General features: G+C 36.6%; 3 protein-coding genes across 5 annotated transcripts; all 3 read right to left on the bottom strand.

Annotated features, from left to right (window-relative positions):
• Positions 1-995: 995 nt before the first annotated feature.
• On the bottom strand, positions 996-9,192 carry tnfsf13b (TNF superfamily member 13b). 2 transcript variants are annotated; one of them, XM_051119169.1, is made up of 7 exons: positions 7,151-9,192; positions 6,781-7,062; positions 4,723-4,810; positions 4,272-4,328; positions 3,684-3,808; positions 3,421-3,571; positions 996-1,725 (listed from the first exon to the last, which is right to left on the bottom strand). In XM_051119169.1, the coding sequence occupies exons 2-7, from the start codon at positions 7,048-7,050 to the stop codon at positions 1,613-1,615; spliced, it is 804 nt and encodes a 267-aa protein (XP_050975126.1). In that variant the 5' UTR covers positions 7,051-7,062; positions 7,151-9,192; the 3' UTR covers positions 996-1,612. The 2 variants fall into 2 exon arrangements, with proteins under 2 accessions (XP_050975126.1, XP_050975125.1); XM_051119168.1 differs by having other exon boundaries at positions 3,421-3,586.
• Positions 9,193-9,339: 147 nt separating this feature from the next.
• Positions 9,340-20,529, bottom strand: abhd13 (abhydrolase domain containing 13). 2 transcript variants are annotated; one of them, XM_051119167.1, is made up of 3 exons: positions 20,380-20,529; positions 19,507-19,544; positions 9,340-12,560 (listed from the first exon to the last, which is right to left on the bottom strand). In XM_051119167.1, the coding sequence occupies exon 3, from the start codon at positions 12,513-12,515 to the stop codon at positions 11,502-11,504; it is 1,014 nt and encodes a 337-aa protein (XP_050975124.1). In that variant the 5' UTR covers positions 12,516-12,560; positions 19,507-19,544; positions 20,380-20,529; the 3' UTR covers positions 9,340-11,501. The 2 variants fall into 2 exon arrangements, with proteins under 2 accessions (XP_050975124.1, XP_050975123.1); XM_051119166.1 differs by lacking the exon at positions 19,507-19,544.
• A 5,178-nt stretch (positions 20,530-25,707) lies between these two features.
• On the bottom strand, positions 25,708-175,020 carry LOC127171339 (NALCN channel auxiliary factor 1). The gene is made up of 3 exons (XM_051119919.1): positions 173,106-175,020; positions 30,817-30,988; positions 25,708-27,749 (listed from the first exon to the last, which is right to left on the bottom strand). Exons 1-3 carry the CDS (start codon positions 173,742-173,744, stop codon positions 27,472-27,474), a joined length of 1,089 nt encoding a protein of 362 aa, XP_050975876.1. The 5' UTR covers positions 173,745-175,020; the 3' UTR covers positions 25,708-27,471.
• Between the last annotated feature and the right edge of the window lie 109,924 nt (positions 175,021-284,944).

Genomic DNA, 284,944 nt, shown 5'->3' on the forward strand with positions numbered 1-284,944 from the left:
AGGCTACATGTTCATGCATATACGGATGCATGAAAGCCAGTGTTGGGCATGTTACTTTAAAAAAATAATTAGTTATAGTTACTTGTTACTTCTGACAAATAGTAGCTAGAAGTCAGTAACTGAGTTACATCATTATAAAAATAACTAATCACCAGGGAAAGTAACTATTGTGTTACTTTAAAAAAAAAAAAAAAACAATGTTCAAATGTCAAATAACTTGGAAGCCCCCAATATTAAATATGTTGAATGAAATTTAAACGAAATGAATAACATTTTTTTCCAGAATAATATTAAATCTGATATCCTGTATGTGTATAAAGCTTTATGGCACAGATTTTTAAATATCTGAAAGTACATTTAGCATCAAAGCATTATATAATATGATATTACGATAATTTAGCATTAAACTTTAGTAATTAGAACTTCAGTAATTAGAATAACCATTCTGACTGATCTTAAGACTGGTGGTGGTGCTAAAGATACTGTTTGTAATTTAGTTTCTGTAAAAAAAAAAAAAGGGGGGGAGGGAGGAAATATAAAACTGATAAGATAAAACTACTACGAATTCTAGTACTAATAACAACATAAAACAGACTAAGAAATAATGAGCTGCTGGGTTTATGAATATTAATCATGTTGTCTGCGTTCGCTCAAACTGATTTGCTGAAATCAAAGAGGGACGATAATAGGTGAGCGCCAGCCAATGAGATTGCCGTTTGAGCATTAGTTCCGCCTAGACGGACTCTTCACACTAGTTTACAGCTCGTCAAATACAGGTAATGTTACGCTGATAAATTGAAAAATAAAAGTATAATAATATTATAACGTTAATAGATTTTAGTATTGCATTGAGGAAACAGTAATTCGTTTGATTACTCGTTACTGAAAAAAAAAAAATAAATAAATAAAAATAATAATAATAATACTGCTGTTAGTAACACCGTTATTCCCATCACTGATGAAAGCAAACAATCATGCTAAAATGGTCAAAGTACTTGGTTAAAATTATATTTTATTAACCAAAGCACATACTGAGGTATTATTCCATAACAGATATTCTGAATAATATTAAACAGAAGTGTGCCTGTCCACAAAGACAAGCAAAGATGTTAAAATCGACTTGAAATGGTGTTTACAAATCATTTTAGAGTAAAATAGGAAAATACTGAATGGGATATGATGTAATCCACCCGAAACTGAGTGGATTGTGAAAAAGGGGTGTTACATACCTACATGAGTCAGGCGGTTAGAGATAAGTGGAAAACAAAGAGGGCTTGGCCTTCGCTAAGATAAAAGCAATTTCCCAGACGTTACATGTTATAACATTTTCATAAAAGATTATTTAGACTTATGAATTGGGACATGGAGGAACATCAGTTTGTGGTAAACAAAGTCAATTTTGTGCATGTCTGATGAAACACTGAAGTGTGAACCAAAGCAAGTGCAAAAATAGTTCCATGAAGACTTTTTCAAGAATACTCCACAGCATAAAGTAGCTCTTGTATTCATAAAGTCCAGTGAATGTCAATATTTATCCAGATGAATAATTATATATGTTGCACCAAGCTTATCCAGTCTCATTCAGTGTCTGATCCAAAGCCCATTTCCTCACTCAGGCCAGTTTTATTGCTCCTAAGAAGGTGGAATCCCCATCTAGAGAGATATTTGCGTGGGTACGAGGTATCAGAAGCTCCAGTCTGTCTCCAGAGTCCAGCTTCACTACGCCTGCACATCACATGTTCAGTTACATTCATGTCTAATAATAGGTACAATATATATTTATCCTTACTGTACAGCATTGCCCTTTCTGTATGAGACATTTTCATCAATACTATTATTCTCAGTATGTCATGATACACAATTTGAAAGAAAAAAAAAAAAAGACATTGCCCTGCACATTTTCTTGTCTGTGCTATTTCTGGACTCTCGGACTGTGTGAAAACAAATGTGGTCTAGTTTCTGTAACATGTCTGAGTCATAGTTCAACCCAAAACCACAAGAAAAAAAAAAAAATATATATATATATATATATATATATATATATATACAAACACACACACACACACACATATATATATAGCTTAAACAAATAACCTGGGAATTTGTCTGTATTTTTTTTTTTCCAGGGTGTTTTCTGCATTTTTTCTAGATAGGACAGTGAAGATTGACAGGAAACTAGTGGGATAGAGAGAGACGGGGGTGGGATCGGGAAAGGTCCACGAGGCGGGATTCGAACGCGGGACGAAATTGCGCCATATGTCAGCGAGCTGCTCACAAGGCTTTCGCCTTCGACTTGTCTGTCATTCTTAAAAAAGTACTGACAATACACTACCAGTCAGAAGTTTTTTAACAGTAAGATTTTTAATGTTTTTTTTAAAACAGTCTCTTCTGCTCACCAAGCCTGCAGTTAATTGATAGGAAGTACAGCAAAAACAGTATAATTTTGAAATATTTGTATTATTTAAAATAACTGCTTTCTATTTTAATATATTTTAAAATGTAATTTATATCTGTGATCAGTCAAAGCTAGATTTTCAACATTATTATTCCAGTCTTCAGTGTCACATGATCCTTTAGAAATCATTCTAATATGCTGATTTGCTGTTCAAGAAACATTTTTTATCATTGTTTTTATCAAAATTGAAAACAGTTGAGTAGTTTTTCTTTTCAGGATTCTTTGATAAATAGAAAGATCCAAAGATCAGCATTTATCGGAAATAAAAAGCTTTTGTAACAGTATACACTATACCATTATGCAAATTAATACTTTAATTTAGAAAGGATGCTTCAAATTGTTCAAAAATGCTTTAAAATGTTACAAAAGATTTTCAGATATTTGCTGTTCTTCTGAACTTTCTATTCATCAAAGAAACCTGAAAATTTTTTACTCAGATGTTTTCAACAAAATAATAAAAAAATGTTTTTTTGAGCAGCAAATCATAATATTATAATGATTTCTGAAGGATCATGTGACTGGAGTAATGATGCTAAAAATTCAGCACTGGAGTAATGATGCTAAAAATTCAGCTTTGAAATCACATGAATAAATTATTTTTTAAAATATATTCAAACAGAAAACAGTTATTTTAAATAGTACAAAAACTGCAAACTGTTTTTGCTGTGCAGGCTTGGTGAGTAGAAGATTCTTGTTTGAAAAACATTAAAAATATTTTCATCAAAAACATTTGACTGGTAGTGTATATATACATTATTTCAGAGTATTTATAATTTAAATATATATTTAAAATAATGTAGTCAGCATTGCTGATATACTGGCATGTATAAATACTCTGAAATTTAAAAATTAAAAAATGAGGAATTGTGATACATTGTCAGGCTAATAATGTCTCAATGCAAAACAAATCTTTTGTGAGATTCACATAACTGCAGTAATAAAGTAGCAGGACTTTTCACGCTCACCTCCAGTGTAGCAAGTGTTGAAGTGGTTGACTCGATTCATGCTCTGAATACAGCGGAACAGAACGACATGCTGACTCTCGTCTCCCACAACGTTCTTCTTTATACGAATCACAATGTGGCCCATGGCGAACGTGGAGTCTGTGTAGTAAACCTGGGAAAAGGAGAGCTTGAAATAATGAGGGAAAAACACTGAGCACGGTGTTGGGATGTTTCAAAGATCATTTATGAGTCATACATATGCCATACATTGAGAATTGATATACCTGACTATAGATAAAGAAGAATCCTTCCTCTTTGACTAAAATGGTGCCCTGCTCTTCCTCCAGAGCCGAGCCACGCTTCAGCCCGACTTGCCATGGGATGGCTGTGCATATTTCCAAAGCAAACTCTGACAAAAAAAAGAAAAAAAGAATCACATTGTATAAATTAATAAGAAATTGCCACATATATATAATGCTATTTTAACACTGGGATTTCTCTGATGGATATGCAAAGTAGTAGGTGCTACATTTATGCAGCTTTCCTGTTTTATACCTCACCATGCCAAGATTCTGGACAGACATCATAATAAATGAAATGTTGATTGATTTATCATTGTGATGCAACAAAGTTGCAGATGTTCAGAACATGTCATTGCAGGCCAGTAATTACAAATGCTCTGTTTGGACTGGGAGTTCACTTTTGAGTTCTGAAAGTTACAGTGTGTTTTCATAGTACAATGAACGCTTTCATGGCACTAGCAAAAGCAAGGTCATAACTAATAAGAGGAATAGCTTGAAAGTAATTTAACTTAAGTCTATGCCAAATGTCATGGTATAAAAACACTACAAATGTACACACTCCTCCAGTACCTTTCTGGAAAGTTTTCTTCTTGTTGTTTGCCATCATCTGTAAGCAGGGCTGGGATTCTGTGGAAAGATGTTTTCATAGGAGAAAACAAGAAAAACAAACAAACATGTAATCAATTTATTGTGAGCATAAATGTGTTCTTATTACACAATTAAATGTATTGTCTGTAAGAGATGACAATGATTATGGCGGTGCAACTATAATAATAATAAAATAAGGGTTTCACATTCAGTGACTCATAAAGCGACAGGATATGCAAATGTCTAATGGTGCGCTTTTGCACATTGTGCATGTTTTTATTTATTGAGTGGTTTTAATCTTACACCATCTGTGCAATGCATCATTCCTGTCAGTAGTATACACAAAAAAAAAAAACCACAGCTCTTCTCAGTTAACACTCTAAAAAGAAAAGACAAGACAAGCATCACGGAATAAGCAGAAGTGTGGGCTTGCCTGCTTTGTTTGACGTGTGACCCAGGCTCCTTTTTGACAGGACAGTATGCTCTGTTACAGTATCATCCATCTCAGTCTTTTGCAGATACTGTATATAGACAACCAGAAATCCTGCTGAATATAACAGCTCAAACATTTTATACAAGCTTAAGTTTCAAGACGGTCTGTTATTGGAACGGAACTGACAAAGCTGGTTATTGTGTGTGGTAGATTATAATGGCCACTTTGACCAGTATAAAAGTGCCAAAAATATAAAGTCCAACCAAAAATTATTCATACACTGACCTGACCATGTCTTAAGTGTTTTTTTCTTTAATGGACTACTTGCACAACTACTTCCGCGTTCTACTTTGCGGTTCGGGAGTTTCCGGTTACCGTTAAGCGCACCTACATACAGACAGTTTCTCATGAGAACGCAGATTATTACTACATTTTAGGGCTGGCATTTCTTTAAAAAAAACAATTAATCATATTCTTTGCGTTAACATGAATCATATGAACGTGCCGCATTCTCAAACAAGTATTTTTCTTTTACTGACCATATTTCATACCTGATGAATGTACAGTTTTAAATGAGTTTGAAATTGAAAATGAGTATTAAATTAAATTACGAAAATTAACCATGCTTTTACAATAGTAAAAGTGCAATGTTTTTTTCTATTTTTACCATTTGTATAACAACACTTTTACTACAAATAGCCTACCATCGTTAAACTATGGACAGTGTAGTAAAACCCGAGTTAATTTGTGTTTATATGGTTTAACTTCAATTGCAATTTTTGGTTTTATTTGTATAAAACCACGGCTAATTTGTTTGTGTGCGTTGGTGCTTATTCCGAGCCCCTACTGCTTTCTCCATTGTTTAAAATGGCTGAATGAATGTGCGGTAACTGCCTTATTTAACAAAGTTAAACATTTAAATAATTTTTAACAGCAACACGCTGACTATGAATATTCAAATTTTGGCATTTGGCTACATACAGTGAAATGATGATAGAATATGACAGAATAGTGACTAACATATTTAATACAGATAAATAAAGGTTCATTATGATCTTATTTATCAGATCTCACAAAGTGCAGGGTCGTGATTAGGCCACTATAGAGCACTGAAACCCTATGGTTCATGTTCCGTTGAGTTTGGAAAATTCTGTACTCAATAATCATCAGAATATGTCTTCTCCTGTCTCTGAAAATTTCAAAATTAAAAACTCTCATTTTGCGAACTCTCATTATATTAGGTGTTTAAATCAACTAGATTATTACAGCGCATTGAAAATGTACATAACCGGAAATAACTGAGCCGTAAGATTTTAAAATGGAAGTGCGTCACAATTCTCAGTAGTCTATTGCTAATGCGACCTCTTTATATATCACAGACTGAAGAAACTTAAGCATTTCTTGGTAATTGGTCAACAAAGTATTGATAGTCGCGTAAATATTGTCATATTAATAGTCTCAATTTTTGGTTGATCGTAATCCATTGCATACCTTTCTATCAAAGTTATCTGACATTATCAAGATGAATTTGTTCTGACACAATTTAACTCTTGAGTTCTTGTCATATTTTATTACCAGTTTCCAAACTATAGTGAACAAACTGATAATGTAAGAAATGTTAAAGGTGTCTGAACAAAACTTTGGTTTGACTGTACATATAATCAGTTACTAACCAGCTTTGTTGATGATGAACTTAGTCAATGTTACTAAACTGAACTACATTAACACTGAGCTGAATACAGATATTATTAGTTTCATAACTGATGAACTGCAACATTAACACTGTTAATTTCCTGTTTAGAGGACATGCGTTCTCCAACAAGCATTTGGACTCTTGACCCCAAACTTAAATTAAATTTAATGAGATACAACCCTTCAGGAAATTTCCCCAAGTGACAACTAACTGTATTCTGACTACTTTTTAGATTAGAACTTGTTTTAAACGTACCATATTGACATATTGATCATAAAATGTATTTGTGACAATTAAGTTCTATCAAATTGAAACCACACAACATTTTAGAAGAACATTTGATGTACATGCATTGTGGTTCAAACCTCAATTCTCTCTTTGTTCTCTTCTTCTTCCTGCTCATGGGTTTGTTTTTCTGCTCCACTCATAGGTTCTTCTAGTTTCCCGCTTTGCTCCTCTCTCTTGCGGACCACCTCGGCTCTCAACCCCTCCACCTCGGCCTGCAGGGCCAGCACATGGTACAAGGAGATCACAGACAGGGAAGAGGAGGTGATGGCAGCAATGACCAGCACTAGAAACAGCCAGGGTAACCTTCTCCGTTCCCCCCGACCTGGACCAACATCTTCAGCAGGCATGGTGGAAACAAACTTTTAGAAAATACAGTTGTTAGTGAATAAATGTAGCATGAATGACATACAAACAGATTCTGAAGAAGCTTTAAAGATCGGAACCCACCTCAAAACATGACTGGATCTATACAGTGAGAGGTTTCTACTCAGAAAGAAGCTTGTCTGGAGTTTTTCATTATGCCTGCTGAATCCAGTTCATCTTCATATGGCATGAACGTTCCCCTAAAGCTCTTAGCACACATTTCTTTCAGACAAATCCTAGATCAGACTCTTATTTGTAACTACCCTTCCTCTTTAAGCTGATATTTGTTGATGTGGAAAAGAGGAACACTCCTGGAATCCACAGTTGTAGTCAAACTAAGTACAAAAGCAGCTCTGCTCAACAAATACGTCCTGTCTGGTACAATTCTCCAGCTAACAGTCTGGTTTTTGTGTCCCTTTCCTGCCAAGCTGTCCACACCCACCGTATTTAACTGCACTGCAACCGAAAGTTGCTTTGTCACCACTTACTTTGTGGCTGTTCCGACAAACTGCGTCAAATGTGCAAAGATACACAGCAGATAAATGAAAATGTCAGATTTGTTCATCATAAATCAACAGCACATAAGAAAGTATATAAATGATGGGGACAAGCAAAACGAAAGCTATTCTTGGTATAAAATCTAAAAGAACAAACAAAAACACATCAGTTTCGTTCTTTTTAAAGTGGAGTTTCCACAGTGAAAACCAGAAACAGGAACCAGTGTCTTGAAAGTACAAAAAGACTCTTGCAGCCAAATTATCAGAAGGGTTTGATTTCTTTATTGCATGTCACCACACAGAAAATAGAAAGTGTGATTCAATCGTATGTACATGAACAAATGATTCGAATAGAAAATCCATAGCTCAAAACACGAATGTCAAAAGAATAGGAAAACCCTCCTTGCACATTCAGAACTGAATCTTTCCGCTCTGCTATTTACTGTAAAAAGCAAATATAAAACATGAGCAGCACTTTATATTATTTCATATATTCAGTTTATGAACAAGATGAAATGAGATTTCAACATACAAACTAGCCCCAGAGAATGGCCAGAACATGCCAACGGTGTGTGTTAGTCAAATCTAGTAAACTCTAAAGTAGTATTTTGATTATTTGATCATTTTTCAGCATCTTTGTTTCAAGGTTTACACTCAACCACACAGACATTCAATAAGGTATCATGGCACGTCACTTTGAGTTCAACTAAATGAGACATTGCAAATTTGAAAATATTTCTTATAAGGTTTAGAGGCAGTTCTTCTTATGAATTAGGCCTATATGATCGATAATGACCATTACGAATATTTCTTTTAAAATCAAAAGCTCAACAAACTGACATACAAAAGCATCTCGTGTATTGAAACCATCCAAAAGCCAACTTCCCGGGAACTTCTTCCACTTCTCACTCAATTACAACAGTCCTGTTACTACGTTACTACTAACCAAAAATAATACAAGACATAACTGAAGACAACTAGAGCTCAGCTGTGCTACTATACAATCTTTTAATTACCCTTGAGAACGTCAAATCCCGAAAGGTGGACTTTGAAAGCCTGACTTAACCTCTGGTTTGAAGATAGCAATATTTGCATGCAAACTGACATAGGATCACTCTGCCGTGAAATCTGTCATCTTAAAATTCACAGGCAGTTTTCACGCACTACAACAGACGTGAGCGTAAAAGTGCATCAGAGCTAAACGAAATGTGCTGAGCATCTAAAGCATGCATTAATTACAGACTTGGATGTGCATCGATCCAACACTACATAATGGGTCAGGTTTGCAAAGTCCACCGTTAACCTTTTAACGGGTGCTTGACGGTCAACCACCAATGTGAGACTACAGAAACACAAACCTCATGTCTTTACCCCCAATTCAATACATTAAGTAGTTGAAAGAATGAACATTTTGCCAGCATTTACTCTTCTTTCTTCTGTGGAACACAAAAGGAGACGTTTCAAAGAATGTGCTGGCTGCTCTTCAAGTGCAATGGAAGAGGACAGAATCTATATTCCAATTTCTTTCTGAAATTTTATTTGTTCTTCACTGAATCATCATGAGAGAACATTCTGGATGAATCTGTTGAACTATGTTGCAAAGATTTCAGAATTCTGACAGATTCAACGCACTGAGTCTCCAGTCAGTTTAACCTGTCAGAATCTTTGCATAATTTTTAGTGAACAGCAAAACTTCTCAGCTGTCTTTCACTGTGTGACCTCAAAATAAAAGTCATATGGCCAAATTGTAAGATATTTAGACCTGCAACTGCATGGGAAAAGTGACTCAAGTACTCTTCGAAATGTCTCCTTTCACTGAAGAAAAAGTAAATGATGGCAATTTTTTTTTTTGTTAATTAATCCTTACATTGTTGCGAATGTTTTTGCTTTTGAGGGGAGCTGCAAGAAAATGGATGTGTGACACAGTGCAACAGTCACCAATGGGCAGGTTTTCCAACATGATCCAAACAAAACAGGTCATTTGTAAAGATGACGTTAAGCACTTGACCGTATTAAAAGAAGGGAAAGATCTTATTTACAAGTTGTGCAAATGGACTGTGCTTGGAACACTGTCAAGCAGCTGCTATGTGCGATTGCGCTCTTACTTTCAGAAGATCACTAAGCCTGAGAGAGAGTAAACATACTTTAGGCTTGTGGTGTTGGAATTTTCATACAGTGCTCACAGTGAACTGCAGCCTACATGAAAATCAGTATAGAAATCTATACTTCTCACACACAGCTCCATATGCAAATCCAAAACATGGGATCAAACCACAATGAGCCGATTTCCTGAGTGGATTTTTAGCCTTCCGTAAAAAAAGAAGGCAGTGTGATAAATAAAGCTCCAACACGTTACAGCCGGACACAGAAGATTGAATGCATGAAATGCCATAGACGAAGATGTGTGAACTAGGATCAGTTGCCCCTGGTCCATTTAACTGTATTCACTGGATATTAAAAGGCAAAAAATAATTTTAATGAGCCCTCTGTTTTGTTTCAAAAAGAAAAAGAAAAAGAAAAAGTTTGTATATATTACATATAAACAAAATAAATAAAAATAGAGATTCTCTGTTTGTTTAGTAGTTTGTTTGAGTTATTTTAGTAGTCTTGAAACCTAGGAGTTTTTGTATGGAAGCCCGTTTCCGCCACTGAAAAAAAAAAAAAAAAAACACTGCAACTTTTTATCTGGCAATTCGGACTCTGCAAGTTTTTTTCAGAAAAAAAAGTTTACAAAGATGTAAACTTTTCAGAATTGTGACATAAACTCGCATTTCTGAACAATTAAGTCAGAATTGTGTGATATAAACTCACACCTGTGACTTTTTTCCTATATAAACTCGCATTTCTGAGAAATTAAGTTAAAATTGTATGATATAAACATGCAATTGCAAGTTATGAAGACAGAATTGCAAGACAAACTCACAATTCTGAGAAATGAAGTCAGAATTGCAGATAATTGCAGAATGTCAATTATATCTCACAATTGTGACTTGTTTCATGCAACTGCAAGTTAAGTCAGAATTGTGAGATATGAACTCGCAATTCTGAGAACATATCAATCTTGTTTTTCAATTGTGAGTTTATATTTTACAATTCTGAGGAAAAAAAAGTCAGAATTGCAACATATAAACTCACAACTACAAGAAAAAAAGTGTAAGAAGTCAGAAATGTGGGTTTTTATTCTGCAATGATGAGAAAAAAATTTGAACTGTGAGATAAAAAAAAAGTCCTTTTAATTTTTTTTTAATTCATTGTTGGAAAATGGGCTTCCATATTCTTGCAATAGTAGTTTGTCATTCATGAGTAAAATAAAATTTGTGGTTAACAAATTACATACAGTCATACTTCAAATGTGATTTTTTAATCAGTTTTGTATTTTAAATGTGTAAGTGTCAAATTAAAGTATTTTTTAGCAACTTTAACATTACTGTTACCAACTTATGTATGTAATATAAGTGGTGAAACAAACGTGACAGTCTCCTCACATAATGGTAACCACAGACATTATTTTACTCATGCATTTTAAACCACTATTCTAAAAACGTCTAGACTGGAGAATTCAAGCTAAGACGGAAGTTCTGACCATTGTGATTAGGCAAATAACTATTTCCAATTACGTTTAGATGTGGTGGGGCTTTCAATATACTTTTGAAGTTAGGAATGGTCAGTAAATAAAAAAGAACTGAGAGGGCATTAAATCTGAGGCAGGTGCATTCATACTTGATATAAAAACTGACAAAAAATATTCTGAAGGCTTAAAAAATTCAGCCTTCTCTATTAAATAAACGAAACTGCAAATAATGAATTCTTGGTGTGTGATCAATGGAAAGAAAGACCTTAGGAAGTTGGGGAGAAGAGAAATAATAAAAAAGAGAGAATAAATTGTACATTCTATCTGAGAGGGTCCAGATTTAGAGCAGTCAACAATAGTTACTGTTCTAGATTATGGTGACGTTAGCCGTCCCCTGGGCCGTCTCTTCTCGGGCATGGCTTTTAAGAAGCTCTTTCATAAACTGCTCTAGGGCGGCAAAATAACCCTGGCACTGCCAGGTGTCATTGTGCGTCCCCTCGGGAAAAATGGCGAGGCGTTTAGTCCGAGACGGCGACAGCTCGTACAGCTGTTTCATCATCACCGGAGGGATGAGTTGGTCTGATAAGCCCGAAATGAAGAGAGACGGCATACGGCACAGCGCCACATGTCTATAGGACAGAAACTTGTTCTTGTAGCACCAGAGCGGTAGGTAACGCATGGGGAAGAAAGAGAACAGCGTGGCCGCCATGTGCGGGATGCTCAAGAAAGTGTTCTCCACCATGATGGCGGCCACTCGATGCGGGTTACACGATGCCAGACGGATGGCCACGGCGCCACCCAACGAGCGGCCGAATAGCACCACCTTGGTCTTGTCGATGTCCGGCCGGGTCATGATGTAATCCAAGGTGGCCTCGGCGTCCTGGTACAGGCCCTCTTCGCTAGGTTCTCCTTCGCTCTTTCCGTAGCCTCTGTAGTCCAGCAGTACCACGTTGGTCTTCAGGTTGACTAGCATGAGCAGTGCGTTCGGGACGCGGTGGCCGATGTTCCCCGCATTGCCGTGGAAATATAAAATGGTGGGAGCAGCGGCAGGGTTTTCACCGGTGTAGCGGAGCAGGATGAGGTTGAGCCGCACACCGTCTTTGGTGCGGATGTACACGTTTTCGTGGGGAATTCCCGTCGGCATGGGGACGTAAAGCCGCGAGGATGAGGGCTGGTCGGGAAAGTAGAGCAGCACGTCCTGGAACTTGTACAGGATGCCGGCCACAGAGGCCAGGATGAGTCCTAGCAGGATGAAGCCTCCGTACAAGTGGAAGGTCAGAATGAGGGCCAGCAGGGAGACACGGCAGACTCCCCAGGACCAGGCGCACATGGTCAGCAAACACGCCTCCAATGCCCCCCATAACCTCCATGGCTTCTCCATGACAACCGGGATGACAAGAGTCTCCGAACTCACTGCAGGCGTAATCTGGGGAAACACAGGAGTTAGGTTTGCAGGGTTGCGCTGTATTATTATTAGACTTTACTATAACGTTTAGAATTTTTTTCTAAGAATGCCACTGTATTTGTACTTGTTGCATTATTTTTAAATTATATTATTTTAAAATGTAATAAAAAAGATATGCCTCAATGGCACGTGTGTCTTCCTATTTTCACCCCCTTCTTACGGTAAGATATGGCAGTATCACGCCGGCGCACACAAACACAAAACATATCAGTTCCAGGCTTCTAGCATTGCTAATTTGACAGCACAGTTAGTACTTTATTCGTTGTAAGGCCTCATGCACTAAACCGAGATGCCCGTACTGTGACGGTTGGGTACGAATACATGTATCGTTACACCCCTAGAACACACCCTAACTTATCCATTGGAAACTGATTGGATCATGAAAAGTGGCCGATCACTAGAAAGTTACAAGCCCGTGAGTTTGATTAAGGTTGGAGCTAAACTCTGCAGGAATGTGGACCTTGAGGGCCAGATCCCTTGCCCTAGACCTTCGCAATCAGGGAAGAGACATAAGGGATAATAGAGGATTAATGGGGGCTAGTGCTTTCGAGTGCACTGCCGCATCACTTTGCTGGCCAAAAGAGGTTTGGTCTCTTCTATTATGATGTAGACTGATTGGAAAGGCACAAGAAGTTTTTTTTTTTTTTTACACACTTTCATTAGAAGGCAGTTTGAAGTATTAAAGCATTAGTTTGACAATATTTTGTGCTTACAAACTGATTCCAGAGGCGTATCAACAAAGATTCTGAACCCATAAAACGAAGCCTAGCCAGACATTCGTGGAGCCTGCGCGAGAGAAGAGCAACCTGTTCGATAAACATTGTACTGTGAGCAAAGTTGATGATTTTAGTTCACTTGGAGACGTAAACAGCAGTCCCAGCCTCCTAAAAGTGTCACCTTGTAAAACACAATTCAGACTTTTGAATTACCAAATTCCCCAGACGAGTCTTTCGTTATGACAGGGCTGGTTTCTCTATCTCAGGGTCCTGGAGGGTCGGTGTCCTGCAGAGTTTAGCTCCAACCCTAATTAAACACACCTGAATCAGCTAATGAAGGTCTAACTAGGCATACTAGAAATTTCTAGGCAGGCAGCCAGAAACCTCTGCTTTATCAGGTAAGATAAATAATCAAAGAGTTCTTCTCATTTTGTGAGACACAAGGGTCATGCAGTCATTTATGGTCTCTGATGTTTTGCCATTTTCTAATGAATCATATTGCAGCTCAAGCATTTTAGTCTGTGGTATTGAAATGCAGGTGGTGTCAGTTCCTTTGCACCATGTACACTTGGACTATACACTAGTTTTGGGTTTTGTAAAGGTTGGTATTTATAACTGGTTTCTGTTAAAGCTATGCAATTAATTCAAATACAGTCTCTATTTCGATTTCAGCAGATTATGAAAATACAATAATTGTGATAAAACGACTATTACGCGCCATTCCGTCCCCTTTCTAGCAATGCCCTTTTGCTTCTCCATAAAAGCCTAATTTCCTTGATTTATTGACGTTGATTAGACTTCATTGGTGCCCCGATTTTGAACTTCCAAAATGTAGTTTAAATGCAGCTTCAAAGGGCTCTAAACGATCCCAGCCGAGGAAGAAGGGTCTTATCTAGCAAAACGATCTGTCATATTTTCGGAAAATAAAAATTTGTATACTTTTTAAGCACAAAAGCTTGTGTAGCACAGGCTCTGGGATGTGCGTTCACGTACTATTGAATCAGAAATCTAAAGTATTTTCTGCATGTGCACTTTACGCCCGCTCAGTTAGCGCAGAAAACAAATGATGTCTTGCTGAATGAGTCCTTTTTAGGAGACTATGGGGATGCTTGAATCCTACACAAAATCCTGTTCTGAAAAGCTCAGAAAGTGCAGTGGACACTTAGAATTCTCTAGAAATACCCTTTCCCCATTCTATAATGATTGACGCACAGAAAGAAGACATCTTTGTGGAAATGTTTCTCGGCTGTTGTTAGTCTGGATGCTACCAAAACCAAACACTTCACACACTGCTGATGCGAAGATGATGTTCTAGGGTAGTGATAATCCAGACTAAAATGTTGTATAGCAGGTTGTCATATCAGATATTTATCGTTGTCAGGTACTCTGTTTAGCACAACTGGGTGTGGCCAACTGGGTGTATCTAAAATAGGGCTGTCACTAACAATTATTTTGGTAATTGAGTAATCTATCGATTATTCTGACGATTAATCGAGTAATCAGATAATTATATATATTTTAGACCTAAGTGAACAATAGCCTTTAAAACGTAAAATACATGTATTATAATCAACAGATCTAATGCACATTACGCATTATAACAAATGCCTGCAGAGGGCTCCATTGGCCTGATGATTGTTTTTTTACACTTTACTACACAAACTAGTGTGTTTAATATTGACTCAACAACATTTAATTCAAATGTACACTTAATCTTTAATACTTGGCAATTTCTTTATGATAGCAAAGCTACAGCCACTGTAATTTCTTGAATAACTGTGTTCCCAGATGAACGTTATAATAAACCCAAAGGCTCCACACAATAACAGTTTGCGTAGCAGTTGGTGCAAGTACATAACCTACATGCATGTAAATAATTAAAGCGCACGTATTAAACCTGCATCACCTATATTTATTTAATCGTAGTGTTTGTGAATTCTTAATAGCATTATGCTTTATTATGATTTTAAATGGGTTTAATAATATGTGGAATGCGCCACTTCCAGTGTTTTGCCGATTACTCAAGACTGGCAAAATGCAATCAAGTCTTTTTTTTTTTTTTTTCCTGGGTACTCGAATAGAATCAAGGAATTGTACAGCCCTAATCTAAAACATATGATTGCATCCTCCACTTTGTCCACGGTGTTGGATGAAGCATTTGAAGTGCTGGTTGATTATTTTGGACATCTATCAAAGACAAAGTCAGGTAATCAGTATCTATGCACTATTATCTGTAGAGCGATAAGATTGCTTGAAGCCATACTATTGCACAAAATAACGGCTCCTGTCAATTTGAAAATGCTGACAAAATTCTTTTCCACATTTGGCTTTCCCAAAGTCATTTAGACAGATTATGGATCCAACTTTTTGTCATGTGTTTTTGTTTAAACACTTTATCCATGGCATACATAGTGTTAAGTGCATTACTTTAAAAGCAATGCTTCAAAATCACTCCAGGCCTGCTGAGCTGATGCTCAGGCATACTGTTCGAGGTCTGCTCAAAATTCTTAAAGACAGGAAATGTAAAATGCGCATTTGTCATGTTAACGTTAATCATGTCTGGGAAAATGTACAACATGGAAACTGCCGTTGCACCTGCTGCGGTATGGTGTGAATTGTCTGTTACAGATAATAGAGTAGAGGCAGCTGTAGATGAAGACGGTCTGGTGCTAAGGAATTCTCCAACAATTTACGAGGTTAGAGAATTCAGGCATCTTAAAGAATTTGCCTTCTCATCTTTCTCATCTCTCATTTGCCCGATGAACATATGCAGGAGGTAGTGAACATTATTACTAAATTCCCAGCCTTATTTTCAGATGTTCAGACTCAAACCAACTCAAAACAACATGCATATCAGCTCAATCAGCTCAAAGCGCAAACTGCGCTTCTGTTGATGAATGGATTGGCTAGGCGTAGCTGTAGTCTGTGGAACTCTCCACGCCTTTTAGCAAACAAACCTGATGGATCATTTCTGTGCTGTGACCATGCATGATCGTTATCTTCTTCCCAGGATGGAAGATTGTGTTGACAACATAGGACCTGCTGAATTTGTCAGCAAACTTGACTCAGACAAGGATTACCAGCAAGTGTGGACAATCCTGTTTTCTATTTTTCCCATAAATACACCAGACATTTAAAGGAATCATTCTACAATTGAGAAAGAAACCTTGGTATTGTTACTCGCATTGCAATTTAAATTTTATCAGGCTCTTCTAATTTTCTGGGGCATTCTGATTGCTACATGCCACTGTCAGTCATCATCAGGGGCTGGGTCCAGTGTGCTGACGTCAGCTTATAAAGAGGGCATGTCCTTTTTTGTATATATGTGATATACATATTGCTGAATAAATAAGCTTTACATTGATGCACTGTTTGTTAGGAAAGGACAATATTTGGCTGAAATACAACTATTTGAAAATCAGAAAACTGAGGGAAAATCGCCTTTAAAGTTGAGCAAATAAAGTTCTTAGCAATGCATATTGTTAATCAAAAAGTTTTGATATATTTACGGTAGGAAATTTACAAAATATCTTTATGGAGCATGATCTTTACTTAATATCCTAATGATTTTTGGCATAAAAGAAAAATCGATAATTTTTGACCCATACAATGTATTTTTGGCTATTGCTAAAAAATATACCCGTGCTACTTAAGACTACAGGGTCACATATTTATTTCTTACCGTGCTGTATATCGTCCAATATTATGCAAAGCACCATCCAGGGGCACCTAAATGAATGTATTAAGTGATGGAAAATTACGTGTATTGCATAAAATAAATGATTTTATTTATAAATATACAGAATATAAATACTTTGGATGTTAAAATATGTCCTCAGAGCTGTTAATGTTTGTTTATGGGCAGGTTATGCAAGTTTTGATGTGCAATACAGGGCGGTGGTCAGTTCCCCATCTAACACGATTCCAGTTTGGGCACAAGAACCACAAGTGCCGTTACGGTGAAAACAGGAAAACAGAGGCTGGTCGAGTACACTTGAAATACTTCTGTTTAATGTTTCATTTTTACTTTTATTACTAATGTTTGTTAAATGAGTTTAAATATATGCAATACGTATGTTCTTCATATTAAAAATTATATAAAATATGCTATGCTATAAATGTTATAAATAAGGGAAGTTTTCACGCAAAACAGTAGTTGTGTGGAGTATTTTACAAAAGTTTAGAGGATTTAAGTTAAACTACTAAGGTAAATATTAATTAATGTATGAAGTAAAAAAAATAAGACAGTATAATAGTAAAAATGAATCAACCCATCAGCTGGGTTAAATCAACCCAATAAGCTGGGTTAACAACCCAATTTGCTGAGTAAAATGAACCCAAAATGTGTTCTGTCCTATATTTACCCAGCCCTTAGGTGAAAAATAACCCAAATTGGGTTGTTTTTAACACAGTGTTTTTTAGAGTGTGTGTTTTGTTTTATGGTGGACTAATGTTGCTTCTTCCATTCCCTAAACCTTCGCAAGCAGTGAAGGAACATACACTTGTAAAAGTGGAAATGCATTTTAGTTGTTTGTGGTTGCCAAGAAACATTACAACATAGAACATTAAAGAAACCGTTCACCCAAAAATAAACATTTTGTCATTTACCCTCCCAAACCTGAATGACTTAAGAAACGTCTTTTTTCTCTATTTAGTGAAAATCCATGGTGATCAAAAATTGGTCGATATGATATGATACGACATGAGGGTGAGTAAATGAAGACACAATTGTAATTTTTGTGCATATATATATATATATATATATATATAGTACTGTGCAAAAGTCTTAGGCCACTAGTATTTTCACCCGCTAAAAAATGGTTTAAAACAAGTTATTTCTATCTTTTGCTGTAGTGTGTCAGTAAAAAATATCGGTTTACTTTTCCAAACATTCCGTTTGCCATTAATTGTAATAATCTAGTGAGATTTTTGTTTGCACAAGGAGCCTGACAACAGCCAGTGCTCCACACAGACATCTGATCTCACCATCATCCAGTCTGTCTCTGGAATGACATGAAGAAACAGAAAACTGAGACAGACTAAATCCAGAAGAACTGTGGCAACATCTCCAAGATGTTTCAAGTAACCTACCTGCAAAGCTACCTGAAAAACTATGTGCACATAGGGCAAAAGCTGCTTTAAACGCAAAGGATGGTCACATCAAATGCTTATTTATTTTAGTTAATAGAAGTTCTTTGATAAAGAAAATCTATTTATGACATTGTTTTTGACAGCATCCTCATTTTCTGTGCCTAACTGCCTAAAAATTTTAACAGTACTGTAGCTTTGTAGGTATAGGACTCTTAAAGCATCTTGGAGATGTTGCCACACTTCTGGATTTAGTCTGTCTCCGTTTTTTCTGTTTCTTACGACAGACTGGATTGAATGATGGAGAGACCAGATTTCTGTTTGCACAAGGAGTCTGACAACAGCCTGTGCTCCATACAAAAATCTCACTGGATTATTATAATTAATGGCAAAATGAATGTTTAGAAACGTAAACTGATATTTCCTACTGACACACTACAGCAAAAGACCGACTTTAACTAACTTTAAACCATTTTTTAGCTGATGAAAATACTAGTGGCCTAAGACTTTTGCACAGTACTGTATATATATATATATATATATATATAATGATGGAGTACCTGAACACTATTACTGTGCTATTGCCCTAATCAAAACTTCCCTGAGTGGCACCTAGGCCTAGTCTCCCCATCCCAAGTGTATTTTGTAACATATTTATGCATGTGTTCAAAAAAGGTAAGCCTAAATAAAATAAATTTCCTGATAGCACATCTGATAATGTAATGCATATATATATATATATATATATATATATGTGTGTGTGTGTGTGTGTGTGCGTGTGTGAGAAGAGTTCAGACGCAAAAGCCTCTCAATCCATCTGACGTTTTTCTTTAAAATTAGCATTTCTTTCTGGCTACTTTGTATAGGTTTCTATGTAAGTACTGGTACTTCTGACTGGGCTGAGGCTGGAATTTAGGAAGTTTGAAGTAAAAGTATTTGATGGACGTATAATATGTGTCAGGAGCATTCACTCAGTATCATTATCTCATTTTTGACTGAGATGGCTTTTAGCTGGTTTTGCATCTGAACTCTTCATATATATATATATATATATATATATACATACACACAATTAAACTTTATACATTTTGAATATAACTTACTTATTTTACAACAACTTTGAATGTGGCACATCCACTCTCTAAATAAAAAGAGAAAATATCAAATTAAATAAAGTGCTTTTCATCTGTAAAGTGCTTCATTCACTGGATTACCCCAAAACAGGCATTAACACATGGTTAGGTAAAAAAAAAAGAAAAAAAAAGAAAAGAAAAGAAAGTTAACTGTAATGTAATGCAGAGTTGCAAATATTACATAATATAATATAATATAATATAAATTTACTTACTGAGATATAGGATTTCGCTCACACCTCACCCTACCACAACTTTTACTGAAATACCATGGTGTTACCCTCTGATACCATCACTTTGCAAAAGAGAGTGGGTGCACATATACATTGTATCTAACACAGAGAAAAATTCTTCACAGTAGGCTATTATCTGATGACACAACACTGTGCTGTCTAAACCCCTCAAGGTGTTTAGGGACCAAGTCCAGCCTTGACCAATCAATTACACTGGAATGCAGATGAGGATCAGTATTCACTCATTCATCTAAGTTATACTGCACACAGATCAAGCTGTTTACCCAGATCAACATTACATTCGCCATGCAACGTCATAAAAAAAGAAGCTGTACCACGATCTGACCCCAATATGAAATCATACAGTCAAACACTGTCAGCAGATCCGCACTAAACCCCGCGCGTTTTGTTTTTCATCCCGCTGTTGACATCGTGAGAGAGAAAACACCCTGAAGTCCAAAACCAGCTGACACGAATCATAAACGTACGGATGACAGATTGATGTTGACAGCAGCTTTTTCCCCTCTGGACTTCATGTACTGCACAGCTAATACAGCTGCTAGCAATGTCTACCACACATCTGCTGACAGTCTGACACAAAACTACTCACATCTATCGCATTCTTCAGCGGCACATCTTCAGAGAGCTGAGCTTACGAGCAGGTGAAATGGTCATCTATACGAACATCCCGTAAAATATCAGCTGATCCTCTCTGGCTAGCAGCAAATCTAGCCGGACTGCTGCTGTACACTGGTGTCGCTTCTAGGAAGTTCCGGGCGGAAACAGCGGAACCTTCTGCTGGAGTACAATATGCGAGTTCAACATGTTTACTAGTGTTTATTATTAACAAATGGCGTATGTATCCAATAACATTGCTATTAACAAACCGTATAGCATTTATACACTGAAATGTATTTCGCTATGTTGAAATGACCTGACCCATTGTGTTTCACTAACCGTCATAAAGCAGAGGAGCAAACTTTTTAATACGAGGGACCAAAAATCATACTTGATTGACATTTTTTCCCTTCCTCTTGTGATATGGCAGCCAAGGGTCATCGGTGGGCCTTGGTTTGGGCATCTCTGTCACAGAGAATCCTCTTGCTCATTGGCTGCTGATCGATGTCGATAGATGGCAGTGCAACTTCTGTGATATCAGTACTGAAAGTACCTGAAAACTATTACTGTGCTATTGCCCTAGTCAAAACTTCCGTAAGTGGCAACTAGGCCTAGTCTCCCCATCCCAAGTGTATTTTGTAACATATTTATGCACGTGTTCAAAAGGTAGGCCTAAATAAAATGAGTTTCCTGATAACACATCTGATAATGGAATGCATTTCCTGAAAATACATCATAATAAGTTACAACTGGTAACTTACTGTGATATAATTTACTTTTACTGTGATATAACTTACTTTTATAATTTGCATGTTTATTTTTCCTCGTGCACAATCACAATACAATAGTATAGTAGTCAAAATGATACTTTGAATACACAAGTACACTGCTCTTCTCAGTCAGAACTGTCTTTATAAATAAACAGATATTTAGTTTTATATTACACTGTGATTACTAGAGATACCGTTGCTCTTTCTTGCATATTTGGTTTAAGAATTTTATAGGTAACTATCTGTGCAAATCTATGCTCAAACAGGCATAACATGTGAGATCCACTTTAAGACTGTTGGCTTTATTTTTGTCCTGCTCTTTGTTACTTCTGTTAACCCTCAGGTGCACCAGTCCGGTTGTTCAGGTTTAACCTGTAAGCCTTTATAAGCTAATAGGTCACTTCAGATAGATAAACATGCATACCTCACTTTTATTTCTTAATTATATCATCCTGCATCATATTTGCTGAATGAAGTCCAACACGTTACTCATTTTGGAGTGCATTATGTCACACTTTCTCACAAAATATGATGCTTTTTGTAGCATTTTTGCTTTTGACAACCATTTGTAATGTAAAGAGGTCATGTACTATCCCTTAATCATCATAAAACTGCCATGAAGACATGATTCCTATCTTCCTCTGAGTAAGGTTAGAACTATTCTTTGTTTTATTTTCATGTATGAATGATTCTGAAAACATTACTTTATGTCTAATCTTGATTTCCACTTTTTTTCCCACTTCTTTTGAGACTATAAGTTACGTTTTGTACCTCTTGAATTCTTCCTTTTGTCATTAAAACAATAAAATATATTTTTAAAATAAAAATACAATAGAAATCTTCATTCTCATTTTGTGGTGTGCTGAAAAATGTACACAACCAGTCAAAAGTTTTTGAGCAGTAAGATTTTTAATGTTTTTTAAAGAAGTTTCTTCTGCTCACCAAGCTTGCATTTATTTGATTCAAACTACAGCAAAAAGAGTAAAATTTTGAAATATTTTTATTATTTAAAATAACTGTTTTCTATTTGAATATATAAGCTCCAAGCCTTTGAATAGTAAAGTGTATAATGTTACAAAAGCTTTTTATTTCAGAAAAATCTTTGGATCTTTATATTCATCAAGGAATCCTAAAAAAAAAAAAAAGTAAAAAAGTAAATAAATTACATTTTAAAATATATTCAAATAGAAAGCAGTTATTTAAAAAAGTAAAAATATTTCACAATATTACTGCTTTTGCTGTATTTTGGGTCAAATAAATGCAGGCTTGCTGAGCTGAAGAGACTTCTTTAAACAACAAAAAAAAAGAAAACGTTAAAAATCTTATTGTTCAAAAACTTTTGACTGGTAGTGTTTGTGGTGGAAAGTTTTATCAATTTATCAAACTATACAAAACAACTATATTTTACCATTATATCAAAATATAGTTGTTTTGTTTAGTTATCTAAGCTAAGTACGACCCCAAAAGCTAAATTACCCATAAAATAATGATTTATAACTTCTTTTGACCTAATAAGTCACTTTGTCTGATTGACCACACACTCAAAAGGAAGCACCCAGACACAAATGAACAGACGATATTTGTTATTTCATCAGAACACAACTTTAATCATTTTAGCAGTATAATCATACCTTCGAAAAGATCATAACTTGTGAGATTGTTTTATAAATTATTTCATCAAAGTTGCTTGTAAAAAAATTAAATAGGTTACTGAACTAAATCATCTATAATATTACAATATACCGGTAGTATATAATATTATTTTTTTTTTCAGTAGACATAGTCATAATGTTATCTCTATATGCCTTTAAACCTTTCTCTTTTTTTCTTAAAGTCATTGCTTTGCACATACCATCACACACAGCATCACATCCCGCAGGTGCTGAGGGTTGTGACCAAGAGGACAGTTCTTGTGATGAAACCACTCCGCTCTCAGTATCCATCTCAGCACAAACCAACCAATGATCTCTGACACTTACAAAAGAGGATTTAAAAAAGGACACCAACTCAGAACACAAGGAAACCTCCAAATCAAACAGAGACACACATTGTTTAGCATTCTCGTAACGTATTTACAACAGAAAAAACAACTGAGGTCGAGGGCTGCATAGGTCCACAGGATTCAGAAAAGAAAGTATTTCTGCTTGCTAAGTGATTACGCAGTGTGGAATACTACTTACACAACTGGATCAGTACTTGGAAATGACCATAAAACATGTGCAAGCATAAAATACATCTTATAGTAGGTTTGGTGGTGTTTAGCGATATTAGCAGGCATCTGTTACATTCAATCTCGTTGGTCGCTGAGACAAACTGTGTGGTGATTGAATCCCAACAAACACAGAGAAACATGTTACAAACGTGACAAATCTGAGCAACCGCAATGCCGCTCTCCGTTTAGGAATATGTTTTAGTCGACGCTTTGTTGTGAACGGTGTCGTTTGGTGACCGATTCAACACTTGCATTAGGCCGAATATCTATGAGGCAAACCAAATGTTTATACTGACGTGAGTGTGAGTCGAATCCTTCCTGACTTGTGGAGCGTCACCAAGTATATATACAAAGCATGTATGTGCATGTATTATGATGTAGCAAATGAATAATAGTGCTACGCCACTATCATTAGCCCATCTCATCTCTTATCCGTCTTTCCTACAACGTCAGGCCCAGCTGGAGAGGCTGAATTAGTTTTGTTTGGAGATGAACAGAGGGAATCATTTCTGATCCGTCTGCTGTTCCAGAGCAGGTGGTCCGAGGTGAACGTCCAGGGTTATAAACCAACTAATAAGCTCTCGAGAGGGTATACTGTATCTCTCAGTGCTTTCCTCTAATTATTCATTAGAGAAGCCTACAGCACAGCGCGCCGGACTGCACTTATACATCTCAAACAGGGGTTGTTGCGCCTTATCATGTGGTCTAAATTTCCTGGTCAGGCTATTTATCGTAGCATTGTGTACATATAGCACTAGTTATGGTGTTTCTGGTAACATATTGGATTAATATGAAGTATGTTAATGTACTAATGAAAACGAATGACCAATGTTTTTTGTTTGTTTTTTTCTAGGTAGGAGAAATGACAAAGGCAATGAATCAAAGCTGTAAGGATATTAAAAGTCATTATTAAACCTTATTATCAGATGTTAAATATAGATAAAACTCAGCCCAAAATCACAAACCCCTGAACAGCCAAGAATGATCATTCTGAGTAGTTCAGAAATTATGAAATTTAAAAATAAAAGGAGCTTCTCTCTCAGCATTTGACCGTTTATCAGCTAAACTGAACTGCATTAGCAGTCTATTTCAGAAAACAAGAAATCACTTTGTGCTTCTGACACCTCAAAAGGTCACCGCTAATGGTAGTTTAAACAGCAAAAGGTCAAATGGATCGACTTGTTCTTTTAAAATCAAAGTTATTATATTTGCATCAGAGTCAGTTTTTAGAGTTTAATGGTATTGCATGTGATGGCAATACATTTGAAGTGAAAATCAGCTTTTCAAATGTAGTCTAAAGGTGTGGTCACATTAACGAAACTTCAGCGAAATTTCACAGACAGAGGTCTAATGTCAATAGTGCATTAGGCACATCTTACCCAGACGTCACTCCAAACTCAGCAGGTTAATATTGATAAATGCAATGAATTTGCAATGTTCAATGTTTTAAAAATCTGAATCCAATGTGAAATTTGAATTGAACTTGCATGTTTGAAGTAAATCTGAATACGAGGCAAAATTCAATCCAATGCAAATTTTGTGCGGGAAAATGTTTCCCCTCATGCGGAATTCCAGATTGGGCTAACTGACTACATTTTACCCACAGAATTTCACTGTGTAACATAAATGTGATCGCACCTTAAAGGATTATTTCAGTTTCGGAACAAAAATTTACAGATAATGTACTCACCCCCTTGTCATGCAACATGTTCATGTCTTTCTTTCTTCAGTTGTAAAGGAATTATGTTTTTTGAGGAAAACATTTCAGGATTTCTTTTCATGTAATGGACTTCTACGGTGCCCCCAAATTTGATCTTCCAAAATGCAGTTTAAATGCAGCTTCAAAGTGCTCTGAACGATCCCAACCAAGGAATAAGGGTCTTATCTAGTGAAAAGATCAGTTATTTTCTACACAAAATTATAATTTATATACTTTTTAACCTCAAACGCTTGTCTTGTCTAGCTCTGTGTGAAATGTGAAATGACAGTTAGGGTACGTCTAAAAACTCCCATCTCATTTTCTGCAGAAGTACCAACTCAGATTTTACAAAGTGAACATGCAAAGAAGTTTAAACACCCTTCACAAAAAAAAAAAAAGAGGTAAAAACAGGGATGTAGGACATTTTGAAGTTAGAGGAGAAAATGAGATGGGAGTTTTTAGACGTACCCTAACTGTCATGATCAAAAAAACATAATTTTTCACTAGATAAGACACTTCTTCCTCGGCTGGTATCGTTTAGAGCCCTTTGAAGCAGCATTTAAACTGCACTTTGGAAGTTCAAATTTGGGGGCACCATAGAAGTCCATTACATGGAAAGAAATCCTGAAATGTTTTCCTCAAAAAACATAATTTCTTTACAACCGAAGTAAAAAAGACATGAACATCTTGGATGACAAAGGGGTGAGTATATTATCTCTAAATATTTGTTCTGGAAGTGAACCACTCTTTTAATGCAGACAATCTACAGATATTTACAGGGAGGGAATAAAAGTACATGGAATGTGTGAACGACATTTTATTCCTATGGCATGCATTATGTTAGCCTGCTTTACACAATTGAAATATGGCTAAGAAATACTGTTTTTCTTTTTTAGTTAGCATACTTGCTAGCTGTGACTGATATATGACATATGCATGTATGTGTATCTAACATTAACAACTAGTCATGTCTCATGAGATGGAAACAGAGGTGTGAGGCCTGCCATTTCAACAGGTTCACACTGAGGCTGTCTAGAGAACTTAGTTAAACTCAAGGCTTCGTTTAGTGTTTGTGTCACAGTGACACATCCTCATTAGAGCATACCTGTAGAAAAAAATAAATCAATCAAACATAAAATAAAATATCAGCCCTTAACTTAGCCTCTCCTCCACACAAAGAACCAGATTCCTCAGCCCAGCCACCTGAGACGGGCCTTCGTTCTTCTATGTGTTTCCTGTTGATGTAACTATCTTAAGGTTTGCAACAAATTAACATCGTTATCACTGAGTTATTCATGCCACGTGAATCTCTACATGCAGGAGTGTTCGAATGTGCGTGTGGATGATGGGTAAGCCCTTTACTGTAATAAAGAACGATGGATCCTCTCTGTGCGATTGGGGTAATTTGTCTCGTAAGCTCTGATTGGCTGGGTTCATGCTGCCAGATAGCAATTTGGATGGTACTCGGGAGTGAGAGCTCCTCTTGTTTTCAGATCGTTTGGGTTTAATTCTTCAAAACTTTAGCAGCAAAGTCTAAACTCTGGTTCTAACATGCAATTACAGAATATAGGGTAGAGAATATACTATCTTAATATAATATAGAAAACACTAATGGTGCTAAAACAGATTTGTGGACAGAAGTCTGGATACGGTCCCAACAAAGACCTTTTCAGTCGAGCACTTAAGCGACATTACCGTACCCAGACCTCCAAAGCTACTGACCTGACCTCACAGGAAATGACATCATACCAACAACAAAAAATATCAGGCTACCTTAATAAGGTTACAGGATCTTATTGGGAGAGTTTGAACCTGGGCTTTTTGTCGGGTGTCTTGGTATTTGTCTAGGCAGATTTGTCAGCGGATAAACAGGAATAGAAACCCTCGTAATGAATAGAGCAGCATTCAGAGAGTTTGTGATTACGAAGAGAAACGAGAAGAACATCTAAGTGGACGCACGGATGCAAGCACAGGCACACATGCACACGCTCTCGTCCATTCGTTCACATAGACACACGCTCAGTCTTGAATATTCGCTTGGATACTGTACATTTAACTCATCCGTCTCTCCCAATCCCTCCTGCACAAAGACCCAAATGAAACGGAAAGAAACATGAATTAGATCCTGTAGTCATCTAGTGCAACAGAAATCCAAACCATAGACACAGTGTAAAAAACATGGTGCGAGAGAACTCCGCCCCCTAGAAGCCTCTTTCAACAAAGGCTACGGTGTTGTCCCTTGTTCTTGTTGCTTGATTGGATTCGTCCAGTGTTTGTTTAGCTTCGTCAGTTAGCTTGGTTTGTTTTGATTGCATGTCCACAGTCTCTGTACCAGAGGTCCCAGCGAGTTACCCACGGTCCGTCACGTCGCTGGATGTGGCACCGCGGCGACTGGCTGTTCCGTCATTCCTCGTTGGAGGAGCTGGAGGTGAGGTTGAACCCGGTGGGACTGTGGGATGCTGTGAGAGTGGCAACAGTATGAAGGAGGACGAGGACCAGCAGGCAGAGTTTGAGTCTGCTGTTGCACAGTCTAGAGGCCGCTGACGAGGTCAGGGATGTCCCGTGCTGACACGACGGGTGAGTTCTTTTGAGAGTGCCTTTGGAGCTGTTGTCCGCCCTGCTGTCCCATCGGACATCGCAGCACTCTGTCTCTGCGTCTGAGGGGTTGTCCTCTTGGAGCCCTGGGCCGGCAAAAGACACAAGTTAAGGCCGATGATAAATGTTCACCATTAAGTAAAAATGTTTCAAAATCTAATTCATGTTGCTTTTGTATGGATTGGAAGGGATCTAATATGCTTTACAAAAGTTTGCTTTATAAGTTCTAATAAACAGCCAAAAAGAAAAAAAGATTGTAAATATGTTTGTCAAGTTTTTTTCTTTAGAAATCATGAATGAGGGATAGTTCACTCAAAAATAAAAATTACACCATGATTTATTCCCCCTTAAGCCGTTCCTAGATGTGTACGATTTTCTGCTTTCAGACATTTTGTCCAATAAAGTGCATCCATCCATCATAAAAGTACTCCACACAGCTCAGGGGGCTTAATAAAGTTTTAAATATGGATATTTTTCTTACACAAACGCATCAGTTTACATCAGAAGGCCTTTATTAAGCTCATGGAGCGGGGTGGAGTACTTTTTATGATGGATGGATGCACTTTATTGGACTTCAAAATCTCAACAGCCATTCACTGCCGTTATAAAGCGTGGAAGAGCCAGGAACATTTTTAATATAACTCAGATTGTAATCGTCTGACAGCAGAAAGTGATATAGACCTAGGATGTATATGTGTAAGAAAAATTACAGATTACAGTTTAGTAATTTTTAAATATGGAGATTTTTCTTACACATATGCATTGTTTTGGTTCGGAAGACCTTTATTACCCCCCCCCCCCGCCCCCCATTACTACGATTTAAATTATTGTAAAAATATAAATATATATGATATATTTTTAAATATATAATATACACATAGTAATGTGTCATTTTGGAAAAAAGTTTTAAATATATTTTTAAAGCATTATTTATTTATTTATTTATTTTTGTACAAATAATGAATTATTAATTGTAAATGTACACATCTTGATAATTATTTTTAGAAAAAAAATGTACAAGTATTTTTCACAGCATTTTTTCTTTACAAATCATGAATTATTAATTGTGAGTATACAAATATTAATGTTTAGTTTTCAATTTTGCTTTTTTTCAAATCAAGAGTCATTAATTTTGAGTGTACATATCTTGATTATTTTAGAACAAACAATTTAGAACAAATCATCTTTTTTTTTTTTTTTTTACAAATCATGAATTCTTAATTGTCAGTGTACACATACTAATGTGTAATTTTGGGAAAAGTTTTAAAATCATTTTTAAGATAAAAAGTTTGTTTTCATGAATTATTAATGTAAAAATATCATCAAGAGGTAACATGACATGATATTTTACACTCTAAGCTAACATTATCTTGTCCTAAATAGGTCAAATTATCTGATATTTTATGAGTCTTATTGACCTTGACACACAGTCATGAAGGTGTAAAAGGCTTCTCTTGATATAATGTTGGCAGCACCACATGGCATTTTACAGCCTGACATGCCTTGCCTTTTCACACAAAGGTCAAATGATCTGATATTTTAAGAGACTTTTTGACCTTGACACAAACACGCAGGGGTCCCCTCTATGTTGTTATTGCCAGTGTTGGGTGTAACACATTACAAGTAACATGAGTTACGTAATTAGATGACTAATTTTTAAATTACTTTTAAAAGTAACTTTCCCCAACAGATTATTGCCTTTTGTTTTTTGATTACTCTTTCATACTTCATAATCCACCCAAAAGTTAAAAATCAGCAATCACTTGCACACCTGTGTCTCTGCAAACCCATATGACTTTCATCCTCCTGTGTAACATAAAGAAAGATATTTTGAAGAATGTTAGTAACCAAACAGTTCTGTTTCCATTGACATACAGTGTCTGGAAGCCAACAGGGACCACAGCTGTTTGGTCACCAACATATTTGTTATGTTCAACAGATGAAAGAAGCTCATACATTTTAATTTTGGTGTGAACTGTTCCTTTAGTATAGTCCAATACTTTTCCACTTGACCTTTGCCACACATAAATCATTAATGACAGGTATTTATGGTCATGTTGTGATGATGATTTAGGCATACGGTGGTGTAAAGTTTAGCACTGCGAGACGAGTCTGTGTTAAGTGGGGATACTTAAAGCAATTAAAGGGCAGGTAATTACAGTGTGACCACTCAGCCGGTCTGTGCGCTTCTGCTCTCAATTTCCCATTTATCATCAGTCTGTCTCATTATAGCACAAGCCTGCAGGCCACTGGGAGGCCAAAGCACTCATTCAGATGCACCACTCAGCATGCACCCTCTGGGATTAGAAGAGGAGCATATCCTAACAAACACTATTCGGGGCATTTGAGCACACCACAATTCTTAACATGCAGAGCAGAGAAAGCCTATTCTTTGTATTCACACTCATAATTATGCAAATCAAATGGAGGATAATTTAAAGATAAAGTATTTATTTATCCACTGAGTCAACTCAAATTTTGTGCAAATGTGATATGATCATGCTCATTCAATAAAAGTGTAAAGCAAGAAGAGGAGGGAAGAATTGTAGGCTACTTGCTGTTTCAGCCACAAGGTGGCAGCAGAGACCAAGTGTTTAATCAAATCAGCAACACTAATGGAAAACGTTGCCTACTCAGGCAATAGATGGTCAGAATCCAATGTTTGCATAACATCCTGTCTACTGTGATGCCTTCATTTGGTTGTATCCTTCGCTGTCTATGACATCCCACAATTCTGTATGTGTGGCTGTATGTGTGTTTTAATATTTATTACTCTACGAAACAAGCACTGTAGTCATTATATGTCTCTAAAGTTCACCTGAATTTGTTCTATTCTATCCGACGTGACATTTCAGTGCCGTGTAAGCCGGTCTGAAATCAGTTTTCTTAAAAGGTGACCTCATACCGAAACACTGTCTACTTCGATGATAATGAAAATGCTTGTTGCTGATGCTGCCGTACTCCTATAATCTATCACTTGAAAGTGTGTGCATAAACATTTCTTTTTATAGTTGTTTTTCCTGTTTGATTGCATTGATTGACTGGCCAGTGGAGCAGTTGCCATTGGTTTCGGTCACAGCGAATGATTCAGTCCTCTCAAGCAGAGGAAGCCACTGGTGATTTGTTTGGATGAGAAAAGGTCAAAGTGCCCACCTGTGCATATAAAACTGGGGCTTCCTCCGTAGATGAGCTCATCATTGTCAGGCAATATGAAGGGACACCTCTGCTGGACCTCTAGGCAGTACTTCCTGCAGGGGATCCTGTTGCTGCAGTGCATCTGTGTGGTGTGGAAGAACTGGGCACAGAGCCAGTGTTTGTAGACAGTCTGTGCAGAGAGAAAAGTACAGAAGGAGAGCTGTTAGTGCTTCAGTCTGGGTGTCCATTGCAATTGATTACATCATCAGTACCACTGTAAAAGTCATCGCTTAAGCTCTCCCACCTATGTATCTTGACAACCTTGCAGCCTTCTTCCTCTTCATCATTTTATCTGTCACTCACAGTCTAACATCTACGCTGTTTTATGTTGCATTATGTATAGTTTATGTACAAAGCTCTTATACATATATCAAATTCAACATATCAGTAGGGTACAACGGGTACCCCCTAAAAAAAAGTGCTTTTCACTGCGCCCAAAGTGTATGATTGCAGAAACATTTATGGAGCAACAGACTTTGTGTGAAAATAAATCATACAAGTCGTTTATTTAGTTCAAAAATCTTAGAAATGCATGAGGTGGCAAGGGCTCACCAGCATGGGGTAAAAGGAACACAGTATTGATACAAATACTTTAGCTAAAATAATGTTTTTTTTTTTTTTTTTTTTTTTTTTAAATAATGTCTAAGTTAATACGTGTTCAAAATAAGCACTTCAGCAAAGTTTGTACCATTTTCTATTTAAAACATATTTTAAAATACAGAAACAAAATCATTTTAAAATGTAAAGACTCTAAAAGCATTGAAGGAGATTCCATAATAATTTAATATAGATTTACAGTAGTAACAACAAATGATATTTTATTATATGATATGATTAATAGCATGTTTTTAAATATGATGGTTTCATTCTAAACACAGTGATTATCTCTAAGATGGACACCTAACATAATATATGATATTAACCATCTGAATCTAACCATGTCATGTCAACAAATGGAAAAGTCAGCCTTCTATTAATTATCATGTTAATTATTGTGCCTTTGTTCTTGTTTGCTACTTAAATCTACTAAATTCAAAAAACCATCAAATATTAGATCAAGTAAGCACAGAATCGACTTTGCGCTGCTGCCCATGATTGCATCAAGGATTAGACAAATTTGCATGTGTATGTTGAAAAGTGGATATTTTGGAAAGTGCTACGCCACGTTTTTCTGCCATCTAGTGGTTTAGAGGAAAATAATATCAAAAGTGCCTTTTACCCCAGGGTGCCTTTAGCCTCGTTGTACCCTAATTGTAGGCTCAAAAACTATAATTATTTATAATTCATAGGCTGATTTCCCTGTGTAAATAATTTGTCCCTATGCTGCTATCAAAATATTGCTTTTTATTTTTCGTTAACCCCCCTACAAGTAACTTGCTGCTTAACTAACATAGTGAAACCCTAGTAACTCAATTGTTCAAACCAACTTAGTTGAACAGCAGAACTGTCGTAAATGAAGTAACACAGGTTGTGGAGTAATGACTGCTAATTAACTGTTTCAAGATCGAATTAATGTGAGAATATTGCTATTATTAATTAGGGTTTGTTTAATTTCTAGATTTGATTAAATCAAAGATTCCCTTACAGGTCACACTCCGGGTTCCCCAGCTACAATTTACACATAAAGGATTAGTTCACTCCAAAATTAAAATAATAATGTCTTTCTTCAGTCGAAAAAATAAAGGTTTTTGAGGAAAACATTCCAGGATTTTTCTCAGTATAGTGGACTTCAATGGGGAACAACGGGTTGAAGGTCCAAAATGCAATGTCAGTGCAGCTTCTTATCTAGCGAAACGATCGTCATTTAACCACAAATGCTCGTCTTGCTCTAGCTCTGTGTCCACGACTTCATGCATGGAAAGGTCAAGCATGACATAGGCAGAAGCACCAACCTAGTGTTCACAAAGTGAACATGCACACCCTTTACAAAAAAAAGTAAAACAATAATTGTTGGACGATTTTGAAGTTGGAGGAGAAAATGAGCTGGAGTTTTTCACCCTACCCTACCTTTCTGAACTGAAGTACACAGATGAAGAACTAACCACGTGTAACCTTTCCAACATGATTACTGAATGCATTGAAAAAGTTGTAGACGCACATTGCAGTGCTAATGCAAAATGAGCATTTGCTGTTGTGTATAAACTATTTTTTCTTTAGAAAATGACCAATCATTAGGAATATGGGTGATATCTTATCATTTACGTTATACTGGTAAAAATTCTCCCCACAATAAGAACTAGTCTTTCCGCAATAATAAAGATAGAATCTAGTTGCTGACATATTTCTGTGTGCGACCATATGGAGTCATATGGCAGAAGGCAGATGTGAAATTGAGAAGCAGTATATCGCTAAACGAGGAGCTGACTCTACAATCTGAAACTGGCTTGGTCAGGGCTGTACAGTGTGCCAAAAAAATCGGTCTGTGCCCTGAATAAATGAACTACAGTAGCATGTGTGCAACACAGTTTTACATGGGTATAAGTCTGTTTACAAACCTGTTTTCCAACAAAGATTTCATTTACTGACATGCTTTTTCTCCAGATTAACCAATAACATAGTCGAGTGTTTGAAATAATTTCTTTTTGTGTTTAGACGTGGTTTCATATCACAGAATGAGGCAGAAATCATGCTAGTAATTATTATAACATTTTAGTAAATTATAATAATATTATATACAATGATAAAGGTTATATCAATTAGACAAGCAATATAAATATACTTCATCCTTATAAACATACCCAAGAACACAGATAAACCATATATTGTAGCAATCGTATGTTTATTGTCTTGAAGTTTCCTCATTAAAATTTCTCTAATTTACAGCTCTGACTGGAAACTAATAATGAAATGAACTGTTTTACCTATTAGATTGTGTTTTTTTTAACATCTACACCTACCCCAACCCTAAACTTAGCCCTTATAATACAAAAACAGTACTATTGTTGTACAGTGTGACAAAAATAACGTTAGATTGATGTGCGCATTTCCAGTAGCCAGAGCTGTGTCCCTTCTAGCCTTTACCATTTTATTCAGGTACAGGTTAGGTATGTTAGGTATTTCCTGGAGCCTCAGTACTATTAGTTCTGCTTTGCATATGGGGAGTTTCTGCGCAAGGGCGTCCTCCGGCTTCCAGTATGAATTAAACATTCATTACATTACCTCTGTACTCAGTAATGCTCACAACAAAAAGAAAGATAATATTTTTCTCTAAAGCAACAGGATTCCCTGAATTATCGTCATTGATATTGTTACTGCAATAAATTATCGTGATATATTCTTAAGCCCACATCTTTATCAATCATTTTGCTAAATGAGACGCTTATTCTTTGTATTATTATTGTAGAGCGCTTTGAAGCTGCACTGGAACTGCAATTTGGACCTTCAACCCACTGATCCCCATTGAAGTCCACTATATGGAGAAAATCCTTAAATGTCGTCCTCAAAATCCTGAATTTCTATTCAGCATAAAAAAAAAAAGACATTAACATCTCAGATGATATGAGGGTGAGTAAATTATCAGGAAGTTTTTATTCAGGAGTAAACTAATCCTTAAGTACTTTTCAAAAATTGCTCTTTTATTCTTATGACAAACTAAAAGATAAAACTTGCATACATGTTAAAAGAAATATACAGGTAGTATTGCATGTTAGTTTGCTTGTTTTGCTCAAGAACATGATCTATATAAATTCACATGTGGTTAGAAGCATAGTTTATAGTTAGTAATTACACATAATTTAGCAATTTATGAATGTTTTATGAGTTTGTTCAGAGACATTTGTGTAGACATGTAAGCTTTACATTAAACATAACAGAAGTGAACAATAAAATATTCCTCTGGGATGATGTAGAGCCCTTTTGTAGAGGGTGTGCAACAAGGCTCCGTTTTTGGCCCATTATACTTTTGTAACACCACAGCAGGCATTAAATTGGATAAATAACCATGTAAACAAGAGGTTTTGTTTTGGTTTTAAAACCAAAACCTCTACTTTTTTTCTCACGAACGAACAAAAATGTGCCCAGTCAAACAAGAGGAAGAAAGACATCAAACCAAAGCCATTTGCTTTGACAGTTTCCTTAATGTACAACACAATATCCTACCCACTGTTAAAGGACTGAATGAATGGACCGTAGTGCATTAACGGTGCTTGTATGAAAGACTGAGGAGAGTCTCTGCCAAGTTTTCCAGCAGCCATTAGTTACAGCTGAGCCAACACATGACATCATTTCCTCTCTCCCATCAGGAGTCTAATGGAACGATTCTGTACTCATTTTATTCAAAGAGGGAATGACAAAAACACAGCGAAACAAGTTCAAACAAACATAAACACCTTCTCTCCCGCATCGCATATTAAAACTGTTCTCCGAGCACGCAACAGACCTGTAGCTGGAATCCGTCGCTGTCAGCAGAGAGAAGAGTGCAGGCAGGTCCTCGACTCCATCTACAACAACAGCTCAGGCAATTATGAGTGCAATGAATCACTGTCTTTGCCTTAAGCGCAGCGCCTTGCCCGCACACAGCTGTACATCATGTCACGCCGCCATCCCCAATGAAATATTTATGTGGCGTCACTCGTGTAAACTCTTTAAAAAGCACATTTCCTTCCTCAGCCTTGATCCTCTACCGCTTTGCTTCGTCTGTAAGTGCTTATTAGATTTGCAGAGAGCAAACCTCTCAGCGGGCGTTTGCTAATGCCTGTTCATATAATGAATCCCTCCTGAGACAGAGGTAAAGCAGACGTTTGTGGAGGATGACAGATCACAGAGAGGGGTACGACCGCAGCCTCCTGTCTCCTCCCCGGGCCATTTCAGACAGGCCTGATTGACATGCAAGGAAAATAGCTTTTCTGAGGTGAAATAAGCTTTTGTTGGAGTTATCTGAGGACATTGTGATGCTCTCGAGTCAGCATTAAGTTTGACCAGTAATAAACAGTCAGGTTAGACGCCATATTGAATTTTAATATGCAGATGAAAACAAGGCTGTGAGGGATAGACTTGCAGTCTTTACAATGTCGCACACCGTACAAAGGTCCTAGATCACAATCTGTTTTATGGAGATTTTTTTCTACTGAAAGACATTTCATCATCCAAACAATCTGTATGTTCTTAAACAACAGTACAATCCATTAAACGTACTGTATTTCTATCCCTCACAGCCTTGTTTTCATTCCTGTCAAAAATTAAATATGGCGCTACCCTTGCAAAGGTCTGTAGAGGCGGAACAAAGCAGTGGATGACTGTATTATACAGTACATGCCCATGCTGCATCAGTATTACTTTTGTAGAACCATACAACATGTTTGATTATTAGAGTAAAGATTTTTACTCCAAATACAATACTTTTACATAGTCTTCCATTTCCAAAAAAACATTACCTAGACCTTTGTCTCAAAATATATAGATTCTCATTAGCGTAGAATCAACTTTGCATTGCTGTAAGGACTAGCCTTGGCTCTTCTAAGCTTTATAATGGCAGTAAATTGTGGTTGAGATTTTGAAGAAAATAATGTGCATCCATCCATCATAAAATGTCTTCCACATGGCTCCAGGGGGCTAATAAAGGACTGTTCGTCTTCTGTACAAATTAAGATATTTTTGATGGATTCTGACAGCTCTCTGACCCTCCCATAGACAGCAATGTAATTAACACGATCAACGACCAGAAACGTAGCAAGGAGATCTGTAAAATAATCCATGTGACATCAGGGGTTCAACTGTAATTTTACAAAGCCAGAATTGAAAACAACGTACCTGCGTGACGCAGCTGACGCAGAACAGCATACGCTGTTTGCGTTTAGTGGATACTCTCCAAAATGGCACTAGGGTGACGCAGAGGAGAGAAATTATTGAATAAAAACATTATTTTTGTTTTCTTTGCATACAAATAATATTCTCATAGCTTTGTAAAATTACGGTTGAACCCCTGATGTCACATGGATTATTTTACAGATCTCCTTGCTACATTTCTGGATGCTGATCGTGTTAATTACATTGCTGTCTATGGGAGGGTCAGAGAGCTGTCAGAATGCATCAAAAATATCTTAATTTGTGTTCCGAAGTCAAACAAAGCTTTTATGAGTTTTGAACGACATGGGGGTAAGTAATTAATGACAAATTGAACAAATTGTTCATGAACAACACATCACTAGTTCCCATAGAAACTTTTTTAAATGCTATGTGAGCATAAGAAACAACGATTTCAGAAACAAGCAATTCATTTCAGATTTTGTTGCTGATTTGAAATATGTAATTTATGCAAGTTCAACAAGCCGTTTGTAAGATTTCAGCATTCCCCCATTCATTTACTTAGGACTTGGCCTTGTATGAACTGCCTGGAGGTGTTGCAAATATGGCTGCAGAGTGAACAGACTTTCCTCGAAAGGGACTAAACACCGGTGAGAATTTGATAGTCTCGTGAGAACCAAGTTTTGTTTACAGCAAAGGAAAACCAGTCTCCTCTTAGCTTATATGGAAATCCTCCAACATTTTTCTTTAAAAATCCTCGCTTTGTACTACTAATTCATGACTGGTATTTTGTTTTGTTCTCTCCTCTGCGCTTACGCATTCGTTACTTGTCACTGGAGCTTACGCTACACCTACATCCTACGTCATTTGCTGGAACGCAACTCTCTCGTGAACGCTCGTACAACAGTTAGCGGAAGCAAGAGATTACGGTTTATAAAGTTTTAAATATGGATATTTTATCGCCTCATTTTAGAAGGCCTTTATTAACCCCCAGGAGCTGTGTGGAGGACTTTTTATAATGGATGGATGCACTTTTTTTTCCTTCAAAATCTCGACCACAGTTTACTGCCATTATTAAACTCAGAAGAGCCAGAATCAACACAAAGTTGATTCTACGCTAATGAGAATCGATACATTGGCTAGAAGAAGACCCAAGACATTTTTTTGATTATAACTCTGAAAGTCAAATACACTTAGGATGGCTTGAGAGTTAGTAAATCATGGGGTAATTTTCATTTTTGGGTGAACTATCCCTTTAAGAAAAGCACTAAAGTGAATTGTTGCGCCATCTAGTGGTTTAAAGGGAAAATGAAGTCAAATGCGCCTTTAACCCCATTTTATCCTAAAATTTGTGTTATTAACTTAAATACTGGTTATTTTTATAAGCACAATTTCTCCTGCTTTGGATGGATTCCGTAAAATGCTGCCATTATTACCAATGCTGCTATTTATTTGCAAACTTGCAGGAAATGCAATTGTTTGCCAGAAGTTTGCCACAATGACACTAGTCTTTCTACAGTATTGAGTGCAAACACCTACTCAATTCACAACCTGCACAATGCCTGACTAATATGCAGCTGCTGTTGAAAGCTCCAATCTGTATTAGCACGCATACTCCACGCTGAACGCTAATGCCTTGTTATACTGTAACAGATAAATCCAATCCAATCTTAATTCACTGCATTTCTTTGTTTTTTATTACTGTATACTGTATTTCAATAAACAGTGAGTTCGATTGCACATTTGTTTTTGCTGTGGTATGGAATTTGGTGACAAACTTAGTGCTGAATGACGTGTAAAGTGTTGTGACAGTGACAGACAGTTTTAGAAAAAGTGGAGCAGTGCAGTGTGATGATAGCTTCACACAAATACCTCACCCAGTCACGCTCACTTAAGATGGGCACACACACATTCCCGTGTGCACGTGGAACACATGAGCAAGGCCCTGGAGACTGTGAGCGTGGCGACGTGCTGGTGGCATTTGGAGCTGGCACATGATGACATTAATCCAGAGCTCATTTGCAGTGCTACAGTGTGGCAGGCCAGCTCAGACTGACAGCGAGAGAGAAGCTAATTCCTGTAGATCTGCAGAGACTGGGTGTTTTACACACACGGAGCCTTTAACATGTGAATATCACATCTTTCATCTGGACTTATTTGTCCATTTCCCGTCAAAGTCCATGGTATTGGCCTTATCATATCAATACAACCAAACCAACCAACCAACCACAACACAGTAAGAAGAATAACAAGACATTCATAAGAGATCTCATAAAGAACAACTTATTCCTGTGTAACATTTTCCAGGACAACACCTTTCATATCCTAACCACTGTTGTGTAGAACATTTCCAAAACCTCTCACGGCTGGTGAATATTTTTTATTGCGGCTTGAGTTCAGCATGACCCCGTGAATCTCTGCTGTCCAGCGCTCCATTAGAGATGTGATGAGGGGTGAGTCCTCTCAGATGAGTATAAATGCATTATCGCCGCTAAACACAACCCGAGCGACGGGGTGAGCTGCATCTTGGACGTACAGTCTCTGCTGAATGCCGCTGAAGGACGTTGCACTAAAAGGGCCATTTATGTTTCTAATAGCTGGTTAAATCTGCACCGCCAGCATCTATAAACTTGCGCAGTTGTGACCTGAATACTTGCCTTAATTCACAGCTATCTGAATGGCTAATATGATTAATTTTTTTCTGTATTTTGAAAATTTAATCAGTCAATTAATCTTGATGTCACAGAACTCAGTTATCGGACAGCATAATATGTAATCACTTCCTTCAGTCTTCTATCCATCCATCCATTTGTCTTTTTCATTCATACTGCAGATGTGGCAGGAAGTAGCCAGCAGATGGAGCTAGCATGCTAGGGTGAACCATTGCTGATTCCCTCACTCAGCAGTATCTCATTCACTTTAAGCTATGTAATACTTGAAAAGAGCTACAGTATTTGTTAGCATTTCCATTCATTTCAATGTCCCAAAGTCTGCACTCTAAAAAACCCCAAATGCTGGGTTCAGCCCATTGGGTCATTTTATTGGGTTGTTTTTGATATTTTTACCCAGATGCTGGGTCATTTTATTTGGTTATTTTTTATTTTTTTTTTACCCAGGTGCTGGGTAGTTTTAAGCTGCTGGGTTATTTTTTTCTACCCAACCGCTGAGTTGAGCCTGTCTCTGACAAAACAACCCAGCTGCTGAGTTACAGTCAGGATGCGGGCTTTTTGAGTCCTCTAGGAGAGAGAAGTTCTCAGTGCTGCAGATTTGGTGCACTTCTTCAGTGAAATAAAGGTTTGTATACATTTTATTTTATTTATAAAGTCTTTATTGTGCTGTAAATTGTATTATTTTACGCAACGCAACACAAGGACAAAATGTCAGTCAGCTGTGTCAGTCAGCTGTGTCAGCAGCGATCACTTCGCCTGATGGAAACGCCTTTTTCTTTGCCTAAAACAAATGGATTTTATTCATTATAGTACTGAGTGTAATTTAATTTGATGTTAAAATATGTTCCGTAATATCAGTACTGTTCGTTTATGGGCAGGTTTTAGAGTCAGTCACAGCATTTTCAGCTACGATTGAAATGTGAGGCCACGGTCTGAAGTTCGTACTTCCCCCGGCGAACAGCAGCGCATCATTGGCTCAGATTTCACTGACACCGGCATGAGAATTAGAGCTATTTGGGTAAAAAGTGATTACAGAGAATGGCTGAATACACTAAAATTAAAATTCTACTTTTAAATGTTAAATTTTTTGTCTAAAATGCTTGTTAAAGGAGTTTAAATGTGTGTAATATTGTAAACCGTCTTGTACTTTGTCCATGTGTGTCGCTTAATAATAAATGTTCATTTTTTGATTATTGCTGTTGCTTCTAATAATTCTTTGTGTGTGGGTTTTTATTTTTTTTTTTTTTTTTTTTTTTGTAAGGCCATCAGTCCATTTTAAACCAGCAATTTAATAATTTTTAAACAATAGTTGACTTAAATAAATAACCCAGCATGTTTGGTAAAAACATTTAACCCAACCAGCTGGGTCAAAATAACTCAGCATGTGTTCTGTATTTACCCATCGCTGAGTTGCCAAATAACCCAAGTTGGGTTGTTTTTAATCCCAGCATTTTTGTAAGTGTGAGAAACACCCGGAAGTAGGCTATTTATTGACAGCCAGGTTGTTCTGAGGCCAATCGCCAAAACCTAAATGACATCTAATATTGATAAAATGTTGTAGTTCAGCAGCCAAAACATCTGTGTACAGACGTACTGTATCCTTGACATCCAAAAACCCATTTTTGGGACCACCCTCTGCATTACATGTGCTGAAAATGCTTAGTATCAGCAGTAGTGATTCTGATTCATTCCAGTGACTCAAACCTTTTGATTCTGATCTCCAAAAAAGGTTCAGAATTGTTAACTTATTCATTTGATGACTGTTTCTGTAAGTTACATCATTACAACTGTAGGCGGGGAACAGTGAGTACCTTTTTGTGAGTTATGAAAGAGTTACTGAATCATTTAGTCAACTGATTCATTCAAAAGAATCGATCATGACTGAAAAACTATAAAACATACAGTCTACAGCTCTACTAAGAGCTTCAGAAGTCTCTACATGATCCCAGCCAAGGAATAAGGGTCTTATCTAGCGAAATGATCGATCATTTGCTACTTTTTAACCACAAATGCTCATCTTGCACTAGCTCTGTGATGTTCGCCTACAACTTCAAACATTACGTAATCACGTTGGAATGGTCACATGTGGTTAGTTCTTTGTCTGTTTTTTGGTTCAAAAAGGTAGAGTAGGGTGAAAATCTCCATCTTGTTTTCTTCTCCAGCTTCAGAATCATCCAACGTTGTTTTGCCTTTTTTTTGTAAAGAGCGTTTAACTTTCTTTGCATGTTCGCTTTGTAAACAGTAGGTCGATACTTCTGCCTACGTCATGCGTGACCTTTCCAACGTGACAGCGTAATGCGGGAAGTCGAGCTATTGCAAGACACACTTTTTTTTTTAGGAAATAACCGATTGTTTCTATTTAAGAGCCTTATTCCACAGCTGGGATCGTGTAGAGCCCTTTAAAGCTGCACAGAAACTGCAGCTTGGACCTTCAACTTGATCCCCACTGAAGTCCACTATATGGAGAAAAATCCTGACATGTTTCTCTCAAAAACTTCAATTTCTTTTCGACTGAAAAAGAAAGACATGACATTGTCTGAATAATATCCATCCAGAATCCATCTTGGGTTATATACGGATGAGTAAATTATCAGGAATTTTTTATTCTGGATTTAAATACGCACTAATTTGCATACATCTCTAGAACAGAAATATGAACACTAGATAAAGGTACATTTGAAACTGTTTTATTTTGTTGACATATTAATGGTTTTAATAACGAATCTCTTATCTCATTTTATCACTCGATAAATTACATAATACTGATTTACTCTGTAAAAACCTTCGGAATATGGTTAGAAATAAACTAGAAAGTTTGGTAAAAGCACAAAAAATCATTTTGAGAAAACAGCCTTTAAAAATGTGTCTGTAATTGAAATACACAGACCAAAATAGATAAACTGAAAAAAAAAAAAAGAAAGAAACACTTAAATGGCTTTTTTGGATGTTTTTATTTCATTAGTCTGAAAGCCTATAACGTTATGAAAGCAAAATAATCCAGAATCTCAAATGTAAAAAGTGTATTAAAAAAAGCAATGATTTTGCCTGTAGCATCTTGGCTTAATCACCAAATGTTTTCTAAATTATTGACACTGAAGCAAATCTAATATTTTTTCCTCAGCTTTGTCAGCTGCTGAGCTTGACATTTATCAAGCTATACAGATAACGTCCTTTTGTCATTATGACAGCGTATGTGTCATTATAATTGATATAATAGTTTGTTCACAAACTAATGGGGCGTCTTACTCAAAACACAAGAGCTTGTTCTTCATTCAGTAGATCCAACTTATGATATGCAATCATTCGCTTTGTGAAGGAAAAAATCAGCCAGTGTATTAAAGCGAAAGAGAAGGATTCATTTAGGACCGTGACTAAAAATGCAAGCGCAAACCTCACTTCTAAATCTAGGCGTGATGGGGGAAAACAGGGCAGGGGCGCAGACGGAATCAAGGGCAGTTTCTGATGCAGGCTTCGTCACTTTTTCGCTCTGAAGCTGCAGCAGACAGAGGATGGTGTGATCTCATTAGTATGAAGAGCGGAGGGAGTGTTGGCAGAGGAGCTCTGAGAATCAGCCGGCTGCTATACTGTCTCTGCCCTACTTACCTAAACCCTCAGCTGCCTGCACAGGGACCTGCCTGAACCTGCTACATCTAACACTGCTTCTGCTCACATGATAAATGACCACGATGCCTCAGACGGCACAGCATGTGAGGATGCTCGAGAGAGGAACATTGCCATCTTACATAAGCAGGCTTTGGCCTTCCTTTCCCTACTGTATATTTATCTCGACTACATAAGGGTCCAAAGGTCTGAGACAGGCTAGTGAAAACAAACTTCTGTTTTAACATTTTTATGACTTAACATAAATTCATTTGCACTTAACATCAGCATAAGTGCTGCATAAGTGTGTTAAAACAGTGTTATTATTGTTTAAAATAATTTTCATTAATTAAGATTTAAATATAAATGTTACATAGAAATGAAATCTAAATAGAAATATTACCAAAAAAAAAGTACTAAATCTAAAATTAAATCTTAGATTGAAAAGAAAAAATTACAATTAGAAATGATTGGCACCTAAATAAAATAAAATAACTTAAATTAAATTAAAGCTAAAAAGAAATATTACAAAATAAATAAATAAATGACTAAATTAAAAAAACCAATACATTTTAAAAGAAAATATATATAAAAAAAGAAGAAGAAGAAATGATGCCACAGCAACTGCAATAAAATACGTTTAAGTTCAATTTAATTAAGAGATATAAACTCACAATTCTGACTTTTTTTCTCATAACTGCACAACTGCAAGAAATAAAGTCAGAATTGGGAGATAAAAACTTGCAATGACTTTTTTTCTTGCAAATGCAAGTTTGTATCTCGCAATTCTGACTTTTTTTTCACTCAATTCTGACTTTTTTCTCAGAATTGTGAGATATAAACTCAATTGTGAGAAATAAAGTCAGAATTGGGAGATAAAAACTCACAATTTCTTTTTTTCTCACAAATGAGAGTTTATATCTCACAATTCTGACTTTTTTTCTCAGAATTATCAGATATAAACTCAATTGTGAGTTATAAAGTCAGAATTGCGAGATTTAAACACAATTTGGACTTTTTTTCTCATAATTGTGTGACACAAACTCGAAAATTCAGACTTTTTTTCAGAATTGTGAGATATAAACTTGCATTTGCTAGTTATAAAGTTGCGAGATATAAACTCACAATTCTGACTTTTTCTCACAACTGCATGATATAAACTCACAATTGCAAGAAATAAAGTCAGACTTGCGAGATTAAAACTTGCAGTGACTTTTTTTCTCGCAAATGCAAGTTTATATTTCGCAATTCTGACTTTTTTTCTCAGAATTGTGAGATATAAACTCAATTGCGAGTTATAAAGTCCAGTTTTGAGGGAAAAAAAGACTGATATGTTCTCAGAATTGCAAGTTTATACCTCACAATTCTGTCTTAACTCGGAATTGTGTGTTATAAAGAGAACAAAAGTCAGAATTGCAAATTTTGTATCACACAATTCTGAGAAAAATCAGAATCATGAGATGTAAACTTGCAAGAAATCAGAAAAGTCAGAATTGTGAGATAAAATGTCGCAATTACCGTTTTGAAAAATGTTTTATTCAGTGGGAGAAACAGGATTCCATGAAAATGAAATCCTAAAGTAAATATATAAAAATAAAATGTAATTAATAATATGAATACATAGTAAAATAGAATATAAATAATAATACTTGTGTAAAACCTCCAGCATGATTTGACCTCTCTTTTTTTCTCTATATTTTTCGCCTCCCCCTAATCACTCTTCCTTTTCACTTGTCACTTTTAATCTGACAGTGTGTGTTTAACTTTCCATTCTCGGGCATTAGCCGAGCTGTCCTGGAGGACTGCATTATTCCATTATGAGTGGGCTAATAACATTGTAATTGACGAAAGGCCTTTCTGCAGTCTCAGTATTGGTTTTTAAAAGCCTCCATTGCCCTGTCAGTGCCTTGCCTTTGATGTTTTATTTTCCTGTTCTTCTGAAGCCCTGACCAGAAGACACTGCTCAAACCTCGAGTTAAACTCTCTTCACCTCACTCACTTCCTCTTCTTCAGACAACTATCAGGCCTTCTGTTAAAAACTCTCTGAGTTAAAGCAAAGCTCAGGCAGCTGCAGAGGAACTAACCACAGCGACATGTGTAATAACTATTAGCTTTTCAACACAACTCATGTTTTACTGTGGTGATTTGCTCTCGAAATGACTTGAAATTGAGTCAGAAAATTACAAGATCAATTCTAAGTTGTTTGTAAGACTTGGAATCCTTAAAAAAATACATTCAGGCTGAACCACATGAACCAATTCATTGAAAGTTTCTGCCTTATATGAAAGATTCACAATCATACATCACTACACATGATTATGCCTCATATGTTTCTGCCTCATATGAAAGATTCACAATCATACATCACTACACATGATTGTGCAACGCAGAATATTCATTCTTGGGTGAAATGTTTCTTCAAAAAAGCAAAACTCCAATTACCCCCGTGGAAGCTGCTTAAGTGTTGCTGGTTGGGAATCACCGGCCTATTTAACGACATCTGTGTCATAGTGAAGAGCCGTCATGAGACTACAGTGACTGAATCCTCCAGAGGATATGAAAAGGTCAGAGGTCAGAGGCTACTGGCGTGCCCTGTGACTGAGGGGCTAAACAAAGCAAAGGCAGGTCAAAGAGCAGTGCACACATTTACCGCAGCAGGACTGCATTACAGCACAGCCCAGGTCACAGGTCACTCCGCAATCTTCAGTCCTACATTCAGCCACACACAAAACCACTGCCAGTTTAATCAGTAGGAGTTGGAGGAGAGACAAAATTGAGAAGGAGTGGTGCAAATACACCATTTCAGACTCAGAAATCAATATCCATTTCTAAAGCTGTTTTAAACTTTGTAATCGTGCAACAGCAAAACTATAATTTGTGCTTTTAAAGTGACTTACATTGAATTTAGGATACATTCTACATGTTTAGTAGTTCATACATTCTCTAGGAACTGAACCCATGACCTTATGTTGCTAATGCTCTACTGTTTGAGCGACAGGAAAAAATATGTAGCTCATGGCGTAAGACACTGAAAAAAATGGCGTAACTTATTTATCCTATTACTTTATTTAGTTTTACTTTATTTAGAGGTGCTCAATCCCATGGAAGTTATTTCTACCATTGAAAAAAATAAATAAATAAAATAAATGCATAAATACATAAATAAATAAAATTATTTTAAACATTTTTATCTTTCTGAATCTTTTCTAACAACTCAGACTTTTTATTTATTTATTTATTTTTTTAGAATTGCAAGATATAAACTCTTGAATTCTGACAGAATTCTGACTTTTTTCCTTGAAATTCCAAGTTTACATCTCACAATTCTGACAATTTTTGTCAGAATTCCCGGGCTTACAACTTTTTTTTTTTTTTCTCCACCATAGAATAAAAACCTTACGTTGCTAGCACTCTACTGTTTGAACGACAGGAAAAAATGTGGAGCTCATGGCGTAAGACGCTGAAAACAATTATGTAACTTATTTATTCTAACTTTTCAGAGATGATCAATCCTATGAAAACTTGTTTTCACCATGAAAAAAAAAATCATAAATAGATAAAACTGGTTTTGAAACTTTTTATCTTTAAGACTTTTTTCTCACAACTCTAACAACTTTTTTCTTTTTTTTTTTTGCAAGATATAAATTCAAAATTGCAAAATGTTAACTCAGAATTCTGACTTTTCCCCTTGCAATTCCAAGTATACATCTCACAATTGTTTTTGTTTGTTTTAGAATTGCAAGATATAAAAATGCATAAATAAAAACGTAAATAAATAAAATTGCTTTTCAGACTTTCTTCTCACAACTCAGACTTCTTTTTTTTTTTTTTTGAATTGCAAGTTGTTAATTCACAGTTCAGACTTTTTCCTTACAATTCCAAGCTTGCATCTCACAATTCTGACAATTTTTCTCAGAATTCTGAATACATCTTTCATTTTCCACTATAGAATAAAAAATAAAAAGGTTTAAGTCCCTGGGAATTGAACCCATGACCTTACAATGCTAGTGCTTTACTGTTTGAGCGACAGAAAAAAAGGTGGAGCTCATGGCGTAACACGCTGAAAAATATGATGTAACTTTTTTATTAACTTATTCAATTTTTCAGAGATGCCCAATCCTATGGAAACTTGTTCCACCATGGAAAAGTATTAAATAAATACATAAAATTGCTTTTAAAACTTTTTATCTTTCAGACTGACTTTTTTCTTACAATTCAGACTTTTTTTTTTTTTTAGAATTGCAAGATATAAACTAAGAATTGCAAGATGGTAACAATTCTGACAATTTTAAATGTTTGCATCTTTTTTCCCCCACTATATATATATATATATATATATATAAAAAGTTTGATTCTCCAGGAATTGAGCCCATGCCGTAAGATAAAAAAAGATTTAATTATTAATTCTTATTAATTCTATTATTTATTCAATTTTTTTTTAGAGATGAATCCTATGGAAACTTGTCTCCATAAAATTACTTTAAAACGTTTTATCTTTCATCTTGCAAGATAAAAACTTAGAATTGCAAGATGTTAATTCCCGAATTCTGACTTTTTCCCTTGCAATTTCAAGTTTACATCTCACAACTATGACATTTTTTTCTCAGAATTCTGAGTTTACATCTTTTTTTTCCCCATCATAGAATAAAAAAATATAAAAAAGGTAAGTGGAGCTTTTTATCTCACAATTCTGGCTTTTTGGCACAATTCAGATAGTTATAACTCAGAATTCTGAATTTATATCTGACTTATATCTGACATAAAAAAAAAAAAGTCATGATTATGCCTTCTTATTTTTCCATCTTGTGATGGAAATAAGCTTCCCTACAATCTATAATGGCTCTAAATGTATAGTTGATGTACTCACCCTCATGTCTTTCCAAATCTATGCGACTGACTTTCTTCTGTTTCAGCTGTTTAGTCCATGCAAAGTAAGTCAACAAACACATAGAAATTTCTGCAGCATCCTTTTTTTGTGTTCCACAGAACTAAGTCATACAGGTTTAAAATGAAGTGAGGGTGAGTAAATGATACTTGCACAACAGCAGAACTATAATTTGTGCAGACTAAACCCCTGAGATTTGTGAAATATGAAGCATGTCGCAATTAAACAACTGTTATCACAGTTTAAACATGCATTCATCCTCCTAGTTCTGCTATAAGATTACAAATCACCATAGTCAGCCCAAATAAACAAAGCCTAGTTTCAGTAGAGATACACAAAACAACACAAGCTAATTAGGAGCTCGCAGCACAAAGTACATTTCCGAAACGTCAAACCGAATATCCGCAATAAAACACAAGAGCAATGTTTTTGAACAAACAAACCCAACAAGACAATCGCAGTTCTAGTAGTTATAAAAATTAGCATAACGCAACTACACAGGGGCTATTGCTGAAGTCTTCGCTAACAGTATGTTACGTGTGATGAGTGATAACACATACAGATGTACAGGCTAATAATGGTTGTTATTCAGCCAGCAGAACCGGCGTGCTAAGCAACAGTAATTTTAGACTAAACAAAGCGGGTGGACGCAGGGGTTGGCTAGGCAACCCTCGTTCCTCATTACGGCTCCAGATAACACCCTGCCCTAAACAAACTGCACACGGTAGTAGGTGCAAGGAGAAAGATTAGCTTCGTGTTGCCTTCGCAGTGCACAGCAATAATAGTCAGCTGGGAACTGGGAGGGGGTTGTGGAGATTTGTCGAGTGACTGAAGTCACACAAAGCCAGTTCCTCACCTGCAGTACACGACACGCTGAGGAAACGAGATGATGGAGCCCTTTCTGCTTCCCACAGTCTGTCTGATAATAAATAAAGCCTTTTGATATGGCATGCCCATGCCATGTAAATATCATTATCAACAGGCAGGCCTTATTACACGCTGCACAGCTTATTAAATATTAAAAACGCAGCTCAGACCAAATCACATTCAGCCAGAGCTAAGTGAAGTGGGCACCTCTCTGTATGCTAACGCTACCGAAAGGGAGAACGAGAGACGGAGCAAATGAAAGAGAGATAGATTCACTTAAAAGTTGACTCAGGCGTGAAAACAAGCGTTTATTTCACAAACTACTTCATACATCCCTGCGTTGCCAGATCTCACAAGAACAACCAGCAACCTGATTTAGTAAAAGAAAGCCAAAATTGCCTTAATTGCTATTCGGAAATTACTAATAAAAAGCCTAAAGTGACTGCATTAATTGTTTTTATTATTATTATTACTTTATGTAACGGCTCTAATTCAGAATAGAAAAACTGAATTTAAATGTAAGTGACTCAAATTGGATTCAAACTAAACAGTTCATGCATTGGAAATTGAACACTCATGAGTGTAATAAGTGATGAAATGTTACTTATTTATTCTGTCAGTTTACTAAATTTGCAGATACAACCAATCTGATTTGCTTTACAGGGATAGTTATCATTTTACAAAAGTTAGTTGTACATTTTTAGGCGGACTATCCCTTTAACAAAAAGGGACTCAATTATTTTCTTTTTTTAATTTTCTTTTTTTATTTAATTTACCTTATTTACATAAATATGTAAAACAATGCAACGTATAGCTTCTTGTGTTTTTAGGCAAAAATAACAAACAAATGTTGTTATAATGCATAATAATATGCAGGATATGGCAACACTGCCAACAATACATTGTAGGGGTGAAAATTATTGATTTTTCTTTTATGCCAAAAATCATTAGGATGTTAAATAAAGATTATGTTCCATGAAGACATTTTGTAAAATTCCTACTGTAAATATATCAAAACTTAATCTTTGATTAGTAATATGCATTGGCTATTAACTTCTCAATTTTCTCGAATTTCTCAATATTTCGATTTTTTTTTTTTGCACCTTCAGATTCCAGATTTTCAAATAGTTGTGAATAGTTGCCAAATATTGTCCTAACAAACCATACATCAATGGAAAGCTTATTTATTCACCTTTTAGATGATGTACAAATCTCAATTAAAAAAATAAATAAATAAACAAATAAATACCCTTACAACTGGTTTTGTGGTCCATGGTCACATTTTGTGGTATTCACATCAGAGCAAGAGGTCAGAGCATATGAAAAATTCGAAAAATGCTTAACTTTATGAAAATGAGAGGTAAAAAACTCCATGAAGAAGCCAATCGCTTCTAAAAACAAACAAAAATGTTCTTAAAATGCATAATAATGGAGGATATAGAAACACTGTTGTGATAAATTGCATTAATGAATTGCATTTAACACTACATGCTGTGGGGTTGACAGCAGAGCAGGAGGTCAGAACAATTGAAAATTGTGAAAAATGCTCAACTTTATGGAAATGAGGTTAAAAAAACAAAAAACAAAATGAAGAAGCTAATCGCTCCTATAAGCATTTCAAAGCAAGCATTTTGTGGTTTTCAGTGCTTAAATCATATTATTACATATTACTACACTCAGTCATTCAAATGCAGTGTGCACATTTTCATTGTGGCTAGGCTATGATTGCCTTAACAAAAGTATATTAAATTGCAATTCATTTCTGGTTGCCTGGCTTGTTTGCTCTGGGTTATATTGTGCTAGGTTATCTGTATTAGGTTTATTGTACTAGTAGCACTTGTTTGTATTCATACAGGAAGCACTTCGTTGCAGATTACATGCTCGCCATCTGTTGATCTCTGCTGGTCTCATATGCATGGCTAAAGCACTTTTTTGCGTCGCTCTGGGTAAAAGCATCTGCTAAATGATTTAAATGTGAATGTAATGTAAAATCGGCACCATGTGTATCATTTAGGCATTCGGAAAAGTGCATTTTTCCATCTGTGCATATGTATGATGACTTTACGAGCAATGCTAGACTGTACTGAAAATAACCCCAGTTCTGTATATTTTACAGCACATCTCTAAAGTAGCAGACCTTTGGTGTTTTAGGCTGTATTGAGTGGATTTCTTCCGCACCAGTGCACAGAGAGGGTTAGGAGCTGTCACACAGGAAGTAGACTGAGTGCAAAGGAATAGAAACACAAGCTCACTGAAAAACGCATTTTTGCAAAAACTCCAAAAATCTATATTTACAGTTCACAGCAGTTTCCAGCATAGAATAAGAGTGAAATGACAGTAAAACACACAAATTATGATTACGGGCAGATTTTTAATTAATAAAGACTTATTTTCACAAGGTTCCGTGCACTATGTTAAGACCAGTGTTGGGCAAGTTACTTCCAAAATGTAATACATTATATATTACTAGTTACTGTCTTTTAAAAGTAATTAGTTACATTACAATATTACTTTCTCTGAATTGTAATGTGTTACACTACTTTTAAGTTACTTTTGAGTTACTTTCACCAAAATATCCACATAAGTATGACTAAGCATTATAAAATACCAAAATGTAGTTTATTGCTGCTTATTATAGTGGAGGGTAATGAGGTAGGTCAATATAGCATAAAATTATAAAATCATATTTAGATAGGCTACCGGTATGTAAGTCTACATTAACGCTACTTGTAGTTTAGGTTAAACACAAATGAGCACAAAAGTTATTACATTTATAAATAACGCCGGTAAATAAAGCGAATTGTTATAATGTTCAACAGGGGCGATTCTAGGATTTTCATTTTAGGGGGGCTCAGCCCCCAATGAGGGTATATAACAAAAATTAAACAAATAAATAAATACAATAATAAATGTTTGACTAATAGGGGTGGTATACTATACTTATTGCAATATTCCACTGTTCCACATGATTTGTACACTAATACATTTTTATGTTTGTTTCACATAGCCCGTTTCATATATATATATATAGCTTTTCTGACATAGTAAACTTGCTCGGTAGCGCACCTGGTACAGCACTGCAATTGTGTATGAGTCCCGTAAAACACAAGTCACTATAAAAGAGCTTACATACTTGTAGAAGTAAGCTAAAATGTGATGGTTAATTCAGCAGTTAGGTTCTGTGTAGGTTGTATGTTATTTTTCAAACGTGATTTGACCTTTTAACAAGCATTAAAGGGATAGTTCACCAAAAAAATTTAAATTTTGTCATTAATTACTCACCCTCATGCCGTACCAAACCCAAAAGACTTTTGTTCATCTTCAGAACACAAATTAAGATATTTCTGATGAAATCTAAGAGCTTTCTGACATTTACAGCAATGCAATTATCATGTTCAAGGCCCAGAAAGGTACATAAGTAAGGACATAAATAGTTTTAGCTTCTTTACAAAAGTTCCATAAAAGAAAGTCCCAGGGTGAGTAAATAATGAAACACTGTTCATATTTGGATGAACTATCCCTTTAACAGCCAAAGTGGAACAAAATAGCACATAGTACATGTATTTGACAAATAAACCAGCACTGTTCTTTTTGTCCTTAACCCTGCTTTGACATGTTCCTGCCATCTTTATTAAGAGGCAGGACTGGCCGTGCTGAACACAGATGGGTGTCACCTCAGCCCAAACCCACTCAATAAAGCTATAATATGTCAAGATTATAGTCAGCCCCTTGGCTTGCCTTACAATGAGAATCAATAGCTGGAGAGCCTTTAGAGTGACAAGATAAGAGAAAAACACAGAGAGATGGCCTAGACCAGAATGAATACTGCCTACTAAGAAGACAGAGAGGGTGAGAAAGACGAGGGTGAGAAGACAATGATCGAGAGAGAAAGACAACAGCGTTTTATAAAACTACCCATTGAAGCATGCTACAGGGGGCAGAATGTAGGACAGGGGCATGCACTTTGGACAGGAGCCCATTAGCTGGCAAATCGAGCGCTTGCAAAAAACAAGGAGTGACATAATCCGTGTTTTCGCAGGGTTGTTGGATTCATGGCCTAGTAAGGATTAACTACAATACAAGGAGTGTCATGCACTGGTCAGCTAAAGGTGATGAAGTTTCTTGCACTGCTGCACATGGTGAGAGAGGACAAGAAATATCAGGGGACGATATGAGGTGATAAACTGAACTTTTGCTGTGATTGTGTTTCTGACAAGAAGTTCCTGTTCCATTATGTTGTACAAGGCAGGAGCATTTCACATGAGCAGCCAGAAGAACCGGCACAATCAAATATTAAACATGACATTCGGTTCAGCATAAGCAAGGCTTATGAAAAGCACACAGAGAACAGAAATGAGCTTTTTCTACTGCAGCATCTCTCCTGAATACATGAAAACATTCATAGTCAGCATGAAATGGTATTTGCAATCTAACTTCTGTAATGTTTAATTTCAAATCTAAATTTAATGCAAAATTACAAAAGCAAACAATAATACATACAAATTGTTAAGCCATCTTCCCACTATGTCTTACATTTGCATACAATTTTGCATCTCGTCACCTTGTGGCAGTCATTGCACACTGCAAAAACAAAAAAACAAAAAACAAAACAAAACAAAAAAAAGTCAACTTAAAATAATGCGTTACCCTGGTGCCTTAAAATTTTAAGTTGAAGTCAGTCAAATAAGTTTAGTCAGCTTGAAATGTTAAGTGATAACTTAGATATTTGAGTTGAATAAAGTTTTAAGTTGAATGAACACAAATATCTTAACTGTCACATAGTACAACTTAACATTTCAAGTTGACTAAACTTTTTTGAGTTGACTTAACTTAAAATTTTAAGGCAGCTGGGTAACAAGTTATTTTAAGTTGACTCAACAAATTTTTTTTTTTTTTTTTTTTTTTTTTTTTTTTTACAGTGCATGCAGCTTATTCACCACATAAGCCTGAAAGTGAAATGAATAATGCATGGTGAAATGAATTAATAATGAATGTATGAATATATCCACACAAAATAAATGACAGACAGTACCTTTGATAGAACAAATAATTATTTCAGATTCATAACTGCACATTTCACAGAAATAGTGCATAAAGGTTAATGTTTTGGTGCAAAACTACTGTTAATTCTCACCTCACACTCATAGTTTTCATTAGAATAGGCTACATCACATATGTTTTGCTGTTTTTTTTTATATATATATAGATCTCAGTGCAACCGAAATTCAAATTGGATCCAAAAATTGTCCATGTGCAGCTCCTGTACTACTCTCAATTGAAAACGAATGACTTCAGGTCTGTTTGTTGGAGATATAGCGTATACAAACCCCATATTCACATCATTGGTTAAGCCAATGTCCAGTACCCATTAAATCTGCTGTGTTCTCATTTTCTAGCATTTACAGATGACATTTCAAAACCACTTTTCCACAATGTGTATACAGTCTTTCAATAAACTGCCAAACAGAAATCAGGTTGAGAAGGAGGTAACCTTGCTTTAAGCAATTCTAAATATAAAGTATTGATTATATTCAAGGTGCCTTTGCAATCACAAGCAACATGGCCACTACTGACAAAACCATGCTAGTTTTAGATACAACAATAGACAGATAGAATGATAGAACAACAGAAAGAAATATAGAATGACAGAACGATCGATAGATTATACGTACACCTGTATGAGTCATAAAATGCCATTTTGTAACATTGAAAATATTTTGATAAGTGTCATAGCAATTTCAGACATCTTTAAGTGATAAGGACTGGGTCACAGTTGAGGGAGAGCTCAGAGAATGGAAGACTGAAAGAAAAAGACAGAAATTATGTTTATTAGATTTAGTGCTGCAGAGCGATGATTTGCTTTTCTGCTATCGCCGCTCTCTCTCTCTCTCTCTCTCTCTCTCTCTCTCTCTCTCTCTCTCTCTCTCTCTCTCTTTCTCTTCCTCTCTGCAGTGTGTGCTGCAGCAGACACATGACAAATGGCCTAAGAGCCAAGAACTGTACCACAGCCTCTGGTGCAAGGTTACAACAAACACACACATTTACACACACTGTACAGTGGAGAGCAAAAATAACATGACACAATGCATAGACTAAGACACTCCCATGTATTAACATTGGACAAATGAGTATGTTGCCCATTACCAGGCCAATTCATCCAATATTCAAGTTGTTTGAAATATGGTAACTTTCTCACATGTCTTTGTGTTGCTGTGTGATGGATAGATTTATGTGATGGATGGATTTAGTTATGTGAACTGTTAAAGAAGGAGTGTTGATACAGATCTACTTCTATCTGTGCGAAAGCATTTAAACAGACATACACACCCTGCAGCTGACATTTGGCAGAATAGCCAGTGCTATAAAGTAAGCCAAAATATTCCCAAAAGGGAATCCAGACGATTAACCAAACAGCGAAACATTGGGAACATAGAGCTACCATCTGCTTATGAAGTGTCTCAACAGGTGCTGTTTTTATATCAGATGCACTATATTGCAAAGAAAAGCACATGAGCAAGAGAAGCAGACAGAGAGAATATGGCTGGTAAGATGAATTCATTTAAACACAGATCGCGGCACAGGAAAATAAAATGAATGGTAGAACGAATGATAGAACAATCAACAGAATGATAGAACAGATAGACACATAAAATGAATGAACAATAAAAAGAACAACAGAACAAATAAAGATAGATGGAATGAATGCACAACAGAACAAACAAACAGAATGATAGTATGTACAATAGAACAAACTGAATGATGGCTTGACAGAATGAAGAACAAACGACTGCATCGATTAACAGATTGATGGATGGATGGATGGATGGATAGATAGATAGATAGATAGATAGATAGATAGATAGATAGATAGATAAACAGATAGATAGACAGATAGATAGATAGATAGATAGAATACACATAGAATGATATAATATATATTGACAGATAGAATGATAGATGGATAGATAGATAGATAGAATATAGATAGAATGATAGAATGATAAATAGATAGAACAACAGACACAACGATGCACAGAATAATAGTTAGAATGGGCAATAGAACGATAGATCGATAGATAGATAGACAGATAGAATACAGATAGAATGATAGAACGATAGAACGATAGAATGATAGATAGAATGGACAATAGAACGATAGAACGATAGAACGATAGATAGATAGATAGATAGATAGATAGATAGATAGATAGATAGATAGAATACAGATAGAATGATAGAACGATAGATGGACAGATAGATAGATAGAATGGACAATAGAACGATAGAACGATAGATAGATAGATAGATAGATAGATAGATAGAATACAGATAGAATGATAGAACGATAGATGGACAGATAGATAGATAGAATGGACAATAGAACGATAGAACGATAGAACGATAGATAGATAGATAGATAGATAGATAGATAGATAGATAGATAGATAGATAGAGAGAAAGAACAGTAACGACAGAATGGTGAACAGAACGATAGATGATAGATGATAGAACGATAGATAGAAAGATATATAGATAGAATGATAGATAGATAGATAGATAGATAGATAGATAGATAGATAGATAGATAGATAGATAGATAGATAGAAGAACAGTAACGACAGAATGGTGGACAGAACGATAGATGATAGATGATAGAACGATAGATAGAAGGATATATAGATAGAATGATAGATAGATCGATAGATAGATAGATAGATAGAATATAGATAGAATGATAGAATGATAAATAGATATAACAATAGACAGAACGATGCACAGAATAATAGATAGATAGATAGATAGAATGGACAATAGAACGATAGATAGATAGATGACAGAACGATAGATCGATAAATAGATAGATAGATAGATAGATAGATAGATAGATAGATAGATAGATAGATAGATAGAACAGTAACAACAGAATGGTGGACAGAACGATAGATGATAGATGATAGAACGATAGATAGAAGGATATATAGATAGATAGATAGATAGTATGACAGAATATAGATAGAACGATAGAACGATAGATAGATAGATAGATAGAATATAGATAGAATGATAGAACGATAAATAGATAGAACAATAGACAGAACGATGCACAGAATAATAGATAGATAGATAGATAGATAGATAGATAGATAGAATGATAGAACGATAGATAGAACGATAGAACGATAGATAGATAGATAGATAGATAGATAGATAGATAGATAGATAGATAGATAGATAGATAGATAAAAAATGAACTACAATGACCAATAAATTCATGGATGGATGAGATAAGTTATGCAATGATAATTAAGAGAATTTAATGTGTTTTATGTTGTTTAGATTATGTGCATTCCATTAAAGAAACAGTGATAATCAACAAATGAAGATGGCGTCTCACTGCAGTAATTTTCAAAGGCCATTAAAGAAACACTATGTGCATTAGTTTATGTGTGTGTATGTGAGTCTGTCTGTAACACACCACGGCAGAGCAGAATCAAAGCCACGGGTGGAAGGTAAGTCTCTTCAAAGATGTTTAGTGTGTGCGGCAGGCACGCTGTTTAATTAAAACGTCATTTAGAAAGAAGATCACGGCCTCTTTATCCCACACGCACAGCTTTGGCTCTAACAGGAGGACCAGGAAGCAATCATACTCCATTCCAATTTGTGTTTATCGTGATGCTAATGCCATGTATGGATCAGCCAGAACAGCATTCATAAGGAACATGAGCCAGGGTGCACAACTCGCTTTGGTGTGGACTCATGCATATTCAGTGAGACAGGAACAAGATGGCCAAATAAATACAGAGGGGTGGGGGGGGGGTATTTGTGTAAAGCAGGTTTATTCTTCTACCCACACTGTACTTAACTAATCACACTCGGTGCAACCTCATAAAATACTTCAATCACAAACAGTAAATGATACAGTAGCTTCATTTTAATCCATCAAAATTTCCTTAAGAAGCCGACTGGGCCAGGCTAGAAACAATTCAAACGGATAATACACCCAAAGATGAAAATTCTGTCATTAATTACTCACCCTCATGTCATTCCAAACCCATAATGACATGAACCCGTTGTTCATCTTTAGAACACAAAATAAGATATTTTTGATGAAATCTGAGAGCTTTCTGACCCTGCATAAACAGCAGTGCAACTACCACATTCAAGGCCCAGAAAGGTAGCCTAAAAAAAACCCATAATTTTATGAAGCTACAAAAATACTTTTTGTGTGCAAAGAAAACAAAAATAGTTTCTTTTCCACCACATCAGTTTTGGACACACGTTCACAAGAGTACCGTGACACATGAGTATGCGTATCTGTCAAATAGAGAGATTTTATTACAATGTTGTTTCCGGTGTTATTTTAAGCTAATGCTCTTTGATGCGTTGAGCAGAGCTACCGCACTGGGTTTGTCAGCACTAATATGGCGGTGAAACTGTATTTAACAGCTTAATTGTGACCATGCAGAGTTATGACAGAAAGCATGCTTTCAATCTGCCAGCTCCCCTGTGAACCTATGCAGGAAAAGACGGATTGCTTCTGTCGGTGAACACACAACACGGGGGATGCGTGGCTCCACACATGCTCGCGGACTCGGTGGAAATCAATGCACACTCTGTCTTTAATTACCAGACGAATAACTCTGTAACCGCGCAGGCATATTAATAATAGAAAAAGTCATCCAAACTCTGGAGCCATTAGCGCCTAGTGCGCTGGGGCTAATGCATCTTTTTAATAGGGTGCGGAAGTGTCATTGCTTATGGAGACAGGCATCCTCTAAGACCCTCGGCCCCTCCCTTCTCAAACGCTCTGATCTAGTGGAACAGGCATGAGCAGAATTTCTCCTTTTCCATTTCTTAGACTCTTTTCTAGTGTTAGTGCACACACAGAGTGCACAGGCATTTAGCAGACGCTTTTATCCGAAGACATTTGCAGTACAATTATAATGGACGATTCACTCAGAGAAACCTGGGGTTAAAATGACAGTCCAAAAATGAAAATTTTCTGTCATCGTTTTCTCACCCTCATGTCTTTACAATTCACATTTGATTTTGTGAGAATCACTGGTGTTTGCGATTTTGGATACCATCATTTATATGCCATTTTTGAATCTTATCATCACAAATACAATTGGTATTTCTATGCCAAAGGGAATGTTACAAACTAACCTTAGGTTTTCCGCAGATCGGTACCACATCAGTGCAGGAAGATTCTCTGGGGAGTGAATACTAGTAATTATGAAAAAAACTTTAACTTTCGACTCTCTGTTTAACTTTCTCATCAAAATCATGTTTTTATTATGTTATCATGTTTTTATTGTGTTTTATTGTGTTGGTTAGCTGTATTTTTTTTTTTTTTTACTTATCAATTTTTTATATCAAAATAACCCAACAGCGGTTTGAATACACACTGAAAAAAACATGATTTTTTGAAATTAGTTAAAATTGGAGTCATCTGTTTTTGCAAATGAACTTTTCATATCTTTGCCAAACTCACAACATGTATATAAGACCAAGGCAAAATCTTGGCCACTTGGTCGCACTATAAGAAGGGAAAAACATAAAATGGCCATAACTACGCAATCGTTTGTCCTATTGACATGAAAATCGGTATACATGGTCTTGGTTCAAAGTGCCACAAGTGGCTATTTGTGTATCTCAAAAAAACATGGCAACACAGGCCGAAGAGCACCTATTAGACAAGGTTAATGAAGGTTGATTCGAACAAAACTTGGTGGGCCTCTTTGACTCACGGCCCTAAAGGTCTGTGAGAAATCTGAATCGTAAACGATTGTATATTGCACAGTATTTCACACACGCACTATATTCGCATCACATGATAGACCTCCTCATTTCGAACAGCTTTGCCTCTAGAACCACTGCTGTCAATCAGATAGTTTATTAAATGATTGAGAAAATGTAAAACAACTACTTTTGTGAACTAGGCTTAGGTTTCTTGCTCAATCTGGGGAAAAAACACTGCAGTACAATTCTCTGGACTCTCTAGGTCAATAATTCTCAAAAACATTACCCTGTGGGAAGCTATAATGGGGTAGTTAAAAAAGGGGCCTGTCCAAATATACCCAAAAGACTATAAAGTCTAATTAAAAACTCAAAACTTCACAAAACCTGGTGAGCACATGCGCAGATGATTCTAAATAAGCATGCAAACTTTTAGGGAGATCGAGCCAGAATTGGCGCCATAACAGACATAAAAGTTAAAAAAACATCATATTGGTAAATTACCTGTATATGCCAAAAATGCTTTTTAAAATCATTGATTTAGGTGGTTACAGGCTCGCTAAACAATATGTAGTGTCTTTTTATTTTTTGTTTAAATGCCATGCTTGAACCCCGATAATATCTGCCTGCAGCTATATTTATTTAATTTTTTTTTAACATTTCTTAGAAAATAGTGCACACATTTTATGGACTACTTACAACAAATATTGTGAAATATTACATTTTAACAATTGTTGGTAAAACAATATTTTGGTGAAAACAATTTCTTTGGGTTACTTTAATGAATAGAAAGTTTAAAAGAACAGCATTAATGTAAACAGTTTATTTATTTATTTATTAAATTACATAAATGTGATTTTTAATGCATCCTTGTTAAATAATAGCATCCATTTCTTATAAACGTAACTAATAGTTAGTGCTACAGTACAGATTGAAATAAAACATATAGGTCAGCCCAATCAATATACAGCTATGAAAGCAAACAGAGGAGGCCTACTTTTATAAATATCAACCCTTATTTCTTAAATGACTAATATTTCTTCAACAATACCTTGGTGCATGAATGTAGTGGATACTACTGGCTTTATATAGATGAGAGCTATGTGATGTCTCTTCAGACGACTCTTCAGACCTCTCTTCTGCAAAAAAATAACATGAATTTGGAACAAGACCAAGGGTGGGTATATTGGAGGAACAATTGCTCTTTCTGGAGGTCACATTTTTGATGGCTCTTGAATTAACCTGGTTTTGAACTTATGACCTATCAGTTAGCAATGAGCTTCAACCAGTCCACCACATCACCACTTGCCTGGTATTTACAAGGGAACACAGTTCTAGGAACTAGCTAGCATGGTGGTTCCTAGAGAACCAATTTCCCCCTCTGGCTGTTTTCCTGGTTGCATTTGCACCAACAGCAGGAACTCTGAAGTCACTGACAGCAATGCCTTTATTAGCGGCATTACAAACGTCAACTGGTGAATAGAGGACGCTGTGATCGAAGCTGTTTTTGTTGTGTATTGTGGGTTTTGTGATAACGGAGATGGAATGTAAACACACAGTTTACACAATTAAAAGAGAATGAAAATCTGGCTGTATCTCCTATGACAACTTGCAGTGTTACATATCATCGAAGCTGAGAAAAGACCACAACGCTGCAGACAACAGGTAAATGCTGTTATTGCTGTATATATATAAATATATTTTAGTTCCTGCAGTGCGAACACTCCAAAAAGCGGGAACATCCACCAATATTCTAGAAACTATGAAAAGGTTCCTCCGGTGTGAAAGCCCCTATAGTGCACCTTTAGTAGCATTTTTAGTAGCACCTTTAGTAGTTCATTCCTTTAGTAGTTCATTCTAAACTTTTTGAACACAAACCAACAAATGACATTCTGAAGATAAAATGTTTTCTAAAATGAACTTTCATGAACGCAGGCATAACTCTTTTAAAAACAAACACTTTCTGTTCAAATGAGCATGATGAGATGATAATTGCAAGCTTGGATGCATAAACCTTCCAGCTGAGGTATGAGGCAAGACCTCAGATGAACTGTCCATAATTTGGTTTATCTGCATCCAGGGGTTTGGTGACAAAATTGAAGTGTTGAATTAGCATAGGTATATTCATTTTATTATATTGCCTGTGGCAGACAGAGCCCCCAGTGACACTCACACGTTTCACAAAGCAGTCTGAGGGCGGAGCGGGCGCTCTGACACACTCTCACAGTATGAATATACCTCCTCTGGACACATCATCTGAATTTCACACTCACAGAGGAGTCACTTCCATATTCATCTCTTGCATTCATTTGTTCCACGTGAGAGCATGCAGTTTCTCCCACTGAGGAGCCACCAAGTTTCTCACTGGCTCTGTCTTTGCAGTTCATCATCTTAATAAATGCATTTGTGTGCAAACCGTTATGCACAATGAGGAGAGAGGCAGCGGTCACAGCTACTGGCACCATGCCTGATGACTGATGATCACGTACACCTGCCCAGAAATGCAAAATGCTTGATTCTTCACAGTCCATCCAGCCATCAATCCATGCAAGAATATATATATATATGGTGAGAGATGGTAAGATATCGTAATGTTTTTTGAAAGAAGTCTCTTATGCTCACCAAGGCTACATTTATTTGATCAAATACACAGTCAAACAGTAATATTGTGAAATATTACTACAATTTAAAAAATTATAAAATATTTTAAAATGTAATTTATTCCTGTAAGACAAAACTGAATTTCAGCAGTCCTCATTGTCACATGATCCTTTAGAAATCATTATTATATGCTGATTTGCTGCTTATGAAACATGTATTATTATCAAGCATATACTGTATATACAGTTTTACGTAAAAGTTTGGGAACCCCTTGCAGAATCTGTGAAAATGTGAATAATTTTAACAAAATAAGAAAGATCATACAAAATGCATGTTATTTTTTATTTAGTACTGTCCTGAGTAAGACATTTTACATAAAAGATGTTTACATATAGTCCACAAGACCAAAAAATAGCTGAAATTATTAAAATAACCCCCTGCAAACGTTTGGTTCTTAATACTGTGTGTGGTTACCTGGATGATCTACGACTGTTTTTTTGTTTTGTGGTGGTTGTTCATGAGTCCCGTGTTTGTTCTGAACAGTTAAACTGAGCATTGGTCTTCAGAAAAATCCTCCAGGTCCTGCGGATTCTTCAGTTTTCCAGCATCTTTTGCATATTTGAACCCTTTCCAGCAGCGACTGTATGAATTTTGAGATTCATCTTTTCACACTGAGGACAACTGAGGGACTCAAACACAACTACTAAAACAGGTTCAACCATACACTGATGCTCCAGAAGGGAAACATGATGCATTAAGAGCTGGGGTGAAAACTTTTTGAATTTGAAGATCGAGGTAAATTGTACTTAATTTGCCTTCTGGGGAACATGCAAGTATGTTGCTTCCGAAGAGCAGTACTAAATGGAAAAAAATTATACTTCAACAAAATAAGAAAAAACTGGACATCTTCATCCCGGCTCTTAATGCACTGTGTTTCCTTCTGGAGCATCAGTGAGTGTTTGAACCTCTTTTTAGTAGTTGTGTTTGAGTCCCTCAATTGTCCTCAGTGTGAAAAGATGGATCTCAAAATCATACAGTTACTGCTGGAAAGAGTTCAAATATACAAAAGTTGCTGGAAAACCAAGGGGGTTATTTTAATAATTTCAGCTATTTTTGGTCTTGTGGACTATATGTAAACATCTTTTATGTAAAATGTATTACTTAGGACAGTACTAAATAAAAAATAACATGCATTTTGTATTATCTCTCTTATTTTGTTAAAATTATTCACATTTTCACAGATTCTGCAAGGGGTTCCCGAACTTTTGCATTAAACTGTATATACATACTTAAAAAAATCTAACCAGAATACCTAGCAATATGTTTTTCAATTATGAATTATGATTGTTTTTGTCTTTTTTTGTATATATTTATCATCTTTAACCCCTTGTGTTGATTATTGTGTAAAATGAGACACAATACACTTAATTTACGCAGAAATAAAGTATAAAGTCTACAAGACATAGCACAATTTTCTGCCTTGTAAGCACACATATTTCATAAAATGCTAATCAGATTTTCCATGCTTCTTACAGTCCTTGATATAACATATCACATTCATTTGTATGTTGGTATATTTTCTAGCAGATGATTAAATGCCTCATATTCATCTAATTATAATATCAATGAATTAATTCTGAGGCTAAATAGACTAAATAACCTCAAATCTCATTGAAAGTATAATTAGAGTAATCAAAAAACAGCCTCTACTGTTTACCATATAACATACAAACACAATCAGACCCTGTAACAATACTGTACCACTAATTACACTGTAATGGACAGAAAAACATTCTCCAAGGTACGACATGTTTGGGTGAAGTAGTCATTTAAGGATTTAATTCCAGACCATCTAAAAAGCCTGTATAAGACAAGTACAGATTTAAGGCAACCATATCTACTGAAAAAAATATTTTTTTTTTCCAAAAAAAACAACGACTGGTGAACTTTCTTCGCTGATCTCTGCATAAAGAGAGTGCTTTCATATTTTCAGCCTCAGGGACTTCCAGAGGAATCTGCTTCTGAGATAATGGCATCGAGAATCCGTACAGTAAGAGGGTTTGGATAGACCAGCATTTTAAACACAGGGTGAAAGACAGTGTAAGAGCCCGTCTGCATTAGTGTAGACCCACGTGGCCAACGGAGAAAAATTACTGCATAGCTGGATGAAAATTTCCTTCCAATTATCTATGATAAAACTTATGAGGCGATGTAACCTTGTAAAATATTACTCTCTATTGATCACAAACGATCAAAACATTCTCCCTGCCAGCAGACAGGAGCAAAAAAAGGCCATTAGGAAACTTTACTTCCAGCTCTTAACATACATTATGACTCCTTTAATATTTAATGAGAGACACTGGGGCTAAAGCGTCTTTTTTGTTTTGTTTGTTTTTTTGGCAGCTTTGATTTAAAAAAGCCAAAAATGATTGGCAGTTTGTTTGTCAACCCATTACATTTCCTGTCGGCTCTAGTTTTGTTTGATTTACACACACTCAGTGATTGACCCTGTGTATAGTCTACAGTGCCATGTTGAGGCCAAAGCTGTTTTGAAATGTTTCTTGAGCAGGAAATCAGCATATTAAAATGATTCCTGAGTGATCATGTGACACTGAAGACAGCTGAAAATTCAGCTTTGCATCACAGGAATAAATTGCATTTTAAAATATATTCAAATAGAAGTCAGTTATTTAAAATTGTAATAATATTTCACAATATTACTTTGGTCATGGGGGACCAAAGTCTCCATCAATGATATTTAACCCCAAGGCTAGTTTCTACTCTTATTCATATAAAACAACAAAGTTATTAATAAACTAACAAAGTGCAAATTAGATGAGGTTGTCGCATCAGTAAAAATATCTGCATTCCCAGCTTTCTTTCATCTAGCTGTGACAATATGTTGTATAAAACTGAAAAACTGGAGCGCAGATCTGCAGAGTCACAAATCCCAAATGATTCCATTCGATTTCATTATGCAAATGTGCTGAAGTCTGGGCACGCGTGTCATTGTTTTAGTTTATAAGAAGAAAGCAGAATCTTAAGACAAACTGACAGGCAACCAGACACTGTTTTACAGGGCTTCAGTGACTGCTAGTTCTTATCGACCTAGTATTGACACGTTCATAACTGTTGGCAATGACAGATATGAATATTGATGATGTGTGTTTAATGAAGCTGTAATGACACATGTATGTCTACACATGACGCAATGCTTGCGTCAATGCAAAGGTCGTTGAGTTTCAGATGAGGAAGTAATTGCAGGTGCTGCCTTTCAGAGTGTGTCCCGTCCACCTGGGACCTCTCATGTGGAGGATGGATGTTATGTTAATAGCACGGTACGTGTCAGGTTCATCAAGAAAATTTCATAATAAAAGCAAACAAATGTTACTTAGTTTATTAAATGTATGTTTATGCTGAACTCTTTGATCTAGCACTTTTTTATCTTGACATCAGTCACTCCATATAATAAATAAATATAAAATTGTTTGTGTAATTTAAAAATGCACAAGTGTACTGCTTTTAGATTATACACTAATAATTATAAATCCAGGTTACTGAAAAAATAAATAAATAAATAAATAGTAAAATAAATAAATAAAATAAAATAAAAAAAAATCATGCGATTCTCCATTAGGACCACTATTTGGATCTTTTTTTTTTTATATGTATAAAATAAATTAAATTAAATTAAATTAAATTAAATTAAATTAAATTAAATTAAATTAAATTAAATTAAATAGAATGTATTTAGATGTGTTTTTTTTATATGTGTAAAATAAAAAAAATAAATAAAAATATATAAAATAAAAAATACAATAATAATAATAATAAAAAAAAACAATAAAATAAAATAATATAAAAAAAAATATTTTTAAAATAATTAAATATTTTTAAACAATCCTGTGATTCTCCATTAGGACCATTATTTGGATCTGGTTTTTCATATGTGTAAAATAAATAAATTAATAAAAAAATAAACATATATGTAAAAATATACACTTAAAAAACTAAAATCAATTGTTGTAAATGCTACAAGTGAATTTATGTATCACAATGTATATATAATATACAGCATTAAAAAGTATATTGATATTTGCTAAAGATAAAATTAACACTATTAGTAAGTTATTACTGTTTTAAATGATTAACTTAAGTTAATATGAGAGTTAGATGACGCAGTTAAGTTACGGGAAATGAGCATAACCTATTATATATCCAGTATCAGCTCATAAATCAAAACATAATTCTATAATATTAGCAGACTATCAATATGGTACAGATACTGCATATTGTGAATCCCTAGATTACCTTTCTGGTCATGAGTAAAAGCCTCTTTAGGGAATTTCTGACCCTAAAAACAAAGTATTTTAAATAAGACCATCACCATACAGTTGTTCAAAAGAAAGAGCCTGGACGTCTCATTAACGCTCAGCTAATTAATAGTTTCTTATTTTAGAACAACTAAAAGTAAAACCCTGAGTCCAACTGAATTAACCGTCATGTGCACACAGAAGGTTGATCCAATTCCCCATGCTCTTCCTTTTGTCCAGTAACTACAGGGAGCAGGATGAAGGTAAACACAGCTGAAAATCAAACTCGAGCATTTGAAGAAGAAAGCGCTTTGGTTGCTCAAAAAGGCTGCCGGAGGCAAATAAAGATTACTACAGAGCGGTGGGCTATTTCACATCACCAAACATAGCCATTTCCCATCACCCAAATACAAAACACAGTCTTACAATAGAGGGAGATAGACAGTTAACCAAATTATGATGCATAGTTACCCATCATATGACAAAATCAATGCAGCGCACAGAAAGACATAGCTGACTGGGATCAATAGCTGTCCTCTCTCTCAATTAATCCATCTGTCATTCCACACCATTAGCACGGATCATTCAATACAAGCACAGGAATAGATTTGTTCATGCTCAGTGTTTAGCTAATAATATTTTAGGGGTGAAAGAGGAAAAAAAGAGAACAGAGACAGAGTTGTAGGTCAGTACAGAGTTTGGCAAAAATTTCCCATGTGGTATTGTGTGAGCATGACGTATACAATGTTTTCTACTAATGAACCATTTGATCATCAATATATATTTACAGTTCACTACATTTTATATGTGTATGACATCCTAGACATTTCAACCTCCCATCCCCATTGAAAATTCTCAATGGGCGTTTTATCTATTGGAAACAGCACACTGTCCGTGTAGCCCGCCTCTGTGAACTCTGGGCCTTTAATATAGCTCCCCTCTTAATATGCCGAATTAAAGCTCTTCAACCTTTCATTTCTTTGTAATGCTGGCTCTGAGAGCCTGGGTCTCTGAGGGTTGGGATCGATGTGGAATAGCTAAACGTGCACAGGCACGGGGGAGACGGCAAGAGAAAGAGAGCGAGAGAGGAGTTATTGGTCCTCCACATTATCACACAACACACAAATGGTTGGGTGTGGCACGCTGGGCCAGCGGCCCGGTGAAACGCTCTTTTATTTTCTCCCTCTCAATCAACCTCACTCCTCACTGGCTTTTTTTTCACACTGTCATGGCTGTAAATCAGCGTGTGGAGTAAAACGGAAAGCTGGAGTGCACCCAGAGGATCTATGGGCTCCACAGGGGAGATTTTCATTAGCACTATTGGTTCTTCTATAAACATTATGTCTTTCGACGCTGCCAGTGACTTTAAATACATGTTGGCTCAAAAGCACAATGTGTTATACTTAACTTTAATTGAAGTGAATGCCCTGCCATGCCCTCTTATTTTATAAAAACAGCAGCTAAATGCTTGTCTAACATAGGTGGAGCAATTACATTTTTTTCCCACAGACTACTGCAATTTTGTGTTAGGAGGAAAAGATATACAATATGCGCTAGCAGCATTAGTATGTATTGAAATAAATACAATCATACGGAGATAGCTGCAGCACTTGAAAAAAAATATGCTTATTTTAATATGCTTAAAGACAAACCATGTGCAAATTCATCAGTCAACACAATTGCATTTTCTCCTTAAAACTACAGTGTACCAAAGACAGTCCCAAAAATATGGTTTGAAACTGGCCCTGGCCCTGTCACAAATACGTAACCAATTCTGTCAACTTGTTTTTTATATCATTAGCAAAGTGTTTTTACATAGAATTTTGAATGGTACAGCCCGTTGGGTCATTTCATTGGGTTATTTTTAATATTTTTTACCCAGGTGCTGGGTTATTTTTTTTTACCCAAATGCTGGGTTCAACTTGTTGGGTCATTTTATTAGGTTACTTTTTTTTTTTTTTTTTTTTTTTTTTACCCAGGTGCTGGGTTATTTTTTTAACCAAACTTGTTGGGTCATTTTATTGGATTATTTTTACTATTTTTTACCCAGGTGCTGTTTTTTTTTTTTTTTAACCCAAATGCTGGGTTCAACTTGTTGGGTCATTTTATTAGGTTATTTTTTAAAATATTTTTACCCAGGTGCTGGGTTCATTTTTTTTTTAACCTCAAATGCTGTGTTTAACTTGTTAGGTCATTTTATTGAGGTATTTTTAATATTTTTTACCCAGGTGCTGGGTAGTTGTTCTGCAACTCAGCTGCTGGGTCATTTAACGCTGGGTTATTTTTTTCTACCCAGTTCACCCAAACAAATTCAATTTGTCTTGTATTTTGTCCATGTGTTCTTGCTTAATAATAAATGTTCAACTTTTGATTATTGCTGTTGCCCCTAGTAATACTGTGTGTGTTTTAGTTCCAATCCATTTTTAGCCAGCAATATAATAATTTCTTAACAATAGTTGACTTAAATAAAATAACCCAGCATGTTTGGTAAAAACATTTAACCCAACCAGCTGGGTCAAAATAACCTAGCATGTGTTCTGTCCAATACCCAGCGCTGGGTTGCCAAATAAACCAAGCTGGGCTGTTTTTAACCCAGCGTTTTTAGAGTGTAGCTGTTTGAGATGGATAACAGGAGCATGGTTTGTGTCGCATTATAAACGCATTATTAGCTGTAACGGGTAACGTTGATAACATAGCCAAGCCAAAAGCTAATTCAGTTTCCATTTGTGTACGATTTGTTTATCATTGCCATTATGTGTATGATGTTGTAGAGAGCGATACATAAAATGCATTACCGTTCAGACACATTCCTCCATTACCACGTACCGTTGCATAGCGTTGATTATTTCAGTTAACCGTTTGATAGTAAAACAGGCAGTCTGAGCTGATGTGATTGAGTGGAGGCGGAGACTAATTTACATATTCATGAGGAATATGTCATTTTGATTATCAAATATGAGTTCTAAGGAATGAAATTACCACCTTAAAGTAAAAATATCATTGTAACTATTTAGTAACTGCTAGTTATTTTAAAGTTGAAGTGAAGCAGTAGGCCAAGTTTACATTATTTAGTAAACTGATTTCCACTTTAATTAAAAAAAATAAAATAAAATAACAATCACAATTCATGTAACCATCTTAAAGGAAAAAAAAAGGATGTTTTGTTATAGCTTTTGGAGCAAGGGCACTGCCATCTTGCAGTACCACAATTGGCTAGTAATATAAGCATTTCTTTACTTTTTGAGCACACAAATATTATTGGTTTTCATCATAATTTGGATGAATATCCAACATCAAACTGTCTACCTCACAAAGTTTTGATTATGGTATCCCAAACATTGTTTTCATAATGGGAATGTGATGTATTGTAAATAAACAAAGCTTTAAATATCATTCTTGTGGCAACTTTAGACCTTTCAGATGTATTCTCGTTCACCATAGCATGATGAATTGTTGTGGAAGCTAACTAGCTAGTTATGACTGTTTTCCAAACACGGCCGCATCTCTGTTGTTTGAACCACATTTGTTCAACAATATAGGGACATTGTTAATGATGTCACACGCATGTGGTGGAGTAATAGCTTCCGCTGTTTAACAGATTACAGATCAAGATGCTGCTGTATTGAACATGGCACCTGATGACTAATTTACTTTTTTTGATCCCTGTCATTTTGCTTTATTTTATGTTTGACTCACCACGGAGTCCCTCTTACGTCTTATGCTGCCTTCACGCAATGTCGTAATTACTGTAATTCTGAGATGACAACACATGGCATTTTACTCATAGCTTTCCATGTTGTCGGACTCACAGATAGTGCCTAAGTAGCGCCAAAATGAGCCTGGCGGTGGTCATGTGGTACATCTGTCACTGGTCCAAGTCGTAACTCTCAGAACATTCTGAGTTTACAATTTGTAATTACCAGTTCAGCACGTAAGGGCTTTGGCGTTGATAGTGTTGCCATAGAAGCACATAATTCAGATAAAGTAATGTCACGTGTTTTCATCTCGGAATTACGAGATGGCCTGAATGCAGCTTTACTCTGGGGTGTAAATTTATGACACACGCACTACTGGCATTTATAGAGGAAAAAAAAACACAAAAAAAAAACAGGGATTAAAATGCATTCATATTTAGATAGAATGGAAGATATAGATTGCACTGCATGTTAGCTTGCTTATTGTGGCCAAGAGCAGAATTTATTTAAGCCCAAAATTTATTTATGTCCTACTAACAAGAAACTATGCTTCTAACCACAGGTGGAGAGCTGTAGTTCCAATCACATAAGTTTGCGACGCTGTTTGTGAATGTTCGTTTGAACTATGGTTTCGGGAAACACAGATCATTGAACTATGTTGGTAATGATGGAAATTGCGACCATAGTTGGCTAACGATGCTTTTGGGAAAAACACTCCAGTCCTGCTTTCTCAAGAAAGTTTATCATTCTCACGTGTTTTAAAGCTGCAGTCTGTAACTTTTGACGCTCTAGTGTAACAGAGGTCAGCGGTAGGTGCTGTGCAGAAAACCTCACTCCCCTGATCTCAAGAGGTGCACTAGCAACTGATGCTAGTGCACCCGCCTCCATGCCGGAGACCTGCTCGGAGTGGTGTGCGAGTAGGGCCCAGGGAAAGGGGTTACATTGGTGCCGTGACCCGGATGGGAGTGAGGTTTAGGGGGCTGAGTGTAATGGAGGCCCGACCCTCTCAGAACGGGTGCGAGTAGGATCCGGGGAGAGGGATTACACTAGCGGTTAATAAACAGAACTGCATGCGTCTTGCGGAAGAACATTTTAGCCGGAGATGCTTCTCTTTGTTTATTTCTATGACGAATCATGCAGGGACTGGGGTACTTCACAGTTGTCGGAAATATAGACAATTAATTGCACTTGACCTCACAACCAGCTACTGAGCTACCAGAAGCAGTTAAACTGAAACAATACAAAGTTATGTTGCAACAAAAAGTCCATTTAGCACTATATATAAAAGCAATAATAAAAGAAAACGAAAGTACATTCTGTGTAAATCTGTCCTTCAAATTCTGCAATTGAACATTCAAAAGAATGACAAAACTGATAATGTAAAAAAAAACAAAAAACATATTCATGTTTCAATGAGCTCTTATTTGTTAAAACATAAAAAGGTGCATACTGAAGCAAGGCTGCAAGCTACAGAAGGCCAGATCTTACTAGGCTGCATTCTTGTAAAGTTTTCAGCTTCATAATTTTGGGCTCTATAGTATTTCACTCACATTTGCTTGTAATAGACAGCATATAAATAAGTTAAAACTTTATAATACCTTTCATTAATAAAATATATGAAATGTCATGAAAATTTGATTCATGCATTTATAAAATTCATATAATGTGTTTCTTAACCTTTTGTTTTGAAACTAGTGAGAATGTGAAGTGTTTTAAAAGTTGATTTTCTAAAAGTCGCAAGTACCTTAAATGAAGAAACACTTCTACTAATATGCATACTGCTCACATTATTTTTGTTTGGTGTTTGGTTTCCTCTAAACTCTAAAATAGATTCTCCTGTCCCTCAGCATGTAGCTTTAATTGCGGATAGTAGGACTACAGCATTCATGTTTCCCCTCCAGTGCTTTCTGAGAAAAGCAGCGAGCTGCGGACCGCCCGCAGTCCACATCCTTCATCCCCAGGTCAGAGCTGTAGAGCACAGGGTGCATCTCACTCTCACTGTCAATGGCATTTAATCGATTTCAGAGCACAGCTCCAACAATAGTACAGAGAAGCTGAGAGTATCATCTCACAAACACACCACAGACCCATGGAGTGCGCTAAGGTTTGCTCAACCTAAGTTCAATACTGTCCTCTTTATAGATTCTGTCTTTCTCTGAAAAAGATATTTTGTAAGATGTCTACATCAAAGAACGGACAGTCTTTAGTCTCAAACTACCAAAACCACCACAGAAGCATCATTACTGGTTATTTTCAGTGTACTGTTTATAAAGGACATGTGTTGCATGTTATCGATAAAAACAGACAATACTTTTACATTTTGGAAAATGTGTAAATAATAGAATCAACAACATTAGTCTAAAAGGCAAGTAATATCAATACAAACTATCACACTGTTTGGAAATTATAACCATTTACCTTAAATTAGTTTTTTTTTTTTTTTTTTACATATTTTGTGTTTTCATTTTAATTTTAGTTTGTTTAGTAATTTTGTTATATGCTTTTGTCTTTTTAAAGTGTTTAGAGGTGGATGTATCTGACACATGTCTTCTTCTATATATCTAAAATATAGATTTTCTAGAAAAAAAAAAAAAGGTCATAGGTCAAGTTTGGAACAACAGATAGGTAAGCAAACAGACCAATTTGGAGTAGACGTCACAGTAACGAACAACACTGGTAACAAGTGGAGGTAAACGGGTAAAATCCATGGAGTAAAAGAAAAAAAAAAACACTTTTTGTGCCTTTTGATGTCAAAATCGGAAAGGCAAATCATTTTTATAGAATACTGTCGTCAAAGTGCCAGACATTTAAGCAAACATACTATGGATGAAAACTGCTATGATTACTTTTAAAGCATAAATTTGATTTAAACAATAGGTCTACATAATATTCACATATGCTGTTCATAGGGGACGTATTGCATTAGCCTTACAGCTCTACAGTACAGCACGACATATTGTTTAAACCTATTACTAATAACATTTTTACATAACATTTATTTTATCTCGCAATTCTGACTTTTTTTCTCGCAAATACAAGTTTATATCTCCTAATTTGGACTTTATAACTCGATTGAACTCAAAAATAGTGAGTTTGTCAATTCTATGGGAAAAGCCAGAAGTGTGGGATAAAAACTATTCTATTCTGAGCCGAGGGAAAAAGAGAGAAGGACGAGTTGTTTTTCCTTATTAGAATTGTGAGACCTCAGGATCTGTCACCAGATAGGCTCCGCCCACAAAAAACATCATTCCAGTTTCAGATCTGTAAGACGATCCCACTATCTAATGTCAATTTCTTCTTATCTCTGGGTGACAAGCTCTTGTAATATATGGAGAATATTTTGAAAATGACATCTAATCAATACAATCTATAATCTGTTTTAAATTTAACTATTTTGTACAGTATCCATGTAATTCTCTAGCCATAAAGGCTATCTCACAAGGGGTTTCTGCAACTATGCCATCTCTTTCTTATCTTTTTATAATCTGAAGAACATTCTTTCGCCACAAAGAACCTTTTGTGAAACAGAAAAGTTCTTCAGATGTTAAAGGTTTTTTATAGAACCATTTAGACAAAAAGGTTCTTCTATGGCATCGTGAAGCACCTTTATTTTTAAGATTGTGTAATACTTTAATTTAAAGCACAGCCACTACGAATTCAGACGTAACACCTCTTATTTACTTTGAGATCATTCTGAGGTTAAATAAAGATTTGAAATCATAAGAAATTGTTTAATAGCTATGATACTGGGTTTGAAATCAAATGTTTGCATAGCTATGACAGGAAACACTGGCATCTAACAATGCCTTGGAAAAAACAATTAATCTTAAAAAATAAAGTTTATGCATAAACCCAATAATCATGTGTCCTATTCTGTGTCCTAAACTCCTGAAACATTGGTGTCTCATTTTAGAGCAGTCAATGCAATTTATGAAAGAAGTCAGTTAAATCTGTATTTGGGGGTAGGAAAAAAATCAGATGTAATCCCCTTTGTAATCACTGACATTTTTCAAAAGTAACTAATTTAATTACACATTTTTTTCTCAGTAACTGTACTAATTACAATTACATTTATTTTGTAATTAAATTACGTAATTCCGTTACATGTAACTAGTTACTCCCCAACACTGTTGGTCTATACGTTTTATTTTTTAATCAACTATTCCTATAAGCTGCCAGTGCCAATAGCCTTGTGGTTAGTGCACCAATATATAGCGCCATTGCGCTGTGGGCGACTGAGTTCGAACCCTGGCTTGTTGACCTTTCCTGATCCCACCCACTTTGCTTCCTGTCCTATCTAAATAGAGGCATGAAAACACCAGAAATAAATCTTTAAAAAAAAACAAAAAAAAACTACCCCTATAAGCTTCCACAGTAAGACTGTAAACATAAATAGTTTTAAATAGTGAAGGACAGATCAAAACTTTGAATCTTTCTTAATTAAAGGCACAGATGCACAAGTACTAGATTAAAAAAACAACCCAGAACCTGTACTGGACCTTTACTTCAGACATCACGGCACTGCGATCAACATTTTAAACTGCGCTTCTTATTTTCTGTCTAGCAAGTGAAAACATTAGATTAGCGTCTTAACAACAAGCTTGACCCGTATTAAATGCCCAACAGTAAAGTAAATCTAAATAATGAGATAAAATAAAAGAGGTAGTCCCTTTTTAAGATAATCTCCAGACTTTCATGTGTCTCACAAGTCCGTTGCTACCCGCTGATCAAACAGAAACATGAAATGCTGTGAAATCTCCACATAAAGTGATCCATTAGCTAGAGAGATACCCAGAGATGAAAGGCATCCTTGCATCCTGCCCTACCGACGCAGTGCTCCGTGTAAATAACCTTTTGCTCCAAATACTGCCCATACATATTCAGTTAGAGAGAGAAAGAGACAGTTCACAGGAGTGTTTTCTGACTGTGTGAGCAACAGAGCGAGAGAATTAATGCACGTCATGACCGTCTGATTATTTTCCAGGAAAAAGCATGGTTATAAAACTCACCTTCATAATCACACACACATAAAACAGCACTCTAGAGTGTGTCCAGTACAGTTACATTCCACACCGTTTGCCTTCATAGAGTAAATACTGCTTAGAATCTGCTCACATCGATGTTAATGTTCAGAAAATGTTCTGTTTATGGGGGAAATTCACTAAGAATAACTGCTATTAGCTTTGTGTATCTGCATTGGATTATGCAAATCAGGTAAGTCCACAAACATACCAAAATTTCATGATTTTGCGGGTCAACTCTGAACATTAGGTTGTGTAGGATGCGGCAGACTACCATAATCTGACATACTTCACTGGGACAGTACTTCTACACTTTTTAAACGCAAGAAGTGTGCTTGACTACGCCATACATCGGGATATTTGCCTGGTAATGGCATTCTTCTCCATGATTTGATGAATTACTGCTGGCATGACCGATAAAAATGTTTAAATAAATCAATAACAACTCAATTTGCTGCCTACTTTCCTATATGTTCCTGGAAATAGTAGAGCTTGGTACTAGTAATAATGTCAAGGTCATAGGTTCAGATTCCCAAAGAAAAATATAAACTAATAAAACAATAATACCTTGAAAGCACTAAAGGTTGTTTCAGATAGAAGGGGTGGGCAATATACTGACATGATTTACCAATAGAAATATGTCAACCAGTACAGATTTTGGACTATCCTCTCTATCGCAGTTACAGGCTCATGTGACGTTGCTGTACTAGAGAGTCATAAAAATGTATCATTTGTACACGTTCTTAAGCATTGTGGTTTAAAAACAAGTGATTTTAACCCGTTGAAATGCAATCAGCAGTGAAAGAGAACTCATTTGACTATATGTGCACGCTGTCTGAGAGACTGTTTTTGCCGCTTTATAGGCCTTGAACGGTCAAAATCAATTCATGCTCATTGGAAATATGTGCCTCTATACACATTTTTGCAACACCGTAATTATGCATGTTACTGCACATTTCGCGGCAGTTTCAAAGTGAAATGTCCAGAGAGTGGCGCTAAAACACACATTCAATACTTCACCGTGACACGTTTTTATGACATTAGTACAGACATGTATTGCTGCGTTTTTATTACACTGCTTGAGGTATGTATTGCAGCTGTTCAAAATTCAAATATTCGGGGGAGTGTCACTAAAGGTTAATGCTCTATCATTTTGGAAATATCCCCTACACCAAACCGATAGTGTTAACAAATGCAAAAGTGATATAAAACCACATTTATTGAAGCAGCCATACAATTTTCACTTTCTTAAGCAGATTTGAGCTGTTTTGTTGAACCATAGTTCCACAGGGTTCGTACCGAAGCTCTTCATCACTCAAGTGCAGCACCATATCACATGAGCTACCAAGCAAACCTACTAAATTAGGAAATTTGCACATATGAGGCTGTATATGTGACGACAACATTCAAAAGTATCGGTTTTCAAATTGCGCAGGATGTTAAAATTGTTTTAAAGCCACAATATAATATTCTGTAAGTAATAGTGTGAAAAAGCCTTTATTATGTATATTATTATGTGTATGAAAAGGAATAAAAATGGTCAGAGTTTTACTGCCTCTAGTGTTTATTTCAACTGAAAACCACAGTGATTCATACATTTGGGTCCGTTTTTTCAGTTTTGCAGAAATGTATATAGAGGCACGTATTTTCAATGAGCCTGTGTTGGTCAAAATACCTGTTTTTGCAAGTATCCTCATAAACACAGTAATTTAGTTCTCAAGTGAAAGCAAACTGCTGAGAAAGAAAACATGTGTAACAGTATATTGTACCCGGGCAGCTCTTAAAGTGACAGCAGTCTAAGGCTGCAATTACACTAGTGCGTTTTCGTTTTAAAACGCATAACATTTGCTACGGTTATGCCTGTCGCTTACACTTCTCCAGTGTTTTCGACCCTTTAAAAACTAAGATTTTTGAAAATGCTGCAGACCCCGTTTTAGTTTGAAAATTCTGAGGTTGCATTTCAGTGTAAACAGACTTTTGAAAACGATGGCGTGGCTACCCACATTCGCTCTGCGTATTGTTGAGGACCGTGTAAACAATAACATCATGCTCATTGTTGTACCCATAGATATGTATAGGTAGATGATTATTGAAATGCCATCTAAATAATATGGGATCTACCTATACACATCTATGGTTGTACCTGCATGAAGCAGTGAGGATCGTTTTCATTTTAAAACGAAAACGCACAAGTGTAAACAGTGCCTAAGGGGCAGATTTACTAAACAGGGCAAATTAGCATGAGAGTGCAATTCCAAAACAGCGCCAATAGGCATGAACATTTCTGCGGGTGATTTACCGACAATACGCAAATTAAAGAACACAGACGCAACATCACATTTACATATCAATCAATGCAGTATACCAAGCGCAGCACAAATTGGCATAGTCACAAATAAAGAATAAAGAAATAAAGAAGCCACAGAATGTTGAAAAGAACAGGAGGGCAAAAAATGAAGGGTTGCAAGAAGTTTTGATAGACCTGGTATAGCGTGACTTCTCCTAGATGAGGGTTCCAAGTCGTCTTTTATTTCCTGAAGCAAATTAAAAATAACATGGTTTGGCAAAAGATATGATTGGATAATGTGTTCTTTTGGCATTCCAAATAAATTAATACATGTGGAAAAAATCCTCTCCCCTCACCACACGCTCTTTGTTCTCTGCAGTGCCTCCTCCTAGCAACGACAATTTGCAGCCATTTCCACCGTAAAACAGCTTAAGACATGCTTTTTTGGGGCGTTATGCAATGCCGCAAATACCAGTAATTTGATAAGCACAAACGTTAGTAAATCACACTGCGTGATTCATTTTAATGCTTTCATCCCATGCATTTTGCGTCTGAAAGGGAAACTCCTACAAATGCATATTCAAAGTCAGGTGCAAAAATTGTGTCCACACCTTTTCTGCGTTAATTCTTCACTGTGAATCTTTAGTAAGTACTATTTTAATGCCCTAATTTTAATGTCTGTCATTCATGTTAATCAAACAACAAAAGAGAAAAAAATCTCTCACTGCTCTTGACTAAATTACTTTCATAACTGTAATAAGAAGAAAAATATACATTTCATTTACACCGTGAAGAATATGCAGTTTTTATAAATTTGATTACTTTATACAATGTATGTAGCATTTCTTACTCATTTGTTCTACTGTAGTTTTTTGCTTGTAATTAGTTTCTTAATCAGAATCTTTAATTTAATCTGTGCTCGGTAAGGTTTGATGTTTCTGTATTTATTTGACACAGTAATACAGTAATATAATACAGTAAAAACACTAATATAATGAAATATTCTTACGTTTAATATATTTTAAAACATAAGTTATTCCTGTGATGCAAAGCTGAATTTTCAGCATCATTACTCCAGTCCTCAGTGTCACATGACCCTTCAGAAATCATTCTAATATGTTGATTTGGTGCTTAAGAAACATTTCTTAGTATGTTAAAAAAAAAAAAGTTGTAGTGATTAATATTTTTGTGAAAATCTTAATATTTTTGAGGAAAAAAACGAACAAACAAAAAAACAGCATAACTTAAGGGTAATTTACATTCTATAATAAGCCTAACTGATATAAAAGATGATGTCAAAAAATGCTTGGATGAAAAGAATGATAATGACTTCTTTAGAGACCACAACATCACAGAAACTTGTGGGTAGGCTCTGTTGACTGGAAGGCTACCACCCAGCAACCACCCAAAGCACCTTAGAATGTGTTGCAGCCGCACTACAATGCCCTGACAACCACCCATGACACCTTAGCAGGTAAGTGTTGCACAGGCAAGTACCATTTACATTTACTTCAGAAAATGGAGAAATCTATCTGTCCTCTACTGGCTTACAGTAAAACAAATTTTGTACTGCACTTTAAAATAAGCATGTCACAAATGAAACACTAAGCTCTGAAAACACACAGCAAGCCAAATACTTCTCTCGTTAATCTGAGGAAATGTTGTCAGGTTTCATTAGACATTGGAAGTGTTGAGAAGAAAGAAGTAACCTTCCCTTCAGACAGAGACTAACCACTGCAGCCTCTGCTCAGTGTTAATTAAGCCATTATTAGCTGCCACTGACGGAGAACTAAAGTAGCTTGTTTTCATTAAGATTCATGCCAAGATTTACATCTTTGTCTGTAATCAGGCAGCTGATCTCACTTTATCTATCTTTGGGGCAGCGTTTTCACAATGAAGACGATTACAGCTTTTTCTATAAGACACTGGTGACAATCCCACCGTACACATTCCATTCACACGTGCCACATATGAACGAGTTGTCCACAAATTTGTTGAAATATATTAATTTAAATCATTTTAAGTTATGTAGACCCTTTTGAAGTTTGCTGCGGCCCCCTGGTGCAGTGTTTCCCAGTCCAGTTCTTGGAGGCAGACCAACAGTACACATTTTGTATGTTTCCGTTATCTGACCCATTCATTTTAGATCTTGGATTCTTTACTAACAAGCTGATGAGTTGAATCAGCTGTGTTTAATTAGGAAATGTTTGGAAATGTGCTTGGAAATGTGTTGTGTTGGTGTGGCTCCAAAAAACAGTGTTGGGAAACTCTGTCCTAGGGGGTCCCGGCCCATGGTTGAGAATCACTGCATTAAACGGTAGTTTTTCCTGTTATTTTTATCTCCAATAATATTGCAAGATGTGTTTCATGAAAACATTCCATGCTGACACATGCTTTTCAGTGTATCATACATTTATATGTCATCAAAAGATGACCAAATATCAGCCCTGGTTTTGGGATCACAAACAAATGTTTTAAAATTTGGCATCACATATACATTTGTAAAAAGACAAAGCAAGACTGAAAAGAACAGCTCACAACAGATTAGGAGAATTTTAGCATTACATCACTTTCTCACAAATGGACCCTCTGCAGTGAATGGGTGCCATCAGAATGAGAGTTTTTGGGTCAATTCACCAAATAAAGTCCCCCTGTTATGCCACTTCCAATATTTCTTTTCATGCAGTGTGTATGTGAATGTAAACAATCTGGAAAGTTGTAAAGTTGAAAGTGCACTATAAAGTTATTGCCTCCCAAAATAAAGAATCAACTTTGAACAGCTTGAACAAGTCATTAGTAATTTGAATCCCACTTCCATGACGGCTGGATAATGCTCGCCTATGTTCTACGTTGGCCGTCCACAACTAACTTGACCCACCCTCAAACACATAATTTTATTGACAACTGCTTCTCTAATCTCGTAGGATTCACAAAACGCTTGCTCCTGAAATATGGCTCAGTACCCAGTTTATTTGGACCAGTGGCACCACTGAATCACAACCTGTAAGTATGACTAATAATAGATGTTTATATTTTCTGCCAACCATTCAAAATAAGGAGCTATGACAATGATGTATCGTTTCTTACATGCACTATACACACTAGACCAGCAAACTTGGCCACCTGACCAATCAGAGCAGAGTAGGCTCACAGAAAGGAGGGGTTTAGAGAGACTGAATCGTTTGAGGATCACTGGAAAATGGGGTAAACCTTTTTGGAAAATCTCAAAACAATATTAGGAACCCTAAAGACGGCATAATAGGGACATTTCAACATCTTGTGAGGTAAAAAGATGCATTTGTAAGAAAAAAAATCCAACACGACACGTTTTAACTTCAAACTAGCACTTTTAGCCAAATTACAAGTTCATAATACATTAAAAAACGCTTTCTCCATGTGAAAAAGTGTATCCTCTGTTGTCCTCTCACATCAAAATCTACCAATATATTAATTAGAACTGTCCGTTTTGGACTGTTTTCACTTTTAAACGGTGCTTGATCTGTGCATATTTCTCTCCTGATTCAGATGAGATGACTTTTTTTCACTGGGAAGACACAACATTATAGAGGACTTGTTTGAAGTTTAAAAAACATCTTGATGGATTTATTTCTTACAAACACGCAGCTTTTCACTTCACAAGATGTTAATTGTGGACTGGAGTCGTTTGTATTATTTGCTATTAATTGCTACGACTTAATTCTCGTAATTTTGACTTTATTCTCAAAATATAGTTTGACTTCTCGTATTGCTACAACTTTAATTTCATCATCTTAGTTGCAAAGGTGGAACTACAATGCAGTTGCATATAATGCTACGCCTTTTATTACTATTTTATTCTCATTATTTAGATTTTATGTTCCCCATCGGTCGGTCACTTCGAGTCACGTGATGTCTCAGTTCCCTCCTTCAGGGAATGAGGGTTACATACGTAATATTATGGCTTTAACCTCGTACTCTTATTTCTTTATTTATTGTTTATAATTTTTTTACTTTACAGTTATCTTGTCTGGGTATTTAACTGCAGAATGTTGTTTCTTGTGCCACCTGGTGGATACTGTGTGAAGCACAATAATGTTTTAAAAATATCTGAAAAAGTGCCTGCAGGGAACTTGATTATGTAGTGATTATGCGTGACGAATTGCGTGCTGCCACAAGAAAAAAATGTGCATTTTAAATGGCCACATCTGTACCTCTTGGATGGCCTGAGGGTAAGTCCGTTTTCATGTTTGGAAATGAATTTTTTTTATTAATTATTTTCTTTTATACAACAGTTCTTTCTGGTCCATGAATCTAATTGGCTGATGAGAGTGTTGATACTAAAGTCCAACAGAACTCCAGCAGCCATTTCACCGTTTGTATCATTCCACTTGCTGAAGCTGCCGTATTTCTCATAGTGAGTGTCATGGCGGATTCACTATAATTGTAAAAATAATACTGTTTTGTGTCATGGATTGTAGTTTTAAGAGCTTTTTAGGTGAGAATGTACTTGTTTGGACTTCAAACATGCAGTTAATAAAGATAACGTCTATCTGAAAATTTTCAGTGGCCATTCAGCACTCATGAACCCGCCTAAGAGCGCCTCACCTCAATTTAGCGCTGGCTCTGATGTCTCTATAATAGGTAAATATAAGATGTACTTAGTTTTGTGTAAATCTAATAGGCATAATACTAATAGCACATGAACAATATAAAGCAATACAGTTTCTATATTGCCATATTTTAAATGCAGTGTCCAAACAAAGTATTAAGAGTGCTGAGAAAGGTCATGAATGTGTTTTGGTCCGACTGTGTTACTGTATTGTACGCAGCAGTGTGTTCTCCATCCTAATCGTGGTCAGGGATAAGACATGGAGGGTGAGGAAGAGACTTGAGTTGGTCTCTCTCTGAATGCACAATGGAGCAGAGGGTGAGGTGGGAATGTCAACGGCTCTTTGGAGCGCTGAACAGCATGATTAAACAGGTCAGGCAGCGAGCTGGAGGGATTTTGTGTGCATACGTGTGAGTGTGTGTATAATAAGACTGAGAGTGTGAGCCAGCACATGTTTTACAGCTCAGGATGTCATGGCGAAGGCGCGGGTGATGGCAGCAGGCTCGCTTTGATCTATTATGATTGACGGGAGTTTATCAGCCCAGATACACTACGGATCATGTAAACGCTGCTGTATAGCTGCAAATTCAGACCTCATTCACTAGCATCTGCTTCTACTGTATTAGGTTTAACTGATTACATTCACCTGCAGGTGTCCTCCCACAATTCGCTGTGCTTCAAACAAACACACCCATCACAATGGAGTTCACACACGGTGGAGCCATCTAATGAGAGCTGTGAAGAGTTTACATTTTACTATCTGCATTCATTAACAGTGCACTTCATCATTTTCTACATACATTAGCATTTATGAAGAGGAGTTGCTTCTAAACCAGAAAGATGTGGGTCATGCATAAAATACTTGCATAAAACACCCTCCATACAGCAAAACTCTGACTGCGGCAGATAACAAATGGCCACAGTGAAACCACAACACTCTATTTCACTTAACTAAACCAATGACTGTCTGTACACACTTGACCTTACATTAAAAACAATCATACACACGCTGGTTTTACTTTCTCTTGATCCAGTAAATCAAACACACCATTTTTTCCTGCATTGGCTTTAGGACTCCTGTGTAAACATCCTCTTCGCATTTAAAATGATAGATAGAGCTGCAGGTTTGCAGTTGAGTACAATAGTGAAGAAAAGGCTGAATAATTTATGCACATCAGTTCTTTTAAACAGTGACAGATCTATAAGGTCTTACGGGTTTGGAACGACATGAGGGTGAGTAATAAATGACTCGGGTGAACTATCCCTTTAATCTGGATCACCGCAAGTGAAACATCTATGAAAAAAGCTGTTAGTTTTTGATTTGAAAACCACTTGTGCTGATTCATTCTGATTCATGAACAAGTATGATCAGTGTCTTTACATTTAGCAATTCAACCGTGCAAAATAAAGCCAGGTGAATGTGGCTGCTCAAGAAACACTGCGCCCGCAGCAGACGAGACCTGTTGTGGGTGCAATGTCAGCTGAAGGTGGAACTGAAGTAGGACGCGATTCTGTGAGCAAGCTGAAACTAAATTCACAAGTTTGATCATTCAGCACTGGCAGCCTTGCTTTGTTGGATTGCCATCCAGAGCCATTTGCTGGATAATCTGGCTAGGAGATAACAGAAGCACTGGTGAATCAAAAGCTTCCCACTCTATAGTAGTCCAGACAAATCACTTTTCTTTTTGGATAAGAACATGCAGTAGCTATGACATTTGTGCAAATTAGCAGATAAAGGATCTTTAATATGAACACAGGACTAGGAATGATGAACTACTGTTGCCTCCTGTCCAAATATGCCTACTATACTATAATATACCTACTATATAGTATGCGAGAAATTCATATTTATTAAACAGACCTGATGACCTATTATTGCTGCTGAGATTCTGACGTACAATAGCAAGCTATTTTTGAAAGCATAAGATCCCAACCTCGCAAATCACTCTCCAAAGCCACGCCTCCTCCAAAACATATGAACGCATGCACAGGCAGAGTAGAGGCTAATCAGTGACATGATGAGAAACGGTGTTGGTGGAGGGTTGAATGCAATGCTGTCAGATTACCTCATGTCTCATTTACCAGTGAGAAAATATTATGGTACAAAGTGCATAATATTACATTAATAACACCGTCCATTCTCACTCATTCTGCAATAGCGTAATGGAACCCGCTGATGAAGTATCATGTCTGCGCGAACAGGATGCACAGAGGTATGCAAATACATACACTGACAGGTAGGAAGGACAGCCCATCATAGTTCTCGGACTGAGGGATATGACTGGATTAACATTTTATGATCTGCTTCTACACAATATAAATACATATAGATACATGTAAACCACTTAGTTATTGCTATCTGGATGTGAAGAGACTCATCTATTAACTAGTCCACCAGCCTACGTTTAGCTTTTTACCTCTCGCAAATGTATTTAGGCTTCAAATATTTGTGTTTATTTGTGAAGACTATAGGTCCCCGTGATTTCCACGATGCAGAAAGCGCTGACGGAATCATGGAATCAAGTCACGAAAATGGAATTTACTGCATAACAAGCATGAATGAATAAATCAAAAGTAGGTCAGTGCACTTAAACAATCTCTAGAACTGCTCGGAGAGTCACTTTATGAGCATTTTATCATTTCATTTGAGAAAAACTATCGTCATATTATGTATTATGTACAAACAGAAACTTAAAGGTCTTCACAGCAACCCCTCAAAATAAAAGTTGGGTTTAAACTTAAAGAAACTGTAAAATTGTGAAAACTTTGAAAGTGAGATTTGTACATCATATAAAAAGTATATATGGTGCATGAATAAATAAGCTTTCCATTGATGTATGGTTTGTTAGGATAGGATAATATTTGGTTGAGACACAACTATCTGAAAATCTAGAATCTGAGAGTGCAAAAAAAAATCTAAATATTGAGAACATTACCTTTAAACTTGTCCAAATGAAGTTCTTAGCAATATATATTACTAATCAAAAATTAGGTTTTGATATATTTATGGTAGGAAATTTACAAAATATATTAATGGAATGTGATTTTTACTTGATATCCTAATGATTTTGACCCATACAATGTTTTGTTGTCTATTGCTACCAATATACCAGTGTTACTTAAGATCGGTTGTTCCAGGGTCACATTAATGAACCTAATGATAGTACTATTACTAATTTATTTAGTGGAAAAATGTAAATACACAACACAGTGGGGAAAAAAAAAGAAATAAAATAATAACAAATTAACAAATTGGAGAGGAAGATCATCAGTGAAAAATGACTTAATATCAATGGATGAATTTCAGATTTGGAACTTAGCAGGCAAATACTATTGACCACTTGTGTAACACTATATTGTGCTTTTTTTTTTTTTGTTTTGTTTTGTTGAGCTTCCTCATTCAGTTATGGAAAAGAGAGTCCAGGATTTTGCTTTTATGTGTTACACCAGGAATTAAAATCATACAGGATTAGAAACAAATGAAGGTGAGTACATGATCTTTTTTGGACTGGGTAGGAAGTTCTGAATATTATAATAAGACTTCATTTTTCACTGCATGTCTCCAGCAATACCTAAATGAAACAGCCAATCTGAACACTAATGCTATTGCTTAGTATTCATTTGTGCCCTTCCATTTACTTTTCTTAGCCACTTTTTCTTTATGAACGCTCCTGTCCTCATAAATAAGATCAGTCAAGCGTCATCACCACGCTGATATTACAGTCATGCGGTGTTGCTGGTGCCCTTCTGTTTTTCTCGTTCTGCTTTTCAGCACTAAACAAGAAAAGTAATTTCTTCGCTTTTTTTTCCACTCAATTGCCTCTAACATGCCCTGGGGGAGATGGGCTAAGGCGCACTCATACATCAGAGCTAAATATGCCCCATAAATAAACCCCTGAGCCACAATGTCAGTGATTCTACTGTTGCTGCACTTTAAATACGCACAGTTTTCCTGTCTGAGAATGACATGTAGCATGAGGACGCTGACAGCTCAATTACAATAACTCAAACGGCATGTTACGGTATGATTACACCATTCACCGCATCCTAAATCAAGCAATAATTAATAAAGCGTGCTAACAGCATGACAGAGGAGAACAATTATCCCTCTCAAAACAGGAGGCAGTATTTGGAAGGAATCGCTTTTACAGCAAACGCACACATGATTGCACACTTAAGTCAAACAACAAACACAGTATCTCAGATGTACGACTGGATCCGAAGATTACTCTCAGTCAGTTAAGAGCAATCAAGCAGTTATGATTTGCTATATACTATATCTCCAATAAAGCCTTTGAGATTTGCTATTCAATATATATCGTAATATGCGTGACTTGAGATGAAGGCACATGGGAGAAGGCTGAGGATGTCATCTATCTCTGGCAGACAGATCTACCTGTAAAAACGATCAATACTTTATCAGACAAGGGATTTCCATCTCCATTCAGCATATTGTTGGTCAGCCAATAGACAGAGGTTATATCCCAGTGGCCATTGTCAGCACTGTTCCCTGTCATTTATCATCATTTGTTCTTGTTTGTGCTTGCTTGTTCAGTTCGGCCTAATTTAAAGACCTACATGCATGAATCGACCCCTGAAATCCCACTGAAGATATGCAGTTAGCCCATTAACCTATGTGTACGGTGGATAGCCTATGCAAGGCTATATGTGTTTGAGCAGGTATTAGCAAGGCAATTATCTGTATTCCATGTTTAGGAAACACAAAAACATACATGTGAGAAACATGAACACATTAAGACCTGAATCATTCTTTAAAACAAAGTTACAAAAGGTTTTTTGTGTTTGGTAAGTAAATGATCTGTACTACAGATTGCTTTTGAATGCAGGCTCGCTTTTTACTTTCACTTTCGAAATTTACAATTTCACGTACTCTGCGGATACTTACCACATTTTAAAAGATTAGATATTTGTCAGTGTTGCTCAGGATCTGCAAATCATTCACCATAGTCCTATAAGTCATCTCTCCTTGCTCTGTTTATGTGGTATGTGAAATTTTATTTCTGCAATGTAACAGGCTACTGCTAGTAAACGGCTAACCCTTTAGTGACACTATAGAACACGTTATTCGATTTCCGTGCTTTTCCGAATAAAGATTCACCATTCAGGCACAACCCTAACCCTTCCACAGACTGTTTTGTCAAGTAATATGCATTTGCTTACAAGCTAAAGCTAGTTTTGAATGTGATTTAACATCTAGCATCTGATTTGGCATCTTTGCTTGTCACAGCAAGCTAAAACAGATTTGGCATCTAGCCTCATAATACTTTTTTTACAACGTTTTCTCTAATTTGCAAGAAAACCATCAGGATCAATCAAGATATTTTACAATAGAGGGCTTGCACTCACATCACGATTTGGTCAGTTACCCGGATGTGCGGCCATATTGGCGATATTTGGATGTAAACAACAGTATGGATTGCACGGTAAATGTACTACTGATACTACTACTGTTCTGCTAACTGATGCTGTCTAAACCACAGAAAAAAATGCATGGAAGCTGCTAAAACATATAAAGAAGGACTTAGTAAGCAAGAAGGGGTGCAATATTAAAGTTAATAGGTGGTAAAGATACATACGAGCAGTAGTATTAATTAAGATATTTGCCTACTGAAGCCATCACCATTTTGACATGACATTTTAGCGGTCAGGTTGTAGAAGTCAGAGAGTTTACAATTTATAATTGTGATTTCTAGGAAGTTAACAATCCAAAATCCTGTGATTATGATACCACTGATGCAGTACAGCACTGTTCACAGTACGTGTAGTATGCACACAGCCTGCATAAAGAACCTGGATGACAAAAATGTTAAATACACCAGAGCTTACTGCATGAAATACCTTACCCTACAATGCAGTGCACTCAACTTGACCTTTTATGCCCAATGTAATGGATAAATAAGAAGTTATATTAGATGTGATCTCTTTCCTGACTCAATTTTTGAGTAGAATGGCAAATGCGTTTTTTTACACAAAATGTAAAAAGGTCCCACTCTATATTAAGTGGTCTTAACTACTATGTACTTACATCAAAAAACAAGTACTATATACTTACTGTCTTCATATTGTACTGCAAAACACTTGCTGCTATTGAGGTCAGATACAGGTAAGGTTATGGACAGGTTTGGAGGTATGGGTAAGAGTTTAAGGGTGGGTGGAACTTAATTACAGATGTAATTACATGCAGGCATTTTTAAAAATACAAGTACAATGTAAAAACATGTATGTACATAATACGTGCAGTGTATCAAATAATGAATTTAAATGGAAGCAGATAGTAGTTAGGCCACCTGATATAAAGTGGGACCAAAAATATAACTGATCTGAAATGCAATGTGACGACATCAAGTGACAACAATGTAGTTATTGCTGCTATGCAGTATATAAATGCATTATTCCAAATGCAAGTGTTCATCTCCAAGCATTATACTAAAGAAATCCACTGGATGCATCTTTGGCGAACTGTTTTAACGCAAACAGTTTTGGGACACACTACTCCTATAATCTTACATACTATATATATATATATATATATATATATATATATATATACAAAGGCCTTTGGCATTTTATTAGCTACAAGGTCAAAGTTGAAGAATGAAGGTTAAGTAAAACTGGGCCAGTTAGCCCTTTTAAATTATTCATTTAAATTCATGAGAGAGAAACAGCAATGTCAGGCATGATGAGCTGATCGTGGACGAGTACCATGTCCATGATGTGTGCTGCTTCACTGGTCGATTATTATTAATTTATGGGCCACATCAAGCTGATTCAGCACAAGACACCATCAATACGTCTCTGCCTCAATACGTCTCTGTGTACTGTAGCTTTCCTCACCCTGCGTCCTGCTGGGCTGTTCAAATGGCCAGGAAGCTTCCTGTTTCTGAAAGACGTCAATGCAATTCTTTTTGGCCTTTTTCATGAATGGTCACAGACCCCGGGTCACGTTCACAAAGACCCCCCTCCCTACTTCCCTCCCACGCTGTCCCCCAGAGGGCGTGAAGACTAAACATGATCAATATATCTGCAGCTCTGGGCTCGCTGGCCAAGAAGACAATTCCACTGAGAGCAAACCTCCCAGCTGTTACAGGGAAGGAGAGGGCAGAAAGTTATTGAGATAAAAAAATAAACCGTATGTGTGCGAATGCCAGAACAAGAGAGAGCAAAAGAGAGAGAGAGCTGATGTAGTGATGTACAGGTAAGCATACACTGGGCTGGTGCATTGCAGGTGAGACTGAGCTCTGCAGTGTTTTTGCAGATGACCCGCACTCTCACAAGGACATGTACAGATGCACCAGTACACATAAACACTGACAAAGACACACACATTCTTAATTTGAAAAAAAAAATCTCAGTGTCCATTGTGCAGTCACATTGTTTACTTCTATTTGCAAGATTACTGTTTTTCCTCTCCTCAGTTTGTTCTCCATCTTATTGTTTAAGCAGTTGAGATTTATTCTTCTTTCCTGTGATAGCTCTCACAGCTTGGCCAATTTGGTGTATAACATGTTTATTTGGTCAGACAGCTGGACTCCCATTTCCACCTTTAATACAAAACTGCCTTGGTTGAGAGACCAACTAAGGTTGGTTTCAACTTCGTTTTTTTCTCCAACAAGGAACTACATTAATGATTAACTGCATTTTCTATCCAAACAATAAACAATACATTTATTACTCTATTTTTAATCTTTGTTAATCTTTGTTAAGGAAAATACAGTTGTTCATTGTTAGTTCATGTTAATTCACAGTGCATAAACGGGGCTGTTGAATGCTTGAATCTGATCGGCTGAAGAATGTTCTGAAGGTACAACATAGTTCCAGGCAGCTCCTGACCGCATTAATTGTCTATATCAGTTCGCCACATGATTTTAGTTATTTCAAAGGTCCTTACAGCCTAAAACAGCAAAATAACCAAAACCCACAACGACACTGGCCAAACAAATAAATACAGTAAACAATAGGATAAAAATGACAGATTATTAACATGTTTTTGCCACAAAATTACGTTTTATTATGTATGGAAAGCACATACTCTATTTCTCCCACTCTCTCTCCCTTAGCACACGTACATTTTAGAGACTTCTATTTGACATCTGCATTTACATCTGCAAAAACATCTGCAAGATGTAGTTTGCTCATCTGCAGTACATCTGTTGGATGTTTCCTATCAGATGTCAAATAGATGTCTATTAGATGTGTTTAAGATGTTTATGATTTAGAATGTATGTAAAAATGACATCTTACAGACATGTCTGCCAGACGTTTGTACACAGCAGATGCTTTCCAGATCAAGAGATCTTTAACAAACATCTTGCAGACGCACGTGTGCTATCTGGGATACAGTTTGCACACACCTTGGCATACGTGCTAATGTTGTTAGCGCTGCTTTGACGATTTGATCAGTAAAAGTTTAACAACTTAAAAACTACATAACTTCTTACAAGCGAGGGAACAACGGCGCTGTTCCTGAAGAAAATGAAGAAAATCAACTTAAAGCTATTAGTAGAGACGCAGCTGCCAATCACTTTTGAGAGACGCACAGACTCAGAGAGGTAATTCACAGGCTTAATCTCTCAATCTCTCTCTCTCTTCATCCGTCTGCTTGTCTGTCTGTCTGTTTAAACTTCATTATTAACTGCATTAGTCCGCTATCAATGACTCAAACGTCATTACTAGGTCTAAAATTACGTTTTGGAATTAGCAACAGAGGCACTGGTTGAGCTGTGTAAGAAATTAATCCTACTCACAATAGCGTTTTAAAGGAACACTCCACTTTTTGAAAACAGGCACATTTTCCAACTCCCCCTAGAGTTAAACAGCTGAGCTGTACCATTTTCCATCCATTCAGCCGATCTCCGGGTCTGGTGGTAGCACTTTTAGCATAGCGTAGCATAGATCATTGAATCAGTTTAGACCGTTAGTATCTCGCTCAAAAATGACCAAAGTTTCGATATTTTTCCAGTTTAAAACTTGACTCTTCTGTAGTTACATCATGTACAACATTCATTCCGGCGTAATAATCAATGAAATTTGCTGCCGTACCATGGTTGCAGCAGGCGCAATGATAATACGCAGCCGTCAACTCTGTCGGCTGCAACTCTGGATCTACATAAACTTAGTGTTGGTCACTTTCAGGTGCTGCGTAATTTCTTTGCACCTGCTGCAACCATGGTGCGGCAGCAAAGTTCCTTGATTATTACGCCAGAATGAGGGTATAGTTCCTAGTTCCATATCAGCCTAGAAAATCGGAACTTTTCATTTTCCGTCAGTCTTAGTACAATATGTAACTACAGAAGAGTCAAGTTTTAAATAGGAAAAATATCATCATTATATATGGTCATTTTTGAGTGAGATACTAACGGTCTAATCTGATTCAATGATCTCTGCTAAGCTATGCTAAAAGTGCTACCGCCAAACCCAGAGATCGGCTGAATGGATTCGAAAATGGTAAAACTCAACTGTTTAACTCTAATGAGCCTATTTTCAAAAAAAGTGGAGTGTTCCTTTAAGGACTAAAAACGGATGAATGCCTTTAAATATATCATCTGACCGATGTCTTGAGGTGTGGTAATCGTGGGATAATTGACTTCGGTCCGTTGAATTCTTAGAAAATAATGCACAATAGTGGACCGAAGTCAATTATTCCTTCCTTAACAAGCACACATTTTGTTTTTAATAATGCTTTAGTAAATGTAGAAATTAACATTAAAGGAGAAGTCCACTTCCAGAACAAAAATGTACAGATAATTTACTCACCCCCTTGTCATCCAAGATGTTCATGTCTTTCTTTCTTCAGTCGATAAGAAATTATGTTTCTTGATGAAAACATTCCCAAATTTTTCCCCATATAGTGGACTTCAATGGTGCCCCCAAGTTTGAACTTCCAAAATGCAGTTTAAATGCGGCTTCAAATGGCTCTAAACGATCCAAGACGAGGAAGAAGGGTCTTATCTAGCAAAATAATCAGTCAATTTATATACTTTTTAACCTCAACACTCATCTTGTCTAAGTCTGCGTGAACTCTGTTTTTTCTGTTCATTACAGTCAACAGTTAGGGTATGTCGAAAACTTCAAAATCGTCCTACATTGCTGCAGAAGTACCAACCCAGTGTTTACAAAGTGAACATGCAGAGAAGATCAAATGCCCTTTACAAAAAAAAAAAAAAAAAGGGTAAAACAGTGACATAGGATGATTTTGACGTTGAAAAAGAAAATGAGACGGAAGCTCGACATACCCTAACTGTATTGACCCGGATTACAAAGACTATGTATGCGCATCACAGAGGGGTGAGTAAATTATCTGTAAATTTTTGTTCTGGAAGTGGACTTCTCCTTTAAGATTAATAGATGCTGTAGAAGTAATAAACCTTATTGTAAAGTCTTACCAAAAAAAATCTGTTAGTGAAATAAAGTTGAAATAAAACAGAATATACATATTACATGAAAACCCTAAATGAAAAAGGTACTGCTATTATAAAAAAATGAGACTGAAATAAAAATGAATTAACTATAATGAAAAAAGCACATAACCAAATTCCTAAAAATTACATTTTTAATTAAAACTGAAAATATAAATATTAAAGCTAATATTAAAGCTAAGTTACAATGAATAAATAATATAAAAGCATATATTAAAACTGAAAATGTAAAATTACATTACATTTAAAATATGAATAAATTATATAGGAGCAAATAAAAAAATACTAAAACGTCAATCTGAAAAATTACGTTTTAATGTTTGATGTTGTACAAGTGTTCTGTAAAATCTTTTCCCACAAACAGAGACACAGCCAATTTAAAAGCCTTGTTCACATCTAAATCAATTAGATTACAGTACTCAATTCCTAAATAGATTACGCACAGTCTTCATTTCCTAAATCAATCAAAGCCTTTGGCCTATCAGCCAATCACATTCTCCCTGTCATTTCGGGCCACAAATTCACCTTATCACAGTTCAATTTCAACAAAAACACAAAGTCCGAAATTACAGCATTTTGTCAGCCTGAGATCTCACCCAGAACAGACATTTCATGGTGGCTACAGTCACAGGTTCATTTCTCAGAGGGTTTATAATTTATTCATGTTGATCATTATTTTGGTTTTACTGAAATGAAGAGGATAAAAAAATTATGCTGCTTCAGCATTGATCAAAGCTATACATCAGGCCAGCTGCAGCTCCATTTCTGCTGGTTCCTTAGTTGATATTAAGACTGTATCAGGCACTGTAAATATTTGATGGTGTGGAGGTACAGAGCAGGAGAGTGGGTGTGAAATAAATCTGTTTTCTTCCCCTCTTTTCCTTTCTACCTCTCTTTGTCTTCCTACACTTTCTTGAGGCTTTTTTCTTCCTACACTTTCTTGTTGTTTTCATCCCAGTATTTAAATTCTGCATCGTCTTTTACTCAGAGCACGCAGAACACGGCAGTAGTCTGTTTGTGTTTGTGCCGTGTGCTGTTCGGCGGGCCATAAAGCATTCTGATGTATGATACATCACACCTTTCATTATCAGAGCACAAAGTCTGATCCCGGCTTTCAACCTATTCATTACCAAACTAACTGATCCTTGTCTAAAACAAGCCACCATCTGATCTGTGCACCAGCCTGCTCATTTCACACCCACCACCACAAACCCACTAAAAAAACCCCTAACAAAAACCTGTCAAGAACGCAGGGGGATCGTCGCAATGTTTGGTGTTCACTCCCAGCGAGAGGGTCATTTGAGGCTTTCAGAGTTGTACATGAGAGAGTGACTCAGACCATTAATGGACCGTGGACGCACGGCTTTGATAGGGGTCATTACGGAGTAACGCCGGTAAGTGGCCGTTAGAAGAGGAGGACAACTGTGAGAGGTGCACATGAGAGGATTGTGTTGGGTCATGATGATGGGAGAGAAGATTCGGCTGGTTTATTAAAAGGACAAGCAACCCTGTTTGACTACCATAATTATCAGGTCATTTCCAGCTGAGGTTCACTCTCTTGTTTTAGTGTCAGAAACACTGACACTAGATGCCCGCAACCTGTTATCGACCATCAAACAGTCATATTCAGCAGGCTCTGATCTGATTTAGCAAAGCTAGTAGGGGCACACAGGGTTTGTATATAAACCCTAAAACAGCAGGTAAAACCAAAACAAACCGTGTTTGGATGTATTAGATGTCAGTCAGAAGGTCGCTTCCTGTCTTGAAAACAACAGCATGTGCTGATTAGGAATGTTTTAAAGCATGGCAGCTGATCCTAAGTTGGTCATGAGCTGATTTAAGCTGCTTATGAGATGCAGGAGCTATTTGCTTAGGACCACCACATGACCAGTTTTCCAGCTCATAACCAGCTCATGACCAACTAAGGACCAGCTTAAACCAGCTGCCAAGCTTCGAAACATTGCTAAACAGCATATGCTGTTGTTTTCAACAGGGAACCCTGGTGAAAAAAACAGCATATGCTGGTAGGTATGTTTTGGTGCTGGGATGCTGGTTAGATATGTTTTGCTGCTGGTTTAAGCTGGTCCTTAGCTGGTTTAAGATGGTCCTTTGCTGGTTTATGCTGGTCATGTTGCTGGTCAAGGACCAGCATAAACCAGCAAAGGACCAGCACAAACCAGCTAAGGACCAGCATAAACCAGCAAAGGACCAGCACAAACCAGCTAAGGACCAGCATAAACCAGCAAAGGACCAGCTTAAACCAGCAGCAAAACATACCTAACCAGCATCAAAACCTACCTACCAGCATATGCTGGTTTTTTCACCAGGGAAATGGTCCAAAATAAGCTACAATGTGAACTCGACTGAAATGTCAAAATGAAATCAACCATAAGAATGTTAATTTGTTAAATCAAAATGAAAATCAACATGTATTTCATGCCACACTGTTGATTTCACATTAATGATGTCAATAATTGTGTAGCTGACAAGTTTAGTCTGTTCAGACGGAGTTGCGCATCCATATTTGTCATGGCTCACATATTTCATCTCCTATAAAAAGGAGAAGATAGAATAATCAATACTAACAAATCATGCTGCATGTAAGAGTGGATACAGGAATGAATGAATGCACACAAGTAATCAAAAATTGCAAGCCGTAGCTCAGAGCTAAAGGGTCAGTCAATAGGGATTAAGGGATCACAAGGCTACTTCTCAAAACCTAGAGAGATGACTAGCTGTCAACAGCGATAGTGTTCTAACCTGTTTCATAAGTCACTGTCCTGACAGTTCACAAAAAAACTACTATGTTGTGTTGCTGTTAGACTCTGTCTGTCTAGCTAGCAGTGTATCTGGTTGCCATAAGAATAACTTCACATGCATCCTGAGGCTCCCTGACATACGTTTGTGTCTAGATTGGAAACATCAACTGTTCCTGGAGCTTGTGTGAGTCTAAATAAACAGTATATAAAAGTGTTGCAATGTAATGCAATACTGAGTTTATAATCTAGATATTTCTCAGGTTTTCTAACTAGCTAATATGATGTGAACCAAAACACTGAAACATATTTTGTCTGTATTTTAAATATATGGCATCTTTCAGAACTACTGTTGTTATCATCATTCATTGTTTTAGGGTATATGGAATCCTCCTACCAAAAAAAAAAAAAAAAAGTTTCAGTTTAGAGTTTGCTAGCTAGTTTAGCTATCTAGCTAATAATATATCTAGTTGCAACAAAACAAAAACAACATGTTCCAGTTTAGACTGCTAGATAGACTAGCTATCAAGCAAACAATGTATCTAGCTGCAAAAAACTATCTACAGTCAAGACCACAAATATCGACACCCTTGCAGTTCTGACAGAAAATGCAACCCTCCTCTCAGAAAATTGTTGTAGTTGCAAATGTTTTGGTACTCACATGTTTATTTATTTATTTCTTTTTTTGTTTGCATTGGAACAAAAAAAAAAAAAGAAAAGAAAAGTCAAATCTGATATCATTCCACACAGAACCCAAAAAATGCACTGGACAAAATTATTGGCACCCTTAACTTAACATTTGGTAGCACCCCCTTTGGAAAAAAATAACTGAAATCAAATGCTTCCTGTAACCATGAATGAGTTTCTTACACCTCTCTACTGAAATTTTGGACCGCTCTTCTTTTGCAAACTGCTCCAGGTCATTCAGATTTAAAGGATGCCTTCTCCCATCTGCTGTTTTGAGATCTCTCCACAGGTGTTCTATGGGATTCAGATCTGAACTCATTGCCGGCCATTTCAGAACTCTCCAGTGCTTTGTTTGTAACCATTTCTGAGTGCTTTTTGAAGTGTGTTTCACGTCATTGTCCTGCAGGAAGACCCATGACCTCTGGTGGAGACGCAGCTTTCTGACACTGGCAAGCATTGCGCCCCAAAATTCTTTGGTAATTGTCAGATTTCATGATGCCGTTTACACATTGAAGGCATCCAGTGCCAGAAGCAGCAAAGCAACCCGAAAACATCTTTGAACCTCCACCACGTTTGACTGTAGGGACGGTGTTCTTTTTCTTTCCTTTTTCTGTAAACAGTGCCACGATGTCCTTTACCAAAAAGCTATACATTTGTCTCATGAGTCCATAGTACGTTTTCCCAGAAGGATTGTGGTTTTGTCACATAAGTTTTGGCAAACTCCAGTTTTGCTTTTTTATGCCTTTGTGTCAGTGGTGTCCTCCTGAGTCTCCTACTATAGCGTCCCTTTTCATTCAGATGGTGATGGATAGTGCGAGCTGACACTGTGTCTGCAGAATTTGTTTGGAAGTTAATCAGGGTTCATCCACCATTCAAACAATCTTTCACTGTAATTTTGTATTAATTTTGCTCTTCCGTCCACGTCCAGGGAGGTTAGCTACAGTGCCATGGGCTGTAAACCTCTTGATGATATTGCGCACAGTGGACACAGGAACATTAAGATCTCTGGAGATGGACTTGTAGCCTTGAGATTGTCCATGTTTTTCCACAATTTTTTCTCTCAAATCCACAGGCAACTCTTTACACGTCTTTCGTTTCTCCATGCTCAGTGTGACACACAACACAAACGTTGAGTCAACTTTTCTCCATTTTTAACTGGTTGCAAGTGTGATTACTATATTGCCCACACCTATTACTTGTCACAGGTGTGTCTAAATACAAATTACAGGAGCATCACATGCTTAAAAAGTTATTATTTTTTTACAATTTTGACAAGGTGCCAATAATTTTGTCCATTCCATTTTTGAGTTCTGTGTGAAATTTTATCAAGTTTGACTTTTCTCTGTTTTTTTTTTGTTTGTTTTGTTTTGTTTTGTATTTGTGTGTGTGTGTGTGTGTGTGTGTGTGTAGTTGCAGTGCAAACAAAAACAATAAGCACATGAATACCAAAAGATTTGCAATTGGAACCATTTTCTGAGAGAAGCATTGCATTTTCTGACAGAATTGTAAGGGTGCCAGTATTTTTGGCCACGACTGTACCTAACAATATATCTTACTGCAAGAAAAGAAAAAAATGCAAAATGTTCCAGTTTAGAGTCTGCTAGCTAGACTATCTAATGCAGGGATCACCAGACCCGGTCCTGGAGGGCCGGTGTCCCTGCAGAGTTTAGCTCCAACCCTAATCAAACACACCTGAACCAGCTAATCAATGTCTTACCAGGTATACTTCCAGGCAGGTGTGGAGGAAAGTTGGAGTTAAACTGTGCAGGACACCGGCCCTCCAGGAACAAGTTTGGTGACCCCTGACCTGATGTATCTAGTTGCAACAAAACAAAACTTTAGAGTCTGCTAGACAAGCTATCTAGTTAGCAATGTATCTAGTTCTAACAAAACAACAAAACAAAATGTTCCAGTTTAGATTCTGCTAGCTAGACAAGCTATCTAGTCATCTAGATATGAATGTATCTGCTTGCCATAAAACAAAACAAGCTCAAAACACACAAAAATAATAAAGTACACAATGCCTCATTCATTCACACACAAACATAAGCAACACAAAAAACAAGTTCTTTATGAGATGATTCTGAATTTAGCTTGTGGTTAATTCAGTGACGCAATAGTCTAAAAAAAGATAACCTAAAAAAGATAAAGACAAGGAGTATCAATAATTTTAAGAACTGAATAAAAATACCCTCACATATACCTCGGCTCCATTAATCAACTCGGACAAAACTTTGTCACTGAGCTTGTCACTTGCGGAATTGTCTTATTCATGCAGGATACATGCAAATTAGAACTTAGAAGGTATCAGAATAATTTGAGACAGCCTTTGCATTAGAAACATGCCCGAAAGCCGTCTAGGTAAGCAGCTTAGTAGGTTTAAAGCAGAAGAAACATGAGCAGCTGATGATGAGGTCATCACAGCAAGACACGGCTGAGCAACGGCGGCTGCCGCAGTTTTAAGGTGCTTACAGGTTATCAATAAGAGCACTCATGTGATAGACAGGCAGTCATTTAAAATGCACCCCATCCAAAGCTAAATCAACAGCGTAATCCCGTTCTGTAGGCAGGCAAGTGTGTCTGCACGTGTTTGTGTGTATTTAAGAAAGTTGTGCGTTAATGATGGAGTCAATGAGAGGCTTAATTGTCTGTGTAATCCTTTATGTTCTACATCATTGACACTTTGTTCTTTAAGGCTGCTGAAAGATTGTTGCAGCGCTGTATTCTCTCTTCCTTCCTTAGCCTTTCTGACTTTTAAATGCCAGACCTTTTGCGGAAAAAGGTCATGTGCTGAAAAATGTTAAGCATATCATGTTTTATGATCACAGGAACCCGACGGATCTCTGTTCAATTAGTGTCCCCTTTTTGATGATGTCACTGGCTACCACAATGCAACTCTGTCTCAGTCGGGGAAAATCAAGGTCAGACTTTTACAACTTGGCTGACAAAACTCAAGAACGTCCAAACGGACTGCCAAGGAGCTACATTAAAACAATCAAAAACCTTGTAAATCCAAAGAGCTTTTTTATGTTAATCATTTGGCTTTGACTTTATGCTGTTTAGGAAGGGGCATACCAGGGGGAAAAGGGTCCAGAACTGGATTATGTGCAGTGGATTTAAACAAAGAGTAGTGCACTCTTGCTGGTAACCCAAAGCCTTATGAAACTGTCCAAAATGTTGGAATTTTCTGAATGATGGGTGTCCTAATTCTGTGGAAATCTGTGGAGCTTTCTGCAAGCTCTGCACACACAGATGAGTTTGTTCATGAGCAAAGAAGTGATGATCACAAGCCACATGGCATCACTGTGAGCCCTGTCGGTGCTGGTATGTTTGTTGCAACAGAATGAAACTAGAAAAACAGCAGAGGTTCAGATGTGACTCTTTTGCTCAAGGCCTTCATTGTCCTTGGGCAGATGTCAAAGAATTTTGCACTACAAAATGTTTGTTTGCTTGTGTGTTGTGTGAGTTAGACCTGCACACACACCAGGGGCATCAAGCAACTAAAATAAAATAAAATAAAATAAAATAAAACACAATGGAATAAAACAATAAAATAACTGCACGCAAACCAGAGGCATCAGCTACTTAAAACAAAACAAAATAAAATAAAATACAATAATAATAATAATAATAATAATAATAATAATAATAATAATAATAATAATATAAAATTAAATAAAATTAAATAAAATAAAATAAAATAAAATTAAATTAAATTAAATTAAATTAAATTAAATTAAATTAAAACTGCACACACACCAGGGGCATCAAGCAACTTATAAAATAAAATAAAACACAGTATAATGAAATAAAATAAAACATGAAATAAAAATAAAATAAAATAAAATAAAAATAAAAATAAAATATAAAATATAAAAATAAAATAAAATATAAAATATAAAATATAAAATATAAAATAAAATATAAAATATAAAATAATAAAATAAAATAGCTACACACACCAGGGGCATCAAGCAACTAAACTAAACTAAACTAAACTAAACTAAACTAAACTAAAATAAAATAAAATAAAATAAAACAATAAAATAAAATAAAATAATAAAATAAAAAATAATAAAATAAAATAAAATAAAATAAAATAAAATAAAATAAAATAAAATAACTGCATGCAAATTAGAGGCATCAGCTACTTAAAACAAAATAAAGTAAAATAAAATACAATAAAAATAAAATAAAATAACATTAAATTAAATTAAATTAAAGCTACACACACCAGGGGCATCAAGCAACTTATAAAATAAAATAAAACACAGTATAATAAAATAATAAATAAAAATAATAAAATAAAATAAAACAAAATAACTGCACACACACCAATTTATTATGTGCATTTAGTTTTTTTTTTCTTAAACATGCAACGTATTTTCGGTTCATAACCCACCAGTATCACTGCTCTGTGTTATATGGACTGATTCCTTGATTCCAAAACGGATATGTGTTTGTGTTCGCACATCTTCACACATTACATTATGCATGTAGGGCTGTATCTACAGCATAAGCAATTTTCACTGTTTCTATTAGATCACACCTATTTGCCTATGTATGTGTGTGTTTATGAATTGATAAACATGTAGATTACCCACTTGAGTGCCTGCATGCATGAGTGTGCTTGTGTGCACGTACTGAAGATTGAAAGAGGGAGAGGGGGAGTATGTGTGCGTGTAAGTGTGTGCACACCACCTTCACCGTAACTCATTCATGCTTTCTTGGTGAGTGACACATTGGGGCTGCCTGCGGTTGCTAAGCAGTCTCTCTCCGGTTCCACCTCAGCACCCTGCCGCGCTGTCTCCTGCTGAGCCCAGCTCACACGCTCCCTGCTGCAGACCCCAACATGCCGCAAATCACCCAATAAATGTCTTCTTGACCCAATAAACGTCCATCATCTGTCCCCAGCACAAAAAAACTACATTTCCCAAACCGAGCTTTAGTGGGATGCAACAGAGCTCAATGTCCTTCACAGAGGTCAGGAAGCCCTGCTGCAGTGGACAAGGGATTTGACAGAGTCACATGATGCAGTCACATGACCCACAGCATCTTCTGTTGCATTATTAAGACAAAAATGAGGTAGACAGATGCAAATAGTAATCTAATTGGAAAATCAGTTATTCAAAATATATATTCCATTTTTGTTGGAACGTAAACTATTCTATTCACAATAAAGAAATGACCAGCTCAATGTCCTAACTGTGCTAAAATACACAATATATAGCATAGTATATATTTAATATATTTACATTATTTATGGAGACAAGAACAATGCTGTGAGTAAAAAATGCAATATTAGAAAAACAAATGCCTGAAACAATTAACTGAAACAAAATAAGTTGAAGCAAAAATAAATATAAAATAAATAAATAAATATAAACAAACAAACAAATAAATAAATACTAAAAATGCTCATGTATGTTATACTATATGTATATGTATATATATATATATATATATATATATATATATATATATATAACTTATAACTATATTAATATAAAATTACAAAAACTAATTAAAAACAATAAATACTATAATAATATATACACTGCCACTTAAAATTTTGGGATCAGTAAGATTTTTAATGTTTATTAAAGTATTTTCTGTTCATCAAGGATGCATAAAAAAAAAAAAAAAAAAAAAAAAAAAAAAAAAAAAAATATATATATATATATATATATATATATGTTAGACAATATTGTTTATTGCAATTATTATTGCAATTTAAAATAGTGGTTTTCTATTTTAATATACATTTATAATTTATTATATTTTTTTGGAACCAGTGATACTTTTTTTCAGCATTCTTTGATAAATAAAACTTTTAAAAGAACAGCATTTATTTATTTATTTATTTATAAATAGTTTGTGAAAATATACACCATTCAAAGTTTACGGTCAGTATTTTTTTTTTTTTCCTTTATTTCTTTCTTTGAAATTAATTAATACTTTTATTCAGCAAGGATGTGTTAAATTGATAAAAAGTGATAGTAAAATCTTATATTGTCGTAGAAAAGATTTCCTTTTTGAATAAATGCTGTTCTTTTAAACTTTTTATTCATCAAAAAATCCTGAAAAAGTATCACAGTAAAAAAAAAAAAATAATAATAATAAAAAATAAAAAAATCAGCACAACTGTTTCCAACAATGATAATAAATCAGCATATTAGAATGATTTTTGAAGAATCATGTTAAAGACTTAAGTAATGATGCTGAAAATTCAGCTTTGCATCACATGAATAAATTACAATTTAAAGCATACAATAATAATAATAATAATAATAATATATACTTTTTTCTGTATTATAAATGGAATATAAATTATTGTTAAATTATAAATTATTATAATTATTATAAATTATTGTAAATGGAACTTTGATAAGCATAAGAGACTTCCTAAAAAAAATAATAATTACTGATCCCAAACTTTGAATTAAAGTGTACATAATAGTAAATAGTAACATTTGTCAGGGAGTAAAACTTTTAGAAATGCTTAATATGTTATTAATTTAGTAGTAACACTAAGACAAACTCAGTCAGGCTTTGCAGACTGTGCTATATTGTGAATAAAGTCCCAGCGTTGCGCTTAACACCCTTTAGTAATACAGTCTAATAACACTATTATCTCTATCCTTCCCTCCTTTTTTTTTTTTTTTATTTATTTATTTCTTGTTGTGTGCGGTAAAACACTCACGAAAGGTGTTTTACAGTAACTGAGTGGGAAGACATAGGAGAACTCAGGTGGGAAGAGATGAATTAGCGCCATGCCCACCGACTATAAAAAGATCTTGAGTCATGATGTGCGAGGAACCTGTTTTAGCTAATTACAGCATGAAGATCTCTGTGCCTCGCTTTCCAGGCCTTCCATTGTGCAGTGCTGAACTCTGTTGTGTTATTATTCATCAGCAGTGCAAGAGCACACAGACTAGTGACCGATAAAGACTCTGTTTGCAGATACAGCGGTTAGTTTACGTGCTTCGTAACATAACGCATGTCTGAATCTAGCTCACATTTTTTTCTGCCCACTTTCAACTAGAAGTACTAGAACGATTGCTACAGTATACATAGTTTAGTATGCATACTGTAAATTATGTAACATTTTCTGCATGCATGGAATACTTGCATGGAATGCTTCAAAATTCACTTAACCTTGAGCCCATCAAATGTTGACATTATATTGTACTGTATATAGACAAGACATTTGCTAATGGCCAACAAATGGAAAAAATGAACCAGCAGTATTCCACATCTTTTTATGTTCTGCCTGCCTTCTCAAAGTACTTATGGGCTACAACAAGCACACATATAAAAGCTTTGCGTTGTTGAAAAGCCAAACAGCATTACCTCAGTACACGACTCACACAGGAGGAGGCAAACACACTGTGGTAACAATAACAGCTCACACACGGAGGTGAGAAGCCAAAAACAAGAGCGCCAGACTCACCTGTGGATTGTGTTATGACATGCGTGATTGTGAGCGAGTATGTGAGCTCCTGGTCTGCAGTTATACTTATATAATAAGTCCTTGATGAAGGACTGCTATCATCCCATCAGCTTATGTTTCAGATATAATATTTACATTTTAGCAAATTAATATTTTTATTCAGAAGTTTAACAAAAGTAATAAAGTAAGGAACTGTTTCACAGTTTCCACAAAAATATTACTCCTATAAACTTTTTTTGTTTGTTTGTTTTTGAAATGTTTCTTGAGCAGAAATATTAGCATATTAGAATGATTTTTAAAAGATCACATGAAACTGAATTACATTTTAAAACACATTCAAATAGAAAATAGGTATTTTAAATTGTAATATTTTTAATGTGTTTTTGATCAATACTTTTCCAAACCAAAATAATAATAATAACGTTTTAAAAACACCAAGATTTTAAATGGTGTATAATAGGGACACTGTAAAAAGTGACCGTGAATTTAACAGTAAAAGAGTAAAAATGCTACAGTAAAACCTATCAAATGGTTAACGGTAAGTTCCCATATGTACGGTGAAAAACTGTATTGGACATTACATGTAATTTTACAGTAGTATACCATTTTTGGAAATGAAAAGAATGTTTAATTTACAGTGAATAACTGTAAATTTATATTCCCAGACTATGTTTCTTTCTTATCAGTTTTGTACATTAGGGTTGTATGTTACATCTAATGTTGTTAAATGTTTATTGCATTATTTCAGTTTCATGTCTGTTATCATGATGGTGTTTGGTGTTTGTGTAAATGACACTGTGCACCTTCTATACATATCATACTATTCAAAAGTTGCTTGTGATGAGCTTTGGTTCATCATGTGACTTTCTCATCAACACCTGCTTTTGGTGGTTATCAGTGTATTACAAAGGTACAAAACAGATTTCAGTACTTCAATAGGTTGGTATAGTAACATTATATCAGTTAATGAAATTACAGTATTTAAATGTAAATTAAAGTTAAAATCGTAAAACCTAAAATGTTGCTACCATATTTTTTACGGTAAAATTCTGGAAACCACAGCTGACGTTTTTTACTTTTATTTTACAGACTTTTTTTTTTTTTTTTTTTCAGTGTAGTTCACTCAAAATTTAAATTGTGTCATTATTTACTTGCTTTCAAGCTTCCAAAATGACCAAATATATGCATAAAAGTATCAAATAATTTAGATAAGTAGTCCATATTACATGTGCACTATTTCTATGTCTTTTAAAGTGCCCCTATTATGCCTTTTCAAATATGACCTTTTTATGTAGTGTGTCATGTAGCTGTATGTGAACATAAACTATCTGCAAAGTTGTGAAGCCGACAGTGCACGTTAAATAAAGTTATTGTCTATCCAAAAAAAGAGTCGGCTCACATTTGCCTGAACGAGTCGTCAGGATTTCGAATCTTTTACTGTTACGGCCACACATCACGAAGTAACACATTTGCCGTCCACGTTCTACATCACAAACAACTTGCCGGCCCATAAATTTCCATGTGGTTTACCTCACATGGAAATTTACATGTACATTATACGGAAGACGCTGTATCATACGCTGTGAGTAAAATTGTTTTATATTCACTTCCAAAAGATGATGAATCTACAAAGATTGTATTTTCTAGCGATCGTTCAAAATAAGTAGTTGTGCATGTTATGTTGTGTAACAACCCTGCACATGTCATGCTAACCTGCTAAATCACGCTTCTGTAGTTCTGTTGTTCAGCTGTGGGTCCACTGTAGTCTGACAATTTGTGATTGATGGAGCTTGACTTTCTGTCTGTCTCATTAGTTGCAGTAATGGTAAAGGATGGCGCAAGAAGCGGCTTTCACACCGAATGCGGAAAGCGCTGTGCTATGAAATCCATTCGTTTCAATTGCTTCCGCCTCGCGAGGACGGCTTGTTTCTGTTTCGACCAAAGCGCATGCGCAGTGGAGCGCGCATGCTGCGGACAAAGTCCAAATGAGTTGTTCAAATGAACTTTTGCCGCTTTCCACGTTCGGTGTGAAAGCCGCTTAATGCATTATACAAAGTTGAAGTTTACAACGCAGAGTTGTGCCTGGTTCGCTTACATAAGCAAATTGCCAGCACTTTCTAAGGTAGACCATGCTAACTTGTTGATCAGCCACTTCAGCCGTTTCATCATCAGACTCTGGCTGGAATTATTATGGTAAAATCGATGCCATCTTTTCTATGTATTGACAGGTATCCAGGGCTGTCAGTCAGTCGTTTTCCGACACGCCGTACGCGGTAGACCAATCATAAAGGACTACGCCATCTGACCAATCACAGCAGTGAGGGCTCACAGAAAGGAGGGGTTTAGAGAGACTGATTCTTCTAACTGCTTCGCACGAGTTGTTTATGAATCATTTAGTAATGGGGTAAAATTAAATCTATTTTTGGAGAAAGTATTTTTTGACCTTGCATACATGTAAACCTGTTTTGGGAGTCTATTAAAACAATATTAGCAACCTTTAAAATGGCATAATAGGGGCACTTTAAAACCATGATATTTTTCTATATGTGTTTTACTGTGTGCAGTATAACTGAATTTTTAATTGTCATTAAAGGTAGTTCACCCAAAAATGAAAATGATCTCATGACTTACCCTCACATGACTTTCTTCTTTCAGGTGAATACAATCGGAGATATACTAAAAAAATGTCCTGGCTCTTCCAAGCTTTATAATGGCAGTGAATAGGTGTCGAAAGTGTATCCATCCATCATAAAAGTTCTCCACACATCTCCAGGGGGAAAAATATCCATATTTAAAACTTCATAAACAGTAATCTCTGGCTTCCGAACACCTAGGATGTCTTGGTAATTTTTATGTTTTGGGTGAACTATCCCTTTAAGAACATAATTTGGAATTTTGTAAACTACAGAATGGGTCATGGACCAAAAATGGTTGTCCTGTAGTTTTGAATGAAGGATCAATTAGTTACATTACACCTAGTTAAGACACAGTGCTACTAATGAGAATGTACATCTGAAGCAAACGGAGATAGTTCATACTGTAAATCACAATTTGCAGGATTTGAACCTACATTCTACATCAACCCAGATTGTTACTGAGCATTGTTTGGTAAATCAGATGGATGTTGGCACCTGCAGGTCTTGTTGACTTTGTAATGGTTGTGAATGTGTTGTTTACTCCACGTGAGGCATGTTTGAGTCACATGGTGAACACCTGCTCTGCACTTCCACCGCTCCTTTCATCTCTCTTTGTTTCTTATCAGTGCGAGAGAGAAAGAGATTCAGACTTGTGGAATTGGGAAAAAAGTAATTAATAAAAGAGGCCAAAGAGCCACTGGGACTGTGTTTATCTGCAAGACTTCTAATTAATTTGCACACCCAGTCCTCTGGACATAGTTTGTGAATGTTTTGCTTTTTTGGAGTTTTCATCCCTTCAGGAATCTCAGGCATTTCTTTTTTGATCCCACATGTTCCCTGCCTCACAAGAGCTTTATTACTCTATTACAATTAAACTGCACCATAAAACACAAAGACGACCATGGAGAGTGCTCTGTCTGAGTGTGTGTGTATTTGAGCCGACAGACAATGTGTCTCATAGACAGACATAAATGTTACAGGTGCACTTTTAAACATTTCTCTCTTGTGTAGTATTGTAAAGTCTCATTCATTCTGGTGAATCAGTGATCAAAATGGTCCTCTCTCACATATGTGACGTTATTTTTTTGTGAATCAGTACATTCCAAATGGTCCTTACGCTCATACATTGTGCTGATAAGTGTGATTCATCCTCACTCTCTATACACTCTCAGAAAAAAGCTACAAAAACTAAAACTGGGGTGGTAGCTCTTCCAAAGGTACACCTTTGTATATTATTTATCCCTAAAAGGTATCTTTTAGTACTTTAAATGTACATAATTGTACATCAAATGTACATATTAGTATCTAAATGGTAAATATTAGCACCTTTTTACTGTTTCAGTGACTTTTGTATGTGATTTAGGACCATTTACAGTTGAGGTCAAAAGTTTACATACACCTTGCAGAATCTGCAAAATATGAATTATTTTACCAAAATAAGAGGGATCATACAAAATGCAAGTATGTTTTATGATTCTTAATAGTGTGTTGTTACCTGAATGATTCACATCTGTGCTTTTTTGTTTAGTGATACTTGTTCATGAGTCCCTTGTTTGTCCTGAGCAGTTAAACTGCCCATTGTTCTTTAGAAAAGTCCTTCAGGTCCCACAAATTCTTTGGTTTTTCAGCATTTTTGTGTATTTGAACCCTTTCCAACAATAAATGCATGATTTTGAGAGCCATCTTTTCACACTGAGGACAACTGAGGGACTCATATGCAACTATTACAGAAGGTTCAAATGCTCACTGATGCTCCAGAAAGAAACAAAATGTATTTAGAGCCGGGGGGTGAAAACTTTTTGAATTCGAAGATCAAGGTAAATTTGACTTATTTTGTCTACTGGGAAACATCAGTATCTTCTGTAGCTTCTGAAAAATATATGATATTTGAGCAAAATAAGAAAAATGTACACATCTTCATTCTGTTCGAAAGTTTTCACCCCTGACTCTCAATGCATTGTGTTTCCTTCTGAAGCATCAGTGAGCATTTGAACCTTCTGTAATAGTTGCATATGAGTCCCTCAGTTGTCCTCAGTGTGAAAAGATGGATCTCCAAATCATAGTCATTGTTTGAAAGGGTACACAAAAATTAATTTGTTACACTGATAATACAATTTTGCAATAAATTAGAAAAGAAATTGAATCATTTTCAGTAGTTTCACAGGCCTGTGCATCATTTCTGCTATGGCTCAGAGGCAGTTGTACCACATCATGCCCAAAATAAGGATGAAATAGGCAAATTATTTATGGACAACATCAATTTTTACTCCCAAACAACACAGCGAGAAGCTTCTGTAGTTACACATCTTCCCGCTGGCAAACGGCTGCAAGTTAAATAACACACTGTGTCGCGACCTGCCTCGTTTACATCCGAGTGAATATAAATATATTGTGTGCAAATCTATGATTACCTGGCAATCAGCTTTGAGTTCATAGCTGTCTTCCCTGTGGGGGGCTCTACATTCACAGTGATATTTACACGCTCCTTCTACAGGCAGCTTTATGAAAATCTCCCCAGTGTGAATCAGGGGTTCCCATCAGGTCCCGGCAAGTATCGTGGCGCCCACGACCGCCGCGCGATCCGCAGGTACTCATGCCCATCAGATCTGCATGAAAATATGTCAGGGGGATTATAAAAGCCTAGTCACCTAATACAACCCCACTGCAGCTCAATCCATGCACAGAGACGGGAGGTCTTTCATATGATAATACCGCAGTGATTGCACTCCACCTGACATATGCTCTCGCTCGCTCTCCCTCTCTGTCTGTCTGCTTCTATCTCTCTTTTTCCTCTCTGAACGCCCTTTGGAGACCGGAATAACCCTTGACACGGGTATGTATACGTACGCTCTCTCTAGGGAAGGACTGAAATAATCCTTTGGTATTTTCATGATTCCTTGAGGGCTGAATTTCGTTGGCATACGCCCATGAGGACATCTAACAGGGAACGCTTGGAGACACCGGACCGTATCTCTAATAGCGCACACGCTCACATGTTCTCCAGCGCCCTGAAGCCTGAGCTTTAATTAGCTTATGAAATATTAAATGCTCATCTGGCATTGTTCTAAGTAAAGGCTGCGTGTGGCTGGGAATATATAGAACAAATTGAAGCCTGAACCTCCACAAAGACCTTCTTTTGCACCTTATGTTCTTGTTTACCTCTTGCACCGTGTCGTAACCCGACGTTATGCGACAGGCTTGTGCTGCAGAATTGCAGCATACCAGAACATATTTGAGGTTTAATAAACAGTTATGCAGAGCAGGATTTTGCACCAAACGAATGAAGCTGGTAAAAATAAAATCTTAGATTTACAAGGACATTTATGTTTATGCTTTTTGAATGCACTTGCATTGCATTCAAGGTATACAATTAATTAGGTCAAGCTTTCCCCGAATCAAACCCATGACCTTGGAGTTGTTCTATTGTTTTCTATAGGAACGGCTCATTTAAAACTTTTTAATGCTTGCTGTGTCAGACACATAGGGCCAGTTTTACTAAACAGGGCAAATTAGCACGAGAGCGCAATTCCACTGACTGCTAGTTGGGGGTTCCAAGTCGTCTTTTATTTCCTGAAGCAAATTAAAAATCTCTGTTCTCTGCTGTACCTCCTCCTGCCAACAATAACTGCAGCCATTTCAAGCACAAAATAAGTTAAGATATGCTTTTTTGGGGGCTGAAAATAATGGTGCAAATGCCAGTAATTTGTCGAGTGCAAACATTAGTAAAACACGTTGCATGATTTATTTGAATAGAGACAGAGCGACACGTGTCATAATCTGAAAACCACGCCCACCGGGGGAAGAACAATCCAACGCTCTCCATTGACTTTGTATTGTAGGAAGACGCCTCCTTGTCTTTTCTGACTTATTACAAAAAAACAGAGCAATGTCTAAAAGCTGCTATGTGACAAGGTGTACAGTAAACAAGCTAAAAAAAAACAAAACATAACTACGTTTTTAAAAGCATTGGATTGTTTCCCCCCCGGTGTGGGCGTGGCCTAAATGCGCTCTGTCTCTGTACTCTACTCACATAAATTTTGCGTTTGAAAGAAAAAAACTCCTACAAATGCATATTCAATAAGGTCAGGCGCAAAAATAACTGTGTCCACGCCTTTTCAGTGCTAATTCTTCACTGTGTGTCTTCAGTAAAAGCTGACAGTACAATTTTAATGGCAAAAGACGTTTTGCGCTGACACAAGCTGTTAGTAAAACTGGGCCCTAGGACATGTATTTTCAGAAAATTCAACTCAGTTGTTTTTTTGATGCAGAAAACTTGCATGGAAATTTACTTTTCACATAATTCTCCGTGGCATGATGAGAATGATAATTAGGGATGCACATAAATTTGCAAAACAATACAAAATGGAGTCTACAAGTAGTGAGGATGATTTTGTTGTTCTCTCTCTTCTTTAAAAGAAATATTGGGTCCATCCAATCCTGAGATTGCGAATAGATAGCTGTTCCGCTGTATTTATCTTTTAATGTGTGAAAATTTCAGACGAGAATTTTTGACGCTGTGATCAAGGACCTTTACTGTGACACATTTCTGAGAGAAACAGCTTCAAAAATTAGAAAAAATGTAGGTTGGGACATGACTTTGTCCGTTGGGAATTTACCCTTTGCTGGGAGTTTGACTGACAGATAATCTGAGCACTCATAACGGAGATTCTGCCATTTTGTCCAACAAACATACCAGACAGGATAGTAGATTAAGGTCAGTGGACATGAACTTAAAAAATGGTGTGTATTGATGTCTTTCTGCGGTTGAAACAAGATACCTTCTGATGTTCATTCATGTTTATTTTGTGCTATAACTAGTAAGGAAGAGATGATCGGTTCAGGTTCTGCTTAAACTGAGGTATGACGTAGCGACAGTAACGAAGCGGAGAGGGTCTTTGTGAGGGTCAGTTAATTGGATTTTAGCTAAATGCTGCAGTCAGTGCAGTTATTTTCCCCTTCCTTGCCCTCATTTATAATAAACACTGAGATATCCAATAAAATATATCATGATTTCATGGTGACTGCAATGCAATTATAATCTAATCAAATCTCCAAATGGATAGCCTACATTTCATACATTACATTATAATGTTCTGATTTCAGATTTCACATGTATAATTTAAAGCTGATATGATTCTTTAGGATCTTAATGAAAAGTCTATAATATACTTTATTTAAAATTTCTCAATTGTAGTGTAAATAAGACCTTTTTTTACCTTGCCAAAATCAGCTCTGCAAAAATCATCCTGTTCTGGTCGAGGCTGTATTAAATGTTAATGAGCTCTGCTTGCCCCGCCCCTCTCTACTCTCTGTGGAGCGACGAGCCTGTTTACTTTACCTGCATTTAGCCGCGTTTAGCCGCTAAACTTGCTAACTAGCACGTTATTAGGAAAGGTGATCGCAAAAAATCATTAAAAAAACCCTTATACTCACTTCTGCTGTAAGTGAAGCTTGATCACAAATAATTCGCGCGAACATAAACGGATATATGTAGATCGGGAGGCGCATTCCCTTCACAAACAAACGTAATCCACTGCATCTTCAGCCGCTCAGATGTCGGAAGTAAATGACAACCACTATGTTCATTATTACATCCAGCAACACAACAATCAATCGGAGATATTCTTGTCTAACTTACATCCCTGCTCCGCCATCGAAACAATGGAGGTCGGACTCTTACAGCTGATGTAAGGAAGGTCTGAGGTAAGACGCTCATGTCAAACAACTATCGTGGGAGCGGCCTCTGTTGATGTGACGGCACACCGACAGGCATCTGAGAATGGTTAAATTTGAAAAAGGGGATATTATTTTTACAGATTACTTAAAAACCACTGCATGGATTTTTATCATTATAGGGTAGATGTGTACATACACTGCTGACATACATTTATGTTCAAACAACATGTAAAAGTGAACTTAGCATCCAATAACCCCTTTAAAACAAATGATTTAATTTTCATTTTGACTGAATTTAGACTAAATAGTATGGAATATTAATATCTGCCATTTATTGATTAATGGTCATAACATGAAAATTAATACTAGCTTATCTTATTGGGTAAAATATTAAGATATTGTAAATATTGGTTATTTAATATTGGTATATCCCTAATAATAAAAAATAGATATTTTGTTCCAGTGCTAAGAAAACCCCTTCCTGTCTTCTTGGAAAGTGAAAAAAAAATAAAGGAATATGAAATTACTCAGCACATCTATTTTATTCCACAGTAAGAACTTTCCATAATGACAGCCTTAGAAAGACAGCTACTTTAAGAGAACCTCCAAGGTTAACAAAAAAAAAAAAAAAAAAAGCATAATGCTGTGCTACAGTAGAGGAGTCAGTATACTGAAAAAAATAAAAAACTACTTTTGTAAGGAAACGTCTTATTACTCAACTATCCATTTGCCATTAACATGTTTGTCATTAAATACTTATTTTGGAGTCAGCTATATTTGCTTTTTTAAATGATAAGGCAATTTTGCAAAAGCTAGGATTCGTATCCACAAAGAGTGACTGACCGATTCAGTGATTCAGTGACGTCAAGGCAATAATGCAATTCAAGGCACAAGATCCAAGTTGACCGTTATGCTTTTTCCAGTGGTACAGCCTTGGAGGTTGGTATGTCCTTATATAATAAGATCTCTGCTGTATCTCCCCCTTGTCCTTCCTCTACACTCCTATGAACATCCTATCTATGCTCACACACACATCCACATGTCCTCAGATAGCCTAATGTCTTTGTTTATAACTATATAGATGAGAAAGCCATGATGCAAGAATAACCTGAGATGTTCTGCACACCTATTCTTCCTCAAAATGTGAATGACTTCATTCCTCCGTTGTTAATATAAGCGTATCCCACAGGTCATGACACACACTAATATAGTACTGTCCCGGTAATGAGCAGGTTCAATTCTGACATTTCACTGATGTAAACGCGACACACACACACACACACACACACAGTAGTGCAGCTGCTACACAGCAGCATTTAAGCATAAATATTCATCATACACTAAGAATGAACAAAATGGTAATTCTTACTATAAATATGACCTCCTATAAAAAACATGCACTTGCTCATTCCTTAAGGCACTACATTGTGCTCTACTACACACAATGGGTAAAAGTAGGTGGATCTTGTTGAAATAGAGTTGTTTACCCTTTATGATGATTTTTTTAGTTACTAGCACAATGAAACAAATAACTACAAATAAATACCATAAATAAATAAAGTCATTATTTTGCATTTGTATGATACAAAGAGATAAAATAAATAAATATATACACACATTTTCATGGCATAAACAGTTTACAATAGAAATAAATCATATTGTAAAATGTATTTATACTTACTTTGAATATAAATTTGACATGCTTGTATATAAAACTTACTGTATCCCCCCCACAAAACAGTAATTTCAATCTCAAGCAATGAAATGGAGACCAAAAAAAATCTGTGTTGTGAAAGAAAAAGTGTAATTGGTGCAAATTCCAAACCATCAGTGTATTCCATTAGCTTTGATTGGGAGGACCAATCATCATTCTGAATGGACCAGCGCCACCCTGGCCTGTATGAAGCTTCACTCCTGGAACATATCTGAATCTAAATCAGTGTTTCCAGGCTGCCACATTAACTAAGGCTGACCATTAAATATCACCTGATTAAACATGTGTTAACTGTGTGACATCACAATGAGAGGCCCTATGAAACAGCCAAGTTCATCACGCCACAATTTCTGCCAAATTATCAAGCTGGATTCTCAGTGTTCAATTTAGCAGGCAAATGATGCTGAATCGACACAGATCCAATCAGTTCCCCACAGGGCAATGATGGAGTGATGAAAAAAATGAAAGCAACGCCCAGTATCTAATGAGAATGACGGAGAGGGAGAGTGCTAGAGTTATACTCACACAGTTGTGTATGAAAAGTAGACATCTGCAAAACAACATTTTTTCGACTGGTTTTTGGATTGTCTTAAGGAAGCTCTGAATAATTAGAGCCCACAAGGTCACAATCAGACATTGTTTTCACATTTTTAGGTTTAATCACAGCTGGAAAGTTTTTAAAAAAAGTTTGTTGACTTGACACCTTATCCTAAAAATGCAATCACACTAAAAAATAGTGTGAGATGTGACACAATGGCCAAATGACATCCATCTGTATGTGTTCATATCCTAACAGTCATATCCAACTCCAAGCTCAGAAGCAATGCAAGAGCTCAATGTAAGAATGCATAGCAACTGACAGATATTCAGCAAATAAATATGCTAAATATCCCTAACCATTCACTGCACAAAACTATATAGTTCTCACAAAAAAAAAAAAATGGAGACCTGCGGATTATGTAATAACGGGAACATTGCTCACAGCAGACAATTTGTTCCTCGGTTTCCTCAGTAATTATCTTGAAATTTACTGTTGAACGAGGCGAATTTGTTATGAAAGAAGAGATTCAATGGCTGCAGCAGTGGTGCTTTAAAACAGATAAATTTAAAGACTTAACACATCTGATTCTGCACAAGTTATACCCCTCCGTGACAAGATAAAGCTCTGTTTAAAGTTCACTCAAAAATTAAAATTCTCTCAACATTTACTCACCTTCATGTGGTCCCAAACCCAGTCCAGTCTCATGGGAAATGGATAATGATCTTCTTGCATGTTTCATTTAAGTTTCAAAGTGAAATGTGGAGTGAGTGGTGTCAGCAAATTAATAAATAAATAACTTCAACTTTTGCTGAAACACATGAATGCAAACTTGGCAACGTTCAGAAAGGAAATGTCACTAAAACCCTAGATCTAACCAATCTAACCAATAATGCGAACAAAAGAAGCATTTAGAAAACATGTCATTTTAGTTTGCTTCTACAAGGCTTGAGTTCTTCTGTTGAGTCTTGTAGTGCATGTTTTACAGGACTCAAGTGCAATGCTGTACCAGGTGCGCTAACAAGTAAATTTACAGAAAAAAGCCAGACACAGAAATTTCTCCAAAACCAGAATTAAACTTCAAGTATTTTGGGTAACTGGGTAAAATCTTGGTATGATGTTCAGGGTGTTGTGTTCACAGGTCGTAAGCGAATCATTAAAGCAGACCTATTATGCCCATTTTACAATATGGAATATAACTCTCAGGTGTCCCCAGAATGTGTCTGTGAAGTTTCAGCTCAAAATACCCCACAGAACTTTTATTTTATCATTTTAAAAATGCCTATTTTGAGTGGAAGCAGAAACATGCTGTTTTCATGCATGTTTCTTTAAATGCAAATAAGGGCTTAGAGCTTAGCTGTGCCTTTACATACCTCAGATACTCTGATTAAAAAAAATTAATCTAGTTTGGTTTTGATTATCATGTCTATCGGGCTAAAATCATGTGTTTTAAACCATATTAGTTTAAGCTTCTGATACAGGGTTTTCTAAGGGCTGTCACACAGCATGTAAGTTCTCTTTCATGTCTTATTGCACTTCGAAATAAGAAATCTCGCTTATATTAGATCTGTGTGGCAGCAGCGTAATATACAGTAAATAAATCAATAAATCCACTGCTGTTTTGTCTTCTCTGAGGCTGTGACTCTAAATAGTGTTCTGTGCTCGTCTGTGGAGACAAAGACAGAACAGTTAGCATGCCTTGCTCAAACTTTCGCCCTGGCATGTACACCGTTGAACTGGTTACACTGTTGTCGAATGCAAAAAAAAAAATGGAGGCACGTGGGTAGAAACATGCAGATTATGGGCGGTAATAATATAATAAGATCCCCTTTCTACGTCATGGGGGGAGCAAAATCTGATGGGCTGGTTGTTCCACACGCTAGCAGAAAAAGGCTTAACAAAGCAAAGTTACTAGGATGTCCTTTTTCATGTTTTCTGGGTTGGCACATGCACCGGGGACCCAATTATAGTACTTAAACACAAAAAAGCATGATTATCATGATACGTACCCTTAAAAGTTCTTCGGCAATGCTTTTTGATATTTCAGCCAAACTAATTTTACATATTGCTTACTCTAAAAACATTTTTGGTCAGAGTGAAGTGCATCCACACTGCTGACATGTTTACCTGAGAGAAAAACTGTGCCATCGAAGATGCACAAAATAAACATCACTGTTTAGGCCTTCTAAAACTACTACTTTGACTGAAAATTCATTTTTTTGAATATTTTTGGTTGCCAAATTTTTTATTATTATAATCAATAATACATATGGAGCTGATGTAATTCATACGTTAAACTGTATTAGTTTACAGATCATGCACTGTTATCACCTTTTAGCACATAGTATTATGCAAGGAAATGAGCAAAAACAGTCTTTATGAATCAATACTCTGCCCTGTAATCATAATTTGTGTTTCACTGCCACTAGCATTAATTTCAGCTGGACTGAATGGTAAATTTTTCCTGTGTTGTCCAAAACTGTATTGCTTTGCTTCTTTTGTGGAACACAAAAGAAGACGTCTTGAGAAATGTCTCAGAAGAAGTGTTTTTTGTCCATATAATGAAAGTCAATGAGGTCCAATGTTGTTGTTTTGTGTTTAGGCAGTCAAACAAGTTTGGAACGACATAAGGGTGAGCAAATCATGACAGAATGTTCATTTTTTGAGGAGCTGTTCTTTTAAATCCTCTTTTAAAACACGTCAACTAATAAAAAATAACAGCTAAAAACAACAAAGTCTATTGTTGAACAACTAGTCAACCATCCTGCCAATTCGAAAGCGTTCTGTGGAAATAAACCCATACACACATGCATGGACGCACACATAGTGAAAGGGTGCGTGCCCAGAGCAGTTGGCTAAATGACAGTCTTTCTCAGCCACTCAGTCCCCTGGTGCTGGAGGCTGATTGACAGGCCTGTGCAGTGCTTGTCAATAACTCTGAGCTGCAGGTGCTGGAGGGGGGGACTCACGCCGCGCTCTTCAGTTCTGCTGCTATATTTGGGCCTGTCTTTTCCCGGGCTGGCCAGCGGGGGCGCTGTATGGGGCCGGAGGGATGCGGAGGAGGGGCAGACAAAAGCAGACAGCGGGACTCCCCGCTGTCAGGCGGTAAACAGGGGAAGTCCCGTGGAGCCCTTTCTGACACCCACGGCACAAACAATGCAAACGCACCACTGCTGGACACTCGGTCCCATAGGAGACAGAAAGGAAGAGAGAGACAGCCGGCTGTCAGAAGTTACACAACCTAGAGCAATAAGTTGACAGCAGCTCGGAAGAATAGAAAACGAACAACAAAAAACTGTCGAGCTGAACAGAAAGCTCAGAAAAAAGGGAGGTAAAAATGTCATTTCCATTTACACAAACCAAGATGCTCGGGCTCAGCCACACCTGAAGCTGTTATAACAGTCATTATCAGCATTTTATAAATAACTCTCATGCAAGAGGCCTCGCTGACAGCTTCTGACGCACTATCACCTCCAAGCAAAAGTGGAAGTCAGCAGCCAGCGTCACTCGCTCATCTGAATTCACCCAGCGGACCTGATCTGTAAACTTCATCAAGCTTGTGATTTCGGTTATAACCTTTCAAGTCAATGTGTGAAAGTGCAAACAAACAAACTTGTGTTTTAGAATCTTTTTCTATAGCCATTAAAGAAGTGAAAGCCCTGTTAAAAAAGACAGAAATGTGGTGTTTTGGACGCTGGTGGATTCTTAACTAGATTAACCAGCCTCACAAGAAAATTCCTGCTGGTTGACCAGCACCAAGTGAGTACTAACAAGCAGTGATTATTACTAAGGCCTTTTTTTAAATACTGACATCAACCGATGAGTGTCGGAAGTGGGACTTTTAGTTTTTACAGCTTTGTGACTTTTATTTTGACACCGCTAAGATCGCCGCTAAGAGATTTAAGTAAAGATGTTAAGAGTTTTGTTTAGATACTAGTACATTTTTAAACAAAAATGTCCAAGAAAGTAAACCATGTATTAAAAATGCTAAATGCCAAAAGCATTAAGTATTATTAACCTTATTTTAACATAAGAGTGGATGCGGCCATTTGTAAATGTTTTTTAATGTTTGTAAGACTTCTGGTGTCATTGCAAAGTAATTTATTAGGCAGAACTGTTACACCAACGATAGTAAATTAATGAAGATGGTGAATGAAATCTTCAGTGCATCTGTGCTCAGACACTGTGTTTCTCGGTGCTTCAAAATAAAAGTCCTGCTTCCATAAGTTGTCAGCCAAACTTTTTGCCAAATGTGATGATGAAAATTTTTTAAATATAACAAATGTATCAACCACTAGTACCAATGAAACATGCTGAAAGGCTACTGAACAAATCTTTTTGGTGAATGGATCCAAATGTAATAGATTTGAGTAATGTGAAGTAATAAAAATTGTATATTATATTATATTATATTATATTATATTATATTATATTATATTATATTATATTATACTATATCATATTATACTGAAGAAACGGGGTAAAACAGACAGATATTCAGGAGTAAATTCACTAAACAATTACAGCACATTATTGTGCAGTATTTGCAGGCATATGCAAACTGAAATGAAACAAGTGCTATTATTATTATAATTTTTTTTTTTTGGGGCAAACACACCCCATTCTCTGTAAATGAGTCTCATTTATAGAAGTTGCTGAATTCACACACTCCCGCACTATTTGCTTAATGCAGTTAGCATGCCACTATTATTGGCCATAAAAAGAGATTTTATGTAAAAGGAATGTTTGTGTACATTTTTTAGGAACAGTGCCTGCAAATAAACCATGCTATGAGCATGCTATATGAGTGTTTCTCAGGTATCTGCCACCCTGTTGTCTAGATATTGGGATGAGACATTAAAAAGCCCATAAGGGAGAGTGGGGTAAGTTGAGCCAATGGGTAAATTGACCCACCCCCTGTACCCTGTATCTTGGCAACTGTACACTTTTACTGTCATGTGACCATGTATTTTGGAATCATTTCTGACACACTGTGAAAAGGAGAAACACATGGGAGGAGTGGAAGGCACCCATTTACTTAAAAAATACAATTTTAGCATAACAGATACATCAAAATCAAATTTATCCAGCTCTAAAAATATTTATGATGCACTTAGGTGATTTAGCAACATATAAAATCATGCAAATCATTTAGCTAAATATTAGCCTGAATTGGTAAGCTAGCTATTTTTTTCCAAAATGCCTGCTATGGGGCATAGTGAGCCAAATGTTGTGAGGTAAGTTGAGCCAACACTTTAACTTACCCCACCATAAGGCACTGAAGTGAAGTTAAATCTCTGAAGTATAAACTGGTATTTTAATGTGATATTACACAACTGGTTTAGTTAATCATTTTTTTATTATTATTATTTTTTTATTTAATTTTACTCAACAAACTCTCTGTTTAGTCTGTTTTTGGGAAGGTTTAAACTTTGGTGTTCAACATATTGTATCAGAAATGCAAACAATTAATGATTGAAAATTAAAACTTCATTAGACTGCTTTTATTTTGTTTAAGCTAACTTAAACTTAACTGTCTGTAAAATTTAATTTGATTAAATTAGTTTTTAAAAGAGCTAAATTAGCTACAAAATTTCACATGGGTTTGAATCAGATCCAATTAGATGATCATTTTTCACCCAGATGGTGCACCCACTGACTCGGGTCAACTTACCCCCAACCTGGGGCAAATTGAGCCACAGGAACACTTTTTTAAATTTACTTTTTATATACTTTTATTGTACTTCTGCCTCATTTTCTCTTATCTTGAGGACCACATAAGTAAAAAATGGCTCATCTTACCCCACTCTTTCTTACTGGTCAACCACTAGCCAGAAATATCATTATTAGGCAGAGATTAACAATGTGATAGAATAGCCTGAATAATGTAAGCTGCATAATGATGAATGGAGGCTAATGTAGTTCATATATAACCTGCCAATTCAGTGACAGCCACAGGTACATAAGAAGAAGAGAAATTATTTCCCCATCAGTGCTTTTCGAAATGAGTCAGTGGATAGAGGGGCTATCCGCCGTGCTGGACACATATTGGCCCGGCTGTAACAGGCAATTACAGCATCCACAGGGTGAAGATTAGAGTCATTAACAGTGCTTAACACCAGGCAACGCACCAGTGAATTATTAAAGACCTGGGATTCGGAACCTTACCTCAGCACTTCCTGTTCTAACAGAACTAACTTACTGCAGTACCTTTACTAAAAATACAGCTCTTTCACATACTTCTCTTTTATAATATTTGACTGTTTAGAGTCTTGTTTTTAACAGGTGGTATATGTAAATGATACTGTGTATATAATATGTGAGACTTGGCATTCCTTTGTTATGAATTATTATCTTTTGGTTCTAGAAAAAGTAACATGACCCTTCGTAAATCATTCTAACATGCTAACTTGGTGCTCAAAAACATTCCAAGCTTTGGGATGAATTATATTACAAAATATGATTCAAGGCAAAATGGAATTTGAAAACTAGAAGGCCAAAAAGACATAGGCACAATCCCTAAATGAAACAAGAAAGAGACAGGTGCAATACTGTGTACCTATAATAAGAACAAATGAATCACTCATCCCAAAAAGCATTTTGAATGATGTAATCAAATCAGCCTGGGGTTTGGTGTATTTTTAGTGTATTATTAGCTCATAAAACACCTCTGAGTTTATCCTAGGTATGTCTTCTGCTGGAATAACCAACCTTAAAGGGTAGCTTTGCAATATGGTAGCTAATTTCTTGATAATCTAAGCTGGTCATTAGCTAGTTTGAGCTGGTACACCATCTTGGTCCAGCAATAAACCAGATACTAAATGATCATACCAGATTTATGTGGTTAGACCTGGTTTTGGAACACTGTCACTATATATATATTAGGAGGAGAAACATAAAAACACCCGAGCTAAGACAACGTCTAATTGGTCAAGACACCATTTGGGATGTGTCCATCAGCCGAGTTTAAAGGAGAAGTCCACTTCCAAAACAAAGATTTACATATAATGTACTCAACCCCTTGTCATCCAAGATGTTCATGTCTTTCTTTCTTTGTTTTTTTGAGCAAAACATTTCTGCATTTTTCTCCATATAATGGACTTGTACGGTGCCCAGATTTTTAACTGCCAAAATACAGTTTAAATGCGGCTTCAAACAATCCCAAATGCGGTTGTAAATGATCCCAGCCGAGAAAGAACGGTCTTATCTAGCGTAACCATCGGTTATTTTCATAAAAATAATACAATTTATATACTTTTTAATGCCAACCGCTTGTCTTGTCTTACTCTGCCTGGACTGTTTTTGTTCCGGTTCATGAAAGTTAGGGTATGTCGAAAAACTCCCTTTTCATGTTCTCCTTCCGTTCAAAATCGCCCTATATCGCTGTTTTACCATTTTTGTTAAGGGTGTTTGATCTTCTTTGCATGTTCACTTTGCAAAGACTGGGTCGGTACTTCTGCAGCGATGTAGGATGATTTTGAAATGATTATTGAAGTTGAGAGAGAAAATACGATTCGAGCTTTTCGACATACCCTTACTGTCTTGAGCCAGAATATACAGAGTTTAGGGAGAGAAAGGCAAGACGAGCGTTTGAGATTAAAAAGTATTTAAATTGTATTTTTTTAATGACAATAACCAATCGTTTTGCTAGATAAGACCCTTCTTCCTCGGCTAGGACCGTTTAGAACCGCATTTGGGATTGTTCGAAGCTGCATTTAAACTGCATTTTGGTAGTTCAAAATCTGGCCACCATATTAGTCCATTATATGGAGAAAAATGCAGAAATGTGAACATGAACAAGAAAACATGAACATCTTGGATGACAAGGGGGTGAGTACATTATCTGTATGTTTTGTTTTGGAAGTGGACTCCTCCTTTAAAAACTCAGGGCACCTTAAAAATTTAGCTTTTAGCCATTTTTTCTGCCACCTGCTTTTAGTCATCCTTTTAGCTATTCCTTTTAGCCTTTTTTCGCCATTTTTTGCATTCGTTGAGTGCTCTTTTGGGCTTGCTCCTCTAAAGCAAAGGTCGTCACACTTCTTTCTTTTATTCTAGTTTCTTTTTCTTTCCATTGAGAATTTCATGTTCTGAGTTAAGTTTTGCCACAAGCCATGTCCCAGACATCTGGGCCCACCTCAAAACTTCAACTAGCGTACACGAATCCGCACCATCCTTCAGCCAACGCCCAAGAACGTCCAGAGAACTTCCAGCCAATCAGCAACCTTGGAAAACACCTTTCTGCAATGACGACACCAAAGGGAATCCCTTAACACGAAGGCAACGCAAGTAAAACCTCCAGATTCAAGCTGAATTTAATATAAAGTTAATAACCTCATTGAGAAACTCAATGTGAGGGTTAATTTGATGATTGACAGTTGTTCAGGTCAATTGCATATATTGCTGTAAAATTGAGATTATATATATTTTTTTATTCTTCTAAACTCATTATTTCCTCACTTTCTTTCTTTGAATGCATGTGAATGCGTGTGTCTGTGTTAGATTAGTTTATATGTTTTAGATGTATCCAACAAAGTCTTATTCATATTGAAAAGAGACATATCTTGTGTTTTGTGCTTACAAGTTAATGTCTTAAACTGCTGATCTTGTTACTGTACTAATAAATAGTGCTTTTACTATATCTTGGATAGCAAAATCCTTTGCAAACGTTGATGTTATACGGGCCATTCAATGAATCGCTGGCTGACTCGACTCGATTCTGTCCAAATTTCCTATAAAATCTTAATGAATTCCCTTTGAGCCAAATTGACCTGTTCCATTACACTTTTCAGATGCAAAAATTATGGGAGGAGACTGTTAAAATGAATCACGTAACACAATTCACATACCATTATTTATCAACCCTACATCTCCTGGTAGGCCTATTGCTAAAAATCAATTTCACTATGAAGATTTTTAATGATATTTTTACCAAAGTGTGCACCCCCACCAACACATACGCATTATTAAATTGGTTTTCCTGTAAATCTAAAGCACAATCACTGTTTCTTGCATGACCGGCATCCACACATTCAAGGTTACTGTGCCTCAACACATGAAGAGTGATGGTCAGTGTTTTACACATTGACCTCTGGGGGTCTGTGCAAACCGAGTGGGCAGTAACTCACAGTGATCTGTAGCCCTTGTGATCAATGTACCACACATCCACACCCACCACGGCCATGCATCTCTCAAGAGAGTGAGAAAGATGGAAAGCACACAGAAGAGAAGTGCAAAGCTGGAGAACATATGGATTTCCTGAAACATAAGTTGCGTTTATCATCTAAAACATACTGTGACTTATATTCCAAAGCAACTTGCATAATGCATTTAACGTCAAGCATGCAAAAAATCTGTATTTGTGCCAGAGAGGTACGTGAGACGAAGTTTATTTGTATAGTACATTTCCCACACACCGGTAGTTTTAGCTAGGCTGGAAATAAATTTGTTTAGGCTTGGCGTTTATAATAAATGTTGTTTATAATGTACGCCTCTATAATTTATAGGTTTCACACTTACATTTTTCATTCCTGTACTGTGCTGAAAACCGTTAAAGATGAAGTTTGAAAGATTTGTTATAAATCATTCACTACTATAAGTACGCCATAATGTGTTTCTTTCCCCTCAAAACAGTGAGCCTCCCAGGCATCATCAAAACATTTAGAGCAATCCACTCAGAGCTGCCCTTTTCTTTCTAAATTAACCAATAGCAAGAGTTTGGGGCGTGGCTAAGAAAATATGCTTTATATTTGTATCTCCGCTAAGTGATATAAGCACAGAAACTGCATAATTCACCTTTAAAGGATTTGTTATGAATTAATGAGAACTAAAACACATGTTTATAGTGCTTTTAAATGTGTTTTATTTACCAGTATTTTGCATTAATTAAACGTGACTTGTACTCTAATTGCGACAATGCAATTTTGACCCAGTGCATCTTATAGTCAGGTGCAGCTTTCCGTAAAATACGGCAGGCATGAAAGCGATTTCTGAAGGCCCGTGTGGTTGTTGTTCTCATTAGGAAGGTGACCCCTCACTCAGAGCGTAAACACGGTTGCCAAGCGGAAAGGAATTCACTCATTAGCATCATCCCAGCAATGTGACTTCCTATCAGCGCATCTAGCATGTGTGTGTGTGTGTATGCTCAGAAGACATCTGGTGATCCTGTGGGAGATGTTCAGCTTGGTTAGGCTGCTGTTAGCTCTGCACTGTTGAGGACTTAATAATGAGAAATTAAAGAGTTGTTGTAGCTGCAGGCGGTTCAAGTATAAAGGCTGCTGTCTGAAAAAATTCCTTTGGAAGTTTGGAAAGTCAGCGTTTTCTGACCGACAGCTTTAGAACTCTGTCCTCCGAAAGCAACTCTTTCTAATGTCTCGCCTACGCCTTTGACCACAAATGCCAACTTTGGAGAAGTCAGAGGACACAAAACAGAATCCAAACAAAAATCTAAACAAAAATCATCTAAAAACCAAACAAGTTGTGCACATCCAAAACCCAAATTGGGCCAGGGTGCAGGACAAAAGACAAAAGACAAAAAAAGCTAGATGTCTTCTCACTGAAATTAAAGATTCAGAAAATGTACTACAGCCAAGAACAATGTTTCCACTAGTTCTTTATCAGGCACAATCAGGACATCATCAGATTTAACTGGTCCAAACATTGAATTTACAATTAAATTTCTTTTTTTGGAGCTTTAATTTCAGTGTCTAGACATCTTTTGTGTGTGTGTGTCTAACAAAATCTTATAACATGGTAATTTAGCAATTCTATTATCGCTTCAACAGTATAATCACATGCTATAATCATTTTTGCTGAAAATTCAATCCAAAAACAAAACAAAACCAAAAAATCTTGCACCGAATTCCAAATATTTTACAAAAGAAAGGTATTTTTCCCTCATTTTAATTATTTATCTTTATAAATTTTGTTGGAAAGAAACTTACAGACCCAATTATCCACAAAAAATAAATATTAATCTGGCTTCAACGTTCATACTTCATAATCACATACTGTATGTAATACTTGAGTTAAAAAACAAAAAAATAAAACCATTCCGCTTGGTTGTAATAATTTTTTTTTTTTTTTTTTTTTTTGAGCTTTACTTTTAGTGTCCAGACATCTTTTGTGTGCGTGTGTGTGTGTAACATAATTATATAACATGGTAATTTTTTCACTTCAACAGTATAATCACATAATATACAGTAATAATTTTTTTTGCAGTAATTCAATAAAAAACAAAACAAAAAAACAAATTCCAAATATTTTACAAATTAAAGTTATGTTTTACCTAATTTTATTTATTTATTTATTTATTTATTTATTTATTTATCTGAATCTATAACATGATAGAAACTTAGCAATCCAATTATCCTTAACAAAAAAAATATTAATTTTGTTTCAACATTCGTACTTCATCATTACATACTGTATAAATAATTCTTAATATGGTTTAAACTGAAAACATTGCACTTGGTTGTAATTACAATCTTTTTTTCTTCTTCTTCTTTTTTTGGAGCTTTAATTTTAGTGTCCCGACATCTTTTAAGTGTGTGTAACAAATCATATGACTTGGTAATAATATCACTTCAAGAGTATTCACATAATATAATAATTTGTTACAAAAAAAAAAAAAGTGAATTCCAAATATGTTACAAATTAAATTCACCCGCAGAATTTTCCCCTCCCATCTGTGTTTTTATGGAAGTGCGATGGTTGATGGATGATTTTTCCTCATTTTAATTCTTTTTATTTATTTATTTATTTATTTATTTATTTATTTTATCCAGAACTTGATAGAAACTTAGAAACTTACAGATTCAATTATCCTCAACAAATAAATATTAATGTTGCTTCAGAAATCATACTTCATCGTCATATACTGTGTGTAACATGTGAGTTAAAAACAAAAGACTCAAAACACTAATAAATTCTCAATATGGATTGGATTGAATAAGTTGAAACATTGCGCTTGGTTGAAATTACATTTTTTTTCTTTAATTTCAGTGTCCAGATACCTTTTTGTGTGTGTGTGTGTGTGTGTGTGTAACAAAATCATATATCACTTCAACAGTATAATCACATAATATATATTTTTTTAAACGAAAAAACGAAAAAAAACCCAGCAATGAATGAATTTCAAATATTTTACAAATGAAAGGTATTTTTTCCTCATTTATTATTTTTTTTTTAAATCAAAAACTTAGAAATAAATATTAATCTTGCTTCGATTTTCATACTTCATCGTCACACACTGTAACACTTGAGTTAAAAAGCAAAAGACTCAAAACAGTAATAAATTCTCAATATGGTTTGGATGAGTCACATTTGAAGTAAAATAACTGATATATACACACCTCTGACATGTTGAGGCATTTCTTGGCAACCATAAACAACCCACTGTAACACCGTGACACGTGTCAGAAATATTGCATTGTGTAAAAATGGTAAAGCAGAATCTCTGCTGGTTGATGCATTTTTACTGTCATATGGTTTATACTATAATACCACCCTGTCCTCTACATTAAACACTACATTTTAACACAGCATTTAAGACTGTTTGTTCTAAGTGCCACAACACATACTTAATGACAATAATAGCTTTTATATTGACAATACTTAATGTCAGAACATTTCTGACTGGTAATGGGAGAAAGAGCGTGAAATAACCTTAATAATAAAATATCGAACTGCAGTTGCTGTTTTCAGTAAAAGTAAAGAGGGATTACATCATCACAGACTTAAGTGGGCTGAGGCCATCACAGATTTGTGTGCTGGCAGCTAATCGCTGAGAGTTAATCGCTAATTTCTAGGGGGGCGAGATGAAAGACTTGGGCTTAAGTCCCTCTAAGTAAGCTCTAGATTCACCTACGCCTGCTACACACGAGTTACACACACATCCTCAGCTGTTCTGAAGGACGGCACGTGTGAACTGTTCGTTCTTATCACATATAAAACCATCAACACCAACAAATCAGATATCGCACATGGTTTACTGCAGAACCCCCAGTCAAAGGTGGCATGTTTGTTCAGCTTTCTTCTGAGCATGTGCGTGTACGCAGTGGGGGGTGGGGTTTGGAAGGAGGAGGAGGTTTCTGCGCATCTCTGAAGACATCAGTCTCCTTGAAAAATACGCTGCTGCAGTCCACACTTTGTCAGAAACTCCACACAACCTGACTTCCAGAAGAACGCCACTTCACAATGCCAAAGTTGCAGATGTTGTTAACCAGTTTAGTCAGCCACTGACCGTAATCGCTTCATATAAATCACATCACATCGCATGAAACGGTAGAATATCAAGCAGTGCCCTACTCCAATGTGTCTTCAGAATCCTGCCGAATGAATCACCACCACCATCTGTCCCTGAGCTGCTGATTGCCCAGAAAACATCCTGTCCCACCTGCCTCTCTTTCCTGTGTGTCTTACTCCACTCCCAGGGGGAAATAAGAACATCAAATACAGAAAAAGAGCGAAAAAGAGTCAATTTATAAGGGAGGAATTCTATGGCTATGTTTGGAATGGAATGCTAGCCTACTTCTTTTGGTATACTGCATAAAATTGTGAAACAAAACATGTTCTGCAGTAATAATACTATCTGAAATCTTGGTTACACTTTATTTTAAGCTGTCCTTGTTACAGTGTAATTACACATTTAAGTACTGAGTAATATTAATTAACTACATGTACTTACTATATGGTTAGGTTTAGGATTAGGGTTTGGCCTACACTCTTTAAAATAAAGGTTCCGAAAGGTTTTTTTTTAGCAGTGATGTCATAGAAGAACCATTTTTGGTTCCCCAAAGAACCTTTCAGTGAACAGTTCCTAAAAGAACCATTTTGAAGAACATTTTAAAAATCTAAAGAACCTTTTTTTGACTATAAAGAACCTTTTCTGCATTGGAAAGGTTCCATGGATGTTCAAGGTTCTTCATAGAACCATTGATTCAAAGAACCTTTATTTTTAAGAGTGTAGGGTTACTTGCATGTAATTATGCATAATTTATTGTTATTATAATAGCAAGTACATGTAACATGTGTAACAAGGACACCTTAGGGGTTATCGGATGCAAAGTTCACTTTTACATGTCGTTTGAACATTAATGTGTGTTGGCAGTGTATGTACAAATCTACCCTATAATGATAAAAATCCATGCAGTGGTTTTTAATTAATCTGTAAAAATAATATCCCCTTTTTCAAATCGAGCCATTCTCAGATGGCCACTCCTGGGATAGTTGATTTACACAAGCTTCTTACCTCAGACCCGCCCTACATCAGCTGTAACAGTCCAACCTTCATTGTTTCGATGCTGGAGCTGGGATGTACGTTAGACAAGAATATCTCAGATTGCTAACATGCTAGTTAGCAAGTTCAGCAGCTAAACACGTTATATGCGGCTAAAGTAAACAATCTCTCAGAGCACAGCTCCAAGAGAGGGGCGGGGCGAGCAGAGCTCATTTGCATTTAAAGGAACAATCCATCAGAATGGGATGATTTTTGCAGAGCTCATTTTGACAAGGTAAAGAGGGTGTTGTTTTACACAACCACTGAGAATTTTTAACCAAAGTATATTATAGACTTTTCATTAAGACCCTAAAGAATCATATCAACTTGTGGGAAATGGGCATCCGATGACCCCTTTAAAATAAAGCGTTACCGAAATCTCTATGCCATGATGTTGCATGTAACAAGTGCTGCCTAGTTATCATTTTGGAATCAGCTGCTTATTTTACATTTTTAATCAAATTGTGCGTGATTGTTTTTGTTTTTTTGTTTTTTTTTCAGTCTGATCCTGAGACTTTTGCTTGCTAGGACTGCATTTATTTGATTAAAATGATGTAAAAAAGGGACTGTTTACAATTTTTTAGTTGATACACCTCAGAATATGACAAAAGAAAGGCAATCACAATTTACACTACTATTCAAACGACTAGGGTAAGATTGTTTGTTTTTTAATGTTGTTGAAAGAAGTCTCTAATGCTCACCAAGACTGCATTTATTTGATCAAAACTATAGTAAAATTGTGAAATATTATTAATGTAAAATAACTGTTTACTATTTGAATATACTTTAAAGTGTTATGACAAGTCTGAATTTTCAGCATCATTATTCCAGTCTTTTAAGTCACAAAATCTTTCAGAAATCATTATAATATGCTGATCTAGTGCTCAAGAAACATGTATTATTACTATCAATGCTGAAATTAGTTGTCTGGACCACAAATCAAATCATACACTTTTAATTAAGATGTATATATCATCTGAAAGCTGAATAAATAAGCTTTCCATTGGCGTATGGTTTGTTAGGGTAGGACAGTATTTGGCCGAGATACAACTATTTGAAAATCTGGAATCTGAGGGTGCAAAAAAATCAAAATATTGATAAAATCACCTTTAAAGTTCTTAGCAATGCATATTACTAATCAAAATAATACGTTCTGATATATTTACGATAGGAAATTTACAAAATATTTTCATGGAACATGATCTTTACTTAATATCCTAATGGTTTTTGGCATAAACTAAAAATTGATCATTTTGACCCATACAGTGTATTCCTGGCTATTGCTACAAAAATATCTGTGCTACTTATGACTGGTTTTGTGGTCCAGGGTCACATATTTGTGAAAACTACAGCACATTTTTTTCAGATAATTCAATGAACAAAAAGAAACAGCATTCGTGTGAAACTGTAATCTTTGGTAAAATTATACGTCTTTATTGTTACTTTAGAGCAATTTAATGCATCCAAAAAAGGTAATTTGTACAACTTTCCTATTTTAATACTTCCTCCTATCTCAGATTAATGTGCACATACAACTATAAGCAAGACATTCGTAGTGCAACACTATTAAAATGCATGTTCCCATCCCAACCTGTCCGACACAGCAACACTGGCACAACCAATGGCATGACAATTTGCACAGTGCTATTTGTTTATCCAACCAATAGCAGCTAAGGAAAGTGGTTTGAAAACCTATTTAAAAATATGATTCTATTTGGTTTGGTGATGTTAGTGGTGCAGAAATTACATACTTCACCTTTAAAAAAAAAACAACAACGTATAATTACTTTCGGGTCAGGCTTTGCACTGGAAATGGAAGGTCAATTCAAGATCAGTGCATTGTAAGGTAATTGTATGCAATGTGCTCGCAAACACTAGAAAATGTAGTAGTAGGTCATTTAGATATTTCACGCATACTGTGCACAGTATGATTATTATATACTGCACACAGTATGTACATTATATACTGCATAAATGCTAAAAATAGCATACTATTATTCCACATATAGCCTGCCTCTCTTTTTCTCACCCTGTTGCTTTCCCAATGTCTTATGAAGCCAACAGATTTCCAGCTATACCAGATTTTCTTAGATGTGACTAGTTGTATGTGTTTCCCTGGCCTTTGAAGCTTTACATGATGGCACAAGCACCGAGAGCCTCCCTGTGGGGCTCCAGAATCACCGCCACAGTTAGCTTTAATGATCTGTCTTAAAGTAGACGCAGTAATCAGGTTAGTACATCAAACAGAGCAGGGCATAATTTAGTTTCACCATTTAGAAAACCCTACACATATTACAGCAGGAAGCAATAAACCATAAAGTGCAAGTTAGAATAACAAAGCTTCGTCCTCTGAAACCGGATGGAGTCTGGCGTGGCCCAGGTGCCTTGTCATGGTTGCAATCTGTGTCTGCCGTCCCACCAGAGAGCCACCGTGAACCAGAACTGTCGGCACAGTGCAATTTGTTTTCCGAGAGGAGAAAGCGCCTCGCCACCTGCAGCATGTGCCTGCCCACCGTCCCCAGAGGAAGGACACGGCAACAATTAGACTGCTTTCTCCACAGCCAAAACACTTTACATTTACTACACCTGTAGATTAAAGCGATAGTTCACGCAAAAATAAACATTCTGTCATTAATTACTCATCCTCATGTCGTTCCAAACCCGTAAGACCTTCGTTCATCTTCAGAACGCAAATGAAGAAATTTTTGATGAAATCCGAGAGCTTTCTGACCCTGCATAGACAGCGACGCAACTGACACATTTTGTCATCTGCGACCTTCTGACCCTGTTCTGTCTTTAGCCTTGCTGTCCCGTCCTGAGACACACACTAACACTGATCCCAGGACCTCAGCTGCAGCCCTCACAGAGCGAGGGAAATGCTCTCCAAAGAGACGTCTCATCGACTCATGCAGAGCAGCCATCAAAAGATCACTTTCTGCAAGGGCACCAGTGACACGGCTCATAAATCTGTTTTTAACACCATCCTGTCCCCGTCTTTTCCCTTCTGGCTTGTACCAAACTCTCACACACACAGGCTGTGTTCACTCTTACAGCAACACATTCTTCAACTTAAGCCAAATAAAGGACATACGCATATGAAACCAGCTGAGTAGCGTGCGATGGTGATATTTTTTAAGAGTAAGGGTGACAAAGAAACATGGAGTAGTCCGAAAATACACTGCAGAATGTGTCCCAGATAAGTCAAGATGAGGAAGAACTTATTAAAGCATGTAAGAGGAAGCAGCGTTTAGAGATGTACGGTTGCTGAACAACATGGCTTCCGATCACAAGTATTCAACCCTCCATCCATCCATTTTCTGTTATTAGTTTTACCGCTTTGAGTCTTTTGTTTGTAACTCAAGTGTTATAATGCGAAGCAGCTGTTTTTGAGCTGGTGCCAGATTTATCATTTAGTATGAATAATCTGAACTTTTGATTTGCATCATCGTATGAAAAATAAAAATAAATAATAAGTACCTTCCATCTGCCATATATTTAATATAGAAACCATTTTCACCTTAAACTATATATATATCAATATTATTACGCATACTATGATATAAGATCTTGGTCATACTGCCACAGCCATACTTTAACAGTGCTGATAAATGGATTTTTATATAATAAAAGACACCTCGTTGTCTTTTTAAAACAAGAATGAATCATGTAAAATAAAGATGTAGGCTATCACGATGGAAGGAGGATCAAAGTAGTGACCCTCAACCCCTCTTACAGCATGAACGCTCTGATATTCAGCTTTTAGCAGTACAAGATCAAACATTACAAAGGAACAACTACAAACCCATCCTAAAAATAAATAAAGAAATAAATAAAAAGCACATCTAAGTAAAATGCTACTAACTGGCACTAATTTAATTTCCAACTCAGGGATTCTTGACACTTTAAAAGTTAAAAGGAGAAAAAAAGTGTCAATCAAAATATAAAAGGCTTATCAGGAATAATTCGAGCCACATGATGAACCACATGAGAACCAGCAGCGTTTTATGTTTTTTTATTTTTTGAACTAATAATTTAATAACACTGTTAAATGGAATCCTTAATAAATCTCAATTGTTTTCAGCCAGAACATGAAAATAATTATCAGCATTTTAGTCTAGAGGGAATAAAATAAAATAAAATAAAATAAAATAAAATAAAATAAAATAAAATAAAATAAAATAAAATAAAATAAAATAAAAATAATTCAATTCAACTTGATGTAGTACCATACTGAAATAAATGCAATATTTCAATAAATAAAATTCAGAAAACTACAGACACACACAAATATGAACAACTGACAAAATAACAAAATGACTAAAACCTCAAAATTAAAATGTAAATAGAAAGAAAAAAAAAAAAAAAAAAAAAAAATATATATATATATATATATATATATTTTTTTTTTTCTATTTACATTTTATGTATATATATATATATATATATATATATATATATACAGTAAGACATTTTTCCCCTAAAATGACAATACCTTTTTTCAGGCTGAACTGAAAAAATAAAATAAAAAATAAAATAAAATAAAATAAAATAAAATAAAATAAAATAAAATAATTCAGTTTAACTTGATATACTTAAATATTAATTTCAGTAAATCAAATTCAATAATTCCAAAAACGATAGGCATATAAATATAAACAAATGACAAAAAAAGACTAAAACTTCAAAATTAAAATGTAAATAGAAAATTAAAAAAAAAAAAAAACATTTTGTTTCTATTTTTTTTCTAAAATTACAATAACAATTAAATACGTTTTATAAAAAAAGCATATACCATTTTATTTTCTATAAAAAGATTTTAGAACATTTTTTAAGACAGATTGTTTCAGTTTCAGTTTCAGTTCCGAGGAAAGGAAGACATGAACATCTTGGATGAAATGGACGTATACTAATCCTTTAAAGGAAATACCAACATTTTTATTATTAACTGATTTATGAAAACTGCCCTTTCAAATTAAAATTGTGAAGTTAAAAATGTGTAGTCCCACTTTCATTCATTTTAACTGCACCATACTCATAATAATGTCTATGATGTTTCATAGCCACTTTTTAATCCTCCTCTGCTGGTCTTATGATGCAGCACTTCCTCTCTCATTTGAACCTGGCAGCCAATCACACGGCTAAGAGAGAGGGAGAGAGAGAGGGTGTACGCATGCCCTGATTAAACATATGCTGTGCATATAGACATGCATACACGTATGTGCACGTCCCACGCTCGTGCATGTGCAGAAGTAGCAAACCGCTGCATCGCTGGGAAGGTCCATCAGGAGGAGCAGCTTTGAGGGCTACACAATCACATAAACCCACAAACGCTCACACACTCACTTACACACATAATGGTGACAATGAGAGGATCCTCAAAGAGAGAGTGGAGGAGAAGAGGACAATGGACAGAAACGATGCCATATGCCAGGGGTCTGTTACTATAGCAACGCCACACTTCCTCTCTCTTTCATTCTTTCTTCCATCTTTGCCTGGACTGAAGAAATAAAGGAAAACCTATGTAATAAAACATCTATATTTTACTCCGCACTAAAAGAAAGCCTGAGGTGCACTACATGTCAATGACAGTTTGTCACTTGCCAGTAACGGTGAATATTAAATTATTATTAACAGCAATAGTAAAACTGTGGTTGATTTATTTAAGCTGATAATACATTTTCTAGTTGCCTTGGTTGTTTTTCTATGACTTAAAGGGATAGTTCACCCAAAAATGAAAATTCTGTCATTAATTGTTCATCTTCAGAACAGAAATTAAGATATTTTTAATGGAATCCAAGAGATTTCTTACTCTGCATAGACAGCAACGCACTTGACTCGTTCAAGGCCCGAAAAGGTAGTAAGGACATTATTAAAATATTCCATGTGACATCAGTTGTTCAACCACAATTTTACAAAGCTACAAGAATACTTTTTGTGCACAAAGAAAACAAAAATAACGACTTTATTCAACAATCTCCTCTCTTCTGTATCAGTCTTCAACATGCGTTTACGTCTGGGCTTTGAATGTTTGTTGCATTGCTGTCTATGCAGGGTCAGAAGGCTCTCAGATTTCATTTAAAATATCTTAATTTTTGTTCTGAAGATGAACGTCTCACGACATTGGAACAATGAGAGGGTGAGTAATTAATGACTGTTTTCATTTTTGGGCAAACTATCTCTTTAATAAACACAAGTCATAAATAACTTTAACATAAAATATGTTAATGTGCATCAGTCACTCAAATTAGTATTTTTATTCAGTGGGGACACATTAAATTGATCAAAAGTGAAATCTGCCATTCTTTTGAATTTCTTCTTATAAAGAAATGCTTCTTTTTACAATGATTTCCATAGGATCAAGTGACACTGAAGACTGGAGTAATAATGCTGAAAATTCAGCTCTGCATCACAAAAATAAATAACATTTTAAAATATATTCAAATAGAAAACAGCCATTTTAAATTAAAATAATACATCACAATAAGACAGTTTTTACTGTGTTTTTTTTTTATTAAATAAATGCAGCCTTAGTGAGCAGTGTTGGAGGTAACGCAAGTTACGTAATCAAATTATTGTTTTTCAAGTAACTAGTAAAGTAACACATTACTTTAGAATTTCTAAGACAATATCTGAGTAACTTTTTCAAATAAGTAATGCCAGTTACTGTTCCCCCATTTATTGATTGATTTTTTTTTTTTTTTTTTTTTTATTGCTGAAGAGTGATCTTCACCTACATGAATGTACCTTTCAGCCTGAGGGGAATTCATTTCACTTTTGGTGTGAAAGGGCTTTTACGTTTGCCAAAATGAGAATTTTTTATATTAAAAACAAAGAAGCAAGCCCTGTCCAGATTTAAAAAGCAACGCAAAAGTAATGTAACACATTACGTTCCATAAAAAGTAGATAAGTAACATAATTAGTTACATTTTTAGGGAGTAACGCAAAATTGTAATGCATTACTTTTAAAAGTAACTTTCCCCAACACTATTAGTGAGCATAAACAAATTTCTTCAGAAAAGATTTGAAAAATTTTACTCCAGAATTTTTGAATGGACGCCACTGGCCACTGCAGTGCACCATGAATTATGCATTTTTTTGTATGCAGTATTAAATTCATGGAAGATCTGAACCTTCATGCACACTTAAGGTACCGAGGCAGACCAGGACCCACCTTTTCAGGGGGTCTCGGTCCACTTCGAAATAAACTCTGTTGTGGTTTGACCGATATATAAGCGCAATACAGATTAAAGACATCTAAAACCAAAAACAGCATGTGATGTCACAAGATGGGACCCTAAAATGCTTAAGCATATCTCGTTCTTCTTATCTTAGGAGTTACGGTGTGTTGCCTATTACAGTTTTGTAGAGGCTTTAGAATCGCTGTCTCCTCACAGCATATTATAAGCCAAATATGTCATAAAAGACTTTTCCAATCAAGTTGTGGCCATATCCTAATGGTTTTTTTTTTTTTTTTTTTTGTATCTTAAGGTTCAGTGTTAAAGGAGAAGTTCACTTCTAGAACAACAATTTACAGATAATGTACTCACCTCCTTGTCATCCAAGATGTTCATGTCTTTCTTTCTTCAGTCGTAAAAAAATTATGTTTTTTGAGGAAAACATTTCAGGATTTTTCTCCATATAGTGGACTTCTATGGTGCCCTGAGTTTGAATTTCCAAAATGCAGTTTAAATGTGGCTTCAAATGATCCCAAATGCGGTTGTAAACGATCACAGCTGAGAAAGAAGGGTTTTATCTAGCGAAACGATTGGTTATTTTCATTAAAATAATACAGTTTATATACTTTTTAATGCCAAACGCTTATCTTGTCTTACTCTACCCAACCTTTTGTTCCAGTTCATGACAGTTAGGGTATGTCGAAAAACTCCCATCTCATGCTCTCTCTCAACTTCAAAATCATCCTATATCGCTGTTTTACCTTTTTTGTTAAGGGTGTTTGATCTTCTTTGCATGTTCACTTTGCAAAGACAGGGTCAGTACTTCTGCAGCGATCTAGGATGATTTTGAAATGATTTTTGAAGTTGAGGGAGAAAATACGATTGGAGTTTTTCGACATAACTGTCTTGAGTCAGAATACAGAGTTCAGGGAGAGCAAAACAAGATGAGCGTTTGAGATTAAAAAGTATTTCAATAGTATATTTTAAATGAAAATAACTGATCGCTTCGCTAGATATGACCCTTCTTTCTCGGCTGGGATCGTTTACAACTGCATTTGGGATTGTTTGAAGCCACGTTTAAACTGCATTTTGGAAGTTCAAACTCGGGGCACCATAGCAGTCCATTATATGGAGAAAAATGCTGAAATGTTTTCCTCAAAAAACACAATTTCTTTACGACTGAAGAAAGAAAGACATGAACATCTTGGATGACAAGGGGGTGAGTACATTATCTGTAAACTGTTGTTCTAGAAGTGGACTTCTCCTTTAAATATGACTGTAAACAGTAAGCGAACTAGGACTAAGTGTATCAATTTCTTTTTTGGTCCAGACCAAAAGAACCAAGAGAACTGAACAACAAGTACTACAAGAAAATTCTGTCATTAATTACTCACTCTCATGTTTATCCAAACCCGTAAGACCTTCATTCATCTTCAGAACACAAAATAAGTTATTTCTGAAGAAATCCGAGAGCTTTCTGACCCTGCGTAGACAGCAACATAACTACCACGTTCAAGGCCCAGAAAGGTAGTACGCTGTTAAATTAGTCCATGTTCAACCATAATTTTCTCCGCTGCACCTGACACATGAGTGAACTAACACATTAATTACTCCTTTGCTGCTGTAACTAACTTCTAGAATTTAGCATACACCTCCAGCATTTTACACATCATTGTATTATTCCGCCACATGCCAAACACACATACAGATGCATTGAGAGATCCCCAAAGACACTCCTCATGCAGATGCGCAGGGCAGCCGAATAGTGGTCGCTAGGCAACAGCTAATGGGAACCTCAACAAACAATAAACAATAAACCTGACACTTACAACAATCCACACACACACACACACCCTCACTTCCCACTCACTCATAGCCCTGGGCAGCGGAGGGTAATGTCTAGGTGAACGGCCTGCCTCTCTTCATTTTCTTTGACTGTCAGTCCTCATCCGGAGAACAGACTGATCCCCTCGGGCAGCCCTGCGCTCCCATTCAACCACTGTCAACAGATACACACTCACACACACCTGTTGGTCAGAAGAGGTTCACATGAATACACACACAACAAATGCGCATATTTATATAGACATATTTATGGCACAAAGCACAAGGTATTTGAATCTATAAGTGCTCAAACACTCATGCAAAATTTCTGACATTGGCAGTCCTCTGCTGTTTTAATAACAGGCACCACTGCCTCAGAAGAGACTAATTAATATGTTGATTACTCATACGAGGTCATACACAACAGAACACACACTCACGTTTATTTAGCATCTAAATGAGAAGATAGAACAGACTTTTATTTTTAAAAAAGGCTAGTGGTGGGCAATATATCAGCAGACATGATTAACTAGTAGAAATTTGTCAACCAGTAGAGATTTTGGTCTATGGTCTCTATCGCGGTTACTACGCTGGCAGGAAAACGTTTACACACGTTTTTAAGCGTTGTGTTTTAAAAACAAGTGAAGCGCGTTAAAACACAATCAGCAGTGAAAGAGAACTCATTTCACTTAATGAGCGCTGTCAGAGAGGCACGCACAAGTGAATGCTGTGCTCATAGAATGTGGGAGAATTGAACAGGAGTTATTTTTGCCACCTTAGGCTAGGTTCACACTTGGCGTCTTTTTTGAAATGACCAGCATCTGTTTTACATTATAATGCTAAGGAGTAAACCGTGTTTTCAAAAAAGTTCTGAGCACTTTTTTTTTTAAAGGCCACCGCCGGTGTCTTTTTCTGCAGCTCAGAGCATCTTTTCAAGTTGAAAAAAGTTCAACTTTTCTGAAAGGAACGCCCTACGTCAAGCGCCTTTTTGACAGCTGACCAATGAAAAATGAGTAGCCAGAACTGACGTTTCCATAACAAAAATGAATAACAAGAAAAAATGGAGAAGGTGCTGGTAGATAGTCTTTTTATTGTTGTTTATTTGTTATATTGTTGTGAACTGACATTCTCCTCCCCGTTAACTTCAAAAACCAAAGCGCGGCTCCGATAGCCTAGTGGGCAGCGTGTCCACATGAATGCCGTTGTGCTTCGGGCGTCCCTTTTCCGAGTACTGGCTCGCAGACCCTTCCTGATCCTGCCCCCCTCTTTGCTTCCTGCCTAAATACTGCCCTATCAAATAAAGGGCAAAAATCACAAAAATAAATAAATAAATACAGCGGAACACCAGCGCAAGAGCGATATTCATACTGTTGCAGCTGTTCTTATAGCAACAAAAGACGCCCTCGGCTGCAACGCTGCCAGATTTTTTTTTTTTTTATTAAAAAAACGCCCTTGTCGACTCTTTCTTGTCAAAAAAGATGCCAAGTGTGAACATAGCCTTACAGGCCTTGAAAGGTTAAATACACAAATTTCAAATTTCAAATTTCCCGTTTTTGCAAGTGTCCTCGTAAACACAGTAATTTATGTCTTACATGAAAGCAAATAGTTGAGAAAGAAAACACACTGTAACAGTATATTGGATCCGGGCAGCTCTTAAAGTGACAGCAGTCTATTATTCCTGCTGTATGTCATTCATGTTATCAAACAACAAAAAGAGAGAAAATCTCTTGCTGCTCTTGACTAAATCACTTTTGTAACTTTAATAAGAAAAAAATGTTTAACTGACACAGTGAAGAATATGCAGTGTTTTTATACATTTTATGACTTTATAAAATGTCTGTAGCATTTATTATTTACTGTATTTGTTCTATGGTAGTTTTTTGTCTTATTGCTTGTAATTAGTTTCTTATTCTTATTTAATCTTGGACTGTTTACTTGACTTCACTGAGCTTGATTTTTTTTTTTTTTTTATGCTAGTGTTAGTTTTTTTTTTTTTTTTGTGATATTGACACTGATGACAAGAATTACGCAATTTCTTAGGTATCAAAGTTTATATTTATATTATTTTTATATTATAAAGACCTTATTTAAAGCAAAAATAACTATATTGAGATATATATTGTTACAATGAAATGAAATTACTCATATCGTGATATAAGTTTTTGGTCATATCGCCCACCCCTGTTATGACATTTAGGAGATGTTGGGTTTTGGTGACCATACCTCGTGTTTGACATGATGTTGGCATAAGACGTTTGGAAGACTCTTAATTTTGGTTGCTTATCATTATGACTTTAACCAACAATATATTGACACCAGCTCTTGTCAATATTCTACATGAAATTGATGTAATCAATAGACATTGTCCTGAAATTGAATTTTGGTCACCCAACATCAGAACCAATATTCAGCCAAATAGCAACATCTTATATCATTGGTGAACTCAGTGATCTGAGACGCACTGACTTCAAGCCAGCAGCATTGTTAAGGGTCATGGAATGAAAACCACATTGCTTTTTGCTTCAAATCAAAGGTTGTAATGTTGCGTATTATATCAGAGTTGGTTGGTTTGGTTTATGGCCTAGAATAACAAATGGGAATGGGAAAACTGTTTGCATTTTGAGCTTACTAAATATTCCTACGACAAATAATGTATTAGTTTCACATCAGTGTTGTTTTCCGCACATTTTTGCTGAGCTCAAGGCATTCAGGGATTATCTTTCCTATACAGGATACAGAGTTGCTTCCGAGTTTAGGTACCTTGGGAGATAGCATGATTTTGCGACCTTGAAACATAAATGAAAAATATATGGGAATACACATAAAAAAGCTCACTAGCTTTACAATATACAGCACTAAATGAAAACTGCATTTTAGCGTTCTTGGTAAGACAGAGAGAGACAGCGCAGGTGAAAATCTGCTGATGAATCTGTTGGTCCTCTGCACAGAAGGTGACCCTGACACCCCCTCTATCTTCCTCTCACTCAAACACTTCTGCATCATCCTCCTTCTTCTCTTTACTCCACTGGGTAAACAGTGTGTTATTCAGTTGTTGCAATTTTGCAATATACAAAACTGCACTTACCTTATCCATTGTAGTATATACAACTTAATGGCATAATGTAAATAATTAATGCAGACACACTCCAAATGTAGACCACGTTCACAGATATTACAGTGCTATGTATTATCTACAAAGGCCACAGCTTTCTAGAGCAGCATTCTACTGGAAATTAAACAATTCATAAGTGAACAATTAGGGTCACTGTACAAATACAGTGTCATAAAAATAGCGTTTGAATAGAAGTGTGAGTGATGCAAGTCGAAACTGATTTCATTAGTGTTTAGCATTAGTATGCTGCTAAGCTATTTAGGTAAAGGTGCGTTCACACCATGCCAGTATTATAACATTCTGACTTGTAAAAATCACTCATATCCTTATAGAATTTGTCATTTCAACTTGTGAAGCTCTGGCTTATACCACCAGATTGCTACAGCATCATGTGGAAGCACTCAAAATAATGGTAGCTTCAAAAGTGAAATGTAGTTAAAGATACACCAATTAACTTTTGACCCTCTAGCGGTTCAAAAAATACACTTCTGTGCAATTCAAGTTGTTTTGGTTGTGCTTTGGCTCTCCTGAAATGATAAATGTGGTTCAGGGCTAAATGGATGGACACACAAATAACATTTTTGTTTTTACAACCGTTGTTTCATCTGGCGGTTTGCTGTTTTGAATGATCCATCATCAATTTTTCTCATTTGTTGCGTCAACAAACTTTTAGTCTCACACTATCCACAGCCAAAGCTGTTTTTCTCTGTTTACAGACACATAAAGGTGAACAATTTGTATGCAATTACCCAATAAATTACCCAATAAATCTGTTGCTAAAATATAAATCAATATTACAGGCTTATAAAACAACACTTAGATGCGTACATTTGAACTGTATCATAGACTATTTGTCTATCCGATGGGACAACTAGCATACATTTGCTGCACATCTTATGAACGTTCAAAATTGTCAATGGGTCATACTATAATTGTGGGTACATCTGAATTATTTTTTTTTTTAGTTTTTTTTTGTTTTTTTTCTGAGTGCACACACACTGAAGCAGCGCCTCTCATACAGCACACACAAGCACTCCTTCATGTCTCACGAACGGAGAAATACACATAAAGTGATGTCGAATTGTCCATTTTGATGAGTATTCACATAAACACACTAGGTTGCATATTGGGTAAATGGAAACAGTTGGGAGAATAATGGACGCATATCAGTACATTGCATCCGTGCATTCGGTTTTAAAGGGACAGCACATACAGAAAAATAAGGGATTAAAATTATACCTTTTGGGGTACCACAGCTTGTTGCTGGAGCAGTACCCTTAAAAGGACATCTTTTTTTTTTTACCCCTAATAGGTACATATTAGTACCCTCGAGTAGTAATACATACTTTAATACCTTAAGGTGCTAATATGTATCTATTAGTAGTAAAAAAGGTACAAAAATGTCCTTTTAAGGGTACTGCTCCAGCAACAAGCTATTGTTCCCCGAAAGGTACAATTTTAAACCCCTATTTCTGTGTGCAGTCTAATTTAGTTGCTACAGTCTGTGGCACTGATGTTAATTAAGCAACAAAAGAAAGATGGAAAATCACTCACTGCTCTTGACTGAATTACTTAAGTAGCCCTATATTAATCTAAATTTATTTATATAAATAAAAATGTCTGCTTGAAAGAATGAAGAATGTGGTAAACAAGTTGTAATAAAGAATGCATTATATAACCATTGGCATTTCATTGTACAGAAGACCATGTTCTTGTTTCTTTATGAGAAGTGGTTTCATTTAATTGTAATAATTTTAAAGGCATGTTGTGTGTCACAGCAGTTAAATCTGTCTATCATAATAGGTTTAATATCAAACCTATTTAAATCTACTGTAGATTTAGTCAACTAAAATCTTATATTTAGTCAACTAAAACTAAAACATTTCAGATAATGAAAAACTAAAATATGACTGGCATTTTAGTCAAAAGACTAAATCAAAATTTGCTATCAAAATTAACACTGGTACATATATGTTTTGGAACTGAGCATTTATTAAAAGTGATCCTATTTCTTAATTAGACTTTTTATTGAACCATTGATTTTACAATGTCTTAATAAACTTTTTGAACCTTTTCAATTTTGGTGACCTGAACTTGCAATGGCGGGACAAAAAATATCTGAAGATTAATCAAAATCTTATACAGTTGGTTTGGCAAGGCAAAGGACAGTGTAATGATGACAGAATTTTTGATTTTTGGGTTGACTTTCCTTTTAAAGCATTTGCATAACGACTGTTATGTAGTCTGTCTATTGATTTCGCAATGGATTCATTTGGCGTTAATAATGTTGCTATAGAAATGCATAATTCAGAGTCCAAGGATGTGAGCAGCTCTGAAAATGTTATGGTTGTCATGTAGTTATTACGGTAATTATGACATGGCATTAATGCATCATAACACTCAAATAACTTTAAATTAGCAAAATACGCTATATAGGTGACAAAAAATGTTGCATTTTGAAAAACTAAAATCTCTGAATCTCTGGTTTTGTTTAAGAAAAGGCATCTTAACAAGGCATAATTATGCTTCCTACCACTTGTAAACTGCTTTTGTCCAGTGCTGTCTATGTAGGCAGCTCCCTAGGTTTTGGACCAGAGCTGAAGCATTACCGAAGATCTTTGGTCTTAAATATCTTTTCACTGACACTCTTAGTTATTTAAACACTGCCCTGTTCCTGCCCCTTTATTAAAATCCGGCCCATTCTTCTTCCACAGCCCAATTCTGCCAGACCCGGGCGTTTCCCCTGAGGACAGTGCAGGATGAGGCAGCTTAAAATTACCTCCCTAAATTCTCATTCTGCCTTCATCATTTCTGTCCTCCGTTCCTCTGCCAGTATCCTCTCTTGAACCCATCTCTCTGCTCTGGCATTATGAATGAAGGATCTGTTAAGAATGGCTGATTACATGTAAGACAGGGAAAGAATGATGGCCAGGTGTCTCCGAGCAGGTCTATGTATCTCCTGACACAAGAGTCCACAGAGACCCAGCGTTTAGGAAGGCAGGATATTTAAAGGGGCAAATCTCGAAATCCTTTCAGAGGTAGAGAATGAAAAGGACAGGAAAGGGGGGAGGATTAAAGACTGAGACAAGAAGAAAGAGAGAGAATGAGTGCAAGGGGTCACCGGTGCTTTACCATATCTTACCTTCACATTCGCTCTCCAGCAGAAACCCCCGAGAATTACACCTGCACACACATGCATGCATCCACACACATGTTTATGTAAACCCTACTGAAAGAGGTTGAAAGCCTGATAGAGCCCATAGGATAACCTGTTTATGTTATATATGGTTCTGGATAAACCCTCAATGTGCTGGTGCTGGAAAAAAAAAAAAAAAAAAAAACAAAAAAACTAGTCTATACAATATGTTGACCTGACAAAGCTGTAACTTAACTTCAAAACCATTTTATGTATCTACAAAAAAACAAGAACCCAAAAAATGAGACTGGGGCTAGTTATCACATTTTTACTGTAAATATTTTTTAAGGTTATTAAACATTTTCACCACTACTAATCAAAGTGAGGCAATAAATAAGTGGATCATGTTGTCAGACTATAGTGAGTAGCTACAGTACATTAAACCGCAAATAAAAGGCTATTTCTAGACTTTCCAGGGGATTTTAAACTTCAAAACAAATACACTTAATAAGGTTCAGTTAGTTAAAATAAGGTTTAATTAGTTAATATGAGCTGATGCTTTACGTAATGAACAATGATCAATAACTACAGTATTTAATAATCTACATTAATGTTAACTTCTACATACACTAAAGCATTTTTTCAATTTGTATAAATTAACAATATATGTATTATGAACAAACATGAATTGTCAATTAACAATATTTTAATATTATGATATTATATTATAATATTTTAATATAATATTATATTATAAAACATTAACCTAGATTAAGTTCTGTAATAAAAAAAATGTTGCTCATTGTTTGTTCATGATACCTAATTTACTAATGGTAAAAAAGTAAAGAAATTTGTAAAACATTAAACTGCCATTGTAAAATATATTAAAAGTTGTTTAAAAAATAAATAAAATAAAATAAAATAAAATAAAATAAAATAAAATAAAATAAAATAAAATAAAATAAAATAAAATGTAACATCTTGACTAGTTATTTATGAGAAAATACTATTGTCCCAACAATACAGTTCAATTACAAATCAATAAATCCATTATAACAACAGATAATATTTATTATGATTTCTGAAGGATCATGTGACACTGAAGACTGGAGTAATGACTTTAAAATGTAGCTGTGCAGTCACAGGAATAAATTGCATTTTAAAATAATAATAATTTGTTGAAGAAGTGTTTTATGCTAAGGCTACATTGATTAGTAAAAAAAGTAATATTGTGAATGTATCATTGTTCTTGTTCTTATTATTATTATATATAATAATAATTCACAATATTACAGTTGTTGTTTTTTTTTGTTTGTTTGTTTTTGATCAATCAAATGTAGCCTTGGTGACCATAAGAGACTCCTTCTTCTTCTAAAAAAAAAATAAAATAATATAAAATAAAATAAAATAAAAAAGTGTAGCTGACTCCTTCCTTGAAATTATATTATATTCACTTGTTATTCAACAGCTATAAACTTTAAAGCTCAATATCTCAAAACTGGTCAAAATGCAGAGAGAATCTTATAATTCCAAAGCGGCGAAACAGATACCAGCATGCAAAACCACTGCTAGAGTAAACAATCAATTGTATGATTCTGACAAATCTCATAGTAACTAAGTACTATGAGTACTAGTAACATAGTAACTAAGAAAACAGCCCTTGTGACATCTATAGTGAAAATGCTTCTTGACAAGAAGCAGCCGCAAAAGCCTTAAAAGAAATGAATCTCCCCACACATATGCTCGAACTGCATCTCAAACAACACATTGACTTGTAGCACAATCTCCTGTACATTGATCTGTCTGTGCATCAGCTGCAGCACCAAATGCGTGAGGTGGACGGGGAGTTTGCGCTCATCAAAATTCAATTGCGGGTCAATAATACATGAGCCAACCGGGTTTGACTGAAGCAGAACAACCCTAACGCGCAGACGACGAGAAGACAGAGTTTTACCAGAACAACAAATACATTTGCACAACACAAGCTGTGATTTCATGCCTAAGGGACAAGCATTGTTTACTTATGGCAAAACGCATGGCTATCAATGCCAATTTCAGCGTTTTTTGAAAAGCTTTCCATTTAAATTGCATCCAATTGAATTGAGGTGGGCCGTAATGACATTATGGCACAGCAAATGAAACCGAGGAAGGGAAGATGTCCTGATAGGATGGAGGGTGCAGATTTGTGAGCAGATAGAGATGGAGAGATAGAGGTGATGGAGGGCCACTTGTGGCCTGAGGTGATGGATGAAGGGAGCGTCACGGGGCAGGTGGAACGGTTTGCCCTCTAATGATTCTTCTCTCCATTCCTCAGTGAAATACGTCCCTGTCTGCAGAGCACTGGTGGTATATTTCCTTTTCTCTCTCTCTCTCTGGGCTCTCTGACTCACTTTTTCTTTACATGATGCTCTCGGTGTCTCTTTGACATGCAAACACACACATATGCAGTCTCAAGCAGAGTGGAGAGGTCATGTGTTTGGCAGGACTTGTTCTGTGAGAATGTGGCGCAGTGAAAGCCTCCAGCAGAAGCAGCAGCAGCTCTCTCTCTTTCTCTCTCGCTCTCTCTCTTCTCCGCCAGGGATGTGGGCGTCCGCTTGCATTACTACCTGCTCTGAGCCCGACCACATCACTTCATTGACACGAGCTGCCTGCCAGAACCATCCAAAGCTGTATTTCTAAAGCAGACTGCAGCGTTTCAAGTCCCTCATTGGCTGTTTAGTCTGTTCTGTAGGATTCATTTGGGACTACGGTACATGGGCGAAACGGGGTTGTCGAAAACGCACTGAAAAGAAGATTATTTGCACATTTTGTGTTCGCAGTGTTGTGTGTTATGGACTAGGTTGCATTTGGATCACTTTCTGATTTTGGCAGCTAAAATGCTTCTCTATAGGTGGTCACAATAGAGTTGGTGGATACACTTGATTCAATAAACACTTGCTTGTACAACGTTTAACATAGTTGAAACCATCAATGTGCCTACTATGAAGATAGAATGTAGCTGGTAGCTGGTTAACTGGTAGAGATTCTGCTATATGGATACCGTTTTTACCGCAGTGAATATATTGTGGCTACTGTTTCAGTGGGAGGACTGCTTTACATTATTTACAAGAGGGATCGATGAAGAAAGTAAAACGCATAAAGTACAGAGCAGCACGTGTTCCAAACCAGTCAAGACGTGGAACTTGTTTTTAACAATGTCACAACTAGGTGCATTACTATAGAAGTCAAATAAGATTTTTAAAAATTTTACTCATTCAATCAGAATTTACCTTTTCATAACATTTTTAGAATATTTAGATTTTTTTTTCCTTAGAATAATTCAAGTTTTTGCACTGATGCCAGATTTTCAGATTCAGTTTCTTTTTTTTTTGGAAACTGTGATACATTTTTTTCAGGATTCCTAGATGAAAAGAAAGTTCAAAATAACAGCATTTGTTGGAAATAGATATATCTTGCAACATTATGAATATCTATCTTACTGACACTTTTAAGCAATATGCATCCATGCTGAATAAAAGTATTAATTTCTTCACAAAAAAACTTCTAAAGTAAAATTTAATCGATAGTGTATTTTAAATGATTTTATATAGTTTTAACTTTATACATTAAACTTTCTTTTCATTAAATTTCAAACACTTGTGACCAATTTGTATCTATTTTACGAGGTGGCTTATTCATTCAAATTCGTACAAACTCACTCATCTCATCCAATCAGAATTTACCTTTTTATAATATTTTTAGACTATTTTAATTTATTTTTCTTGATTTTATATTGTGATTTGCATCATTCAAACAAAATCTTACTCATCATATAAAAACATACCTTTTATTTATAATTGTATTTAATAAAATGTATCTACAACACAATCATTTAATAAACAAACCATTTTATACACTACCGTTCAGTTTTGGTTCAGTAAGATTAATTTTTTAAAAGAAGTCTCTTACGTTTAGCAAGGCTGCACTTAATAGTGTTGGTGGGAAAAATAATATATATTTTATTTATTTATTTATTTATTTATTTATTTATTGGAAACTACGATACATTTTCTCAGGATTCCTTGATGAATACAAAGTTCAAAATAACAGCATTTGTTGAAATTATATATCGCTTTTGAGCAATATGCATCCTTGCTGAAAAAAAAAATAATTTATTTACAAAAAAATAAATAATTATATATTTACATTTATTTAATTTTTTGCTTTCTGACTCGTTTTAATAAAAAAAGTGCATAGGGTCGCTAGAGACCCGAGGTGCATATTAGTGTAAGTATATATTTTCTGCACTAAAATATTAAAATATCCGATGACTCACTACATGCAATTCACCTTTATTCCTCGAGGTGGCACTGCTTAATAGACAATAATGATATAAAACATAAAACAAAAGAACATCATCAGTGAAAATCAAATGGTTTGAGTGGTTTTACTGCAGAGCAATTACTGTATGCCCTAAAATATAAATAAAGCTGCCAGTGATCAACCTATTGATTTTGAAGTCAATGAAAATGGTAGTTTTGCAAATATGTTTGACATCGTGAATTTGAGCCAGATGCTGAATGTACTGTGGAGGTGCTCTCTGACGATGTTAGCGATGGTACAATCATCCGCTCAAATTGAACCCTTTTAAGTTTTAAAAGGTAATGAAATATGTTTTATTTTATTCTTCTGTAATTGTTCTTAAAATATCAAAAGAGCTATTTGGTATTGCAGCAGTTAGAGATCCATCCGTGCCGGATATATTGGTCTGGGTCGCTAAAGACCCGAATATGTAATAGCGACGTCACTCGTATTCGTATGAGTGTTTGTTAAATCGTAGGGGTAGGTCAATTGTATGAATTACATACAATTTAGCAAAAAATGCACAAATTCATATGAAGTTTACATGTACAAGTTTGTACGATGTAGCAAAAAAATTTTACGAGCCACCTCGTAAAATATGTAAGAATCGCCATGAAATTGGGTTGAAATTTTCTGAACAAGGGGGAAATAAACCAAACAAGGTGACATATACTTTGTCAGTGCCAACAGACTTGTGGGCAGCGCGCTGACATATAACACAGTTGCACAGTGGGTGCATTGTGGCACAGTTGACATGCCAACTTACTATATAAGTTAGGACAACATAGCCAGTACAGTCAAGTAATATTTCATATGCATTTACTGTCTTCTGACATACACAGATGTGTTCATACTGTACCAGAGAATCATTTTTCCTACACTCCACAAAGAAACAAGCCGCCCTCCACATGAATAAGCAAAGACGGGTTTCCACAACAGCCTCTGTGTATCCTGTTACTCAACCTGGACTGAAAGAACAAACAGGAAGGCTTTTCATAACATCACACACAGAGAAACGGGCAGGATTACAGAGACGCTGCATGCAAACAGGTCGTGGATTGGAGTGGCGCTCCTCAGAAAGGCTGAAATATGTTAGCCGAGCTCTCACAGTGCTTCGCCCTAGTTTGAGCAGACACAGTCCTCATACAACAGATGGATCCAGTCTGAAAGGTGCTGGTCTCTTTCTGGGAGGATTCGCTAAGAATGATTTGCGCTCACTGTAGTGTCGTTTATTTTTATGTGCTGTCTGTGTCTTTAGAGTTTGATTTACTAAGAGAGTTATGCAAATGAGGTAACAGTGCAAATGCTGTCACAAAATATGCACTGGATACAATTCTGTACACAACAGTTTTCTATCTTGCTGGTTCTGAGTGTGAGGTTGTAGAAAACAGCAGATTACTACAATCTTGCATACTTTAATGGCACTCTATCGCGTCACTCAATCACTGTGATCGATACAACTCAAACACTAGATTATAACACTATTCATTAACAGGATGAATTATTACTTCCATGAACAATAGCAAATGTACACAAGCAAACAGTGCTGGGTTTGGTAAACTACTGTAATTTTAATGAAAGACCTAAAGGGATAGTTTACCAAAAAATGAAAGTTCCGTCAGTGATTACTCACCATCATGTTGTTCCAAACCTTTAATTTTTGGAACACAAATTGAGATATTTTTGATCAAATCTGAGAACTTTTGGACCCTGTATAGCCAGCAATGCAACTGAAACGTTAAAGGCCCAGAAAGGTAGTAAGGACATTGTTAAAATAGTCCATGTGACATCTGTGGTTCAACGATAATGTTATGAAGCAACGGGAATACTGTTTGTGCACAAAGAAAACAAAACTAACAACTTTATTCAACAATTTCGACACGTTCACGAGAGTACCATATCGCATGTGTGTGATGCTGCTGTCCTCTCTTAGTTCACTGTCTGTATATTCTGGTTCAAATAAATAAATCTAGGGAAAAAGCTGCAAGTCATCCTCTTTGTCAAAATCTTCAGACATGTTTACGAAGACTTTTTTTAGTTGAACAGTCATTATTTTTGTTTTATTTGCATAAAAAAAGTATTTTCGTAGCTTCATAACATTACAATTGAACCAATGTTGTCACATTGACTATTTTAACTATGTCCTTACTATCTTTCTAGGCCTTGAACGTGGTAATTGCAGGGTCAGAAAGCTTGATGTCGGTTTGGTGTGTCAGGGTATTAAGGCAGGACTACAGTCACCATATTGAGGATTTAAAAGTTAACTTTTTCCCATTCGTACATTTACGAATGGACCATTTAAGCCTATTGTCTCTGATTACAGGTGGCAGGCCCCCAAAAAAGGGATTAAATATTCAAAGACTTTTCAACTGACAAAGGTTGCCGAAGTTTTCTTTTTTTTTTTTTCTGTCACCTGGTAGATGTGGGCTGATTACAATCAGCCACATGTGTATGTGTGTGACAGCACTCCAGTGATCACTGATTTAGACCTGTTTCATTAGCCTGCTCTTATTCACACTGATGATACTTCATGAAAAAAAAAACCTTCTCTGCTCATAACTCTTCTCGTCTAAACAAGTCTACATGAGCCTGCTATTCATATTTAATGCCACTAAAACCAGCTGGGAATCTGAGCCAATTATCATCACTGAATGCTTCACACTCTCTCATACCCTACTGTAAAGAGAGAGAGAAGGAAACGAGGTAGGAATGGAGAAACACAAGGCTAGGGGGCTTGTTGAGACAGCTCTCTTCCATTAGCACCGTGTTGTGTTCCCTCTGGGACGTGAGGGTGAGACAGACCAGCACTCAAACTCACTGTTGACCACTTTACAGCATGTGTATGCTGGGACATACAGGCCGACTGCGTGCTCTTCATGGGCAGCTGGGCAAGGGTGACAGAACATGTCTTGCAACGACGGATGGAGTACTGTAATGAGCAAATGTGCACAATGACATCAAAAAACTATTTCTGCTAGAAAGGGATACACTACCAAGAAATATGGACCAAAGGTGCTATGGTTTTACCGTGTTTTTTTTTTTTTTTAGAAATGGTAGGCTAATACCTAGCATTTTGAAGTAAAACTAGTCCTTTTTATGTAGTGTAATTTCATTGCTCCAATCTCAGTGTCACACGATCCATCAGAAATCATTCTAATATGCTGATCTGCTGCTCAAGAAACATTTCTTATTACAAAAATACAAATAAGGCAATCAAATAAGGTAAAAATCTGCTAAAAAAAAATTACATAAGATACACATATTTGTTGAAAAATGGCACAAGGACACTTCACTGAATATTGCTGAGTTATGACGGAAATTAAATGTTAATCAATTTTGAATTAAATCCATGAAATGAATACACTAAACTGATTCACAGAAATTAATTGAACTCTAATGCCAACTTAAGTTATTAAAACAACTTCACATATTTCCCTATTCCCACTGCTAATAAAATGGTGCATGAATATAGTAATCATTTCATGTTACATAAAAGTACCACTATCACTGTACCATGGTACTTCAGCAGCATATTTGCTATTATACAGTATTATACTATACAGTATTATATTATACTGCATGTTGCAATCTTTGCTCATGGGCACTTCACTAGCAACTTCAGAAATGTGACGTGAAAGACAGCAGACAGGGAAATATCACTCCATTTCACAGTTTCAAGGCCCTCAAAACATTTGTCACTCACAAAGCATCATAGCATAACATTTAGACAGCTGATTCTGTAGAGAGGCTGTGCAGTAAAATGGAGGAAGTTACCAAAAATCGCCAGAGTATATTAAAGGAGTAGTTCACTTCCAGAACAAAAATGTACAGATTGTCATCCAAGATCTTTGTGTCTTTCTTACTTCAGTCGTAACATTTCAGGATTTTTCTCCGTATAATGGACTTTTATGGTGCCCTGAGTTTAAACTTCCAAAATGGAGTTTAAATGCAGCTTCAAAGGGCCCTAAATCCCATCTTAAGAAGATCGAGACAATAGGTTATTTTGTAAAAAGAAAACAAAAAAAAGTACATTATATACTTTTTAACCTCAAACGCTCATCTTGTCTAGGTCTGCCTGAACTCTGTTTTTTCCGGTAAAAGACAGTTAGGGTATGTCGAAAAACTCCCATCTTATTTTCACCTCTAACTTCAAAATCGTCCTAAATCACTGCTGAAGTACTGGCCCAGTGGTTACAAAGTGAACATGCAAAGAACGCCCTTTACAAAAAAGATAAATCAGCGATGTAGGAATGATTTTGAAGTTGGAGGAGAAAATGAGATAACAGTTTTTCAACATACCCTAACTGTATTGAACTAGAAAACCCAGAGTTCACGAAGAGCTAGACAAGACTAGCATTTGAGGTTAAAAAGTATATAAATTGTAATTTTTTTAGAAAATAACCAATCGTTTCCATAGATAATGCCTTTATTCTTTCCTTAGAGAACTTTGAAGCTGCATTTAAACTGCATTTTGGAAGTTCAAACTCAGGAGCACCGTAGAAATCCACTATATGGATTGTTACCAATGTTTCTTAACTATTGTGACGTATTTCTGAGGATTTGATTTAAGATGGTTTAAGAATTTTCTGATCAAAGATGTAATAAAATAAAATGCTGAAATGTATGGTTTTCTTAAAGGGATAGATTACCCAAAAATGAAAATTCTGTCATTAATTACTCACCCTCATGACATTCCAAACCTGTAAGACAGGGGTCACCAGACTTGTTCCTGGAGGGCTGGTGTCCTGCAGAGTTTACCTCCAACTTTCCTCAACACACCTGCCTGGAAGTTTCAAGTATACCTAGTAAGACCTTGATTAGCTGGTTCAGGTGTGTGATTAGGGTTGGAGCTAAACTCTGCAGGGACACCGGCCCTCCAGAACACAAATTAAGATTTTTTTGATGAAAGCTTTCTGACCCTGCAATGGACAGTAATGCCACTAGGTAGTAACTACCATGTGGGAAGAGAAGAAATCGTTGAATAAAGTCGTTATTTTTTGTTTTCATTGTGCACAAAAGTATTCTCGTATGATGACCCATGGACTATTTTAATAATGTCCTTACTATTTTTCTGGGCCTTGAACGTGGTTGTTGACCCTGTCTATGCAGGGTCAAAAAGGTCTTGGATTTCCTCAAAAAAAATCTTAATTTGTGTTCTGAAGATGAACAACGGTCTTACGGGTTTGGAACAATATGAGAGTGAGTAATTAATTACAGAATTTTCATTTTTGGGGCCTTTGAAACGCATTACTAACTTTATTTTTACCCAAAATATAACATTATTGAACATTCTAGGGATGTTAAAATGCCTGATTTTCTTGTCATGATTAAAACGTTATTGAAAGGTTACAAAAAACATTACTTGGAATGTTTATCAGGTACAAATTCCATGGTAAGAACATTCTTAGAATGTTGATTTTAGAATGTCGTTTCAAGCTCATGAGAACCTAAAAATATGTTCTTGAAGTACTCTGTATAGAACGTTCTTGTATCTTCAGAAATGTTATAAGAATGTTCCATAAACGCTACTTTAAAAATGTTTTGTCCTGACATTTATATGACTTTAAAAAACCTTAGTAAAAGTTCTGAGAACATTCCCTGTTAGCTGGGTATCTGCTATCAATGAGCTTTTCCAATTCTTCCCCCATTCCCTTTGGTCCTCTTGTGGCTGACTCTATTTTCTCTGACAGTGATAGTGATCTGTGGGCGTCTGTTGGATAATAAAGGCTGTGTTTACATTAGGAACAGTATTCCATAAAGCATCTCCTGATTCCCGTCTGCACCTCGCGGCTGATAGTGTCTTTAATGACAGCACAACAGCAGCTATCTACGGCATACTGCAGATCCACTGAGATCCTGTTCCCTCATGGCCATTGTTTAGGTATTGAGATCGTAGATTTGAACATACACCAAAAACAGCTGAAGCAAACACATTCACTCAAACACAAACACAAACCAAACCACTGCAAACAGGTTTGGAACAACATAACAAAATTTCTTTTGAGTGAATATTCATTTTAAAAACAGAATGATGTTCTATACAAAGAGGAAATAATTAAAGATAATCTGACACTCAGGCACCCATGCAAACAAACCGCAGGTTACGACTGGAGAGGGAGAAGGGCGATTGAATGAAAGAGACATTTCTGGCAGTGAGAAATTCAGTACGTGTTACACACCGTCAGCGTAGACATCAATAAAGGCAGGAACTGCGCGCTCCAGCTCACTGCACTGGCTTGGGAGAAGGAGGCATTTAGCATTGAAACAGTCATAATGGCTGGTCACACTCTCACGCTGTTTTCCTTAATCTCATTCTGCTCCGTAATCCGTTTGACACGCCGGCCCAGCGGCAGAATTCAGCCGCAAATGAGCAGAGTATGGTGGGAAGATAAAGCACCGTCTCCAGCCTCAGACGGGAGAAGAGAGCTGCAGAGAAAAGACTGGCACCCAATGACATGTGCGAGAAGGAGTCAACAGGAAATGACATGATTACTGGTAATGTCAACAGGAGGCAACAGCAGAACAGAACCGACACTGCGCCGGCACTGAAGACAGACAGTAATGAGGCCATTTTATGTAAGCAGAAAGGCGAATGTATGTAAATGCCGTGCGTGAAACACAATGGTATAAAGAAACAGCTGTGGGCTTATGATCCAGTCAGCAACCTGCATTATGGGTAATTGTGTGCGAAAACGGCAGCAGTATTTGCTGTACATCAGAAGTCAACGCTCGTATTCAATCCACACAACGTTGTGTGGGGGAACACATAAAGGCATGGGTCTGTGAAAAGGGCTCAGTGGCTCTGTTCCAAAACTTAGTGAACAGCCTACATAAGCAGCTGCCTTTTAAGCATCCAAACTGAAATGGAATGTCATAGAAGATTTATTTCAAATTCTCTAGATTAGTATGTTGAAAACGATGCGATAATCGAACAAACATAAAAATGCATAGTACACAAAAACACTTTTTATTTATAAGAGCTTGATTCAGAATTGATTTCAACAGTTTGGTGTTAGCATGTTGATACTCTGTGATACTCTAATATACTCCAAAAATGAAAATTCTGTCATTAATTCCTCACCCTTATGTCGTTCCAAATCCGTAAGACCGTCGTTCGTTTTAAGAACACAAATTAGAATATTTTTGATGAAATTCGAGAGCTTTCTGACCCTGCGTAGACAGCAACGCAGCTACCACGTTCAAGGCCCAGAAAGGTAGTAAGGACGTCGATAAAATAGTCCATGTGACATCAGTGGTTTAACTGTAACTTTATTCAACAATTTCTTTCTATGGTTGAACCACTAATGTCACATGGACTATTTTAACAATGTTATTACTACCTTTCTGGCCTTGAATTTGGTAGTACCATTTAACAAATTAGTATATTCAGTGTTGGGCGATATGATTCATTTTTCATATCGTCCTATCGACAGCTTGTGAGATCGCCAATATACAATTTTGGGGGGGTTGTTCCCCCCAAAATGAGTTACTGTGCCCCCCTTTTCCTTCTTCTCTCCTCCTTGCTGAATGGGATCGATTTTGAAAGTGAAAGTAAAACCGGAAAAACAACACGCATAAGAAAGCAATTGCACACTTTCGCAAGCGTCAGCAACTGGACGCAATTACATATTGTATGCTTCCCACCCAAAACACCCCCTCCCGCTCACCATGATTTGTGCCTTTGTGCTTATACCAGCCACCTCACGGCAAGTTTCTGAAGCGCCCCAGAAGCGGCTCTCCACACTGCATTGCTAAAGTTAGGCGCCTAGTCTATTTTTGATGGATAATAATAATTGTCATCTTGCTATCGTCAAAGGCATCAGCAACAGACGATATCTCTGACTATCGTCGATACACAATACTATCATCTATCGGCACAACCCTAACTGAGTGGTTCAAATTCAGCTGGAAATTCAACTTTCCATATCCTTGAGCTTTCAGAATCGGATCTACTGCAACTCGGCCTCACAAGTAGGTTGTTATAAATAAACTTCTGGCATCTGTCTGCTGTCATGAAGCTGTTTTTACAATATTTTATTATTGTTTTTTCCCAATGAAAAGGGAGACTTTATTAGCATCAGCTATTTTTGTATTTATCAATTTCTATTTATCACAATTATTTTATCAAGGAATAAAAAGATCAAAGGATGTTTGATTGCTTGTTACCGCAAATGTCAACTCATGAAGCATGACTCAAACATTGTTTGGTTGCAAGACATTGCTGTGTATATCAAACGGATGAGAAGCAAAGCTCAGCAATCATAAGGAGTCATATCACATTGAAGGGAAGAAACGAGAGACTTTATCATTAAGCTTCTCATAAAATCAGCACAGCTCTGCCTGTAAGCCGTAATCCCCCACACGCTCAGGGAAAACACCAGAGACGTCGTGACTTCTCATGTGATTTCTCGAGTGGGACAAACACTGCCATTTCATATGACATCGAGTTTCCCTTCCGTTCTGCTGTTTGCACAACCGAAAACCAACAATGCTCTAATTAAGTTAGACATCAGCTTCAGAGATGCAACAGGAAACGATGAAGAGGGAGGGAAAGCACGCTGACCTCATCAGTGGCTCTGACCTCAAGTGTGTTTGAGGTCTGATCGACTTGGGTCAGTTTAGGACTGCGGTGGCATCTGTTAGTCAGATTCGATTGAAGTCTCCCTCCCAGGTCATATAAATAAATACTGTTCCTTTTGCTCATTCTCCCAGGAGTGAGCCTTAATGAGTTGCTCTGTTTTATTCTAATTTATAATAACCAGCACACACTGCTCTTAATTACCTACAGCACAGAACCTCCAGCTAAACAGCCACCTCAGTCCCTATGGACCATCCTGCAGTCTTGTGCCTGCGATTACAGATTCATCAGAGACAATTAGACGACTCCCCAAATGCTAGAAAGACATTTTAGCCACTAAGGTTGACACCTCGGTCACATCTTTTAAAGCTGGATCAAAATTATTGGGTTCTTGCTTAATATTTCATGCCTTTAATAGCTTTCCAATTGGGTACTGGTAAAGCACCTTCTATAAATGGAATATCTGTGAAGAAATTTGTCAGAGTGCATGGCTAATTTTGAATGCCCATCAAAAGGATGATGCTAACTAGCCAAACCTCGACACCTTGGTTTACGATGCCCAACTGCACTGGGTTGATAACATAATGGATGTAGGTTTGCTTCTAGTAACTGATGCCAATGGAGAATTGCTGAGCAAGGCATTGAACTTATGATTAATTCAGGGTATTGTCTCATAGAATGAAGCACCTGCAAAAAAAAAAATATTTTTTTTTTTTTTAAATGTGGAACTCTGGCTCAAGATGTAAGATGCAAAGCAAATCAAAACAACAATTCAGTGTTGTATAATTCATATTATTACAAAAAATAAATAAATAAAACAAAATACTGAACATGCCTTTTACCTGTGATCCAGTACCAGCTTACTTCAAAAGTGTTAACATAAAATCAGATAAAAACAGCAACAACTTTATTTTCAATAAAGTAAATGATGAATTTTTTAGGAGCCATTAAGCATTTTTGCATAATGATTTTGTTTTTAAGTACTTTTTAAGATGATTTTAAGCATTAACCTGTCAATTGCACAAAAAATAATGCATTTATGAAATTTAAATGAGCATAAATTAAAGCTATACAAAGCACCATTTAATTAACACATTAATAATGAAAATGACTGATTGATTAGTGGTTGTTAAAATTGTTTATTAAAGAGATTTTGATCATAAAAATGACCTCACAATGTAAAAACATTAATAGTCCAAAGAATGTCTAACGATCTTTAAAAAAAAAAAAAAATCGTTAAGCACAATATATTGTTCAGAGGTCTGGGGTAAGTATGTTTTTCCTTTTCTTTATTTTTTTTGTAGAAGAAATTCATATTTTTTGATGTATGATGATAGTAACTGATGTCAATGGAGAGTCATTCTCCTGCCCAATGCCCAAGGCATTCAACTGATGAAAGAAGTATTGATCAAATGCACAGAAAAGTGAACATTTGTAATGTTATGAAGGATTTTATTTCAAATAAATGCTGTTCTTTCCTGAAAAAAACATGAATAATATGAAATGTTTCTTGAGAAACAAATCAGCATATTAGAATGATTTCTGAAGGATCACGTGACAGAAAAGACTGGAGTAATGGTGCTGAAAAATCAGCTTTGCCAATGCAGAAATAAATTACATTTTTAAATATAAAAAAGGTTAAATCATAGCTGTTTTACAATTTAATAATTAGTTCTGTCAGTCGATTTAAAAAATAACTCATTAAAATGAATCATGTTTAATCCCACCTAACGCTGACGTTTTTAAATATACTTTTATATTGCAATAGCTTCACATTAAATCTTCAAATTAATGTAGAAACAACATAAAGACTGTATATTTTTTACTATTTGTTCAGTGGCATCTTTTTTATGATGAGTATCACTGATACTAATACTACTGATGTAATTGTACTGAGGAAATTGTTCCTTTTTTCCCTTAATATTTAACCACTGACTATAGCTATTCAACATCACAGTATAACTGAGAACTATCAATTTTAACATATATTAAACTTCAAAAATAACAACTTCTAATTTAAGTGAACTTAAAACAATCTTCACATAAACCCATTATTTACCTCTTCCCTTCAGCAAGTAAATATACAGAAATTGAATAAAGTTATCAAACACCATAAAGATGAATCCTCAAAGCTAAAAAAGCTATTGATTTCCTCTTTTTTTTCTTTTGTATTTTGATTAACAGACATCACAACAACTGGGTTATTGGTTATTTGGCTGGCATTACCTCAAGAGCTGCCACTGCTGAACGTGGCATGGTTCTGACACGCATGCTCATAGTTTTAATCAAGCTTTAATATGAAATGATACGGGCTACAGAACACGGCACCACAACTGTGCATGCAATTGAAGCGTGCGTGCTACGAGCACATAACGGCTGACAGGACAGGAAAAATAATTTTTACTGACGTATGGCCTGACAACATCTCATCTGACCATAATTCACTGTTGTTCTACTTAAGTCCCCTCGTCACGTGTACTTTTTCCGTGCTCGTTTGACTCACGCCTGTCGCTGAGGTGAAGTGGAGTGCGCATCTGAAAAGATTCCCATTTAATGTGGTTGTAAAGACATTCTGGATCTAAACAAATGCATGTCTTGCCAAGCACAAGACAGAAGCAGCAGTTGTGAGTGGGGTGGCCAACTAGCTCCACTCCCAAGTTAACTGCGTTAAACATTTTTACCGCAGTTAAACTGAAAAAAAAAAAAAAAGACGCCTGCGTTAACATGCTAATTTTGACAGCACAAATAATATTTGTATATATTACTGTATTTTGACCAAATAAATGCTGCCTTTGTGAACATAAGAGACTTCTTTCAAAAATATCTTACCAACCTCAAAGTTTGAACAGTAGTGTAGTTCTTATTTCTTTCATTTAATTTTGCCGTGAATTGTGACATTTCTTGACAAGTTTCTGAATTTTCACCTTCAAATATCTCTGCATATTACAGCTATATCTTCGTTCATGTTCTGACTCATTCAAACCAATGCTAATATCTACAGCTCTACAGCAACGTTTCCCATATGATATAATAACATCAATGTAGTAATTCACAACCTGAACTAATTGTATGGCATTTAAGAGTGCAGATTTTTAGATTTCAGAGGTTTTGTACATGTACTATAACAGAATGTAGCCTGCAGGAAGGATTAGCTCGGTAAAACAGATCTCTGGCAGAGCATGTGGCCATCCTCCACTCAGGAGAAGAAGAGAGACTCGGGAAGACAGAAGGAAGAAACGCTTGTCTTAACTGCCATGTTCTAGAGGCAGTCCTGAGGGACCTCAGCGAGTCTGTCTGGGCCTGTGTGGACACAGCCTGTAATAGAAATACAGAGCGAATCCGACACACAGATCTGCGACAGAGGGAGTGAGACGGACAGTAAAGGATTGATGGGGAAAGAAAGATTCTTTTGGCACGTGAGTATTAGAGTGAATCTCTGCGAGTGAATCAGCTCTCCTAGAGCGAGTGTAGCAGAAGACTTTGGCTCCAGCAGTGGATGAGGCATGTAAGCGCATAGAGGGAGACGGTCCCCTCCTTTAGCACTTAGTACAGCAGAGAGAATCAGGAGGTCACAAATTGAATTACACCGGAAGAAAGGGCCAGGCCTGGACCTGCAGGAAACAGCACTCCAGAGATACACAATTACTGCTTGTTTGCTTTAATGTGTGTGGGGCAAGAAGTGTGTGCCTCTGTGTGGCGTATTTATGTGTTCTGTTGTAGGGTTACATCATATCCAGCCAATCACAGTTCATACATGTGACTTCCTTCAATGTTAAAAAAAAAATATATATATAACATGACTGTCCCAAAATTTGACATATTTTCATCAAAATGGCTCAGCAGTTCAGATTTCCAAAAAACTTTGTATCTAACTGATAGGCAAACGAATAAAACCCCACTTGCTGAGGAAAACATGCTCTTTTAGCTAAGTTTTTACATTTATTTATCTTAAATGTTTCAGAGGACTCCACAACACAAGTGCAGTGGCATACCAGGTGAGCTTCTGAGCAAGTTTACTATGTCAGAAAACCCATAGGCCTACATACAGACCTCATGTGATGCAAACTAAATTTTATGTATTTTCATATTATGAAATTATAAATTATATTTGCATTTATAAACTTTGCATTTCTCATTATAAATGTATCTTTTTTTTATATTTTGTATTTATTTTTAAATATTTTGAAGTATTATAAATACTACATTATGCCTTCTTTACAAAGAATATTTCTAGCTGAAAATTATACAGAAATAAATTCATAAACACCTGCCTCAAGACAATTTTGACAACATTCCAAATGTCACAGAAATCTAAATGTTTAAAGTCAGCATGAAATTGAATTTGATATCTTTTTTCTATGTCATTGATCTTATTGTGGAATGAACCAAAACCCCAGCCTACCACCAAACCATTCAAATGTACATCAAATGGAAGAAAAGATCTGTCTACTTCCAGTTCATTGCTAAGTTTACAAGGCATAAATTTAATGTACATAATTGCTGTAAGATCTGGCCCAATAGGACAAGTTCTGTCAATCAGTCTGAAACTTTCTCACACTGGTCCTGGGCCAGCAGGCCATCCTTAATTTGAGCCCTGAATTTTTGGCAGTAATCTACTATAGATTTAGTTCATTATAGTGACAGTGCTGAGTCAAACTCATAAATTCACACAAAAATCTATACGCTTTGAGGAACAGTGGATATATTGACAGTATTCAAGCTTACTCTTGACAGGGTATCTGTAGTTTAACATCAAATTTACCTTTTATAAGACCTGTACAAATAAAATTTGGGGGTAGGGCACTGTCTATGGTAACATATTAAACTGTAAAACAAGATGCAGGTTTTATAAAAATATAAGCCTTTAAACCATTTTTAAGGAAAGGATAAGTTAAAAATATCAGTTGTTATATTAATATAAAACATAAAATACATTTTAAGATCTTAATCATTTACATTATTAAAAGAAATTATGGTTCACATTTACAACTGCTTTGTAAGGGTCATCGGATGCAAAACTTACTTTTACATGTTGTTTGAACATAAATGTGTGTTGGCAGTGTGTGTACACAACCACCCTATAATAATAAAAATACACCCAGTGTTTTTGTTGTTGTTTTTTTAACTTTATAGTTAATATCCCCTTTTTCAAATCAGCCCATTCTCAGCATCTTGTGTGATGTGTGATGTCACAAAAACCCAAGCCACTCCCACGATAGTTCATTGACATGACCGTCTTACCTTAGACCCACGCTGAGTGAGCTGAGTGAGCACAGTCTGACCACCATTGCTTCGATGCTGGAGCAGGAGTAGACAAGAATGTCTCCGATTGAGCGATTGAGGTGTTTTGTTGTTGGATTTAAAAATGAACACAGCAGTCGTCATTTACTCCCAAAGAGGATTAACATTACTTTCGTTTTTGAAGGAAATGTGCCCGGTGATCTACATAAATTCATCCATGTTTGCGCGAATCATTCATGATCCAGCTTCACCTGCAGCAGGAGTATAAGGGTTTTTTTTTATGCATCTTTGCAAATTGCCTTTTTTAATAATGTGCTAGTTAGCAAGTTATACAGCTAAATGTGGCTAAATGCAGCTGAAGTAAACAGTACTGCTTGCACCACACAGAAGAGAGGGCCGGGGCATGCAGAGCTCTGAAAAAGGCTGATTTTGACAAGGTATAAAGGGTGTTTTTAAACTACCACTGAGAAATTGTAACCAAAGTATGCTATAGACTTCTCATTAAGACCCTAATGAATTATATCAACTTATATAAAATGGGTATCCGATGACCCCTTTAAAAACATGGGTTGATTTTTTCACAGGAGTCGGGCTTATTGAAAATGTGCATTCATTCTCTACCAGTAGGTGAAGCTTTTGGAAAGGCAGAAATATAGCGGTTACCCCAGTAAAAGCTATACAAAAAGCAGTGCTGCACTCATAATAGCTAGGTACTATACATAGAAAAGACAAAATGAAAATGTCATTAGGTATGTTTCCATTACAGATTTGCACAAAACTTTGGTGATATTTTATAAATGTTGATAAAAAAAAAGTATTGCGAAATGACAGCGTGTCCATTAAGCAAAGTTATATGACTAAAACATACTTTTTTTCTCGCACGATAAGTCATGGTAACCGATTTGGCTGTATATAATCGAAGGCAGTGTATGCGTCTATCTTTACAGAAACAGTGCGGGAAGCCACTTCTGAAACGTGCACGGCTGGTACAAACACAAGCATTGACTAGAGTGGCAGCGATCAGCTCCAGTGGCTGTGTCAGAGACGTAATGCGCCGCAGACGTGTGCAGTGTAAACGGTCTAAGCATTAATGGCAGGGAAATCCCTTTATACTTGAGAGTGGCTACATATGGCTACATTTCTTGGAGGTTATAGTAGATTGAAGAATGGTCATCGTATCACTTTTTACATATGCCATTTGGCCTGTAAATGCGGAAAAAAAAGCATTTCCATTGCAGTTTCACGAAATATTCCTTTTTTGAATTGCCTGAAAAAGCACCTCATGTGAGCGTAAAAACTTTTTTGCGCTATATGGGCATAAATTAGCCATATTTTTAATTTTCAAGTTCAACTAGTGCAATATTTTTCTAATCACAGTCTGTTCCCTTCAGGTGTGAGGTGAGAGTGTGTTTAAAGGAATGGCTCTGAACCAGGAGGCCTCCGCACACTTCAAAGAGGTCCACATGATGGCTTAAAATCATTAAATAAGACAAAACCAGCTTTGAAATAAGATAAAACAGCTTAAAATCTAGATGTTAACTGACATAATTTTTCTTAAATTTGTCAGAACTATCATTATGATTTAAGAATCAGGCTTCTCGATGTCTTGTAAAACCTGGATATGCAATTTTAAGTGTGATTTCTAGACCTGGAAAAGTCATGGAAATTAATAAAATCCTAAGATGCCAGGAAAATTTCTATAGTGAACATAAATAGCTAATTGTGAGTAAAAAATATTTGAAAGAAACACTTCTTATAAACATTCATTAGAAGAAGAATTGAGAATCTTATTAATTATTTACATTTATTTTATTTCATTATATTGCCACTCCTACATAATATTATATTCATTATAATTATATTTGTGTAGGTGAAGTTCGACACCAAGCAGCATTATCAGAAGTAAGAATCATTACATCAGAAGAATCAAAGTCTAGATTGAGGCCTTTGATTATTGTCATGGACAGTGAGGGCCCTTACAGGGTCAAAAAGGCTGAGAACCACTGATTTAATATCTTCTATTTACAATAACCCGCAGTTCGCACACATTTTAACTTGTTTTCTCATTTTGCTCCTCATTATGAAACAACAGCGAACGCCTTCGCTTTATGACCATTCGCTTCAACAGGGAAAGACACTTCCCACATTCAACTTCATTTATCTTCCATTTCATATCTGTCTTGTCTCTAAATGGGAATTCACAACACATCGGTAAATACGCCCATGTGTGCAGAGAGCTGACAGTAATTGCTCGTGGTTTTACAAGTGTTCCAGACAGGGGAAAACAACGATCACACGAGTGCCCTACAGGCCGCGAGCGCATCTCTGGCCCGTGCGGCGGCAGTAGAATAGGATCGTGATCCTTGGCTTTGTCCTCTGGCTTTCCGCTGAGCCTCTGTGCCGTGTCAAAAAGGCCCCAGGGCTGAGGACGATAAGCCAACTCCAGGGACACGGAGTGGCATATGAGCCTCTAAGCCAAAGAAGCGTCGTCCGCCAGCCCTCCTTTCACCATCTGCCCTTCCAGGAAAGGTTAAAGAGGACTCGAGCAGGAAGCATTGATTTCAACGATTTGGAGACCGGTCTAGTTGGAAAGGATTAAGGAGGTACCTGCTGCTCTGGCAGTGGCAGGGCTAAATGAAAGGTCCGGTTACTGTGTGTTTATGGCCATGTGCTTGGTTTCTGTGCCTAGATGCAGGTGGACGAACCCCGCGGCTAGATTATTCTCTACCTGAGGAGAGTAAACACTCACACTTGCCAGTTTCTTTCTCTACTTCGGGTTCAGCGTGTGTGGGTGGCTGAGTTGGTGTACGGGTAGGTGAGGTTAAGAAACATTTCCATAATAGTAATAATGCTTGAATGTGCCTGTACAGCGGAGAGGATATTTCTCATGCGGATTGTGGATGAATTGCTCATATGTTTATAGAAATAGTTCATCCAAAAAAAGTATTTTTCTCATCCTGATTTCATTCCAAAGCTTTTGTTCTTCTCTGGAACATAAAAAGAGACATTTTGAAGACTCATTTCCATGTAACTACAATGAACAACAACTCAAATCATGATTCATAAGTAACTTTTGCACTAAAATGTATCCTTTCCCTCTAAAATACATCTAAATCTTATGAAAAAAAGATTTAGATTCACATACTTTGAAATGAAAAGATGAAATTTTGTAGATAAAAGAATTCCCCATTTCAGATGTTTCAGATGTGTCTCTTGATGTTTTCTTTTTTTTTTTTTTTTTAATAATATTTATTCTAAGTTTTTTTGGTTATCAGTTACGTATATTATAAATATATTGTAGTATATTTTTAGATTTTATTATCAGAATGTAGTGAGAAGAAAAAAAAAGTGTGATCTTCTGATATGTATATGTTATGGACATGAGTTATGATCACCTTTGGTATCTCCTTTCAAAGGCATTTGGAGGAAGCTCCATATTTAAGAAAACACATACAAAATACCAGAATCAGAAGCAATGTGACCCTTTTTACAGATTATGGACATTTGTTGCGCATAACCCCCATTTAAGATTAAGCCATAAAACATAAATTGTTGCTACTGTACACATACATACACATCACAAAATTCACATAGTCTGGGTGGCCTTATAAACACATTAAAGTGGTAGTTCACCCAAAATAATGAAAATTCTGTCATTTATTACCAAGGATGGGAATAATGGGTTATAAATAAACAGCGCTATTTTTTTCAGTAACGAATTACTGTTTCCCCTGTTAGAAAGTTGTTACTGTTACTGACAATGAAATGTGGCGTTACTATAATTTATTATAATATTATAATTATTTCATTTTTCAGTTCATCTGAATGGATGCACAGCACACGACTAGCCATCATTTTGTCTCACACACACGCAAAGAAAGATACAGAGTGAGAGAATCTTATATACAATGCAGAGTTGACACGCTATATGTATTGACATATTTAAGGTTTTGTTTTTTGTTTTTTTAAACACAACAGTTACTTTTCCTGGTAATTAGTTACTCAGTTACTATTTGTGAGAAGTAATTAATAACTGTAACTAATTACTTTTTTAAAGTAACATGGCCAACATTGTTAATTACTCACTCACTTTATCTTCAAAACACAAATTAAGATATTTTGGATCCTAGAGTTTTCTGGCCCTTCATAGACAGCAAGGCTGCTACCACAATCAAGTCCCAGAAAGGTAGTAACGACATTGGTAAAACAGTCCATGTGACAACAGTGTAACATAACCGTAATGTTATGAAGTTACAAGAATAGAAAGAAAACAAAAATAACAAAGGTTTGGGTCGACATGAGGGTGAGTAATTGTGAAAATGACAGAATTTTTGGGTGAACTATCACTTTAAGATTAAATTTTGCAATTTCAACCATTTCTATTACATACTAAAAATATGCCTATGAGCTACAGATGGCTAATGAAAGGTATACAGTCTGGGTCTGTATGAAAGCTGTTTATTGTGTTTGAACTGGTTGGCACACTTAGCATTGTTCAAAGATCTGGCTGCACAAGCTCTCAGGTGACAGTGCATTTTTAGAGAGCGTCATATGCTTGTTAAGCATGACGAAAGCCTTTATATGGAGATTGGGCATATTTTATGCAAATGACTAATCCAGATACACAGTCGCTCATCTAGAACACTTCAAAATCACTAACATCAGAACGAGGTTAAGAACAAACTCAAGAGTGATCATGCAGACATTTTTCATGAGAACTTCTCTTGAGGGTATAAATACAAATTATCCATGCAAATATCAGTGAGTGACACCCATTGTGTGATATTTCTGGGTGTTCAAATGCACTGTAAAGAAAAATTTCAATAAAATATTGGCGTATGTTTTACAGGAAAACACTATTTTGCATTCCGGTTCAAGACAGTTGGAGTATGTCAAAAAACTTCCATCTCGTTTTCTTCCCCAACTTCAAAATTGTCCTACATCGCTGCAGAAGTACCAACCCAGTGTTTACAGAGTGAACATGCAAAGAAGATCAAAAACCCTTTACAAAAAAGGTAAAACAGCAATATAGGATTTTGAAGTTGGAGAAGAAAACGAGATCCCAGTTTTTCGACATACCCTAACTGTCATGAAGCAAAATACACACACGCAGTTCACGCAGAGTTAGACAAGATGAGCATTTGAGGTTAAAAAGTATATAAATTGTCTTTTTTATAGAAAATAACCTCGCTAGATAAGACCCTTCTTCCTTAGCTGGGAACTGCATTTTGGAAGTTCAAACTCGGGGCACCATAGAAGTCCACTATATAGAGAACAGCAATGTTTTCCTTAAAAAACATTCTTCCTTCAGTCATAAAGAAAATAAAACATGAACATCTTGAATGACAAGGGGGTGAGTAAATGATCTGTAATTTTTTTGTTCTGGAAGTAAACCATTTCTTTGCTATTATTTGTGAAATTTAATAGCAATTTCTGAATGTTTTTTTTTCCAGTGAACGTTTTATATTCCATTTCAAAAAACAGAGCGAACTGTAAGTAGGTTAATTGCCCTAAAAATGTAAACAGCTCTAGCACTATCACAACAGTACTATATCTATTTGAGCTTCACAACCAACCTGACAAAGCAAAATTGGCGAACAGCATAAAATTGAAGTAGGACTATTTAATTGTGGTAGGTGAAGGGAGAGTGTTCAGGAAACCAGCTTAAAAATCACAATTTCACTATTCAATTCAGTGTAGCTAGCGCCAGAGAAATAACACACTTCACCTTCAAGATCTCTTCATGTTTCTATGATGGATCTCCACAAGGTGCGAACCCGCCCTCTGTATGTTAATCACCACTGATATTCAGCACCAAAAGTGCCTGTTCCCGGATGCGAACATGGGGCAGCACGGTGGAAATCGCTGTCTTTCCGTCTCATTAATTTCCCTTGCAAACAGATATCCGGCAGGTCCATGGCTCTTTAGTCCCATACATATTTAATGCCCTGGGGAAGAGGATGCAGAGGGCCGGATTCTGCTCCCTCCACAGTCGCCATGGCTTAGGCAGTGAATAAAGCGCCCTTACAAAGTCACACTGTCGTGCTGTCAAGAGGGCAGCCTCTCGCCAAAAATGTCATTATCTCCCCACTTGTGTGCAACAATGCGCAGGTCACCGAAGGTGAGGAGGCGAGCAAACACACAGGGAGAGGGAGAAGAAGAGGAAAAGATGTTTTGAAAAAGGGAAAAAAAAGAGACAAAGAGAGATATGATTGTTTTCCCCCGAAATATAATTTCACTTCAAGAAGCGCAGGGGTCATTAAACTAACATTCCACAATTCAAACACAAAGAGCAGTGCTTGTGCAAAGGTCACACGAACATAAGAACAGATTTGCAATTTAGATTGTGTTAAAAGGCTGTCAACTCCCCAGATTCAGATTTTTATTTCATTAGGACAACGCGATTTTTCCAACACTTTCTACGGTCTGCATTCCACTCACTGATTAGATGATGAAAAGGAGGAGGACAAAAGGAGCTTCACACATTGCTTACAATGCCAAACCACCAACAAAACAACAAGGTATCAATTCCAGTCATTCTCTGTGGACCAATTATCACTAAAATATTTAGTATGTTGATTACAAATGTCTCCTTGTTACACAGTGTTTTCAATGTTTGCCTGTTCAATACAAGTTTCTCTTCCAAGCAGAAATTAATCTTTGCTGAAAACCTGTTGTAAACAATCTGCTACATGCCTTCTATCTTCAATGATTTTTACAAGTAAATAAGATTATTAGTAATATTTCAAGACAAACATTTACCAGACTGAAGCAACTTATAGTTAACATGATTATCTTGATTATCCACTTCAGTGGGGTTCCAACCTGTAGTTTCAATGCAGCTTCAAAAGGCTCTACACGATCCCAGCCGAGGAACAAGGGTCTTATCTGGTGAAACGATCAGTCATTTTCTAAAAAACATTTATATACTTTTTACCACAAATGCTCAACTTGCACTACCTTGATCTCACGCATTACATAAGCCGGGCTTCCATTCAATGTTGTGAATTTAACTTATGTGCCAAAATTGGAATATCGCATAAAACATTTGCAAATAAGCACCGTTTCCATCCAACAAGTCAAAGAGAACAAAATCATCACTTCCTGATAAACTGACACTATATATTACTGAGAAAAGTAGTAGAAGCCACTGACTACAGTAATTTTCATATAATAAATTACTAATAAATTAGAGTGAGCAGATGAAACACAATAAATGTGATAATTTCTTTCGGAGGTGGATGCCTGCTGTTTGGGAACACAGTCGTGTAAGACAGTTCTGGGAGGCAATTAGACAGAAATACTTTGATGACAGACTTTTCAGACTTTTTTCAGAATTTCAGAATGACCATAACAACATTTGAGATGCTGTGGAACGAGATCGGTCCACTGGTTAGACTGGTTTTGGTGTTTCATAGCGCAAAGTCACATGAATGTTTTGATGCGTATGGAGGAATTTATTTGGCAAATGCATTTCCATGTCCCATTATTCGCATTAACCCTTTTTCGAACAAATCAAAATCAACCTGAAGCGAGCATAAGAACTTTTTTGCGAATTAGGGTATTTTTATTCGAAATGTGGTGTTTCCATCACTTGTTTCTGATGCGATACTTCAAAATGTGCATAAAAACAGGGTGATGAAAACATACGATGGAAACAACGATGTCAGATGATTTTGAAGTTGGAGGGGAAAATGATATTTTTTCCCCCTACCCTACTTTTTTTAATCGAAGTACACAGATGAAGAAAAAAACAACACGTGACCTTTCCAACGTAAATGCAAGAAGTCACAGATGTGCATTGCAGACTTAGTGCAAGATGAGCATTTGTGGTTAAAAAGTATATACATTTTTATTTTTTATTATTATTTTTTTTTTTAGAAAATGACGATTGTTTCGCTAGACAAGACCCTTATTCTCTGGCTGAGGCTGCACTGGAATTGCAATTTGGACCTTCAACCCGTTGATCCCCATTGAAGAAAAATCCAGGAATGTTTTCCTCGAAAACCTTAATTTCCTTTCGACTGAAGTAAGAAAGACATGAACATCTTGTATGACATGGGTGTGAGTAAATTATCTGGAATTTTTTTATTCTGGAAGTGAACTTATCCTTTAACTTTGGCCATATAAATAACATCAACTGCTTTTGGCTCATTTTGGGTCTCTGTATAAAATTACGTTTTTCTGTCAGGCTTTACAGGGTTAATGAATTCAAACCTCTTCTAGTGCTGACCCTGAGACTGATCCTTTGGTCAAAAAACCTGCTCATGTTCAAAGGAAGACACCTGGGCCCCTTTCACATCCACTAGCAGCTGTCAATCAACATCAGTCAATCAGAGTCATTCTAACCGACAAAAAGCCTTGTAAGAACAAGCATGTCTCGATTAAGCGCTCATGGGAAGATGTAGTCTTGTGTAGCCAGATGTTTGACTAAAGGCATAAGATCTGGTTCACAATGCAGCGTATCTGGCCAAGAACCGCCCACTTAGACAGAACGAGATGGTCTGATTGACACATAAAGTGACCAGTCATGGTTTGTTTGTACCTCCTGTTCAAGGGAAGAATTATCTAAAACAGATTACACTACAATAACAGACTATAAACGTGTATAGACTCAAAAAACAGTCTAGGAACATAAAAAGTAGAATATACAGTTCTGCTTGCATATATATAGTGAACCTTGTAAACACACAACACTTTTTGTAGATGAACTGATTTTAAAAAAAAAAAAAAAAAAAAAAAACTATGGATGTTACTTAAAGGCCAGCCAATCAGATTAGAACTTGCCAGTTTTGTGTGCAGTATGCATCAGATGGTCAGTGAACGAACTGTGGGCGGCCCGTGCAGCCTGAGGCTGAAACTAGAGAAGAGGTAACAAAACAAATCTCTTTTCGTTTCATGTATTTTCCTTAACTCCCTATCACAAATGCATAAACACACAGTTAGACAGATGGAGGATTATGAATTTATTTCTTCCAGAGAGTTGCTTTTCTGCCTTAGGTTGTCTGCAGGCTTGGATTTTGGAATGGGAAACGGAAGTGTAATTTTGGGTAGTGTCTAAACAATCTATGGATTAATATGGATTATGCATTGGATTTGTGTGCCATCTGAATTCTAAATAGTTGATTAACGGCAGGATATGTAGAGAGCATATTCCATATTTATGCTTCAGTTTTGATTTCTAAATTAAACTAACTAAAACATGCAAAACAATATATTTAAGTATTTATTTAGGCCATCCAATATCCCAGATTTGTTCAGATCCACATGATTCCAGGCCATCAATGAATATCTTGTGAAGTTTAAAACAAACAACATGAGACCATAATCTACAATAACGCTTCTTCCATTCTTCTTCTTATTTGCTTGGAACTGTTTTTGCTTGTAAACAGTGCTTTATCTGTGTTTATTTCTTTCCTGATTCAGACAAAACAACTTTTTGCACTTAAATTTTATCTATAAGGAACAGATTCAAGTTATACACATCTTATTGGTGAAAATTATTACAGACATACAGCTTTTCATTTAACAAGAAATTAATTGATGGACTGAAGTTGTGTGGCTTGCTTGTGGATTATTATTTATCAGCTGTTTGACTCTTATTCTGATGACACCCATTCACTGCAGAGGATCTATTGGTGAGCATGTGATGTAATGCTAAATTTCTTCATCTTGGATGGCTAGAGAATGAGTAACCTTTAACCAAATTTTCATTTTTCAGCGTGCATAAAACACTCTTTAGCCATGACTACATTGACAATATCTCACAGCTTCCCTTGCTGCTTAAACTGAAACAATTTTCTCTGAAATGGAGTAAATTACTGAAATTTACTACTTATTGTAGCATCCAAAACACAGCAAATTGTATTAAACAGAATGATACTGTTTCTTTAATGCTTAGCCATTAACAATAAGTTAGAAATGTTATAGAACTCTGCAACACCTAGATGGGAATATAGCTTTAAATATTTAGATTGTTACTCTGATTGTTTTGTTCTGGTCTTATTCAGCAAACACCACTATGTATTTTGTACTTGTTTCAGCACCATGGACAGGGACCAATTCACTCAACTGTAAACCTGCACAAAACTAAGCAAATACATAAAGGATGCAAGAGAGAAAATAGAGAGAGAGAACGAAAGAAAAAAAAATGAAAGCGATAGATGCAACAATCTGCTGCATGCTGTTTGAAACGCTATAATGGGTAATATACTTTACAAAGTGTCCTGCAGCCAGTTTGGCAGGACATTTTGCCCTTGTTTTCTCATCCCACAGCACAGGAAATATGAACTGAGAATGGCATGTTTCATATGCTGTTCTGTGCTGTGGCGGCTGTAGCTGCTCACTAGTCTAATGCTCTATTAAAGGTACAGGCTAAGAGCAACAGTCGTATTTCATGCATGTGCAACAGCAACATTATTCATCACCATGACTGAAGAGGAAGAGAAAAAAACACCTGAACAATGACTGGAACAGAATAGCCTTCCGGGGATTACGCAGAAAAATCACTGCTGCGCTATTAACGTTATTGAAATTCCATAAAGCACTGCGCCACCTTTCTCTCGCTCCCTTACACATGCAATCTTTGTGTTGTTCTATCTCTTTGCAGATCGGAGGACACCTACAACCATAAATCTCAGACTGTTTCAAATGAGAGGAAATGCCCTCAGCTTTGTCCCTCCATACTGAGGTAATTACCATCTATGAGAGCAACCCCTGTGGACAAAAACATCTTAAACAAACCTAACATGGTCTGCTGGTTTAAGATGGTGTTTCTAACTGGCTAGCTGAAAAGTGCCCAAAACCAGTCCCCCATCACTACTATAAGTTAGCAGAGCATCAATGATGCTCAATAAAACGTTACATTTTCTATAATAATACTGCAAAAACATTAATAAAACACAAAAAGAACCACTTCATTACCATGCACCATTTGTTTTAAGTGCCAATTTGCATTGGAATAATGTCGTCATATAGTGATGTCATTGTAAAACACCAAGGAATTACCGTCTGATACTGTACCAAAATATTCCCAGATTTCACTGTTTCAACTAGTGCTGTAATGTGAGCACACTCACAATAGCTAGCAATACAGTATTTCAATTTTAGGATTTCTTTTTTATATGTATAATAAAAATGTAATAAATCAAATTACATCTTTTATATTGTTTTATATTTTTTATAAAAACGCTGACATTTCCAAGTGGTAGGTTTGAGTTTAGATGCTTTCTGCTAGCTATATGTTTGCGTACTTTGTCCATCCTTTCTTATTTCTGTCATGGATCATCCATTAGAAGGCTTTAGTGGATTTGCATAATATTTGGTACAGCCGAGGGAGGAATCACCTGAACACACCACACAGTAAAAACATATTGTTGGACTTTTTGATAAGCTCCTTTCCATCTAACCCAAACTTGTGCATTCAAGGTGGGAAAAAAAATCCACCTCCCGTTAATCCACAAGTGCGCGCGCACCGTGTATCCGCGCGCGTTCTCGCGCGCAGATGACAAAACAGCGGACCGTGCACATGTAGGAGCTCTTTTTTTCCCCCATAGGCTTAACGTGAAATAAATGTGATGACAGCATACACGACGAGCTTCTGTTAGAAGCCGTCCAAAAACAAAGCAAGCAACACCAAAGGGAAAGGCAGCGTACGCCTACCGTGCACTCTTCCATACACGTCCGCACCGAATATACATCCGTTTCATATTTCTGAACCAAAAGCTCAAACTCTCGGTATTTCTCCTGAGCTCGTCGGTCGTAGCGTTGGTAAGCCTGAACGCACTGGCTGCATCCCGACGCATTAGCCATGTCCAGGCTACAGGTCAAATTGTCCGGACTCGTAAACCCGTAAAACAAATCCAAAAGCGAGTAGGAGTTACAAAAAGAAAGATAGAAATCGCTCAGGTTGCACTCGGAGAGGCCCGAGCACACGGCTTCCGCGTCGTCAAAAGTCAAGCAGTTTTTGGAGAGGCTGTCAGGATGACAAGTTTCAAGTCTCCGCAGAGGTTTGGTAGAATTGCCTATAAAAATAAGACTCTGCTCTCTCTGATGGCTGGGTGAAAGTATATGGTTCGTGTGCTCCAGCCGTTTGTCTCGCGTCCTCGTCAGTTTCGCCTCGGCGCAGAACCACAGATGATCAGAGAGCAAAACGGTGATAAACAAAAGAGAGGCTAAGGACAGTCGCCATCTCTGGGCCCTTTCCGAATCGGTGAATAATGGCTTTTCGTCCTCTCGGGGTGCGAAGCAGATTTTTAAGCCGTCATCTTGCTGCCGACACGTCCAAGCACCCCTGGTCATATTTCAGGAAAGAGCAGCACTGGCCGACTCCACCGCGACGGCTCCTCTGCCACAAAATGCATTGATTTGAAATGTTTTCTTCCCGTTCGACAGCGCTCCCGGCAGCTGTATCCGACTCTCTGGGCTAGATGAAGCCGCGCGCGGTCATATCTCCGTTATTCCGCCTGGCTCCCCGGAGAAAAAGCGCTTTCTGTGTGACAACATGCCTCCTCTGTTCCCGAAGCTCCTGCCTGTGTCCCCGTATCTCCTCAAGGGAAGGCGAGACGCTGAACGAGCTGCTCTTTCCCTATCTGGGCGGATTGCCTTCGATCTTCTCTGCTGTTCATCATCATCATCATCATCTTGGGTCCTGTGTTAAGTTGCCGCCATGTTCGTCTTGAAACACTTTTTGGGGAGCTGGGTCATTTGCGTCATCTCCATCCTGGCGCAGTAACACAGATCTACAGACTACAGGCGATGGATACACGCGCGCGCGCGCGCACCCGCACTCACACTCTCTCTCTCACATACACACACACGCACACACACACACACTCGCTGGACGTGTCAATAGGAGAGATCACTCATAATAAACGCACATTTCCCCGTACGCATTTAGATTGCAAAGCCGTTCACCCCCTTGTCCTTCCTCTTGTCCACATCCACTCATCTTCAGCATCCCGTCACGTTCCCGTCAAAAGCCATCCGTTCATTACAAGCTCCGAGTAAAATAAACGCCGCAGTGTGGACGTTTAAAGACGCTGTGGCGTTAAATGGCATCGTTCTGGCGATGCGTAATGTCCTTTAAATGCGCAAAGACGGGAGAAAAAGGATGTCACAACATGTTGCGTGAAGGAGAATCAGCGCGTGACAGAGATGAAACGACATTTGTATGTCTCGTTCATCCAGTTCAGGCTGAAGTTTATTAGTATGCAGCGTGTAACTGTGTGTAAGGAGCCGGGCACAGGAGAGACATCTGGGCGTCAAAGCGGCACGTTGGAAAGCAGGCGCGGAAACGTGAGGTGTGTGTATGAGAGAGAGGGAGAGAAAGAGACACTGAGAGAGACACAGATACTCTATATTTGTCCTCTAACAGTCTAACCTTGTGCGGCATGGCCCTGTTTGATCCTGCATTTCAAAGCAAACAAAGTGTGTGTGCGGTGCACAATCACCACGCGCTTGGCTTCTGCCTTTCTGCCTGTATTTGGGTGCTGAACGCGTGGACAGAGGCGAGGCTGGCATGTAAATCAGTGCGTTTTCCCATTTACACACTTAAAGTCGCCAAATCACTAGAGTACTACGGTGCTTCCCTTAAAATGTGTTGTACCCCATAGAGAAAACGAGAGGGCTTTCCTGATTCCTGGCTTTTCCTGTTTGTATTAATATTCTAAAAATGCTAATTAATATTTGCTTTTAATGAATATTAATAAAGCCAAAATTATTCTAAATCCATAATGTGTAAATCTATAATAAAGTGATAAATAATGAGTATTAATGTTTTGTGAGCATTCCATCAAATGATCATCCTAAAAACATTGTACTGTTATGCTTACCATAAGTTTGTCATTATTTATCAATTTATAATAGATTTACATATTAAAATATAGCACAGAAATGTTAGAGTGTTGTTTTTAAAACTATAAGATAAGTATTTTGTCATTTGGATAACTGCGCTAAGGGCAGTACAAGACTATTTGAGATGCACAAGGTAAACTTCACCAGATTTCACCTGCAAAATATCCTGCAAAAAGTACAGCAGTCTAAACTGTGTACAAAGAAATGGCAGAAAAAAAAAAAAAAGTTAAGATGCCCTAAAGCCTGAGGCAAAAGCCCCCAGGGGCTACAGACTTTAGCCTGTAGACACCATATTTTGCTTTTCTGTGAATAAAAATGAGGCTGTGAGAAAATCGATGTACAGTATGTTCAATCGAAGATATACACACACAAACACACACACACGCATACACACACTGCCGCTCAAAAGTTTGAGATCAGTAAGATTTGTAATGTTATTTTTAAAAGTCTTTTATGCTTATCAAGACTGCATTTATTTGGTCAAAAATACAGAAGAAAACAATAATACTGCAAAATGGTATTACAATATAAAATAAAAATAATGGCTTTTATTTTAATATGCTGTAAAGTATCATTTATTCCTGTGATGCAAAGCAGTATTTTCATCAGCTGTTACTCCAGTTGTAAGTGTCACATGATCCTTCAGAAATCATTCTAATATGCTGATTTATTGTTAGAATTATCAATGTTGGAAACAGTTGTCCTGCCGAATATTTTTTTGGAACAAGTTAAAAAGAACAGCACTTATTTAAAATATAAATCTTTTCTAACAATGTAAATCTAAATAAAGACTTTACTTTTTTTTTTTTTTTTACTTTTTATTCATCAAAGAATCCTGAAAAAAAGTATCACAGATTTCAAAAAAATATATTAAAGGGGTCCTATTATGCTTTTTCACTTTTTGAACTTTAGTCAGTGTGTAGTGCATATCTTTGGGCATACAAAAAGATCTACAAAGTTACCAATCTCAAAGTCCACTCCTGTTAATAAAGGCCTCCTGTAGCGAACTGAAGCGTTTTTATAAGAAAAATATTAATATTTAAAACGCAAGAAACACTTTAATGTAGCTTGCGTTAATAGTTGTAAACGGAACTTTGACAAGGGGCCTGGCAGTACTGAAATACAGTCTAAAGCTGTTCGCCAATCGCAACGCAGTAGAACAGGTAACCAATTACAACACATTTCGTTTTTCAGAAAGCGGGCCTTCATTAAACCATTAAGCCATATGTGCCAGGCTGGGAGAAATGTGTTGTAATAATGTAAATTATGTTAAAAAAATAATGTGTTTTTCGAACCACCAAGTATGAAAGCATGTTCTAGCAAACCCCAAAACAAAATCAAAATTTTGTAAAAGAGCATAATAGGACCCCTTTAAGCAACACAACTGTTTCCAGCACTGATAATAAATCAGTATATTAGAATGTTTTCTAAAGGATCATGTGCCACTTCAAACTGGAGTAACAAATGAAGAAAATTCAGATTTACATCACAGGAATAAATTATATTTTAAAATGTATTAAAATAAAAACTCTTATTTTATATTATAATAACATTTTGCAGTATTATGTTTTTTTTTCTGTATTTTTTTTTTTTGATCAAATAAATGCAGTCTTGCTGAGTATAAGAGACTTCTTTAACAAACATTACAAATCCCAAACTTTTAAGCAGTACTGTATATATATACTTTTTGTATCATATTTAAGTGCACAATTTTTTCTAAAAAACTAACTGTATGTTTATCGAACCACTGTTCACATTTCATAACCTCTTAAATCTCGAAATTCTTGAGATGTACAAATACACCTTAAAAAATACAAAAATATATCTGTTGATTTCTCGTTAGTTACAATCTGCAACATTTTAATTCTTAGATATTAGATCAGTTATTTGGTCTCACAGATCACTTTCATAGTGCATAAAAACAAACAGATGTTTAGAAAAGTGCTGGTGTGGTTTTGTTGCCATTTTGTCTTTTGGACAAAAAATAAAAACAAAAGAGCCCCAAGAGGTCTTTAGCCCCATTGTACCCTATGAACCTAAATGCAGTTAGGGAAGACACGAAAAGGTTTGTTTGGATGTTGTTGCACTTGCTATTGTCAGCACAGCTCTCATAATGGCCAGATCATATTACTGATGAACCCTTCCCGGGTTAAAGATTTTAGAGGAAGTGCTTATCACTCATTAGAGAAAATCAGCTGGCAGAGCAAGAGGAAATCAAAGATTCACATGGAAAATAATGAGGATTAACAGTGCCAAGACTGATCATCTGTCGCTGATCTGAACAGAACTCACCCCCTCCCATCTTAATACTTCATGGACAGAGAAGACATAAAAAGGCCCAGCCTACACGAACACATAGAAGAAATGTCTCTCTTCTGTAAATGTGTTTTAGTTCTACATCTCTTATGACAAAAAAAATAACAGCGCAAGTTGGTGTTCCCTTGTTTTCCTCATTTTTTGGTGTCTCCCCATGGCTAGAATCTCATCTACTCTGTGGAACAGTTTAAAATTGCCTGTTCATCTTCTAGAATATTTTCAGTGTTCTCACACAAAACTTTCAGCATATTCATCAAGAGATCTAAATTATGAATTGTGAGGCGAGCCGGGGTGAAAATTGAGCACAGCGTCTGCATTAAAATCAAGACGATGAGTAGCACCTGTGGAGCTCATCCCTATCTTCATTTTGATGATGTTAATGGACTTATCTTCATAATAAGGGTTTGGTCTTGCCGTCAGCCAATCAATAAGTTACGGCAATGTTATCTCATGTCCAGTGGGCAGTAAAATCTAATGATATAACAGCTCAATGAACCCCCTTCAAACAAACATTCTCTAGAGGGCCAGCTATTTCACTGCCGGGCACCACACACGGTGACGTGCTGGAGAGGGGGAGGGCTGTTCCCCCTTACCCATCTGTCACTAGTTGCTCGTTCCCTGTCAAACTTTAATATGGGAAATCAATGTAATGATCCCAAGAAACACCCCTCTTTTGAGCAACTATTCATTTGCAGCATTAATTTTTTCTTCTTCTGATGACCTCAGTTTCACCTCCCATCGTCATGGCAACAGAGTAACCCATAAGACCTGACAGAACACCCTGAGGGTACATATATAGCGGCTGTGTCATTTGTCAGACAGAACCAAGGATCCTGTAGTCCTGTGGACTATGTGCTTGGGACAACTGTAGTGGAATAAATGGTAGTCAGATATATTAAGCGAATGAGATGACTTCCCCCGCAGACTATCTCTGCCTAGAGCTTGGTTCCTGCCCAAAGAAAATGAAATATGGCCATCTCTAACAACTTACTAGACCACAGCAAAAACATTGATTTGTTTCTCTTAAAGGGACAGTGCACTGATTAAATTCGCTTAAAGGCGTAGTTCACGCAAAAATCTAAATTCTGTCATCATTTACCCACCTTCATGTAATTCCCAAACCCATAAGACTTTCACTCATCTTCAACACACAAATGAAGATATTTTAATAAAAGCCGAGAGATTTCTGTCTCTCCATTAAAAGTCCAAGCACTGAGAGATTATACAAGAAATGTGGTATTTAAATCTTCTGAAGAGATATGAACAGATTTAAAGGGATAGTTCACCCAAAAGTTAAAATTATCCTATGATTTACTCACCCTTAAGCCATTGTAGGTGTATATGACTTTCTCTTTTCAAATGCAATCAGACTTATATAAATAAAAAGCCTGGCTCTTCCAAGCTGTATAATGGCAGTGAATGGCTGTTGAGATTTTGACATCTAATAAAGTGCATCCACCCATCATAAAAAGTGCTCCACACATCTCCAGGTGGTTAACAAAGTCCTTCTGAAGTGAATCGATGTGTTTGTCTAAGAAAAATATATATATTTAAAACGTTATAAACCACAGTCTCTAGCTTCTGCTGACTGTCCGTGAACGTGGTAATGAACGTGGAAGTGCAGTGGAGAGAGCAAAACAAAACACTGTTCCCTAATTGAAAGTTCAAAACAAGGATTTGTAAAGAGAAATGATGGAGAACTTCGATATAAACCAAGAGGAGACTGGTTTTCCTTTGCTGTAAACAAAACTTGGTTCTCACGAAATTAGCATATTCTCACTAGAACATCAATTCACTTCATAAGGCTTTTATTAATCCCCTGGAGCCATGTGGAGTACTTTTTATGATAGATTTATGCACTTTTATTGGACTTCATCCTTAAACCCTATTCACTGCCATTATAAAGCTTGGAACATCTAGGACATTTTTTGTAATATAACTGACTGTATTCGTCTGAAAGAAGAAAGTCATATACACCTAGGATGAATTTAGGGTGAGTAAATAATGAGGTAATTTTTATTTTTGGGTGAACATCAGGCTTTTATTCACATATAAACACTGATCAGCACACATACATAGACCACATCAAATATGGTTAATGAAAGCCCAAACATATCGGATGTTTTGAACTGTCAAAGTTTTGGTAACTTGAACTTTCAGTTGGTTTCATAAAAGTTGTCATTTGAGTTTGTAAAGATGAATGAAGTCTTATGGATATGGAATGAATGCAGGTGAGTGAGTTGGTTAGTTAGTTGGTTGGTTGGTGTTTTAATGCTATTTATAGTTTCCCTGGACATTTTCTTGGAAAGTAACAAGAAGAGCAATTTAAAAACCTATATAATGTATGAGTGAGCTTTAGATAAAAACTCTAAAATGGATTCAGGCTTGACTCATTTTCTGAGTATTACCATTTCCTAAGAGAGCTTAAACCAACTCAGTTTATTAAAATATGATTAAGAGATACTGGACTCTGGCTCAAGGAGCATAGCGGTGCATCTTCATTTGATATTAAGAACTTGGACGTGATTCTGGAATAACCTCTTCAGCGTTGTGTATATATTACAAACGCATCTTTTACATTTTAAAGAGATAATTCACCCAAAAATGAAAATTCTGTCATTAAAGGAGATGTCCACTTCCAAAACAAAGATTCACATATAATGTCACCCCTTTGTCATCCAAGATGTTCATGTCTTTCTTTCTTCAGTCGTAAAGAAATTATTTTTTGAGGAAAACATTTCAGCATTTTTGTCCATTTAATGGACTGATATGGTGCCCCGATTTTGAGCTTCCAAAGTGCAGTTTAAATGTGGCTTCAAACGATCCCAAATGTGGTTGTAAACGATCTCAGCCAAGAAAGAAAGGTCTTATCTAGCGAAACGATCAGGTATTTCCATTTAAAAAAAAAAAAAATACAATCTCAAATGCTTATCTTGTCTTACTCTGCCTGGACTGTTTTTGTTCCGGTTCATGACAGTTAGGGTATGTCGAAAAACTCCCATCTCATGTTCTTCCTCAACTTCAAAATTGCCCCATATCGCTGTTTTACCTTTTTCGTTAAGGGTGTTTGATCTTCTTTGCATGTTCACTTTGCAAAGACTGTCAGTACTTCTGCATCGATGTAGGATGATTTTGAAATGATTTTTGAAGTTGAGGGAGAAAATACGATTGGAGTTCAGGGAGAGTAAGACAAGCGTTTGAGATTGTATTTTTTTTTAATGAAAATAGATTGTTTCGCTAGATAAGACCCTTCTTCCCAGCTGGGATCATTTACAAACGCATTTGGGATTGTTTGAAGCCGCATTTAAACTACATTTTGGAAGTTCAAAAACGTGGCACCAATAAAGTCCACTATATGGAGAAAACTGCTGAATTGTTTTCCTCAAACAACATAATTTCTTTACGACTGAAGAAAGAAAAACATGAACATCTTGGATGACAAGGGGGTGAGAACATTATATGTGAATCTTTGTTTTGGAAGTGGACTTCTCCTTTAATTACTCACCCTCATGTCGTTCCAAACCCGTAAGACCTTTGCTCATCTTCAGAACACAAATTAAGATATTTCTGATGAAAATGCATAGACAACAATACAACAGACACATTCCAGGCCCAGAAAGGTAGTAAGGACATTAATAAAATAGTCCATGTGACATCAGTGGTTCAGCCGTAACGTTATGAAGCTGTGTGAATACTTTGTGTGCAAAGAAAATACGCATAATGTGCATAAACTGAAAGGGAAGAAAAGAAATTGTTGAATAAACTTGTTATTGTTTCTTTCTTTGCACACAAAATATATTCTTGCAGATTCATAACATTACGGTTGAACGTCACATAGACTATTTTAACAATGTCCTTACTGCCTTTCTGGGTCTTGAATGTGTCAGTTGCATTGCTGTCTATGCAGGGTCAGAAAACTCTTGGATTTCATCAAAAATATCTTAATTTGTGTTCCAAAGAAGAACAAAGGACTTACAGGTTTTGAACGACATGAGGGTGAGTAATTAATTACAGAATTTTAATTTATGGGTGAACTATCATTTTAAGGAAATGATGTCTATTTATTTTTGGGTACTATCCCTTTAATGGAGAAAGCACTGGCTGTGATACTGCACTGTTAACACACACGGAAAAGAGATGAGATATTACACAAAGACGTGTACAGATCTAGCAGAGACCGAATCTTGTGTTGTGCACATGGCTTTTGTTTATTATGTTTGTGTCTCTCACTGTTCGGAATCGCACAAAGGAAGCCTGAATCAATTAAGGAGCCGGGTATCATAGGGGTTCTGTAATTAAATGCGTTGTGAGTCTCAAGGTCCTTGCACCGCCCCCAAGGCCCGTGTTAAATGAATGAGCAGATCATAGAGTTGATAAATGAATGCAAAATAACATGGAGAGGGGACAGGACAGGGCTGCTGACTTTGGCTGCTTACAATTCAGATACTGGTTACACGTACTTTGAGGGTTGGTACAAAACATGTCTCATTTAGTGGAGCCAAAAATGAAATTTACTCACATTCATATAATTTCAAACCTATGCTTTTTTTTTTTTTTTTTTTTTGTTGAATACAAAAAGACATTGTTTGCAGAATGTTCAAGCCGTTCACATTCACTGTATGGACAAAAAGCACCTTGGATATTTTACTAACCATTTCCTTTTGTGTTCTGCAGAAGAAAGGAAGCCACACAGGTTTGAAACAACATGAGGTTAATGAGTACATGATGACACAAGTAACCCAGTGGGAATGTCTGTAGCCACATGCACAAAAGCCGCTTATGTTGCCATGATGCAAGCCTCCATGATCCACAGCAATTTGAAAGGAACTTAATGAACTCTTCACAGCTTTGTGACACGAGTTTTCCAATGCAGGCATAGGCACGCGTTAATAAGCACATGTAAGGTGAGCTATCAGATTAATCACTGCAGCAGCTCAGTTCTTTTGGGCAGAAACAGTTTTCATTTTCAGTTGTCAGTTTTCTAGGTAATGATTATTGGTGTGGAGTCACACACGTTCAACCATGCACACACACAAACATGCAGGTGGATAACATCCTTCAATGTTCAAGATCCTTCAAGATGATTTTAATTGCTTAAGGAAAAAAATGACACATAACCACCCTCCATCTGGTACAAAACACAATCTGCTTTGGTGAATCTCATGAAACAAGTAAAAAAAAAAAATGTCCAGGTAAAATTTCAAACCAACCCAAGTAAAAATAGTAGAAGTCTGCTACATTGTAAAATTTGTATTATATATTCCCCCCACCTAGTATTAGTAGTACTACTGAGATGTGGAGCCAGAGATTGTCTTACTATTGGGAGACGAGATGGTCTGTATTATTTACTATTTGAGAAAGCGTAACGGTCAACTTGGGATCACGTGTGCCTTGAATGAAAACCAATCACATTACAGCCTTGACGTCACTGAATTTCAGTCAGAGTTGTGAGACACTCAATCGCCGGATGATAAGTAGTGTAAGATGAAACCCACTTGTCGCAAAACGTATGTGACTTCTCTTATAAAACAATTCAATAATTGATAAGCTTTTCCTTCAAAAAGACTGTTTATGCAGCATAATGAAGCTTCTCCTCCATTGACATCCATTCAAAAAATGGCCTCTGGTTTCCTTCCCTGCGCCACTGCATTAGCTTTTGGCTAAAGGTTGCAGACTTGTCTTCTAGTGGCTTTGGTGGAGTATTTTACTTACAAATATTTTACTTGAAGGTACAATACAGAAATTTTGAGCTCTCTACTGACACATGTGGTTGAAACATGAAATTGCAAGTTACTTGTGGAAGAACAATGTAAAGATAAATAAATTATGGAAGTTGTACTTTCCCACTATACTCACAAGCTCTAAATAATTCTAGCTCAAAAACAAAGAAACAAAGAAACAAACAAATGCACATCAAAGAAAAATCATTAATAGTATTGTAGATATATTAATATATTTTATTGGGTATAAACACAAAGTTTGGGATCATTATGAATTTTATTTATTTAATTATTTATTTTATATTTTATTTAATTAATTAAATTATTATTCACTTTATTTTATGTTTTGGAGAAAGAAGTTGCTTAGGGACATATTCATTTAATCAAAAACACAGTAAAAACAGACTGATTCTGACAACATTACTGATTCTGTTTTAATATATTCAAAATTGTAATTTATTCCAGTGATGGCAAATTTGAATTTTCAGCAGTTATTACCCCAGTCTTCAGTGTCATGATCATTCAGAAATGATCATAATGTGCTGATCTGCTGCTTAAGAAACATTTCTTATTATTAAAAATAGCTGTGCTGGTTAATATTTTTGTGGAAAATGTACTTTTTTTCCTAAGACTCTTCGATGAACATAAAGCTACACAGAACCACATTTATTTTTTTTTTTTTTTTAGAAACGTCTTTATTGTTACTTGAGATCAATTTAATGCATCCCTGATGAATAAAAACCATTAATTTAAAACCTCTGAATGATAGCATACACTCATAAACAAATGTACAAAAGCTGTCACTGGGGCAGTTTTGTACCTTTTAGGTACTAATATGTAAACTTTAAGTACTAATATGAACTCTTTAGGTACAAAAGTGTACCTTTTAAAAAGGTACCAGCACAATGACAGCTTTCGTATTTTTATTTCTGAGAGTGTATGTACATGTAAAATCATGATAATACACACATATCACATATAAAAGAAATAAACTCAACAGTCTTTTGAATGTGTAGTGGCTGAATCATAAAGATATATGCCTCAACAGAACAATGTTCATCTGATCGTTAGCCAGCTCTCCTGGTGGCAGAGCCTCAGAATGTTGTCTGTTCTCTTCACGGCTCGCAGCGAACTGTGCTGCAGTAATTTGTCGGAGGAGACAGTGAGTATTCGAACAGAGCTTGTGAAAGCTCAAAGCTCAGCTATTTACTTCTCGAGATCTGCGGGAAATATGTGAGGTGTGACTTTTGACCTGCCATTCTCACAGCTTTCAAACACATCCTCACAGCTTCATCACATGACTTCCCCTGTGTCTCACATCACAGCTTTCAATAACTAAATCGCAAGTACATAAACACACCGTCCTGACCCTGGGCTGCGGTTCATAAAGTTCTCACAGAGAAGCAATGTACCTGCTGAGCTCCTTTCAGCCGTACACATAGTATGACAAAAATGAAAAAAAAAAAAAAATTGTAAACATGTTTGGATAGGCTAACAATAGACAACTAAATAGCCAGGGATCGTAATTATCAGAGAGTTCTGAACTTGAAGTCAATGCCACTTATTTATTAAAAAAAAAAAAAAAAAAAAATATATATATATATATATATATATATTAACAATGCAATCCACTGGCTTGAATACATCTTTTCTATTATGAGCATGCTTGTGATCACTTAACTAATATTAATATAATGATATTTTGATATGCCCATAAAGACCAAAAAAAATGGCAGGGTCATACAACTATTCTGATATTAAAATGAAGAAAAAAAAAAAAAAAAAAAAGAAAATAAATTCTTGGAAAGCAAACCTTGGCAATTGGCACAGTCTTTTATCTGTACTTTTTTTTTTTTTTTTTTTTTGACAAAATAATGGAACAAAACTACTTAACTGCTTATTAAAGGAGAAGTTCACTTCCAGAACAAAAATTTACAGATAATTTATTCACCCCCTTGTCATTCAAGACTTTCTTTCTTCAGTCGTAAAGAAATTATGTTTTTTGAGGAAAAATTATAACTTTAACTTTTTAACTTTAAATGCTCGTCTTGTCTAGCTCTCTGTGTACTCTGTGTATGCTGGTTCAATACAGTTAGGGTGGGTTGAAAAACTCCTATCTCATTTTCTCCAACTTCAAAATCATCCTACATCACTGCAGAAGTACCGACCCAGTGTTTACAAAGTGAACATGCAAAGAAGATCAAACGCCCTTTACAAAAAAAAGGTAAAACAGTGATGTACTACGATTTTGAAGTTGGAATAGAAAATGAGATGTGAGTTTTTCAACCTACCCTAACTGTCTTGAACCGGAATACACAGAGTTCATGCAGAGCTAGACAAGATGAGCATTTGAGGTTATAAAGTATAGAAATTGTAATTTTTTGTAGAAAATAGGCAATCATTTCGCTAGATAAGACCCATCTACCTTGGCTGGGATCGTTTGGAGACTTTAAGCTGCATTTAAACTGCATTTTGGAACTCAGGGACTTTTAAAGACTTTTAAAGGGGTCATCGGATGCAAAACTCACTTTTACATGTTGTTTGAACATAAATGTGTGTTGGCAGTGTGTGTACACAACCACCCTATAATGATAAAAATCCACCCTCTGGTATTTTTGTAATCTTTATAAGAAATATCCCTTTTTTCAAATCAAGCCATTCTCAGCTTCTTGTCGGTGTGACGTGACACCGACAAAGGCTGCTCCCAGAACAGTTGATTGACACGACCGTCGTACCTTAGACCCGCCCTGATTGAGCTGTGAACAGTCCGTTCCAACTGCCATTGTTTCAACATTTACTCCCGACGTCTGTGCCACTGAAGACGCAGAGGATTAACGTTACTTTCGTTTTAGAAGGAAATGTGCCTGGCCATCTACATAAATGCGTCTATGTTCGCGTGAATCATTCGTGATGCAGCTTCACCTACAGCTGAAGTGGTTTTTATGCATCTTTGCAAATTGCCTTTCTTAATAATGTGCTAGTTAGCAACTAAAGTAAACAGACCGGCTCGTCACCCCACAGAAGAGAGGGGCGGGCTGAGCAGAGCTCATTAGCATTTAAAGGATAATGCTATAGAATTTCTCCATTTAAAGGAACATGCAATAGAATGGCTCACTCCCAACAGGGCTGATTTTGGCAAGGTAAAAAGGGTGTTTTTTACACTACCACTGAGAAATTTTAACCAAAGCATGTTATAGACTTCTCATTAAGACCCTACACAATCATATCAGCTTGTGGAAAATGGGCATCCTATATCATTACTTTAAACAAAGTTACCACAGTGCATGATTTGTAATATTACACATATTAATGTTTGCATCACACAACCAGCTCCACATATACACTTGTAGTAAACTTGTTTGGTAGCTCACCTGGTACGGCACTGCACTTGTGATGCAGAGCACCCAGGTACGAGTCCCATGAAACACAACTCATGATAAGAGATCATAGCATCCTAAAATGGCATAGTTGCTAAAGCCAATGCGCTTTACCTCTCGTTTGTTTTAACTAACACTATCTGTAATGTTTAGGGCAGGGTTTATTGTAAGTTATTTTCAAATGCAAATCGCCAGCCATTTCCAAACTGCCACAATACATGCAATAACCAGTGTAATAAAACGTTGCGAGATTCAGGTTCATCTGTTTTAGATAAAACTGAACACGTTGTTAGCATCATTCCCTGGACGTTTCATTTTAAATGTGTTGTGAATCGTGCAAGCAATGCAATCTAATTTTGCAGAAGTGTCAACACAGGTAAATTTTTCCATTGAGCCTGGGTTGGTTCTTTTCATTAAGAAGGACACTCTTCTTTGTCAGTGACCCGTGCACTGAGACACACTAGTGGTCAGTATTGTACGAGAAGCTGATGTTCTCAGGCTGCATAGCCTGAGGCATTGGAGGCTCCTGACAGTCTAACGGCCCGAGGCGCTGACCCTACTCACCCACTCTATAAACTACTCCTGCCTAGGAGTATTTGAGACTGCATGCCCTAACACAAAGCCAAAAATGTGAAACAATATATATATTTATATATATATCACAAAGTAAACAGCCGGCCTGTTTCCTGATTTCAATAAATAGAAAGAAAAAAAAGCTTATTCTTGGTGTAAATGCCAAATGTGCACTGATAGCTGGAAGCTATAAGCTAAGAAAAAAACAATAATTGAATTTGTTTAAAATTCATTTTCTTTCCAATACGAAGACACTCTTGTTAGAGCAGGTGTCAGCCCTCCATTTAATGTCAATTTGTTCTATCACTCTCTTGGTCATGTCGCTGTCACTCACATCCACAAGCCCCTCCCTCCTCTTTGTGGACTTGAACATATGCCGCCAGCCAGCATGCCTGCCCACGTGCCCGTTTCTACTTCCACTTCCCCGCCCTGTTATAAACATACTACATATGAATATCAACACACACGTACTCACACCCCGCGACACCTGAAAGGTGGCCAATCAACAACATATGTGTGTGGGGTGTGCCAAAGCCAAAGAGGCATCTCTTTAATTAGCCGCCCGCTGATTTCTGGCAGTGAGGTGATGGCGGGAAAGTGCCCGCGTTCACGTGTCCCCCATCTGAGCTTCTCACTGCAGTCTGGAGTTTTCTCCTTTTCCGACAGACATGAGTCAGACCCACCAGGAGAATTAGTGATTTGCAAACACGCAGCTGAGTAATGCTGAGACGCCTGATGGAGGGGAAGAGCCATAATGTTTGTACCAACTCATGCGGTGCATTTACAGTACGCCTGTCATACAAAATACTCTAGGATGAGCGGCTTACACTGTGAAAGAGTTGAGCTTTAAAAATTAGTTCAGGTGGCTATAACTTACTTAAAAAGACAAGTTGGCATGATGTGACATCTGTCAAAAGTATAAAAATGACCTATTTAGATTAAGTAGTACCAACTTTAAAAGAGTTCTATGCAAACAGACTGCACCAGGTATATTTGTACTAATTTTTTTGAGAATAGCAGAGCTCACAACATAACTATAACTTTAACAAAACAGAAAAACAATATTATTAATATCACTTCCAGAATTATTTTTTCCCAGCTGATGAATGATAAAATCTTTGTCAGCCAATTAGAATTCATATGACTTTAAAGAGCATTTACAGGGGACCTATTATCCAAAAATCACTTGTGTGTTCTAACACAGTTGTGTTATTTCACAGCTTTAATTTTTGAAGGAAATGTCCCGGAAAAAAATCACTAAAGTCCTTTGTATGTTTAGGGATCAATACCAAGGCTTCAGCAAAGTAAGTATCATGCGTTTGTTTTCCAAATTGCCTTTCTGAAAGAGTTTCTTGGCACTCTGTAAGACTAATATTGCTAAAGCTACCATTGTCTCTGCCTGTTTTCACTGAAGCTGTCTTCACATGCTACCAGAATAATCGTAAATAGGAATGTGGTGGTTAAAAATTGCATATGAAATCAATATGAAGTTGACCGCCTGAATTTGTCAAGCTCTTGGGACTTAGCTCTTGGGGTTTGTAATAGCACACAATAGCACAATGAGAACAGTGCTGTGTTTCCATCTGTGTAGTTCATGAATGTGCATTTATTATTAGGGTTGTGTATCGTTACATTTTATCGGTTCCGATTCTGATTCTACTTATCTAATCCGATTCTTTTCAATTCCCAGTTTCGATTGCAATGTGAATAAAATATGATATCAAACATATTTATTCTGTTTCTTTTTTTGCTAAACATTTAGTTGCAGCTGAATATCCTGAACAAAAATCAACAGGCTACATAAAAACAAGATTCACTTAAGAGCTGTTTGCAAAATAGAGCTGAGTGATTCTGGATAAACTGGGTTGTTGTTGTTATTTTTTTTTTTTTAAAATGGAAGTTGTGGTTCTCTTACGATTCTTAAGGGAAAAAAAAACAGACAACTAAACAAAATCACATGTAGGCCTAATTTATAAGTAAATGATTCAGTGATTCACTTAAGATTTACTTGGTTCATTACTGGATGAATCAGTGTTTTTGAATGAATGATCAAAGACAAATACATGATTAACATCTTTAACATTATTTGGAATGTCAGATTAACTTTCAAAAGGATGATTTACTCTATTTTGATCTCTACCATACATATCAGAGTTTATATCCAGACTATGAACTTTTATCCCAGTACTTCTGTGATTTTTTGAATGTTTGTAACACAGTAATGAACTGTGTGGTTGAAAAGACTATGAAACTGTTTCATTCATATAAATGACAGTGGCTCTCTTTAGGTCAGCGGCAGCGCGAACACAGATTTGAATGTTCAAATGACACTAGTATGATCGTACGCTGCACGGAAGAAAGGTTGAGAAATCAAACAGATGAATCATTGCAATTTAGGAACATAATCACGTTGGTATTTGAATCGTGTTTGTAATCTTTAATGATCTGTTAAATTAAAATGGTTTGTCATATTGGTGGTGACACATCTATTGCAACATGTTTAGCTTATCACAAATATTATAGGCTACTTTGATTTTTTGACTTTTGATTGCAAGCAAAGAGTATAGAATACCAAGAGGTGAAACTCTGATGCTTTTTTTGGTAACAGCCACTACTTCCATAGTGACAGCAAGAGGTTAGTGAAGTTCTTTGTCGCAAGTGTAGCCATACTTTGGAGCACTATGCGCTTAGATTAGCGCAAGGATTATCAAGGTCCTGTTAGATCGCTAGGTCGGGTCCTCACATATGAAAAAGAAACACATAGGCGGAATCGAAATTTTAATTTCACAAGAAGTATCCAGTTTCTGACCTTAAGTATACGATTCTGGAATCGGAATCGATTTTCGATACCCAACCCTATTTATTATACACAGTACAATCAGATGACTGACTTTTTAACTGATTCCGGTTCAAACATACAAGGCTGAACACCGTTACTGACATTGTTTCTGACATTTTCAGTGCATGAGATTGGCCTGTTTTGTTTTTGCCCACTCTTGAAGCTCTGCCCTATTCTGAAAAAGGGGTCGGGAGCACCATCTCATTTGTATTTAAAGGGATGAACACAAAAACAGTGCGTTTTGGCTCATACCCTAAAAGTGGCAATTTTAACAAGCTATAAAAAAATTATCTCTTTGGTATTTTGACCTAATACTTAACATACACATTCTGGGGACATCAGAGACTTATTTTACATCTTGTAAAAAGAGGCATAATTGGTCACCTTTAAAATGGAAGACGACATTAACTTAAAAAAAAAGCATTTACGTTGATTGTTATAGGCACTAATACCCAGTAATTATTGTTACAATTATCTTTATAGTAATCATTTTTGGTGTAAACAGGTAAAAATGGTAAAAAAAACAAAATACAATTATGGTGACAGAAAAACTGTCCACTGAACGGACTGTATGAATAAACCTTACAGCCATTTTTTCATTTGCTAAAAATTATGGAGTCTAGCCAGATTTAAGGTCTATTGTTCCATTTATTTATGAAATTGTTTAATATGCACTACCTTCTTTCTATGTGAACAGACAGCAAAGTGCTTGTGGTCTTGAACTTTTGAAGAACATAACATGAATACTTATAACATGAATGCTTTCAAGACAAAAAAGTCAAGAAACACCATAAGAAACACACAAAACAATAGCGACAACCATATTAAGTATTTTTAAAAAGGGATAATAGTAATAGTCCTATTTTTTAATTTTAATTAGTAACATTTTGGAAGGGAGAACTTTGAATTTAGAATACAGTGCAAAAATAAAAAGGAAAGAAAGAAAATATAAAAAATATATATTTTTATTGTTATTTTTATTTATTTTTGTGCACACTGCAAATTATGTTGTGATCACAAAAAAAGATTGATGTTGAAGTCACAAAAATATTTTGTTATATCAAGATCACAGAAAAAAAAGACATTACGAGAAAACAACTTATCAAGACCACAAGAAAATTAAGTCAAGATAACAAGATCATGAAAACAAGTGGAAAAAAATAATAATGCTTGGTCTCTTAGGGCTTCCAAACTGGCACTAAAAGCATATTCAGTTTTATCCAAAACAGATGAATGTGAATCTGGCAACATTTTTTTTTTTTACGTTGGCTGTCGCACATACCGCGGCAGTTAATGTTAATAAAAGAAAACAACAGATAAAACACATTTGCTTAAAGGGGTCATCGGATGCAAACTTCACTTTTTCATGTTGTTTGAACATTAATGTGTGTTGGCAGTGTATGTACAAATCTACCCTATAATGATAAAAATCCATGCAGTGGGTTTTAATTAATGTATAAAAATAATATCCCCTTTTTCAAATCAAACCGTTCTCAGATGCCTGTCGTTGTGGCGTCACACCAACAGAGGCCGCTCCCACAATAGTTGATTGACATGAGCTCTTACCTTAGACCAGCTGTCACAGTCCAGTAACCTTCCTTGTTTCGATGCCGAAGCAGGGACGTAAATTCGACAAGAATATCTCCGATTGAGTGATTGAGGTGTTGTGTTGCTGGATGTAATAATGAACATAGTGGTCGTCATTTACTCCCGACATCTGAGCTGCTGAAGATGCAGTGAATTACATTTGTTTGTGAAGTGAATGTGTCTCCCGATCTACATATATCCGTCTATGTTCTCGCGACTCATTCATGATCCAGCTTCACTTACAGCAGAAGTGTGTATAAGCGTTTTTTATGAATCTTTGCAATCGCCTTTCCTTATTAACGTGGTAGTTAGGAAGTTTAGCGGCTAAACGCGGCTAAATGCGGCTAAAGTAAACAAGATCGTCACTCCACAGAGAGAAGAGAGGGGCGGGGTGAGCAAAGCTCATTTCCATTTAAAGGAACAACCCCTTAGAATGAGATGATTTTTGCAGAGCTCATTTTGACAAGGTAAAAAGAGTGTTGTTTTACAAAACCATTGAGAATTTTTAATATAAGTATATTAGAGACTTTTCATTAAGACCCTAAAGAATCATATCAACTTGTGGAAAATGGGCATCCGATGACCCCTTTAACCAAGTCCTAGATTGTCCTAGTCCTTAGCTTTCAGCTTTATTATCATCACTGATGATTCACAGGACTCATAGCCCAAGCAACTGCAATGCTGTACCAGGTGAGCTACCGAGAAAGTTCACTGCGCCAGAAAAGCCATATAGAGTCAATTATTTCATTAAAATGTCTAGGAACTGCTCATAAATAAGTCTTTATAATTGATAATTCACCCCTGTAATCATAATCTGTTTAAAAGGAATAAAAATTGTTGGTGTTTTACTACCGCTGGTGTTTACTTCTGCTAGAAAAAACTGCCAGAGAACTGCAGGTATAAGGATGTTTTGTTTTTTTTATTTTCCTCCAATGAGCCTGTGTTGAATATTAATTTTGTACTGTAATACCATAAGCTTTTAGAACTTTAAATGTGTAAGTAAATCCAAAAAAACCTCAAAAGGTACAGATACTCCCAAAGGTTTGATCATGTTTTAGCATTATTTACCTGATCAAAGAATCATTTACAGTGACTGCGGATTTCTGTTTGACTGAGAGGCACCTGCTCCACACTGGCTTTCACCCCAGGCCTGTTGGTGGTGGACGTGGCATGCTGTAACCAGATCACGGAGGCTTTGATATGGAGCCGACCTCCAGATGAGCTCAACCTTGATCTACAGCTGCAGAGATGCAACATGAAAGGACATAGAGTAGGATGGTGGTGGTGTGTTTGCTGAGGCCTCAGATGCACTCATACAGGCACACATACACGTAGCTACATGTCAGCATTATTGGGAAGGTCAATATGAACCTTTCTAATTAGAATTCAGTTCAGAAGTGCAAATGAAGAGTTCAGATGTAAAACCAGCTAAATCCATCTGACGTCTTTCTTTAAAAAATGCATTTTTATCAGGCTCCGATGTATAGGTTTCTGTGTAAGTATGTTACCGGTACTTCTGATTGGGCTGAGGCTGGTATTTTAGCGAGTTTGAAGAAAAAGTATTTGATGGACGTATAATATGTGTCAAGAGCATTCAATCAGTTTCTCATTTTTGACTGAGATGGCTTTTAGCTGGTTTTGCATCTAAACTCTTCAAATATAAAATTGTCTGTCAGAAACAGCTAAACAGCTGCATGAATATCCTATATACCAATAAAACAGACAGATTTATTGTCATCAGGTGTTATCTGCCTCAGTGGTTGTTGTTGAGAGTCAATTTCTCAGAACTAGTTCCCGCAATCATGGAAAACATGGAACAGTGTTGGCGACGCTAGCATAACAAGCTTAGGTGTTTTCAAAACAGCGCCGTTTTTATAGTAGCATATGCGGATTTCCCAGAAATTACAGTATCATAACTAATCGTTAAATATGTAATTATTTATGTCACTCACCTGAAATGTACTCTTTCAGGACATTTTTTCCTCATCCAGAAGATTTGGAGCGCCCGACTCATTCAGTGATATACGTACGTTCGGACACTTTATTTATATGATTCTTTATTTATATGATTTTTGTTTGTTTGTTTGTTTGTTTGTTTTTATGTAGCGATACAAAACATTTAATTATATTTTTATATTTAAAATGATAATTTATAATATAATGATAATGAAACAATATTTATTGAAATGCTGTTGCTTGACTTTATATTAGAAATCATGTTTGCTGATTATATTTTATTACTCATCATTTTGTGAAAATGTGTAAAATAAAAATGAACAGAAAAAAATATGTTTAGACAATCAGTATAAAAATACTACAATATACTATAAATATACTACATTTAAGAAATAAATGCAAAGCTGAACTTTGGATGTTTTTGCTTTAAAAGGTATATTTATTTAGCATGTGTATCCAGGTAGTATAAAAAATGACAGCACAAAAAAAGTAACTTATTTTCCATTGCATTTTTTTGTGACAAATAGAGCAGGCAGGTCATTGCGTCACTTGAGATGACTCAGTCTTCATCTCTCAGTGGAAATGCACATGATTTTGTTCATCATACTTTCATTTTTATTCCTCAAAACAAGCAATGTTCCACATATGAGCTGCAACATATGTTCTGGAGAATAAAAAAAAAAAAAAAAAAAACTTTAAGCGTCAAATGTGGTCTGATGGTTAAATTTCCACTGAGGTTTGGTGTTAAAAGACACAACAGATGTTTTGTGTAGTAGGTGATTTGTATGTTAGTACTTTATCCCTGCTGTTGTTCATCATGTTGACAGTATCTTTTGTTTTTATCTCTTTGCTAAAGCCAGTTTTTACCTCCAGTTGGTGCTTGACAAATTATAATTTTGAACGCTGTGTATACAATATGGACTGTTATCGTTTTTGAAAGCTGCATGTAGGCTAATATATTAATACCAGGTGTATCAATCCCCTTTAGTTTATTTTCCAGGAGTATTCCTGGCTTTAGGATGGCTTTGTGATCTCCTTTGTCTCTGATTAGGACAGGACAGTCTTTATTTACCAGACAAACTCTGGGCATAATTTCTAGTTTTAATAGCTTACAAATTGTCAGAAAACACATTGTTCTTGACAAGTATATACTGCATGAGTGTTTAAATGACTGATGTATGAATGATCAAACACAAACAGCCTTTAATATGTCATGTCGATTTGGCGTATACGGATGACTGAAAGCCATTTGCATCAATCATATAATACTAGAGGCTTCATCTCTTAAGTATTTAAAATGATTACATTATGGACACATTTTTCAGGGACGTTTGTGTAAGCGTAGGTGCATGTGTGTTATTTGACAGATTTGTGTATACACATATTTAACACTCATTGCAAAAGCATTGTGTGTCCCCCTGAAGCATAAAGCATACATGCTGACTACACATGCACAAGATACCTACAACCTCATGCAATCACCTTAGGCTCCCCTATTGGCTGTTGTGTGGCTTTAGGATGCTGTGACTGGGTCGATCGATAGGAAGAGGGGACAGCGATGAAAGCTGAAGAAGCAGAGATTACTCTCAATCTCAAGCATTTCCTCCCCTCTTGTGGCCTCCCTCATCACTTGAATGCACCAGGTGTCTGTCTCGCTGATGCAGCTTGACGATTTGGCCTAGATTCCTACAATCCAATCAGGACCCTCTTCTCCCCGACTCTGGTTTCAAACAGGGAGCCCACGCTGATGCTGACAGCTCTCCGTTGTTCCCGGAGGAGGTCTCAAATAGTTATTTACCTAGGTCTGAGTGGAGAATCTACAGCTTTTTGATCTGCAGTAACCTTAGTATCTGAGAGCTGTCAGTTTGTGTTAATGATTTTGCAGGATATTCTCTGGTTCAGTGTCAATGGACTGTTTTATTATTCTATCATACTGTTCTCCTTACGCACTAAACCTGCCCTCTGGCAAGAGTTCATCCAACAACTGTGATGTGCAATAGACTATAAAAAACACAAAGAAGAGTCTGGAGTCATGTGTAGCTTAGGAAATATCTAAAGAAGACTGTTGTCTTATTACTGTTTAGAGCTTAAATAGTGATGCGTTTAGAGATGCAAATGGAACACGTACTGAAAAAAGAATGCTGCATTATTATTTAGAAGCAAAACATACAATGAGTGCAAATCACACCACACAAACTGTATAGTCTGATTCCCATTCTGATTCTTTTTAGGGAATCAAATCCTTACGCAAATCGTATAATCTGCTTGCCAAATAATTGACTCTATGATTTGTTTATTTTTAGTAAATCAAAACCTCAGAGTGCAATATAATGTAGTCTGATTTCTGAACGAATTACTCTTTTCTGAACGAAATGGTAAACCAGTTCTCAAACGAATCACTCACTTTCTTTCTTTCTTTCTTTCTTTCTTTCTTTCTTTCTTTTCAAATACATGCAGCACAAACTGTATAGTCTGATTTACAAAAATTGGCTCCTTCTTTAAGTGGACCAAAACCGTATAATTTGATTCTCGAATGCTCGAACAAATGACTAATATGAGCTGGTTCTTTTTAGTGAATTAAAATCAAACAGTGCAAAGCGTATAATCTGATTCCTGAAGGAATGACTTACAAGTTGTTTCTTTTAGGTGAATCAAATCCATACAGCACACACCATATAGGCCTAGTCCGATTGCTGAACAAATTACTCTTATGAGTTTGGGGTTTTTTTGTGAAGCAAAGCCCTACACCAACCATGTAATTCACTTCCCAAAAAACTGACTCTATGTTTTGGTTTCATTTTAGTGAATCAAATCCACACAGTGCAATATATACTTCAATTTCCAAACGAATGATTCTTTCTTTGTGAAGTAAAACCATACAGCGCAAATCGTCACCTTAGAATTCTAAGGTTGTATCTGACATTTTTGTCAAAATTGAGTTATTCACATATTCTTATGTGACATTTTTCTTTTGTAAGCTGTGTACATTTTGGGCAAACAAAAACAAAAATGGTTCTACAGAAGTCTATGAAATGCAAAAACTTTGAAGCTCAATATCTCAAAAGTGCTCAGAATGCAAATAGAACCTTATAATTCTAAAGCGACGAAGTGGTAAAAAACAATTAACAAATTAATCACTCTCATGAGGTATTTATTGATTTATTTAAAATAAATCAAATCCATGCAGAAAACAAACTGTACAGCCTGATTTTCAAGCAAATGGTTCCTTCTTTTAAGTGGATCAAAGCCTTACAACACAAACCTTAACATCTGATTCTCATACAATTGACTCATGTGAGTTGGTTCTTTTTAGGGAATTAAAGCCCTACGCAAACCATACAATCCACTTTCCAAACAACTGGCTCTATGATTTGTTTCTTTCTAGTGAATCAAAACCATACAGTGCAATATATAGTCAGATTTCAGAACAAAAACTCTTTTTAGTGAATCAAAACCATACAGCACAAATGGTAAACCGATTCCCAAATGAATCACTCTGATGAGTAATTTATTTATTTATTCATTTAAATTAATCCAATTCCTGACGGAATGATTTATGAGCTGGTTCTTTTTGCCAAACAAATAACTCTTCTGAGTTGGTTCTTTTTAGTGAATCAGAAACACATATGAGTGCCGTGCAAACCGTAGGCCTATAGTCTGATTTCTGAATTCTGAATTTATTTTTGGTTAATAAGAGCCATACATGACAAATCGTACAATGAGACTTTATAACACTTCATACTTTTTTTCAGTGACTCAGATTCACACAGTTCATTTCAAACAACACGTTTCTTTAGTGAATTAAAACCATACAGAGCAAACCATATTAAACTGATTCCTATAGGAATGGCTCCTATGAATTGGCTCTTTTTAATAAATCAAAATGACTAAAATGTTACCATACTTTTGTTTGCTTAAGCCCAGTTCTCTTACAAATTTCTGTGTAAACGCACCTTTTGCAAGAATTGTTTGAAAGGTATTTATGTTTTCAAAATTATCTCATAATTTATTTTCTAAATATTTATATCAAAAGTAGAATTAGTACATTCATTCAACCATTTATGGAATTGTCAAAGAACAAGAATCATTAATAACCTAATCCAGAATTTGTCAAAATCCCTATGATTTTATTTTCTCTAACCCTGAATGAATAAAGAAACAGCTAAAATCTTTTTGCTTCCTTCAGGCCTTTTTTTACACAAGATGTTGCCATTTTTGTGATCAATCACAGTTGCACTTGACCATGTTAATAAACGGACATAAATACAACCAAAATAGACAGTATTGTGTCTGGATCAGAAATGGTCAAGGACAGACTTTAGTAAGTCTGAATAAACCACGCATTTTCATTATCCTCATGAAACTATCCTAGCAATATCTCAAGTCAGATAAAACACATGCTCATGCCAGATGTAAAGGGAATCTCACTCTGTGCAGAAGTGTTTAATTAATCACCAAATAAAACTGTGGAAGAATTTCTCATGTACCTGATCGCCATATCTGTGCTTGCAAGTGTGGAGGCTGACTTGAATTAATGAGCCAACCACTCCTTACATCTCACTATATGATTGCTCTCTCATTTCTCACACCTTCTCTTCTGATTTCCTCTCTGGATCATCCTGTCTCTCTGGTACCATGGGGAGTCTTAGCGGTGGGTCAGGTCTCTGATTCCTAGCCAGATGGAGAGAGCAGGCCCCTGTTGGAGCCAGTAGAAGCTCTTGCATAAACAGCAGAAGGCTGGAGCTCCAGGGGTTCTGGGGCTGAGAGTGTGTTTCAGAATCCCGGTCGAGAGGCCTGGATCTCAGCCCAGATCCCTTGCTCACCCCTGTCTCCTCCACTGGAGATGTGGAATAGTAAATGCATGCCACCCAGAAAGGATCACAGGCTGTGCAGGAGTGAATACACTCGCGCTTGCCAGGTTTCTAGAGAGGTTGGAGAAGATACTGGGCACAGATGAGATTTTTTTAAGAGTGCAAAATAGTGGCTGTTAAATAAAATAGCAAATGTCATAGTAGAGCTCTTCATTTTAACATTTTTTAACACTGTCAGATTAACTGATGGAGGCTCATATTCTGTAATTATGTTTTAACGAAATGGTGGTTGAAAAAGTGTCTGTTTTTCTGTGCTTCCTTAGACTAAATCAATTCAGAGCACAACAATACCTGAAGTGAAGACTATGTACACTCACTTTTTAACAATATACACTACTGCTCAAAAGTTTGGGGTCAGTACATTTTTTTTCTTTCCTTATTTCTTTCTCTCTTTTTTTAATCGAAATTAATACTTTTATTCAAATGATAAAAAAAGGATAGTAGAGACTTACATTGTTAGAAAAGATGTGTGTGCACTGTATGTTTAAAAATGCATTTAACCCTTTTTTTAGCATTAACTAAGTCCACTTCCAGAACAACAATTCACAAATAATTTACTCACCCCCTTGTCATCCAAGATGTTCATGTCTTTCTGTCTTCAGTCGTAAAGAAATTATGGTTTTTGAGGAAAACATTTCAGGATTTTTCTGCATATAATGGACTTCATTGGTGCCCCGAATTTGAACTTCCAAAATGCAGTTCAAATGCAGCTTCAAAGGGGAAGAAGGGTCTTATCTAGCAAAACGATCACTCATTGTTTTTGAAAAATAAAAATTTGTACACTTTTTAAGCACAAAAGCTTGTGTCGCACAGGCTCTGGGATGCGCGTCCACGGGTCATTCTTGAACGATTTGTTCATTTTGAACGGGAAGAACGAGTCATCTCAGGAAGTGATTCATTCAATGGCGCATGCGCAACATCCTATTAGGTTCTGTACTGGAATTAGTTCACCTGTTTCGAGTCTTCAGGTTTTTTGAGTCATTCATTCATCTTATGGGGCTGTCATGTGATGCTGATTTTGCTAAAATGAACGAAATGACTCGAAAAAAAAGATTCATTTTGCTGAACGAGACTCAAAGGTCTGAGTCTGTAAAATGATCCAAACTTCCCATCACTACTACGAATCACATCTTCGAATCACCACAAGTTCATTGTCTGTGTGCTCCGGCTCAAAAAGGTAGAGTATGTCGAAAAACTCCATGTTTTTTTCTCCTACAACTTCAGAATCGTCCGACATCGTTGCATCTTTTTGTTTGTAAACAGCGTTTGACTTACACTGGGTCTGTGGTACCGCCTACGTTCCACATGACCTTTCGATGTGATTCAATAGTACATGAACGCGCATCCCAGAACCTGTGCTACACAAGCTTTTGTGCTTAAAAAGCATACAAATTTTTATTTTCTGAAAAAAATGACAGATCGTTTCACTAGATAAGTCCCTTCTTCCTTGGCTGGGATTGTTTAGAGCCCTTTGATGCTGCATTTAAACTACATTTTGGAAGTCCAAAATCAGGGCACCAATGAAGTCCATTAGATGGAGAAAAACCCTGAAATGCTTTTCTCAAAAAACATGACTGAAGACCGAAAGACATAAACATCTTGGATGACAAGGGGGTGAGTAAATTATTTGTGAATTGTTGTTCTGGAAGTGTAGTTCTGCTTTAATAGGTTAGGAAAGTATGTTTAAAATCATGTACATTCACATTAGTCATTTCAGTGATTTCAGTGGCCTAAAAAAAGCTGATTTATTTTAAATGGAGCAGGTCCTCATGGGGGCAGACATGTTGAGATCACATGACCTGCTAAATACTACTTGCTTTATCTTGGTAAATGTCAAAATTTTCGCTTCACAAACTAATTAATCATCATGGGTCACAGAGAATAGAGCAATCATTCTGCAGTGACAATGATCATCAAGACGTTTGTGAAACTCCTGAGCATTAGATGAAATGGACTCCATATGTTACGTATGTATAAAATATACAGCATTAATGGCTAAAATGTAAAATAAAAACTGATGATGGATTCATTCTGAGTAATCTAGACTGCCACAAAACACTCCAATTTTGATGAAAAGCAAAAAAGAAGAAAAAAATGAATAAATAAACACACACTCATACTTCCTTTGAAGAACTGGGATTGCAGTCAAGTCCTGCTTGGCATGGCAGACTGTGCTTGGATTCTCCCCTCATCCAATTAAAATGTATTGACGAGTATGAAAAGTGAGTGGGAGTCCATGTAAGGTCTCTGTGTCCCAGGTGGAGTGGGGCCAGATTACCTCCTGTCCGAAAAGGCACCAGCCATCTCTTTAGAGTGACCAACACTCTTCGCTCCTAAAATCTCACGGCAGCAAATGCAGCTGGTCCTGTCAATGCTCATAGTGCCTAAATCATGCAGACCTGCAGAGCTGGTCATAAATATGACCATATAAGCATAATTACATATACATGGGGAAGACAGTAATTTAAGAAAAGGGCTAATTATTGAAGCGAACCTATGACAATCTTTCAGGTACTTACTGAGTGTGTGTGTGTGTGTGTACGGGGACATTGTGACATGCTCTAGTCCCCTACTATGGTCAAATGACACAACTGTCAACCGCTCACTGTGCAGCTGCTTTTAACCTTAACTAGAGGAACCTGAGGGAGTATATATTAGAGCTCTCGCAACCCAAACAAACCCAGCAGCTCTTATTCATTAAAATGGACTGCTCATAAACCACACACACATTAGTCTCAGCCTCAGACGTCACGCCCACGGACCGTTGGCTGAACATCTGATGCATATGGCACTCAAAACTGGAAACGCTTCAGCAGTTTCAAAGTTGTCATTGGATTGGTTGAATTCTACAGTATTTCTGGGAGATGTGTGTGGCCGCCTGAAACACAGATGCGGAGCGCCAAACCCCCTCAAGAAAAAAAGAAAGCTGTCATGTATACAACTGTAGCAATGAGCGCTTATCAAAATCAACTAAACACTAGATTTTCAAAAGTATGTGAAATATGTAAAGTTCGCCGCACAGATTCTTTAAAATACATCCAAGAGTTGTACACACCAGTCTGTTATTGAGAGGACATTTTCATGACACCCTAAACATGACGTGGCACAAAACAAAACATGATTGGTTGCTTTACCTGTGAGTCATATGGCCTCTTGGGTGGGTCTCCCATCAGTCTGATAGTCTGGTTATGCAAGACTACACACACATAGGCATACACAGTTATTCTGCAAATTAAATGAATTCTCATACTGTATAAAATTGTAGGCCCAGTTCTAAAACATTGTGAGCTGTTTAGGCAGCATTGTAAGCCATCATATATGTATATATATATATATATATATATATATGAAGAGTTCAGATGCAAAACCAGCTAAATCCATCTGACGTCTTTCTTTAAAAAATGCATTTTTATCAGGCTCAAATGTATACGTTTCTATGTAAGTACTGGTACTTCTGATTGGGCTGAGGCTGGTATTTTAGCAAGTTTGAAGAAAAAGTATTTGATGGATGTATAATATGTGTCGAGAGCATTCACTCAGTATCATTATCTCATTTTTGACCGAGATGGCTTTTAGCTGGTTTTGCATCTGAACTCTTCATATATATATATATACATTTTTTTTTCACCATATGAATTAGAACATCAATTCATTGTAAGCCATCATTGGTGCGCTACTGATGTTCTAATTCATATGGCGAAATAAAAAGTATATATATATATGTTTGTATGCATCATTTAAAATACAGGTAAACCATCTGTAAAAAATCAAAATGGAAAATTCTGTGTTAATTAATACAGTACATTCGTCTCCATATTATGGACTTTTCTTTGAGTGTATATTTAGATATTAAATACATGTAATAAATATTTTTTAAAATAGAAAAAAAAAAAAAAAATAAAAATAAAAAATAAATAATAATAATAATAATAATAATAATAACAAAAATAAAAATAAATGAATGAATAAATAAGTAAACTATTTACAAAACTATAAAATAGTATAGTTTTTTTTTTATTATTTTATAATTCATATATTGTACACATTGAAAACCATTGTTTTCATAGGAACTAACGAGAAGAATAACAATGTGCAGTAAACGGTGAAACAGTTTGCACTACAAACCACTGTGTTCATAATTAAGATAATACATTAAAATAATATGGTAAGACACACCACTTTGCAATATCAAGCAGCAAAATTAGCTCTTTTGTACAGCTAAAAATAGCTGGACGCAGATGAGACCGGAAACCAGACCCATAACTGGCCGTGCCCGTTCTTACTGGAAAAATAAGGTAGATGGTCTCCCATGCTCTTTGTGTAGAAGTATTTGTATGGCATAAGGAGATGCTGTAGAGTGCTCAAAATGGTCCACTTATGAGGTTACAATAAGCCAGCTGCCCATGTAGACAACAGACAGCTGACTAGGTTTTAGAAAAGAGCCATAAACTCATTGAAGAGGATATCTCAAAGTACAACAAAGAAAGAGCTGTTTGTGTTTAGATTAAATTGTGAGACATCAATATTTCTAAACCACGCATTGCTGATCAAACAGCATTTTCTTGCTGTAAACACAGGCATTGGTCATGGGATTTAGCATTTGTGTGCAGCTGTTGTTGCACTGAGCTTTGATCTTTAGACCAGATATATTTCATCCCACAGGCACAATGACAGTGGGATGGGACACAACCTCATTCCTGTCTCTGAGCACATGATGTGCCTCAGCCCCTCTCTACCTTTCTCCGGTGTTTGGGTACTATGTAAATACCTAGCCCTGACAGAGTAAAGCTTGGAGAAAGGTCAAAAGAGATAAACAGCACTTCTACAGCTGAGAAGAGAAAAAAAAAATCTGGGAACACCAAACAGCAAAAAGAAGGCAGGTTGTCAAGCGAAAAGGAAAAGCGGTGCGAGAAAGGTATTTAGAGGAGATGAGTAAAGATAGGTGGTGGGAGCGAGAGTGTCAATAATAGGTGAAAATGAGACTAGAGTGTTTTGCAAAGCATTGTGGGTAAGATTAGAAAACAGAGAGAGGGGAGATGTTGGATCAGGAGAGCAAAGAGAGCTGAAATGTGGACAGATTGAGTGAGTGCAAGCTTCCAGTGTGGATTTGGAACGGTTTTGATTTTGACAGCTAAAGAGACACAATGACAGTCACACTACCATGAGGCAACAGTGAATCAGAAATAATCACATGACCCTTAAGAGTTCAAGGTCACATGAATATTCCAATTGTGAGTGCAACTACCATTCATCCAAGGTGTTTTCCTGCCTACGTCCAGCAGCACTACATAGGACAAGCTTGTTTGGATAATGAATGGATGGATGAATGCAACTCATTAATTAGCAAAATCTGATTAGTTGTTATTGGTAGTGTAATTATAGACTGTACCAGCACTCCCTGTAGTGATCCAGAGCAAAAATGAATCGCTCATTGGATGCTCTTTCATAGAAGACTTAATGGAGTCATATTTAAGTGTTAGCTTTGTCTCGATGATTCTAAAATGAAAGTCAATAAATGATATATTATGAAGTCAATGTAGATATCATAACTCAATAATTAATAGTTCAGATCTTATTTTTCTAATCACAGTCATTTTGTTTTTACGGATGGCCACAGATCAGAGTTTGGTCTGGTTAGTACTGGTGTCCCCCAGGGCTCAATTCTTGGTCCTTTGCTTTTAAGCATACATTTCTTTCAACTTGTTCAACTATTAAGATCTCTTGACCTTAGCTACAATTTTTATGCTGATGGCACCTACCTCCGGTTTCATAGACAGGGTTTTTGCGGGTCTTAAAAAAGTCTTAAAACACTTTTCTGTTAATTAAGGCCTTAAAAAGGTCTTCAATCAGAGCAGCAAGTTTTCATTTGATGATGACATTAATTTTCATGAGGGACTGCTTCATCTGTCAGTCACCTGGAGAAGAACTTGTCATTTTGATTTTTGATTTGATTTTTTATAGTAATAAAAATCATTTAGTTCAGTTAGAGAACAGACAGTACCATTAAAACTGAACGCGGCTGCTCAATGCAGTGTACCAAACGACAGTCCCATCACAGATCTGATTTCATTTATCATGTGAAGAGAATGAGTCGAACTGACTGACAAGAAGAGAGAGATGAGAAAGACAAGACTATGGCGGAAGAGTTTCAAAACAAAATGCAAAAACGCCTGTTTTAAAAATATTTTGGAATTTGAAAAGCCATTTGACTTCTGCCATTTATGCCTTTTACGGTTATAGTGCAAGTTTCATATTTGTTTGGTTCCACAGTGTCTGCTGATTTTTATTTATTTAAACTGTTTAATTTATATTATACATACATAAAATGCTCTTTTACCGAAGGAAAACGAGAAAAGAGGGAAAACTCAAACGAACTAAAAACAAACAATTGCTAGATGCAGAATTGCTGCTAATTTGAAAGTGAAAGTAAAACTTGAACTGTACTTAGAGAACATATTGCTGTATTGTTTTCCCTTCGATTTTTTTTTCCCTTAAATTTTCTTTAGTTGGTCTTAAAAATCTCTTAAAACAGTCAGAAAACCCATAGACAAGGCTTGAGCTTGTCTGGGCTGTTTTAACTGAAAGAAACTCGCACTGACTGATCTTAAAATATGTCAGTTCCATTGTTATGTATCAAGATGCACACCAGTAGTGTTTTCATCTAAAGGCATGGTCATAAAAGCTACTTAAATGTCTTAATTCAACTATGGCCTAAAAGTAGTTTAATCTAAGCCCTGTCTGTGAAACCAGGCCCTGGATTTATATCCATTCAAAACCAGGTCAAGATGTGGACTTATCCCATCTTTCAGATTGTATTTCGGAGATTAAGACATGGATGTCTAAAAGATATCTGTGAATGAACAGTTCTAGAAGTTCAGGCTTTTCGACTCTCTCCATCAACTGCGCAATGCTGGTTCTTAAGCTGGTTCTGTTGTTTGAGCCTTTTCGTGCAGAACACTGTTAAGACCTCATTCTTCCATCTCAGGAATACTGCAATTCTCAGACCTTTTTCATTTTCTCACATTTAGACTACTTTAATGACCTTCTCACTGGAGTGTCTAAAGCCTGTATTAAAGGGGTCATCGGATGCTAAGTTCACTTTTACGTGTTGTTTGAACATTAATGTTTGTTGGCAGTGTATGTACAAATCTGCCCTATAATGAAAAAAACAATGCAGTGGTTTTTAATTAATCTGTAAAAATAATATTCCCTTTTTCAAATGGAGCCATTCTCAGATGCCTGTCGTTGTGGCGTCACACCGTCAGAAGCCGCTCCCACGATAGTTGATTGACATGAGTGTTTTACCTCAGATCAGCTGTAACAGTCCGCCCACTTTGTTTCGTTGCCGGAGCAAGGATGTAAATTAGACAAGAATATCTCCGATTGAGGTGTTGTGTTGCTGGATGTAATAATGAACGTAGTGGTCGTCATTTACTCCCGACATCTGAGCGCTGAAGATGCAGCAGATTACGTTTGTTTGTGAAGGGAATGCACCTCCCGATCTACATATATCCGTCTATGCTCACGCGAATCATTCATGATCCAGCTTCACTTACAGCAGAAGTGAGTATAAGGGTTTTTTTTTATGAATCTTTGCAATCGCCTTTCCTAATAATGTGCTAGTTAGCAAGTTTAGCGGCTAAACACAGCTAAATGCGGCAAAAAGTAAACAGGCTCGTCTCTCCACAGAGAGGGGCGGGGCGAGCAGAGCTCATTTGCATTTAAAGCAGACTCGACCAGAATGAGATAATTTTTTAGAGCTGATTTTGTCAAGGTAAAAAGGGTGTTGTTTTACACAACCATTGAGAATTTTTAACCAAAGTATATTATAGACTTTTCATTAAGACCCTAAAAAATCATATCAACTTGTGGAAAATGGGCATCCGATGACCCCTTTAGACTTTATTTAGTGATTTAGTGTCAGTTTTCGATGCACGTTCATGACAGTACCACGACGCAAGCGTGTGGTGCTGCGTCTTGTTTACAAGCAGATTAATGCACACACATGCATTGTGTTACTCTTGTGACCACGTGTCAAAGACTGACACAGAAGAACAGCAATTGTTGAATAAAGTCATTATTTCTGTTTTCTTTGCACACAAAAAATATTTTTGTAGCTTCTTAAAATTAAGGTTGAACCACTGATGTTCATGGACTATTTTAATGATGTCTTTACTACCTTTCTGGGCCTTGAACGTGGTAGTTACGTTGCTGTCTATGCAGGGTCAGAAAGCTCTTGGATTTCATCAAAAATATCTTAATCTGTGTTCCAAAGATGAACGAAAGTCTTAAGGGTTTTGAATTACATGAGGATGATTCATTAGTGCCAGATTTTTCATTTTTGGGTGAACTATGCCTTTAATGGACCTATAAAACAACACCACATAAACAAATGATTTTGTAATTGCTTGCATCCTCTTAAATCTCTGACTTGACTGTCTCCTGGAGAATGGAGAAGAGAGAGTGACAGAGAGAAATAGTGATGGAGTCTGGAATGTCAGTGTACAGCCACAGACCGTAAATCAATGTGTCCCTACAGAAGAGGATGATCTAACATTATGAACTTCCATCAGACGCTGGACTCTGATTTAAGGAACGGCTGGAGGGTCATGGCCGTGCCTTTACCGGCTGCAATGTAGCAAGTTGTCTGAATGGCAGAAACCTTGGTATTTGTACATCAACGTATGCTCAAAACGCAGAGGGGTAGAATAGAATGGGTGCAGGAAATGAAAGTGAGAAAATGGTGAGACAGAAGAGAAGACATGTGTCTTGTGGCGAAGAATGAACTATACATAAAAGAAAGTGTAAGATACAAAGTAATAAAACCTGAAACTGTGAGTAACAAAGGATAATTCAACCCTAGGTGCCTCGAACAATTTCTGGACATGTCGTTCTTCACAATAACCATCGAAAAAAACAGTTGGATGCTAGAAGACATGGCGATTTTGCTGAGATTTTGCTAGTTTGAAGCAGAGATAGGTTGTGTCACTCAATGCCTCTTACGAGCTTCATCCAAGTCCTTCAACTCACAAGGGTCATGCCCGTACAGCCATTCCTTCACACTGACTGTTTTCAAACGCTACACACACACATATATCACATCGCCTGAGGCAGCTGCCTACCTGTCACGGTGACCCAAGGGTGATACTAAAAACCAGATCGATAATTCCAGGTGGAAGGAGGTCAAACCAGACGGTGTATCCTTACAAGTGAGGCGATTGGGCCTCCAGCCAGAGCTGTGTTTCACCCCCAGTAGCACTTCAGCTGCTGCCAGAGTACTGTCATCATCGCTAATTTATACCGAATCCAGTCTGAGTCCAAGTGGTTGACAAACTCTCTCAGAGGTTCACCGTCTCTATTTGCATTAGTGCTGTTTAGGTAGGTTTTGTACTGGATGCCTGGGTGTTACAGTGCAGTAGGTTTGAAAGCAGTAAGAAAGTGCTTTCCTGCAAAACACCTTATTATGACACTTCAAAGCAGCATGTGGGTTGTCACGTATAGCGGAGCCAGTGCCATTCTTTCCAGAGAGCTAATGCTAGTGTTTTTGTTAAGTATTTTCAAGCACTGGCAAGGTCGAAAAAGCAGCACCTTTAAATAAAAATAACCAGAGGCGTGTCAAACACGTCAAGACCGACCCAAACAAAGTCTCACACCACTGCTAAGTGGCACATCATGACAAAACAAGATTTCTCCAAATGTAATCAGCTGTCGTATCTCAAATTCTTTTCGAAAACGGTTGACAAGAAAGGGATCTTCACCTTTCTAAACAATGTTCAGGCACTTTTTTCCCCCTTCTTTCTTTCCGAAAATGCTCAAGGGCTATTCCACCGAATGGGTGCCATTTGCTTCCAAAACTCTTCCAAAAGTAAAAAAATAATAATAATAATAATAATAATAATTTTCTAGATTTGGATGGAATCTAGTAATACACATTTAACTATTCAAAATCTGCATTGGTCCATCTCAGGTAACTTTATTACATTTTTTACAGAATTTTAAAGTGGAAGATGGATGGATTTTTCTCAGTCCTGGTACCAAAACTGTTTTAAAATGTCAATGTCTTTTAAAAAGCATATTTAAAAATATGTCAGACAAATTCATTTTCCTTAATTTTCCCTTCAGGCAGATGTTTATTTCAAAGAAGTTGTTGGTTTTATGGTCCAAAAAATTAACAATTAATCTCAGCACACCTGACGGCAATGTGTAGGTGCGTAAGAATCACAGACCAAAACAAGTCAAAACTAAACAACAAAAAACCAAATCCCGCATACTAATGAAATGTGCAAAAAGTATCAAAAATGTTTATTTACAACTTTTCGGTCACATGACCTTCATCAGGTATTTTCGATTAATTAACATCGATTAATAACAACGCTCAATGGGCACATCATCAAAGAGAAAAAAAAAACGCATCTAGCTATTTTTGGCTGTACAAAACAGCTTGATTTTCTGCTTGATATTGCAAATTGGTTTGTCTTACCATATTATTTTTTAATTTGAAGATCAGGGTGAATGTAACTTATTTTGAATCTTCTGTAGCCTCTAAAGGGCAGTACTAAAACAAAAGTTATGATATTTAGGCAAAATAAGAAAAATGTACACATCTGCATTTTGTTAAAAAGTTTTCACCCCCTGGCTCTTAATGCATTGTTTTTCTTTCTGGAGCATCAGTGAGCGTTTGAACCTTCTGTAATAGTTGCCAGTGTCAAAAGATTGTTCTCAAAATAATATGTTGTTGGAAAGAGTTCAAATAAACAAAAATGCTGGAAAACCAAATAATTTGTGGGACCTGAAGGATTTTTCTGAAGAACAGCAGGCAGTTTAACTGTTCAGGACAAACAAGGGACTCATGAACAATTATCACTAAACAAAAAAAAAAAACACATCTGTGGATCATTCAGGTAACAACACAGTATTAAGAATCAAGGGGATGTAAACTTTTGAACGGGGTCATTTTTATAAATATTTTTTTCTTGTGGACTATATGTAAACGTCTTTTATGTGAAACATCTTATTCAGGTCAGTACTAAATAAACAACAACATGCATTTTGCATGATCCCTCTTATTTTGGTAAAATAAATAACATTTGAACATTTGAAGGGATGTAAACCTTTGACCTCAACTGTACTTCTGTGTTGAAGAAAAAGGTGAATAACTTTAACATAAATTTAGTAACACACACTTACTACACACTATTTCTGCAGCTCATCAGGACCCCCTGCTGGTTTGGATCCATTTGCAAATGCCTGGTGGTCATCGTCCATTTATCTTTACTAAATGAAAACAAAGCAATTGAAAGAAACTTTCCTTCACAACATCCTCAATGGCAAATACACATGCTGGCACAATAAAGTTGAAACAAAAGATGGAAAAAAACAATGTTCTTTTTGTTTCACCTTCATTTCCCAGAGCATGCTTCTAGGGCATCCAGTAACTCTGGCCAAATCTGCTGTACTAATACAAGAGTACAATGCACAAAGTAGCTTTTAATACAGGCTTTCCCCTGTCACCCATAGAGGGTAAAGGAGACAGAAGTTATGCTCCAGAGTGAGTCGGAAGTTCACTCTGTAAATGAGCTGCCACACGGGGACCCTTCCAGACTTACTGGACTGTAGAGAGGGGTAATGCCAGGAAAAGAGCTAGGTCAGTAAAGAGGATACGAAGAGACCATTTCAAGTTACCATAGTCTTCACATTGCACATTTCATAATAGACACAACACACAAACATATAAACATCATCATCATCATCATCATCATATTCCATACAGCTGATCATAAATCATTGTTCTGACTCTGATTGGATGCAGCCATTATAAAATCAAGATAAACACACACCTGTGATGCATTCGCCATATTAATACACGGTTGATGCAATGCTTTGCAACTGCAAAAAGCCAATAAATTATTACTTGGCATACAAATTATTTGTTATTAATACTAAATATAAATATTTATTGAACTTTGGTATCTTTCATCTTGTTATTGCTGCCAATAAGGCAATGTATGACTGTAAAATCACTAATGCATCTCTCATTAATACAAACAAAATATAGCAAAAACTGAATACGTTTTAAAATTAACTTGAATTGCTAATTCATATTGTGTATTAAATATGGCTGTTTCATGAAGGGCACATTGATAAAGCCGCACGCACATGCTTGCACACCCACACAAAACATTTCCTGACTAGTGATGAAATTTCTTTTTTGTATAAGCTTCTTTCTTTTCTTGTTTCCAGCTTCAATTTCTGGAGGCTTCTAAGAAAAAACTGTGCTGATAAAATAATGCAGACTTCAGTTGCATTCCTTCAGGGATGCAAAACTAATAACAAATTAAATATATCATTTTTTCTCCACACATACCATTTCCGATTCAGATGTAATTTTATTGCAAACATAATGTTTAACCTCTTCGACACCATGTACTGCATATTATAATAGATTACTTTGTTAATCTATAAAGCAGTGTTTGTAATGTTGAGGTTTAATTCACAAAAAAATATTTTTAATGTATTTAATTTAATTTAATTTACACTCCTTTTTGTATTTTAAAAAAGTTTTGAGTCGGTGCCAATAGCCTCGTGATTAGTGCGTCGACATATAGCGCAACTGCGCGCATAAAAAGCCCCCCCAAAAAGTTTTGAAAATAACTGCAGATGTCCCAAAGGAAACCTATTAGTACATAATCATAATAATGGCCACTTTAATGCTATTTATGATAGCACTACATGACATTCAGTATAATATGAGTCAAAAAGGAGCACATTTCTATATTGTTATGATCAAGGGATACTTGAGATTTAATGATGGGCCTGTGGGTGTACATAAGAAAAAATAGTTGGGAAACACTGATATAGTATATTACAATCACAGTGGAGTAATTAAAACACACTGATAAAGCATTTTATTACAGAAATAATTAATTTATCACATTCGCATGCTTAGAAATGCATGTGCAACACAGTAGGAACCATGACACACTCGTATCTTTTGTAAACAGGCTTATGGGAGATAATGAATGTGATCAGTTGAGGAGCCGAAGAGACTGCAGCTGTCGAGAGGCTGTTCTGCTTCGTCCTCTGTAATGCATGAGAAGCCCTGGAGAATCACAGCAGTGCAGAGAAGAGAGCAGTGATTACACTGTGGTCAAATCATCTCACTCAGATAGCCATGATTCCATCTCATCACCCTCAGGAACATCGGCTACATCAGCGCCTGCAGAGCAGAGAACAGGCCTGTTACTGCACACACATATATATTGCTTCTGTACTAGACATTATCATGCTCTAGACATTACCATTGTGTTTTTGGACAAGGTACAGTAGCAATACTATAGTATTATTTGGGGAGTGTGAAAATAGCGTAGCAAATGACGTTGGAGTGACTCACTACAGTGGTTCCAGCTAACAGGGAACATTCACAGAATGTTCTGGCAAGGTTATTTTTAAAGTTATGAACAAATGTTCTTCCAGTAGTGTTAATAGAATGCTTGTTCAAAGTTACTATAATGTTCTCAAAATGTAAGCACAAAAACATTATTCATACTTTTAAACACTTACGAACTAACAATGAAAAATGTTTTGTATAATCTTAGTTAATGTTGATTCCAACATTATTAATATTATTTTTTAATTAAAATAATTGTATTAAGATTAATCAATACTAAGAAATATATATGAGCAATATCACAAGAGTAGCAGTGCGATATGGCACAGATGTGATTCAGCCCTAATCACAGTAGGTAATCACAGCGTTCGATATACAGCCATATCGTACGGCTATGAGTGCGATATTGCATGTTGTAGCCATTTAAGAAAGCGTTTTTGTTTTATATTATTTATTTGTTAAATATATTTGTTTGTGTTTGGTTTAGTTCAGTTTGTTAATTAAGAAAGAAAATTGTAAGCATCATAAGGGCGTGGAAAACTGGACGGCAGTACGCCGGAAAAATGGGAGTGGAACAGATATAATTTTTTGATTTTTTGGTCAAAACATTGCATTTATACAACAGTTTGACGGCATGAGTGTGTAAATACATAAGAATCAACAAAAGTGTCTTTGACAACCCTCTTTTGTGCAAACTACTTCCTTCCACCATGGACTCAAACCTCAGTTTGACAGTTTAACAGCTGAGCCCAAGCCTCCTTTATTGATTCGAAAAAACACCACTTTAGAACTAGTCATGAAGGAACACTGAGTTGCTTCACTGAAAGCTTATTGTATTACTGTATTGAAAGTTCACTGTGTTATGTAAAGTATTATGAGACAGTGAGTGTGATTACCTGTATCTGATACAGCATTCATTCTTCAGCTCAATCTCATATGCACAATAAAACATCAGTTAGAATGTCCGCTGAGGAATATCTTTGTCCTGCTATCCTTTCATCTTGATGACAGCACTGCTCAGTTGTTGAAAGTAAAAATAACTTCTTTGTTTACAACACTGTTTCAGTCTCTTTCAATATAACAGTCTTTATTGCTGACTCACTCATAAAAACAGTCTCTTGTGACCATCTAATAGCAGAATAATGTAACTAAAATCACCATCACAAACACAGGCAATTACTATGAAATTCAGTCAAAAGTACAAAGACAGCCCTCTCATGTACAGCATTAAATTTACATAATATATAACATTGGCCCTCAGCCAGAATTACTTGCTGTGGAACAAATAATAGATTAATGTGACCAAAGTTTGCCGTTAGATTTAGCCAAAAACGAATGATATCTTATTGACTACTATAGAGACATCAGAGCCAGTGGCAAATTCCAGAAGATCTAGCTGAGGTAAGGCTGCTCTCGGCAGGTTCATGAGTTCTGAACAGCTGCTGACGCCCTGGAGCTTACATGCGAAAATATTAGATTCGCCTAAAAACTCTTAAAACTACATTCCTTGACATGAGAACAGTATCATCTATGACATTATAGTGGATTTGGGCGTCCGCCATGACACTCGCTGTGAGAAACGCCGCAAGTGATACAAACGGTGAAACGGCTGGAGTTCTGATGTCACTAGAACATCACACTCATTTCAGCCAATCAGATGCGAGGACCAGATAGAACTGTTGTATAAATATATATATTTACCATTTTTAGTGTTGTTTAATAATACAAGGAGAATGGTTGAGTTTTTAATTTAATTTACACTTAATTTAGGATTTAATTTACATTTTCCTAATTAAGTTCATTCATTGCTGATGATCAACCCAACCCACCTCAAAGAAGATTCTGATGCTATTTATACGACGTTAAGATTTGTGAAAAGTTATTGATCGGCTTGAAGAGGAGAAAAAGTGAGATGCTCATTTGCAAGGGAAATGTTTCCTTTATTAGTTAATGCCTGCTTTCACTTCACAGGAGGAGCTCTAATTGCCACTAAAGACATACAGCAATTTCCACCTAATTTATCCCTGGCAGGGCCCACGGAGGGCACCCACACATACACACATACACACACAGACTACACAAGGCAGCCGGAGACACACACAGGGCAGCCCTCTCTGTCAGAGATATGTCCAATTATTACGTTCAGCTGATTAAGCCCCCGCTTTGTGCTCAGATTAGTCAGTGACGATTGACGTGAGGAACAGAAAAATTCAACCGCCGAGCCTGAAAAGAAATATGGTTTCCTCTCATTAATTAAACACGTTAGATCCCTTATTCTCCCGCTCACACTCTCTCTATTAGATTTTCGTCCAATAAAATGCTTTTTAGAATTAAAATAATTAACACCTTCTAATTGCAAAACACCAACAACCACAGATTGATACAAATTAAAAACACTAGATAGTGGCAAATAACTTGACAGTCTCCTTCAGTGTCTTTCCTAATATGATGACTTTGGGGCCTCTTCATCAGACCTGTCACTCCAGGCTCTTGGCTCAAATATATTTGGGTGTTTCTTAAACTTCAGGCACTTTTTATGTCCCAGGGGTTGATTTTTATTACAACTAACAGATTTCAAGTTTTATTTTTGTCTCTTTTCTTTACCATGCCTTCATCATTCATTTATTTTTTATTCATTCTACATTTTAAAGTGACTTATGTGCAGATCTTACCATCGTATGCTTGTGTCAAATTGTATAATATTATAAACTATCAAAATCCACATTTAAATAAAGGCTGAAATAAATGTATTGGAAATATTTGGGGTTTTCAAAACCTTCCCTAATTTTTACCACAACAAAGTTTCTATTATTAAAGGATTTTTTTTTTTTTTTTTTTTTTTGAGAGAGAGAGAGAGGAAATAACAGCTGTTTTATATAAAATAGCATGTTTTATATAAAATATGGTGTATATAATAGGTAAAAATCACTTCAAAATCATCACTTATCACTTATTATTAGTTTAAGTCAAGCTGTATTTTTGTCAAATTGTGCAAAAGTAATATTATATAGAAATATTAATATATTGGATACAAATTCTAGAAGTCCTATCTGTAATGTACTGTAGCTAATTGTGTCAAATTATGAAAAATGTTGAAATATTATTTTATTTTGTGTATTTTAGATACATAAAATACCATACATAGCTAATGTCAAAGGACAGACCATTTCAAGCCTTCAAGATCTCTCTAACAACATTAAGCAGTGCTTTAAAATTATATAATAATATAATATTTCTTAAAATCCTATTTAATCAGAATACACAAGTATTTTCGAATTGCCAACTTATGCTTTACACACAGTAAGGTGTAAAAAAGGTCATCTACAGTTCCAACAGGAGCTAACTGTACCATAATAGCCAACCAATCCTTAGTTAGTACACAATTTTTACAGTGCACGAATGGTCAAAATAGTAAAAACCAGAGAGACATCAGTGATTAGCCAGAAAGCCAGAAGATACCCAACGGTACAGAATGCATTCACATGCACATACGCTCTCTCAGTGGGACATGGTGATGGTGACTGGAGGCAGGTTGTGGGCTCATCGGCTGGATGCTCAGATGTACTTGTGTCCAGGGTAATATGGCCAGACAGATGAGTGGGCTGGTGTAAACAGTCAGAGCGAATCTTTGGCAGCACAGCGACTGCAATGTAATGCAAAGCAATGATCGCTTCTCAAAGATGCCCATTAGCCCCAAAGCTTGCTGTTACATTAGAGCTCTGCCTTGAAAAGGCATCCTCAGTAATAGGACGACGCTCAATGGGGTGCAATTCATTAGTCCATCCCCAGCGAGGCGGCGTGACCGCGACATGTACAATATTGTGCCTTTAATCACCACACCACAGAGCAGACGCAGATGTCCTCCACACTGTAATCAACATAAACACACATGCGTGTCAAGACGGTCTTTACTATGCACCTAATTAAGTCACTTAGATAAAATGTACACAAACAAAGCCATAATCACGCACATGCTTGTGCACCTGCACATACACACAAAAAGATAGCAGATATTTGGGGTTAAAATGGTACACAAACAAGTTAACACTTTACCATAACAGCACATGAATAATCACGTACTGATACCTAAATTAAATATCACTTTAATGTGAACTAATGTTGAGTTAAGGCATGTACTAATTGAGAACTAACTAGGTATGACGTGTCAGTCATATGAATTCATGTGTGAATAATGACCACCTTGACTACATGTTAGTACATGTTAGTTAATGTATTAATTAACACTTTGGGGTAGGTTTTCACACATGAATTCGTGTGACTTGTAGTTAAGGTTAGTTCTTGAATGCTGTGACATCATGAAAATTTGACTTTTTTTTCTGTGTTTAAGTGCTATAATAAATAAACAATGTTGTACATTTTTATATAAGCCTTTCTGATGTATCATGACGTAGAAATGGGATCTTATTATCTAATATTACATCTCTTAATCTGCACATTTCCACCCATGGCACCGCCACTGTGTTTTCACAAGCGACAGCGGTGAACCAGTTCTAACGCCATGGCAAAAGTTTGAGCAAAGCATGCTAACTTTCTGTTGTCTGACACTAATTAGAGTCCCAGCCTCAGAGGAGATGAGAGCAGTACATTTATTAATTTATTTACTGTATATTACGCTGCTGCCACACAAGTCTAATATAAACATGCAATTTCTTTCCCAGCTGTTTGCCTTTACAGACATAACCGACTGCTTTTGTAACTCGTGTGTTTTTAATATGAACTTCTGTGTATTTGACAGTTTAAGCGCAAGACATGAAAGAGAACTTAGTTCAGTACTCGCTTTCTGTGTGCGTGCTTTGGATGTGTGCATTTAGAAAACTCTATATCAGAAGTTTAAACTAATATGTATTACATTGCATTTAAAGGGACATGCATGTAAACTGTGTTTCTGCTTCCATTCAAAACAGTCATTTTCAAAATGATATAATAAATGATCTGTGGGGTATTTTGAGCTGAAACTTCACAGACACATTCTGGGGACACCTGATACTTGTTTTATATATTGTAAAAAGGGGCATAATTGGTCTTCTTTAACTCATTTTCAACTAAATCTGAAAACTTTTAATGCATTTTTGCCATTTATTTACATGACAATGGCATTTGGGGGACTGAAAATGCAAACTTTTGAAAACCAATACATTTTGATACTGTAATCATCTCTGTGTACAAAAATGCAAACTTGTGACGTCATGCATAAAACAGCGTCACGCATGCATATTATGTGTTTCATCTATAGAGCGTATGCATGTGACATCGCATGTGACTGTGGTTATACTCACTGGCGGCATTGGTTTTCAGCATGAATGCCATGGAAAACGCAGGAAACACATCTAGGAAACAGTGTAACTGAGTGTACAAATTTGTAAAAAATGTTGTAGTCCTTTGGCTGAGACTGATTTTAACTACACTTATGCTCAGGAAAATATTCATGTGTCCCTCTCTCTCATAGCTACATGGTGAGTAGATAGATTAAAGGAATTTGCCAAAAAAGGAGATTTGTATGTGGCTGACAGTTCAGTAAAGCTTGACAGTGTATATAGCAGCAAGGCTTTTTAGTTCAGCATTGTGCAATACAGGCTACAACGGGGCTAAAGGTGCCCTGGTGTAAAAAGCGCCTTTGATATTATTTTCCTCTAAACCACTAGATGGCAGAAATAAGAGGCGTAGCACTTTCCAAAACATCCACTTTTCAAGATACACATGCAAATTTGCCTGATCTTGGACGTCATCACGAACGGCAGCGCAAAGTTGAAAAAATGTTGTATATTGAAGTAGTAAATGAGAATCACTAACATTTTTGAATATATCTTGAGACAAAGGTCTTAATGATTTTCAGTTTTAAGATAATTAAAGCTGCTTTTAAATAACGAGTTTTGCTGTAATTTTAAATCAAGTATATATATAAAAAATGTTTGCTTCGGAACTGTTGTTTCACAGTGAAAATGCACTGTCAGAGTTTCACTGCAATATCAAGAGGCCCCTGGGCTGTGTGGACTGAACTGTCTGCTGTAATTGAGTTGTGGAACTGAGGAGAGCGTGTTTGCCAGCTGTCAGTCTTCACTGCACATTCTCTATCATTCTCTCCATCACATACACAAACTCGTATGGACAGACCTGCGTGCTTTTTTCCATAATGCTCTGAGAAACATCAGTCCGCATGAACGAGGCCCAAGTATTATCTGAACTGACAGAGTAACAGACCAAGTGCGTATGGATTCACATGCTGTGAAAATGAACCTGGGGTTGTTTGCGTGTGTTTGTCGAGGGAATTTTACATTTTAAGGATGCATTTTTTGTACATGTGTGTGGGGTGTTTTCCCTCTCCTTGTAGTTGTTACACTTGCAAGCATGCATTATTTACATATACAGATATGTTACGACCAGTCCAATATGTTTTAGCAATTATTGGCTGCATTATCTCAGCAGTAAACGGAATTTGAACGACTCCTTCTGTATATTATAATATGCTGATATATGACCCAACCTCATAACACCCCAGTGCTGTCACCATGGCGACTGATTGATGCAATTGCACTCGCCAAATGTCCAATCACAGTTCATCATCCTTATGGCGACCTTGCGTTTGTGTGCCAGCTGTGACTGTAGTGGGCGTGTACAAAAAGCAGCCTCCTCATTGGCTGAGATGTGGCATGGATGTCCTGGTGAGGCAGTAATTGATAGCGCTGTAAGCGAGTGGGGGAGACTGACAGTGATTTTTGTGGCTTGAAGTGATCAACAGCTGTTGCTCTAAAGGTTAATGAGCAAATCTCTACTAACTTCTTTAAATTCCTAGTTGAGTCACCTGACTAGGCATTCACTTAATGTGAAATGTTAAACACAAAGCTAAAAATGTGAAAAGTTGTGCTTTTTCTTTTCTCTGTTGACATACCCATGATAGTTTGACTGGAATACGGCCAGAACATATAAGGTATGTTTGATTATTCATGTTTATTTCGGTTATTTGCATCGTATAATGAAGTATAAATATTTTGGTTTTGACTTATCAAATAAGACCATTAATTCTAATTTCACGGGTAGTTTATGATGTCCGCGGGTAGTTTATGATGTCCGCAGGTTAAAGCGACCCCAATGACGTCATATTTAGCCCCTTAAATGCGAATTTACCAGGGGAACCCCTACAAAAAAACGTGTATTTTCCTGTATTTCGCACGGAATGCGATTTTTAACCGGGACGCCTCTCGAAACGCGAGTTTTGAGTAGCAATTGGGCGGGTTTTGGTGTGAAAACCTGGCTGTGGTGCAGTAACCTTTACGTACAGATCTGCTCTGATCTCACAGGGTAATGCACGCTCCTGGTATCTCTATCACATGTTCCCCTATTTTCATCTGCTGTTCTTCCTCCAGAGGAATCGGCAGCCTCTTTTTTGGCTTCCCCCATTAACACAGTCTCTGCCAAATCGTTTGCAATGATTTGAATATTTTATCACTGCGGATATACCCAATTTGCAGGTGCAGAGTGCGAGAGACACTTCTGAGAAGAATTAGACGAAATATTGCAACATGGATCCCAAAAAACATAGATATCACTCTGTGTTCCTCTGAAACGAGACGTAACTGGAATCACGTAGTCATTGAGCTCCACCTACTGCTGGTGTTTATAAAGAGCACATCAGATGATGATGGTGACGATGGTATTAACAATAATAGGCTGGGAACTGGCAGTGCTGATTAAATAAAAATAAAAATAAAAATAATAAATCAGCAAATCAGTACATCTAATAATTAAAATGCACACTCTAATATAACACGGTTGGACTGGACTAATAATTGATCGATAGCAATGACTAAGGTAAAAGACAAAATATTTCTTCCATAGCAATAACATTTCTGTTATTTTTTTTCTAAGTAACACAGCTCATTATACAATGCCTACATATCGGTTATCTATCTTTTGTTCTTTTACATGTGTTGATTATATTTCTTACTTTCATTTTGTTTTTGTCTAAACAAATAATTAAGACTCACATATACAAATTTTACTAAAAAGGTCACAAATAATGCTCACGTACAGTAGGATTTAGCTTTTGTAGCAATTGCTAGTTTTTTCGCTTACCTGCTTCAAATAGTCGACCTGCAGGTCCATCTGCTGGCTTGGCTGTTGCAGCACAGCCACTGTATTAATTGTTTTCACTTGCAGCACCATCTAGTGTTTATACCAAGCTTCACATGAAGAAGCTGAGCTTAATGTTTTATTCCTTTATTTATTGAAAAATTGGAAAATACTCCTGAAATGAGTTGCTAAGAGTCTCCTAATAAAACATTCTCATACAGAGCCTCTGAGTGGATACAAATGTGTTTATGCTATGGACACAATATGAGTTATTCATGTGCTTGATAGTTGTTTAATATTTTAAATGTGCATACCAATGTAAATTCTATCAGTGTTTAGTAGTAGGATATACAGGTGCATCTCAATAAATTAGAATGTTGTGGAAAAGTTAATTTATTTCAGTAATTCAACTCAAATTGTGCAACTTGTGTATTAAATAAATTCAGTGCACACAGACTGAAGTAGTTTAAGTCTTTGGTTCTTTTAATTGTGATGATTTTGGCTCACATTTAACAAAAACCCACCAATTCACTATCTCAACAAATTAGAATACTTCATAAGACCAATAAAAAAACATTTTTAGTGAATTGTTGGTCTTCTGGAAAGTATGTTCATTTACTGTATATGTACTCAATACTTGGTAGGGACTCCTTTTGCTTTAATTACTGCCTCAATTTGGCGTGGCATGGAGGTGATCAGTCTGTGGCACTCCTAAGGTGGAAGCCCAGGTTTCTTTGACAGTGGCCTTCAGCTCATCTGAATTTTTTGGTCTCTTGTTTCTCATTTTCCTCTTGACAATACCCCATAGATTCTCTATGGGGTTCAGGTCTGGTGAGTTTGCTGGCCAGTCAAGCACACCTACACCATGGTCATTTAACCAGCTTTTGGTGCTTTTGGCAGTTTCTTCTTTGGCAGGTGCTAAATCCTGCTGGAAAATGAAATCAGCATCTTTAAAAAGCTGGTCAGCAGAAGGAGGCATGAAGTGCTCTAAAATTTCTTGGTAAACAGGTGCAGTGACTTTGGTTTTCAAAAAACACAGTGGACCAGCACCAGCAGATGACATTGCACCCCAAATCATCACAGACTATGGAAACTTAACACTGGACTTAAAGCAAATTGGGCTATGAGCTTCTCCACCCTTCCTCCAGACTCGGACCTTGGTTTTCAAATGAAAAACAAAACTTGCTCTCATCTGAAAAGAGAACTTTGGACCACTGGGCAACAGTCAATTTCTACTTCTCCTTAGCCTCTGATGTTGTGTCTAAACCACACACACAACATCAGACGCCTCTGATGTTGTGTGTGTGGTTTAGGAGTGGCTTAACAAGAGGAATACGACAACTGTAACCAAATTCCTTGACATGTCTGTGTGTGGTGGCTCTTGATGCCTTGACCCCAGCCTCAGTCCATTCCTTGTGAAGTTCGCCCAAATTCTTGAATCAATTTTGCTTGACAAGCCTCTCAAGGCTGCGGTTCTCTCGGTTGGTTGTGCATCTTTTTCTTCCACACTTTTTCCTTCAACTCAACTCTCTGTTAACATGCTTGGATACAGCACTCTGTGAACAGCCAGCTTCTTTGGCAATGAATGTTTTTGGCTTACCCTCCTTGTGAAGGGTGTCAATGATTGTCTTCTGGACAATTGTCAGATCAGCAGTCCTCCCCATGATTGTGTAGCCTAGTGAACCAAACTGAGAGACAATTTTGAAGGCTCAGGAAACCTTTGCAGGTTTTGCTATTTTGAGTTGATTAGCTGATTGGCACCATATTCTAATTTGTTGAGATTGGTGGGTTTTTGTTAAATGTGAGTCAAAATCATCACAATTAGAAGAACCAAAGACATAAACTACTTCAGTCTGTGTGCACTGAATTTATTTAATACACAAGTTTCACAATTTAAGTTGAATTACTGAAATAAATGAACCTTTCCACGACATTCAAATTTATTGAGATGCACCTGTATTATAGTATAAAAGGCACATTTCCGTGTGTCATTTACTGTATTCAACTCACATTTTTATTGGCTGAGCTCAAGTTATGCCAAATTCTGATTCCACTATGATTAGGGTTAGATGTCAGGGTTGGTTTTGGGTACGGGATCAATCAATCTATCAGCCTCAAAGAGAATCGCCTATAAATCTGGACTCAGAATGTCCAAACAGTGTGTCAGTCTGCATTTGGATACTTGCACTGCATATGTTTGCCAGTAGAGGTCAGTGAATGAAAGCAGAAAAAAACTTTTTGTGTCTTTATCCACCACCACACACGTTTGGTTTCTGTGAATTGTGGGGACTTCGCATAGACTTCTATTGTTTTTATACTGTAAAACAATATTTTCTATTCCTTAACCCAACCTTAACCCCTAAAACCTACCCCTTACAGAAAACCTGTTTGCACTGTTACACTTTAAGATAAATATTATTTAGCATTTTTAATATTTTTTTCCCCCTCATAGCATGAACAAGAACAAACACACACAAAAACGTAGTTTTTATCAGTTAAGAAATATTTTAAGCATTTTTAGAATAAATAGAAATAGAATAGGGTCTTTAGTGCCATACAACTGGGGTCTTTGAAAATCATTAGAATTAAATAAAAAAGAACCTAAATAATTCTGTAAATCATTTCAAGGATGCCATGTAGGCAATTTCCCAGTTTCTATTAAATCAAAGTAGGTTCTTTTAATACCAAGCTGATTAACCATTCTCTACCCTTAAATCTGATTCTTCCAGATTTTTTTTTTTTTTCCCAGTATGTTTATGAAGCAGTTTTCCTTGTGGGATCTATTAGTTGCTCCCCACAATGTGGGTGATTTCAGGTTTTATTATCCTTGTGGGGACATTTGGTCCCAACAATGCAGGCAAAACCTGACTCAGACGCACTGACGTACACATTTGTTTGTTTCACTATAGTAAGGACGTCTCATAAACTTATATAGTTTTTATATCAGGTTTATGATATTTTTTATAGCCTAACCCAACCCCTACCTCTAAACTTGAACCTCAGTGAATGGGTGCCGTCAGAATTAGAGTCTAAACAGCTGATAAACACATTACAATATGCAAGTAATCCACGACTACAGTCCAGCAGTCAAAAAACATGTGCATTTAAAAGCTGCATGTTTAAACAAAGCCATCATTAAGATGTTTTTAACTTAAAACTTTGCCTCCAGCTAAAATATAAGTCCTCTATGCATAATATTTCTTTCTACAATAAGAAAGTCGTTTCATCTGAATCAGGAGAGAAATATGGACAGATCAAGCACTGTTTACAAATGACACCAGTCCAGAACATTTCATAACAAATATGTCAGTGGATTTTGTTGTAAGAGGACAACAAAGCATAGAGCTTTTCACTGAGAAAGCATTATTAAGGATTACAGAGTCGTTTTTTTTTGGCCAGAAGTGATGGTTTAAAGTTACATTTAAAATGATAGATTTGTTTATTACAATCTCACAGCTTTTCAATTCACAGTATGTTAATTGATGGACTGGAGTCATGTTGATTACTAGTGGATTATTGAGATGTTGAAATTATTCAGAAAACGTGGGGGGGAAAGTGCTGATCGCACAGCCTTTTCAAAAAAGTAAAGAGACAGGAAACATCTATTATTAAAGTCCTGAGCAGGTAGGAAGACAGCTCTACGGAGACATAATGTCTCTCCGTGCAATTATTTATTTATCATATCTTTATTCTGAAGAGCATTTGTTCACTTCAATGCAATGTCATAAAGAATTCCATTTTATTTTGGCTGGAGTAGGCGCCCCGCGCCCACCACCATAACATCGGCTCTCAGAGCACAAAAACTAATCACGTCATGGCCATATCCGCTCACTCGCCCCTAAAATGTTGCTTAGTGAACTGATTAAAAACACATTGAGTCTTGGTTCATTCGATTAGATTCACCTGCGACCTCTTTCCATTGCGTCACGAAGGTACTTACTGGACATATACGCATCTGTGCAACAATACGAGAGAAGATATATAGCTGAAGCATGCAAGAAACTCCATCAGCAGTGCCAAGTGACAGATGAGTTCGCCCGTGGACGTGACACTCCCCTTAGCCTTTCATTTCTCTGCCGGACCAGACATGCTGATTCTTCAAGAGAGAGGGAGTCAAGAGAGTCTGACACTAATAGACATGTACGTCATTCATTAACAGAGAGTACAGCTCTCTTTCTCCCTCTGGTTTCCTCCTTCAGAATCCCATTTCTGCTCTTTTCTCCTCTCAGTCTCAAGTATCTTAAATCTTACCAGGCTCGTGGAGAATCTGTAATTGGAGGTGAGCTCTTTATTTACTGCAAAGGCAAGTCTCGAAGGAGAACGGACCATGCCTGTGCACTCTACCCAGCGTGTTTAGTTCCCAGACCCCTGTAATAACTTGATGTGAGCTCCTAATTGGAAGTAAACCAATTACTTTTGAAACTTTAGCGAAAGGCTTAGTGACAGACAATAATAAAGCTGAATGAAATTAACATATATCTGGTCAGTGTTCGGGATCATTTTTTGCCTCTGAAGAAGTCTGAAACATTCTTACAAGCACAAAATTATGTTGCATTTTGGTTGCAGTTAATGTAGTAATGAACAATTGTATATTTTATTTATTAACTGATGTTCAGCTGTTTTTTCCATAATAAACTTATTTTTGGATGGTCAGTCATCAGAGCTCAGTAAACACTAGTCACAAATGCGAAGATATACCTTTATAGTGAGCTGATTTTTTTTTTTTTTTTAACTAAAAAAACCCACACAGATAATGTTTTCAGGCCATTTGAAGTTTAATTTTTTCTTTTTTTTCTTCCCATTAACGCCATTATATTGTTTATTCAGACTGATTCACAAAAACTCGCAAACACAACAGGTGGGATTTTTTTGCATGAACCAATCACAGCCGAACGTAACCAGTCGTCATCCAATCATTTTCCGATGGAGGCATTGCCTCCTCTTACGTGAATTTCCCCCATTCATTCTCTTTCTCTATAAGATATAAAATCCCAATTCTAAGAAATAAAGTCAGAATTATGAGATATAAACTCAGAATTCTGACTTTTTTTCTCAGAATTGCTAGATTGTGAGATACAAACTTGTAATTCTGAGAATGTATTAGTCTTATTTTCCACTCAAAACTGGACTTAACTGGCAGTTTTGAGTTTATACCTCACAATTCTGAGAAAAAAAAAGTTACAATTGCAAGAAAAAGTCAGAATTGCGAGTTTTTAACTCCCAATTCTTACTTTATTTCTCACAGTTGCGAGTTTATATCTCTGTTCTGAGAAAAAAGGTTAGAATTGCGAGAAAATGGTTAGAATTCCGAGATAAAACATCAGTTTTTACCTTGCAATTCTGCCTTAATTTCTCGCAGTTGTGAGTTTATGTCTTTCAATTCTAAGAAAAAAGTTAGAATTGAAAGATAAAAAGTCTTTTATAACCTTTAAATAATCTTTTAATAATCTATTTATTATGTATTATTATTATTACTTTTTTTTTTTATTATTATTAAGTGGCGGAAACAGGCTTCCATCAAAAACAGCAAATATGACATAAGTGTATAAATCAGTTAAACTGTCCAACTATTTTTTTACAGCTTGTCCATTGTTTTTCTATGCAAACAATTACTAGATGGACACATTTGAATGTTGCATGTCTTGTGCTTGTCTAAATTAAAAAAATAAATAAATAAATTATGTGTTTCTACTACAAAGTAAACCATTTAAAAAAAATGTGGGATTTTTACTTGGGTTGTAACTAATATCAAATGTTTATTTTATTGATGATTTTTTTTTTTTTTACCTCAAAAACAAGCATGCAAACAGACTGGCAAATCCGTGGCAACTGCCAAATATTTCACTTAAATAGTGATTATTCATATATTTGTGATAGAAGATCATTTTTAAACAGACACTGTTCTCCCAACAGATTATGTACAATAATAATTTAATAATAACAACTAGCTGCAGGCAAGGCAGGATTTTAAGAAAATGAAGTGCTGAAAATGTGAGCTGTTCTGAGGTGCTTGGATCATACATAGTCTTGACATAATTTGAGGAAATATAACGTGACAACACATGAGTCTCATCTTTGTTTCTCACTAATACTGTTACTTTGAAAAATGAATGTGACAAAAGCAATCAAACATACTTGTTGGACACGCTAATGAAAGTTTTTAAGATGTCACCTGCTAACAACATAATAACAGTCCTAAAAATATGTGTTATGTAAAAACAAATACCTGACGTAATGTGTAGGATAAAAAAAATATCAAACTTTTCATGCAGAATAGCTAACTGGAATGGCAAATAAAGATAAGCAAGCTACAACAGTGTGCTGGACTCTGATGTTAACCAAAAAGAGCAAGGCAACTCTGGCAGTCTACATGATTTAAGCCTCACATCTGTTGGGATTTTAATTTGTCGCTCTGTGTTGGAAAGCCATGATTTGGTGTGTTTAAATCACCCGTCTTTCCTCCACACAAATCCCTCCCTCAATGCTAAACCTCTAATCTAAATGCTGATTGAAATAGATCATCATAACATACTGTATGCAGAATTTAACAGAGAGTGGATGTTCATGCCAGCGGCATCAGAGGAAACGCCAACCTCCCCTACCAGTATGCAAACACACCAAAAACTGCATGATTAATCTGCTGTGCTTTTTAAAACCTTCAGGGACAAACTGGATCGTTTCTGTCTGGTTTTGCATCTGTGCACTTGATGATCTGAGGTCAGATTTCTGGGGTCAGAGAGATCAGCGGGCATAGACACGTGTTGCAGACACTGGGGGTTTTAGACACTTTGCATAGCCATCAGAGCCACAGTGCCTAAACTTACCAGACTTCTCCTGAAGCCTGAGCTCTCAAGGGCATGTTTACAGTTTTATAAGTGTGCAGTTCTTAATAATGAAAAATGGTGCTGTTTAGAAATTTATGAGGACCCCACCAGGCTGAAATGTTTTGCTTCATACTATGGCTTTGTACATGACAGAGGACCAAGGTTCCCTGTTAATGTGCCATTTTGTTTACATTGTAAAGAAGAGCAGACTGGTGATGTACAGTAGAAGAGATGTAGAAGAGCTTTCATAAAACTGGTGGTGTGTACGTTAAAACAACGTAAGTACATGGAGCAAGTGTTTGCATTTAATGTGTTTATGGAGTGCATTAGTGCCTTGCCACTTGTTCAGCAAAGCTGGTTCGAAAAGTATTTTTACCATTAATTTTTGCCATAGGGATTTTAAAAACTTTTTTAAAACATTATGAGCCATGAACCAGGGCAGGCAGGTGAATCACAAAACTTGAAACATTACAAACTTGATTTAAAGCAAAAAAGTATTTGAAAAACATATTTGACAAAAATCCAAAAGGTACAAGACTATTTATTTAACAGCCTTCATGTGGTAAACAACTACAATTCCATGAAACATTGCAAATCATAATCAAAATAAAAAATGACATATAATGAAATGTACCTAATTAAACCTGTTGATTATATCTATAGAAACAATATATGTTAAGTTTATTGCAAAATATGCATTTCTGTCCTAACAACTCTGATTTTAAAATGGTAATGGATATGACAGTGTTAATGTATGTAGTCTTGGTGGAATAGATCTTTTGCATTGCTGAATTGCTGCTGCTGTTGGTTATTGCTGTTGTTGTAGATTATTGCTGCTGCTGCAAAGCAAGTACAGGAACTTGCTACTGCCAATATGGTGCTGGGAGTATTTAAGATATAATTCTGATGCACAGAAATCATATACAGTAACCCATAGCAGATCTATACAGGTGGAGCTGGGGAGGTGTATGGTTTCAGAGGAACTCTGAAAGCATGCTGCGAAATGCTCTAATGAATGCTACCCAGCTATTTAAATGTAAAACAGGAAGCTCATTTGCAACATAAACTAATCAGCTTGTGCCAAGTGGTTTAACACTGTGAATACCATCAGTTTGCCTTAACGACCCATCAGCCCGCGCCATCTTGAGTTTCATGACAGAACTTGGCATATATACAAATATTTAGAGAGCGTAGAGACAGATCGAACTCGATTAAAGTACACCATTTACGGTTCTTCAGTTGTTCTCTGCAGAGCTCTTCTGGTGTGATTTGCAGGCGGCAGCTCTTTGATCAGTGGGTTTTCTCTGCACATAATCATGGATAATGTACAGCTTTTCATCACAAATTCCACTGTAAGCAATAGTTCACCCAAAAATAAAAATATGCTGTTAATTTACTCCCCCTTAGTGGATTTACTGTGTTTTATGAATCACCAAGGACCAATCTTCTTGACTGTTCAACTTCCCATTTTGGCCTGAGGGTGAGCAAATTAACAGCACATTTTTATTTTTTGGCTGAACTATCCCTTTAAAATTAGTTGAAATAATGGCAAACAGATGGTTCGCACAAAAGCATGTACCATACAACAACCTCAGAGCTCACAACAGGTCTGTTTTTAAAGACTTACAAGTAATCGTTAAAAATGTGTTTTCCTATACAGAAAATGAAATTTTTACTTCAGGAACCCGATTGCTGCACTCTGATACCAAACAGGCTTTAGTGTAATGCAGCATAAACAATAACATATACCTTTCTATACCTATCATGACCTCTAAGAAGATGCAATGTATGTAATTTAATATAAATTATATAACTTTATTATAATTATATAATTCAATTATTAAATTAATGGTTCTGAAGTTTTTAAGAAAAATAAATCAATCGGCTTTAAAAGGGCCCTCGCACCCGGGCCCACCACCACCACCTTTAGAAAAATAGCAAACGGTGAGCAATATGCATTTAAAGTGGTTAATATACAGCAGAAGAAAGATGTCAATTTTTGATTTATATGTGCCAAACTTCCTGCTACCAGCTAGTGGTGCTATGACTATAACTGGATACTGGCATGTAGATGTCTTCTGGCCAGCACTTTTATAAAATAAGTTGGTATGTTTGAGTTAAAGGGGTCATCGGATGCAAAGTTCACTTTTACATGTTGTTTGAACATTAAGTGAGTATAAGTTTTTTTTTTTTTTTTTTTTTTTGTTTTGGAATCTCTGCAATCAACTTTCCTAATGATTATGATTATAACAGAATATTGGCCTTTAGATGTGTTCAGGCCAGGACTCTTATCGAACATGTGAAGTTTGGGGCAGATCGGACATTGTATGACTGAGCTACAACACCTTCTATTCCCATGGCGGAACATCAAACTTTGTCAGGCAGCCACGGACACGCTCTTTAACGAAAACTCAAGATCATCACAATTTAACATTGTGAAAACTTCTAGTGTAGACTGACCAAATATAATATTGATGTCATTAAATCTCTAGGAGTTTGTCAGAATGTATGCCACTTCCTGTTGACAGCAGGTGGTGCTATGGGTATATGAATATGGGCAAAGAGAATGTGTTCAGGACAGGATTCTTATCAAACATATGAATTATGATGCAGATCGTACATTGTATACCTGAATTATAACAACTTCCTTTTTCATGGCGAAACATCAAAGTTTGTCATGGACACGCCCTTTAACGAAAACTCTAAATCTTCGCAATTTAACATCACAAAGGGCTTTAGATTACACTGAGCAAATTTGGTGTTGATCTGTTTAAATCTCTAGTAGTAGTTTATTGAAATACAAAGCCTGAAAGTGGCAAAATCAACAAAACTTGAGAAAATTCAAAATAACAGACTTCTTGTTGGGTTTCGGACTTTGTATCTGGGGACTTTTTTTGTAGGTATTGGTGTGTTACATGTGTCTACTGAATTTCGTACGTATATGTGAAACAGAGCTCGAAGGGCACTTCGTTGAAATTTTAGAGGTGGCGCTATCGAGCCATTTTGACACACCCACTTTTGAAACCCATATCAGATTTTTTACCACTTTGGCGTGTGTGCAAAGTTTCATGAGTTTTCAAGCATGTTTACGCCCTCAAAAATGCGATTCATTTTGCTGAAGAAGAAGAAGAATCTGAGCAATTCCAACAGGGTCCTCACACCATCAGTTCTTGGGCCCTAAATATATGCTGATAAAAACAGTTCTGTGAATGACAGAAAGCCTTAGCCTTGACTCCTGAACTTTTCCAAGAAAAAAATTGAATTCCATTTACTCACTTGCCATTTAGCAGATGCTGTTCTACAAAGCGGTTTATGGAGCATTAATTGCATGTACAGTCCCTTAGGCTGAACTGGGCTGAAGTGCCTTGATAAAAGGCACAGTGCTGATATACAGCATGATTATCGCAGTAATTTTAGCTTTCTTGTCACCTTCAAATGAATCTTTATCCATGACCTGGATTACACTTTAATCAGTCAGCTCCTGTCATATATCGTATGCTGTTGCAGAGGTCTCTGATGAAGTCACAGTTGAAACAAAGTCTAAATTAAAGCCTTGTGATTCCAAAGCCATTTCTCAGCCCTTTCATTCTTGGTTGCCATGGTGCTAACATTTAGGAGCATGATGACTTACAGCTCATGCCCTCGTGTGCAGGGCAATCTGTGATGAAGCCAGTGAGCAGAGCATCATTAGAAAGGGATAAACCACTTTCCCTGCTGACGACACAGTCCACTCAACAGCTTCTAGGGAATCGGAGATAAGGATAGCAATAATAAGAAAGCAATCCTTTAATGACAACACAGGTCACACAAAGGGCTGTGCATGAAGTAAACTGTGGCATTTCATAGTGTGTTAAAAAAGTATGATTTGATTTGAGAATTCCCCTGTAAGCTCATTGACAGATTTAGTATTGAAATACATCGCTGATCTTTGACACAAGACAAAATGTGTGTTACACAATTTAACCTGCCATTAGTTTTGAAAACAGCAGCATTTCCATTTGAGTTAATGGAAGAGGTTGCGTTCAAACACAGGTGAATACCTCAGAGTACGTTAAACACATTCATCCAAAACAATAGCTAGATACATCACCTTTTATTTCTTCCGTTCTAGAGTCTGTTTTGTCCCTGTGCTCAGCACAAACGTCATCCTGATGCTGATGGCTTCTCTAAAGCAAAACATGATTCATGATAATGCTTTTTTCACAGTCTGCATCATCTCCCCAAGGTGCTGAACAAATTATTAAAAAGTTCCCTGATGATGATTCAAAATCTTTCTTTTGAAGTGCAAAACCATTTGTCATAAGCTAGATAATATTAAATATAATGATGAAGTGACCTTTCAAAAAAGTCGGTGTATCCACCATTTATAATTCACAGAGAATCCAGCCCTGATTTCCTTTTGTGCAGCCCTCAATAGAGACTTCAACCCTTCACTCACCTCTGTGTTGGGCTGAAACAACATTCACAGCTGCTTTAGGGCTTTTACAGGCTGAAGTCTTAAAATGAGTCTCAAAGTCTTACAAAACTAAACCGGTTCTGAAAAAAACAATTCGTTTGCAAACTGCATCCAAGAATGCACTTATTGAATTTGGTTAAATTAATGTCCAGAGTAAGCTAAAATCTAAACAACGGGGTCATGACTTTTGAAGAATCGGAAACATGAGAGTCAACAGTTTTAACTTTGTATTTGTGGTGGTAAAGCTGAAGATAGATATAAGGATAATATAATGAAGGTTGAAGGATAGGAAGCACCATGTGCCATATGAATGATAACAAATCTTTGCACATTGGGATTAACTTCATGCAGTGCTTGGGGTGGAATTTTCTCATTTTCTGATAATGCAGGAGTTTAGCTTATGTCACCAAGCTTATAAACTCTCCAATTTGCTAAATATTTGATAGCTTTAGCATGGTGCATCTGCTTCTATATCCAAATAAACAGTTTATTGATTTAAAACATGTTTTAAAACTCAAACTTTTTTTCCAACAAAAGAATCCAGTAGAGCAGGTGATGGTTTCTGCATCTATATTGAGTTTTGAGTAAATTATTGCTTGAGTTACTAAATGTACAATTACGTATTATGGTACCACAGGGCTAAAGACACCCCTAGAAAAAATGTGCTTTGATTGCAGAAAAATATATACATTTGTACTGAACATTTATGGAGCAACATATTTTATGTGAAAATAAATCATAGAAGTCATTTATTTTGTTTAAAAATCTTATAAATGTATGAGGAGGCCAGGGGGGGCCTTTTACTCCACACATGGGGTAAAAGGCACACAGTATTGACACAAATACTTTAACTAAAAGAAGTGTGTTTTTTTTTGTTTGTTTTTTTTTTTTTTTTTTTTATTTTTTTTTTTTTTAATAATGTCTAAGTTAATATTTTAGCAAAGTTTGTGCTATTTTCAGCTTATTTTGAGACTTTTTTTTTGTTCAATAAATATACTGCTATTAAAATATGTTAATATAAAACATTTTAAAATACAGAAACAAGATAATTTTAAAATGTAAAGATTCTAAAAGCATTGAAGGAGATCACATAGTAATTTAATATAGATTTACAGTAGTTACAACATGATATTTTATTATATGATATGCTTAATATCATGTTTTTATATATGATGGTTTCATTCTAAACATGGTGATTATCTCTAAGATGGACACCCAACATAATTTAGATATTAACCATCTGAATCTAACAATGTCATGTCAACAAATGGAAAAGCCAGCTTTTTATTATTTATCATGTTAATTATTGTGCCTTTTAGCCCCAACAGCAGGTAAGCTTTTACCGCAAATACCATACTTTACCCTACCCTTACATATTCTTTCGTTATTAAAAAAACTGCTGTTTGAATTTTAGTGATTCTCATTTGCTACTTAAATCTACAACATTTTAAAAAACATCAAATATTGGATCAAGTAAGCACAGAATCGTTTTTGCGCTGCTGGCCGCGATCGCGTCAAGGATCAGACAAATTTGCATGTGTATCTTGAAAAGCAGATGTTTTGGAAACTTATTCTGCTTTGACGCGTCAGCTGCCTCCCCCCTGCTTATCATCGTCACCCCGGTCCGGTATTTGCCGCCTTCACCAGGCTCCCAACGGGAGTGGGCATGCGGGAGAGGAGGGGCACCAAAACAGCCAGGTCTGGCGGCGTGTGATGAGGCACACCTGATGCAAATGAAGCCTCATCACCACCGCTGTTGAAATGCCGAATGCCCGTGAGACGGCTGCGGGCTGTTTAATCTCCAGAAGTGCCGTGGTGCAAAGCAGACAAAGCCGCCACGGACCTCAGAGCGGAGTATGTGTGGCCTCCAGACTCCGCCCCTTACCTGGACCCTTCTCTTCTGATCACTGCCCCTCCTTCATGGAACCCCCAGCATGATGAGGACACCAGATCCCCGGTTTATTTTGGACACTTCTATTTACCCCTTTCTGGACAATTTTGGTTATTTTTTTGTTTAATAAAAGCCTCTCCGAGGCCTGACGTCATGCCCACTTTGTCTGTCTTTGCTCATCCTGCCACACTGCCATCTAAAGGTTTAGAGGAAAATTATATCAAAGACGCCTTTTACCCCAGGGCGCCTTTAGCCCCGTTGTCCCCTATTAATTATGTGTTATTAGTTACATCTGACTCCAGTTCAAAGAGTATTGTTAAATTAGATTGAGGTTGATATATTTTTTTTATATGCGATTCAAATTTAAATGTTAGATTTTTCTATATGTTGTTGTAGTCTCATTTAGGACTGTTGAAGATTCTTGTTTCAGCCATTCTTGATTCTTCTTTCTTGTCTGAAGGTTCTCACGGTCAAACACGCTAGTCTGATCAAAATCAGCATAAATGAATGCCGTCTAAAGTTCAACTGCCCCGTGTTTATGTATAAAAGGTGGTTAGAATCCAAATACAACTGTCTAACCTATCTAAACAAAATGTAAGAATCCTAAAACAAAACTCAGGGAAACCAGTAACCCATGGAACTCGGTGATAAAACCTACAATGAACAAAATCAAACATGCCACACAAGAAGGTTATACATAAACATTGTGTAATTAACAAACAAGAAACACCTGGCTACAATCAAGAGAAAGAAAAGAGACCATCAAAGAAGAGAAACAAAACAAGAACATGAGAAACAGAATTTTAGAACAAGTGCATGAAACAAAAAACTTGATTAAAAGTAGCGGTTGACCTCATAGCCACTTTAAAATAGAACATAAACCAATTCACAAATGGTCGATACAAACCTAGAACAGAAGATTCTGTGAATTGGGAAACAAACAATTGTAAGTTTAATTGAACAGTCCTCCATGACCCAAAGGAGTTGTACCACAACTGTGTACAGAAGGTAATTTGTATCAAGGGCCAGAGGAGAAGCACTTCGTACACACTTAGGCCTCGATCACACCAAATGTGTTTTTTAGGTCTGAAAATGCGAGGCGCACCGCACTGCCCTTATTTGGTGACTTCTAAAAAAGAGCAGTGCGTTGTGGTTTTTTATGTTGCTAGACAACCACCAAATCATCAGACTTGTTAGTCTAATCAAAGGGTTATAGCACGAGCGCTCTTAAAATCATTGGTTTTTGCTGTTAAGTAAACTGTCATATTAGCAAAAAACATAAAATATACAGCTCCAGGTAACCCGCGATAGACACCAAAAGTTTCTCCTCCTTTTACTGCAGTCTCCAGACTTTCTAAGCAACGGTAAACTTTCGCCACCACAACAGCCTCTCCATTCATTCATTTGGACAGTGGAAAAAAATGCGATGACATCGGGTGCTTTTCTGCTCAGAGGTTTTTTTTTTTCAACTTCAGGCGCTCAAAGCGCTCCTGCAAAAACACAGTCAAAATGTGGGGCACATAAACAGCATGTATAACGCTCACTGCCAATAGAAAACAATTTTAAAAAGGCACCTCTCACTGCAAAAATGCATTCTGTCAGCAGAACAGTTCTGTAAAAATCTGAAATCATTTGACTTACTCTGCTGTTGTGAGTCCACACTCAAGGTTCACTGTTCTCTGTTCCCCAAAGAATCTTTCAATTAACAGTTCTTAAAGGATTAGTTCACTCACAGAACAAATATTTACAGATAATTTACTCACCCCTTTGTCACTCAAGATGTTCATGTCTTTCTTTCTTCAGTCCTAAAGAAATCATGTTTCTTGAGGAATCATTTCAGGAATTTTCTCCATATAGTGGACTTCAGTGGTGCCCCCAAGTTTGAAGTTCCAAAATGCAGTTTAAATGCAGCTTCAAATTGCTCTAAACAATCCTAGCCAAGGAAGAAGGGTCATATATAGCAAAAAGTTCTGTCATTTTCGAAACAAATTGACAATTTATATACTTTTTAACCTGAAATGTTCAACTTGTCTCATCTCTTTGAGGCTCATGCGTAGTCTGTGTAATCCATGTCAATGCAGTTAAGGTATGTCAAAAAACTCCCATCTCCTTTTCTTCTTCAACTTCAAAATGGTCCTACATCACTGTTTTACCATTTATTATTATTTTATTTTTTTGTAAAGGGCATTTGATCTACTCGTGATGTAAACATGTGTAAACACTGGGTCACTTCTGCAGTGATGTAGGATGATTTTGAAGTTGGGGAAGAAAACGAGATGGGAGTTTTTCAACATACCCTAACTGTATTCAACCAGAAAACAGTTCATGCAGACATAGACAAGACAAGTGTTTAAGGTTAAAAAGTACATAAATTGTTAATTTGTTTCAAAAATGACCGATTGTTTTGCTAGATGAGACCCTTCTTCCTTGGCTAGGATCGTTTAGAGTTCTTTGAAGCTGCATATAAACTACATTTTGGAATTTCAAACTTGGGGGCACCATTGAAGTCCATTATATGGAGACAAATCCTTAAATGTTTTCCTCAAGAAACGTAATATCTTATCAGCTGAACAAAGAAAGACATGAACATTTTGGATCACAGGGGAGTGAGTAAACTACTCCTTTAAAATAACTGTTTATTCTAAATGAGAAGAACATTTTGATAATCTAAAGAACCCTCCTCCACTGTATAGAATCTTTTGTGGAATGGAAAGAATCCATAGATGGTCATGGTTCTTTATGGAACCATAGATGCCAATGAGATCTTTGAAATCACAAACATGACAAACACAAACACAGAAATTCTATCTAGATGTTGTTTTATTGCTCTGAAAGCAATGACTGTGCAGAAACGCTCCCAAAACCTCTAAGAACAAATAAATAAAACCATTAAACAGTGAAGACAGTAGACAGGTGTTTCTTATAACGTAATGACCAATGATTTATGTAAAAATATTTTCTAACACAGCATTTTTGTTATATTTTTTATGATTATTATGACTTTCATGTACATTTTACATCTGTTTTTGAATTTAATGTTTGATGTTGACTTCTTTCTAATGGGCTTCCTCAGGGCTTGGACCACTTCTCTTCTCCATCTAAATCTCATTATTAGGATCTGTCATTCAGAAACGACTTTGTCACTGCTGCTGATGACACTCAACTCTACTTCTCATTCCAACCAGATGACCTACTGGCAGCTGTTTACATTGCAGCCTTTCTGACAGATATTTCTGGCTGGATGAAGGACGATCACCTTCAACTCAACCTTGCTAAGATAGAACTGCTTGTGGATTCTGACAACCCAGCACTTCATCACAACTTCTTTATACAGCTAGGTTAGTCAACCATAACTCCTTCCACGACAGACAGGAACATTGGAGATGTGATTGATGATCAGTAAAGCTTCACAGACCATAGCCCTTAATCCTTCCTAAACTTTACAAAGACCTTACTATTAACAAGCAGCAAATTAAGAGTTTATTAAGACTATAAGTTACTTTTTTTCAGATTAGTAACACCAGTTACTTTTCCCCCAATTTATTAATTAAAAGTTCTCCTGTCCCCATGTTGAGAGAAATCTGGAGTATATGGTAGTTCTAAAATTAATTGGAACATGCATTAATTTGTCTCACTCACAAAAAAACAGTAAACAGTAAATTTAACAGTAAAACAATAATGTTAAATAATACAAGTACCCTTTATGCATTTAATCACATTTTATTAACCAATGTCTTTGCTGACGACCTTCAGTGATCCAATTCAACCATACTAATAAGCAAAAATTACTCAAGATAATCTAACATTTGTTTTCCTTTTTTTTATTGCTGAAGAGTTGACATTTTTTTCTTCTGCGGTCTAATGTACAGACATAAATTTATGTCTTTCTCAAAGCCTGAGGCTTTTGGTGTGAAAAGGCTTTTACATTTGCCAAAAATAGAACTTTTTATATTAAAAACAAACAAGCAAGCCCTGTCCAGATTTAAAAAGTAATGCAAAAGTAACACATTACTTTCCATAAAAAGTAACTAAGTAAAGTAATGAGTTACTTTTTAGGGAGAAACTCAATATTGTAATGCATTACTTTTGAAAGTAACTTTCCCCAACACTGGCTATAAGTCATAGGTAATAGTAAGAATTGGTCCCTAAAGTGTGACTGTAAAAAATGCCGCTGAAAGTCATTTGCAGGGTTAAATACTGTCCTTAAAAAAATAATTATATTCAATAATCAGTTCACTAGGTTTTGGAACAGGGCAAATTTGAAATTCATATTGCTTGCTATTGATGAAGCTTGAGTGAAAAAGAGAAAAGCCTTCTGGATTAAAGCATAAATCATGTTTATGACTCTCTTAAAAATTCAAATGGTTCAGATGATCCTGACTATCTCAAATATTACAGCACTTCCACAGTCAGTGCACTCTGAAAAGGCCTATTCTACTGTACTGAATAGCGCTTTGTGATGCAAAAGAATATATGATCTATCATTTTCAGACAGAGCATGAAATAGATTTGTGTGCCAACACTGCTCAAAGTCATTCAAGCTCAATTGCACAGCTTTTGCAAACTAACACCTTTTACTTGCTAAGATGTTCAGGGTGCAGGTCTCTGAGCTCATTTAACTTGTGGGCCAATATTACATTTACACCAATCAATGGCTCTCCCACATAATGGCACACATCACACACTCTCAGACCTTTCAGTCCACTAACAACCTGTTTGTCAGTGTGCCAAGCTTGCATTTATGGCATTGAATTAGTAAGGCTCCGGCCAAGAGCAGTTAAGCTCCACCGGGATGTTGTTATGGTGGAACTGGCAGGCAAAAACAACACTGTTGTTCACAATGTGTACAGTTAGCAAAACCTTCTATTCACTGTCAACAAAGAGATCCAATTCCCACATTGGTACTCTCTGTTTGCTTTATAGCTAATTGTAAAGTTTAAGTTCTGCTGACCAGTTACAGTACTCAAACCATGTACAACTGTAAAACTGTGCCATCTTCAGGACCTTGTGTATCTGATTTTAAAATTCAAGAACTGTTAGGCAAGTACATCACAGTTTCGGTCATTTGTTTGCTGCATTGTCACATTTATTTGCGACATCACCAAACAGCAGTCATCAGTCAAATTGGATGACATGCACTGATTAAAAGCCCAATGTTTAATGAACAATTTTTTTCCAAAAGATTTAGGGTTTTTTAGTGCTAATGCTGCTCTCATAGACTCCCTGTTAATCATGGCATCTGGGTGGGACCCAAAATGAAGTGCTTAGAGCTTCTTCTCTAATGAATGTCGATCTTTGCTCCATTAAATCAATGACACAGGAAGTGCAGCTTCAGTATGCAATCTTAATGCTAATGTCCTATAATTAAACATTGTGGTTTTGTGGTAATATCAACACATTGCTATGTTTGTTTGAGCATCTCAATCAGCCTGACACATTAACTTGTGAGATCCAAACTTGCAGATTTGAAAAATAAATAAATACATAAATAAATGGATTGTGAGGGAAAAAGCCACCTTTTTTTATCCTGTTGCAGGGCAAAACAGACAAACAAACAAACAAAAATTGTGAATAAATTCTGAATACATTCAGAACTGGAAAAAGTCAGAATTCCAAGACATAAACTCACAATTCTAAGAAAAAAGTCAAAATTCTAAAATATAAATGATCAATTTTATGTATTTATTTATTATTTTAATCTGTGGAAGAAACAAGCTTCCACAAGGATGCGAGACAGAAGTAAAACTTATCTGTGCATTGGAATATTCTTGATCATTCAAGCATCAGCTGCACTCAAAGGATCTTTCCTTATGTTGCTGAAGCTTTGTTAAGAATTCATAATAATTATTAAGAGCAAGATGTCCTGTTAAAATCTGGGAGATGTATGATTTATTTAAAATGCAAAAATAAGAGATAATTTAAACTTATCGTGACAGATATGAAAGAGGAGGAGAATTTATATGCGCATCAGGTTTTTCAGGAAACACTTGAGGATAGAATACACATGTGCATCCTCACTTATAACTCCTCTGTAAGCTTCCTCACTTCTCGTTCCTTGTTTCCTCATGGTGCATTTAAGGAATTGGGCTGTCCTTCCAGATGACTAACTGATCGGTTTCCAGGTCACGGGCTGGTGGGGCGAGGAAACACGGATGCATCAATTTGAGTATTGACAATGCAGCCACAGTGCAGACACTGGAAAGGATGCAACTTTTTAGTGTGCATGTGTATTTGTGTACACGCTATCAAATAGTATGCGAGCATGGTTTGAAAAGCTACAACTTTGGCTGTATGCATGTACTAAGCATTCACATCAAAACTAAAGTATACTTTGGGCTAGAGGCACAGAAATTACACACTTCACCTCTACAGTTTCACACAAAGAACTGTGAATGTAAAAGCAGCATGCTGATTGATTGTAAGAGGCCAGCTCTCCCACAGAGTTCTGATAATGGCTATTAACAATGACAGCATCTGTAAGGCAATCCTTATGCTGCAGAAACTCTTGCTAGAGCACATTTACTGCCATTACCAACACTTAGGTAAATCCAAGGATGTTTAGATGTGATGGAAAAAATAAATAAATTCTCAGCGGCTTAATTAAAATTAAAATAAATAAAATAAAAAAAAAAAATGTTGACACAAGACATTAGAGAACAACAGCATATTGAAAAGGCTTTGTTTCAAGAGTTCAATTTGACCTTTTAATTATTTGAATGACTTAGAACGTTTTATTAGTTTTAAAAAGCAAAAGCTAATAGAACAATAAAGCATAGCTTTTAGCCGGAGGATACCAAATCATGGTATTATAGTGTTATTGGTTAGTGGCAGATATAGTGACAAAGGGCAAATTCTCATTGCTTCGTTTAAAATGGTGGACTAACCAAACCCATTAGTTTTAATTGCACTTAAAGCCCTCTGTTTCTAAAAACAAAAGAAACAGAATTACGTGAGAGTGAAAGAGAAAACAAATGAAATTAAAATGTTGCTCCAACTTCAGTTTCAGTTTCAAACCAATCACTTTGTTCCTGTTATTGGTTTAATAAAACTTTTTGTTTTTGATATATGAAGGTCACATTACAGTAACACTGTTGTTAAATGTTTTATTGTGCCTTTAATATTTTGTTTTAAATTAATTCTGCTTTTCAAAGGACTTTTATTCTGTCACAGTTCGCTGTCAGGAACAACACGCAGGGGCATGAATAAACGTCAATAGTCTTTTAATAAAGAAACACAAGGGATAATCCACAATTAAGGTTTGAAATGACACAGGTAACAACGACAAAGAGGAACATGAACAGGAACATAACTATATAAGGGAAAACAGGAACAGAAACGGGGCCAAAACAAGACAAAACAGGTCCATATGCTGCATTCACGCCATGTCGTAATTCCGAGATGAAAACACCAAACCAGTAACATTGTACTCTATCTGAATTATGTGTTTCTATGGGAACGCTATCAATGCCAAGGACCTCACGTGCTCTTGAACTTGTAAACTCGGAATGTTCTGAGAGTTACGACTTGGACCAGTGACAGATGTACCACGTGGCCGCTGCCAGGTTCATTTTCGCGCTACTTAGACGCTACCTCTGAGTCCGACAACATGGAAAGGTGTGAGTAAAATGTCACATGTTGTCATCTCGGAATTATGGTAATTACGACATGGCGCGAAGGCAGCAATAGTCCTGACATATTTTCCCCCTCCCGGAAGGTGCGTCCTTGCGCCGTAAACGACCACAGAGGGAAGCATGGATGGAAATTTGGGAGGAGGCTCGGGACGAGGATGGACACCCGGGAGGAGGATGATGAATAGACTCCTGGGAGGAGATGATGGAGGGAGAAGCCAGGGAGATGACAGAAGAGACCAGGGCGGACCAGACAGAGACAGGAGGGACTTAGAGCAGGAGGAGTCAGTTGGGACCCAGGCCACAGCCATAATGATGACCCACAATGGAGCCGTTAGAGGGAGGAGCCATGGAGGAGGAAGGGCTAACAACTCCAGGTGGCCGACCAACAGCAACGGTGCAGGTGGTGGTGGAGCCCGAGCTGGAGACGGAGAGCCGATGAGCCAGGGTGATGAGGGGGATCAGAAGGGCCGAGGTGGACCTAATGGCTCTGGTGACTGATGCAGAGGCTTGGATTCGGAGGCCGCGGTAGAGCCGGAGCGACAGAGGACCAAGGCGGAGCTGGAGGGATGGAGGAGCTTGACAGAGCCGGAGGGATGGAGGGACAAGGCAAAGCCGAAGGAGTGGAGTCCTGAGGTGTAGGATGGACGACGACAGCCCAAGGCAGAACCGGAGGGACGAAGGAGCCCGGTGGAGCCAGTGGACTGCTGGGCCACGGCGGAGAGGAAGGAGCTAGGAGACATGGTGGAGCTCCTGTGTGTCTAATACCCCCTTAGCCTCAAACGGTCCCAGATCCTCCATCAGCTCACCCTCAGCCATGTTGCAGTGGGTGGAGCTCCCCTCCGCAATATCACTGGCCATGGCTTTCTAACTCGTGGCAGGCATTGTTGACGACTCACACACTTGGACTGACATCCTATGCAGTTCCGGCTTGCGGCGATCCGTGGCTCTGTCGCTCCATGCGGTGATGGCCATCAGTCACGGCGGGCTCTGGCTCTCCGTGAGCGGTGGGCTTAGGCATGTGCTCCGCGCAACGGGGAGATGGTAGGCTCGGCACTGGGCCCCACTCCATGAAAGCGGCGAAATTCGCTCAAGGGCCATCCTCAGATGACGGTGCTCTGTACGTGGGGTTTAGACTGGAGTGCGTCGTCTAGGTAGCTGAAAAGGTTGGCGAGGACCAGGAACAGTCTGGTGTGGCTCGAGCGATCTCTCCCCCTGCTCCAGCAGGAGGAGGAGGTAATCGGGGCAAAGGAGCGGATCCATGCAGGGAAACACTATAGAATTACAAACTTGTCAAAAAGCGAGAAAAGAAAATGAGGGGCAATACAAAGGTAACTGCTTTGTCGGTCGAGTCTGCATATAAGGGAAAACAGAAACAGGGACAAAACAAGACAAAACAGGTCCATAGACCTGACATATACACATATTGTGTTGTTTTACCCCCTTGTTTACCCTTGAAATTATCCTATGTACCTTTAAGACAACAGAGTCTGCCACTTTATTCCAGTGTTTCAAATTTCCATCACACAGAATGCTCTATCAAACACAATATGTGATGAAAATAACTGCTATGATGTTTCAAAAAATGATAATGGAATGTATGTACATTGTTGCCCATTTTTGGTCCAGCAGGGACAAAAGTGTCCATAGTTCAAGAAATAACCATAAATATGGAGGATGGTAGTCAAAAACAGAGATAATGAAAGGAAAAGAGATGCAGCCAAACTGTACAGCCAATATTTCTTTTACTTATTATCCCAGAACAGGCCACTGAGTTCAAAAACACCTGTGACAAAAAGTCACAGCCTGTAATAACTGAGCAAATTTTCTACCTTTAACAACCCCATGTCAGACGCTTAAATGACAAAGGGAGCTGCAATGTGTAATTTGATGAATTTCTGGATACCATTGTTCACCAAGCCTGTAGGAAAGGACAAAGTAATCTTCAGTTATAAATGGAGTTAAAGGTAAAGTTAATGTGCTCACCCAGTTTGAAATTGGTTTTTGAAGAGTGCTTGAAGAGTGTCACTTAAATCAGTCTGAAGATTGTTTTTCTTGATTAGGTTTTTGCATCTAGTTGATTCACGTTCAAATCACTAGTTTAGGCTAATTAGAAAAGACCTTAATTAAAAAGTTCATAATTATGTGGTGCAGGTGTGGTGTGCTTGTGTATGTGTGTGTTTTTCCTCAGTCACAATGATTCCACAGGGAAAAAACTCAAATTGCAAGTACAACTTTGAGCTAATAGCTATCAGTAATCTAGCAGCTGTTTGTCTTTGAGATTAAAGGTTTTCAATATTGATATCACATAATCCAGTTCAATGCATCCAAGTTAATCTCTGAATGTATATATTAACAGCTTTGTGAGACTGTTACATAATGCATGGGCTGACTCTCTATTTCCACCCTGAGGGTGAAAACCTTCCCTATAGTATCATCAAAGCGAAGACAATATTGAGGCAGGCATCAACCTGGAGGGATGTCAAGACCTCTTCTTTTTCTCATTATCTCTATGTGTCTGCTGCCAGGGGTGGAGTCAAATAAGAGCACCAGGGCAACATTGTCAAGTCAAGAACAGGAAATGGAAAAGACAAAGCGTTAAAGTCTGTATGAAAATGAGGGCACAGGTGAACAGCTGTATGCAGCACAAATTACTAGAGTAGATGTTTGATGATAGATAGATAGATAGATAGATAGATAGATAGATAGATAGAAATCAGAATTAGAGACTGCAATTTCCTAAATATCAAGGTCACTGCTTAAGGAGTAGAAGGGCAGTTTTTTTTAGGGATATTTCATTAATAAATTAATTTCTGACGCACAGTATAAAAAACTTGAGATATTTGAACTCCTAATGAAATAACACTTACAGATAAATTGTTGGTGTTATTCTGGCACCTAGTGCTAATTTCCTTAGTTACATGACAAACCCTGTTTAACTGGCAGCATTTCTCCAATTTTCACTGAGATTGTAAGATGGTGGGCCATTCTAAGGTGACTGAAACCCTGCGACAGGAGGTTGATAACCCTTTCAGCCACTGCAAGAGAAGTTGGTCATTTCTAGTCTGTGATTTCCCAAATATGGCAGCTTTACAATGACACTAATTCATTCAAGTACCCCAAAAAGGCAGGTTAACCACGTAAGACAAATGCACAAGAAGACAGGATAATGCGGAGACTCAATAGGGAATCGGTTCAACACTGCAGCTGGAATTGCTTGGCAAGTTCATTGCTACACAAGAGAAGGATCAGTCTCAACATGCTTAAGAGAAGTCGGACTGAAAGTGCATTCTACAGTGACTAAGCCTCTCATCAGCAGAAAAAAAATCAAAAGGCTAAGCTCACCTTTGCTGAAGAACATGTTGTGTGGAGCGAGAAGAAATGGTCCAAAGCTCACTTTAGTGATGAGAGCAAGTTACATTTATTTAGGTTCGATGGGAAACAATTTGGTCGGTGTCAAAAAAGACTGAAGCCCAGGTGTGTTAAGAAGTCAGTGAAAGGTGGAGGAGGATGTGTCATAGTTTGGGGGAATTTTTTTCTGCAGCAAGAGTTGGGCCTCTTAAACAGTCACATGGCAGTGTGAATGCAAATGTTTATCAGAACCTCCTGCAAGCACCTCCAAATTAGCCTGAAATTTTCATGCAAGACAATGCCCTTGTCACACTGCAAGAAACCTGAATGAAAATCTCTGAAAATCCTTGGTGACAAAGATATGGCTAAGAAACCGACTAAAGTTACCATGGAAGAAACAGTAACTATAGAAGAAAGTGAAAGATCACACCAAGATCACACCAGTGCAGTCTGTGAAACTAGTGATGTCCTGCGGTCACAGATGTGCTCAAGTCATTCGAAGAAAGTACCTCTACACTTCCTACTAATTTCTGTCAGTAAAACAGTACAGAACAGTTAGTACAACAGTGGTATACCCACAGCTAATATTCCTTTGCAGTTTAAGCAATGAAGATTAATAACATTTCAGAAAAAAATCAATTGTTTATAGATTGTTCTATAATTTTGATCTCCACTGTAGATAGATAGCTAGATAGATAGATGCTGTATACACCTTTTGTGTCCCTGCCCTTAAAACCAGAAGAATAAAAAAGGGCAAGTGCACTGACCATTGGTCCATATTACTTCAACCTTGGAACAACCTTGGACCTTTGCGTTAATGGATTTTCCAAAGACTACTAGAGAAATAAATAGAGGAAACAATGAGATACACTTAAACTCTCTCTCTCTCTCTCTTCTATTGTAGAGATCTAATCTTGTGATCCACTCCTGTTGTAGTGACCAAATCCATGGCATCTTTCTTCAGCAGCGACTGCAGTTGAAAAATTGCTTATGAGTGAAAATGTACCAGTGTTTTAACTAAAAATAAGCTGACTACAAACTTTTTGCAGAGGTAGGCTCGATTAAGGTTTACATCAGATGCGTAAGCACAGTTCTTACCCTTGCTCTAAGAATGAAATTGAGGGCACATGTGTCAGCTAGTACAGCAAAATACAGGTTCAAAACAATCTCCAAATGAGGCCTTTCCAGCATCTACTTTGTTCTCTGCAACAGACTGGTTCAAAGAAAAAAATGTGTCAACAGTTTTGACATCACATTAGGCATATTTATATACACAGTTCATTCACTGTCAGCTACATGCCTACCTCACTTAACACTGTATCTTAAACGTTCCTCAAAATTATTGCTTTATAGAACTGTATGAAAGCAATATCACACTCCCAATGTTGTTGTTAGTCTTTGGCTGTGGGCTTGCGTGTTTACAATTGCAATGCTCAGTTATTATTCTGATATCAGAACTAGGCCTACATCTCACACAAGCAAGAGTATCTACTTGTGCGATGTTGCTTGATTCAGATGTAAATGTGAACTTATTAATAAAACATGATTGCACAAATAGACCTACTATACTTACATAGGTTATGGTTAGTGAATATGACCCACTGTCATAAATAATAGGCTGAACTAAACCAATAGCAGAAATTTAAAAGACTGGAAAACTAAACAGTGTTATTTTAGTATTAATGTTCAAATGTTCTGACATCTTGGATTCTATTGCATTTCGAAGCTTGTTTGTTCCCAAAACAAGTCTCAGCCCTGGATCAATGACGATATCAAATCACTACGACAGCAGTGCCGACGGCTTGAGCGTAAATGGAAGAAAGACAAGCTCCAAATAGCATTTGAAATGCTGAATGTTTCCTTACATGGTTTCTAAAAGGCCATCAGGACTGCTAAGCATAAATTTTTATCTGATATTATTGTAAAAAAAACTCACACTGTTCTAGAACGCTATTTTTAACCATTGATTCTGTCCTTAATCCATCAGTTAAGTCATGATCTGTTATCTCTTCTTTTGATTATGAAAATTTTCTCAACTTTTTCTCTGACAAAATCAGTACTACTCGATCTCAAGTGTTTATCTTGACACAACCTGTATCCGACCCTTATTTCACTTGCTTGCAGTGGAGTGAATTTATGCTCTTCAGACATGTAGTCAGATTGCTTTAAAGTTGAAACCCACCTTTTCTCCTCATGACTTTCTTCCTTTGTGTTTTTTTTTAAAATCTTCGATACAGTCGGTTCAGACATTTTATGTCAATTGGGGCGGTTCCAGACCCATTTCTAATTTGCCATTTTTAATCCCGAATTCTTGAAAAAGCTATTTTCATACAGTCGCAAAACCTTCTCCAAATCAATTCCATTTCTGATATTTTTCAGTCTGGTTTTAAACCCCTGCATAGTACTGTCTGCTTCGTTAAAAGTTTTTAATGATATTTTAATGACCACAGACGCATGGCTTAAGTGCTGTTAGATTTGAGTTCAGCTTTCGATTTTTGTGGACCACAAGATTCTTTTATCCCAGCTCGAACACTCCATCGGCATCTCAGGTACAGTTTTAAAATGGTTTCAGTCTTTCCTGTCTAATAGAAGTTTTTCTGTTAGTTTAGGCCCCCTTTCTTCCTCAGTGGTTCAACTTACTTGTGGTGTACCCCAGGGATCGAGTTTTGCACCATTGCTATTTTTGCTGTATATGTTACCCCTGGGATCCATTATGAGTAAATTTGGGATATCATACCACTGTTATGCAGATGATACACAGCTCTACATACCCATAAAATGTAACAATATCTTACCATACAAAAGACTGGAAGCATGTCAGTACGAAATTAAAGAATGGCTTACAAATAACTTTATGTTGCTCAAAAACTCAATTCATTCAATTTGGGCCAAAAGAGCATTCAGGTGGAGATTTTGTCAACATTGGCGCACTTACTTCATATCTTACTCCAGATGTCAAAGATCTTGGATTTCACCTAGATAATAGTCTCAAATTAGAAAAAACAAATTAATACAATAGTACTCCAGTTTTTTTCATATTTGTCGATTAGCAAAAGCTAAACCTTTCTTAAGCAGAAAAAGTTTTGAAACCGTCATCCACGCTTTTATTTCTACACAACTTGACTATTGTAATTCTTTGTATGCCGGGTTACCTCTCTCTTTCATTTCTCGCCTTCAAATGGGCCAAAATGCGGCTGCCCGTCTACTCACAGGTAGCCACAAACGAGACCATATCACACCAATTTTACGCTCCCTGCACTGGCTGCCGGTCTGACATAGAATTGATTACAAAATTCTGTTATTTGTATACAAAGCTCTTAACAACTTAGCTCCAAGATATCTCTCCAATTTACTCCCAACTTACAATCCGACTAGGTCACTAAGATCCCAAGATGGTCATCTTTTGCAAATACCACGGTCTCGCCTGCAACACAGAGGTCCTAAGCTGTGGAACAGCCTGCCATCATGCATTAGAACTGCTTCCACGTTAACTGAATTCAAATCTATGTTAAAAGATGCATCTCTTCTCTTGTGCTTTTTAATTTTTTGGTTTTCTTGCCCTTATCCTTACTTATTTTATTTTTTCTTTTATCTTTGTACAGCACTTCGACAAACTAATCTTGAATTTAAATGTGCTTTAGAAAAATTATTGAATTGAATATATATGTATTGTTACAGTTTTAATGTGTTTTTGTAATTGCATTTTGTTTTTTAAATAATATTAAGATTATTTTTTATAGTTTTTTATAGTTCGATTTAGTTTCATTTGTATCTATCTAGTAAATTTGTTGCTTAAACTTATTTCAGTTAGTTGCTAATTGCCAGGGCAGCATTTCTAATTTAAGTTTAATGTACGTTTTTTAATTTAACATTTATTTATATATTAGTTTTCATTTATTAATATTCATTTAAATGAACAAAACAGTAGATTAGTTCATGATAATAACCCTGCTGTATCTTCTGTTTTGCTGTGTCACATGTGATTCATTCGTAGAGGTAGGGTGCAACTCTCTTGTAGGAAATGAAGCCATAAACTCAATATGTCATATTTGCATATCATTAAAGATGTGTTAAGGGGTCTCAGAAGTGTCAGCCACAGCCGTGACAGTGCTCGGATGACGTTAAAGATAGTCTAAGTTGAATGCCAGCTTACACTCCCATTGGTTTTTGTTGAATGGTTTAAATGTCAGCTCGATGAAAAATATGTGAGACAATTTAATATTCAGTACTTAACTTGCAGGCTAACTGTCCTTGGAAAAGCTACATCCACACACGTTCCCACACACTGAGCATCATTCATGAATGTAAATATAATAAATATATAAATATATAAATATATAAATAAATGTGTAAATATATAAATTCTGAGTAATTCACAAATGCTTTGTAAACATTGTTAAACATGTATGTTAATGAATTACAATTATCAGTTACCAAAAAGTATACAGAAAATATTAATCACCATTTACACATGGTAGGGAGTTGTAGTTTCTATCGTACACTCTAAAAAATGCTGGGTTAAAACCACCCAACTTGGGTTATTTGGCAACCCAGCGCTGGGTAAATATTGGACAGAACACATGCTGCAGTATTTTGCTCAGCTAGTTGGGTTAAATGTTTTTACCAAACATGCTCAGTTATTTAAGTCAACTATTGTTTAAAAATTAATAATTATATTGCTGATTTAAAATGGACTGGAACTTCACACACAAAATTACTAGAGGCAACAGCAATAATCAAAAGTTGTACATTTATTATAAACAATAACACATGGGCAAAATACAAGACAAATGTAATTTTTTGGGAAGAAATCCAGCATAGAAATCCATGCATTTAATCTCGTTTAACAAGCATTTTAGACATAAAAAATGTAACATTTAAAAGTAGAATTAAAATGTGTGTGTATTCAAGCATTTTCTGTAATCGCTTTTTGCCAAAATTGCACTAATTCTCATGCCAGTGTGTCGCTGACGACTTGTGCTACCCTGATTTTGCTACCTCCTATTAAAACAGATGGTAGCATAATTCGACAGCAAAGCATGCTACCTATCAGATTTTGCTTCCAGCATGATATAATGTTGTGTGAGGCTTTATTAACATGCACACCTACCCCAACCCTAAACCTAAACCTAACCTTACAGTATGATAAATACAGTGCTGGTAGCATAATCTGACAGGTAGCATTATTTGTTAAAACACCGGGCAGCCTCGCGTTTCACTCGTGGCTGAAAGATGCTGCGACTGACTCCAAAAACTGCCCATAAACAAACAGTACTGACATTAGAAAACATATTTTAAACTTAAACTCAGTACAATAACGGATAAAATCCATTTATTTTATGCAAGGCAAAATTCATTTCCATCCTGCAAAACAACCGCTGCTGACACAGCTGACTGACATCTCGTCTTTATGTTTCGTTGTGGAAAATAATACAATTTATAGCACAGTAAAGACTTTATAAATTTAATAAAATGTATACAAACTTTTATTTCGCTGAAGAAGTGCAAATCGGACTCAAAAAAAGGACTCAAAAGCCCGTGATCTGACTGACTGTAACTCAGCAGCTGGGTTGTTTCGTCAGAGACAGGCTCAACCCAGCGGTTGAATAGAAAAAAATAACCCAGCGTTAAATGACCCAGCAACTTAGTTACAGAAAAAATACCCAGCACCTGGGTAAAAAAAATATTAAAAATAACCCAATGAAATGACCCAATAAGAACCCAGCATTTGGGTTAAAAAAGTAACCCAGCACCTGGGTAAAAATATTTTAAAAAATATGGTCTGAACCTAGCATCAGGGTTAAAAACAATTGTAGTGTGAAGAGGGAGACGAGAGGCGAGGGGATCCATATGCAAGCTTTTATTCAGTGGACGAGACAAATACATGGTCAAACAGGCAGGGTCAGAACAACAACAAACTGGAATGTTGGGGCGAGGCACAAGAGTAGTCTGTGAGGCAGGCGTGGGTAGATCAGCGGCGAACATAATCCATGACGTGTGGCAGAGGGGTAATCCTTACAACAAGCGAGAGTCAGGAAGGCAGGCGGCGAGACAGACGGAAACGAGAAGGCCAGGCGAGAATACGAAACTAAGGGCACTCAGGAACTAGAAAACTCAGAAAACTAGAAACTCAGGAAACTAGGAACTCAGGAAACAAGGAAACTAAGGAACAACACTGTAAAGGTGCTGGCACTGGGGGAGCGCTAAACACAACCGACACAGTTCTCCACAAAACACTCCACAATACTCTGTGACTCACCGAGGCAAAGTCCGGGGCTTAAATAGGGCGCCTGATTGGTCACAGGTGCTGATGCAATCAGCGCGATGGATAGTGGAATATGTAGTCCGGGGTGTAGTACAACAGTCTGTGTGTAAGGACAGGGCGAGAGCGACATCTGGTGGTAAGCGGACCGCAAGTCACCGACCAGATTCATGACAAAAATAACCCATCATTTTTTTAAAGTGTACCAACTAACATTTTATAAATACAAATTTATTCATGAATTCGAAAGGTTACATCAGAACAGTTTTACGATTTACACAAAAATTTGTTCTGCTTGTGTTTCATAAATGAGGCCCTTTGTCATTATCCATACCACACTAAAGTCCATCTTACCAATACTGAACTTCCTCCTTAAACAACTTCTCTTTCATTAATTGTGCCGCGTCTGCTGTTTGTCGATGGATGACTAATGTATTACTCAAAACATGTAATCGTGTGATTAGTTGGCACAGTATGCAGTATGTGCACTGATTAAATGTTGTTTTAAAATAATATTCATAGTACTGAGTCACTAATAAGTACTCATGATCATGAAGTTAAGTTAAGGAAGGAAGTGATAAATGTGTGTTGGCCTGGTATGGACTGGGGCTACAAACAGAATATCTTCCTTTCCCCACCATTGTTCCTGGAACATTTCATGTGCAGACAGATAGTGGAAGAAGTAAGAAGCCTTGAGGTAGGAAAGTATATCACAAGGAGCAGCGCAATTTGAAAAAAAGTTACCTAGACACAAATCATTTTCAATGAGACGAGAGAAGCTAGAGCAGATGCAATCCTGTAAAACCACAGTAAATGTGTGACAGATAAGTGGAGAGCTCTTTTAAGCACTGTGGGGGACAGAATATTGCCTACTTCGCCTGTGAACACCAGAATCCACAGCTTAAATGGGCTGGAAGTTTTGCATTTCTTAAACCTTTGCATATTTACTTTGTATATTCATTTGGCCCAAAAGTCAGCTCCTTGGGACTCGATGCTTATTTGCCTAGTCCTAGTACTTCATAGCTTTTAGAATGGTGTATATCTTTAAGCTTTAATATTAGTGGAGGCATATTTCACAAACTAATTTCCCCTGCGATTGGAGCAGTCAACACCCATATCCTTCACAAAAGTTTGTTGCAGTACAGGCATTTCCATTTTTTTTTAAACAGGGTTGAGCCCCTTAAGCTCTTGCAATAAGTTGCCTTATTATCCCATATACTGTCATTTCAGTTATTGGATAGTTGATAACTGTCAGACTGAACAAAATTGAAAACCACAAACAAGTCTTTTGTGAATTCTTATTAGCTATGTACACTACCGTTCAAAGGTTAATGGTTTTATACAGCAATGACACATTAAATTGATCTAAAGTGACAGTAAAGACTTTTACATCATTAAACAAATGCTGTTTAATGCGAAATAAATGTTTTTGGACTTTCTATTGATTAAAGAATGTTAAAAATGTGCAGCATTTTGTCTGAGAAATAATAATTTGTCTTAAATCTCATTTTGTTACAAACAAAATTGAAAATCAGCATTGTGTATTGCATCATGAGTCATTATATACCCAAAAAATACCTCTTTCAAAAACATTCAAACATTTTACTGACCATATGCTTCCATTTTTAGATTGAATGATCTCAAAATTAACCTTTACACATTGCGTGTAATTAAATCTTGGATCAGGAAAAGGTGATTCAGGATAAAAATAAAATCGGAAGGGCCTTTACACCAGGTTGAGCTCTTGTTATTACACTATGGGAGATGCTTTTACTAAAAGTTTGTTAGAAACTTCATTGAGTGAAAGTTATCCTGTAGGAAAGGAGTGAAGTTAAAATCCTGACTCAAAGGCAACATGGAGACAAAGTGTTTTCATTTGTTAAGAAGGTGATGAAGTTCTCTCATTAACTTGATTATTCAAAACCAATGGACTACTACAAATCACCAGGTTAAATCATGCCCCCTTGTGTCTGTAAGTGCAGTTGCCAATATTATTTTCCCCACAGGGTTTCATTATTATTTGTTTGTCATTGTTGTGCACATTTTCCATCTTAGCACCTTCTGAAAGACCTGTCCTGCTCTCCAAAGTGCTCCATATCCCCTTGCATTCCCTAACCATGCACTGCACCTTTCCTCTCTCACCCCCATCTACTTCCGTCGTTCCACTCTACCTCCATCTGTCCCCTTTGGCTGGCTCCATTCCCATATGTCCAGTGATGGGCAGCTCCACAATCTGGCACCCCGACCCTGAACATCAAAGCCCCACTCGAAGCTCTTAGTAGAGGGGAGACGGCCCCAGCAGAGCCCCTTCAATAATGCATTCTTACAGCAGAGCTCACAGTGCCATCATTCATGTAAACAGGTAGACACACAGACTCATGGAAGAGGGCATGCAGCAGTCTACTTTAAAGTTCAAAGCGTGCCTTTTTAAAGTGACATTTCAGCCATATATGAAAATACAGTCCTTATTTACTCACCTGCATGTCCCACTATATTTTTCATTTTTGTTGTTATATTTAATGGCTTTCAAAAACCATACAGTAACTACCTTTTGATTAATTACTTTAATTACTTTTTTGTTGATTTGTCCCTGCTGTGCCCATGACAAATGTAGTTGTTCAAACCTGTGTGTGTGTGTGTGTGTGTGTACTTGTTTATGTTACATTGTGGGGACCAAATGTCCCCACAAGGATAGTAAAACCTGAAATTTTTTACATTAAACCAGCCGGTGGTTTATCTGAAAACGTAACAATGCAAACAGGTATAAACAATATAGTTTGATCAGTATAAAAACAATGGAAGTCTATGGAAAGTCATGCTTGTGGGTGTGTGTGTGTACTTGTTCTTGCTACATTGTGGGGACCAAATGTCCCCACAAGGATAGTAAAACCTGAAATTTTTGACATTGTGGGGACCGGCCTGCAGTTCCCACAATGTTAAAAAATTATTAAAAATAGTAAATGATGTTTATCTGAAAGTGTAACGATGCAAACATGTTTTCTGTAAGGGGTAGGTTTAGGGTTAGGGTTGGGTTAGGGTTGGGTTAGGGGATAGACAATATCGTTTGGTCAGTATAAAATCTATAGAAGTCTATGGAAAGTCCCCACAATTCACAAAAACAAACGAACGTGTGTGTGTGTGTGTGTGTGTGTGTGTGTGTATATATATATATATATATATATATACTGTATATACTGTATATATATATGTGTGTGTATATATATATATATATATATATATATATATATATATATATTCGGCCATCGATAATCACAGCGTGCTAATATACAGCCATATCGCACCGCTATGAGTGTGATATTGCATTTATACAACAGTTTAATGGCACAAGTGTGTAAATACATAAGAAACAACAATGGAATGTCTTTTCAAACCCTCTTTTTTATGCAAACTACTTTCTTTCACCACGGATTCAAATCTCTGTTTGATAGTTTAATAGCTGAGCCCAAGCCTCTGTTACTAATTCGAAAACATCACTTTAGAACTAGTAACAAAGAAAGTTTGAGTTACCTCATTGAATGCTTATTGTATTATTGTATTAAAAGTTCACTGTATTATATGGAGTATTATGAGAGAGATATGGACTGAGTGAGTGTGATTACCTGCACCTGATACAGCATTCATTCTTCAGCCCAATCTCTTATTTACAATAAAACATTAGTTTGAATGTCTGCTGAGGAAAGCGATATCTTTGTCGGACTATCCTTTCATCTGTTAAAAGTGATTTTCGATGACATCCCTGTTCAGTGCATTTGTTGGCTGCGTCTTACAATGTGTTGTTTAAAGTAAACTTAAAATAACTTCCTTGTTTACTACCCTGTTTTAATATTTCTGACTTTGTCTTTCAAAAAAAAAGTCTTCATTGTTGACTTACTCATAAAAACTGTCTCTTGCCGCCATCTAATGGCGGAATAATGTAACTAAAATGATCACAAACAGACACACAGTGGTTTCCCAATACTAAATACTATTAAATACTACTATATTAAATATTACTATTATTTATATAAAATATTAATTATTGAATAATAATATTTAGCAACAGCCATCATTAAAAGTTGCTAGGCAATTTAATCAAAATTACAAAGGCCTCGCTTTGATATACAGCTCTAAATTTACATAGAATATAACGTGATGAGATTTTGCCCTCAGCAAAAACTGTTTTTTCTGGAACAAATAATAGGTTAATGAGACCAAAGACTGCCCATTAGATTTACCCAAAATGAATTATATCTCATGTTTAACCACTATAGCGACATCAGAGCCAGCAGCAAATTCCAGAAGATCTGGCCGAGGTGAGGTTGCTCTCGACAGGTTCATGAGTGCTGAACAGCCACTGGCGCCCTGGAGCATAAATCTCTGAAAACATTAAAGCAAATTTTCAAATATACGTTATCTTTATTAACAAACTGCATATTTGCAATCTAAACAAGTACATTTTCACCTAAAGAACTCTGAAAACTACATTTCATGAAACAAAAACAGTATTATTTCTAACATTATATAGAAATACTGCAAACAGAGTGATACAAACAGTGAAACAATCAGACTCCCAGTCAATCAGATTTGAGGACCAGAAAGAAGTGTTGTGTGTGTGTTTATGGCTGAAATAAATAATTGAGACCTCAGTCTTATTAGTTTAAAAAATATCCTTTTTTATGCGTCTTTAACCCTAGAACAATGTAAACATCAAATTGAATGGCATGTTGGGCTTAAAATCTTAAAAACATACAGGGGACTTGTGGAAATGTGCTGACGTGTACATGTGCGTCATTTGCTCACAGGGTCACCAGCCTCTACAGGTAGTCACACTATAATGTGTCATTTGCTGAGGGGGACGATGACTCCACAGCATTCTAAAACAAATTACTGCTGCAAAAATTACAACTGCACTCGGACAGCTTTTATGTTCCTTAATAGAGGGAAATAAAAGGATGAGGGAAAAAAAAAACAATAGACTTTACTAAGCCTTATTCACTCTTTCTACAGTAAATACAGTGAGTGTGAAAGTTTTTTGTAAATAGTGTACGAAAGTCTGGGATTCAAAATGTAATTTAAACCTAGAAAGTGTAAAATAGTTTTGAAATATATAAAACAAAGAAATGCTGTGACATATTCATTAAACAAATTAAGAAATATTCTAGATTCTATAAGTAAATTTGTGACAATGAGCATGTGAACCATAGATTCCTGCTGTCATTAAAGAAAAAAATATTATCTTTTTCTGATAATATGCTTTAAATAAAATATATTAGAATAGTACACACTGTATGTTGTGACGTATGGTAAATAGCGCATTGCAAGCTTCACAAACAGCAAGATGTATTCATAGATTGAGACACAGGGGGCACACAGTACAGTGAAAGAGAGAAAAATCAAAAGAGCGATTGTGAGAAATAAAGTGACATAACAGTTATTGCACTTTGTGGACCTCAGATTTCCTCATGGCTTGGCTTTCTGCTCCCACTAGTCTTAAATGTTCGACGATCAATAGAGGAATCGACTTTGGTCATCACATTCAGGACAGTACTCTCCTCAGTTTTACTACTGCAGAGACACTGCACCAGTGAAATGGAGGCGTCGACATTAACATCCAACCCAGCATCTCACACTGTTGAAATTCCTGTTGTCAAATGGCAATGCGGTACATGGAAAACATGACGGTAAATTGGTCTTGACCAACGTTGCTGTTTGCGCTAACTATAGAGGCTAGACTAAGGCCAAATTCTGGTCTAACAATTGACATGTTGTTCAACAGCAATCATAGATGTGTGACAAATCAATGCAATCATAGCTAGTTGAGATGTCTGGAGCTCTTAAGGGTCTAGGAGCAAGATGCCATCATCTTTCAATTTGCTCTGAGACAGATTGATTTTTGTATTTTGCTACCTTATTTGCATAATTTTTTTAGTGGATAGTGTGATAGATCTTGCAGGTAGCATGTACAAGTAAACAATGCAATCAGCAAGTGCAATTCATTCTTAGTAAATTCCCTCTAAAATATCCATATGAAACACAAACATTCTGCATTCTGCTTAACATGTAAGAATTGCCTACAGCTAGAACCACTGCAAGAACTGTGCATTGGAGGCCTCATGAAATTTGACAAAGCGATTGCAATTGTTGTTTAACATTTTTTATAATAATACAGTCATCATATATATACACCTTTAAAGTCCACCTATTATGCAAAAGCCCTGCCCACTGACTGGGATTTGGATGAGTTCATATCTCTCAGTTCTGAGCTAATACATTGCAATTCAGAAGTCAGAATAGCGACTTTATGTCTCGCAATTGTGACTTTTTTTTCCTCAGAATTGTGAGTCTCACAGTTCTGGCTGTATAACTTGCAATTGCGAGTTTATATCCCGCAATTCTGAATAAAAGAAAAAAGTCAGAATTATGAGATATATACAAAAAAATATATATATATCTTTTTAATTGTTTTATTTAGTGGCGGAAACGGGCTTCAATACATTCCAGAAGGCAGTAAAAATAAAGGAATATCAAACATATCAATGCAGCTAAACACCACTACTAGCTTCTAAATGCACAAACAGAATAACTTTATGATTGCAGAATTGCACATTTAACCAGTATTATAAACACCATCTAGACAAAACCTCATTACTGACATCGTCCACTTCAGTATTGATACTATGTTCCTGTCTGTTACTGGAGAATTTTTTATTTATTCTGATTTTGAAATACCCAATTTGTAGCATAATTTTCCACCCTTCATTGCTACTTTTTAAAAAAATTTCACTTTAGGGCACCCAACTAGTGCTTCTTTCCATGTATGTTCTTCTTCGCACCATCACCATCATGCATACTATATTTTGAAGTGACAAGAAAGCTAGTTTGTTTCACTTATCACTTTCTATAATTTACAAATTAATTTTATTCTACTACACCTGTGGTTCTCAAGCCCTTGAGGTTCACTTTCATGCAGAATTAATGCTGCGTTCAAGTCCTCCTGGGATGTTCGTACTTACGAATTGACAAGTCAGGTACATTCAAGTCACTTTGGTCGGAACAAGATGGCGATTTACCTTTTCTACATAAAATTTTACTGTTTTTTAAACTCTGCATCAACAAAATGACGAATAAAGAATTGTGTTTTTACTTTTGCTGTTTTTATTCAATTTCAAGGTGATGTAAACTGAATCATTATATATTCTACGGTAATTATACAATAATATAATATTTTTTATATGTAACTTATAAAGTTTTAATGTAAATGACAAAAATAATCATTTAATTCATTTCAACAAATTTACCATCAATACAGACTCTTCATATTTATATAGTAATTGGCTGCGTCCATTGCATCCGACACATTTTCTCACTGACACGCCCCCAACTTGGAAACTCGAGTTTCCCCACTCGTAATAACGACTTTGTGGTGGCGTTCATCTACGTTTAACTCGTAAATATGATCTATCCAACATGACTTGAACGCACCATTAGCCCTAACCCTAATCAAACACACCTGAATAAGTTAATCAAGGTCTTCAGGGTCACTAGAAAGTTATTGACGGGTGAGTTTAATCAAGATTGGAACTAGACTTTGCAGAAAATGGACCTTGAAGGCCAGAGTTGAGAACCCATGTACTACACTATTAATCTAAGAAACAACAAAATTACAAAAGGATCCTTGTGGGGCCTGAAATACTCTGCAGAACCGAATTGACAGAGGAGGATCCTGCATTCACTGACTTGCACTGGGCCTCGCACTACACTTGTGACTGCCCTGTCTACTGCCCACTAAAACTCTTGAATTACACATTAAGTTGTGTTTATCGTTGCATTATGAGATGGTATAGTGTATTCTTGTGCTCATAATACTCATGAGGCAGTTGATACAGCTCAGGGAGACTGAGAGGACTCCTGAACTTTTAGCTGAGTAAATCCACAAAGGACACATTTCCTGTAGGAAACGGCGTCCTGCGTAATTCAGCAGGCCATCAGGACTCCCGCTCAGTGGCAGCACTGTATTAGTTCATTAATCTTGTGTCGTGACATAAGCGCTCGCAGAATATGTTAAACAAATGCACGCTGAAATGGATGTACTCTATTACAAATGATTGCATTTCCCTTCTTGTCTCCGAGACATTCTAGTAGACTGAATTTAGATATCACCACGACTCATAAATTTGCGTCAGCCACCCGAACACAACAAACAATTGCTTATTGGCAATCTACAAATCTTTCTGACACCATTTTGGTTTTTTATCGTTAACTTAATGTAGGGTAAAACAAACACCAATGATGAGGTAGACATCATGCTCGTAATGTGAAATGAACATTACTTTCCATTTTCTTCCCGTGCATGAATCACGAACGTGTTCACGCTGTTCCAATGGTTATAGCATACATACCCATAAAAACAAAAGCCTGGCAAGACATTTGGGCATATCAAGCTAATCAATCTCATTCCTAACCCACAAATGTTAGATGTATTGCCAGACAATTGAAACAACATTTGTCTAAAACTATTGCGGAGATGCGTGATTGAAAAAATATAGTTTACGATTTCTGTTGCGCTGTCACATGATGTGTCTTCTAATTTGATACAAGAGTTTCTATGTGCATCTGTGTCCCTATCTTCCATGACCCCTGAAGTACATTGTGGGTTCATTTGTACTTATGGATCCTTTGGGAATGTCTTTGTGATTTTGTAATGACTTCTATAATGGGATTCTTAATGAACGTTTCAGTCCAAATGGGTGACTGACACTCCTTCAGCATGTCCTAATCAGAGATGATTACATGCCCCCTGCAGTTGTTGTAATTTACCTACACGAACTGACAACGAATACTGATTGTTTTGCTGGATAAAATGAGACCCAACCATAAGAAAATGAGAAATTTGAAATTCACTTTGTTGCAGACTCACAAACACACATGCAATAAACAACCAAAATGCACTGAGGCGTTTTGAGCTCATCCTCCCTTAGGAAAAAGCTACACTGCCAGATAGGCTAGTAATTGTACATACTGCATGAACAGGATGCCTATGTGTGCATATGCAGGAAGCTTCAAACTGCAAGATCAAAAAGAGGACAATGTCTGCTCAGAGTAACTACACAACGAATATGCTACATTTGAATTGATTTATTATTTCTCAGTAAGCATATGCCAAGTTTCAGTATATTACGTTTATGAAGTTGTTCACTGTAACATTCATTTGCCTCCTTCGTTGTAGGAGAATACACACAAACATTGCTTTTTGTTTTCTGAGACCTTTTAATTAATCTTTTTTTCTTTTTTTTTATTAATGAAAGCCTGACAAAAAATAAATAATACATTGTATATTACTATTATTTTATTGTATTATTTTATTTTATATTATTTTTTGGTAGTTACCCAATTTCCAGTTGGGGGACTTGATATTTTAAGATACCAGACCAAGAAAGTCAGGATACAGGATTGTAACAACATGTGGGTGATTAAATGATGACAGAATTTCCATTTCTGAATGAACTATCCCTTAACAATGCGTTTAGCAGCTTCTCTAAATGGAGTGCCATTTTAAACTGTTTGTTTATCTCAAATCATGCAAAATAATAATAACTTGTAAATAAATAAATACATTTCTGTCCGGGCCAGCATATACTGAGCATCACGATTTCTCCCACTCTCTTAATTGATGTTTCCTTCTTTTTTTGCTCCTCCATCCTTCAGCCTGTGACCTGGAAATCAATTCAAAGTCTGCCATCATGAAGGACGCATCTATTTTCTAAATGCCTCTGAAGATTCCACACTTCAGAGGAGATGCATCCATATGTGCAAGTTATTTTCAGGGAAACATATGAAATAAGCATATAAATGTAAGCAAACCCATAACGAATCCCACTGGAGACGAGTTTATTCCACTTAACGAGAGCAAAACAAACTAAACTAAACCGCAACTTGACAAGACTTGTAACCATGACACTCACCATAACATACTAAAAAATGAGGGGTTGTTGTTGTTGTTTTTTTGTTTGTTTGTTTGTTTGTTTGTTTTTTTACCCAAATGCTGGATTTAGCCCATTTTGGTCATTTTATTGGGTTGTTTTTAATGTTTTTTACACAGGTGCTGGGTAGTTTTTCTGTAACTAAGTTGCTGGGTTATTTTTAATCCTGGGTTATTTTTTTCTACTCAACCACTGATTTGAGCCTGCCTCTGATGAAACAACCCATCTGCTGAGTTACAGTCAGAGCATGGGGTCTTTGAGTCCTCTAGAGACCTCTCAGTGCTGCCAGTTTGGTGCACTTCTTCAGCAAAACAATGTATTTAATTTATAAAGTCTTTACTGTGCTGTAAATTGTATTATTTTACGCAACGCAACATAAGGATGAGATGCTAGTCAGCAGTGTCACTTCGCGTGATGGAAACACCTTTTGCCTTGCATAAAATGAATGGATTTTATTCATTATAGTACTGAGTTTAATTTAATTTGATGTTAAAATATGTTCTCTAATGTCAGTACTATTTGTTTATGGGCAGGTTTTGGAATCAGTCACGGCATCTTTCAGCTACAAGTGAAATGCAAGGCCACGGTCTGAAATACGCAGTTACCCCGGTGAACAGCAGCCCTTCACTGGCTCAGATTTCGGCAACACGCTGGCATAAGAATTAGTGCTATTTCTGTAAAAAGTGATTACAGATAATGGTTGAAAACACAAAAATTAATATGCTACTTTTAAATTTTCCATTTTTTTATGTTTAAAATGCTTATCAAACTAGTTTAAATGTATGCAATATTGTAAACTATGCTGTATTCACCTAAATAAATTCAATTTGTCTTGTATTTTGTCCATGTGTTCTTGTTCAATAATAAATGTTCATCGTTTGATTATTGCTGTTGCCTCTAGTAATTTTGTTTTTTCTTTTATAAGCTCCAGTCAATAGTAATAACATAATCATTTTTAAATAATAGTTGACTTAAAATAACCCAGCATGTGTTCTGTCCAATATTTACCCAGCGCTGGTTTGCCAAATAACCCAAGTTGGGTTATTTTTAACCAAGCATTACAGTGTAGCAGTACAGGAAATAACATCAAAACACAAAAAAACTAACATGGCAAAAAAGAGGGCTTAAATACTTAAAATCAAAACCAACCAATGAGAACATGACACATGCAACCAAGAAACCAATCAAAACATAACACACGGACAAAGGTACCGCATACGGTGATCGTACGTTCCCTTCTTCCTGGTTGTCTTGGCCAGGACTTCTATAATGTCTATAATATCCAGGTTTTGGCTTTGTTTTTCTGTTTCCGTACTTACTAAAGGTATGACTGAAAAGTAGTTTGACCAATCACATGCAGGCGTTGTACATAATCGACCAATCGTAGCGCATGAGAAGGTGGGAGCTACAGATCGGTGTACCGTGAGAGCAATTCGAAAGCATGAGCCATCTGATCTCTCAATTAGTCATACAGCGATCAACCTATGCAGCTCTCAAACAGCCAAAACCTGGTTATTTTAGGCAATACAGAAGTCCTGGCCAGGACGTGTCTGGGAAAAAAGGCACGTATAGTCACCCTAGTATCATGACATGATCACATGAGGAGCAAAGAAATATGTGACCCATGGACCACAAAACCAGGCATAAGTAGCACAGATATTTGTAGCAACAGCCAAAAATACATTGTATGTGTCAAAATTATACATTTTTCTGGTAACACTTTATTTTGATAGTCCACTTCTACTATCAGTAAGTAACTGTGCAACTGCATGTCAACTATCAGTATTAGTAGACTGCCTGCTTAATATCTTCTAACACTCTTTTAAACTTTGCAAGTATATGTCAACTTATTCTACTAACCCTAAACCTATCCTAACAGTCTGCTCTGAGAGTTAGTGGACATGTAGTTGCAAATTAATGCGAATTAGTTGACATGTAGTTGCAAAGTTACTTATAGTTAGTAGAATGTCTAAAGTGGACTATCAAAATAAAGTGTAACCATTTTTCTTTCACGCCAAAAATCAACAAAATTTTTTTGTTAGTAATATGCATTGCAAAGAACTTCAGTTGGACAACAAAGTGATTTTTTTTTTTTTTTTTGTACCCTCAGATTCTAGATTTTCAAATAGTTGAATTTCGGCCAAATATTGTCCTATCCCAAAAATCCTCATCATACATAAATGGAAAGATTATTTACTCAGCTTTCAGATGATGTATAAATCTCAATTTCAAAAAACTGACCCTGACTGGTTTCGTGGTCTAGGGTCACATATATGACAAACCAGCATTAAAGAGTGTGAATACAAAATAAAAGACATGAACACCAATAAAAACCAAACCAAGCATGACACCGACAATAAGACTATTAACACAGAAATTTGTTCAACATTTCTTGATTAATTAGCATAAAACAGGTCATAGGAAAAATGTACCCATTTATTATTGTGATGAATAATCTTGCTTGATGAAAGTGGGAGAAAAAAGTCTAGATTAGAGGAATAGTTCACCCAAAACTGAAAATTTGCTGAAAATGTACACTCAAGCCATCCAAGATGGGATGTAGATGTTTGTTTCTTCATCGGAACAGATTTGGAGAAATGTAGCATTACATCATGGGTGGCGTCAGAATGAGAATCCAGACAGCTGCTAAAAACATCACAATAATCCACAAGTAATCCACACGACTCCAGTCCATCAATTAACATCTTGTAAAGGCATTTTAACTTCAAACTGTTGCTGCCAGCTAAAATACGAGTCTTCTATGCATAATATTGCTTTCTCCAAAAAAACAGTCATCTCATCCCATACAGAAGAGAAATATGCACAGATTGCACAGTATAACCATGTTTTCTTCAATGAAAAAGTCCATCCCCTGTTGTTCTCTCACATCAAAATCTACAGAAATATTAGTTTAGAACTGTTTTGGATTATTTTCACTTATAAACAGTGCTTCATCTGTATATATTTCTCTCCTGATTAAGAGAATATTTTATCTAGTGTCACCTAAAACAGTAAGTTCAATAACATCCAGGTGAGTAATAGCTTAAGAGCTTTAAACAAAACAAGACCCTTTTAGTGTGCCATCACATCCTGTTGACCATATTTATTGCAGATAATTTTGCATTTAAGTGTAGTGTGCCTACCTCTTAACACACACAAACCTCCATATATATATATATATATATATATATCAAGAGCTTTTAACACAACTGTATTTCTATTCTGATTTAGCTCTTTCATCCATCACCTTGCCATCATATCCCCATTTACCTACTACACACTTGTTCTTTTCAGCACTGTATCATCGCAAACTACTAATTGCCTGTGATATTTTATGTTTTAGCTCTACATTTTAAACCTTTTTAGAGGAAATGTTCATTGTGACTCATTATAATAGGCTTGAGATAACAGGGCAATCAAAAGTCATGCGACTAATTGTCTAATTTCAGCCACTGCAGAGCTTGAATCATAAAAACAGCAGGTTAGGGGTCATGCATGTGGCGTCAGGTGTGATCAGGTCAAACTGTAAGAGAATGTCAGAAGTAATCCATTTATGGCATGACGCGGATGAAGTTTGGAGCGACGCGAGTGGGAATGATTACAGTATTTTCAGTTTAAAGCAAATAATGTGGGAAAGGTGTGGAACTGGATTAAACTGACCAAATTTAGACATGAATGCAATTTTTTGAACATTTTGTGCTTTAAATCCCTCCCTGACTCAAAGTACACACTTACTTTAAACACTTTTATAATGTCTTACTGTTTCAGCACATTAATTTATGAAAGCTAGTCAATAGCTCATTCTTCCTGTTGACTTATTTTTGTCTACATGTTATTTTGCAGTCCAGTTTGTCTGACATTATAAATGCAACAAATTGCTGCTTTGGTGACAGCCTTCCCTGCATGTATGTAAGTGGAGCAAGAAATTGGCATGTGGAAAACAGCAGTTCTATTATGGTCATTTGGTCACACTGGCTTAGAAAAAAATGAGTAAATTGAATTGGCAGGGAAATATAAACCGAATCCAGCATCAAAATCTCTATGTTTGGCACTAGGTTCTGTCCAGCCTTTTTAACTGGAACTTTGTTATTATTACTGGGTTTTAACCTTAAATTGAAAGTCTGCTGTTATCCGATAATTGGAACAAAATGTAATGAGTCTTACGAGAAAGGTGCAATATGTTACTGTCATCGGGCGGACCACTAGAAAGTACTGCTTAATGTCAAATCAGCTCTGGGGAAAAAGGCGAAAGGACAAATGAGTAATAAAGATGGTCGGTGGAGTGACCAGCACTGCGGTCTCAAAGCGTTCAGAAAGGATAGTCTCATGAGAAATACTTCAAAAGTACTTTCACATGTTCATGAAAGTGAATAGGTTTGAGTTTCTGTCCATGAATGTAAGTGATCTTATTTATGACAGAGATAGGAATAAAGGTGGAACTGGATTGGTGGTTATTGTAATATGCAAAATTTGTCATATACAAGTACTGTTAATGCACTGTAGCTTTTAAAATGTTTGCCTTATTTTTTTTTTTAATAATTAAACTCCATCTCTGCATATTATAACGTTCATCTGGGAACGCAACGTTCGCCATTTCATCATATTTGTAAGGTAAATCATTTCTAAACGTACACAAACACAGGAGAAACAGCATTTTGTCAATATGCTAACTGTTTATCGCAATTTCAAAATAAAAGAATATACTTGGGGGGTCCCCTCATTTTTCAATAAAAATGTAATACTTCAAACATAAAACTAGTGAAAATGAAATTAAAAGATTTGATTGCTATATTAAATTTAGACCTGCTCACGATAAATCATATTTTATTTTTACGCGTTTTACAGCGTTGCGCATTATAACCAATAACACACGACTCTGTTGAGTTTAGATTGCAGTGGCCAATCAGAGGCGTTCAGAATAATCATTGCTAAAACCTGGAGTTTTGTTCAGATTGAACTTGCAAATTCTTATTTTTATTTTATTTATTTTTTTTTTTTTTTGCAAAAATCACAAATATGATATTGATTTTATACAACAGTTTAATAAACTACAAGTTAATATTAAGAGACTTACGTTTTAGACACCATATTGCCTATTTTTGCTCTATTTCGCCACAGCACTGTTTTGCGTCTCTAAATAACATGACGGTGTTTTGATCCTGAATGAATTAACCGTTTAAATGATTCGGTTCAATCGCAATGACTCACTAATTAACTGTGACTTACAACCTACTACGGTTGTAATTTCACATTTAAAGTACCTTTTCATTTTTTAAAATAATTTTAAATATCAGCATTCAACGTTTTAGGATTAAATTATTAAAACATTTTTCATGCATTTGTAACATTCATGTCCTGCATTAAACAGTGGGTAAATACATCTAAATGCAAATTCAGATGCAGCATTTGTGTTTCCTCTATATTGAAAAGATGAATTTTGTTGATAATAATATCTGATTTTATTTGTGTGATAACAGCCTGAAATGTCTTATTATTCTAAGTGAGTTTATTGATTAAATATAAGAATTTGATGCAAAAGATAATGCACCCTTTTAGAAAAAGTCTGTTTAGGGGGACCCCCCAAGAGCTTTGACACAATTCGAACACTGATTAGCCTACGTATTTTCACAGTGTTGTTCAATAAAACCACATAATTACTTGTTTTTGCTACCTTATTTGAACCAATTATTATTGCCTTATTGCTATTATCCGACATGTATTTTAAGTAAATTACAGCTCATTTGTATACTGACATGGTTGATAATAATGCACAATCACCTTTTTAGATCGACTAACTGTAGTACTGTATAAAACTGTGACATGCACTGACGCGCTTCACTCGGCCTGCATATACTTACAAAGTCCCTGCAAGAAAAGCTTGCTGATTTTAGGTCTGAGAATGTTGGAAATTCATAAAAAATGCGATAAATGTAAATGAATCAGATTTACCATAATTACATTGATTTATTTAGCCACCCACTAATATAATATCAGATTTTGATGCTATTTTTGGTTTGTTTGATTGTGTTCATCTGTTTCTAACTGCTTTTTAAACCTAGCTGGAGTTCTCAGTGTCTTTTATTAGTAAAATACATTTGTGTTTGCACTGTTTGTATGTATGATCATTATATTCTTCTCTCATGAATATATCTCATATTCCATATACAATTTATGTATGTGATGTTCTTGACAGGGAAGCACCAAGGTCTGTGAAAAATGAAGTAGCACTTGCCAGCTCTTCCATCTCCATGCTGATTTCGGAATGGCATATGGGCATTCACTCTTGGATGGCGATGCCGATTCCCGCATCCTCTGAGTTGCAGCTCCGTGTCTAGACTCGCAGATGAGGGTAAGTGGCTTTGGCATAGGGATTTTTCCCGGGGCAGTTTGTTTTTCCGCAGACAGCTGTCCCTTAACATGTCTGGATGGCTGCAGAGTCTTACTGGATGGTTGAGCAAAGCCTCAGGCAGGAAATTAAAGCTGGATTTAATAAACAAATAAGTGTAGGGAAGCTGGAGATGAAAAGAAGCCAGCAGAAACATTTAAAACCACAAAGGCATCTTTAAATTAACACTGCACCAGTGACTGCTGAAGAATTTGCTATTGTGGGTAAAAATAGATGTTTTATTTTAGCTGCAGCATGCTATTCATTATTTAATGATTCTGGGAGAAATGTCACATTTTTTGGAGGAAACATCATCTGTCGTCACAAATTTAGGTGACACATTTCCAATACTAAAAAAAAAAAAAAGGTATATCATGCTTTGATGCCGAATGCCATCAGTGGTTGTATCCGATAGTGAAGCTGTAATTTTTAGATTGAGTAAGACATGACTAAATGAGAGAATTTTTTTGACTGTTATTCCCTAAAATATTCCATTCTTCTGCAACTCTCAAATTTAATTTTCCAACCCGTATATTCAAACCAGCACTTCAAGTTCAGCTAATGCAGTTTTTGGATCAGTAACTTTACAACCAATAACTTTTGAGTCATTGTGCATGGTACAGCTTCAGTGGAGGAAAAGATCCTTGGCAAATTGCAATTGGAAGAAACACTGTTAAAAAAAAAAAAAAAAACTTTTAAAAAGACTTTGAACTAAAAGACTGGTAAAAGACTACTAAAAGAAAGTAGTAAAGTAAAAGACTGTTACTTTAAAAAATACAGTAGCAACATTTTCCCTTTTATGGATTTACATTAAATTTACATTTAAAAAATGGGTAATGCTTTACAATAACGTTCTGTTGTATTGTTAGTCATTTATAAGTGATTAGTCAATGATAAACTAATCATTTACAAAACATAACCATGTGTTCATGAATGATTAATAAGTGATATGTTAATATTTTTATCTATGTTTTGTAGATTAAGTTATAAATCATTTACAATTAGATAATGATTAACTAATCATTTACAATCATTCTTTTCAACATGACTTTATGTTCACAAATGATTATTAAGTAATATGGTAACGATTTACAAACCTGTCTAAGTTATCTTAAAAAATAGCATATCATAAAATAATCAAACTGATCCTTAGTAAACGGTTAATAAGTTACTAGTTAATATATTATTATTAACTTATACATCACTGAAATGTCAACATTGTGCTGTTATCTCACAGCATTAAAAATACTCCATGTGTGCCAGAGTTGTAGATGTTTTACTCATCACTCATCGATTTTTCACGCCAATGTGTATACACACACAACCTGTAACCGGCAGGTTTGTAAAGCATTTACAATTAATGAGTATTTTACACTTTAGATTAGGGGATGCAGAGAGTGTTGTAAATCCCTTGTATACACCTACAGATCATTTGTAACAGGTAAGAAAAATCTATAAATTACATTTACAAGTGATGAATTGTTTACACGTTAGATTAGGGGATGCAGAAAGCTTTGTAAATGATTTGTTTATGCATGTACATAACAGGTTTTGAATACTTTGTAGTGTGTACTGCAGTGTAAGGGCTGACTAGTGAGGGTGTAGACAGATGTTGTAGTGTGACCGTTCTTGGTTTTGGAGGTTTAGGCAGCAACTCAAGCACAAAACTCAGAAGTCTCTCATAATGGTCCTTTTATTGGCTCAGGCAGGCACCAAACAAGGTTTCAGCAGGCTTACTTCCCAGGTGTCCTCAAACAAGAGGAGGAAATGATCAAACAACAACAACAACAACAACAAATAATAATAATAATAATAATAATAAATACATCAAATTAAGAAATAAACTTACATAAAGTAGGGTCACTTAACATAAGGGCAACGGTAACAGAAAATTGGCTTCTAGCCCAACAGTAACGCAGTTTGCCTTCCCCCATTCCCCCTCGTTTGACTCAACAATGTGGCTATATAGTTGAGGCTCCTCCCCTCCAATTCAAATAGCCCAATAACAGCAAATCTTCCTTTTGATTGACAACTCATTTATACATACATTTTCACTCGAGAATTTACATGATCTTCATCATCATTATACAAACATTACAATATGCATTTTCTTTATTAAACTCTCTTTTTTCAAAAAGATAATACAGAGAAATTCAAAAGACAAACATTTTAAATACATTTTCGAATTCTCGGTGACTAGACTCCACCCCTCACATGGATGACATATATAGGGCTTCCTGTTTGTGGGCCGGCCCCTCCTATTCCACAGGAAAAGGTAAGACAAAGAAAACCAAAAATGTCAAACAAAAGTATTGTTCTAACTTACAATGTCTTTTCCAAATACCAAGACTTTACAGGAACAAAAAGCAGTCACACTGGAATGTGCACCATGTGACTGAAAAACAATAGAATTAATAAAAATTATTTCAAACACAACTTGGTGAGTCCATTATTTCATGTTCTACATACCCCAGGTGTCACAGATGTCTTCTCTGACACACATGGAGTATTAACGCTGTGCACCTGATGTAAAACCTGATTGTTTGCCTTAATTTAATGGTTTGTAATTTGTAAAAATAGAAATTTGTAAAAATATAAATTATTTTATATAAATGTATACTTTCATTGGAGTACCCCACCCCTTTCTAAACCTACCCACTTCTGAACAATATAAAACACACAACAGGCAAATATAAGTACAGACACAGGTATTTATTGCAAAAACTGACCATAAACAAGCAGTATAAAAGCATTACAAACAAGTCATGTCGCATTCCGCATCTTCTGAAGCCGTACAATATCTTTATGCGAATAACAGAAGGTTTTAATTGCTGAAAATGATACAACTTTGTTAACACGTTCACATCTTATTCAAAAAAATACTCCGAACATTAGGATGACACAGTCGGTCAATACCCAAGAGCCAGCAGCATTTCACAACCAAGGCTTGCTTCTTCTGGCGGCATTTTTTGAATTTGCGCACAGACAGACTGCAGTGCAGCACACAGGACAGTGGATGGAGATGGCGATCACATCTATTCTTCTCACAAATCAATCGTTTTGCTTCAGAACTCTTGGAATATTAATACTTTTTGAATAAATTATGAATATAGTTGTATCTGCCTGTTATATCTTGTGTTTTGTTGACAGATGGTTAGGTTTAGGGGCAGGGGTTGGGTTAAATGTGTCAATAGTGTAATATAAATGAAACTGGTGTGACTGTTTGCATTGCAAAAAAATCACACCCCAACATATATGCAATAATAGCAATATTATTACCCAATATATAATTTAATCATGACGATAAAATTCCCAGTGCCTTTCGCGTCAGCAGGGAGCGTGCAATTGGTATGCTGACTGCAGGAATGTCCACCAGAGCTGTTGCCCGTGAATTGAATGTTCATTTCTCTACCATAAGCCGTCTCCAAGGGTGTTTCAGAGAATTCGGCAGTACATCCAACCGGCCTCACAACCGCAGACTATGTGTAACCACATGAGCCCAGGACCTCCACATCCAGCATCTTCACCTCCAAGATCATCTGAGACCAGCCACCCAGACAGTTGCTTCAACAATCAGTTTGCATAACCAAAGAATTTCTGCACAAACTGTCAGAAACCGTCTCAGGGAAGCTCATCTGCATGCTCGTCATCCTCATTGGGGTCTCGACCTGGCTGCAGTTCATTGTTGTAACCGACTTGAGTGGCCAAATGCTCACATTCGATGGCATCTGGCACTTTGGAGAGGTGTTCTCTTCACAGATAAATCCCGGTTTTCACTGTATAGGTCAGATGGCAGACAGCGTGTATGGCATTGTGTGGGTGAGCGGTTTGCTGATGTCAACATTGTGGATCGAGTGGCCCATGGTGGCCGTGGGGTTATGGTATGGGCAGGCGTATGTTATGGACAACGAACACAGGTGCATTTTATTGATGGCATTTTGAATGCACAGAGATACTGTGACAAGATCCTGAGGCCCATTGTTGTGCCATTCATTCACGACCATCACCTCATGTTGCAGCATGATAATGCACGGCCTCATGTTGCAAGGATCTGTACACAATTCCTGGAAGCTGAAAACATCCCAGTTCTTGCATGGTCAGCATATTCACCGGACATGTCACCCATTGAGCATGTTTGGGATGCTCTGGATCGGTGTATACGACAGCATGTTCCAGTTCCTGCCAATTTCCAGCAACTTCGCACAGCATTGAAGAAGAGTGGACCAACATTCCACAGGCACAATCAACAACCTGATCAACTCTATGCAAAGGAGATGTGTTGCACTGTGAGAGGTAAATGGTGGTCACGCCAGATACTGACTGGTATACGCTAAAGGGGTACCTTGAGCGTCAAGAAGTGATGCCAAAAGGAGTCCGACCAAGCATCAATATGTGACGAGTTAGGAGTGAGAATATGTGTTGGAATGAGTCCAAACTGCTGGTAAAAACATCACAATAATACACAAGTAATCCACACCACTTTTTTTCATCAGTTAACATTTTGAGAACTGAAAGGCTGTGTGTTTGTAATAATCATATCCATTGAATTGTTTTTAACTTCAAATTGTTGAATTCCCTATCCATAATATTGCTGTCTCCATGGAAAAATTAGTCTCGTCTGAATCAGGAGCGAAATTTGCCCCGAATTGAGCATATATTTACAAGCGAAAACAGTCCAAAACAGTTCAAAAACAACTGTTTAATGTGAGAGGACAGCTAATCTGTTACAACAAAGAAACAACACATTACTACTAATGCTTTGTTTTTGAGAAAGTCCCTGGGTTTTGTTTCAGTTACTGTATTTCATTCTTTGAGACACTGATGGAATATTCACTTCAGTTCCTGACATTATCTTTTTCATCTGAAACAACATCACCGTGTATAAAGGAATCTACCAGAGGTGGCATCGTGCAGACCCTCTCCCCATTTCCGTTAACCTTGGTTTTCACATGAATTGAACATAATAAACCAAATCAACGTGATCCACAATGCAGCATGTTTTATCTTAACTAGTCTCTTCATGTCAAGCAAAATATCTGCCTCCCTTGAGTAAACAGCATGTCTCAGTGTCTAAGGCTTTGTTCAGACAGGCAGCAAATATCCAATATTTTGGGGCATCAGGCTTTTTTTTGTTTGTTTGTTTGTTTGTTTGTTTGGTTTTTTTACAGTCTGAATTTACTCTTTTCCTGTATAGCAAACATTCAGTATGCAGTGAACAGTGAAAGAGAGAACAAGCTACCAGTTTTGGCCACATTATGCGCTTGAATGAATATAAATGCCACTGTCGCTTATGTTCTCTCATGCACCATGTTTCCCCCTTCATTTCTTGTAGAAAACAAAGCTTTTAGTTTCCACTCAAACATATTGAACCTTTACAATTAAATTGGCTGTGTAGAGGTACATTTCTGTAGCAGAACAAAGTAATGGTTACTTCAGCTTCGATGATTAATTTCTTTTCCCATTGGCACTGACAGAAGAACAGAAACCACATCCTTATCATGTTGCCCATTTTAGGAAACCAATTGCCAGTATTCATGCTCATGAGAAATTACTGAATTGGCTCATCAAAGAAGTATGACTAATTTCCAACAAGCAGGTAGTATCCTTCGTCTTTCATGGTAAATAATATTTTAACTTATGCAAAGAGAACTACAGATATTGTATTCTACAATAGTTGACTAACAGTTTTTCAAAAGGGGCCATTCCTCAAAGATCTGCATGCTATACTTTCAAAGTCAAAGAAGGAATAATTCACCTAGCAATGAAAATGTTGTCATGTTGTAACCTTCAACAAACCTTTTAACAAACCCTGTGAAAAACAAAAGAACATTTTAATGTTTGTGTGAACTATCACTTAAAGCTATACTCCATATATACTCATAACAAATGAATCTACATGTAAAACACATGTGAACAAATATGAAAGTGTTCTTATAAAATAAATCCAGACATTGATTTAGCTATATAAGGGTCACTACAATCAACATACTCGAAGCAGAAGTGAAATGCAGGAAGAATTTCAAGTAGAACCGTTGACAGTGTTCTGCTCTCTCTGAGTCTGACCTTCAACGTAGCATGAAAAAAAAAAAAAAATCCATACTGCACAACATTAGTCTAGTATAAAAGCCTACAAGACGAACAAATACTTACATTAGTAATGGCAAAACGGTTGCACTTTAGATGGGGACTAAAAATAGAAGAATGAATTCAGAAGAAAGAATTTAATATAAATGACCATAACATAAAATAATAATAAATATGAAAAGATATGTAAAAATGTGAAGACCATCATGGTTTGACCATCCCAACAGATAATATATTTCAGTCTTGGTGCAATTTATTGTTTTTCTTGTCTGTTCCAGTAGTTGATTGTGGACTAAAATTATGGACCAGCTGTTTTCCTTTATTTGGTCCTGATATTCTTCATTGTAAATTTAGAATTGATATATTCATAATGTAATACTGCTGCACATGCATTCTAAAATTTTTGTGTGCATAGAAAACAAAAATAACGACTTTATTCACAGAAAAGAAAAACGTTGAATTAAGTCACTCTTTTTTTTTTTTCTTTGCACACAGAAAGTATTATCTTCATAAAATTACAGTTGAACCACTGATGTCACATGGACTATTTAATGATGTTTTTACTACCTTTCTGGGCCTTCAGTGTGGTAGTTGCATTGCTGTCTATGCAGGTTCAGAAAGTTCTTGAATTTTATTAAAAAATATCTTAATTTGTGTTCTGAAGATGAACAAATGTAGCACAGTGGATCACGATAGACCAAGTATATAAATTTGGCTGCATATCTACATACTGTATGTATGAGCTGGCATTAATATATAAATATAAACACACGCATACACCACCCTAATTGAAACTAAATACAGTGTATATGTGTGTGTATGATACACGCACATATACATTGTATTTGGTTTATTTGGTCAGTCGATTTTTAGTCTAATTAATTACATGATGTTTCGATTAATCTAATTAATCACAAAATAAATTTGACTTTGAAAAACCCACAAAAGAACATTTTTGTGTTATTTGAGAAAGTATTAAGTAGACATTCCAAATTGTAGCTTTAGAAAGAAATATTTTATTTGATTCAACAGAATGTATTACAGATAAACGTTTAGGCCAGGGCTGTCAAACTCATTTTCACTGAGAGCCACTTCAACATTATGGCTGCTTTCAAAGGGCTGGTTGTAACTCTAAGACTGTACAAATGTCACTTCTCCTTAACATACTGTTAAATAACTGTTTCTTTATTTTATTATTATTTATTTAAGTTACAAATATTGCATATGCATTTGCATAGACACAAAAACATGTTATTGCTCTATTATTTTAACACTTATCCTTTCAATTTATCAGGTTAAGAAATCTATATTACTCCATAAAGTTAATAACAAAGACAAATATATATAAAACTTTGTTTTAAAACATTTTTGTTACATATGAGAGTGGAAGAACAATGGGACAACAAATAAACTGCAAAAACCTCTCCGTGCTGAGTTACGTCGTATCATGTGTCGACTAGATATTGTCAAAAGCATCAAATATTGGCAATATTAAGAGGATTTAGCATTTCCAATTAATGTAGGCTATTAGGCCTATTATTTTTATTATAAGTTTAGGCCTACTTTTATTATTAAAGTAATATGCTCATTTCATAATTTCATAATACATCGCTACATCGCATAATACCGCTAATAATAAAAGATTAGGCTACTAGCTTCCTCCTCATTGAAAATGTTTTTAAAAAGGTTTTTTTTTTTTTTTTTTTTTTTTTTTTTTTTTAAACAGGTCTATTAATTTATACTATGAATTATATGCCTATAAGTAAAATTATTAACACTGCAGTCATCAATGTAAAATTAAGAGCAGCTTTATTTTATGCACCGATTTTAAAACACAACTTGTTTAACGTAAAATATTTCTTCTCATGTTTTTCACTAGAGAAGAGAAATATTAAGGGAATAATTTAAAACAGTTATATTCTGTTATTAGCGCATGTTAAAGTTTGCACGTTGCTTGTGTGATATCCATTGGCTCGCCTTCATGGTTTAAAACAGAAATATTTCAAATACTGTGACGTAAACACCACCACCACCCCTACGAAAAAGTGCCGGTACGCTAAAGACTAAAATCTAAAATATAGAAATACTTAAATATATGGTACTGCGTACCAACCCACTTGGTACATTGTACGCAATGTTTTGGCCTACACCATAGCCTGTAAAAAAAGATTGATGACGCACTTTCACTCTCTTCCATTTAAGAAAAGTGAAGCCACCAGCGCCCCAATAGGAAGCGGACATATTGCGCTGATTTGGGACCAGAGTCTGCGCAGTAAAGAACTCGGTACCCGGGTCTGTGCAGTATAGCGAGCAAAGTGGCGCCGCGTCCCGCCCATACTCCCGCAGCCGATCGCAAGCACACGCCCCTAATTTGCCTGAATGCTCTAAATTTTGTCTGCTTATTGCCGTACTAGAGGCTTGTTAAAATAAGGTAAATAAAACCCCATTCTCCTCCTGAAGATCCCAAAAGAGTCCGTTGGCACCTCAGTTCATTCAGAGAATCTGTCAATCTCCTGTACTGGGACCAGCCATCTGGGGGCTTCACTTTTCAAGACTTGTGCAGCACACTTGGCCTACACGCATCTACCCCACTCCCCTTATCGTATTTTTACCCATTGCGTATCATATGCACGCCAAAGTCAATTATTATTATTATTTTTTTTATATATATATTTATTTTTGGCATTTTTAGCCTTTATTATGATAGGACAGATCAGAATGGACAGGAAACAAAGTGGGAGAGAGATAGGGGGCAAGATCGGGAAAGGTCCTCAAGTCAGGATTCAAACACAGGAAGTCCGTAGCTCAACGGTACTGTACGTCGGTGCACTGCCCATAAGGATGAATGAAATGATGTGGCGGGCCGGAATAGGCCCGTGGGCCTTGAGTTTGACACATGTGGTTTAGGCTGTAATAGCCTAACGTAAACTACATAAAAGAAGAACATCATTGGTAACCAAAAAAGCTTTATTACCAACAGTCTTCAAAATACCTTCTTCTTTAATGTTCCTCAAAAGAAAGCTTTGAAACAACATGAGGGTGAGCAAATAATGACAGAATTATTATTATTATTATTTTTTTTTTTTTTTTTGGTGTCTATCCCTTTACATTACATTCAACTATCCCTTTTTATTATTATTATTATTATTATTATTATTATTATTATTTAAATAAACTAAATCTGCCAGCAGGTGGTGGTAGATGTCTTTATGAGTCATTCATGCATTTGATTCGTTCAAACAGCTGATTCGTTCAGGAATTAAGTAAATGGCTCTCTTTATGAATGGGCTTTTGAATCAGTGGTTTACACGATTTGTTTTAAACGCAGATTCATTAAGAAACTAAAAACCACTGTGTTGCTCAGAGATGCGCAACAATTCTACAATGGCTTCAAAGGTAATATGTTCTCTGCAAATTTGAGCAAAAACACATAATATTGTGTTTAAAATACACTATATCAACTGCTTATTTACTGAACTGTTGTATAAAACATTTAAGCTTCAGCACTCCTGTCATATTGCTTTTGCTGCCTGTGTGATATCGTGTGATATATGTAATATATATAAATATGAGACAAAACTCATACAGGGGCATTTTTGCACCAATATCTTGAATTTTAGGGCATAACTTCATTTGTGGAGTTTTTGCTCTGCATCATATTTGTCAACAGTCAACTACATTGCGTTAACTGCGTTAAAATACTTTAGTCATGCTATTTCATAACTAATTAAGTTAATGCATTAAACAGACAGCCCTAGTTTAAATAATTGTGTGTCTTAATAGTTTTTATTATCAGTTATGTATACAATGGATTTACGTTGCAACTCATGTAATTTAATTCATGTTTATTTCATTATTTTAGTGTCGTGTTTTACCATGATGGTACTTTGTGTTTGCAAGTATTGCACTATGAAACTTGTATATATTTTAGTATTTACCTAAGCTTGTGATATAGCTTGTGATGATCTTTGATTGATCGTGTACCTTCTGTGTTTTTGGTGGTTGTTAGTATACATTAACTGTGTACTTATAATATATGGTGTATAGCATAAATGCACTTAAAAATGCACCTTCCGTTCAATGGTTTTACATCTCTCTGACTGTTTTCACCTGTAAAGTGTGTGTGTGGATGGCCCCTAAGGACATTCTGGCCAAATCTTGCCTGCAGAGCTGCTGTATGGTCTGCTGTGAAATCTTGTCCACATACTATAAGAGAACAATGACTTCTATAACAGATTCATTGATTTAATATTTTTTATTTATTTTTTTTGATAGAACTATTTCTTCAGGGAATTTGTTAAATCTCTCTGCACACAACTGCATTACAGTACGTACAATGAGACTTTCACTGGCTTGCAGGTGTTCCCTGCTGAGATGTGTGGGGGAGAGAAAAGAACTGAATTACAGTTATCAGAGCCTACCGTCTCCATCTGAGAGACCAATCATGTCTGATTTTTAAATTAGTCCCTTCCAGAATTTCCTACATTGCTGCTCACGTTATAGAAGTGCAATTCATGTTTTAGTTCATAGAAAAAACAGTGCATTAAAGGAAGTTAAAGGAATAGTTAAGTTAAAAAAGAAAGAAAATTTGCTGAAAATTACTCATCCTCAGGCCATTGAAGATGTAGATGAGTTTATTTCTTCATCAGAACAGATTTGGAGAAATTTAGCATTACATCACTTGCTCACCAGTGGATCATCTGCAGTGAATGGGTGCCGTCAGAATAACAGTCCAAACAGCTGATAAAAACAACACAGTAATTCACAAGTAATCCACACCTCTTCAATTCAGCAATTAACTATTTCTGAACAAAAAAAGCTGTGTGTTTGTATTAGACTGAACAGAAATGTTTCTCTCCTGATTCAGACAAAAAAAAATTCACTGGAAAAAGTAATATTATGGATAGCAGAAGCAATGGTTTGAATCTAAGAACATTTAAATGATTTTTTCTGAAAAAAGTCCTGAACATACTTAACATCATTCATAACGTAAAGGCCCTTAGCTAGAGAAAATAAGGTTTTTATTTTCCTTTTTCGATTTAAAAGGGAGCTGAACAAGGATACATACCGTTTTTAATAATTCATCGCATTGGCTGCTGCACCATTAGCTTTCAGCACAGTGTTGTGACCGTATGTGTGACTTCCTACAAAGCCCTTAACTGCCTGAGACTTTACATCAGAGCATTACTTCCAGAAACTCTTATGTAGCATTTTGTATATGCATCATGACAGCTGACCATTAAGAAAAAGAAAACAATGCAGTCATTTACAGTAATTTACCAAGAATCCACCGAGGTCCAGTATTCACGTTGACTCTGAGTCAATAAGTGTTTGCATCAAACGCTTGTACCAAGAAAAATGCGTCACTACGCACACTGCAGCTGTGGTTAAAATGCCTTGAACTCGGAGATCAACATGGTGAAGGATAAAAACTGCATCCATGCAATGGAGAGAGAGTGTGTGCGAGGCGAATAGAGAGAAATCATGCCTTCAAACATTTTAGAGAAATGTTCTTAGGGACACGTAAGCAGTCTGGCACCAGTCGCTTTGATCTAACACAACAATCCGTCTGAAACATGAGAGCCACCCGCTACGACTGAAACATCCTGATACAGTCAAATCGCACACGCTCTGAGAAAAACAATTATGAAGGTCCTTCATCTGTTCAACAGCATTTGTTCACATCAGTGAAAATGCTAGACTGATGTGTGATGCATGCAAAACTGGCTCGGGTGCTGTCGGATATAGGCATCATTTCCCCAATGCTGGATGTCGTTATTTTGAAGGCTCAGTAAATGATGCTGTAAATATGTTGGGAAATAGAAATGACATGTTACCATCTTGTGGGAGCAATATATCACTTTGAAATTACCATTCAATTACAACAGGTGGAACAAGTTGTATTGACCTGTATTTCAGCAATTTGTTCAGCAAAACCCTAAGGAGACACAACGTCTCCAACCAGTAATAACAGATTCTTATGATATTGATTTAGTTTCTGCAGCCTTCCCTTTGGTATTACAGTCATAAAACAGAGGACACTGGGGTTGGTTGTCTCGTGGGCTGTATCTGTGTGAATATACATAAATATGTGTTTCTCTAATGGTTTTAAACATGTAGTTCATTACCCTCTTAAATATTTGTGTGAAATCTATAATCAGCTGTTTGACAGAAGGTTCCCATTATGGCATTTATCATGTTGCTGCTGGCTAATAGTAGTGTAAATGTTTAAAGTAACCAAGATGCAGTGTGTGCCTGTACAGAAATGGAACAGGAGACATCGGATACAAAATTCACTTTTACATGGTGTTAGCATATAAATGTGTTTAAGCAGTGTGTGGAAAAATCTGTTTACCGCTTTTTATTAATCCCCCAAACACCTAAACAGTTTCAATTATCAAGCTATTTTGATTTTCGGCCCCACCCATGACTGCTGACAAACTGTCACGTATTAGCATATTTTCGCCCTCAGCCAGTTGTTTGCTGTCTGCCATTTTCTCTGTGCATGAGTTGCAGCAGTTTTAGGGTGAGTGGATATCCTGAGCTTAGCCCAGAGACAATAATGTATGTGTCAGAATGCACAGATACACTTACAATAAAATAGATTAAAGTAAAATTAAGTAAAATTATAATTTGCACTTACAAATCACATAAATAATATTGTGAAATTATTTTAAATATAAATTTTAAAACAGAAATATGAAATGATTGAAAAATAGAATGATACTTTTAAAAACAAGACTAAATTTACCAGTAGAAGGCAGCAAGCCACTGTCTTAATGACAGATTCGTTGAGTCATTCATTCAATCGATTCATTTAAAATGGCTGATTCAAGAAGTGCAAAAAAGGCTAATTCATTCAGTAACGAAACACTGCGTTGTGCAGAGACACACAACATGGCTTTGTTTAGAACAGTTTTCGCGAAACAGAGCAAGAAGACAATATTTTCTCTATGATTTAAATCACTTAATATTAACTTTGTTGCTAATTAACTCATTTTGTTGTTCTGACACTTAGTAAAGCCCATGCTAAATGCTAACCAATCTGTTCATATAATCGTTGTAAATGCATATATATGTCCTAGAAAGTCTGTGCATATAATACCATGATTAAAAATCTAGATTTGTTGCTATACAGTACCAAAAATCTAATTTTGACAGATCAGTATTATGAATTCCTAGGCTAAGGTAGGTTAAAGATACTTGAAGCAGATGCATTTGCTGTTTACATGCCGGCTTAATAGAAATAATTTGAATGTCTTATCATGTTTTGTGTGCATCAAGACTGAGTTTTTATGCGCACAAAACATGGTATTAAAAACATTTAGGCCACCTTAGCCCACCCCTTTAGCCGCCACTGTGTAGCGACAACGTCTCGTAAGCAAAGCAGGTGTTTCGTAGTTCATTGTAAAAGTGAACATAAGAGTCTTAATTTTCTCCAGACATCAGAGCCACTGAGGATGCAGTGGATTAGTTTTCCATCCAAAAGATGGAAGAAAGGGGTGGAGTCGTCAGTAGCTCATTATCATTTAAAGAGACATGCACCGAAATGGGTTGAGGACATTTGAGGACATTTCCTGAGGACCCTAAAGAATCATACCAACTTGTGGAAAATCCAATTCTCCTATCCACATGCATTACATGAGACCTTTGCTAAAATATTAAACTGATTGATTAGGTGTTATTGCAGGGATCTTCAAAACTGGTGTGCAAGATCCACGTTCTACGCGCAAGTTTAGATCACCTACCAGTGATTTTCTAATGATCCTGAAGATATTGATTAGCATGTTCAGGTGTCGTTGATTAGGTTTAGGATCCCTGTGTTATTGGAAACACTCACATTTTTTTGTTAGTGTATTAGTGTATATTTAAGGGGGGTTGGGGGTGGCAGCGTAGTTAAATCAGCTGAGAAATCCTTGGTTAGTTCAAGAGTCTCTAGCGAATTAAAAGCCTTTAGTTGGTCTGGTCTCAGGCAATTATCACTTGCCTTCTCTTAATTGAGAGTCTATTAAATGCACTCTAGGCTGTGTAACCTCACAGCATCCAAAACCATTAGAATAAATCATGTCTGTGCCTTTCAAGAATCACTAACAGTCTTTCACCATAGTTTTTTTTAGCTTTATATTATTAATAACTATGAAGTGAGAGCACAAAATTTTCCACTGAGTTTTACATTTCACATCAAATACGTTTAATTCTAACTAAATGGTTTTTTAAATTCAAAAGTAGAAATGGTAATTTATCACTTTGTGTGTGTCTGGGAAACAGTGTATTACGTCTATTTAATGTGGATAAAACATATAATTCTTTAAAACGTATCAGATGTTTCATAATAATAAACAAAAATATTTAGTTGTCTTCTTCTTGTTCTTCTTAAACAAAACAGTATAACTTTGGTTTACATTTGTTCTGTCTTTGTTTTTCCAAAATGATAGAAGCAGAAATGGAACATTTGCATCACAACATTGGCCTCTGACATTTTAAGAAAACTTTTTTCCATCTCTGGCACATTCATCTCCCTGGTGACTTGAGCCAAATAAGGCTTAAGAAGAATGGGATCTGAAAACAGCAGTTCTGCCCAAAGACTCAGGTAACCTTCACTGGCTTACCGTCAGGACTCATCAAGGTTATTCTCTCATAAACACACAGAACTCCCAGAGTGCACTTGAATGTTATCAGGGATCAATCTGAGACCTTCCTACTGAACAAGGGAAACCTCAGGGTCAGATTGTTTTGTCTTGCATGTAGTTACACCACCACTGCGGGCAAAACTAAAGCTCTTTGTCAGATGTTTATCTTATATTGTTCCATCAAAATATATTTCACCTACGCTTTTGGCTATGCTTTGGAAAGCCATTTTAACATTTAATCCTTAAAACATACTAGCACTGTATTTATTTTAATGCTACTTAGTTATTTATTTTAATGCACCAACATATTTATTAGTTACTGGTTTTATTCTTTAGTTACTAGTAACTTCTGAAAGACACTAGTAGTTATTCATTAGATACTGGTTCTTATATGTTACATACTACTACCTGTTTCAGTAGTGACTAGTGACAATTCTACTGTTGCATTTAACATTTTTAATTACATTTAACATTTTTAACATTTTAATTAACATTTATGTTAAATGTTAATTAAAATGTTAAAAATGTTCAATTTATTCATCATGACTTCTATGGATCTGTCATTCAGACAGTAACGTCCCAGGTTACGTATGTAACCATGGTTCCCCGAGGGAACGAGACGCTGCGTCCGTAAACGCTAGGGGAACGCCCTTGGCAGAACCACGCTCTGAACACATGTGTAATCTGACCAATGAGAAAGCGGGGCGTCACGGGCGGGTGACGTCATCGACCAGGAAGCATAAAAGCACGTGCGAAGCCGGCCGGCATCAGCTTCGGAGAATGAAGCGAGCGCTCGGCAGGGATGCCAGAAGGATGGATCGAGACGCAGCGTCTCGTTCCCTCGGGGAACCATGGTTACATACGTAACCTGGGACGTTCCCCTTCGGGAACTCGAGCTGCGTCCGTAAACGCTAGGGGAAGTCCCTGCCTAGTGAAATTGCTAGGACACAAGGACAGAAGAGCCAGGAGTGGCTCTGGTGTCTAGGTTATAGAACCTGACAAAGGTAAGTGGCGTGGACCACCCCGCAGCATTACAGATGTCCTGAATTGGGACACCTAACATGAGTGCTTTGGAAGCAGCCGTAGCACGAGTAGAATGGGCTCTAAGACCCATAGGCGAAGGAAGGTCCGAAGACTCATAAGAAGTAGAAATGGCATCTACGATCCATCTACTGATAGTTTGCTTGGTAGCAGGACGCCCCTTCTTAGGGGGGCCATAGCAGACGAACAGTTGTTCTGATTTACGCCACAGGGCAGCTCTGTGGACATAGGCATCCAGGGCACGTACTGGGCAGATACAATTTTGCTTCTGTTGGTCGGGCTCCCGGAAGGGAGGAGGACAGAAAGCCTGGAGCACGACCGGCTGAGGTGTGTTGGTGGGGACCTTAGGAACGTACCCCGGTCTGGGGTACAGAAATGCTTTGGTCATACCAGGAGCAAACTCTAAATGAGAAGGGGCCACAGAAAGGGCCTGCAGGTCCCCTACCCGCTTGAGGGAAGTAAGAGCTAGCAACAAAGCTGTCTTAATAGTGAGAAGGCGATCAGGTATCTCTTCTATAGGCTCGAATGGAGGCCTACAGAGAGCCTCAAGCACCACAGCCAGATCCCATGTAGGGATATGTGGTCGTGTCGAAGGCCTCAGCCTCAGTGCACCGCGGAGGAAACGTGTAACCAGGGGGTTCCTAACCACTGACATGCCACCAAGAGGGGCGTGGTAGGCCGAAATTGCCACCACGTAGACCTTCAGGGTGGAGTGGGCTAACCCTGTGGAGAAACGGGCCTGCAGGAACTCCAGTACTGTACCAACTGGGCAGTTAGCTGGGTCTTGCTGGCGTTCTCCACACCATGAAGTGAAAAGCTTCCACTTCAGGGCGTACAGTTTCCTCGTCGAGGGAGCTCTGGATTGGAGGATGGTCTCAACAACCTCGGTTGAGAGACCGGAAGCTATGAGTTGTGCCCCCTCAGAGGCCACACCCACAGCTTCCACAGCTCCGGGCGGGGGTGCAAGATGGTACCCCCCCCGTGAGAGGAGATCCCTCCTGACGGGAATCTCCCAAGGAGAGCCGTCGAGGAGAGATATCAGGTCCGAGAACCATACTCGGCCCGGCCAGTACGGGGCTAATGATAGTAGGCTGACCCCGTCCCGGCGTACTCTCTCCAGAACTCCTGGGAGCAGAGCGATCGGGGGAAAGGCGTACAGACGAAGCCTCGGCCACGTCTGTACCATAGCATCCATCCCCAGGGGAGCTGGATGAACTAGAGAGAACCAGAGGGGACATTGTGCATTCTCCGTCGTGGCAAAGAGATCTAATTGGGCTCGCCCAAAGATCTCCCATATCTGCTTCACCACCTCTGGGTGAAGCATCCATTCCCCGGGCCTCGGCCCCTGTCTCGACAGGATGTCTGCTCCCACATTCAAATGCCCAGGAATATGAACTGCTCGAAGGGAGAGGAGTTTGTCCTGGGACCACACAAGGATCTGGTGCGCCAGCTTGTATAAGGGGCGCGACCGCAGACCTCCTTGGTGGTTGATGTAATAAACCACCGCTGTGCTGTCGGTGCGAACCAGCACATGGTGATCTCTGAGGTCTGGAAGGAAGTACTTCAGCGCTCGAAATACGGCCAGCATCTCGAGGCAATTGATGTGCCAACTGAGATGACGACCCGTCCACAGACCTTGGGCGGGGCGACCACTCATGACCGCCCCCCACCCAGTGAGGGATGCATCTGTCGCTAGCGTCACGCGGCGGCAAGGAACTCCCAAAGTCGGGCCCTGATTTAGGAACCACGGCTTCTTCCACATGTCTAAGGCACGTAGCCCTCGGCGCGTGACCTTGATCATGCGGAGCGGGTTTCCCCTCGGGGAGAACCCCTTGGTTTTGAGCCACCACTGAAGGGGTCTCATGTACAGCAGGCCAAAAGGTATCACGTTGGACGCAGCTGCCATCAGACCCAGCAGTTGTAGGCCACGTCTGTACCATAGCATCCAGCCCCAGGGGAGCTGGATGAACTAGAGAGAACCAGAGGGGACATTGTGCATTCTCCGTCGTGGCAAAGAGATCTAATTGGGCTCGCCCAAAGATCTCCCATATCTGCTTCACCACCTCTGGGTGAAGCATCCATTCCCCGGGCCTCGGCCCCTGTCTCGACAGGATGTCTGCTCCCACATTCAAATGCCCAGGAATATGAACTGCTCGAAGGGAGAGGAGTTTGTCCTGGGACCACACAAGGATCTGGTGCGCCAGCTTGTATAAGGGGCGCGACCGCAGACCTCCTTGGTGGTTGATGTAATAAACCACCGCTGTGCTGTCGGTGCGAACCAGCACATGGTGATCTCTGAGGTCTGGAAGGAAGTACTTCAGCGCTCGAAATACGGCCAGCATCTCGAGGCAATTGATGTGCCAACTGAGATGACGACCCGTCCACAGACCTTGGGCGGGG

This window comes from Labeo rohita, chromosome 9 (assembly GCF_022985175.1).
Source record: "Labeo rohita strain BAU-BD-2019 chromosome 9, IGBB_LRoh.1.0, whole genome shotgun sequence".
In the NCBI taxonomy this organism is placed as follows: Eukaryota; Metazoa; Chordata; class Actinopteri; order Cypriniformes; family Cyprinidae; genus Labeo; species Labeo rohita.

Coding starts and splice junctions, on each gene's coding strand:
- tnfsf13b (XM_051119168.1), bottom strand. CDS start 7,050: ATGCCTGCTGAAGATGTTGGTCCAGGTCGGGGGGAACGGAGAAGGTTA. Junction 4,811..6,780: donor AGAACAAAGAGAGAATTGAG/GTTTGAACCACA, acceptor GTCTATATACAG/TATCTGCAAAAGACTGAGAT. Junction 3,587..3,683: donor TCTTCTTTATCTATAGTCAG/GTATATCAATTC, acceptor CATTATTTCAAG/CTCTCCTTTTCCCAGGTTTA.
- abhd13 (XM_051119166.1), bottom strand. CDS start 12,515: ATGGAGAAGCCATGGAGGTTATGGGGGGCATTGGAGGCGTGTTTGCTG.
- LOC127171339 (XM_051119919.1), bottom strand. CDS start 173,744: ATGACCAGGGGTGCTTGGACGTGTCGGCAGCAAGATGACGGCTTAAAA. Junction 30,989..173,105: donor CGTGTATGGAAGAGTGCACG/GTAGGCGTACGC, acceptor CTCTCTGCACAG/ACTGTCTACAAACACTGGCT. Junction 27,750..30,816: donor CCCCAGTTTTATATGCACAG/GTGGGCACTTTG, acceptor TTGCCGGCCCAG/GGCTCCAAGAGGACAACCCC.